At 35.9% G+C, this 259415-nt stretch overlaps 4 protein-coding genes and 3 long non-coding RNA genes across 11 annotated transcripts; 4 read left to right on the plus strand and 3 right to left on the minus strand.

Moving 5' to 3' along the window:
• Positions 1-33024: 33024 nt before the first annotated feature.
• Positions 33025-35881, plus strand: LOC117339998. Its single transcript, XR_004535349.1, has 3 exons — positions 33025-33158; positions 34927-35097; positions 35671-35881. It is a non-coding gene; the product is annotated as an uncharacterized LOC117339998 (long non-coding RNA).
• A 10749-nt stretch (positions 35882-46630) lies between these two features.
• LOC117339179 lies at positions 46631-61782 on the minus strand. Of its 2 annotated transcripts, none has more exons than XM_033900626.1 (7): positions 61017-61782; positions 56373-56469; positions 55350-55514; positions 52625-52655; positions 52218-52471; positions 48747-48786; positions 46631-47716 (listed from the first exon to the last, which is right to left on the minus strand). In XM_033900626.1, the coding sequence occupies exons 1-7, from the start codon at positions 61533-61535 to the stop codon at positions 47266-47268; spliced, it is 1557 nt and encodes a 518-aa protein (XP_033756517.1). In that variant the 5' UTR covers positions 61536-61782; the 3' UTR covers positions 46631-47265. The 2 variants fall into 2 exon arrangements, with proteins under 2 accessions (XP_033756517.1, XP_033756518.1); XM_033900627.1 differs by having other exon boundaries at positions 47358-47716; positions 52229-52471.
• Positions 61489-98426, minus strand: LOC117339178. Its single transcript, XM_033900625.1, has 14 exons — positions 98334-98426; positions 96381-96471; positions 95893-96025; positions 93123-93175; positions 86814-86932; positions 73585-73912; positions 72115-72198; positions 69119-69238; positions 68475-68573; positions 67390-67743; positions 65889-65950; positions 65585-65597; positions 64567-64775; positions 61489-62488 (listed from the first exon to the last, which is right to left on the minus strand). Exons 2-14 carry the CDS (start codon positions 96441-96443, stop codon positions 61555-61557), a joined length of 2571 nt encoding a protein of 856 aa, XP_033756516.1. The 5' UTR covers positions 96444-96471; positions 98334-98426; the 3' UTR covers positions 61489-61554.
• LOC117339180 lies at positions 73919-85449 on the minus strand. Of its 2 annotated transcripts, XR_004535131.1 has the most exons (6): positions 85198-85449; positions 79018-79886; positions 77157-77799; positions 76957-77019; positions 76545-76604; positions 73919-76243 (listed from the first exon to the last, which is right to left on the minus strand). It is a non-coding gene; the product is annotated as an uncharacterized LOC117339180 (long non-coding RNA). The 2 variants fall into 2 exon arrangements; XR_004535130.1 differs by lacking the exon at positions 85198-85449 and having other exon boundaries at positions 79018-80749.
• Positions 98427-98623: 197 nt separating the features above from the next.
• On the plus strand, positions 98624-154234 carry LOC117339250 (TBC1 domain family member 14-like). The gene is made up of 12 exons (XM_033900729.1): positions 98624-100021; positions 126991-127215; positions 130965-131047; positions 140890-141007; positions 141779-141885; positions 143727-143819; positions 144193-144287; positions 145310-145381; positions 146260-146388; positions 147439-147548; positions 149045-149148; positions 153446-154234. Exons 1-12 carry the CDS (start codon positions 98883-98885, stop codon positions 153637-153639), a joined length of 2469 nt encoding a protein of 822 aa, XP_033756620.1. The 5' UTR covers positions 98624-98882; the 3' UTR covers positions 153640-154234.
• A 5054-nt stretch (positions 154235-159288) lies between these two features.
• On the plus strand, positions 159289-161502 carry LOC117339415. Of its 2 annotated transcripts, none has more exons than XR_004535188.1 (2): positions 159289-160781; positions 160857-161502. It is a non-coding gene; the product is annotated as an uncharacterized LOC117339415 (long non-coding RNA). The 2 variants fall into 2 exon arrangements; XR_004535189.1 differs by having other exon boundaries at positions 159289-160742.
• A 9388-nt stretch (positions 161503-170890) lies between these two features.
• On the plus strand, positions 170891-240995 carry LOC117339159 (protein FAM53A-like). Of its 2 annotated transcripts, XM_033900582.1 has the most exons (7): positions 170891-170978; positions 178790-178875; positions 218998-219246; positions 221745-221805; positions 222055-222863; positions 228589-228648; positions 233922-240995. In XM_033900582.1, the coding sequence occupies exons 3-7, from the start codon at positions 219136-219138 to the stop codon at positions 234231-234233; spliced, it is 1353 nt and encodes a 450-aa protein (XP_033756473.1). In that variant the 5' UTR covers positions 170891-170978; positions 178790-178875; positions 218998-219135; the 3' UTR covers positions 234234-240995. The 2 variants fall into 2 exon arrangements, with proteins under 2 accessions (XP_033756473.1, XP_033756474.1); XM_033900583.1 differs by lacking the exons at positions 170891-170978; positions 178790-178875 and adding an exon at positions 183365-183807.
• The last annotated feature ends 18420 nt before the right edge of the window (positions 240996-259415 follow it).

Below are 259415 nucleotides of genomic sequence, written 5' to 3' on the forward strand. Positions count from 1 at the left end.
CTCTGTGATATATATTAAGGTACTTTTCAAATTTACGCGAAAAAGTTTATTTAATCAACATTTGGGGCATATGAATTACCACAGGGTTATTGAAATTGGACGTGTCAAAAAAATACTTATAGAAAGCTTCACATCCAAAAGTTCAATAATAAAATAAAAATATTATCAATCAATCATACATGACCCAGTATGTTTGTTGCATTTATACTTTAGGACTTTGCCTATAGCATTTGTTAAAACAAGAAATATCTCTCTAAAAAAAAGATGAAATGAAGAAAGGATCGAGAGGTGTGTAATGCGGGCTTGGTGTGGGTGTAGTAATGACTAACAACTGCTGGTGAAAATAATAAATCAACAAATCAATGGTCTAGTGTGGGGGTTGCAGATTTGCACAGATGACTGACTATTTCATTGTCATCAAGCGGACCGATGTTTCAGGCGTACCTTCAAATATGGGCGTCTCTCCTAAACAGTTAGGCGCAGCAGGAGCAGCAATTGCCACTCGGGATAATAAGATAAATTACCCGAACTTCATTCGGCGGTGTTGAAGGGTAGTTGGGAGACAATGAGATTTGTTTGAGAATCCCTTTAGTATAGAGGTCTCTCCGGTAGAGTAAGATATAAAAACTGTTGAGATTAGATAGGAAAAAATTTTCGTTGGATTAAAAAAAAGAGTGAATCATAAACTAATTAACCTTATTAAACTCCGTATCATTCAACCGTTAAATCAAATGAACTGCAGAGTTGACAACAGGCATACATGGAGGTGGTGTAAAGTTTTTATGTTTGTTGTAAAATTCCATTCAAAAATGTCAATTTAATTTAACTTTATTTTCATAGGGTGGTATTGATTGGATACATTAATCCGTTCACAACTTCACAGCGCGCAAATGGACCATGAGATCTATTTTGCTTACTGAGGGTTTATCATGGTGGTAGTGATATTTTACATGTATTTTTAATTATTTTAGTCCAGAGTATCGCTGTAAGTGGTAGGTCAGGAATAAGCGGGAGGAACGCGGGGGAACCTACGAACTGGAAACAAGAGGACAAGAAGGAAGAAGAAAAAAGGGAGGCAGAAGGGGATAGGAAAAAAAGGAAGGAGAAAGGAAAAGGAAAAGCAGTAAAAAAGAAAAACATAAATATTTTTTAAAAAGGACGGGTAAATTCAGAGTAAACAGGATTTTAACGAATGAGTGCTGCAGCTAAATACGAGTCGAAACTTCTAGTGAAAACCACTCGAAGAAAATTCCAGTGCCTCCTCGCCTATATTGTTACTGCACCGAGGGCATTATATTTCAAAAGCTTTAAATTGACAAGACTTTTTTTCAACGAAAAAGTAATTGCTTTGAATACCCAAGGAGTATGTATTGATTGTCAATAATTTAATGACATACATAACAGGTTTCTCCCTAGGATAATCTAAACACTCGTTACCTGGTACATCGGTAAACCCACCACAACACTATTACCCACTCGATTGTGATGGACAAAACAATGGAAGTACCTTCTGGTCGAAATGCAATTGTTGACTCAATAGCCTTGAGTGGCCGGGCTACCTCAATAAGTTGAGAGACAATGCCTGCTGGTACTGTTGAGGGAAAGTGAGGTTCGCCAACTCTGGTACCAACACTTTCCGACGGGGACATAACTGGATCGCCCCAGTCTTTTTCACTTTCCCCGGCATGACATTAAAAAAAATCAACAGAATTTTACATATGTAACTTACAAGATAAAAGGGACACAAATTATGAGAACGGTCCCAGGTAATGCTCAAAGTAGGGCAATGACAAGGGAAATGTTTATAAAGTATATAGTGAGAGCTGGAATACATATATAGTCGTAAAAACATTATATACATAAAAAAAATGTTCAAAAACGTATGAGGTAGTAACCCGGATTGAAAACTGAAAACATATTTTAAAAGACCGAAAAACAGACATGAACAATAAATATAAAAGATATATATATATATAACATAACAATAAATTTATAAACTGTATGACACTATGGTATTAGTGCTTTCGCTAATTGTCTTTTATAACAACTACCAAATAAATGAACAAAACAACTTCACATGAACATGAAAACACCTGGAAACCAGGAAGTGGCCACATTGTTTGGCGAGTCGGACGGCGAAAATATCTCAATAAAAACCACAGTGGCATAGAAAACAAGGATTTTGTCAGATTTCCCTCCTTCAAACAGAATAACCACACTACAAAGCCTGTGTCTTTGCCTTCCTTGTCACAAATTGGTTGGAACAAGGGATATAACTCGCAGTAAAAGTGATGCAGACGTCTTCATAATGATTAAATGAATTGAGTGTTTATTTAATTCCTTATAATTACAATCATCATCATCATCATTATTGTATGTAAAAATACTTCATTTCCTTAGTATTTAAATGGTTCAATATCCTGTACCATTACCACAAATTGAAAATTAAACTGAAATTGAGGTCTTTTTACCTCTCTAGCTTCGGAACAGAAATATATCGTGGTTCTCGTATTGGATAACTAATACAAAAGTTTCATAATGTTCTAAGCTTCTCGTTATTTTTTTGTGTCGAAGATCCCTATTGTATTTAGGTTAATTATGAAGCAACCTCTTCATATCAGATTAGGATGAAGAGGATGGAAGCCGTGAATATTCGAAACAATTCGAATTAATTTTCTTTATCTATAGATATCTTTAGGCTTATTAAAGCCCAATATTGTTAGCTTCCATCTACTGGGGGTTTGATCGTTCGAAAAAACAAAGTTAAAGAAAGTTAAATAATCTGGGGGTTTTTTTTGGGTTTTTTTTGTGTCCTACCTTGTCATGAGACTATTTAAGATCTATATAAAATATGGTACATAGCAGCATGTGGTCATCACCCGAGGACAGAGTACTCCTAGCTTACCACGTGTTGGCCGCTTTTTTCTTACCAAAGCACGTTCCGATCATGTACAGCTACTTTTACTTGGAGGGTAAAATAAAAGGAATGAAGAATCCACATAAAAAAAACAACGAACGAAAACGTGAGTTGGTCCAATGTCTAAGTTCTATCAACACCAGTGGAAAAGAAAAACCAATAAACCGAACGACGGAAAAAAACTTAAGGCAGTGGCGTAAAAATGAGCACGACGTGCGGCTGGGAAACAGAACAAAGCCGGGGGCACAAGAAATGGGACATCACATCCGGATAGACAAATAAGGGGATAGGTGGGGGGAATCCCCGGAAAAGGGACCCGGTAAAAGCGGGGAAAGAAAGAGAGAGAGGGAGGAAGGCTTCGTGCTGATATCCCCCCTGAGTTTAGGGTTAATGTTTAATGCGGCACGCGACCCGGCTGAAAATGTCTACGTAGAGTTTGCAGCAGTCTTCCGTAGAGATTTTAATGATTATCAATAAGCGAAGATTGAACCTAAGTAGGACTTCTTTTCTTTTATAGGACTTTTTCAGCGTTCCACCCAAACATACAGAAAAGGAGGCGACGTGTGTACTCATCGAAAACGCAAATCACGCACAACCAAACTCTACCGTTCATGCCCCCCGAACGAGCAACCACCCCACCCCCCCCAGTCCATTTAAGTCCCATTAGCAATTGTAGCGAGACAGGAGAGACTCAGTAGAGATACCCTAGACATATCTATCTACAATGCTGTGTACTTAGAGCCACGATTATTTTATTGGAGTTTAATATAACCCGGATTTTTCACCCAGTAGAATTACATTCCATTGGTCATGATTTCAATGCCTATCAAATTTTGTTTTCTGTTTTTAAATTGAAAATTTCAAAGTATAACGTAATTTTCCTTTCCCAAAGACTAGTTTTCAGTTTTTATTCATATTATGATTAATTCAATAAAATCTTCATGGATTTGGACATGGATTTCAGCAGCGGCTATCATAATTAATTATGAATTAGCATTCAGATTCTATCTGATAGTGAAGGGGGGTGAGGGAGGGCCGGCCCCCCGACCCCCGCCTTGGGGGATTTAGACGGGACCTCGAGCACGCTCAACACTGAATACATGACGTATAAGAATTAGCGCGCGAGCATTCAGGCGTGGTCCTATACAACTCTCGAGCCCACTCCCCCCGATAATGATTATAAGACCTTGAGCTTTCCAGTTATTTTTGTTAGATAAACTTCGGCCAGCCCTCCTATCATGATTATAAGACACTTGAGCTATTTCAAGTTGTCTATACCAACTTCGGCGCCTATGCATTGCATTATAATAAGAATTGAAGATTTCAGTGTTGTTTTGTCTAGTATACAACCTTCGGCGCCTTATTCATGATTAAAGACTTCTGAGATTTTCAGTTTGTCCTATACAACTTCGGGCTATCATGATTATAAGACACCTTGACCCCCTATTTCAGTGTTCGTCTATCAAATCGGCGCCTATCATGGGACTTTAAGACTTGAGATTTCGTTTCCCATTCGTCCTCTATACGATTTTTTGTAGGTATCTGTATACTTTTAAGCATTGGATTGGTTGGGATTTGCCCGTTTTTTGTTTCTTGTCCTTTATGATTCAACACCTACACTTTAAATTCAGACGATTTTCATTGTTTTAATGATACGCTTCTGTGACAATATTTGAAACGGCAGTACTACATTTCTTCTGGATTCGCCTAATAACTACTCATCTCACCTTTAATCTATACCTTTTACCAAAGTCATCCTCACAAAACAGTCAGTTTTACTGGCCTTGTTGTTACAGTAATGAAACTGCTAGTATCTTTATTATCGACCTAGTTGTTTAAACATAATCCAACGGTTTGTACGTACTATATACTTTATGCACGTATGTACATGATTAATGCGAGTAGAGTGACCACGTGGGTTTTCGTTTATAGTTTCCGGTGACCATCATATAAATCAATTACATTACTGTCGTATTTTATCAATTTCCGTCCGTTGTGTCAAACTTTACATGACAGTATTGTTGTACTTATAAAAAGCATTGTTCTCCTATACAATCTGACATTAAATAATTTATTAAAATGAAAAAAATAAAAAACAAACAAAACAAAACAAAACAAAAAAACAAACAAAGAAATCCGGTGGACCGTTACACGAGTTACCAGTAGAATCAGGACGCTTATAATTCCAGATATTTTATTAACTATCAGACGGTATTGATCTACCGTGCCATGGACGATTATATTTTATGTTGTTGTGAATATCACTTTACGGCTAAGCCACGCAGTTTGTACTCAAGTAAGCAAAGGTGTCAGCGCCGCCGCGCCCCCCTCCTCGGGACTTTAAACATGAATTGCAATTGGTCGGTGCGTGTAATATCTGCATAAAACAATGCCGCCGCTTGGCCATAACAGCTAACAGCAGTAATGAATGCCAGGGGGTATCTGTTTGGTTAACCGTAACGGACGATGGATTCCAAATATCACGGTCAACTCGGATATCACCGTCCATAATCTTTTTATTATCACATTGGTGCCCAAAACAAAATATTTCTTAGATATGTTTATGGTCGGACAGGAATTCAAGGTGTTGAAATTGAAAATGAATTAAAATCTTAGTCGATAGAATTTTAGAATGTTAGAATGCAAAGCTTTTCGAAAAAATAATAAGATCAAGTGACCAATAATACTTAATATCAAGATGGAATATTACCATGTCCTGCAAATTGCACAGACAAATTTGTTTTCAAATACCTTTAGCCATACAGCCAGAAGAAAAATAGAATAAGAATATTTCAAAAAGAAAATTCCCTCTTGGTCCATGGGGATTAAAGCAATCAGGGCACGATGCAAAAAAGTACACTGTAAGGATCGGTGCAGGCCAGGACCGAAGGAAGAGAAAAAAAGCACCACCCAATAAAACGAATCGCAAAAAACCCAAAAAAACACAGAGCAAAAAAAAGAATAATGAAAAATAAAACGAAAAAAAAAAAAAAAAAAAAAAGAATAAAAACAAAAAAAAATAAAGAAAAAGAAAAAAACAAAAAAAAAAAAAATTAAGATTAAGATAAAAAAAACAGAATAAATAAAAAAAAAACAAAGAAGAAAAAAAGATAAAAACAACAGACACAAACAAAGAAAAAAAGTAAAAAAAAAAATAAAAAAAAAAAAACAAAAAAAAAAGAAAGAAAAACAAAGAAAAATAAAAAAAAAAAAGAAGAAAAAAAAAAGAAAGAAACAACAAAAAAAAAAAGAAAGGATAAAACAAAAAGAAAAAACAAATGGAAAACAAAAAACCCACAAAAAAAAAAGAAACAAGAAAAAAAAAAAAAAAAAAAAATAAAAACCACCAAAAAGTAACAAAAAAAAAAAGAAAAAAAAAAAAAAGAAAAAGAAGAAAAAAAAAAAAAAAAGAAAATAAAAAAACAAACACAAAAAACAACAAAAGAAGAAAAACAATTAAAAAAAAAAGAGAAAAAAAAAAAACAAAAAAAAAAACAAAAACAAATAACGAACAAAAACAACAAAGATAAAAAAAAAAAAAAAAAAAACAACCCCCCCCCCCCCCCCCCTCCCCCCCCCCCCCCCCCCCCCCCCCCCCCCCCCCCCCCCCCCTTATTTTACATGTTGTTAATATTGTACATTGATAATGACTTGGAAGAAGAGTTTTGATCAAAGTGTCATCGATCCTAAAAAATGTATGCCGAAAAAATATTATAAAATAAAAACATTCGTAACATTTTAAGTCCAGTCCAGGAATAAAAATCTTCCAGAAAAGTTAACCGGCTTAGTAATATATGATATGCAAATGTATGGAAATGGCTGATTTAAAATACGAATTCATTGATAGAATGTAGTAAACGAATACTAAGTAAAACACTGATTCTTTTCTGTTCTATCCTCTATAACAAAAATACAAATAATCTCGCCAATATTGATAGTGCCTGATAGATGAATTGTGTTATATTGACGACCAACAGTAGATCTGACCTTATGTGTATAATCACTTATAGAGATATATGTAAATTTCCCTTCGCCAAAAGTGCGAATTTCACTACCGTGTCGTTAACCTTACACTCGTGTGTGCCGAGTACTGTGAAGTCCATTCGCGGTGAAATATACATCATTTTACTGTTCATGCGCATTAAACGTGCCATTGTTTTATATTGATGATATTACAACGTATAATCCTTACTATACATTATGTTCATGTGTCCCTCTTTTATCATTTTTGAGTAAAAATAATGATAATTTATTCATTAAGTCAAATGCCTAACATTGCAGAACTTTCATGTTTAATCTTGTTTCCAGTATCGACGTATGTTTTTATATAAGGATTGTGTTACATAAACTGTCATGTTTTATATATAAGGTTTGTGTTACATAAATTGTCATGTTTTTATATAAGGTTTGTGTTACATAAACTGTCATGTTTTATATATAAGGTTTGTGTTACATAAATTGTCATGTTTTTATATATAAGGATTGTGTTACATAAATTGTCATGTTTTATATATAAGGTTTGTGTTACATAAAATGTCATGTTTTTTATATAAGGTTTGTGTTACATAAACTGTCATGTTTTATATATACGGATTGTGTTACATAAACTGTCATGTTTTATATAAGGTTTGTGTTACATAAACTGTCATGTTTTTTATATAAGGTTTGTGTTACATAAAATGTCATGTTTTTATATACGGATTGTGTTACATAAACTTTCATGTTTTTATATAAGGTTTGTGTTACATAAACTGTCAGGTTTTATATACGGATTGTGTTACATAAACTGTCATGTTTTTATATAAGGTTTGTGTTACATAAACTGTCATGTTTTATATAAGGTTTGTGTTACATAAACTGTCATGTTTTATATAAGGATTGTGTTACATAAAATGTCATGTTTATATATAAGGTTTGTGTTACATAAACTGTCATGTTTTATATAAGGATTGTGTTACATAAACTGTCATGTTTTTTATATAAGGTTTGTGTTACATAAAATGTCATGTTTTTATATAAGGATTGTGTTACATAAACTGTCATGTTTTTATATAAGGTTTGTGTTACATAATCTGTCATGTTTTTATACACGGATTGTGTTACATAAATTGTCATGTTTTTATACACGGATTGTGTTACATAAATTGTCATGTTTTTATATAAGGTTTGTGTTACATAAAATGTCATGTTTTTATACACGGATTGTGTTACATAAACTGTCATGTTTTATATATAAGGTTTGTGTTACATAAAATGTCATGTTTTTATACACGGATTGTGTTACATAAACTGTCATGTTTTTATATAAGGTTTGTGTTACATAAAATGTCATGTTTTTATACACGGATTGTGTTACATAAATTGTCATGTTTTTATATAAGGTTTGTGTTACATAAAATGTCATGTTTTTATACACGGATTGTGTTACATAAACTGTCATGTTTTATATATAAGGTTTGTGTTACATAAAATGTCATGTTTTTTATATAAGGTTTGTGTTACATAAACTGTCATGTTTTATATATAAGGTTTGTGTTACATAAAATGTCATGTTTTTTATATAAGGTTTGTGTTACATAACTGTCATGTTTTATATATAAGGATTGTGTTACATAAAATGTCATGTTTTTATATAAGGTTTGTGTTACATAAACTGTCATGTTTTATATATAAGGATTGTGTTACATAAATTGTCATGTTTTATATAAGGATTGTGTTACATAAACTGTCATGTTTTTATATAAGGTTTGTGTTACATAAACTGTTAAGTTTTTATATAAGGTTTGTGTTACATAAACTGTCATGTTTTATATACGGATTGTGTTACATAAACTGTCATGTTTTATATAAGGATTGTGTTACATAAACTGTCATGTTTTATATAAGGTTTGTGTTACATAAAATGTCATGTTTTTATATAAGGTTTGTGTTACATAAACTGTCATGTTTTATATAAGGATTGTGTTACATAAACTGTCATGTTTTATATAAGGATTGTGTTACATAAACTGTCGTGTTTTTTATATAAGGAATGTGTTATATAAACTGTCATGTTTTATATAAGGATTGTGTTACATAAACTGTCATGTTTTTATATAAGGTTTGTGTTACATAAAATGTCATGTTTTTATATACGGATTGTGTTACATAAATTGTCATGTTTTTATATAAGGTTTGTGTTACATAAATTGTCATGTTTTTATATAAGGTTTGTGTTACATAAACTGTCATGTTTTATATATAAGGTTTGTGTTACATAAACTGTCATGTTTTATATCAGGATTGTGTTACAGAAACTGTCATGTTTTTATATAAGGATTGTGTTACATAAACTGTCATGTTTTATATAAGGATTGTGTTACATAAACTGTCATGTTTTTATATAAGGTTTGTGTTACATAAACTGTCATGTTTTATATATCAGGATTGTGTTACAGAAACTGTCATGTTTTTATATAAGGATTGTGTTACATAAAATGTCATGTTTTATATAAGGATTGTGTTACATAAACTGTCATGTTTTTATATAAGGTTTGTGTTACATAAACTGTCATGTTTTATATAAGGATTGTGTTACATAAAATGTCATGTTTTTTATATAAGGTTTGTGTTACATAAACTGTCATGTTTTATATATAAGGATTGTGTTACATAAATTGTCATGTTTTATATAAGGATTGTGTTACATAAACTGTCATGTTTTTATATAAGGTTTGTGTTACATAAAATGTCATGTTTTTATACACGGATTGTGTTACATAAACTGTCATGTTTTTATATAAGGTTTGTGTTACATAAAATGTCATGTTTTTATATAAGGTTTGTGTTACATAAACTGTCATGTTTTATATAAGGATTGTGTTACATAAAATGTTATGTTTTTTATATAAGGTTTGTGTTACATAAACTGTCATGTTTTATATATAAGGATTGTGTTACATAAATTGTCATGTTTTATATAAGGATTGTGTTACATAAACTGTCATGTTTTATATAAGGATTGTGTTACATAAACTGTCATGTTTTTATATAAGGATTGTGTTACATAAACTGTCATGTTTTTTATACAAGGATTGTGTTACATAAACTGTCATGTTTTATATACGGATTGTGTTACATAAACTGTCATGTTTTATATAAGGTTTGTGTTACATAAACTGTCATGTTTTTATATATAAGGATTGTGTTACATAAACTGTCATGTTTTATATATAAGGTTTGTGTTACATGAACTGTCATTTTTATATATAAGGTGTGTGTTACATAAACTGTCATGTTTTATATATAAGGTTTGTGTTACATAAACTGTCATGTTTTATATAAGGATTGTGTTACATAAACTGTCATGTTTTATATATAAGGTTTGTGTTACATAAACTGTCATGTTTTTATATAAGGATTGTGTTACATAAACTGTCATGTTTTTATATAAGGATTGTGTTACATAAACTGTCATGTTTTTATATAAGGTTTGTGTTACATAAACTGTCATGCTTTTATATAAGGTTTGTGTTACATAAACTGTCATGTTTTTATATAAGGTTTGTGTTACATAAACTGTCATGTTTTTATATAAGGATTGTGTTACATAAACTGTCATGTTTTTATATAAGGTTTGTGTTACATAAACTGTCATGTTTTATATAAGGATTGTGTTACATAAACTGTCATGTTTTATATAAGGTTTGTGTTACATAAACTGTCATGTTTTATATAAGGTTTGTGTTACATAAACTGTCATGTTTTTATATAAGGATTGTGTTACATAGACTGTCATGTTTTTATATAAGGTTTGTGTTACATAAACTGTCATGTTTTATATAAGGATGGTGTTACATAAACTGTCATGTTTTTATATATAAGGTTTGTGTTACATAAACTGTCATGTTTTTATATAAGGTTTGTGTTACATAAATTGACATGTTTTTATATAAGGTTTGTGTTACATAAACTGTCATGTTTTTATATAAGGATTGTGTTACATAAACTGTCATGTTTTATATATAAGGTTTGTGTTACATAAACTGTCATGTTTTTATATAAGGATTGTGTTACATAAACTGTCATGTTTTATATAAGGATTGTGTTACATAAACTGTCATGTTTTATATAAGGATTGTGTTACATAAACTGTCATGTTTTATATAAGGATGGTGTTACATAAACTGTCATGTTTTTATATATAAGGTTTGTGTTACATAAACTGTCATGTTTTTATATAAGGTTTGTGTTACATAAACTGTCATGTTTTATATAAGGTTTGTGTTACATAAACTGTCATGTTTTTATATAAGGTTTGTGTTACATAAACTGTCATGTTTTATATAAGGATTGTGTTACATAAACTGTCATGTTTTATATAAGGATTGTGTTACATAAACTGTCATGTTTTATATAAGGATTGTGTTACATAAACTGTCATGTTTTTATATAAGGTATTGTGTTACATAAACTGTCATGTTTTATATAAGGATTGTGTTACATAAACTGTCATGTTTTATATAAGGATTGTGTTACATAAACTGTCATGTTTTATATAAGGATTGTGTTACATAAACTGTCATGTTTTATATAAGGATTGTGTTACATAAACTGTCATGTTTTTATATAAGGTTTGTGTTACATAAACTGTCATGTTTTATATAAGGATTGTGTTACATAAACTGTCATGTTTTTATATAAGGATTGTGTTACATAAACTGTCATGTTTTATATAAGGTTTGTGTTACATAAACTGTCATGTTTTATATAAGGATAGTGTTACATAAACTGTCATGTTTTTATATAAGGATTGTGTTACATAAACTGTCATGTTTTATATAAGGTTTGTGTTACATCAAATGTCATGTTTTATATAAGGTTTGTGTTACATAAACTGTCATGTTTTATATAAAGATAGTGTTACATAAATTGTCATGTTTTTATATAAGGTTTGTGTTACATAAACTGTCATGTTTTATATATAAGGTTTGTGTTACATAAACTGTCATGTTTTTATATAAGGTTTGTGTTACATAAACTGTCATGTTTTATATAAGGATTGTGTTACATAAACTGTCATGTTTTATATAAGGTTTGTGTTACATAAACTGTCATGTTTTATATAAGGATTGTGTTACATAAACTGTCATGTTTTTATATATGAGGTTTGTGTTACATAAACTGTCATGTTTTATATAAGGATTGTGTTACATAAACTGTCATGTTTTTATATAAGGTTTGTGTTACATAAACTGTCATGTTTTTATATACGGATTGTGTTACATAAACTGTCATGTTTTATATCAGGATTGTGTTACAGAAACTGTCATGTTTTTATATATAAGGATTGTGTTACATAAACTGTCATGTTTTATATATAAGGATTGTGTTACATAAAATGTCATGTTTTTATATAAGGATTGTGTTACATAAACTGTCATGTTTTATATAAGTATTGTGTTACATAAACTGTCATGTTTTTATATAAGGATTGTGTTACATAAACTGTCATGTTTTATATACGGATTGTGTAACATAAACTGTCATGTTTTTATATAAGGTTTGTGTTACATAAACTGTCATGTTTTTATATAAGGTTTGTGTTACATAAATTGTCATGTTTTTATATAAGGTTTGTGTTACATCAAATGTCATGTTTTATATAAGGATTGTGTTACATAATCTGTCATGTTTTTATATAAGGTTTGTGTTACATAAACTGTCATGTTTTTATATAAGGTTTGTGTTACATAAACTGTCATGTTTTTATATAAGGATTGTGTTACATAAACTGTCATGTTTTATATATAAGGTTTGTGTTACATAAACTGTCATGTTTTATATAAGGTTTGTGTTACATAAACTGTCATGTTTTATATAAAGATTGTGTTACATAAACTGTCATGTTTTTATATAAGGATTGTGTTACATAAACTGTCATGTTTTATATATATGAGGTTTGTGTTACATAAACTGTCATGTTTTTATATAAGGATTGTGTTACATAAACTGTCATGTTTTTATATATAAGGATTGTGTTACATAAACTGTCATGTTTTATATAAGGATTGTGTTACATAAACTGTCATGTTTTATATAAGGTTTGTGTTACATAAAATGTCATGTTTTTATATAAGGTTTGTGTTACATAAACTGTCATGTTTTTATATAAGGATTGTGTTACATAAACTGTCATGTTTTATATAAGGATTGTGTTACATAAACTGTCATGTTTTTATATAATGTTTGTGTTACATAAACTGTCATGTTTTATATATAAGGTTTGTGTTACATAAACTGTCATGTTTTATATAAGGATTGTGTTACATAAACTGTCATGTTTTATATAAGGTTGGTGTTACATAAACTGTCATGTTTTTATATAATGTTTGTGTTACATAAACTGTCATGTTTTATATATAAGGATTGTGTTACATAAACTGTCATGTTTTATATACGGATTGTGTTACATAAACTGTCATGTTTTATATATAAGGATTGTGTTACATAAACTGTCATGTTTTATATACGGATTGTGTTACATAAACTGTCATGTTTTATATATAAGGTTTGTGTTACATAAACTGTCATGTTTTTATATAAGGTTTGTGTTACATAAACTGTCATGTTTTATATAAGGTTGGTGTTACATAAACTGTCATGTTTTTATATAAGGATTGTGTTACATAAACTGTCATGTTTTTATATAAGGTTTGTGTTACATAAATTGTCATGTTTTTATATAAGGATTGTGTTACATAAACTGTCATGTTTTTATATAAGGTTTGTGTTACATAAACTGTCATGTTTTTATATACGGATTGTGTTACATAAACTGTCATGTTTTATATCAGGATTGTGTTACAGAAACTGTCATGTTTTTATATATAAGGATTGTGTTACATAAACTGTCATGTTTTATATATAAGGATTGTGTTACATAAAATGTCATGTTTTTATATAAGGATTGTGTTACATAAACTGTCATGTTTTATATAAGTATTGTGTTACATAAACTGTCATGTTTTTATATAAGGATTGTGTTACATAAACTGTCATGTTTTATATAAGGATTGTGTTACATAAACTGTCATGTTTTATATAAGGATTGTGTTACATAAACTGTCATGTTTTATATAAGGATTGTGTTACATAAATTGTCATGTTTTTATATAAGGTTTGTGTTACATAAACTGTCATGTTTTTATATAAGGATTGTGTTACATAAACTGTCATGTTTTATATAAGGATTGTGTTACATAAACTGTCATGTTTTTATATATAAGGATTGTGTTACATAAACTGTCATGTTTTATATATAAGGATTGTGTTACATAAAATGTCATTTTTTTAATGATTATGTCACACAAGTTGTCATTGTTTATGTTTTATAAGTAATTTTCATGGTGTAATATGATTATTCACGTTTCAATTAGATAGATTTTGCATTATTATAATTTTTTTTTTTTCGTATTAAGATATCGGTAATGAAAGTGCCATGTTTCCAGTTCACACACAACCTTAAGGTTCATTACTGTGTATCAATAATCACCTGGTAAGTTATGATGAGTGTGTCCACACTCTTAGGGACCCCCACAGGTGTGAGTGTGTGACTGTGACCGGACACCGTTTGTCTATATAGTTCCTTTTAAGGCTCAGTGTACCAATTATATACCTATCTATTTTTACCTACATTAACCTGTGTAGGAGTGTGCTTACTGTCCATAGCCATATCAATCACAGGTAGATCTATGTTCTGTTATCATCATAATTGTCCGTACCACCCACGGACACTGCATGGTACGGGTGATCACTGGCCTAAACATTAAGATAAAAGTGCTGTATTTCAATTCCAGATAATACCATTGTTTAGTTACTGACATCACTGAAAAGTCCTAGAAGGACGAACACGCTGTATGGTGTCCCTAGCGTCACTGACGAGTCCCAGAAGGACAAAACAGCTGTGTGATGTCCATAGCATCACTGACGAGTCCTAGAAGGACAAAAAAGCTGTATGATGTCCCTAGCATCAATGACGAGTGCTAGAAAGACTAAAAAGCTGTATGATGTCCCTAGCATCACTGACGAGTCCTAGAAGGACGAAAAAGCTGTATGATGTCCCTAGTATCGATGACGAGTCCTAGAAGGACGAAAAAGCTGTATGATGTCCCTAGTATCGATGACGAGTCCTAGAAGGACGAAAAAGCTGTATGATGTCCCTAGCATCACTGACGAGTCCTAGAAGGACGAAGAAGCTGTATGATGTCCCTAGTATCACTGACGAGTCCTAGTTAGAAGGACGAAACAGCTGTGTTATGTCCCTAGAATCACTGACGAGTCTTAGAAGGACGGGAAAGCTATATGATGTATGATATAGCATCCTGATTTGAGTTGTATAATGATAGCGATTTCTTGTTTTTCTGTAAGATTTTATTTGAGACACATTTTGTTCTTAGATGATGTATTGAAATAGCTTTTATATGTTTACTCCGATCAGAGAGTGTTGCTTGAACTTTTTATTTATGTATTGTAGCAATGAGTATAGTATACTTTAGCCGGTATACATATACAACATGGTAATTTTAACTGAATGTACACCACTAGCCAGACACTCGTCTGTTTGCCTCGTGACCACCAAACACAAACATTATATCATAACTACCACGTTTTCACTGATAAGAATGCGATGTTGTCAACAAAAAAGATATATTTTCCATCAGATAACCATAACGAAGATTCCAATTATTCTTTGAAACAATTATAGACAATTTTGCTTGAATATCTTCTACATGAACAGAAGAAAATCTTTAAACGAAACGTTCAAAAGAAAAACCTGTAATCGGGTCAATCTAATGGTATGGTGATGTTGTGAACAAAATTTCAATAAAGCTAATGTATGTCGTAGCTTAGTTTTCGCGTGAAAAAAACCTCTATTTTATATAATAAAGTGTGCAATATAAAGATATCACCCCCTTCCAATTAACGATCATAAGTATCGCAAAATGATCGCCACATTCTCCCTTCTCGTATTAAATAAGAAAAGTTAAAGAATTAAGGAGTACTTGATATCGCCCTTTGCACACATTTAATAGGTCGACATTATCCTTTGTTTAAAGCCGAAAATATTTTTTTGCGTAAAGGCGAAATTATTTTCGTGTAAAGACTAAAATTACTATCACTGCTCATGTGTTTTGTTTAGTGGATACCGTTGTCAAATTGAATATTGCGAAAATAAATATTGCAAAAGAATGAAATTGCTAGAAACAGTCAATAAAATGTATAATTATTTTCATCAAATTTCCATGACACATAGCTAAATTTATTTAAGAAACAATTAACGATGATTCGTGTATTGTTGCAGGAGTATACAACGAGGACGAGGATATTTTGCAATTAAATTAATAACGAAGGCCGAGGCCTGAGTTATTAATTAATTTGCAACAATACACGAGTCAAAGTTGATTATTTCTATTCTTACCATGTACTGTTTAGTTCTGAGATCGACCTCTTGTAATAGAAACAACGGCAAAGAACCCCGGGAAAACCCTTGTAATTTATTTCTTGAGTATTGCATTATTTTGTTGTGATAAATATACATTTCTTTACATGCCACTACATGAACTACAATCAAGAACACTATCATATGGCTATTGATTTGAAAATAAAAAAAAAGAATGAAAAAGCGGCATACGTAGGATTCGAAGTTGCTTCCTGATAAAAAGCTGAGGGAGAGATAACCCATTAGCCCATCGGTTACAGTACCCGTGTTATCAGCGGTGTGGGGAGTTATAAGTATCAACATTGTAACAGCCGTTGACTCATACCAATAATAACAGAACTACAATGTCTTTTATAACAACTACCAAATAAATGAACAAAACAACTTCACATGAACATGAAAAACACCTGGAAACCAGGAAGTGGCCACATTGTTTGGCGAGTCGGACGGCGAAAATATCTCAATAAAAACCACAGTGGCATAGAACAACAAAGGATTTTGTCAGATTTCCTCCTTCAACAGAATAACACCAACAAAGCTTGTCTTTGCCTTCCTTGTCACAAATTGGTTGGAACAAGGGATATAACTCGCAGTAAAAGTGATGCAGACGTCTTCATAATGATTAAATGAATTGAGTGTTTATTAATTCCTTATAATTACAATCATCATCATCATCCATTATTGTATGTAAAAATACTTCATTCCTTAGTTATTTAAATGGTTCAATATCCTGTACCATTACCACAAATTGAAAATTAAACTGAAATTGAGTCTTTTTTAACCTCTCTAGCTTCGGAACAGAAATATATCGTGGTTTCTCGTATTGGATAATAATACAAAAGTTTCATAATGTTCTAAGCTTCTCGTTATTTTTTGTGTCGAAGATCCCTATTGTATTTAGTTAATTATGAAGCAACCCTCTTCATATCAAGATTAGGATGAAGAGGATGAAGCCGTGAATATTCGAAACAATTCGAATTAATTTTCTTTATCTATAGATATCTTTAGGCTTATTAAAGCCCAATATTGTAGCTCCATCTACTGGGGTTTGATCGTTCGAAAAAACAAAGTTAAAGAAAGTTAAATAATCTGGGTTTTTTTTTTTTTTTTTTTTTTGTGTCCTACCTTGTCATGAGACTATTTAAGATCTATATAAAATATGGTACATAGCAGCATGTGGTCATCACCCGAGGACAGAGTACTCCTAGCTTACCACGTGTTGGCCGCTTTACCCAACACGTCAGATCATGTACAGCTGATTTTATTGTAAGGGTACAATAAGAATAAGAGTCCACATAAAAACAACGAAACGTGAGTTGGTCAATGTCTAGTTCTATCCACACAGTGTCCAATACAAAACTATGGAACAAATGATGAAAATCTACGATGTAAAAAGAAACAGTTTGTACACAGGGCGTCGACAAGGAAGTGTTAACGTTGGCCCTAGAGCTATTTATTAGTGTGCTGATTTAGTTTAGTGTTAATGCGACGAGTGAACCTGTCTACGTAGAGATAATGCGAAGATTGAACCTAAGTAGGACTTTTTTCAGCGTTCACACATACAGAAAGGAAGGCCGTGTGTACTCATACGAAACGCACATCAGACATACCAAACTCTACTTTCATGACGAGCAAGTCCATAGCCATGTAGAGACTCAGTAAGAGATCTAGACATATCTATCTACAATGACTGTGTACTAGAGCCACTATTATTAGAGTTTAATTATAAGATTTTCAAGTATGAATTACATCTCCATTGTCATATTTCAATGCCTATCAAAATTCCTGTTAAATTGAATTTCAAAGTATAACGTAATTCAAAGACTAGTTTTCAGTTTGTATCATAATTATGATTACTTCAATATCTGGCATGGCTTTGGACATGATTTCGGCGCCTATCATAATTATAAGACTTGAGATGTCAGTGTCTATACAACTTCGGCGCCTATCATGATTATAAGACTTGAGATTTCAGTGTCTATACAACTTCGGCGCCTATCATGATTATAAGACTTGAGATTTCAGTGTCTATACAACTTCGGCGCCTATCATGATTATAAGACCTGAGATGTCAGTGTCTATACAACTTCGGCGCCTATCATGATTATAAGACTTGAGATTTCAGTGTCTATACGATTTTAGTATCTATCTTACTTTTAAGGCTTGGGATTTTCGTGTCTTTATGATTTCAACACCTATCACTTTAGATTTCAGAGATTTTCATTGTTTTAATGATACTATTTCTGTGACTAATATTTGAACCGGCATGTACATACATTCTTCTGGATTCGCCTAATTATAACATTATTACCAAAGTCATCCTCCACAAACAGTCAGTTTAACTTGGTCCTTGTGTGTTACAGTAATGAAACTGCTAGTATCTTTATTATAGACCATAGTTGTTACATAATCCAACGGTTTGTTACGTACTATATACTTATGTACTTATGTACTATGATAATCGAGTACACGTGGTTCGTTATAGTTTGGTGACTCAATCTAATACATTTTCCTTTCTTATTTTATCAATTTCTGTCGTTGTTGTCAAACTTACATGAAGTATTGTACATAAAAATGCATTTGTTTCCTATACAATCTGACATTAAAGATTTTAAAATGAAAAATAAACAAACAAACAAAAAAAACAAAAAAAAACAAAAAAAAAATCAGATGGACGTTACACGTACAAAATCAGACTGTAATCTCCAGATTAACTATCAGACGTATTGATCACCGTCCAAAATGACAGATATTTATGTGTGAATAGCACTTTAAGGCTAACCACAGTTTGTACTCCAGTAACCAAAGTTGTCAGGGGTCGGTGACTTTAAACATAATTGCATGTTCGGTGTCATATCTGCATAACCCTGCCGCGCTTGGCCATAACAGCAGTAATGAATGCCAGGTATCTGTTCTGTTAACATGTAACGCCGCTGGTATTCCAAACTACACGGTAACTCGGATATTCACCGTCCCTCCTTTTTATCACATGCGTGCAAAACAAAATATTTTCTAGATATCTATGTCGGACATGAATCAAGGTGTTGAAATGAATTAAATATTATTTCGATAGAATGCAAAGCTTTTCGAAAAATAAGATCAAGTTACAATAACTACTACTATCATAGGGAATTTATTACCATGTCCTAGAATTGCACAGACAAAATTTGTTCAAAATACCTTTATCCATACAGCAGAAGAAATATTTCAAAGAAATTCCCCTCTTTTTCCATTTTGATTAAAAGCCATCAGGCCGATCAAAAAAAGTACACTAAAGGATGCATCCCTAATATCCCCCCCCCCCCCCCCCCCCCCACCCCCACCCCCACCCAACCCAAACCCCAAAATATAAAATTAATATTGTACATTGATAATGTCGACCACTTGGAAGAAGAGTTTTGATCAAAGTGTCATCGATCCTCAATAATGTATGCCGAAAAAATATAAAATAAAAACAGCTGTTGCGCTATTCGTAACATTTTAAGTCCAGTCCAGGAATAAAAATCTTCCAGCAAAGTTAACCGGCTAAGTAATATATGATATGCAAATGTATGGAAATGGCTGATTTAAAATACGAATTCATTGATAGAATGTAGTAAACGAATACTAAGTAAAACACTGATTCTTTTCTGTTCTATCCTCTATAACAAAAATACAAATAATCTCGCCAATATTGATAGTGCCTGATAGATGAATTGTGTTATATTGACGACCAACAGTAGATCTGACCCTATGTGTATAATCACTTATAGAGATATATGTAAATTTCCCTTCGCCAAAAGTGCGAATTTTACTACCGTGTCGTTAACCTTACACGTGTGTGCCGAGTACTGTGAAGTCCATTCGCGGTGAAATATACATCATTTTACTGTTCATGCGCATTAAACGTGCCATTGTTTTATATTGATGATATTACAACGTATAATCCTTACTATACGTTATGTTCATGTGACCCCCTTTTATCATTTTTGAGTAAAAATAATGATAATTTATTCATTAAGTCAAATGCCTAACATTGCAGAACTTTCATGTTTAATCTTGTTTCCAGTATCGACGTATGTTTTTATATAGGGATTGTGTTACATAAACTGTCATGTTTTATATATAAGGTTTGTGTTACATAAACTGTCATGTTTTATATATAAGGTTTGTGTTACATAAACTGTCATGTTTTATATAAGGTTTGTGTTACATAAACTGTCATGTTTTTATATAAGGATTGTGTTACATAAACTGTCATGTTTTTATATACGGATTGTGTTACATAAACTGTTAAGTTTTTATATAAGGTTTGTGTTACATAAACTGTTAAGTTTTTATATAAGGATTGTGTTACATAAACTGTCATGTTTTTATATAAGGTTTGTGTTACATAAACTGTTAAGTTTTTATATAAGGATTGTGTTACATAAACTGTCATGTTTTTATATACGGATTGTGTTACATAAACTGTTAAGTTTTTATATAAGGTTTGTGTTACATAAACTGTCATGTTTTATATAAGGTTTGTGTTACATAAACTGTCATGTTTTATATATAAGGTTTGTGTTACATAAACTGTCATGTTTTATATATAAGGTTTGTGTTACATAAACTGTCATGTTTTATATAAGGATTGTGTTACATAAACTGTCATGTTTTATATAAGGTTTGTGTTACATAAACTGTCATGTTTTATATATAAGGTTTGTGTTACATAAACTGTCATGTTTTATATAAGGATTGTGTTACATAAACTGTCATGTTTTATATATACGGATTGTGTTACATAAACTGTCATGTTTTATATATAAGGTTTGTGTTACATAAACTGTCATGTTTTATATAAGGATTGTGTTACATAAACTGTCATGTTTTATATATCAGGATTGTGTTACATAAACTGTCATGTTTTATATAAGGATTGTGTTACATAAACTGTCATGTTTTATATATAAGGATTGTGTTACATAAACTGTCATGTTTTATATATAAGGTTTGTGTTACATAAACTGTCATGTTTTTATATACGGATTGTGTTACACAAACTGTCATGTTTTATATAAGGTTTGTGTTACATAAACTGTCATGTTTTATATATAAGGTTTGTGTTACATAAACTGTCATGTTTTATATAAGGATTGTGTTACATAAACTGTCATGTTTTATATATAAGGATTGTGTTACATAAACTGTCATGTTTTATATACGGATTGTGTTACACAAACTGTCATGTTTTATATAAGGTTTGTGTTACATAAACTGTCATGTTTTATATATACGGATTGTGTTACATAAACTGTCATGTTTTATATCAGGATTGTGTTACATTAACTGTCATGTTTTATATATAAGGATTGTGTTACATAAACTGTCATGTTTTATATCAGGATTGTGTTACATAAACTGTCATGTTTTATATATAAGGTTTGTGTTACATAAACTGTCATGTTTTATATAAGGATTGTGTTACATAAACTGTCATGTTTTATATATACGGATTGTGTTACATAAACTGTCATGTTTTATATAAGGATTATGTTACATAAACTGTCATGTTTTTATATAAGGATTATGTTACATAAACTGTCATGTTTTATATATAAGTATTGTGTTACATAAACTGTCATGTTTTTATATAAGGTTTGTGTTACAGAAACTGTCATGTTTTATATATAAGGATTGTGTTACATAAACTGTCATGTTTTATATAAGGTTTGTGTTACATAAACTGTCATGTTTTATATAAGGATTGTGTTACATAAACTGTCATGTTTTATATATAAGGTTTGTGTTACATAAACTGTCATGTTTTATATATAAGGATTGTGTTACATAAACTGTCATGTTTTATATAAGGTTTGTGTTACATAAACTGTCATGTTTATATATAAGGATTGTGTTACATAAACTGTCATGTTTTATATAAGGTTTGTGTTACATAAACTGTCATGTTTTATATAAGGTTTGTGTTACATAAAATGTCATGTTTTTATATAAGGATTGTGTTACATAAACTGTCATGTTTTATATAAGGTTGTGTTACATAAACTGTCATGTTTTATATAAGGTTTGTGTTACATAAAATGTCATGTTTTTATATAAGGTTTGTGTTACATAAACTGTCATGTTTTTATATAAGGATTGTGTTACATAAAATGTCATGTTTTTTATATAAGGATTGTGTTACATAAACTGTCATGTTTTATATAAGGTTGTGTTACAATAAATGTCATGTTTTTATATAAGGTTTGTGTTACATAAACTGTCATGTTTTTATATAAGGTTTGTGTTACATAAAATGTCATGTTTTTATATAAGGATTGTGTTACATAAACTGTCATGTTTTATATAAGGTTTGTGTTACATAAACTGTCATGTTTATATATAAGGTTTGTGTTACATAAACTGTCATGTTTTTATATAAGGATTGTGTTACATAAACTGTCATGTTTTTATATAAGGTTTGTGTTACATAAACTGTCATGTTTTATATCAGGATTGTGTTACATAAACTGTCATGTTTTATATATAAGGTTTGTGTTACATAACTGTCATGTTTTTATATAAGGTTGTGTACATAAACTGTCATGTTTTATATTAAGGATTGTGTTACATAAATGTCATGTTTTTATATAAGGTTTGGTTACATAAACTGTCATGTTTTTATATCAGGTTGTGTTACATAAACTGTCATGTTTTATATATAAGGTTGTGTTACATAAATGTCATGTTTTTATATAAGGTTTGTGTTACATAAACTGTCATGTTTTTATATAAGGTTTTGTGTTACATAAAATGTCATGTTTTTTATATAAGGTTTGTGTTACATAAACTGTCATGTTTTATATAAGGATTGTGTTACATAAACTGTCATGTTTTATATATGGATTGTGTTACATAAACTGTCATGTTTTTATATAAGGTTTGTGTTACATAAAATTGTCATGTGTTATATAAGGATTGTGTTACATAAATGTCATGTTTTATATAAGGATTTGATGTTACATAAACTGTCATGTTTTATATCAGGATTGTGTTACATAAACTGTCATGTTTTATATATAAGGTTTGTGTTACATAAACTGTCATGTTTTTATATAAGGTTTGTGTTACATAAACTGTCATGTTTTATATATAAGGATTATGTTACATAAACTGTCATGTTTTATATATAAGTATTGTGTTACATAAACTGTCATGTTTTTATATAAGGATTGTGTTACATAAACTGTCATGTTTTTATATAAGGATTGTGTTACATAAACTGTCATGTTTTATATATAAGGATTATGTTACATAAACTGTCATGTTTTTATATAAGGATTGTGTTACATAAACTGTCATGTTTTTATATATCAGGATTGTGTTACATAAACTGTCATGTTTTTATATAAGGTTTGTGTTACATAAACTGTCATGTTTTTATATAAGGATTGTGTTACATAAACTGTCATGTTTTATATATAAGGTTTGTGTTACATAAACTGTCATGTTTTATATAAGGATTGTGTTACATAAACTGTCATGTTTTATATATAAGGTTTGTGTTACATAAACTGTCATGTTTTTTATATAAGGTTTGTGTTACATAAACTGTCATGTTTTATATAAGGATTGTGTTACATAAAATGTCATGTTTTTATATAAGGTTTGTGTTACATAAACTGTCATGTTTTATATATAGGATTGTGTTACATAAACTGTCATGTTTTTATATAAGGATTGTGTTACATAAACTGTCATGTTTTTATATAAGGTTTGTGTTACATAAACTGTCATGTTTTATATAAGGTTTGTGTTACATAAACTGTCATGTTTTATATAAGGATTGTGTTACATAAACTGTCATGTTTTATATATAAGGATTGTGTTACATAAACTGTCATGTTTTATATAAGGTTTGTGTTACATAAACTGTCATGTTTTTATATAAGGATTTGTGTTACATAAACTGTCATGTTTTATATAAGGATTGTGTTACATAAACTGTCATGTTTTATATAAGGTTTGTGTTACATAAACTGTCATGTTTTTATATAAGGATTGTGTTACATAAACTGTCATGTTTTTATATATCAGGATTGTGTTACATAAAATGTCATGTTTTATATAAGGTTTGTGTTACATAAACTGTCATGTTTTATATATAAGGTTTGTGTTACATAAACTGTCATGTTTTATATATAAGGTTTGTGTTACATAAACTGTCATGTTTTATATATAAGGATTGTGTTACATAAAATGTCATGTTTTTATATAAGGTTTGTGTTACATTAACTGTCATGTTTTTATATACGGATTGTGTTACATTAACTGTCATGTTTTATATAAGGTTTGTGTTACATTAACTGTCATGTTTTATATAAGGTTTGTGTTACATAAACTGTCATGTTTTATATACGGATTGTGTTACATTAACTGTCATGTTTTATATATAAGGTTTGTGTTACATAAAATGTCATGTTTTTATATAAGGTTTGTGTTACATAAACTGTCATGTTTTATATATAAGGTTTGTGTTACATAAACTGTCATGTTTTTATATAAGGATTGTGTTACATAAACTGTCATGTTTTATATCAGGATTGTGTTACATAAACTGTCATGTTTTATATAAGGTTTGTGTTACATAAACTGTCATGTTTTATATAAGGTTTGTGTTACATAAACTGTCATGTTTTTATATATCAGGATTGTGTTACATAAAATGTCATGTTTTTATATAAGGTTTGTGTTACATAAACTGTCATGTTTTATATATGGATTGTGTTACATAAACTGTCATGTTTTATATATGGATTGTGTTACATAAACTGTCATGTTTTTATATAAGGATTGTGTTACATAAACTGTCATGTTTTATATATAAGGTTTGTGTTACATAAACTGTCATGTTTTTATATAAGGATTGTGTTACATAAACTGTCATGTTTTTATATAAGGTTTGTGTTACATAAACTGTCATGTTTTATATATAAGGTTTGTGTTACATAAACTGTCATGTTTTTATATAAGGATTGTGTTACATAAACTGTCATGTTTTATATAAGGATTGTGTTACATAAACTGTCATGTTTTATATAAGGATTGTGTTACATAAACTGTCATGTTTTATATCAGGATTGTGTTACAGAAACTGTCATGTTTTATATATAAGGATTGTGTTACATAAACTGTCATGTTTTTATATAAGGATTGTGTTACATAAACTGTCATGTTTTTATATAAGGATTGTGTTACATAAACTCTCATGTTTTTATATAAGGATTGTGTTACATAAACTGTCATGTTTTATATATAAGGATTGTGTTACATAAACTGTCATGTTTTTATATACGGATTGTGTTACATAAACTGTCATGTTTTTATATAAGGTTTGTGTTACATAAACTGTCATGTTTTTTATATAGGGATTGTGTTACATAAACTGTCATGTTTTATATATAAGTATTGTGTTACATAAACTGTCATGTTTTATATATAAGGATTGTGTTACATAAAATGTCATGTTTTATATAAGGTTTGTGTTACATAAACTGTCATGTTTTATATAAGGATTGTGTTACATAAACTGTCATGTTTTATATAAGGATTGTGTTACATAAACTGTCATGTTTTATATAAGGATTGTGTTACATAAACTGTCATGTTTTATATAAGGATTGTGTTACATAAACTGTCATGTTTTATATAAGGTTTGTGTTACATAAAATGTCATGTTTTTATATAAGGTTTGTGTTACATAAACTGTCATGTTTTTTTATATAAGGATTGTGTTACATAAACTGTCATGTTTTATATACGGATTGTGTTACATAAACTGTCATGTTTTTATATAAGGTTTGTGTTACATAAACTGTCATGTTTTTATATAAGGATTGTGTTACATAAACTGTCATGTTTTTATATAAGAATTGTGTTACATAAAATGTCATGTTTTTTATATAAGGTTTGTGTTACATAAACTGTCATGTTTTTATATAAGGATTGTGTTACATAAACTGTCATGTTTTTATATAAGGATTGTGTTACATAAACTGTCATGTTTTATATAAGGATTGTGTTACATAAACTGTCATGTTTTATATAAGGTTTGTGTTACATAAACTGTCATGTTTTATATATAAGGATTGTGTTACATAAAATGTCATGTTTTTATATAAGGTTTGTGTTACATAAACTGTCATGTTTTATATATAGGATTGTGTTACATAAACTGTCATGTTTTATATATGGATTGTGTTACATAAACTGTCATGTTTTATATAAGGATTTGTGTTACATAAACTGTCATGTTTTATATAAGGTTGTGTTACATAAAATGTCATGTTTTATATAAGGTTTGTGTTACATAAAATGTCATGTTTTATATAAGGTTTGTGTTACATAAACTGTCATGTTTATATATAAGGTTTGTGTTACATAAACTGTCATGTTTTATATAAGGATTGTGTTACATAAACTGTCATGTTTTATATCAGGATTGTGTTACATAAACTGTCATGTTTTATATACGGATTGTGTTACATAAACTGTCATGTTTTATATCAGGATTGTGTTACAGAAACTGTCATGTTTTTATATATAAGGATTGTGTTACATAAACTGTCATGTTTTATATAAGGATTGTGTTACATAAACTGTCATGTTTTATATAAGGATTGTGTTACATAAACTCTCATGTTTTATATAAGGATTGTGTTACATAAACTGTCATGTTTTATATAGGATTTGTGTTACATAAACTGTCATGTTTTATATAAGGATTGTGTTACATAAACTGTCATGTTTTTATATAAGGTTTGTGTTACATAAACTGTCATGTTTTTATATAGGGATTGTGTTACATAAACTGTCATGTTTTATATATAAGGATTGTGTTACATAAACTGTCATGTTTTTATATAAGGATTGTGTTACATAAAATGTCATGTTTTATATAAGGTTTGTGTTACATAAACTGTCATGTTTTATATAAGGATTGTGTTACATAAACTGTCATGTTTTATATAAGGATTGTGTTACATAAACTGTCATGTTTTATATAAGGATTGTGTTACATAAACTGTCATGTTTTATATAAGGATTGTGTTACATAAACTGTCATGTTTTATATAAGGTTTGTGTTACATAAACTGTCATGTTTTATATAAGGTTTGTGTTACATAAAATGTCATGTTTTTATATAAGGATTGTGTTACATAAACTGTCATGTTTTATATACGGATTGTGTTACATAAACTGTCATGTTTTTTTTATATAAGGTTTGTGTTTCATAAACTGTCATGTTTTTTTATATAAGGATTGTGTTACATAAACTGTCATGTTTTTATATAAGAATTATGTTACATAAAATGTCATGCTTTTTTATATAAGGTTTGTGTTACATAAACTGTCATGTTTTTATATACGGATTGTGTTACATAAACTGTCATGTTTTTATATACGGATTGTGTTACATAAAATGTCATGTTTTATATAAGGATTGTGTTACATAAACTGTCATGTTTTTTTATATAAGGATTGTGTTACATAAACTGTCATGTTTTATATAAGGATTGTGTAACATAAACTGTCATGTTTTTATACAAGGATTATGTAACAGAAACTGTCATGTTTTATATAAGATTGTGTTACATAAACTGTCATGTTTTATATATACGGATTGTGTTACATAAACTGTCATGTTTTATATAAGGATTGTGTTACATAAACTGTCATGTTTTATATAAGGTTTGTGTTACATAAACTGTCATGTTTTATATAAGGATTGTGTTACATAAACTGTCATGTTTTTATATAAGGATTATGTTACATAAACTGTCATGTTTTATATAAGGATTGTGTTACATAAACTGTCATGATTTATATAAGGTTTGTGTTACATAAACTGTCATGTTTTATATAAGGATTGTGTTACATAAACTGTCATGTTTTATATAAGGTTTTGTGTTACATAAACTGTCATGTTTTATATAAGGATTGTGTTACATAAACTGTCATGTTTTATATAAGGTTTGTGTTACATAAACTGTCATGTTTTATATAAGGTTTGTGTTACATAAACTGTCATGTTTTATATAAGGATTGTGTTACATAAACTGTCATGTTTTATATAAGGATTGTGTTACATAAACTGTCATGTTTTATATAAGGATTGTGTTACATAAGTTGTCATGTTTTATATACGGATTGTGTTATATAAACTGTCATGTTTTTATATAAGGATTGTGTTACATAAACTGTCATGTTTTATATAAGGATTGTGTTACATAAACTGTCATGTTTTTATATAAGGATTGTGTTACATAAACTGTCATGTTTTATATAAGGTTTGTGTTACATAAACTGTCATGTTTATATAAGGATTGTGTTACATAAACTGTCATGTTTTATATAAGGATTGTGTTACATAAACTGTCATGTTTTATATATAAGGATTGTGTTACATAAACTGTCATGTTTTATATAAGGATTGTGTTACATAAACTGTCATGTTTTTATATAAGGATTGTGTTACATAAACTGTCATGTTTTATATAAGGTTTGTGTTACATAAACTGTCATGTTTTATATAAGGTTTGTGTTACATAAACTGTCATGTTTTATATAAGGATTATGTTACATAAACTGTCATGTTTTTATATACGGATTGTGTTACATAAATTGTCATGTTTTATATATAAGGATTGTGTTACATAAACTGTCATGTTTTATATAAGGTTTATGTTACATAAACTGTCATGTTTTATATATAAGGATTGTGTTACATAAACTGTCATGTTTTATATATAAGGATTGTGTTACATAAACTGTCATGTTTTATATATAAGGATTGTGTTACATAAACTGTCATGTTTTTATATAAGGATTGTGTTACATAAACTGTCATGTTTTATATAAGGATTGTGTTACATAAACTGTCATGTTTTTATATAAGGTTTATGTTACATAAACTGTCATGTTTTATATAAGGATTGTGTTACATAAATTGTCATGTTTTTATATAAGGATTGTGTTACATAAACTGTCATGTTTTTATATAAGGATTATGTTACATAAACTGTCATGTTTTTATATAAGGATTGTGTTACATAAACTGTCATGTTTTTATATAAGGATTGTGTTACATAAACTGTCATGTTTTTATATAAGGATTATGTTACATAAAATGTCATTTTTTTAATGATTATGTCACACAAGTTGTCATTGTTTATGTTTTATAAGTAATGTTCATGGTGTAATATGATTATTTACGTTTCAATTAGATAGATTTTGCATTATTATTATTTTTTTTTTCTTATTAAGATATCGGTAATGAAAGTGCCATGTTTCCAGTTCACACACAACCTTAAGGTTCATTACTGTGTAACAATAATCACCTGGTAAGTTATGATGAGTGTGTCCACACTCTTAGGGACCCCCACAGGTGTGAGTGTGTGACTGTGACCGGACACCGTTTGTCTATATAGTTCCTTTTAAGGCTCAGTGTACCAATTATATACCTATCTATTTTTACCTACACTTACCTGTGTAGGAGTGTGCTTACTGTCCATAGCCATATCAATCACTGGTAGATCTATGTTTTGTTATCATCATAATTGTCCGTACCACCCACGGACACTGCATGGTACGGGTGATCACTGGCCTAAACATTAAGATAAAAGTGCTGTACTTCAATTCCAGATAATACCATTGTTTAGTTACTGACATCACTGAAAAGTCCTAGAAGGACGAACACGCTGTATGGTGTCCCTAGCATCAATGACGAGTCCTAGAAGGACTAAAAAGCTGTATGATGTCCCTAGTATCAGTAACGAGTGCTAGAAGGACGAAACAGCTGTATGATGTCCCTAGCATCACTGACGAGTCCTAGAAAGACTAAAAAGCTGTATGATGTCCATAGCATCACTGACGAGTCCTAGAAGGACGAAAAAGCTGTATGATGTCCCTAGCATCACTGACGAGTCCTAGAAGGACGAAAAAGCTGTATGATGTCCCTAGCATCGATGACGAGTCCTAGAAGGACGAAAAAGCTGTATGATGTCCCTAGCATCACTGACGAGTCCTAGAAGGACGAAGAAGCTGTATGATGTCCCTAGTATCACTGACGAGTCCTAGTTAGAAGGACGAAACAGCTGTGTTATGTCCCTAGAATCACTGACGTCTTAGAAGGACGGGAAAGCTATATGATGTATGATATAGCATCCTGATTTGAGTTGTATAATGATAGCGATTTCTTGTTTTTCTGTAAGATTTTATTTGAGACACATTTTGTTCTTAGATGATGTATTGAAATAGCTTTTATATGTTTACTCCGATCAGAGAGTGTTGCTTGAACTTTTTATTTATGTATTGTAGCAATGATTATAGTATACTTTAGCCGGTATACATATACAACATGGTAATATTAACTGAATGTACACCACTAGCCAGACACTCGTCTGTTTGCCTCGTGACCACCAAACACAAACATTATATCATAACTACCACGATTTCACTGATAAGAATGCGATGTTGTAAACAAAAAAGATATATTTTCCATCAGATAACCATAACGAAGATTCCAATTATTCTTTGAAATAATTATAGCCAATTTTGCTTGAATATCTTCTACAAGAACAGAAGAAAATCTTTAAACGAAACGTTCAAAAGAAAAACCTGTAATCGGGTCAATCTAATGGTATGGTGATGTTGTGAACAAAATTTCAATAAAGCTAATGTATGTCGTAGCTTAGTCTTCGCGTGAAAAAAATCCTCTATTTTATATAATAAAGTGTGCAATATAAAAGATATCACCCCCTTCAAATTAACGATCATAAGTATCGCAAAACGATCGCCACATTCTCCCTTCTCGTATTAAATAAGAAAAGTTAAAGAATTAAGGAGTACTTGATATCGCCTTTGCACACATTTAATAGGTCGACATTATCCTTTGTTTAAAGCCGAAAATATTTTTTGCGTAAAGGCGAAATTATTTTCGTGTAAAGACTAAAATTACTATCACTGCTCATGTGTTTGTTTAGTTGGATACCGTTGTCAAATTGAATATTGCGAAAATAAATATTGCAAAAGAATGAAATTGCTAGAAACAGTCAATAAAATGTATAATTATTTTCATCAAATTTCCATTGACACATAGCTAAATTTATTTAAGAAACAATTAACGATGATTCGTGTATTGTTGCAGGATATACAACGAGGACGAGGATATTTTGCAATTAAATTAATAACGAAGGCCGCAGGCCTGAGTTATTAATTAATTTGCAACAATACACGAGTCAAAGTTGATTATTTCTATTCTACCATGTACTGTTTAGTTCTGAGATCGACCTCTTTGTAATAGAAAAACGGCAAAGAAACCCCGGGAAAACCTTGTAATTTATTTCTTGAGTATTGCATTATTTTGTTGATAAAATATACATTTCTTTACATGCACTACAGAACTACAATCAAGAACATCTATCATATGGCATTGATTTTGAAAATAAAAAAAAAAGAATGAAAAAAGCGGCATACGTAGGATTCGAAGTTGCGTCATGATAAAAAGCTGAGGAGAGACTAACCCATTAGCCCACTCGGTTACAGTACCCGTGTTATCAGCGGGTGAATATAAGATACATAACATTGTAACAGCCGTGACTCATGAGATGAACGTGTATTATTGATACGAGCGTAAACTTTAATAATTTTATCTACACTACGTTCAACGCAGTGGTGCCTCACAAAGAAATCGAGGGAATCTATCAAGAAACCAACCAACCATTGGCAAATAATACACGGTTTTCAACTAATCAAAACTGGCGTTGCATAGCAAACATTGTAGAATTTATCGTTATCAATGTAAAAAAAAACCTAAAAAACAAAAATTTTTTTTTTTATTTTTAGTTGTCTCAGACAGCTTGTTATCCTCTTCTCCTAATCCCTAAAACTACTTCTTAAGTCTTAACCTATACCAGTTTAAATTTAGACGTGCACCATGTTTCAATAAATAAACAATACAATAGCATTGCTGCACTAATATATTACAAATGTATAGGGAATGTTAACTAAATTATATTGTGCAGTATATCACAACAATCAATTAAAAACGGGAAGTCATATGGGAAAATATGTAATCACCAACTAACCTATTAATAGTCTAAAATGCATGAAAGGTCAAGATGACGTTTGACCTAGACCTGCTCTAGTACCTAATTTTTCAATTAACCATCGTATGTTTGATCCGTGCGGATCTTGTAAAGGTTAAAGGAAACGAGAACCCACCATACATTACATGTATATAATACAACACCTTCCCGGACGCTTACAGACGTATTATGTAACACCAGCATTGCGTATTCTGATACAGCAAAGTGTTTCAGGCAATATTATTGTGTACGTTTGAGAAAAAAAACCCAGAATAGTCAACGAAAGAATCCTGTTTAAAAGAAAACGTTAGGAGCATTGATAAATTTATATATATAAGTACTTTCTATGTCCTTGTTTACTATTAGAAATCACTGTAGTGTGACGACTGTCATTTATGTTTGCCTTGATGATTAACGAGGCGTGCTGTCACAGTGGTCAAAGACATGGGCTGATGTCTGTTTTATCGGTCACCGATGTTGACCACTCATTAGCCCGACACATAACAGGCCTCCGGACTTACTGGACAACCCTATATAAGCGGTGCGGTTGACTGGATTTCAGTCAAACTCTTCGGGACATACCTCCGGCATTCATCCTGCTTTCCTCCAAACTCTGGGAGATTCTGCCTTTATCAGTGTATCGTCAACTGTAAGTATACAAATCTATAAACGGCATGTATATGTTATGTGCATTTGCACGTTTGCTAAATTGTTTGTTTTCATATATTAAACGGGGTTTTTTTGTTTTTTTTAAAATATTACATTAATAATGTTAATATGTTCGAGACGTTCGAGTTGACACAGTACTACTAGCATCCGATCCAGTAATAAATTATGTTCTATGTAATGACACTGTTCTGCTCGAGAACTATGCATACATCCCCGGTGTTCTTCTATACATTATATATCATTTTGAAGCAAACAAACGAATACACAAACAGATATACTTCACAGTTACAAAATTCGCTATTCAAAAACAGAAACAAGTTTTTTTCCATTTAGTGCTATGTCATCGGAGCGCGTTTATAATTAATAATTATCATGTGGAACATACAGAGTACCACGGTTTTAGTTATAGCATAACCTCTATTATGTTTATTCTAAATAAAAGAAAATTATTTTCTGCGAAACAGGATGCACTGTCGAATTTAAGGGATAATAAACTTTATTGCTTCTGTTGGTGCATTTGGATAAAATCTGTAACGGTTGACCGTTATAATGGTCATTAGAAATCTGTTTTTATTACTGTTATTTAGTTATTTATATACAAATATTTACATTTGCTCCGCATTTCCCCATTGACACAATGCTTAGAGGCAGTTGCCACCATACGCCTATAACACCCAGTGTCTCAGGCTATAACACCCAGTGGGTCCTGTGACATTAAAAAAGGGCGGGATTTGCTTGTGTTGGTTTAGTTTTTGTCAAAGTTGACGAAAATGGTAAAACAATGTAAACATAAGTATTGAACAGTGGTTTTAATGTTGTTATAGTCGATATGGCAGCAAGATGTATGGTTGGCAAATGTAGCATGGAAACCCTAACTAACGGGTTCCCATGCCATTTGCCCACCATACATCTTGCTGCCATATCGACTATAACAACATTAAAACCACTGTTCATTGCTTAAATGAAGTTGATAGGTATCACCGTGTTATGATATACATTTAATGGGTTGTATTGATACAACTTTTACTTACAACTTACTACAGCCATTACATTCACTTATTACTGTGTCGGCTAATTCTGACCTATAACGTACCCAATACACCTCACCTATAACAGACGAGAAATGGGGAATCTTCATCAATCTCCCTAGACAGACAAAGTGTTTTACATTTCTAACAGTATATCTTCTATATACTACCATCTTTGACTTTAATATTTATTCTGCGAGTTGTTCTTACTTAAGTTTCCTGAAAATAAAGTATACCACATGAACACCCTTTAAGTTCAAGTACTAATCAAAGACTTGTTTTCAGTAAATAACATCAGAGTTTTTATGAATTTCTTTTTTATGTATTCAGTAATATGTTATTTCACCATCTATTTTGCTTGTTTTTGTAGTGTTGTACGCCCAATCGACAATTAGTCGTTAAGGGCCAAACAACACCAGAAAAGCTGTTTACAAATTCCAGGAAACCAAAATGAAAATATGAATAATCTTAAAAAAAAAATCCTAAAAAGTATTCAAAAGTTTTTATGCAGAATGTATTTATCAGACAGCAGTACAAACGAACGTTTATATAAAGTCCATACATTGCAATTTGGTGCACAACTGCAAACCATCCATGAGACATAGAAATGGTTTGGAATAAAACATAATACGCTACAGACCATAGAAAGTTTACTGGCGCTTCTTCCTTGATACATTTAAATTGCACACGTTATCTTATTTTCTGTTTTTTCCCTTCCAGCATTCTCTTCTTACGTCATGTTGAGACTTCTGTGTATGCTGGTCCTCCTCGTGCTGTACCTGAGTGCCGCCAGCGCCCTCTATATCCGGTATCGCATACCAACAACCTACTACCGAGTAAACTACGGGTACCGATATCATGACATGGACGATGACGTCAACTACATCATAAGTATGTACTGAAGAATTTAGTCCCACTCATATCATATTTTTCATAAAAAAAACTGTTAGTTATAACACGGAGGGGAATCACGTGATCTGACCAAAATTTTGAATCGAATTCGTCAATGGAATCCTTTCGATTCGAAATTTTGGTCAGAATGTTACGGATAACTACAAACTGTCCCAGCACACATGAGGTATGGATATGTCGAGATTATAGTATGACATCTGCTCGCTACAATAAAAAAAACTATGTAATGAGCATTTTCAATATCTTACTTAATTTTATGTTTTGTGCACTAGCGGCTGCCATTTTGAATTCGTATCTTCTGACCACGTGATTCCCCACCGTGTATAAGCATAGCTTAAAACATGTCGCAAATGACACAAGTTTCATCAGCTTGTGACTGGAATTTGACGGAAAAAATGCAGAAATGGAAATTCGGTTTAAGTAAAATTCTCGATTCTAGTGAGAAGTAGATTCTATCATCAAAATAGAGAGTTAAAATGTGAGCGTTTCGACTAGCTCAACTTGTCTCATAAATAAATGGATGTAATTTACCTTTACGTCTTTCTATTACAGCTGGATGAAGTCAATTACCCAAACATCGCTATGGAAACCACCTCGACTGTCTCTTCATATCTGGCTACTCCTGCTCATCATCTAAACCTTGGTCACTGCTTTGGCTGTGTCAATACCTGATACAAACGGAGTGTTGATCAAATTCTAGCTCATCATCATGTTATTTCATTTTGTTTTATTTATGAACATTAAAGTCATTTTTGAATGAACACTTCTTGTTATTTGACCGATTTTCTTAAATAATTTTCGAGGATTTTTGCTGAAATCTGCGACAATGAATCAGTACCAACATTTTTCACATTTGAAGAAAATGTCGTTGAAAATGTTTTTGAACAAATATAGATTAATATAAAATCAATAGTTACCTCAACGTTGAGAATGTAAAAGTAGGCGGCATCGAGGATACCATATTATACAGATATAATAATCAAAATGAGAGAAGAAAAGAGCTGTTGTCGTTGATATTACGATAGCATGGAAATAATGATAGGATTCAGGCATGGGTCATGTTAATACCACGTCGATCTACCAGAAAAATGATAAGTCTTAGAAAGATCGGTTAAAATCAAAACTAACGTTAGCTCTCCGGACAAGACAAAACATGATTAAAGGAAGTCTGGAATATATACTTTCATATCATATATGCTTATAAAACCTACCACAACGATGCTTATAAAACTTTGTTAAAGTGTCAAAGAGATCGGTCTAAAACTAAAAGATGTAACCAGATTAAACTGGAACTGTCACCAGTAGGCAAAGCTTCACAACTTCAGTGTGCATCTGTAGATACGTCTAAATAAATTGTCCACACAACATTATGTCTACAAAATATAGGAAAATGGACCTTATGCAGCTGTCAAAAAATCGCGGAACAAAATATTAAGCTAAAGTCCATAACTTCAGGAATGGATCATTCAACCAGGAAATGTTTGATGTCCGGACAAGAATCTGTCTAAAAACAGTGGAAACGGCGCATAACTACCAGTAAGAGATGGACACAATCACAGTGGACACGGGACATGACTACCAGTAAGAGAGGGACACAATCACAGTGGACACGAGACATAACTACCAGTAAGAGATGTACACAATCACCTTGGCCACGGGACATAACTACCAGTAAGAGAGGGACACAATCACAGTGGAAACAGGACATAACTACCAGTAAGAGATGTACACAATCACAGTGGACACGGGGCATAACTACCAGTAAGAGAGGGACACAATCACAGTGGACACGAGGCATAACTACCAGTAAGAGAGGGACACAATCACAGTGGACACGGGGCATAACTACCAGTAAAAGATGTACACAATCACAGTGGACACGGGACATAACTACCAGTAAGAGATGGACACAATCACAGTGGACACGGGGCATAACTACCAGTAAGAGAGGGACACAATCACAGTGGACACGGGGCATAACTACCAGTAAGAGATGTACACAATCACAGTGGACACGAGGCATAACTACCAGTAAGAGATGTACACAATCACAGTGGACACGGGGCATAACTACCAGTAAGAGATGTACACAATCACAGTGGACACGGGGCATAACTACCAGTAAGAGATGTACACAATCACAGTGGACACGGGGCATAACTACCAGTAAGAGATGTACACAATCACAGTGGAAACAGGACATAACTACCAGTAAGAGATGGACACAATCACAGTGGACACGGGGCATAACTACCAGTAAGAGAGGGACACAATCACAGTGGACACGGGGCATAACTACCAGTAAGAGATGTACACAATCACAGTGGACACGAGGCATAACTACCAGTAAGAGATGGACACAATCACAGTGGACACGGGGCATAACTACCAGTAATAGATGTACACAATCACAGTGGACACGAGACATAACTACCAGTAAGAGAGGGACACAATCACAGTGGACACGGGGCATAACTACCAGTAATAGAGTGACACAATCACAGTGGACACAGGACATAACTACCAGTTATAGATGTACACAATCACAGTGGACACGGGACATAACTACCAGTAAGAGAGGGACACAATCACAGTGGACACGGGACATAACTACCAGTAAGAGATGGACACAATCACAGTGGACACGGGGCATAACTACCAGTAAGAGATGTACACAATCACAGTGGACACGGGGCATAACTACCAGTAAGAGATGTACACAATCACAGTGGACACGGGGCATAACTACCAGTAAGAGAGGGACACAATCACAGTGGACACGGGGCATAACTACCAGTAAGAGAGGGACACAATCACAGTGGACACGGGACATAACTACCAGTAAGAGAGGGACACAATCACAGTGGACACGGGGCATAACTACCAGTAATAGAGTGACACAATCACAGTGGACACGAGACATAACTACCAGTAAGAGAGGGACACAATCACAGTGGACACGGGGCATAACTACCAGTAAGAGAGGGACACAATCACAGTGGACACGAGGCATAACTACCAGTTATAGAGGGACAGATGAAGACTGTGGGAGGAGTGCTAAGATTCTGACAGACGGACAACCTGATTCCAGTATATCCGCTAACTTCGTTTCAATGTGATGTGTTTAAGTTTCAGTTGAACTTGATTTTAATTCATTGGCACATATACATATAAAGTAGCTTTAACGGTCTTTTAAACCGAATTGTCTATACGACTTATCACAGGACTGGCATGCTGTTTTTACGGAGCTTGTTGGACAACAAAGTTTTAATTAGTATTAGTCGCACAATAGTCCGATATCTCACATTGAAATCATATCTACATGTGTATTTAAAATGTACATACTGTGTACGCCAACACTTTCCAAGCTTTAGTAAGTCATATCTATTTAAAATGTACATACTGTGTACCAGGCTTTAGTAAGTCATAATTATTTGAATTAATTTAGGCACCGGTTATATCTAATCACTTTTTCGAAAACAGATTACAACCTGAGTGTGTAAAATGTAAATTTATATTAATTACATTATATCATTAACAGAGAAGTACAAGATCAGAGAGCGTAATATGGAATGGATAAAGCATATCGGTATTTACTTCTCCAATGAATTCTTGGCAAATGTTTTCTTCAGAAATTAACATGCTAGAAAATGTAATGAATGGAACAGTGATAGAGGGTATATCTTATTTGTGTTACTTATTTTTTTGAAAGATTTCACTTTTTATGCTGCGCACTGTGAAGGATACCAGTCATGCTAGTGAAATATATTTACTATGACTAGAGTTTGGTTTGGTTTGGTTTGTTTTTGTTTAACGTCCTATTAACAGCCAGGGTCATTTAAGGACGTGCCAGGTTTTGGAGGTGGAGGAAAGCCGGAGTACCCGGAGAAAAACCACCGACCTACGGTCAGTACCAGTTAACTACCCCACGTAGGTTTCGAACTCGCAACCCAGAGGTGGAGGGCTAGTGATAAAGTGTCGGGACACCTTAACCACTCGGCCACCGCGGCCCAGAGGTGGAGGGCTAGTGATAGGTGTCGGGACACCTTAACCACTCGGCCACCGCAACCCAGAGGTGGAGGGCTAGTGATAAAGTGTCGGGACACCTTAACCACTCGGCCACCGCAACCCAGAGGTGGAGGGCTAGTGATAAAGTGTCGGGACACCTTAACCACTCGGCCACCTCGGCCCAGAGGTGGAGGGCTAGTGATAAAGTGTCGGTACACCTTAACCACTCGGCCACCGTAACCCAGAGGTGGAGGGCTAGTGATAAAGTGTCGGAACACCTTAACCACTCGGCCACCTCGGCCCAGAGGTGGAGGGCTAGTGATAAAGTGTCGGGACACCTTAACCACTCGGCCACCGTAACCCAGAGGTGGAGGGCTAGTGATAAAGTGTCGGGACACCTTAACCACTCGGCCACCGTAACCCAGAGGTGGAGGGCTAGTGATAAAGTGTCGGGACACCTTAACCACTCGGCCACCGCAACCCAGAGGTGGAGGGCTAGTGATAAAGTGTCGGGACACCTTAACCACTCGGCCACCTCGGCCCAGAGGTGGAGGGCTAGTGATAAAGTGTCGGGACACCTTAACCACTCGGCCACCGCAACCCAGAGGTGGAGGGCTAGTGATAAAGTGTCGGGACACCTTAACCACTCGGCCACCGCAACCCAGAGGTGGAGGGCTAGTGATAAAGTGTCGGGACACCTTAACCACTCGGCCACCTCGGCCCAGAGGTGGAGGGCTAGTGATAAAGTGTCGGTACACCTTAACCACTCGGCCACCGTAACCCAGAGGTGGAGGGCTAGTGATAAAGTGTCGGAACACCTTAACCACTCGGCCACCTCGGCCCAGAGGTGGAGGGCTAGTGATAAAGTGTCGGGACACCTTAACCACTCGGCCACCGTAACCCAGAGGTGGAGGGCTAGTGATAAAGTGTCGGGACACCTTAACCACTCGGCCACCGTAACCCAGAGGTGGAGGGCTAGTGATAAAGTGTCGGGACACCTTAACCACTCGGCCACCGCAACCCAGAGGTGGAGGGCTAGTGATAAAGTGTCGGGACACCCGGCCACCGCAACCCAGGGGTGGAGGGCTAGTGATAAAGTGTCGGGACACCTTAACCACTCGGCCACCGCAACCCAGAGGTGGAGGGCTAGTGATAAAGTGTCGGGACACTCGGCCACCGCAACCCAGAGGTGGAGGGCTAGTGATAAAGTGTAGGGACACCTTAACCACTCGGCCACCGCAACCCAGAGACTATTCTAAATCTTCTATTGCTTAAATTATAGACAATAGCCAGAGCGATGGAAATTGATTACAGTCCGGTACGTTGTCGATGGAATTGCACAGGGATAACCATATTTCTGATAAAAAAGTTTGAACAGAATTTGTAGAAATTTTGTTGTTGTAACAAGGGCGAGTTTTTAAATTTGACTGTGGGTGTCAATATCCAACATTCCGTGTGGCTATCCACGATGTCACGAGACTTTCTCTCCTGTTGACTAGCCTGTATTCGGCGACTACCAGCCCGTGTTGGTGTTTCCCCCTATACCAATATTAGGTATTTTATAGCACTAGTGAATAAATTGTTGAAATGTGTACCAATCTTTCAATGACAATGACAATGAAAATATTTTTATTCTCATAAACATATAAAGTTTAGAGTATTACATTTTTATATACATACAAAATTTGTACAGGACATATGATACAATACATCGATACATTTGTTAAGCAAGAGATTATCTTAAATATTGTAGAGTCGTATACTTATTTCTTTGATTAATTTCACAAGTGATTTCAACTCATCGTCTACTACAAAATTAAAAAGTGTATTAAATTTGAATGTACTTGGTCTTTCATAATAGTATCTAGATATATATTTTTTTCTGTTTAATGCTATTTGATGATCGCTACAATAAAATAGATAATGGAATTCGTCTCCTATTTCATTCAGGTTACACAGACTACAGATTCTATTTTCTCTTGGGATGTTATTCCATCTTACGTATTCAATTGGTAATTTAATGTTACAAGTTCGAAATTTACAATAGGAATTAGCTAGCTTAGGAGGGAGGTCAAGTAGATATTTTTCTAAACTTAAATCATGTTTATAAATTCTGTAATTGGTCCCTTTCGGAGAATTGAAAACATCCTTTTTCCAATTACATATGAACAATTTTTTTAGGGTATGAAAAACAGTATTTTTTAAGCAGCGTATACTAGTAAATTCATGGTTTTCAAAAACATCTAATAAATTACATTCTTCAAAAATATTTTTAATATACTTAGACCATTGAGTATTATAATGTCTTAAAATTTGGAAAAATTTGTTTCTCAATTTATTACGAGTTGAAACCATCATTTTGGCCCAAAATCCAATCATACGAACTTTTATATTTATACTTAATGGGAACCTTCCCAATTCTCCATATATCATGAAGTTTGGTGTGGATGTTTTCAATTTAAGGATATGTTTACAGAATTTCATATGTAGACGTTCTAAGAGTTTGGTGTCACAAAACCCCCAAACCTCACAGCCATATAGTATAATCGGTTTGCTTGCTTTATCAAAAATATCCATTTTACAATCGATGGACAGATTATGATTTCTGCATTTTGAAATAGCGCCATACATGGCCCTAAGGCCTTTTTCATATAATTGTTTGATATTCAAATGTGTAAAACCATTTCTAGTGAAACAAACCCCGAGATATTCAAAATTTTTCACAATTTCTAGATTATTTCGTGACACCGTTCCTCTCCCAAAAACCATTATCTTAGTCTTGTCAATGTTAACTTTAAGATGCCACAATTCTGAGTATGTGTGAAATACGTTAAGTTGTGTTTGTAAATCTTCGACTGACTCTGCAAGTAGAATGGTATCATCGGCATACAACATTATATACAACTTGAGATAAACTTGTAGCTCTGTCTCTAGTTTTCCCGCCAAATTAGATAAACCTCTACAGTCATGTGATATTAAGAAATGTTCTAGATCATTTAAAAAGATTGAAAACAAAAATGGGGACAAATTTTCCCCTTGTCTTACACCGGAATTACAATTAAAAATATTAGAGACAGAACCGCCTTTAATTACTTTGGCCTTAATTCCATTGTACATATTAATTATGACTTTAAAACATTTCCCTCCTATATTACTTGTAATTAATTTGTTCCACAGTCCTAATCTCCAGACACTGTCGAAAGCTTTCTCAAAATCTATAAATGCACAGTACATTTTACTTTTGAATTGTTTTGACAGTTCAATTAAAGAATAGAGTGAAAAAATATGATCAGGTGTAGAATGTTTTCTAAATCCCGCTTGGTTTTCTAGTACAAGTTCAATGCTATCTGCATAATTGGTGAGTCGTTCATTGATAATGGTTGTAAATAACTTACCCAGACAGCTTACCAGTGTAATTGGTCTGTAATTATTAGCATCATGGATATCTCCTTTATTTTTAAAAACTGGTATAATATTGCCCATCAACCACACATCTGGGATATTACCAGTGTCGAATATACAATTAAAGATTTTGACGTATAATGGTAGCATGACATCTGCAGTAGATTTTATATATTCATTACATAATAGATCTTCACCAAAAGCCTTATTGTTTTTTAATCTAAAGATATAGGTATTGGCTCCCAGGTTCGATAACTCTTGGAGCTGTTCACTGGAAAATATATGATTATCAGTTCCCTCAACATTATGGTTAAAATATTTACTGAAATAATTGTAGAGATCCTCGATATCTGCCTTACATGTTTTTTCTTACTAGGACTACCCTTGTTTAATATTTTCCAATATTATTTTGGGTTTCTAGATCTTAAATTGTTTAATTTCGTTTTCATCTGAATTTTATGTGCAGTAACTGCTGACTTCAGCGTTTTACGATATTTGCGTTCCTTATCGTATAAATTTGGTCATAGGTTGGGTAGTATCAAAAGCATGTTTAGCGGCATCGACGAAAATTTCACAGTTTCATTGATAAAAGTTACATTTTCAATTTCATTATTGCACATGTTATTTACAATATTCTCTATATACGAGTATCTTTCTGATACTGACTGTACAAACTTATCCTTTTCAATATCATTCCATTTTTTTTGGTTTGGGAGTAAAACAATCATCTTCGGAAACCTCATTATAACAATCGTTTGTAATACATCTTTTAAGTAGATTAAGGTGCATTGGACAGTGTACATCTGACAAAAGACAAGAAAATTCATTAATAGAAAAATCATCTACTAATTTAAACAGTTCAAAATTCCCTATACAATAATCTACAACACTTGCATTCTTACATGTTAGTTTACCGACATCTCGGTCCCCGCCCATTCTACCATTTAAATTAAAGATATTACAGTGTTTACACATGTCTAATAAACGCCCGCAATAATTATTACATACTTGATCTTGAGAAAATCTTGTCTTTGGTACATGTATTTCTTCAAATTTATTTACATCCTGGTCATCAAGATCATCATCTATATCATCTATAAAATCAGGAGCGTTTGCTGTTCTATTAAAATCGCCCAAAAGACAAATACATTTAACATCATTACTGGAGTTTCGTAATTCGTTTTCGATTTCTTCAAAACAATCAAGTGTAGAATAATTCGAATTGGCAGGAGGTATATAGGTTACACCAAACAATACATTGCCATCGTTGTTGAAAATAGACTTATTCATTTTAACCCATAGTACATTATCAGCGTCTGTTCTTATTTGAGATACCACAATACCACCAGATTTGATGGTTGATAATGACTTTCTATGTTTACAAAATGAAGTGTAGCCTTCAATATCTACCAAGTCTGCACTATCAGTCTTAGACTCTGTGATACAGATCATATCATGTTTTATAATAAATTCTATAAATTCTGGGCATTTAAGTTTGCTAGTGAGACCATTTACATTAATACTTGTTATTTTAAATGTAGTATCTTGCATACATTTTGATGATTCTCCCTCCGCGTCTGAAAATGGTAGTGTTATCTAGATTGCCCGGCGATTATTCTGTTTGAAATATACCGTTCGGGAACTCCACATCAAGTTGTGGATATTTGGAGAACGAGCATATTATTTTGTCCCCATGTTTTAAAACCTGCTGACCAACCAAACTGAAAAACTAATTTCCCCATCACACAAGCATGCTTCAAAATTTAGTTTATATAATATATTTGTACCATACCTTTCATTTATTCTCGAGAGCGCTGATATCTTGGGTCTTTTTAGTCAATTTAGAATTGCATTCGTAGCAGTCAAGTTCTTCGGGAAATAATTCCTAATTTTATAAAATTCAATCTCTTGCGGGCTTCGTTGTCACTATCATGGCTCTCATTTTACATGGGCACACAGGGACCTGAAAATGTTAAGTGTGATTGGACCTCCCCTAGTGTGTGATGCATCATTTTAAAACGTATTTGGGGGACTAGTATAATAATTAAAACGACACCTAACGATGAACACCGGAGAATTTTGAATGAATTTAAATGTAACCCCCCCCCCCCCCCCCCCCCCCCCCAAAAAAAACCCCCAAACAAACAAAACAAAAACACACGAGGAAAATGTGCTATATACATTAGGGAATGTCCACTCTCATATCCATGTGTTACAGAACACCATGTAAACCTATATTACCCCCGTATTGTTGATTTTGCCCTGTTGGGAGCTGCTGGCTATTTATATCTGTTAGGTGGCATCATTATCTTATAATAGCAGAATCATATTTCCTTCTACGGGAACAAGTCGGGCATCTTTGATAGGTCTAAAATTACGGTTTCGTTTGTAGGTCGATATGCTGTGTTTTAGTCATTAAACTTCTATATACGGTAGCATATAGTGCTGCCTGATGACTCCTTCGTACTCGCTGGTCTCACTACCACCAATGCAATGTTATGCGAAAAATTCAGTAACGTGAGCTTATGCTGTTGCCCAAGCGTCCGCATCCCGCCCCCAACACCTCCACAACCTTTCAAAATATATACATTCATTACATGTCATGCATATCATCGCAAAATAATGTGGAAATATTTCTAAATTTTCTCTAATTCTACTATGTTATTCATGGACTTTTTTTTTATATCAAAACTCATATCTGTAGTTTTTGGAAGACCATAAGTATACACCCTTCCAATTTAGTATATAAACAAGGGATATACAGGAAGCAAAATAGGCATTTTACATTTACTATCATGTTACTTTCGTTTCTTTTTCGTCTCCATGTTTGTTGGGCAAACAAATGTATACTGGCGAGATAAATCATTTGTTGGTTTCGATACTCCCTCCCCCCTCACCATCAAGAGCCAGGGTCAAAGACCCATTTTGTCTCTCCAACCCAAATGACCTTGACCTGTAATCCATTAAGGGGTTGCTATACATTATAGATCAGGCGGTTAGAGTGTCAGCCACGTAACCTCAGTTGAAGATCCTAGGCAAGTTGTTACCTACCTATGGCGGTTTGTGTTTCAAGAGAATACTTTCCTGGCGTAGTTGGGTCCTTTCGCAATCCACTTTACCTTAATATCTCTGGACAGCATGCAGCAGGTGTCTGTATGTTGATGAGCGAGATAGCCACTACTACAAGGAGATCCTCAAAATGACACTGGATGTTCATGGGGCGAAATAAACTTAAATCCAGTGACCTTGATCTTTGGACAGTTGACTTATTATTTAATTCAGACAAGTTTTTCTTCATAATGTCAGAAATTGTGCATCAATGCAAAAGAATAATCCTAACATTTTGACCTTTTCCTTGAACATTTGGATTCTGTGACATTGACCTTTTTCAGTTCACTCCATATTTAGTTCTGACCAATTTTGGTTCATAATAACATATCAAAATGGACGAAAGGTGATCGCAATGGGTCAAATGAAACTTCATCTCAGGTCACCTAATAAGTCACACAAGTAACCAAACCTGAAAAATAACCATGTTTTGTTATGCTTAACAGTTTCTAGCTCGTAATAGGAGCATTCGTTTGACAGGATATGATTTTATATGTATAAACACTGATTTTGCTTAAAATGCCAATACTATAGATACTTGCGAGAATAACAGCATGGTTATTTTGTGCAACCTATGTGACACATAAGCTAAGTGCTTTTCCAGTAAAACATTTATCCCACCCCAGGACTCCAGGTTTTGTTTAGGGGTATCACCCGTAGAATTTATTTTATAGAAGCAATAGGAAGCCAATCCAACCATGGACAGAAGTGATTTATTTTGGAGTCCTGGGGTCTGGTAGATATTTTAATGGAATAGTCCTAATCATGTTCCCCTGAAACATGCATTTTTCACGTTTTGTAAAAATTACAAACAGCGTAACAAAATTAGGCCTATGGTTAGCCATGAAACACATGTACTTACAACTGTCAAAGTTACTTATGTTAAAACTGTACCATAGCAGTGATTTATTGGCTTGTATCACTGGTTACAATAATGCCCAAAGTCTGTATACAAGTAGAAACATATTCTATTTGGTATCAACATGACAAACCATTCACTGCGAACAAATATATTTATTTCCAAAAGGTTAACAATGATGAACACATTGATAGATCTATATTATGACAAAACAATAAAGTGAAAAAATGTCTAGTACATCAACAGTATAAACCACTACTACAGTTATCAACCTGTAACAAGTCAATTCCTCTGTTAAATGCAGGTTTTCTTATTGTACTCTTAATACATAATGTACTAAAAATATATATGAAAATCATGTTTTAAATCATTTCTTTTTTTTTTGAAAGTTTATTTTCAAAATCACAAAGCAAAGGAAATGATTCGTAAATGGGAATTTAGAGGAAGTTGAATTTTAAGTAAATCAATATGTAATGTATTTTTCCCTCAAGGGTTATTTTTTTATATATATTTTGGTCACCTGATGGTAGAACATGGCTATTTCATTTACTACAATAATCATTAAACTTTGGAATGATTTCAGACCATAGAATATACCAAATTAAAGCCTTCAATCACAACCTGAGATATCATATGCCTTAGTCTTCTGTGATTTGTAAAATTATGTTTTTGAATGCATCTCACTGACCCAACAACAAATTAATCAATCAAAAAACTTTTCAAGAGAAATTTAAAATATTAATGGACTTAAGAAATACAGGGAAATCATATCAACATATATGAACAGGATCAGTATTATCAGCTTTTCTTCGTTTGGCAGGAGGCTTTTTGGCAGTGGATTTTCTTTTTCTACGCTTCCGCCTTTTCTTTGTACCCCTTTTTGGAGCTTTTGTTTTTTTCTGTGCTCTATTCTCAAAACGCCTTTTGGCATTGTCAAACTGGTTTATGAAAGCCTCGGGATTTTCCTGGGCATTTATAGGAACAAATGTTTTGAGAGGAGAATTTGTAAGTTCTTCCAAACTCCAGTCCCCGGGTAAGGCATTTGGTCCGTCAGTGGAGCTTTGTACGACTTTCAGTGATTGTCTGGTTTTGTCTGTTGGCTGGGATGGTTGGTCCCAATCTGATGAAGAAGAATCCGTGTAACTCTCACTGCTATCAGTCTTTTCACTGTCAGACTGCCTGGTATGGACATGTATCTTGTTTTCTTTCCCGGGCTTTCCCCTGTGATATGAAAAATTACTTTAGTACAAGGTGTGTACTTGCTGAAGTTATGACTGCAGTTTAATCTTATCACTTCTCCAGTATATTTGGTAAACATTTTCACTTGTTTTTATTGATATCTAAAAACTGGTTTTACTTTGGACACAAAATAGTCTAAAATGCACTGTATGCTGCATTGTATCATTGTCAAATGCGTCAAACAACGTTTTATATCATTGTCAAATGTCATACGACGTATTTGTATCATTGTCAAATACATCATACGACGTATTGTGTCATTGTCAAATGTCATAAGACGTATTGTATCATTGTCAAATGCACCATACTATGAATTGTATCATTGTCAAAGGCACCATACGAAATATTATATCATTGTCAAATGCACCATGCAAAAAACATATTGTATAATTGTCAAATTTGCCATACAATGTATTGTATGATTGTCAAATTTGCCATAGGACATATTGTATGTATGTCAAATGCGCCATACGACGTATTTTATAATCATCAAATTTGCCATACAACGTATTGTATGATTGTCAAATGCTCCATACGAGGTATTGTATCATTGTCAAATGCTTTATACAACGTTTAATATCATTGTCAATTGTGTCATATGATGCATTGTATCGTTGTCATTCAATACAAACTGCTGTCTGAAAAGACAGTGGAATTCCCTTAACTCACATCAAATGTTGAAGTGATAACACTTATACAATTACAGTAGCCCATAGAAATTGATGAAAGGGACTTTTATTTCCATTTCACATGAGATATAAAATTTAACAGTAACAGGAAAGCAGAACAAGGAATTATGCAATCAGTATGTGATTTTAGGGATAAATTTGTGTTATTGTCCATCTAACTGTTAGTGCCTTGGATGTCCTTGGATCACCTTCCACGAGAAAAAGACTATAACAAAACTATTTCTCAAGATTCCAATCATACTGGGAATTTCTGAATCCTGAATTTCTGAAATATAAATCCCTTTTCTTTCAAATTTTGTGGGAAATTATTTTAACTGAAGTACCTGATAATACGACGAAGTGTGAAAGATTCCTCTTCAGTCGCTGTAAAATAAATAAAAAGAGCATTTCATTTTTTGATCAAATCAGCCAACTCAATATTTCAAATAAAACTTTCCATTTCATATCTTAAATACTCATTTATGTACTTTCACAATAAAAAATTTGTTGCTAATTCTAATTCAACTGCCTCTAACAGAGATATACAATGAGGGACATTTAACTTCAGATCAGTGCTTTCAACTGCACAATTACAGGAGACCCAAGACAGATCTTGGCATCCACCATTTGAGGATCTATGAATGACAGAAAGAGAATTTGCTTGCCATCCTAGTATTGATGAACATTTACATACCCCTGTCATCCTTGTATTGATGAACATTTACACACCCCTGTCATCCTTGTATTGATGAAATTTACAGACCCCTGTCATCCTTGTATTGATGAACATTTACAGACCCCTGTCATCCTTGTATTGATGAACATTTACACACCCCCGTCATCCTAGTATTGATGAACATTTACATACCCCTGTCATCCTTGTATTGATGAACATTTACACGCCCCTGTCATCCTAGTATTGAGGAACATTTACAGACCCCTGTCATCCTTGTATTGAGGAACATTTACACACCCCTGTCATCTTTGTATTGATGAACATTTACACACCCCTGTCATCTTTGTATTGAGGAACATTTACACACCCCTGTCATCTTTGTATTGAGGAACATTTACAGACCCCTGTCATCCTTGTATTGAGGAACATTTACACACCCCTGTCATCTTTGTATTGATGAACATTTACATACCCCTGTCATCTTTGTATTGATGAACATTTACACACCCCTGTCATCTTTGTATTGATGAACATTTACATACCCCTGTCATCTTTGTATTGATGAACATTTACACGCCCCTGTCATCCTAGTATTGAGGAACATTTACACACCCCTGTCATCCTTGTATTGAGGAACATTTACACACCCCTGTCATCTTTGTATTGATGAACATTTACATACCCCTGTCATCTTTGTATTGAGGGACATTTACACGCCCCTGTCATCCTTGTGTTGAGGTACATGTATAACTACCAGTGGCCCCAAGGTGTAATTTGTATAATTTCTTGGTACTTTATGTATTTCCCCCTCCTATGACCTTGGTACTTATCTATTTTTACCCTCCTATGACCTTGGTACTTTATGTATTTTCCCCTCCTATGACCTTGGTACTTAGTGTATTTTCCCCCTCCTATGACCTTAGTACTTCATGTATTTTTCCCTCCTATGACCTTGGTACTTTTTGTATTTTTCCCCTCCTATGACCTTGGTACTTTATGTATTTTCCCCCTCCTATGACCGTGGTACTTAGTCTATTTTCCCCCTCCTATGACCGTGGTACTTAGTCTATTTTCCCCCTCCTATGACCGTGGTACTTAGTCTATTTTCCCCCCTCCTATGACCTTGGTACTTTATGTATTTTCCCCCTCCTATGACCGTGGTACTTAATGTATTTTTTCCCTCCTATGACCGGGTACTTATCTATTTTTTCCTTCCTATGACCGTGGTACTTATCTATTTTTCCCCTCCTATGACCTTGGTACTTTATGTATTTTCCCCCTCCTATGACCGTGGTACTTAATGTATTTTTTCCCTCCTATGACCGTGGTACTTATCTATTTTTTCCTTCCTATGACCGTGGTACTTATCTATTTTCCCCCTCCTATGACCTTGGTACTTATCTATTTTCCCCCTCCTATGACCTTGGTACTTAACTATTTTTTCCCTCCTATGACCTTGGTACTTAGTCTATTTTTCCCCTCCTATGACCTTGTTACTTATCTATTTTCCCCCTCCTATGACCTTGGTACTTTATGTATTTTCCCCCTCCTATGACCGTGGTACTTAGTCTATTTTCCCCCTCCTATGACCTTGGTACTTTATGTATTTTCCCCCTCCTATGACCGTGGTACTTTATGTATTTTCCCCTCCTATGACCGTGGTACTTATCTATTTTCCCCCTCCTATGACCTTGTTACTTATCTATTTTCCCCCTCCTATGACCTTGGTACTTTATGTATTTTCCCCCTCCTATGACCGTGGTACTTAGTCTATTTTCCCCCTCCTATGACCTTGGTACTTTATGTATTTTCCCCCTCCTATGACCGTGGTACTTAATGTATTTTTTCCCTCCTATGACCGGGTACTTATCTATTTTTTCCTTCCTATGACTGTGGTACTTATCTATTTTCCCCTCCTATGACCTTGGTACTTTATGTATTTTTTCCCTCCTATGACCGTGGTACTTTATGTATTTTCCCCTCCTATGACCGTGGTACTTATCTATTTTCCCCCTCCTATGACCGTGGTACTTAGTCTATTTTCCCCCTCCTTGACCTTGGTACTTATCCCCTCCTATGACCGTGGTACTTATCTATTTTCCCCCTCCTATGACCGTGGTACTTAATGTATTTTTTCCCTCCTATGACCGGGTACTTATCTATTTTTTCCTTCCTATGACCGTGGTACTTATCTATTTTTCCCCTCCTATGACCTTGGTACTTTATGTATTTTCCCCCTCCTATGACCGTGGTACTTAATGTATTTTTTCCCTCCTATGACCGTGGTACTTATCTATTTTTTCCTTCCTATGACCGTGGTACTTATCTATTTTTCCCCTCCTATGACCTTGGTACTTATCTATTTTCCCCCTCCTATGACCTTGGTACTTATCTATTTTCCCCCTCCTATGACCTTGTTACTTATCTATTTTCCCCCTCCTATGACCTTGGTACTTTATGTATTTTCCCCCTCCTATGACCGTGGTACTTAGTCTATTTTCCCCCTCCTATGACCTTGGTACTTTATGTATTTTCCCCCTCCTATGACCGTGGTACTTTATGTATTTTCCCCCTCCTATGACCTTGGTACTTATCTATTTTCCCCTCCTATGACCTTGGTACTTTATGTATTTTCCCCTCCTATGACCGTGGTACTTATCTATTTTCCCCCTCCTATGACCTTGGTACTTATCCCCTTCTATGACCGTGGTACTTATCTATTTTCCCCCTCCTATGACCTTGGTACTTAGTCTATTTTCCCCCTCCTATGACCTTGGTACTTAGTCTATTTTCCCCCTCCTATGACCTTGGTACTTAGTCTATTTTCCCCCTCCTATGACCTTGGTACTTAGTCTATTTCCCCCCTCCTATGACCTTGGTACTTAGTCTATTTTCCCCCCTCCTATGACCTTGGTACTTAGTCTATTTCCCCCCTCCTATGACCTTGGTACTTAGTCTATTTTCCCCCTTCCTATGACCTTGGTACTTAGTCTATTTCCCCCCTCCTATGACCTTGGTACTTAGTCTATTTTCCCCCCTCCTATGACCTTGGTACTTAGTCTATTTCCCCCCTCCTATGACCTTGGTACTTAGTCTATTTTCCCCCTCCTATGACAGAGATGATCAGTCTACACTAGACCTGATGTGTACCCTTCAGTCTGGTGCCAGGCTTGATCCAGTTGTCCCAGGAACTTGCTTCCTTGTTCCTCTTTATTGCTCGATCTGGTTGACCTTTTCTCTGGGGTGACATGTAAAGTTCGGGCTCCCACGTATCCTCTAGCATCCGCCTCTGCCTGTCTCTGCTGAGCTTCCTTCAGACAAATTTCAATGTGGTGGTCATATTCTTGACCCACTGGGAACTTTTCATCGCATAGGTAACACATCATCATCTGCCTGTTGGACAGTGTTAAACATATATCACTAAGTGGTTACTGATACAAAAGTACATACAAACGTTAATTTTCAATTAATATGATAATTATTACCTTCCTTAAATGCGCTTGTTGCATTAATAAGGAACATAAGACAATGTAAAATCAAACCCACCTTACTGGCTCAGTGGCTTCCACGGTCATATCTGAAATATATATATATAGTTTTTCAGTCATTAAATGCATAACAAGGACAATGAGTCTGTATTAAAAAACAATCACTATCCCAAGGGGTGCTCACATGGAAATGTTCGCTGATGTCTATGACATACACAAATGTGAAACATCTACTAGAAATTGTTTGTCTCCCCTTCTCCCTTACTATGCAATGATATTTTTACATTCCATTGAGATACTCGGAGATTAAGGTCAAAGTGATTGTACGGTAGTGCATTATACATCAGCTTCAGGTAAAGCAAGCATTTCAAGTTCTGTCAAGATCTCTTCAGGGAATAAGTTTAATGGCCTGGACAAAACTTGCACTTTCTTGACCTTTGACTTTGAGGTCAAGGTCACAACCATCCAATGACAATGCACTGCACTGCGCCAGTGGTTGATTAAGGTATACAGCAATTCTCGTTAAGATGTCCTTTCTCGATAAGATGTTCTATTCTCGTTAAGATGTCCTATTCTCATTAAGATGTCCTAAAAGGTTCATAAGTTATCAGAACTAATGTAAGGCAACATACTTTACAATATATGTCAGAAAAAGTGACACTGTAAACAAAGGACAGTAGAGACTGTTTTTTTTTTGTTTTTTTTTGCAGTCACTTGATGCTTTTTTTTCTGGCAAACAGTTCTGTATCAATATCTGAAGATAGTCAAGATTTATGCCAGATGTGTTGCATTAAAAGAATTGCAAGCAGGCTCTAGCAGTTATAATAGAACAAGCAAATTTATATCCCCCCCATCCTTTTCTGACATATTACACCATTGCAAGATTTCTCATCTTCCATTACCAAACTCTATCACGAATTTGGCTGAGCTCTTAACACATTTAATCCTGTTTCACTTGGAAAACATTTAGGTTATCTAACGGCAAATAACAATGTTTTTTCATAAATCATGTGACAATAACTCTGTTACTAAGTTTGATGATAATTGGATAATATATGTGTGGAAGTTGTTGCATGGAAATTGGAAAACAATTTTTTTCATTAATCAAGGTTCCACAACTCTAACAATCGAACTTGGTCAAGCCCTTAATGCTTTAAACCTTGTTACGAAGTTTGAAAAAATACAAGCATTTGTTACAGTAATAATAAAGGAAAGAAAGTGTGACAGACAGACAGGCAAACTGAATTAATATCCCCTGTTTTGGTGAAAGCAAGGGATCATTAAGATATTTTCTCAATACAATTATGACAAACATCTGCAATCAGTATTAGAACTTATTTAATTAGTTCAATTTCAGGGCTTTATTAGGAGGCAGTGTTAAGAATTGACCTAGATTTATAGAATTCACCTTTCTCTCCAGGTGATCACAATAATTTATCAGTTCAGTAACAGTTGTTGCCGAAACATGAAGCATATGGAGGTGATACTTCCAGCTAAATCTTTAACCCTTTATCATGCAGCAACAAATCTGACTATACATCCTCAAAACTGCTCTAAGCCCATTTTCTTTCTAGTTTTGAGGACACTTTAGTTTCTTTATTGTTTGTTCATCTTTGCTTTTCTTTCCCTCGACCATTTCATCAATGACAGACATTATTTTTTTTTCATAAACCTGCGAAAATTCCAACTTCGATTTAAAGTTTCTTTCCTGTGCAACAATATGGCTGTTTGACAAATCATGTTCAGATAGCTGTCGGCCACGGTAATCTCTAAGGATTATACCAGTTTACAATACTTGCAAACATATCCAGTGTGCTGAACTCCAATACAGCTATAGGAATAAACGCTGGTATCTTGCTAGGTCGAATTCTCGCTGGTCAGAAAGATCAGCGTTGGGCTTACAGTTAACACCGACTCATTATCAGATTTCTCACCTTTACTAGTAATGCAGGGCTTATGTTTACATCATCAATTGTTTCAATTCAAAATGTTTAATGTCACTACTTTCGGCATATTTGCTGTTATGTGACATCGTGTTCACTGGGTTTACTTTCCAATCGCGATCTATCAAGCGCTTGTAAATACCTAGTGCCGCCAAAGTATTTCATAAAACGTTGAAATGACTATGAATTTGGAACCCTCCATGAATTAATTACGCATTGCCTGGTTCCGCTGTCTGCTGTCAAATGATGGCGGTAGTTGTGCACTGCTAATAGTTATAGTTTTATTTTCTCAACATGCTCAATATGGTAATTGGAAAGAATATTTTATTTTCTACATTATTTGTTTTTGGGAATTTTCAAGAGAGAAATTGGGAAAAATAACATTTTGTTTCCACTGGGAATGGGTCCATTTACCGGACATAAACAGATAGGTGATCGAGCCCCGATTTTCTTAAATTCAACATTCTATATATTCATTTACTTAATAATATTATATAATATTAACACAGCTTCAAAGATACGAAACTAGTGTTGGGAATCGGTTGGGATTTTCATAATCGATTATCGGTTAGACTCAAGTTACTAATTAGTCGATTATAATTGGAACAGTTTGTTGAAAAATAATATGTTGTGTTTATTGCCTTGGCTGAAGTTTTCTTATTCTGAATATGATAGTGTATATACAGTGTACTGAAAGAACATGTTTGAGACTATCATAGATTGGTTATTTTAATTAGCTTGGTATTAACCAGATATTCATGTACCATACATGATCAGTTCAGGGAAGTTTCACTGTATATAGCAAGTCTAAATGGACACAACAAATTTCTGAGAACCAACCTTTAGCAGAGTTATCATTAGCTCTTCCTGTTTTGTGTTTCTGGGGTGAAAGCAAATTAACCTGGTGAGGACTCTGGCTATTCTGAAAAAATCCCATTGCCCCCTCCGCAGGCTTCCTCGAAAAGCTCCCATCATCTGCATCCTCACGGACAGCACTATTAGCATCTGGAAAAAATAATGAATCTTAATGCCATCAAGATTATTAATTTTTGCACTGAAACCAATCTTCAATTAAAATCAACAGTGACCTTAATCTTGGGATCATACAAATTATCCCCTCCGATCTCTAACTGCAAAATACAGTACATTCAATGCTCAGTACCATATTATTGGCGCAATTGGAAAAGTTAGTCGCCTGTCAAGTTGTCTTAACTTTACTGGTAGCCAATGGTAAATTAAAGTCCCCGTGGCCACTAAAACGGGCGCCACAGCCACTAAATAGGCGCCACTTTAAGCCCTGCGGGGTATAGCCGGCTGAAGTAAATTAAGGCATTTTTTATGCTTTTGTAAAATAAATTCCATATAGCCCGCACTGGCAGATTACCCGCAGGTTATATGTCGACACATACCCAGATTGCTCGACTAGACGAGGGACAATCTGGATTTATTTGACAGATGGTGACTTCGCGATTTACCGATGTTTTGAATGATGGAAATCAGAGAAATATGATGGAAATATTGTATTTATTTTTGCAGATATATCTATATATAAACTTATTAACTATTTATTTTGTTTACAAATAGCGTAAATCTAGCCTACATATGCCTGAATATCAATGCATTGAAATCAGTTACCTCATCTGCTATTTCAATACAAATGGAAACATTTAACAACATATATAGCCTGCATTTTTTTCAATTTGGTAAAAAAAATCCATACATAGCCCAAACTTGACATCTTCTGATGTAAAGAACTGTATAGCCCGCAGGCAATACAGTGGAAACTACAGTATGTCTACCAGCATTCGTACAAACCTATGGCCTTTTATTGTACATTGGATATAATCTAATGTGTCAACTTACTGTTGGTGTCTTCGCCTCCTTCACATTCAGCTGCATGAGCTTCTATCTGGTCCATTGGAAAAGGCACACTACACAACGGGCATGGTACAAGGGATATCTGAAGATACAGTGGGTTCTTCAACAGTACAGGGCATGTATAGATACAGTGTGTTCTCAACAATACAAGGCATGTATAGATACAGTGTGTTCCTCAACAGTACAAGGCATGTATTACAGTGTGTTCCTCAACAGTACAAGGCATGTATAGATAGTGTGTTCTCAACAGTACAGGGCATGTATAGATACAGTGTGTTCCTCAACAGTACAGGGCATGTATAGATTCAGTGTGTTCCTTAACAGTACAGGGCTTGTATAGATAGTGTGTTCCTCAAAAGTATAGGGCATGTATAGATACAGTGTGTTACTCAACAGTACAGGGCATGTATAGATACAGTGTGTTCTCAACAGTACAAGGCATGTATTACAGTGTGTTCCTCAACAGTACAAGGCATGTATTACAGTGTGTTACTCAACAGTACAAGGCATGTATAGATACAGTGTGTTCCTCAACAGTACAAGGCATGTATAGATACAGTGTGTTCCTCAACAGTACAGGGCATGTATAGATACAGTGTGTTCTCAACAGTACAAGGCATGTATTACAGTGTGTTCTCAACAGTACAAGGCATGTAGATACAGTGTGTTCTCAACAGTACAGGGCATGTATAGATACAGTGTGTTACTCAACAGTACAAGGCATGTAGATACAGTGTGTTCTCAACAGTACAAGGCATGTATTGCAGTGTGTTCCTCAACAGTACAAGGCATGTATTACAGTGTGTTACTCAACAGTACAAGGCATGTATAGATACAGTGTGTTCCTCAACAGTACAGGGCTTGTATTACAGTGTGTTCCTCAACAGTACAAGGCATGTATAGATACAGTGTGTTCTCAACAGTACAAGGCATGTATTACAGTGTGTTCCTCAACAGTACAGGGCATGTATAGATACAGTGTGTTCCTCAACAGTACATGGCATGTATAGATACAGTGTGTTCTCAACAGTACAAGGCATGTATAGATACAGTGTGTTCTCAACATGCAGTACAAGGCATGTATTACAGTGTGTTCCTCAACAGTACAGGGCATGTATTACAGTGTGTTCCTCAACAGTACAAGGCATGTAGATACAGTGTGTTCCTCAACAGTACAGGGCTTGTATAGATACAGTGTGTTCTCAACAGTACAAGGCATGTATTACAGTGTGTTCCTCAACAGTACAAGGCATGTATTACAGTGTGTTCCTCAACAGTACAGGGCATGTATTACAGTGTGTTCCTTAACAGTACAAGGCATGTAGATACAGTGTGTTCCTCAACAGTACAGGGCTTGTATTACAGTGTGTTCCTCAACAGTACAAGGCATGTAGATAAAGTGTGTTCCTCAACAGTACAGGGCTTGTATTACAGTGTGTTCCTCAACAGTACAAGGCATGTATAGATACAGTGTGTTCTCAACAGTACAAGGCATGTATTACAGTGTGTTCCTCAACAGTACAGGGCATGTATAGATACAGTGTGTTCCTCAACAGTACATGGCATGTATAGATACAGTGTGTTCCTCAACAGTACAAGGCATGTATAGATACAGTGTGTTCTCAACATGCAGTACAAGGCATGTAGATACAGTGTGTTCCTCAACAGTACAGGGCATGTATTACAGTGTGTTCCTCAACAGTACAAGGCATGTAGATACAGTGTGTTCCTCAACAGTACAGGGCTTGTATAGATACAGTGTGTTCTCAACAGTACAAGGCATGTATTACAGTGTGTTCCTCAACAGTACAAGGCATGTATTACAGTGTGTTCCTCAACAGTACAGGGCATGTATTACAGTGTGTTCCTTAACAGTACAAGGCATGTAGATACAGTGTGTTCCTCAACAGTACAGGGCTTGTATTACAGTGTGTTCCTCAACAGTACAAGGCATGTAGATACAGTGTGTTCCTCAACAGTACAGGACATGTATAGATACAGTGTGTTCCTCAACAGTACAAGGCATGTATTACAGTGTGTTCCTCAACAGTACAGGGCATGTATTACAGTGTGTTCCTCAACAGTACAAGGCATGTATTACAGTGTGTTCCTCAACAGTACAAGGCATGTATTACAGTGTGTTCCTCAACAGTACAAGGCATGTATTACAGTGTGTTCTCAACAGTACAAGGCATGTATAGATACAGTGTGTTCCTCAACAGTACAGGGCATGTATAGATACAGTGTGTTCCTCAACAGTACAGGTAATAAACTAAATGTGTACTTTTTGGAAATTCCTTTGTATCCCAATATATTATTCAAATATTTCAGTTCAGGTAGCATCTGATCACTACTGCTATATCTGGAAAATCTTCTTTTACCGAAAACTAGAACTTTTCCTTTTTAATATTTTTATGAATTATTCAAAATGAATTAAAATAACTATTTGATTGACAGGTTATAATTAGGCTGTATTTTTGGATTTAATTTCAAGTATGGCAGACTTTGAAACCTAAAATATGGCAAACTTAATACAGAGTTTTTACATGAACAGACAAGGCATTATTACAGTGTTCCTCGTAGGCTTTTTTCGTGTTCCTCACATCGCTGTATTACGATGTGTTTCCTCACCAGTACAACATGTATGGAAGTGTGTTCCCACAGTGGGATGTAAGGATACGGTTCTAAAGTCAGGGAGTATTCAGGTTTCTCAAAGGAAAACTTGTATACATTGTCTCAGTACGGGCATGTGATTACTGTTTCCTCAACAGTCACTTTTGAAGTTGGGGTTTCAACATACAAGCTTTTCAATACAGTGTTCTCCTTCACAGTCAGGCAGATAGATCTGTCGACGTGGACATGTACAATACAGTGGTTCCTCATCTCGCGTAATACGGTGTTTCTCATAACAGACAAGGCAGCATGTGTCCCAACAAGTACGCTGTTGATCTGGTCCTCACATCAAGGCTGTATGTTGCTCAAATAAACTGTATACTACTTCCTTTTTTTCAAACGGGCATGTTGATGAATTTTCCTGTAGGGCATGTATAGATACAGTGTGTTACTCAACAGTACAAGGCTTGTATAGATACAGTGTGTTCCTCAACAGTACAGGGCATGTATAGATACAGTGTGTTCCTCAACAGTACAGGATATGTATAGATACAGTGTGTTCCTCAACAGTACAAGGGCATGTATAGATACAGGTGGTAGCTAAACAGTACAGGCATGTATAGATACAGTGTGTTCCTCAACAGTACAGGGCATGTATAGATACAGTGTACATGTGTTCCTCAACAGTACAGGGCATGTATAGATACAGTGTGTTCCTCAACAGTACAGGGCATGTATAGATACAGTGTGTTCCTCAACAGTACAAGGCATGTATTACAGTGTGTTCTCAACAGTACAAGGGCATGTATTACAGTGTGTTCTCAAAAGTACAGGGCATGTATAGATACAGTGTGTTCCTCAACAGTACAAGGCATGTTTAGATAGTGTGTTCCTCAACAGTACAAGGCATGTATAGATACAGTGTGTTCCTCAACAGTACAGGATATGTATAGATACAGTGTGTTCCTCAACAGTACAGGATATGTATAGATACAGTATGTTACTCAACAGTACAGGATATGTATAGATACAGTGTGTTCCTCAACAGTACAAGGCATGTATAGATACAGTGTGTTCCTCAACAGTACAGGGCATGTATAGATACAGTGTGTTCCTCAACAGTACAGGATATGTATAGATACAGTGTGTTCCTCAACAGTACAGGATATGTATAGATACAGTGTGTTACTCAACAGTACAGGGCTTGTATAGATACAGTGTGTTCCTCAACAGTACAGGATATGTATAGATACAGTGTGTTACTCAACAGTACAGGGCATGTATAGATACAGTGTGTTCCTCAACAGTACAGGGCATGTAATACAGTGTGTTCCTCAACAGTACAGGGCATGTAGATACAGTGTGTTCCTCAACAGTACAGGGCTTGTATAGATATAGTGTGTTCCTCAACAGTACAGGATATGTATAGATACAGTGTGTTACTCAACAGTACAGGGCATGTATTACAGTGTGTTCCTCAACAGTACAGGGCATGTATAGATACAGTGTGTTTCTCAACAGTACAGGGCATGTATAGATACAGTGTGTTACTCAACAGTACAGGGCATGTATAGATACAGTGTGTTACTCAACAGTACAGGGCATGTATAGATACAGTGTGTTACTCAACAGTACAGGGCATGTATTACAGTGTGTTCCTCAACAGTACAGGGCATGTATAGATACAGTGTGATCCTCAACATACATGTATAAAACTAAATGTGTACTTTTTGGAAATTCTTTTGTATCCCAACATATTATTCAAATATTTCAGTTCAGGAAGCATTTGATCACTACTGCTATATCTGGAAAATCTTCTTTTACCGAAAACTAGAACTTTTCCTTTTTAATATTTTTATGAATTATTCAAAATGAATTAAAAATAACTATTTGATCGACAGGTTATAATTAGGCTGGTATTTTTGGATTTAATTTCAAGTATGGCAGACTTGAAACCTTAAATATGGCAAACTTAATACAGAGTTTTTAACATGAACTGAGAAAGCATTATCTTACCGGTTCCGGTTTGGATTTTTTCTGTACTTCATTCTCCTGTTGATACTGATGAGTTCTCTTCCCCCTTCTGCTATCAACTACAGTAGTGGAAGTTTGTTGTGGAGGTTCCCACATTGGGACTGAAGGAGCTACGTCTAAATCAGGAGTATCAGGTAAATTCCTAAAGGAAACTTCTGTATCACATTCGTCAGACTGGAACCTGGTGGCTACTTTTAATTTCTTGGAGCCTCGTCCCTTTTTGAAGTTTGGTGATTGACTATCCCTCTTTTCAAAACAAGCTGCTTCTTCTTCACCATCAAGAGAGTCTGTCGGCGTGATCATGTCATCAACTAGGGTCGCCTCTTCTCGTAATACTGGTAGTTTCTCATTAGATTTTTCACTGACTGAAGGGGAGCCGAGACCAACATAGTCCTGTGTCTCGGCTGAATCACTGGATTTGTCAGAATAACTGTCAATACTACTTCCTTTTTTTAAACTGGTATCTTTGATGAACTCCTTTCCTGTCTGGCCTGAAGCCATTCTTTTCCTTTTCTTCTGCTTAATTACAGTTTCTCCATGCTCTTGGATACTGTAAATATTGTGATCCTTTAGGGCTGGTTTTTTTGGTTTTCTTTGCAGACCTTTCACGTTGTAAACATATCTGTGTAGAATACAGCTCTCCCTGGGTGTTGATCATGGCACCAGACTGCTGACTGAGGCTGTCCATGGAGGACTCAGACTGCAGATAGGGAGGACTGGCTAACTTACCAGGACTTGTAGGTGAAGGAGCTTTCTGTCGAATGAACTTTCCTATATTTTCTACATAATCATTCTCCTCATCAGATGGAATATTTTCTATAGAGCATCCACTGTCAGATTTCTCTAATAACTTCCTTTGAAAATTCACATGTCTATATCTAGTACTTCTGTTCTTGTAATTGCCTCCACTCTTCTTAAGAGTCAGAAATTCCTCTCCACTGTTGTCATCTGATAAATTGTATACATCTGCCTTTTTCACAGCACCAGGATTACTGGGGATATCTGTATACATTGTTCTTCGGACAGGTTGGACTTGTGGAGTAACAGCATGAGCAGCTCTTCTACTTTCATTGTTTACACCAGATTGTTGTCCTCTTTGTGTACGTGGTATATTTTTCTGTTTCTCAACCGACATCCATCCATCATTATCAGTTTTGACAGCAGTATCATCATTCCCTTCTTGCCTTTGATTACTGGAAGATATCAGAGGTTTGCTGTCATCTCGTAAGTCAATCTCTTCATTCATTGTAGCTTCAACTTTTTCACCAAATGGTTGTGTATCTGTGTTATACAATCCTTTATCGTCACTCCGAGTTAACTCGGGAACATAATCTGGATCATCTTTAACCTTGGAACGACTTCCTTTAAGCTTTATGTGTCTCCTGGGCAAAACTGTCCTTGGTTTGTATGGCACAAAATCATCTTCCTCAGAAGTCTCCTCCTTGTACATATTTCTGAAAGTGTAATAGACATTTAAAATTGTTTAACTGATTTAGTGAAGGACAGATTAAATTCTGATTATTATTCTGGAAAATATTCTGCAGAACAGCATATTCTGAAAGGCAGGATAAACAGGAAAGGGGAAATGTCAATCCTCTAAATATGTTTGTAAACTATGTCTGTAATCATCATACTGAATCTTTACATTTGCGTCACATGAAAGTAATTTATTTTAACCCTTACCATGCTGTACTGTGTGTATAACAATATATATTAAGTATTACCTATGCATTCTTTTTGACCAATTACTCATTGGTTATATATGATGTTCACTCTGCAATAACTTATTGTCACAGTGGAGAATGCTATGTAGGAAAATTATTTGTTAGATCCACTTCTTTACATTGGTGTAAATTTTGATGACATTAGTGTACATTTACTTGTGTAGTAATTAAACAGTAAGAAAATAGAACTTCTCACAACTTCTAATTGTTTACTATATCATTACAAATGAAGAAAGAGATAACAAACAAATACATAGAAATAAACTGTTAATTAAGAGTTGAACATTATCTGTTGAAACAGAAAAGACTATAGTATACAATTTTACAGGGGAAAATCAATTTGTAATTAAAAAGTTTTCAAACCTGCCAGCCATCGATCTTTTTTTCCGCAAACTTATATGTCTGTTCAACTAAGGTATGCCAAATGTTTAATAAAAAAAATAAATCTAGAGACTGTGGGTAATCAGGAAGATCCTTAGTTAGACCAGATGTGTGTGTAAATCAGTGCTTAATCTGGCCAGTCACCTACTCGCCTGTGGCGACTAAAATCGCGTAAGGCGACCAAATCTTTGAAAAAGGAAAGAATGACTGACCCAAACTAGAACTGTCGCCAGGATGGCTGACTAATACCCCCGCAATCTGCACGAGTCAATGGTGAATTGGAACTGTTAATTAGAGGCTAACTAAGATAACCCAGTAATATAGTGACCAGTTGCTATTGCAACCATAATTTTGAAAAAAAAAGAAAGTGGCATGCACATCTACACATGGTCCTCTATATTTATGTGAAGTTTCATTGAAATTGGCCATTTAGTTTAGGAGGAGTTGTCCGGACAAAATGCGAGGAGGAGTTGTCCGGACAAAATGCGTCTACAGACAGACGGACGGACGGACAGACAACCTGATTCCAGTATACCCCCCCTAACTTTGTTGCGGGGGTATAATACAAACTGGGCGGCCACATCTGTTGTCTGTATACATAAGGTAAATATCTAAGCTAAATGTAAATGTTTTATTTGTCCAAATCCCGATTCCTCAGTTTGCATTTCATGCCGAAATGAAGTGTTATGAGCGCAGTCATAGGTGGAAATTCTAAATTTCCAACCAATCACAGCATCAGTAGGTCAGACCTTTAAACACTCAGAATACATTGACCTTTAAGTTTCACACACATATAAGTCCCGAGAACTTCTGTAATGGTAGAAGGTTGGGGATTGTTGAAGTGACATGGAACCGGACAAAAGTCCAAATACACGAAATATGTGATCTTTATAGATGTTACATCAACATCAAATACATAATAAACCTTTAGCCTTGTTGTTCTTGCAGGATATTTTCTATTTCATTTTTATCTGCGATGCTGATAGTTCACGATCAAATCCACAAACTGAAAGTAGGACACAGAAATGAGCGAAACATTATTTAATGTTAAAAAGTCTGAACTTTTTTTTCCTACCGGCCGACCCTCAGATTAAGCACTGTAAATGGGCCTATAACTGGCTCACAGGTACGACACTTTCCGTGATTACTGGCCAGTCAAATGAGTGAGTACAGCATGTCATTTTAAGCACAGTAAGTGTTCATGTTTATTCTGTTTAAGAATTGACAGTGCCACTGAAAGCCTCTGTAGTTTCATTTCTAAATTTGACATACTCGGCTTATAGCTAATTCCAACAATATTTGTTGATATTTGGGCAATGGAAGTCTAAATCCATGCAAGGAAATTTCAGGTCACTTACCTTTGGACAAGTACTTTCAAATCCTTCTTCTCGCCTGTGGGAAATAAATCATTCCAGAAATATACTTACTGCCTAGTTCGGATGACAGGAGCAAAATCCAGTGCCTTTTCCGCGTGGCGGCCACATTTGACAGGCTCACCCCAGGCGATAATCTCTGCTGCCTTGGTCTGAACCTCGGTCAGCTTCCGACTGTAGATCTCCAACTGCTGTATAATCACTTTAGTATAGAACTGTACACTCCCAGGGTCAGGAGCATAAAACGGGTATCTAGGTGTCACCTGTCAGATAGATAATTCAAGTCAGATCACACTTAAGCTCACAAGAATTCAAAATTTATGATGTCATACTTTTGAAGCATCGACTGGCTGGTTTCCATACTTTAGGGGAGCTATGACACAGTGAGAATCTTCACTTTTACTTTTCTGAGCCATTAATTGGCGATGTTTTTTTTTATATAACATGTCAGGTTTGGTTGGATGACATTGTTGATGGTTTTGGAAGAACAAGCATGCTGGGTATTGTCCAATTGTTTCAATCATATGAAAAAAGGATCTTAACCAATTGGCGTATATTTCACTTATTTGGTCCGCACTGTTTGTACAAAATTGGTTCTCCTCTGCCAAAGGATGCTTCCAAGCAAATATGGCCCAAATATTTTCATTCCTACAGAAGGATTTAAAGCAATCATTATATTTCCCCTACTGGGTCAGACCCCACCCCTCAGACCACTGTCTGAATACCCTACAATATTTGAACCAGCCAATGTAAATGGTATTGTACAAACTGTTGCATATATACACATGTGTGAAATGCATCTATTTCCAAATATGATGATCAAAGTTCAACATGTCAAGTCACTTTGTTTGGACTATACCCTCTACATAAAACTGTCTAGTTCAATAAATATAAAAATCTATTTCTATTTAAAGTGATTTATATTGTATGTTTGTGTAGCATAAATATGTCTCAGGATGTGACTTGAGATTTGTCAATATTTAATGTTATAAACCTAGACATGAATGTGAAAGGAGTAATTTCTGTTCAGAAAGCTTAAAACTCGAAATGAAATAAAAAGAATCATACATACCTTCTTTGCTCTTCTACAAGAAATTAAATTCATATGTATATTAAAAAGGGATTGTAAAAATGAAAGAACTGGCTTAACATACCCAAGACAAGACTTGTTTATGTTTAACCATGGATACTGATTTGGGGTGAGGATTACTTGAAAGATGTGAAAATCAATTTCTGTTTCAATAAAAAAGATCCTCGAGTGACATATTGTTTTAATCTAAGGATTAATAAAAATTCTGAAACTAACGTGGACCGAATTATTCTTACGATGGTACAAAGAGAGATTTTCCTGTTAAAGGGAGATAATTCTGTCTTACCTGTAATGCCTTATAAGGGTAGGCACATTATAGATGTCACTTTCTTGTGAAGATGATGAATCCTGTAAAAGATTAAAATTAATGCCATAATTCATACCACCATTTTTATTTACATCTTCATCACTTACTTTCTTACTATAATTAATGAATTCTTTAATGAAATCATGTCATATGTTATGGTTTAAAAAAAACTTTCCTCAACTATGATTCCCTTATAGAACTGAACACACCTAAAACACATCTTTAAAGTAAGTAAAACTCTGCATTAACAGGGATAATATATCTTAATCCCACACTATTTTGCTCCAAACAAATCTACTTGTCTTTTAAAACTAAAACTGTTGTCCAGGGGCCAAGTCATACAACCCATCCCCCCCGCCACCCATGAGGTTATTTGTAGAATGATAAAATTAATTGTAGTATTGTAACACAGGGTCGGGCCAAGTTAGCTTTCCAAAACGGGGAGGAAAATTCTACCTGTTATAGATTACACACATCTACAATGTTAAAGGATTATTTTTGTTAAGTTAAGTTGAAATCCCATTAAATTTATGTGACAAGGACTGAAGTTAATAAGAAACCATTACAAAAGTCCTAAAAATGCCTCTCATTTTCCCAAAGATGCAAATGTGGTCTCTATGGCAATGAAACCAATGCGGTTGAATTTGCATTCCTAACAAAAACCTATAAACCAATTTTCATAGAATTCAAATAATATCTTAATTTCGACCATTCAGAAGCTTACATATGTGGTAACTATGGCAGCCAAAGCCATAAAGTAGAATTCACAGTCCCCTAAAACCCCTTTGTACAGATTTTCATCAAAATTGGACAATGTTTAAATTTCGACTAATCAGCCTACCTGTGGTTACTATGGCAGCGAAACTCATTCAGTTAAAGTCACAGTCCTGTAATACCTCTATAAAACAATTTAAATTTTTACCAATCGGAAGCCAGTAAATGGTGGCCATTTTCTTAAAATTTGAAACTGAGGTGGCAAAAGTGAAGTGTTCCATGGTGAACATGTATACCAAATTTCATCAAAATCAGACAATATTTAAATTTTGACCAATCAGAAGCTAGGAAATGGTGGACATTTTTTTTCAAAAAAATAAACACCGCCATTATTTTTGCAGTGCCATACTACACCTACATCAAGTAGGTTGGAATTCAGTATTAATTTTTTAAAAGTAGGTTGAAGGTCACGCTCCGCAAATGTAAGTCTTAATGGAAAGGTCTTGTCACAAGGAACACACGTCAAATGCCCTATCTCAAACAGTTAACAGTTACTGTGGCCAAGATTAAATTTTCAAAAGTAGGTTAAAGGCCTATACCTCCCCTGGATTTGTTCTGGCAAGCTGAAAATCATCATTTGGGGAGGACTTATCTTTTAACCACTTTCAGCTTTTCAAATTTAGGATTCTGCTAAAATAAAGGATGTTTATTTGTGGGCAGGGTCTAACATACGGATAATCTGACAGTGAAGAAAACAGTAAACTACCTTCCTGGTGATATCTGGTTCACCAGATGTATTTCCTTTCCCAGCCTTGTCAGACTTGTGTCCAAACTTGTTTTGTACCATATGAGCCATCTCCACCATCTTGTTCTTCAGTGTTTTAATGGTGAAAGAACCTTTAGTTTCAGAGGGAACATTGGCCTCAAAACCTTTGTCACTGTATGATGTACTTGAATTTTTACTTTTGGAAGGGCTAGCTTTTCTACTGGTAGGGGGTTCAACACCCGAGTTGTGGATTTGATGGAATAATCGGGGAGGAGGAGTCCGCCCTGCTAACCGATGCTGAACATTGTCTGATGCTTCATTAGGAGGTGTTGCTTGACTGTTTGGAACCAACGTCTTCAAAATAAAGAAAGTTATACTCAGGGTCTGGAAAGTGTTTTGGAAACACTAGACACAGGACTAGTGAGACAAACATGAGGTCACTGGCCTGAACGGTCAACTAAGTTCTTATCTACACCTATAGATAATTTTTTATTAAAAAAAAAAAAAAAACGTATCATATTTGACCCATGTTACCTTGAAAGAAGGCTAAGGTATATCTGTTCAATATCTGTTTTCTCAAGTTATCATAATCACAAAATCCCAAGGTAACAAAGGGCAATAACTCTAACTATGTAAGGTAAAGTTGTATTGGCCCGATTGTCCAACTCATCTGAAATCTTATTGATAGAACTGCCCTGCAGGTAGAGCGTAAGATTGTACTTGTGCAAGACTACAACATTGCATTATTGTAAGAGGTAACCAAATTTTGGATCTTATCTTTTCTCGTTTTTTTAAACAACTTTCTTCTTCCTTATGTCTCCCTTGACGGTACAATTCAAAATTTTGGTTGCCGTTTTGCCATGAAAAATTTCTGTTGAAATTAGCTATTAGGGGTTTATGAGAAGTTGAAAAATGTTTATAGATGATGGAGGGAATATGAGAGCTCCTTTGGGTCTGATGACCTAAATAGATAGATATTTTTCAAACTTTTGATTATTATAAAAAACATATTAATACCGACCACATAAACGTCTTAATTCTTATGTCTAGATAACACATTGCTGTTATTTTGATAAGATCAGTACTTGGATGTAGTCTTCGGATTGTTGACCATCAAAGTAGTCCTGTGTTGTTTCCTCCTCCAGTGTATTGATCAGTCTCACTTCCTCGGATTCTTCTGGAGACTACAAAACAAGTCAAACAAACTAGAGATTATTTTTGTGAATACAAACACGTCTCCCCTTCTCCCTTGCTAGGCACTATTTTTTCTTTTTCTTTTTTAAATGACCTTCAGGTCCAGCTCACAAACTTGTCAGTTGAAATAAGAGCTGAAACGAATGTTCGAACATTGGCAAATGAATACTGATTCCCTGCGAATATTCAGTACAATATTTTCCAACCTTTAGTCCATTGGCTGGAAATATGAACAAATGTTCCAGATGGCACGGTTTAAACGTACAACCTCGCTATATCGCCACCTTCTGTAATGACCCATCAGTAAAACGGGTGCATTAGTGTGTGAGGAAATCCGTTCTAAATAAATTTTGGCCGTATAATGGGTGGCGAAATATTGGGGTTTAACTGTATATATTTACATTTCCAGACCTGGGACAGACCTGGGTAAATAAGACCAAAGCAATATTTGTTGTGGACAAAAAAATATTTTTTTTGACATAATGACTTTTGAAATTTTCTTTTTGTTCTCTAGTATGCTATCTGTTTAAATTACCTCCATTTTGAAAACCTCAGGCGAGTCTGGTGGCTGTGTGTCATCGTCCTCCATAACAGTTTGTGAAATCTTCTGGGGGGATTTTCTTTGCTCCATCGGTTCTTTATCTGAAGCTGTATTCTACAACAAATGTGTTTCATCATTAATGTGTCTATCATACAAGTATAAAATCTACACGACTCCCGTGTCTATCATACAAATGTAAAATCTAAACGACTCCCGTGTCTATCATACATGTGTAAAATCTACACGACTCCCGTGTCTATCATACAAATGTAAAATCTAAACGACTCCCGTGTCTATCATACATGTGTAAAATCTACACGACTCCCGTGTCTATCATACATGTGTAAAATCTACACGACTCCCGTGTCTATAATACAAGTGTAAAATCTACACGACACCCGTGTCTATCATACAAATGTAAAATCTACACGACACCCGTGTCTATCATACAAATGTAAAATCTACACGACTCCCGTGTCTATCATACAAATGTAAAATCTACACGACTCCCGTGTCTATCATACATGTGTAAAATCTACACGACTCCCGTGTCTATCATACAAATGTAAAATCTACACGACTCCCGTGTCTATCATACAAATATAAAATCTACACGACTCCCGTGTCTATCATACAAATGTAAAATCTACACGACTCCCGTGTCTATCATACAAGTGTAAAATCTACACGACTCCTACAATGATTATATGCTGTTTTATGAGGCAGCATCATTATTTTTGTGGCACTGCATATTTACCAATGGAGCAATACATATCAAATTATAAAGCAGCCTTTGACAAATTGTTTCACAACTGTCTTCTAAGTAAGATTGTTTCTCAGATGTTGGACGGATTTCTTTTTTGCTATAATAATCTAAACAGTATTTCAATTAAGCAGTATCTGTATAAACCACTATATTCACAAAGAATACCAAAAATGACGAAGTTCCGGTGAAAAATGATGTGTCATATACCGGGTAGCATCAGGATGGACTTAGTCCCCTGATGTTAGGGTGTAACATTACATCAGGACGGACCTAGTCCCCCGATGTCAGGGTGTAACATTACATCAGGACGGACCTAGTCCCCCGATGTCAGGGTGTAACATTACATCAGGACGGACCTAGTCCCCCGATGTCAGGGTGTAACATTACATCGGGAGGGACCTAGTCCCCCGATGTCAGGGTGTAACATTACATCGGGACGGACCTAGTCCCCCGATGTCAGGGTGTAACATTACATCGGGACGGACCTAGTCCCCCGATGTCAGGGTGTAACATTACATCGGGACGGACCTAGTCCCCGGATGTCAGGGTGTAACATTACATCGGGACGGACCTAGTCCCCCGATGTCAGGGTGTAACATTACATCGGGACGGACCTAGTCCCCCGATGTCAGGGTGTAACATTACATCGGGACGGACCTAGTCCCCCAATGTCAGGGTGTAACATTACATCGGGACGGACCTAGTCCCCCTATGTCAGGGTGTAACATTACATCAGGACGGACCTAGTCCCCCTATGTCAGGGTGTAACATTAAGTTTCCCATCAGAATCTTGTATTAAAGGTCACAATGTTGTACTTGTTTTGTATATTTCAATCTCAATCCTGATCTATATCTACAATTGTTAGGTCTTGTGGTAGGACACATGTCTACATGAGCAAAGAATGCTGGTTTTAGTCCTGTTTGCGAGCATCATGCAGTTTCCTTGAACAAGATATCTGCCACCTGCCTATACTTCCAATAAAGTAAATGCCAAGTTTATAATACATATTTTAAAACTATCAGAAAATTATATAAATTTGTTTCATAAAAATTTATTTCATTTTGATCTAAGGACTTCAAAATGGGTATATTAAACTGTTAGTCATATTTCCAGAATGGGACTTTACCCTGTAATTAGAAAATCTCTATTACGCCTTGTCAACTTTAGAACTGAGAAAAATGTAAAATTTTAGAAATGTTTGCATGCATGTAGAGATGTTGGACTTACACCATAAGAACTTTGTTATATGTGGAACATTTCAGAAAGATAGGAAGTTGATACAAGCTTATGGCAAAGTTAAAATATCTCATTCTTTAGTTTCAAGTGCTGAATATTCAGCAATTTTTAACTGATTAAACTGAATTCTGAACTTTGAAGTGAATGTTAAGACATCAGCCATATTGGACTGAACTTTAATAGTCACTCACCAGAGGGCATCATGGAGAAATAGATGACAAATATGGTCATAGACAGCCATTCTACTCTGTAAACTAACAAGGGCCCAATGGGCCCGAATCGCTCACCTGCAATGCAGTGAGCCTTTCAAATATTGAACCTGCAGTTATTTTAGGAGTCTTTTAAGTCTGTTGGCATATAAAATTCTTAAATCATGGTTTATTTGACCTTTATGACATTGAATATAGGTCAAGGCCATTGATTTGCTTAAATATTGAAGACCTCCATCACAGCATGCTACAGGCCCAATACCAGGTCTCTGGGCCTTTTGGTTATTCAGAACAAGTCATTTAAAGATTTAAACTAATTTGCCTTCTGTGACCTTGAGTGTAGGTCAAAGTCATTCATTTGAACAAATTTGGTAGCCCTTCATCCCAGCATACTACAGTATGCTACTGGCCTATTATGACCCCCAAACTTTTGGTTATTAAGAAGAAGTTGAAAATGTTAATTGTTTACGATGCATCATGACAGACTTAAGGCGATTGCAACACAAAAGGTCAATTGAGACTTAAATAACAATTAATTCAAAAAAAAAAAAAAAAAGCTTATATCTTTGAACCACCACTTGAACAAATGTAAGAAAATCTCTGTCTAACTCCTGTGCGACTTTTTGTCTGTTCCCTAGGAAAGTAACATAAGAAAAATTTTTTTGATTGGGGACAATATTTACCAATACTTGGTAAAGAAATGATTTCTGTACCCAGTATTGTGGTGTAGATCTGGGTAGAACTGTCCTGTAAATCATAAGCCAATACATTAACTCACCTGTTCATCATCATCAATTACAATATGTGAATACTGCTCCATCTTCCTCTGCTTTTTCAGTCTTTCTTCTGTGAAACTTTTAGTCTGAAATAATTATGCAAATTTCTAATTTCTTATTTCAATACCAATCATGAAAGCTTTCATAGCAAAGACAAATATATCCATAAAAGATATTTGGTGCTTAAATTAACAAGAGACCTTGAGGCATCCTGGTATCCAGTGTACGTGTATACAATCAGAGGTCTAATACAATAAGATTATTTGAGAGATTTGTCTTTATGATTCCAATTTATTCTGATGAGATATCTAACTGGAAACAAATAAAGAATTTAACATATGTTACCTGCATCAATGGCAACACTAGCTCAAAAATGAACAGGATTTGAATCTTAGCCATTGTAATGCCAAATAAAATTAATTTCTTGTTTCTCAGGCCTGCCCACATCCAATATGAATCCTCCCCACCACTCATTTTTTTTATTGTAAACAAAAAAACGTAAATGTCTGTGCCAAAAATTGATCACAAGGGCCAAAAGCCCTGAGAAATGTCAGGGTCTGAGGTCTGGACACATGTAAATTTCCACGATGATCAAACTTATTTTTTTTACTTTCGTTTTCAAGGCAGGATTGTAACAGAACTACGTAATCCTACGCCAACAAAATTGCATATACTGATGAGTAAAATGTTAAAATTTATAACATGAAATAGTCTAGAACACCAAACATTCATATTTCATTTAAAATAATTGCAGTAAACACAGGAACGATCAGATAAATTGTCTACAATTGCTGTTAAAATAGGAACTATATTAGGCCGCAGATGTATATCATTTGTGTATTACAGAAAAGAGAAGTTGTTAGCCGAAAACAAAAGTGTGACTAACAAAATTTACCCACTACAACTATAACGGCCGGTGCCAAAGGCACAAAAGTGTGACTAACAAAATTTACCCACCACAACTATAACGGCCGGTGCCAAAGGCATCCTGATGTTAAAAACATTCTGAAAAAAAAACAAAAAACAAAAAAACAACTGTTGTTGGCTTTCGCATTATGCAGAATCTTGGCTAGTCCCTGTTTTAGAATCTCCTAAATCAGATCACCTAAACATTTGTTTTTTCAACACTTAAACTTTTCGTCTGTCGGCACATGATTTTGGCTCAGATAACGTGTGCGGGGAATGTAATATTGCCACAGTTTGTTTGTTTTTGTTTAATGTTCTATTAACAGACAAGGTCATTTAAGGACGTGCCAAAATGTGCCCGAGAAACAAGATATTTGGTTTGACCTAACAATATACACTAATACTCCTGTTAACTTTAATATTGCTAAAGTTTTTGGTTATGACATTTTTGACAGGTATTATTTCAGAAAAATGTGCAGCTATTGACACTATCTGAGATTTTGCAATAAACAGCTTGGTTTATTGACGTACACACAAGTGTAATCTGGAGAGCTATCAATTCTTACTTGTGTGGTTGTCCGTTTACCATTTCCTCTCTTGCTTTTCTGATTCTCTACTACATCTGCATCCTTTACAAGCAAAGTCTGCTGTAGGTGATTATCTTTAGTACTACAAATCCAACCCTTGTTAGTCTCTCCATCCTCTTCGCCTTTTGTATCACCCCGACTATGTCTACCAATCCTATGGGAGTAACCGGTCAAGATCTTTGTCCTTTGGGGCCTGTTTCTGGATTTGTCGTCCTCATCATCAGGTAATAAATGATGTACTGTAGATGACTGTTCATTACCAGTGTATTGATGTGTTTCATAAATGGCACCAGGATCAGGTTCAGCACTAGGATCATCAACAAAATAACAAGATTTCACAATAAACATTTATTTTAAGTATAAACACTTATTTCCTGTTTTTTTTTTTAATTATTGAAATTGACCCTATCTCAAAACTTCTGCATTCCAATTGCCTACAACAAATTTACGATTTAGAGGACTATAAAAGGCTAAATCAGGTTTATCTTCAGTACAAAAAGTATATTGTTATTATTATCATAAAGCATATCAAAGACTTTAATTTACTCCAAATTAGCAAAATGCCAAGGATCAGGTCAAATTGTTTTCATTCTACATATACACAAATTCTACATATACACAAATATATGATGCCAAATTACAACAAGAGGCCCAGAGGGCCTACATCGCTTACCTGGATATTTCAGTAATCATGGCAAAACTATTCATAAGTTACATTAATCTATGGTTTAAACGAAATATGGACAAAACCAGCAATTCTTTTTGACAGAATTTAATTTTTTGGGGGGGGGGATTTTTATTTTTTGAAACATTTCCCCTATAAGGCCACCCTCTCTCCAGCTCCAAGGGACCTACACCCTCCATTTATACAATGTTAGATCTCAGAGCTTCAGGTGATTTTGCATTTATATGGTCATTGGGCCCATCAGACCAGAAATTATGGGTCATTTTACTAAACCATGGGCCATCATTTTTATGACCGCTTACTAGTGTACTGCACCATAATTTTATTTTGGACAACAGACTGAATTTAACTCAAGTGGCATTCATAGGATTGTCTCATAACTCAACTGTCTACTTTAATTTTTGACTGAATGTTGTTAAAATCAAAGATTTAAGCATCGGGCGAAAGCTGCAGGTACGTACCCTATTAGGGATCCCAAAAGATAGCCGCCAAGCTAATATTGGCAAATTATCACAATTTTGAAACGAAATATTTGTGATTCTGATAATCCAAACATTAATTATGATACTGTAATATAAGTAAGATATATTTTCCTTTGTTTTCACAAACTGGTTTTGTTCAAAACTTGACATAACTGATCGTTTAATTCTTCACTATAAACACCAAACCTGCTGACCCAAATCATGACGACCAAGTCAATTCGCTACGAGCGAAAAAACTAATATATTTTAATGCAAATAGCCATTCCAGTTTATGTCTACATATCCGACTGCAATATGCACATAATATTATTTCGTTCTTTTGCGACGACTCAAATCGTTGTTAAACATCGTGAAACACGTTGATATTACTCGCTGGTTCAGCATAGTCTTATGTAGGAACTGACACCGAAGACACGTTTTTAAGAAATAAGCGTTGTAAATATTGTATTGATGAATTATTTAACGTACCAGAAGCATATTCATTTATTAGGATGGTCTATTTCAGAGAATTCAGCGGTTTATGCCGGGTTGTTTACATGGGTAACAAAATGGCGGCCTCAAATTTACTTTTGTTTTCTGCGCGATTGTTAACAAGTAAAATACAATAAAGCTATCAAAAACGATAGAATATATAAGTAAGATTTCAGTACTCGGCCAAAATGTGACATGAGAATGAAAAATTAAACTTGTTCAATTAGTCTATAATTGTCATTATTTTGTACCCATCATACCATGCTGTGAGAAAATATAGGGAAATAGATAGTTGTAAAAACTGGTTTTCAAAAAAAATGACCTGAAAAGTTGACTATTATTATGTTCATAACTTGGTGTCCAATTTGAAAATGTTACTTTATATTCTGAATAAATTAAATTGTTTTCCTTACATTTATGACAATATAAGAGCATACCATAAAACATAAAAAATACAAACTGAAAAATAATACTGAAAAAAAAACAAGTAAGGTTGAAGATCTGGACACCGTCACGAACAAATCCAACAACCAAATTGTTTACTTCCATAAGTAGAAAAATAACTTAAGCAGATGCATACTTGATTGAAAACATGTCTTTGTCTTAAATATTTATGTATTGCATCAGTTGACAACAATTTATGCATCTAGGCCAAGAAATAGTGTCTTATTTCCCTTTATTTGTTCGTAACATGGACACCAATATCAAATTGACGGTGTAAGATAAATTGATAAATGGCCATATAATTATATTATTCTAACTGATTATGTTAAAGACAACAACTTATAAATGTTTCAACTTCAATTTATTCAAAAGCTCATAGCTTAAATAGCTGCCTCCTTGTAGTTGATTTCTCAGCAACAAAAACAGGCGGAGAAATTATGGACACCACATTCTTAAGTGGCTCCCAGGAGAAGTCTTTAACAGATGGCCAGAAATAAAACTCCCGATGTGACTGCATGAACTGAAGCAAGGCCGCTCCATTACGCAGCTCCTTGATCTAAAAATAAATTCAAAAATATATTTGAAGAATTCAAATTATCAGTTAGCATACATTATTTGATAAACAGCTTGCAGGGATTGGCTAAAAAATGTTTTGTTTTAATGAAAAAGAAATTATTTTTTATATGTTATTATTTCAATAACAAAAATAGGATCTGTGGTAACTCTTTTTTATGGTTTTTTATAGTTGTACTACAATTATAGTGATCAACTGTATACGAGAATCAACACACCTGGGTTAAGTACTTACTTACCCAATTACTTTTACAGATATTGTTTTACACTTTACTTATACATACCCAAGCTGATATTGAAGTCTGAGGTTGATTTATTCAACTCCTCCATTATGACATCTGTGTCTGGGAAAAAAAAAATTTGTTCATCACTCTTTCAAACTAACTATATATTGCATCAGAATCAATCGTTTTCAGAGACAACTAATTTTCCCGCTACAAGCAAAGTTGTTTCAGAAATGAAACTTTTTTGTATGGACCAAGCTATGCTGATGACATGAAAATGAATGATATGATTTCATGTCAACAATTATTATTACAACAGTCAAAACACCAAATCTGTTAGAAGAAACATGCAATCAACATTTACATTAAAAAAAAACATCATCTGGACAAAATAAGGATAAAATTAATCTATCTTGCTCTTACAGGGATATAGATTCCATTATCAATGACTGAACTTCTTGTACTTGCTCACCTATACTAAGTCCACTCAGATCATGGGCATCATCATGTGAATCATCTCCAATTTGTGTGTTCACTATAGAAGATAAATTTAAATAGGTCATCATACCTGGCAAACAAATTAATTACTATTTTTTTCAGAAAGCTTAAAAAGAGAGTTGTGGAACTATTTGTAATATTGGCTTATCTTGTACATTTTCCTATAATACTAACCAGCTAAAACAGCACCATTCACAGGGGCGTCATTCACAGGAGCACCATCCACAGGGGCGTCATTTATGGGACACCATCCACAGGGGCGTCATTTATGGGACACCATCCACAGGGGCGTCATTTACAGGCGCACCATCCACAGGGGCGTCATTTACAGGACCGCCATCCACAGGGGCACCATCCACAAGGGTGTCATTTATGGGACACCATCCACAGGGGCATCATTTACAGGACCGCCATCCACAGGGGCGTCATTTATGGGACACCATCCACAGGGGCGTCATTTACAGGAGCACCATCCACAGGGGCGTCATTTATGGGACCACATCCACAGGGGAGTCATTTACAGGAGCTATAATCCACAGGTGCATCATTTACAGGAGCACCATCCACAGGGGTGTCATTTATGGGACACCATCCACAGGGGCGTCATTTACAGGAGCACCATCCACAGGGGCGTCATTTACAGGACCGCCATCCACAGGTGCGTCATTTACAGGACCGCCATCCACAGGGGCGTCATTCACAGGGGCACCATCCACAGGGGCGTCATTTACAGGAGCACCATCCACAGGGGCGTCATTTACATGACCACCATCCACAGGGGCGTCATTTACAGGGACATCAACAGCTCGAGGGGCCACTGCAAAAAAACAGTCTAAATATCACAACAGCAAGAACCAATTTATACTTACTAACAAAGGAAAATCATGTAGAAACAAGAGGCCCATGGGCCTTAACGGTCCCCTGAGATTTGAAATATTTCAGTTAATTTAAATGACCCTTTTTGGCCTGCCCATCAGCCCTTAGGGGTCAGTCAGGACCAACATGTACATACCATTAAGCTGTCATCCCATGCTGATTATGTTAACAAAGTTGGAATGAATTCCAATAGAAATCAGTTAAATTATAGTCAAAAATGTGATTTCCCTATATATACTATAGTAAAATTTACCCCCTCCCCAGGGGCAAACTTGTGACCCCAGGATCATGAAATTCATAGTTTTAGTAAAGCACCATCAGACCTTTCCATATATAAAGAGTGTTTAATTCCATCATATCTGAGAGTAAAGAAGACGATTTTTGAAATTTCAGTCAATTTGACCCTTTTTAGCCCCACTCATCAGCCCCTGGGGGTCAGTCAGGGCCAACATGTGCATACCATCAAACTGCCATCACAAGGTGATAATGTTAACCAAGTTAGAATTAATTCCCATAGAAATCAAACAAATAAAAGTCAAAAATGTGATTTCCCTATATAAACTATAGTAAGGTTTACCCCCTCCCCAGGGGCAAGACCCTTCCATCTATGAAGATTGTTTGATTCCACCATATCTGTGAGTAGAGAAGAAGATTTTTGAAGTTTTAGTCAATTTGACCCTTTTTAGCTCTGCCCCTCAGGCCCCTTGGGGTGGGGACCATAAAATTCAAAATTTTGGTTGACCTTTAGCCATAAAAGCTTCCTGCCAAATTTCACTGAATTTGGTTTAGGGGTTGTGGAGAAGTTGAAAATGTAAATTATTTACGTAACGCACGACGGACAAAAGGCGATTAGAATCACAGGTGACCTAAAAAGCAACTTATAACTATCCACTCGATCAAAATACAACTTGATATGGTGATTATTCTTATCAAACATTTATTAAAACAGTAACGTTTTTTAGGGAAGGTGTCATAGACAAAGTTGAATCCAAATGAAAAGTGGCCAGGGTTTCACTTATCCTAATGAAACCTTAATATTCAAGGATTTTTCAAGGCTGTAAACCAATTTTCAAGGCTTTTCAAGGCCCAGAATGAAATTCAAGGCTTTCTCAAGGTCCATGCTAACCCTGACCTCAGAACTCTGGTAAAATTCTGTTACCTGTTTCACCGCATCATCATCCGGCAGACATCACCGCATCATCATCCGGCAGACATCACCGCATCATCATCCGGCAGACATCACCGCATCATCATCCGGCAGACATCACCGCATCATCATCCGGCAGACAGTCACTTCATGTTTTTCTTCCCTCATTTTCAAGCTGATCTACAGATAGCTTGGAGAGTTTCCTACTTAGTCCAAATTCCTTTTGTGTGGCCTTTTGCAGCAAGAGAGGCATGAATTATTCTTCTAATTCGGTTGTCCTTTTCTTTCCGGCGGTTACACAGTTCCATAAGCTTCTCTTTTACAATCAATGTTGTTGTATTCTTTTTCTTCTCTGTGACATCTAAACCAAAGGCCTGTTTTTTTTCTTCTGTAAAGTTGAGTTAGCACTTCGGCGTACTTTTTTGGTTTTTTCGGTAGCACTCTTGTAGTCATTATTGATTCATTATCCACTGGATCTATTTCTTCCTCCTTTTCTGAAGATTTAGGTTGTTTCTTTTCATGATATATTTTTCTGGGACGTTCATTAATTCTTCTCTTTTTCTGATGAGACATTCATCCTCTGCAAACGTTTTTCTTCTCTCCATTTTTGCACTTCCTTACTGGCTTGTGTTTTGTTTACTGGTGCTTTGGATGTTGTATTTCCTTTCTTTTTATTCCTATGTCTTTGTTGTCCTAGCCTGCTCTTTTTGGATTTGTTTTTGTTCATCGCTGAGGTTGTTTCTGTATTCTTGTAACCGTATGGTTTCCTCAAGTCTATGCTCTTTATACTTTTCCGTATTTTCTTTGAGACGCTATCGCCGATCTTTCGCATCTTTTCTTTTTCGCTCTGCAGTACTTAGTTTACCTGCAGTGTCAACCAGCTGAAAAAAAAATACCAGTTTCACTTTGTTATTCCTGAAAAGATAATTATCAAATAATTAATATAAGATGAGATACCAATGCTACCAGTTCCTTTACTGTCTTAGTCATGAGAATAGTCCTCAGTTGGTGATATATATTTTTATTTGATATTTGAAATAAATTATAATTATCTCATTGGTGATCAAGCATTTCCTGCATCCTATATTATGAAAATTTTGAGAGGGTTCTTTGAATTTTTAAAAATTGTAACATTTACCAAAGTGGATCCATATATCCATAGAATTTAAGAATGTAGAGGAAAATAACCCACCAAAAGAAATTAAATTATTCATTGCGAGACTCTTAAATTTCTTTTTAGAAAAATGTCAAAAATATTGTTGCGACTATATGTTTGCAATACATGTATACTGGACAAGAACATATTCCATCAAAGCCAAGTTTGTGTGAATCACTAGGTGAGATGTACCTACAGCTTAACCGAATAGTTAAATATGATCTGTACGATAAATCATTCGCTACATGTACATGTCCTAAAAATAACTTCTTCATTTCAACAAATAAGAAGTTCGACATTTTATGTGACAAAGACACTTAACACTTTGTGTCTGAATAACGAACATGTCACTTTTAGAAATAATTCAGAAAGTACTGTTCCAAAATTGATTTTTAACAATTGCCTGGGCTGTTGAGTTATAATTTGAGCATAAATTTTATCAAAATGTGTAGAATATATGTATAACTCTCCAATTAAGTATTTTGAATAATTAAGTATTTTGAATATGTATGTGACAGAGACACAAACTCTTTGTGTCTGAATATGTAAAAGTCAGTTTAAATTATAACTACAGTCAAACCTGCCTTAGCGACCACCTGAATTAGACGACTTCCTTTCATATGCGACCATATTTTTTCCTCCCAACGTTATTTACTATATTAGTGACCTGAATTAAGCGACTACCTGTCAGACGCGACTAACGACCATCATTTCCGTGTCCCAAATGCTGAAAAGCGACTTTTTTCAGCGACTTTCCGAGTTTTAAAACGGAAGCAGAAGTCATAATCTAGAAGAAACCGGACGAACTTGTCTGCTTTTAAAGATTAAAAAATACTTCAGAAATGCATGAAATGTCTTATTCTGTCACAAAAAATGTACTTAATTTATTATCTTTGCCCTGATAACACCCAAAAACGAACGAAACTGTACTTTACTTCTAAAGAATGAAAGGAGTTGGATATGGCGAAAAAACGTCCTCGCTATTCAGACGATTTTCACGAAATTTTGATAGATAAAAATACAAACATTTGCTTGCTATGAAAAAGAGTGAATAAACAGTCAACTTACTGTTTAACTGAAATTTATGTTCTTTTTGAGACATTAGGACAGATATTTGCCAGTTAACTCTTTGCTCCCTGACAGCCATCTTGGATGTCTGCCCTAGATACCATTTCCCCCATGTGCCCTAAGCCAAAATGGCTGCAGCTGCTGTAGCAACCATAAAAAATTACCACAACATAGATAAACTCTTATAACTTTGTTATTTTTTGATAAAAACTCACCAAATTTTGCATATGTGTTCCTGGATAATACATCCTCCTTTTCAACTTATTTTAAAATCACAACACACTTCAGAATTTATATAATAACAGATTAACAGGTCCATAATGAATTTAAAAAAATCACTTGTCTTCATTTTTCACACAAATAATGAACATTTGTACACTTTTGTACCACAATGTCTGTCTAGAATAGCTCTGGGAAATTATCCTTGTGGTATTGTTTAAAGCAGGGAACACACAAATTAACTTGACACTGTTCACAGCCAGTTTTTGGTTCTTTTCGGACACCAGCCTTAGAACATTGCTTGCATGTCCTTTTTTTTCCGAGGTCAGCGGGCCAATGTAGAAGTCCTCTGGTGTGTTTGTCTTCCACCAATTCCCTTTTCCTCTTTCCCCAGTACGCTCCTAAAAGTTGAATTGCTAAATTCTGACGGAACTCAAGTTGTGTGCGCTCTTTTCTGCGTCCAGTTCGCGTTGTCACTTGGTGATTTGGCGACTCCTTCATCAGAATGAAGCTAGAACAGATGGAAATATCAACCAAAAACCAAAAGAGATACTTCCACCATTTAGATGCTTTCCTACCAATATTGTAGGTGGATCTCAGCTGATCAGCCCTGTCTACTCCATTCATGTTTTGTGTGTACATTTTGATGGCACTAGGGCAGGGAACTTCTTGTACACTTCCGTCCTTTTTTTTCCTTTGGACTGTGGTATTCTCTGTCGGGTTGGAATTTGTTGTGAGGAGACAGACAGTCCTTTTGTCATGCCATGCTGTACAGACCATTTTTCCCTTCTGTTGCTGTACAAGATCCCCTTGCTTTTTTAATTTTGCTTTTGCTACAGCAGGTGGAATTCCCTGTCTGTTAGAACGAATTGTTCCGCAGGCATATGTTTTGTTTTCCAGCAGCTCGGAGAACAACGGTACCGATGTAAAATAATTATCACAATAAACATGATGATAATTTCCCCAAATGTCCCTTGTCAAATCACGCACGATTCTCTCCCCAAGTCCTTTCTCAACCACATTGTTTTCACGGCCAGTATAGACTTGAAAGTCATTCACGTATCCGTTATTTGGATCAGCCCTCATCCAAATTTTGATCCCACGTTTGGTCGGTTTGAGAGGGATGTATTGTTTGAATCCCAATCTTCCTGTGTAGGCCACCATAGCCTCGTCAACTGATGTTTCTTTGTGTGGCCTGTATTGGGTTTTCAACTTCTGTCTAACATTTTTGATTATTGGTCTGACATGGGCAAGTTTATCATGTCCAGGTTGTCCCCTTGGAGGATTCGTAGTTGTATTTGCCACATGAAAATACTGATGAAGTTTATCCATTCTGTCCCTGGTTATTCTTTCATGAATGCCTGATGGTCTAAACATTGTATTTTTGGAAAAATACATATCCTGTGTGGGTGCCACAACAATCCCCATGACTATATGAAAGGCAATGTAAGCCCTTATTTCTGCTGAATTAGTTTCCTGCCATTTTGGATCAGGGCCATTTTTCGCGATCTCAGTACGTGCGTATCTGTTAGTCTCATCTGCGGCAGATTGATAGAAACTATCGTCAAAAATCAAATGAAAAAAATTCATTTCATTCTGGTTACGATCTAGGATAGTAACAGGCCCTGGATTTCCTGTAAATGCTTCCAAATTCACCGCTGAAAGTTGTGATGACCAATGGTCAACATCATCAACAATGCCGGCGTCATCGTTTTCATGTCGGAATTCTCGCAATCTTGCAAGCGGGATATCGTCGTCACTTTCGTATTGATCATCTTCCAAATCACTAAATTCAATGTCAGAAGCATTCTCCAATAAAGCATCAATACGTTCCTGAGCTAAAACGATGTCTTGTTCAGAAAAACCTTCAAAATCTAGTTCGTTTTCGTCGCTCGAAGCCATCGTATTTATGAATGAAAATAGTAACAAAGAACCGCGTGTCTAGGTCATTTGTAATGACGATTGAACCAATCAAACCGCGTGTTACCTGTACAAGGTATTCTGAATCGACTTTATTAGACCTTCTCTGATTGGTTAAAAAACAGGGATAACCCCAGGAATCTCCGTTCTCGACCAATCATCGATCTTGTAACACAAGGTAGTCGGCCCGACTCTAGTCGGGATTCGCCATTTGCGCGACTGTGTTTACACCGACTGTAGTCGGGATTCGCCTGTACGGAGTAGATAAATAGCACGCCTGTAGTCGGGACCAGGGAGCAAAGAGTTAAAAACGTCTCCATCGTTATGAAGGAAATGCAGTTACGTGACTAATAATCCGGACGGAAGTCCGGACCAGGAATTCAGGAATGCGAAAAAAAAAAAAAAAAAAAATTTTTGTAAATGTATCCGGCACTGGAAATAATGAAATTAGCCATTCAAACTCTTTGATTATTTTTTGTATTTTAAAATAAATAATTTTTTTTATTGTAACGTGCTAAAATAATTTAAATATTTATATATTAATGAAAATAAAAGAAACTATATTGAACTACATATGTAGAAATGGGGATATTTTTATATATTGTCCATTATTATAAGCATTTTATTTCAATAAGTGAGTAGTGATTTTTTTCTTTTTTTTTTCTTTTTTTTTCCTTCGTTTTCCTCAAGAGGTCTCTTACAGATTTGATTATATTCACAATCTTAATTGATGACTGAGGTAATTCCTTTTCATATATGTACTAATACTTGTAGCTGATAAATTTTACATATATGTGGCAGAATAATTATGAACTTTCCTTTTCGGGTAATTTTCTTTGAACCTGGATTAAGAGACCACCTGTCATATGTGACCTTTTTTATTGACTCCCTTGGAAGGTCACATATGACAGGTTTGACTGTACATTAATATGTAACTTAATTTTCAGCAACTGTTTTAATTCTTAGATCTTAACCTGAATAAAAAATTAATCAACATATACTGAAAATACACACTTCTATTCTCCAATATTAAGTAGTTTGACTATGTATGTGACAAAGACGCAAACTTTTCATAAACTTATTGTGTCTGAATAACGAACATATCACTTTCAGAAATATTCAAAAATGTAATGTCATGAAATCATTCTCTACAATTGTGTTTAGTTCTCAGATCATTAACTGAATAAAAAATTAACTAATATGTCCACAAATACACTCTTCATAGAGATCTTTAATTGTTTGACTATGTATGTGACAAAGACACGAACTCCTTGTGTCTGAATAACGAACATTTTACTTTCGGAAATCAAAATGAAGTTAAAACAATAATCTTTGGACAATGAATTATTTACTGTTTTACGAGTATTTCTATATAAAAAACATATGTCAGTGTTATAATTGTAAAACATATGATTGTGTCAAAAAGAGAATGTTCGTTACTATGGATACCGTGATTTTCGAGTCTTCGTCATGAACGAAATCGAATGTGAAAGTAAGAATTTCACGTTCATGAAATTATTCTGCGGTGCCAAATTATTGAAGATTAACATAATGAGATATGCAATACAAAAGAAAGATCTAGCTAAATTAATTATATAAATGACTTCGAATACATACGGCGATGTTCATAACACAGGACATGTGAGGTAATTTATCATTGTCGGTGACACAATCCGGTTTTCGTCGTCATACAGCTGAATTGAGATGACAGAACATGAGGTTTCGCAATGAAACTAGTATGTAATCATTCTTTGTGGTGTGAATTGTCGTTTGATGTATCAACAAGTAAGAATTAACCCCATTTTAGTCAAAAACAGGAACTTACTTACCTCCTTTTCACGTTTGTTACGCCGGCGTAGATTCGTGGACACTGCTTGGTCCGCCATGATTTTCCAACAATACACCGCGCAAGTGTGAAAAAGCGTGTCTATTTTTAGCAACCCAGTCCATTTTCATTTCTAATTTATTCATAAAGCAAACTTAATTAGTGAAGGTTATTAATGTCACATTTTTTGCATATAAAACTGCATCAATTTATGAATCATATTCATTTAATTTTTTAATTTTTTTTTTCTTTTCATATTTTCCTCTCATGTTTATCTACATGTTAAGTAGTGATTTTAATCTAACAGAAATAATCCATATAAGTATTCAAAAATATATATATAGATGTAACTATAATTGTTTTAATTAAAAATATTTGGGATGTAACATTGATTCCTTGACATCAAAGTTTTGATCATATATATTCAATTTAATGAGCAAAATACCTAAAATCCCCAGTACTGAAATCTTACTTGTATGTAATTGAGTAATCTAAATTATCAAAAAATTTTAGAAACATGTAAATGTTTGCAAAGCGAAAAAAATCCAATGTTTTGGCTGCGTGATTACTTACACACATGTGACACATATGTCGATCAACATGTGTATTTCCGTGATTCTTCCTGGCGATTTCGCCATATTTCCAAGGAAATATTTGGTAAAAGGGTTTCTACTTGTTTCATACAATAAACTTCATTTGATATTAAGCTTCATACAGCAGCCACATATTGTTTTATCAGTATCACTTCCGGTACAGAATATATGAATCCAAGTTAACTTGGCATATTTATCGACAATTTGCAGTGTTGTGTATTAATTACACAATCGGAAGTGAAGTTATATATAGATCAACCCTATGATAACATATCAAGTATGGCTACAGCAGGTTAGCTTCAAAAGTAAACATCAAACAAATAGAAATATACTTAGGACAATAAAATAAGAAGGAAATGATGTAACTAATTTACAGGAACCACAATAACTACAGTAATGCTTTCACATCTCACAGAGAGCCCGGTAGAGGGCAGGTGCTGTCATTTACCAATGCCATATCCGGTTCAGACCAATCCCTATGAATCAGGGGAGCAAAGCCATCCGTATATACGTTTGATCACCTTAGCCCAGTAATGCTGCAGACCAAATTTCATCAGAATCCATTCAGGCATTCAGGACAAGTAGATTTAAAGGATTTATCTCAATTTCCTCTTTTGGGCCCGGTCCCTCTGGCCCAAGGTGGCCAAATCCTACATGTATATGTTTGATTTCCTTTGCCAAATCATTTTCCAGACCAAATTTCATCAAAATCTATTCAGGCATTCAGGATTTAAATGAAATGCTTAGGCCAGGTGAGCAAAAGAAAGTGTTCACTATACCCGTATATTTATGGTAATAGATATTTTTGCTGGGAAATATTGAGTTTTTGATTTTTTCCCCCATAATATCTTTCCTTCTATATACTGAAGTGTTCTTAAAAGTAACATTAAAACAATTGACTGCGGGATGGATAGGAGTCAATTGAAACAGTGTCCACAAATTGTGCTTTTTATCAAAGACACTATTATAAACAAATACAGCAAGTGGAACATTTGTATTGTTACCTTGATTTTGATAATTGGCTAACCTGATATCAGTGTGTTGGTTCTGACTTGACGAAGAATTCCCAGCATCACTTGGGGTATCACTAGTCCCACTTTTCTCAGAATTTGGTGTACCATCATCCTTTGACATCATTATGACTTTCTGTTAAAAGTTAAAAGTGCACTTTGAACACATACAAAGGGTTAATATTAAGCTATTACAAGTTTTTTTTATTTTTTTTTATGATTACTGCTAACACTAACAAAGTGATCATTCTTTCCAATACTATCTAGTCAACAGAACAAATCAAAGTACTGAAAGTACTGTAGGAGGCGTTAGTCAGATGTAAAAGGAGATATTTGAAATAAAGCAAGAATACAAATTAAACTGATATCAACATGACTAAACATTTCCACTTAAGTGTGTCAAACCAACCGGACATAATGGTTTTCACAGTCCTGATGAATGTAATGGTTTAGACTGTTCCGATGTACATAATGGTTTTGACCATCTTAAAAGTTGCAAACCTACTTCTAAAAGTAGTTAAACATTTCTTATTTCAATCAAACCTTTACTTTTACTTAAAAAGTCAAACATTTTAAATTTTTTCAAATCAACTTCTACTTAGGTACATGTCATTAACATTCATACTTTAAACCATCTTTTATACTTAAGTAGTTCAAAATTTGCATTTATGTGTTTAAAACAAACTTATATTTTATAGGCCTGTGTATTAGAAATGTCGAAACAATATGATATGCATTTCGATAAGTTATAACAATACACGATATGTATTGAAAATACAGGGAGTGTCTGCTACTTTTTTTGTTGAAAGTGTGCAATGTCTTTCAATATCTTGTAAACAAAATTGTTTATTCCTTTCTATTTTGATCTTAGAATAATATCAAAATTAGATTGACGGCTTTTAAAAGTTATTACACTTTTTTTTCAACAAAGACCTCATTTTTAAGGACAATTATTTCAAAATTAGATATCAATTCCATCTATTTTAATAGATCCAATGTCAATATTAACAATAAACTGTGATTTGTGATTTGTTGCTTTTTAATTTACCACCAAGATGTAGATAATAGCCTAGTAGCTATAGGTACTGTATATAAATATACAGCGTTTTACATGCAAAATATTGAAGAAAACTTTCATATTTGATATCAATTCAATATGATTGTATAAGTCCCTTGGGGTGGGGAAAGAACCCTGGGCCTATTTTTACATCAGGATTGTGTTCATCTCTTGGTGTCCAGCAAGATTATGGAGTTGGGATCTGAATGGTTTCACAGATAAAACAAGAGGCCCAGAGAGCCTGTATCGTTCACCTAGTTTTATGAGATATGAAACAAGAATGATGCTTAAGTTTATTTGTCGCTGGTATTTCTATGTCAATATATCATAAGCATTTTATATGGGTACATGTACATTGGTTTATTGTTATTCTAAAAATGTCAATTTAGCAAAATTGACCTATTTTGGTCCCATCCTTCGGCCCCCGGGAGGTTAACCCCAACATTCGTACAATTTTGAATACCCACCCCATAACCATGCTACCATACAAATGTAGGTTTTATACCAAATTGTGCAATTAATCTATGAAATGAAATTGACTTTGGGTACAACCCCATAGGGATTGCTACCACACCAATGTGAGTTATATCCATAACTTAGTTTCAGAGAAACCAATTGACCCCTTTTGACCCAGCCCCCCGGGGGTCAACCTCACCATTTTTACAATTTTGAATCCCTACCCAAAAGGATGCTACCAGTCAAGTATGAGCTATATCGATTGCTTAGTTTCAGAGAAGAAGTTATTTATGTCAATTGAGCCAAATTGACCCCTTTTGAGCCAACAATTGAATTGCAAATTATGGATAATTTTTAATTTTGGCAAGAAAACATTCTTTAAAGGGCATGTCTGCATCATTTTTAATAATTTGCCCTTGAAACTTCACACACACCTTCATAAGAGCCGGTTCTTTAAAATGTGAATGAAAGTCAAGGTCAGAGAGATAAACTCAATATTTTTAGCCAGTCACACATGTTACATGTATCTGTTTGCCAAATATCCAGCCTTCATGTGTATGTGCAGTTTTTGGTCATTTTTTCATTTTGGTAGGAATTTCTTTTTAAAAGTGCCATATCTGCGTCATTTTGATTATTTGACCTTGATACATTGCACACACCTTTAAAAGGGCTGATTCTTTAAAATGTGACCTAAATTAATAATTTTGAAAGAACTTTGAATTTTCTTCATCATTTGACCCCCGTGACCTTGAATGAAGGTTAAGGTCAAATATAAGTATAACGTTTGTAGCCAGCCATATGTTATCGATGCGCCAAACATCAAGCCTTCATGTGTATATTATAGATAAAAGAGCAGAAACCTTTATTCTGCAATTTTGGATTATTTTTTAATTTTGGCTGGAGAAAATAGCTTTATGATTCTTTTCCAAGTGCCATATCTTTCTGCCATATTTTTATCTGATGACAATAAAATATGCACATTCTGTTTCAGTGGACTATGTTCTTTCATATGAAATGAAAAAAATAATCAATATAAGATTTTTATTTTTGACATTCAAACCCATAACAAGTTGTTGGCCTTGACATTCTCTGACAATATATCATTGAGAAAAGTTTGCCCTAACCACGTGCGAACCAATTTCCAATGAAAATGAAACAAATTATGCTAAAATATGTGTGATGAGTTTCCTATATAAACTATAGTAAAATGTATCCTCTCCCCAGGGAGAATGCGACACATAGGGGGCCATGAAATTAACAATTTTGATAAAACAGCTTAAGAACCTTTTGTACACCATTCTGCAATATCTTGGTCTTAAGAAGAAGACCGACGCATGACGACAGATCAAATTATAATGGTGTATATTATGAGCTGAATGTCAAAGGATTGTAAACTCTGTACAAATTGTATTATATTATCAGGCAGTCAGCCTAAATGTATGTTTCATATCTACCATATTAGAAGTTTGATGTTTTGTACGATATATATATATACTTAATTTTTACACATACATTAAAGGAGTTAGCTACTTTCATAAATTAAGATGTTTTTTCTAGAGTTTACTAGGCCGGATGAAATATGATCATGAGCAATCAGTATGGTCAATATGAGATTTGATAAAATGCCTCTCGTAGTCAACCACTCATGATCACTCAACTTCTTTTTGTAGGAGTCAATATTATATGTAGGAGAATTAAACTCTCGCGATGTCTGTTGCACATAAGTACAAAGAAATACATTATCACTTAAGCCGAAAAAATTCACACTTAAGTAGCAATAACACATAATAGTCAAAAACCCAATATAAGTGATCACAGTGATAAGAAACAGTACGTATAAGCATTTTTGGCAATTTATCCTTAAACAGCTATAGCCTTCCATATTTGACATCCCACAGATTGTTGCTTGTATATATATATATAGTTTTAAAGGTCAACATTGGAAAAAACCTAAATGGTTATACATGAATTCATAATAAATAGAATTATTGACAAAAAAGTTTCATTTATTTTCACACTTTCTGGAGACCAATAAGGAGATTGATGATCATTTTAAGGGATTTGTTCGTGACATGAAAATCAAACATTTTAAATTAAATTTCAAAAGCAAATATAGATTTATTTTGAAAGTTATGAGGAATATTGATATTTGAGAAAGTCTTATATTATATGGATTCGATATCGATTGCCAACAGATATACATGTATTTATCATTTTACATGAAAACAACAAAAAGTTATATTACATGAAAACAACAAAAAATTGTACTAATAGGTTAAAATGCAATTGGTATACATTTTGTTAATCTACAATTACTTTGTATTGTTTAAATATTCTATGTAATACAAACATTTCACAGCTTGGTGCATACAAATGTATATATATATTACATGAAAACATTTGAAAAGGTTGAATCGTGAGCTGAATAATATATAAATAAGACAAGCTGGTTCAATAATAATTTAGCATTTTCATATATATTACGAGTGCGAGTAGCAACTGCAGTAAACCTTATCACAAAAATCCAGATTCTGTATATTGTCTCTGTCGGGGAAGGTACAGCACAAATGACCACCACGACAGATATGTGCCAGTTTTCTTAGTTTTAAAAAATAAACGATCGAATTCTATCACGCCATCACGTCGGTCTACCGATTCATAGATTTGAAACACAGTGACTTCGATCAGTTACCGCAGTAATCCGAAGGGTTCTGGTGTTGATATCGCCTTAAAGCTGAATGAAGTCTGCATATAGTATATAGCAAGATCGTCAGAAAATTCGGACTATAAGCGAACAACTTATCGTAAACAGTTTCGTCCTAAATAAACAAACGCTTATTTCAGTGGGTCAACAAACTGATTTAAACTTTGTAAGCAACTTGCCTTTAATTCATGTTGATAGATATTAATTTCTAGCGACAAACATCACACTTTGATGCTTCGTGTGAAGCCCGTGTCCACGTGCCTCCATTTTGACAGAGTGCTCGCTCACGTAAACAGACGGAACACGTGATCGCTAAATATCGGACCAAATCTCATAAAATCTCGTGAACAAACTACCAAGTTGTAAACAAAAGAAATGTTGTTAGCCAAAACCTGGAGGGTATTATGAAAATCGGGAATTTGTTTGCGCTTGGTTGTTATGCCGTCTTTATTCCTAGTAGTTAAACAAGTGTCCTCTGTAAGGTAACGTCAGAATCTCGCAGTTATCTCCCTTCAAACAGTATTTTCGATACTGTATAGATTTGCAAAAATCGATGCAGGTGTAGATATTTACAAGACATTATTCTTATTGTTTATTCAAAATAGTTCCTGACATGTTCACAACATTATCAGCATAGTTAACACATTTCTGTGCACATCTACTTTGAATGACGGACTACAATGCGTGCCTCATACTTGGAACTAATTATAAGCGAATCATTCCCCCTAGTTACAGAAATTACCACCAGAGGTCTCAAATTCCGGGCTTCCGCCGAAGAGAAATTTATACTGAATATACCTTTTTTCATGTAATAGCACTTTATTTGTAGTCTTGATAGTTTTCATAAATGTATATATAGTCCAACTACATCATATATGAACCGAAAGAAACAACAAAATGAATTGTGAAAGGAAATAAAACGAAAATGAAAGTGAGAGATTGTGACGTCACAACTCGTAGGTGATTGTAATATGGCAGGCGTAAACGCCTCCATAAAAATGAGAATAAATTGAATACATTACTGACATGTCAGTAAGGGCTACCCAATATGTTTGTGTCTAAATTAAACTTAAGTCATACACTGACATAGAATTACTACTTATATGCTGCAAATATACAAATTACACTATGACCTTGACCTTAACATTAGCAACTTTTTAAATTACTACTGCACATCTGTATTTCACAGAGTAAGATCATGCATATACACATTTTGCCTTCTGTAAGGGCCTGATATGATGTACTTCAGTATATTCCTAGTTATATTTTCAGTAACAGCAACCTTGATCTTGACCTTAAGAAGTTTTTAAACCTATAATGTGCATCATCTTTTCACATGAAATTTCAGAAAGTTTGAACTTCAGTACAGGACCTTATTGCTTGGAAACTGAATTTCTATATTTAGCAACAGTAACCTTGACTTTTGACAGAGAAAAGCAATCCCATGCAAGCACTTTCAAAGTTTGAGGTTGTGCGGCCCAAAGGAAACTCATGTTATTGCAAGGGAACTGATTTTCTATTTATAGTAACAGTGACCATGACCTTTGAAACTATTAATGAATTCTAAGCAAACACTTTAGTAAGGAAGTAATGAAAGAAGTTTGAGTTAGATTCACCAAAGCAAAGTCTACATTTTGCACGGAAGGTGATTTCTTTATTAATATATAGTAAGTGACCTTACCCTTTGAACTTTGATGCTAAAAAGCAATTCTAAGCAAACACTTTCAATAAGAAGGCACTGTATGAAGTTTGAGCTTCATTGGCCCAAGGGTACCCAAGTTTATAATTAATTTAATTAATGAAACATGAGGCCCAATGGGGATGTATAACTTACCTGGCATTCATCTGATAAGTGGGTTTAAGGTGAAACATCTTTTGACTTCAACAACCTTGAAAAATGTATTAAGGTCATTCATTTGAATATCCAGGCTAGCTGCCATTTATCACTGGCCAGATATCATCACTCTAAGCCTTTGAATATTCATTAGAACTTGTTCAAGCATATAGCATGCCCAACATAAGGCCTCAGGTGGCCTTTCAGCCATTAAAATGATGAAAGCCAGCAATATGCTTTAATTACACAGAGATTTGATTCTGAACACAACTCACCACAAACTCTTTTTTCTCTTGTTTACTCATACCAGTAGTGTCGATTCCTGCGTCTGAAATATCACCACAGTTTAATTAGAGATCTGATGAACACAACATTTTTAAAGAACAAGCACTTGCTTTGTTTTCCACAATATCCTGTTAAATCACACATGTATCAAATAAATATTTTCATCACTTTTTTATCAAGACTTCAGAAAAGAAGAAAAAATTCAGAAGCTTCTGTATTAAACAAGAGGCCCATGGGGCCTGCATCGCTCACCTGGTTGGATTTGACCAAATGTCCAAATAATGTTCATGTTCAATTTGTTTTGTTTGTCAACCTCAAACAATGCTATATATGGTCATAGTATGGGGATCCACACTGCCTTAAAGAAATATTGACTCTTTAAGTTTACAACATGCATTGATAACTTTATGACTAGTAGCGATTCAAAGGAATTACAATTATTTCCCCTATGGGGCCACACCCATTTGGTCCCTTGGGGGTCAAAGTCATCATTAATGCAAAATCGGTTTTGCTTTCTCCAAGGATGTTTCTGATCAAATTGGGTTCAAATCCATTCTTAACTTAATGACTATTCGCGATTTAAAGGAATTATCTCTATTTCCCCTATTGGGTCCCACCCCTTTGGCCCCTTGGGTTCAAAGTCATCATTAATGCAAAATCTATTTTGCTTTCTTCAAGGATGTTTCTGACCAAATTGGATTCAAATCCATTCATAACTTAATGACTATTCGCGATTTAAAGGAATTACCTCTATTTCCCCTTTTTGACCCCTTGGGGATCAGAGTCATCATTAATGTAAAATCTGTTTCGCTTTCCCCAAGTATATTTCTGACCAAATTGGGTTCAAATCCGTTAATAACCTTATGACTAGTAGCGATTTAAAGGAATTATCTCTATTTCCCCTATTGGGTCCTGCCCCTTTGGTCTTTAAGACTAGTAGCGATTTAAAGGAATTGCCTCAATTTCCCCTATTGGGCCCCGCCCCTCTGGCCCCTTGGGGGTCAGAATCACCATTTAAGCAAAATCTGATCCCCTTCTGCCAAGGATGTTTCTGACCAAATTTGGTCAAAATCCTTTTGACTAAAAGCGATTGGAAGCAAATGTTGATGGACAACGGACGACGGACGCCACATCATGACATAAGCTCACCGCACCTTCGGTCCAGGTGAGCTAAAAATTAGCAATATTGAATAAATTGTATCTACCAAGTAGTCCTGACCATTTGAGAATTTATCTATACTTCAACCATTCAATTGTACTAGTGTTGGGAATCACTTGTAAAACCATGAATGTTCATTACTTTTACACAAGTGACAAACAATCAATTAATGATTGTTTATGAATCAAGTCACAATGCACAAAAAGAAATTAGAAATAAACAAGAGGCTCAATGGGCATGTACCGCTCATCTGGCATTAATCTGAGAAGTGGGTTTAAGGTGAAACATCAAAGACCTTGAAAAATCTATTAAGGTGATTCATTTAAATATCAATGCCCTAGAATGGCAGTCATTTATAAATATATCTGAGCATATCACTGGCCATTGTCATCACTTGAAAAACTTGCTTAATTATTTAAAATAAATTTGACCCCTATGACTATGGATATAGGTCAAGGTCATTTATTTACACAAATCAGGTAGTGCTTCATCCCAGCATGTATTATGGCACGCTTAAGGCATCTGGACCTTTTTGATTTTGAGAAGTCGTTTGAATATTTAAGAACATTTGACACTGTGACCTTGAAAGTAGACCAAGGTCATTTATTTTAATAAATTTGGTAGTTCATCAGTTCAACATGCTATGCGGTTCGTACAGATTTTCCATAACAAAATCCCAGCACTTCCCAAGCATTTTGTCTCAATTTTCCAGGTTAAATTTTTGGTCCAAACTCAAAGGGAACTGGGAGTATTTTTATTTGAGACTTGATTAAAGTAACAAGTGTAATTCTGTCATGTAGCTAGGTAAAGTGCTCAAAAGACTGCACTTGTTATAAATAACCATGTAGATTAGCAAATATTTGACCCCCTTGACCTTGAATGAAGGCCAAGGTCATTCATTTAAACAATATAGATAGCCCTCCATCCATGCATGCTATAGGCCCAATAATAGGTCTCTCTGCCCCCTGGTTATTGAGACGAAGTCAAAAATGTAAATTATTTATGGACGACAGTGGACGAAAGTCAATTATAATAGGTCACTTGAGATGTCAGGTGACCTATAATAAAAGCAACAGTTGTAACACTATGCCAATTTTATGTTAACAGTACATGTGTTAGTCGTTGATCAAGGAAACCGAATGTTGGTAACTGTGTTCCGAATCTCAAACTGGCAAGATACTCATATAAAATTTAATTGTCATGACCAAATATAATTTAATTATCCTGTCAGGCCTACAGTTCAGTTCTGCTGTTTTGATTCACGATATCATTACTAGTGAAATACTAGATCTACTAGTGAAATGCTAGCTCTGATTGGTTGTTGTTGGGGAGCTCTTAGCCAATCAGCATTACTGTTACATGGGCTTCCGATTTTGATATAAACAAACATCCGAATGAAAAGTATAAAAAGCTAATATTTGTTGAACCATCGATCATGATAATCAAGGATCAATTATCAAGTACAAATGACCAGATGTCTACAAAACTGATTAATCATAATAGCACTACAGTATATGAGTCATTATCAGAAAATGGCCGAATCAGAATGGCTCTATTTGATCATTTGTTACAAACCATGAATTGGGCAGACACTGATATACCTCGAAGAATCTGGTCATTGCGGTCTTCCGCAGACATAGTTGGCTTTTTGATTCCTCTTTTGATAAGTCTCAGGTCCCGGGATGTGGGCTCATAGCTTGGCCCATCGTGGTCTGTTGGATTCACAAAGATAACCTACAAAATCCAATGAAATATGAAAAGACCTTATTGATGATTTTATTAAAATGAACTTATCCCAAAATTGTAAACTGCTATAGGTAGTAGTGTGCCGATTAATCAATATCACTATTAACGTGTCTCCAATATAACCAGCACTGGCAATATTACATAAGATCCTGCCACAAAATGTCCTTGGCTGTTCATGTGATAAACCTAGCAAACAAACATTGGCAACTACCATGTACTTCTAAATCATTTTCATTTTTCATGTTAAGCATGACAATCGTACATTTTTTCCACAAACCTCATGAATGCTGTAAAATTCCATATATTCAATTAAATTCATACAATGAAGTTGTTTTCATCTTACATCATTGGAGTCCGAATCATTCTCAGCTTCTGGTAGTCTGCTTTTGAATTTCCCACGTTCCATATTGAATATTTCTTGACTGCTGTTTATCCTGCAGAAAATTGAGAACAATATAACTGTTATTTAAGATCATATGGATGGCTTGATGGGAGTTGGCCTATCCTGTTATAAACTGATACAATGAGAATGAAGTACATAGTGGACCTGTAATTGTCAACAACATGATGACCCGAAATTTCACTTGGTGACATTACATGCCAGTCAGAGCTCAAAATTAAAGGTTCCAGTTTCAAACTTTCTTCATTTTCTCCATCTTGTTATAACTTTGAAGTTTAAATTTTCATGTGTATCTAATTACCTTAGATTGTAAAATTGTAAGACTACAATTGTTCATTTATTGAGGAATAAGAATATTCACAGATGAAAAGTACCAGTAAGAATATATACATTCTCAATCATGTATAATCCATTTGTAAGCTATATATATATATAAAAAGGTGTCTTGAACATGAGAACAAAGTGTTATTCAAAGTGAAAAAAAAAAGTTGATTGCCTGAACAGTAGCCTTGTAGATTTATATATATATAGGCTGCCAACATTTTCAGTCAAATGTATGATGTCCAGCTAAAGTTTTCTTCATTTACTTCAATAATTTTATTTTCAAAACATCTTGAATGAAACCCTTTGGTGTAAGGTCTTATATTTTATGCAGAGAATGAACTAGAAAGCAAGAAACTGCATCTAGAATATTCATTTTTTTCCTCAGTGTTGGGGTAAGGGCTTGAGGGACAATGCTCCCAAATCCCCCATCACCTTTGGCTGCCCGGGCTGCCTCATTCCAAAACCTGGCAGCCCGGCGGTCTGTCAACTTCATTAATTTAGTGTCAATCCCCGAGTAGTCAAACCCAGGACTCTGGTAAGGCATTATCATGGCTCTATACCTTTAACAAGGAATTCAGAAGCAGACATCAATTAATTCAACAATTACCACCTACCACTAGCTGCTCAAGATCCGTGGACATTTCCCTTCGTGATTGCCTAATGGTAGGATGTCCACTTAAGATATCACTAGTTTGGGGTGGGAAAAAATATTGCGAAAGCCAATATACCCGGGTATTGCAGCAAAATTCTTTCAACTATTTCAGAGATTTAACAACAAAATTTGGGGACTTTTTACCGATAGTTTTCTGTATTTCAACCCTAATTTAACTGCTGGATGCATTATATTTCTTGTGTACTGAATATATATGTGTAGGACATCAAAATGAGGCAGTTTTCTGTACATCACTGGATTAAATCAAGCAATTGTTTCTCTTATGTTCATGTTTCAGTTGTTTGTTCTACAAAATTACATCAATATTCACATATCATGCCAGGCTTGTTTTTGTTCAAAATAGTGTTGTATTGATAGTTTTCATGATAAAAAAAATGGCTATTTATATTCATGTAAAACTATATAAACTGTCTCACTTTACAGTAAAGCCTGTCACGACATAGATGAACACCGATACAATATTATTTTAACTGTTTCACACAAAAAATAAACTTTTTGCTAAGATCTCTGACCATGATCATATATTAATCATAAACTATGTTATTTGATCTGTTTTGAATTTTTCTGACTATCTATCCCTTAACAAATATACCACATCAAAACATTCGTGGATGAGTTCGTCATTTGGTTATTTTAAGTGTACCGAATTCCACTTTCAATATGTTAGAATGTTGCTAAAACACCCTTTAAGTTTCATGTGCGCATGCTTTTTTATCCAAAATAACTGTCTTTTACAAGTTTGTTAAAGCAATAAATAGCTGCTACATATGCAGTAGATATGTGCAAATGCATAATCTCTCCCACTATGGAGGGTCGGTAGCTATTTAATAAACTTAACACAAATAAGACATGGGTCGTACATAAAATTTCAAACACTATAAAGATATTTTAGTTCGTACACCAATATTCTCTGGAAGACATCAACCAGCTGCCAGGAGAGAACACATTTTCTCCGTAGCACTTCCACCCTCCACTTCTCGTCTTGAAAATTATAAAAATGGCGCGAGTTTTGGGGTATCATGGGAAATTGAATTCGTAATAGAATTATTTTTAATATTCAGATATTTTACCATTTTGTTGTAAAAGTATTTAACCTATTATTAAAGGTAAATAATTACATAAAAATTTAGCTTATTTTCCTTTATTTTCTTTATAACGCCCCCTCATTAGCATATTTCCAAGATGGACGACAAGGAGATGCCAAACTGAAGAACAGTGAACTTCGAACTCGACTCGAAGGTGATCATGGCTCTTGAGAGTAAACAGAGATCGTATATTTTACATTGGTATTAACTTGATGTGGCTTGGTGTGTTTAATATATGTAATATAGCCATGTCTCTATCAGAACCTTTCCATTTGACTTCGGTCTTTGGATATTTTTCAGTACCGATACACACAACTGTCAAAGCAGCTATGAATGTGACTGTGCTTTGTTTGTGTGTACAGCATGGGCAAACTTGATTTGCTTCCTTCAATACGAAAAAATGAGAGGGCGATATTAGGCATGTGTGAAGATCTGCCTGCTGATTCCTATTCCGGTATAATCTCAACTGAATCGGAAGATACCTGTACCATGAGGTTTGTTGATAGCCAGAACAATGTTGATGTTGACATTCTGAAATCTCGTATAAAAGAGACAGCACACCATTGCTTCAGCAGCACCAATGGGGCTAATGGTAGTGAAAGACTTTTATCAGACGAAAACAGTTTAAAGGAGTGTAACATAAGTTGCAGTTCAGAAGATGAGTGCAATGGGTTTGATAGGGATGAACCAGATTGTAAACGGTCAAACAGCTCTACATCTGGTGTTGAAAACATATCGTCACACTCGAATAATAATTACCAATCTTATTGTGAGACGGGGTTGGATCCAGGTGTAAGACTTAAATCTGGACTTGTAATTACGCCAATCACTCTTACTCAAGATGTTCCACTGGACATCAACGAGGGATCGAATAATCGGTTATCTACAGTTCTGCAAAACATTCAGTTACCACTTGTGTACATTCCTACAACTCGTCAACTAGTCACGAACAAGAAAGGAATAGTTAAAAGTCAAGGAGACTCTACTTCAACTGATACGCCTGAAGAATCAGCTGCATGCAATTCAGGCGCGTTATCTGAACATGACAGTAATCAAAGCACATCAACAGAAACGATACTCAATATAGATGACATTGACCAAAACTCAGAGATATTGAAACAAACTAATATAGACACTGGAAGTTTAGGTGAAACTGATTCTTTATTGAGATTAAAGGAACCAGACCAGCTAACATGTAGCAGTTTGGATCTTGATTCTGGAATTCACAGGGTGCATACTGGAGATTCTCTACTCCGGACATTTAATGATGCCTCCAGCCTCTCTAGTCTTAGCACTTGTACAGACTTTTCAGTGTCAGCAGCCTCCATAGACGACGGTGAGGGGACAGGACTTTGTATAGACACTGGGGATGGAGGTTTTATGGAAATAAATCTTCATTCAAGAAATTCATTTGATCGATGTAAGAATGGTTCTCAAGACAGCGGAATTGATGATAGAGGTGCCAAACCAAAGCGGAAAGGCATTTCTGGGTTTTTATCAAGGTAATTACATAGCTATTATATTACTTTTTTTTTTTTTCATATTTGAATTCTTGTGTGAAATTGCTCATTATTTATGCATGTTTATAATATATAGTATATTAATCTTAAGGGTATACATATGCATTCAAATATGTTAATAGTTTAAGAGTTTGCGTTTCAGCTTTTGAATCTCCCATAGCCATTTTATGCATGGAAAATAGTTAGGTCATATTTTCAGGAATCCCATTCAAACCAAAATTATAAGGACTCAATAAATTATGTTTCATTTATATAAGACCTATTGATGCCATACCTGATTATATATGCCAGGGAATTCGAAAGCAACAGCAGAAAGTCAGGTAAAAATAAATCAATTGTACCTTTGTCTAGCCCATTTATGATTCAAGGGTTAAGACAAAGATGGAATCTTTTAACTGCTATATTAATCTGATAGTTAATTATGCCATATTTGACCTAATAAGCACATCCCCATGCCACCTTTTTATAGGGAAAGAGGATGGGTCCACGGAATGAATCGTATGAAAAGCTCCTTACCTCACTGATTTGTTAATATAATCTCCAGTCTTTTGAAATATGTAAATGTAAAAAAAAAGTGATGACTTCTTTCTGAAATTAGTAAGTAAAATTCATATTAAAAAACTATTGAAAATTGCAAATTTGTAAGTTTTTAAAGGTGATAGATTCATGATCAGGTTTAATTTGTAAAGCTTTCAGAGAGGGTATTAATATTGTGCATGAATATATATGAAATTAAACAAATTAACAGGTTTCGAAATATATGACATAATGTGGGCGTCAATTAATAATTTGAAAAGTAGAATTTTGTGTCATCATATATATTACATATGTATAAAGAATTTTTGAAATATTACTGTAACAAATTTTAATGTTATGTCGGATATATTTATATACCGGTAATAGCTGTATATAGATTTTGACCCTGCAAATTGATATCTTAGTTAAGTAAAAGCATTTGATATGGTCTTGGAGACTATGCAGTATATCAAATGTTTTTGATCATCAAACAATTCTTAGTGTGTCAATGTCCAATGTGATATATATATTTATTCTTAAGAACAATTAAATGCTTATTTGAGAGCTACAGATCAAATAACATATATGTTTTCGTACAGGTTTAACATTATAATTAAAGTCTTAGATATTTCAGAAAATATCCACCAAATAAACATCCTTATCCAACACTTAATATTACTTGTGAAATGGGTGTGTATACATACAGTTAATAAGTGGCCATTGTTATGGGCCATTGTTATGAGCTTCCCTTTTGTTTCAAGTTAAGGCCCCAAGGTTCTTCCTGACCGAGGGTAGTTATATGTTCTAGCAGTTAGAGCACTTGCATTGACATCCAAACAATTTTCCTTGTGGCTATATATAGCTAGTGACTTCAATTTTCTTCATACAATATTCTCAAATTGTGTTAAAATCCATCATACTAAAATTTTATGATCCGGAAATATCCTTCTTTTTCTTTTTTTAAAATTTCAAGCAGAATGGAAATGTGTAATAGATATGAAATTAAATACATTTTTAAAAACGTTTGTTTATGAAGTTGAGCATCCTGCATGCATTTCCACACATATATAGGTCCGTTTTGTTACTTATTACGTATGTACATCAAAGATAAAAGTACTTAATAAGTATATTGTATACAGATTATTAAACCTATTTGTTGATCTGCACTGTAGATAATCTTGTCCTCAACTTGTTCCTTGCAATTGGTTTCTCCGAATTTACATAGGTTTGATATGATATTGATATATATGCATACATGTAAACCAGATAGTTTTTCCAGAGCAATAGATATGTTATATACTCTATCCACATTTAAATTCCTGCATTAGGAATATAATATCTATATGCTCCAATGCAATTATGTTTTGATTCAGACATGGAGAAAACACCACAAAGAACTATGAATCAATATCTGTGTTTTTGACAGAGTTATTGCCCCTTTTTTTAGTTTAGTATGTTGCTGTCTTAAAGCTTTATTTTGGTTGTTCATGATAACGGATAAGACAACATGAATTGACACTTTAACAGTTTTACATTTTTCATCAATGTCATTTGAATTCTTTGAGACTAATGATATATAATGAATTGGTGGGATATCGATTGATGCTGGTTTGGTTTGGTTTATTTTGTTTAACGTCCTATTAACAGCTAAGGTCATTTAAGGACGGCCTTGTGATAGGCCGGAACTTTGCCAATTTATAGTGCTACCTCACTGAAGCATACAGTCGATTGATGCAGATAGATGAACAGGAGCATGTATACATGTTCAACTTCAACAGGATGTCTTACATAATTATGAATCCCAATGTTTTGATGCATTTTTGTCTCTGTAGATAAAATTGATTTTATTTCTTAAGAAAACCATGCAAGGACAATCATTATGATATGATCATGATGTATATACAGTGGAACTTCGTTAACTCGAAGTCGACGGGACCACGAAAAAACTTAGAGTTATCCGAGTGTTCGAATGAAGCGAGTTATCATTTTTGGTGAAAAGTTTGGTCAATGTTCGTCAACATTGTATAATCATTATAACTCCGCTCTGTCGCTCATCAGTTTAGTGTGAAGACTGGTCAATTCATGTGAAGATATATGTAATGTTTCGTTCTGTCACTTGTAGTTTGGTGTAGTTTTGCCGATAAACAGTCACGATAAAGTTTCTTTCACTTAGTCACTTCAATAACGATCTGATGTGCGAGTCATGTTTGCAAAAGGAATAAAGATAAAACGGAATTTCAACAGAATAGCAATTTATTCATGTCAAATCAAATAACCGTTTAAGTTTAACACAGATTGTATGTAAAACGTAACCGAACCACTACCTTTTATTGGACATATAAAATACTGTTTGATCGGTCTACTAACGTTTTATTGATAACCACGCCATTTCCATGTGTATTAGCACCGGAAGTTGGGCTGCGCTTGTGCGTATAAAATGTTACTGTTTCTGAGTTAGCGTTTTATCCGATCGCGATTTAATAGACAGCGCTGACCGTTACAGTCGTATTCTGAACACCTCGGCAGTAATTATGCGATTGTTTCAGCAGTTTAAAGATTTAATCAGCACCGGTGACTGTTTCATTTCTACACCTGTAAAAACATCAGCTTGAGCGAACGGGTAGATGAGTTGTTGACTATCGTGTGTACTGATATCGGCGACCGCCTTAGGAAATTAACTGATGTAAGTAAAGCAGTACTTTTTATCACCAAGAGTTGTTGTTATAAGATTCCACCGACAATTTCTTTAATGAATTTATGAAACACTTATAATAGCATGTAGGTTTGTAGTGCCGATGTATTACAAACGGAATTTAGCTGTTAAAAAATGTCTGCGTTTACCTGTGATCGTTGTTGGACACGAAATATACTTCGAGTTATTTGATCATTTCAAATAGGATTTTTATTGTTGGGACCAAATTTTCACTTCGTATTATCCGAGTTTTTCGAGTTTTCCGAGTTCGAGTTTTTCCGAGTTGTCTTTACTAAGATAAAGAGAGAGTTCGGCTGGGACTGACGAGGTACTTCAAGTTAAGCGGGGTATTCGAGTTTTCCGAGTTCGAGTTAACGAAGTTCCACTGTATATATGTTATTATATAGATTTGTTTTCCCAAGTATACGTAGTGGAAGTAGTACTACAGCAGAGTATCATTCTTCAACAAATTGGTGCAATTATATAACTATAAAGAATTTTATAAACTGTATTGAAACAAGAAGTATCTTTAAAAAAGATAAACGGTTTAGTTTTAATGCCTGTGGTTATAATATAAATCTGCTGGTGAAATAAATTAACGAACTAATGTTTTTCAGCACAGATTTATTTAAATAAAACAAAATATATATATAATACATTGTATATAATAATATATATATAATTTATTAATGTGTCATTTGAAAAGATACATCCACTTTTATATTAATTATTCAGCTTGCATTCAATCTTAACTTTGTTTTGTTTTTAACTGCATATCTGCATTTTGCATTGACCAATCACATACTTCATCTTGACCAGTAACGCCACCTGTCGCGTCATATATATCCTGGCCAAAAGAATATTATATGGCTATGCCGAAAAAGGAAAATAGGGACCACTAATTATGTCACATTGAAATGTTCGGAAAATATCACTTACACTGTACAAAACAATACATGACAAAATTACAACATACTTTTGTCAAGGCAAATTACCTAGAATGATTATTGCATGTGTATTTGAACGTTTCAATTAATTTGAAGATTTCAATCTATATCTAACAATATTTTTATCAATGAACATGTACAAATATGGCAGATGTGTACATTATTACACTTATAGAATGATAATGTCCTGGAGGTCTCTGTAATTTGATAGTAATCTGTTGTGTCGTTAATGTATAATTTACAATGTAAACTTGACCTGTATACATATGTAATTTTGTTGATGCTTTCACACCTGCTGGTGTAGATAGTCAAGCTTTCAGATCCACTAATGATAATATAAGGTGACTATGCATTAAAAAACACGAGAGGTTTGGATCAGTCTTCATGGCCTTGAGTGTGGATATATATAGTGCAATTATAACATGTTTAGAATTAAAACATGTTTCACTTTTCATTCTCGACATGGAGTACATGCATAATATGACCAAGAATTTGATGACATCATATGTATGTAAGAAACCTCTATGCTATTACTTAAATTCATGAAAGGATCTGACAGTGACATGCTTTTTAACACATCCGATGCAATGTATTTCAGATTTAACTGAATTTATACGTCATTTGTAGGAATTGTGTATACTGTATACATGTAGTTGAAAATATTTGTGGTGGTTTTAATTTCGCCATATGTCCGGTCATGGCGAGTGAGAATAAATACAGCTTGAATGTTTATATATACAAACAAATATATGTTAATGTTTACTGCAGAATATGTTTATAAGGCGTGGTTGTGCGAAGTGTAATACTCTAGAACTGGTCTGACTGGCCTAGTGGGCAACTGGGAAATTTTAGCCCCGGAAAATCTAAGTACAAATGTACTGACAAAATATAATAGTGTACTAAGTAAAGATTAGTGGCTGCTCATCAACTTCAAGCCATCTTCAATTAAGGTTGTGGATAATGTTAACATTATCAAACTGTCAATAATCATACTACATTATTGTAAAAACAATCGGATCTGTGTACAAAACGCGGTTATTATCATATATATATAGTGTCGATGATTCTATGTCGAAATCTAAAATAGATGAGAGCAGAAAATGTTTGTCTCTGTTATACCTCCTCTAGCTGATGAGCTTGTCTCGGATGAATTATGATGGTAAATATAACAATAGAATTAATTTCATTGTTCACTGATGATGTATTTCAATACTTGTGTCCCTAACTTGATCTAACTTGAGTACCGGTATACATATGATGATACAGTCAGTGTGTAATGAAATTTGTAAGATATATATATATATGGTGTCCAACAAATAATTTCTTTTAGATTATCAATAGTTAACAAATACAGTTTTGGTTTTTATAGTGGTGAATCTTTCTGTGAAACATCATGGTTTTTAAGTTCAAATGCTGTTCAAAAGAAAAAAAATAATTGATGGCTTCTCGGTGGTATCATCTGAAAAAAAAGAAGAGTTTATTACTGATGTGGTCTGATCAATAACACAACCGCTACATTTCATTTATGATCGTGGAGTAATACAGTGATAATACACTATTCCACCTGATCTGACGACTCGGATTCATTTGTGGACTTGTTTAATAACCAGTTCACAATTCTGAATTAAATGATTCCATAAAACAGCTGTGATATTCAGAACACGAATTCTCTTTTAGGCATTATGATCACATCATGATCAAGAAAACGTCCATTGCTATAAAACGTGTGGAAGGATCTTATATGTCCTGATATATATGTGTTTGTCCTGTTTTTTGTTAACTGACATAAACGGCCTACAGACTTCTGATCACACAAAAGAAAATTTCTGACTTGTTTACAAATCACACACAAAGTATGAAATGAAAATCAGAGTCGTCTGTATTACGTTGGTTTATATATAGTAGGCCTGTTTTATTGGATAGAAAAATAATATCTGAGTATTTATATAGGTTTGACCTGATTATGAGAACAGGTGTTTATTTACGGATGTCATGTGGTGGTTTACCTAGCTTAGTTTAACATGTATATATAATTATGTATATACTGCGATTACAATTATTTGACTATGAGTCAACAATTTGCCCTAGTTTATGACACTCGGATACATCTATGTAGAGTATATTGTGTGTGGAGATACAGATAAAATTGTGATGTGTGCATGTATGGTGACCGTCACTGAAAGATACACGGATATTAGAATTCGGAGATGGGTATATTAGTTCAGTTTTAGTCCTATCCTATAAAACTTCTTGCTGTGAAGAACATGTCTAATGTGGGTGTGAATGTGTATTAGATAGCAGTGAGTATGTCACCAAAACAGAATCAGCTTTTATATACTAAGGGAAGGAACATCATTTAATTGTGTAAAACAGAAAGGAGACGTACTGTGATCTCATATAGGTAAGGATAGGAACTTTATCATATATAGTTAACATTGGTACAGCTAGTAAGTTTTATAGTGACAGCTATATACATTATGAGGGGACTACTATGGCAGACAATTATCAGCTAACATCAAAATAATGTGTATTCATATTTATAACTGGGATGTTGCATGAAGTGACTGGCCATTATACTAGACTTGCATTAATTTCTGGAGAGATTGTTGGTACAGTATATATATAAGTACCTGTTTACTAACTTGGTACATTTGTACTGACAATGATATAGGATTGAGTAAAGTGTATGTATCAACTATTTAAAGGGCTATATATATATATATATCCCAAATTCTGTCCAAATTGAATCTGTACTCTACTCAGTTATGAAATATAGTATCATTTATTTGGCATGCCAGCTGAAGAAATCTTTAAATTTCCAAAGTCATTAATTTTGATTGAGGATATGAATTTGGATTAATGACTTAATGAACTCAATATGGTACAGATCAGTGTTTTTGACATTTTGTGTAAATTATTGTTCCCGGATAAGTGGACAGAACAAATATAAAACTTCTCCATATTTTATTTGAATAACTTCAAAGATTTCAGATTCTTCATGTTTTATATAAAAATTTTCTTTATTTTGAGAGCTTACATTGCCAACCAGTGACCTAAATAAAATCTGATGGGTTAAAATCTATTGATTGTCTGACTCATTTCCATAAGATTTCAGAGATTCAGCTAAACAACCTGTATTGACTGCTATTGATGCAGATGTGATAGACTATTGATTTAACACTTGACCTCTGGCAGAGGTCACACTTCCTATGTCCTAAAGAACCGATTCAGCAGATTCCTGTCATTAAGCAATAATGACTAGGACATGATGTACAACCGGTATAGACCCTCTATAGATGGTCAGACTAGGACATGACGTACAAGTCAATGAGATATAACCGGTATAGTCCCCTCTATAGATGGTCAGACTAGGACATGACGTACAAGTCAATGAGATATAACCGGTATAGCCCCTCTATAGATGGTCAGGCTAGGACATGACGTACAAGTCAATGAGATATAACAGGTATAGACCCTCTATAGATGGTCAGGCTAGGACATGACGTACAAGTCAATGAGATATAACCGGTATAGCCCCCTCTATAGATGGTCAGACTAGGACATGACGTACAAGTCAATGAGATATAACCAGTATAGACCCTCTATAGATGGTCAGGCTAGGACATGACGTACAAGTCAATGATATATAACCGGTATGGCGCCCTCTATAGATGGTCAGACTAGGACATGACGTACAAGTCAATGAGATATAACCGGTATGGCCCCTCTATAGATGGTCAGACTAGGACATGACGTACAAGTCAATGAGATATAACCGGTATAGCCCCCTCTATAGATGGTCAGACTAGGACATGACGTACAAGTCAATGTGATATAACCGGTATAGCCCCCTCTATAGATGGTCAGACTAGGACATGACGTACAAGTCAATGTGATATAACCGGTATAGCCCCCTCTATAGATGGTCAGGCTAGGACATGACGTACAAGTCAATGAGATATAACCGGTATAGCCCCCTCTATAGATGGTCAGACTAGGACATGACGTACAAGTCAATGAGATATAACCGGTATAGCCCCCTCTATAGATGGTCAGGCTAGGACATGACGTACAAGTCAATGAGATATAACCGGTATAGCCCCCTCTATAGATGGTCAGACTAGGACATGACGTACAAGTCAATGATATATAACCGGTATGGCCCCTCTATAGATGGTCAGGCTAGGACATGACGTACAAGTCAATGATATATGGGGACTAGGACATGATGTACAAGTCAATGAGATATAACTGGTATAGACCCTCTATAGATGGTCAGGCTAGGACATGACGTACAAGTCAATGATATATAACCGGTATAGCCCCCTCTATAGTTGGTCAGGCTAGGACATGACGTACAAGTCAATGAGATATAACTGGTATAGCCCCCTCTATAGATGGTCAGACTAGGACATGACGTACAAGTCAATGAGATATAACTGGTATAGACCCTCTATAGATGGTCAGGCTAGGACATGACGTACAAGTCAATGAGATATAACCGGTATAGCCTCCTCTATAGATGGTCAGACTAGGACATGACGTACAAGTCAATGAGATATAACCAGTATAGACCCTCTATAGATGGTCAGACTAGGACATGACGTACAAGTCAATGAGATATAACCAGTATAGACCCTCTATAGATGGTCAGGCTAGGACATGATGTACAAGTCAATGTGATATAACCGGTATAGACCCTCTATATATGGTCAGGCTAGGACATGACGTACAAGTCAATGAGATATAACCAGTATAGACCCTCTATAGATGGTCAGGCTAGGACATGACGTACAAGTCAATGAGATATAACCGGTATAGCCTCCTCTATAGATGGTCAGACTAGGACATGACGTACAAGTCAATGAGATATAACCAGTATAGACCCTCTATAGATGGTCAGGCTAGGACATGACGTACAAGTCAATGAGATATAACCGGTATAGCCCCTCTATAGATGGTCAGACTAGGACATGACGTACAAGTCAATGAGATATAACTGGTATAGACCCTCTATAGATGGTCAGACTAGGACATGACGTACAAGTCAATGAGATATAACCAGTATGGCCCCCTCTATAGATGGTCAGACTCCATCGTATGGGGCCCCAACACCATCCAAGTCTTATCAACAGGTAAAACTGCATCATGGGATACCAATGGTGAATGTGATAATTAGTAATCAATAGTTAGGTTTCTATCATAATTTAATTTTGAGTTAACTCTGGTAAACCAGATAGGTGTTTGGTGTGGCCTTATGACATAAGTATCTGTTCCTGAATTAGGATAAGGAAGTCATTATATATACTGTGCTTGTATAATGAAGTGTATGTATGCATTATATATGTACCTTAAAATTTGGAAATGGTGAAGATAATCTGCTGGCTTGATCAGGTGATCAATAATCTGATATCTATGTTATCTTCCTGGATGTGAGAGGAATTAGGAAGTGTATGTTATATAAATAATTTACATATTCTATAAATATTGATAATCTCCCTCAGTTCTTAAATTAGGGAGAAACAGATCAATTAAATAATTATCCTTCTCTGGCTGGCTATATACTATAACAAGTTTTGGGTTGTTTATCAGTTGTTGTTTAGTACACACATGTTTACATGAGAGCTGACCTAGTCTGCCATTGTTATTTATCAAAGGGAGGGTGACTCCGTAATTCATTATATTATCTATATCAGCCTGTTCAGGTTACTGAATTCTTCAGGTGATATCTGGGTATATGAGATATTTGGTAACTAGTACCAGTACATCTCTAGTCTGTGGCCAGTATATATAATAACCTGTAATGTTAGTAAATGTTATATTACAATGCAGTATGATAAAACATCAATATACAAGTACCACAAACACTTATCTGTTTAATTTTTATTGCATTCATGTAAATTTTATGACAGATATTGACAAACATTTGTTTTTGTTAGATAATATTTCCCTGACTCTGAACTGATGTTTACAATAAAAATAAACTTTCTGTTTACCGTAATTGCCATAATTATCTTACTCGGGGCATAAAAAATGACAAATAAGGGGATATCAGATACAGGAAGTCTGTGAAGGTCCTAGCGGGATATATGTCAATACTCAATCGATTGACAAGTGTATCAAAGCCCTCGGTATATTATCACTGACATGGGACACAGAGGGCAATTTCTTTTGAAAAATTTAAGCCAGGCAAGTTTTATTTCAGTACGGGTGCTCACTATGTCAGATGTGGTAGTATTTTTTTATGGTTAATATTCAACTTTGAATGTTAATTACCATAAATACGTGATGTTCTAATAATAGAATAAAATGATTTCTCCTAGATAGATAAACTTGTTTTAGCTTTAAATATTTCTTTATACCGAGTGTTTTTTCTCGAAGTAGTTTCCATTATTTATTGAAATCAACAACTATTATAAATTACAAGGCTTCCTCGTACCAGTTATGAGCCAGTCGGTAACATAAAGCCCAGTATGAATTGTTACATATATGATTAGTATCCTATCATTTTACCTATAATCTGAGCCAAGGTGCATTATTATGTATAACTATACACAAGTACCATATATCTTTGCCAGGTAAACATCCTACAGGTAAGACAACTTGTTGTTGTGACCACCTGTATCAATCAATATTCATGAGGAGCTGACCTCAATCACCATGATGCTGTAGCTTCAGACAATGTCCATTATACATAGAACAATGACCATAAGGGCATGCTGGCCATGGACAGAGAATAATTAACTTGGATTTCTTCTGTAGTTAACTGTTTTATCCAATTACTTGTTTCTGCAATAAGCTTCGATGCCTGAGTCGTTTCTTTAATAAGTTTCGATGCCCGAGTCGTTTCTGTAATAAGCTTCGATGCCTGAGCCGTTTCTGTAATAAGCTTCGATGCCTGAGTCGTTTCTGTAATAAGTTTCGATGCCTGAGCCGTTTCTTTAATAAGTTTCGATGCCTGAGTCGTTTCTTTAATAAGCTTCGATGCCTGAGCCGTTTCTTTAATAAGTTTTGATGCCTGAGCCGAAATAAGTCTCATCCCAGGGTATAAATATGTATTGACTGAAAATTATCAGTCTTTTTTTTTCAAAATGAGCTTGACTTTACAAACTTCACTATGTAAGTTGATCCCGTCTTCATAAAAGGCAGATCAATACATTTTGCAAGTCATTATTCTACTCGACAGTAAATTAAATCAGAATTTTAATTTTAACATCCACACCTTATGCCACATTAGTAATGCTTCTGAAACAGCTTCTTCAGCAAATTGTAAGAGCCTATGTTTGAGACTCATTAATCTTTTTTCTGTCTTGAAAGCAAGCTTGTGTGATTTGTAATAAGAGTATGAGGGTACCAGAACTCCTGATGAATTTTGCCTTTACTTTTATTACTTCAGGTGACATACCAGTACTGGTACTTAAATTAGCAAGGAAACCTAGCTTGATCACATTGTGTTTTCAGTCGAAGCGAAGTTTGTCTGAACAATATTGTTTCTCGTTTCCCACTCTAACTCTTCAATTTGTCAGTGTAGTTATAAAAGTATGGCTGAGGAAGCGATTGAACACATCAAAGTATGTACAAACTGGTTTTCTTCTTAGGTTAATTTGTACGGAAATATAATCTATAAACAGAAGGACAAATTTGCCCCTGGGGAGGGGGTAAACTTTACAATAGTTTATATAGGGAAATCACATTTTTGACTATTATTTATTGGATTTGTATTGGAACTCATTCTAACCTGGTCAGCATTATCAGCATGGGATAACAGTTTGATGGAATGCACATGTTGGCCCAGACTGAACCCCAGGGGCTGATGGGCGGGGCTAAAAAGGGTCAAATCGACTGAAATTTCAAAAATCTTCTTCTCAATACCTATATAAAATAGAATCAAATAGGAAGGGTTTCACGGTGTTTTACTTAAATTGTGAATTTCATGACAAATGTTTGCCCCTAGGGAGAGGGTAAACTTTGCTATAGTTTATTTAGGGAATTCATATTTTTCATTTGTTTTATTTCTATTGGAATCCATTCTAACTTTCTTAAAATTATCAGCATGGGATGACAGCTTAATGATATGCACATATTGGCCCTGACTGACCCCAAGGACTGATGGGTGGGGCCAAAAAGGGTCAATTACCCTAATCATCTGACACTTCATCAGGACCTGGTTATACCTTTCTACTAGGACCGACACTTCATCAGGACCTGGTTATACCTTTATACTAGGACCGACACTTCATCAGGACCTGGTTATACCTTTCTACTCGGACTGACTCTTCATCAGGACCTGGTTATACCTTTCTACTAGGACTGACACTTCATCAGGACCTGGTTATACCTTTCTACTAGGACTGACACTTCATCAGGACCTGGTTATACCTTTATACTAGGACCGACACTTCATCAGGACCTGGTTATACCTTTATACTAGGACCGACACTTCATCAGGACCTGGTTATACCTTTATACTAGGACCGACACTTCATCAGGACCTGGTTATACCTTTATACTAGGACCTGGTTATACCTTTATACTAGGACCTGGTTATACCTTTCTACTAGGACTGACACTTCATCAGGACCTGGTTATACCTTTCTACTAGGACCGACTCTTCATCAGGACCTTTCTACTAGGACCGACACTTCATCAGGACCTGGTTATACCTTTCTACTAGGACTGACTCTTCATCAGGACCTGGTTATACCTTTCTACTAGGACTGACTCTTCATCAGGACCTGGTTATACCTCTCTACTAGGACTGACTCTTCATCAGGACCTGGTTATACCTTTCTACTAGGACTGACTCTTCATCAGGACCTGGTTATACCTCTCTACTAGGACTGACACTTCATCAGGACCTGGTTATACCTTTCTACTGTGACTGACTCTTCATCAGGACCTGGTTATACCTTTCTACTAGGACCTGGTTATACCTCTCTACTAGGACTGACACTTCATCAGGACCTGGTTATACCTCTCTACTAGGACCGACTCTTCATCAGGACCTGGTTATACCTTTCTACTAGGACTGACTCGTCATCAGGACCTGGTTATACCTTTCTACTGTGACTGACTCTTCATCAGGACCTGGTTATACCTTTCTACTAGGACCTGGTTATACCTCTCTACTAGGACCGACTCTTCATCAGGACCTGGTTATACCTTTCTACTAGGACTGACTCTTCATCAGGACCTGGTTATACCTTTCTACTAGGACCTGGTTATACCTTTCTACTAGGACTGACTCTTCATCAGGACCTGGTTATACCTTTCTACTAGGACTGACTCTTCATCAGGACCTGGTTATACCTTTATACTGGGACTGACACTTCATCAGGACCTGGTTATACCTTTCTACTAGGACTGACTCTTCATCAGGACCTGGTTATACCTTTATACTGGGACTGACACTTCATCAGGACCTGGTTATACCTCTCTACTAGGACCGACTCTTCATCAGGACCTGGTTATACCTTTCTACTGTGACTGACTCTTCATCAGGACCTGGTTATACCTTTCTACCAGGACTGAAACTTCATCAGGACCTGGTTATACCTTTCTACTAGGACTGACACTTCATCAGGACCTTTCTACGAGGACTGACTCTTCATCAGGACCTGGTTATACATTTCTACTAGGACTGACTCTTCATCAGGACCTGGTTATACCTCTCTACTAGGACTGACACTTCATCAGGACCTGGTTATACCTTTCTACTAGGACCTGGTTATACCTTTCTACTAGGACTGACCCTTCATCAGGACCTGGTTATACCTTTCTACTAGGACTGACACTTCATCAGGACCTTTCTACGAGGACTGACTCTTCATCAGGACCTGGTTATACATTTCTACTAGGACTGACTCTTCATCAGGACCTGGTTATACCTCTCTACTAGGACTGACACTTCATCAGGACCTGGTTATACCTTTCTACTAGGACCTGGTTATACCTTTCTACTAGGACTGACCCTTCATCAGGACCTGGTTATACCTTTCTACTAGGACTGACACTTCATCAGGACCTGGTTATACCTTTATACTAGGACTGACACTTCATCAGGACCTGGTTATACCTTTCTACTAGGACCGACACTTCATCAGGACCTAGTTATACCTTTCTACTAGGACTGACTCTTCATCAGGACCTGGTTATACCTTTCTACTAGGACCGACACTTCATCAGGACCTTTCTACTAGGACCGACACTTCATCAGGACCTTTCTACTAGGACCGACACTTCATCAGGACCTTTCTACTAGGACCGACACTTCATCAGGACCTGGTTATACCTTTCTACTAGGACTGACACTTCATCAGGACCTGGTTATACCTTTCTACTGGGACTGACTCTTCATCAGGACCTGGTTATACCTTTCTACTAGGACCGACACTTCATCAGGACCTGGTTATACCTTTCTACTGGGACTGACTCTTCATCAGGACCTGGTTATACCTTTCTACTAGGACTGACTCTTCATCAGGACCTGGTTATACCTTTCTACTAGGACCGACACTTCATCAGGACCTGGTTATACCTTTCTACTGGGACTGACTCTTCATCAGGACCTGGTTATACCTTTCTACTAGGACTGACACTTCATCAGGACCGGGTTATACCTTTCTGCTAGGACCGACTCTTCATCAGGACCTGGTTATACCTTTCTACTAGGACCGACTCTTCATCAGGACCTGGTTATACCTTTCTACTAGGACTGACTCTTCATCAGGACCTGGTTATACCTTTCTGAATATCCACACTAAACACCCAGCACCCTGCTTACCAACTAACTTACCTTGAACCAACGTTGCTGTACTTTAATGTTTTTTTCAATGATGAATGTTTATTATGTTGATCAGAATTAAACATGAAGCCAACTTTCAAAAGACTGGACATACAATTCAAGGTCACTGGGTGAAATGTGAAGGTCACTTTGTTCCAAATTAAAAAGGTCCAGGATGAAGTGGATCTCTATGACCCTGGTGGTTCTAACTGGGGCGGTATTAAGGATAAGCACCAATTCAGATTCAAATCAAACAAAAGAGTTTTCTACAAGCATTAAGAGGTTGATGTGTCTGATGTGTATTTTGTGTCCTTGCTACACGACACTGATGGTGTGCTAGCTTGAATTTGAGTCTGATCCAGGTCCTTTTATCTCAACCTTTATATGTAGGTTTCCCTTGGTCCTATGTTTCATTTGGAGTGCTCCAGAAAGCAAAATGGCTGACAGTTGAAGTTTAGCTTTGCTATTTTTGATTCACAGAATATTATTCTCAAATATCTCTCTCAGATTTAATATGTTTGTTCTCCTTGTTATCAGATCAATAAAGTAGAGAACAGATCATACATAAAACAAATAAAGATCACTCAATTGCAATTGTAGGTGCCAAGATCACTCTTGGATCTCCTATTTTACATGTGAGTATTCTAGAGAATTTTGACCATTTTTAAATAACAGCCAATATTTTTAAAATGTGCACCCATTAATATTTCAGTGAGTCATAGCCCATTAATGTTTTAAAAGCGTTGTCTTAATAATTCTTAACTCCTTCATAGTAAAAGTGCGATCATTCTCCAGTTGCTTTCAAATATTACATCACTTGAATTTACGGAGACTATTAATGTAGCACTTTCTTGTGTGTCAGTGCAGTAAACTTCACATTCTGTAATTGCATACAGACAAAGCTGTCCATAATAGGTGCTATTTTCAATCGGATGTGGCAGTAAATAAAATTTGCAGAACCCCCTGTTATTTATCAGTACAATGCAAATACCATAGATTAAAGTGAAACAGAAGCTATATGCAGTAGTTCAGCCTGGAGTGAAATCTTGGAAGACCAATGAAGTTATTATACAAATGGCCATGGGTCATCAACCATTTTCACACAACAACTAGCTGAAGGTGCCCCGAGGCTTTTCTGTGATGTCTGTAATAAGTGTATTTGATTGTTATGGCTTCCTTCTGTTTACTATGCCACACAGGACACAGAAATACAGATACTGGATTTAATCCATTTCACACAGACACATCCTTCATTTTATAGAATTTCAAACATCGAGGATGGTGTCATTTCGTCAGCTTGATGTTTTGAATCTTACAAGACTCCAGACTTATATTTTCTAACTTTTAATTGTATAAGTTTTAAGAAGATGAAGTAAATGGCTGACTACACATAGCACTTACATGTACAGTATACGATAGACTGTACAAACCAGACTCTGTCCTATCTGGATCTTTGTCTTAACCTGTCAAATAGTTTAACTAAAAAAATATTCCTTTGTCTATAGTAGTTTAACTCTACCTAATATGGACTCTATTTGAACTCATCGATATAATATAAGAAAGAAAAAAGTACTGTATTTCCCCGGTATAAGCCCAAGGGGCTAGTGCACTAGTACTGAAAATGGGAAAAAGTGTGGACTGGCTTATCACTGGAGAAAACCCTATGCAAGAGGGACAATTTTCAGCCAACATCTTGGATTATCATATAGAAGAGAATTGTCAGATCTACATCAATGACCCAAGACTGAAATATTTTTGAAAAATTATGCCATGCTTTGTTTATTCCATTCAGATCTTGTCACAAATTTGCAGATGACAGGTAAAATCATAAATTATACTGGTAATCACCACATAATTTGTGAAGACTAATAGAAGTATATGATCTGTTTTCTCATCACATTATTTTCACGCAAGTCGATATAGGTGCTGAGAACTAAGAAATATTTCATAGAATATGTAGTACATCACGGCACGACTGGAACTATGGTAGACCACACTCGTTTCATGGATACTGCAGATACAATCCGTATTTTGTATAGGATTTCACTTACTCAAGCTGTTTGAAATTGTGCTTATTTGTCACATCATGGCATTAGTTAAGTACTAGACATGAATCGTGACTCGCTATTTCGAAAACAAATTCGTTGGATATCAAGCAATTAACTCCCAAGCATGACTTGTTTGTTTATATATATACATTGTATGATTGTACGTGGCATTGGACAACAAATTTGTTTCTGGGCTGATCGAGAGGATATGGATAATTAATGCTGTACGTCTACTTTGTTGCAAACATAGTTTGAATTAAATCTTGTATAAAACACTAGGGCGTGTTTCATATTACTTGGAAAATCAACTAGGAATTAATTTCAAAGAGATATATTTCAGATGTCTGATATTTATTCAGAAAAAAAAAATTATCAATGATTATTTTTTCATTATGCCAAACTCTACAAATGAAACTAGCCAAGTAATGTAGTCACAATCGAGTCTAGTTTAGACCGAGTTCACTGTACAACCTCCCACATAATTGTGTAATGCCATTGAGGAAAGTGTTGAAATGTCAACTCCCTTCCTAAGCTGCTTATATACGGTATCTACTTACACATTCTGGACGCCACCAGATTGATCTGATATCTCGGATTTATAATGAAGCTTTCACACTATCTATGACTGCATCTTTATCAAACTGACTCGTCATTAATACTTCAATATTTGCTCAACTAAATGTTTATTTCATTGCAAAAGTTTTTATTAAATTTCTTATGAAAAACAAAATGTATTTTTATACCTAATATGACACTATAAATTATCTATTTTAGAAACAGCAACAACAAAAATCCTTACTTTTGATAGAAATAATGAAAGGTATATACAGTATCTATAATAGATTATTAGATTATTGAAATATGTAATATTCAAAGAATTTTGTGATATTCCTGTTTGAAGAAGACAATACTAAGTATATAAAACAACTGGCTACAGTGCTTCATCATATTTATCACGACTCTCTAGGGACATCTCAGCTAGCGCATTCTTTGACTATTGATTTTAGTGAAAGTCGCTTATACAGACAAAATACAAAAATGAAAAAGAAAAAAAAATACTGATAATGCTTAAAATTTGTCTGGGGAATTAATGATGGAAGGTTATATATGTTTGAAAATTTCACCCTTTTAGATTTTACAAGTTTAAAACGAAGGAGATAAAAGTAAGAATTTGTGTTTTTATTGTAAAATGAATGATATCAAATAATCTCTAGTGTGATACGAAGAATAGGAATCTAGATATGAAGGTGAGTCACAGGTTGTGGGGACTGCCAGAGACAAGAGACCGGGTTCATTTAAACAGCTGCTACATTCCTGTGGTTAGTACAAAATTCCTGGTATTTTTCCCCAATCAAATCATTTCAGATTTCAAAATTATGTTGAACTAATAAAAAAAAAATGAAATGTTAAATTGTGTCAGCCCAAATATCAGACAAATAATCTTACATGCTTTAACATCATTATACCTCCAGCATTTTCTCCATTAATTTAACATTACGTATGTAAGTGTACACTTATAATTAATTCATGGTGTTTAAATGATATCACATTAAAAAAAGCTGCATCTGCTGCAACTCTGACAGGACTCGTATATTATTTTAACTCATACTACTGGTAATCAAGATGGCATATATATATATGTATATGTTTCAGTAAAATCTTTGTTAACACATGATGGTACAGTTAAAATAGGTTGATATACCGTCAGGTCAATACGAGTACATAGACATTCAGATGTCTGTGAGGCATTTCCTTGCTCAAGGACAATGTAAACAAAATTTACAATATATATTCCATAATAGTAGCCACTTGGAATTCTGACCACAGTGTAATCATACATCTATATAATAATTGTAGACATGTGGAAGTTCAATTGCCTTAAGCTTGATATGTAACATAAAAATGAAAGTTCTTTTCTTATAGATCTTTATTATTAGCCATCGCAGTTATGCGAAACTGGAAAATTTGGAAAAGAAAAAAAAGATAATTATAGATATTATATAGCATATAACTTGGAAAATAACTCTCCCAAGTTTTTTTTTTCCACATTGCTTCATAGACAATACATCTTTGTCAGTCTTTGAACAATAAAACTTGTTTGCTAAATATTGTAAGTTATAAACTATTTGTCTATTTCTCTATAGACATATATTATAATGCAAAACAAAAAACAAAAACAAAAAAAATCTTAAAATGGCTTAACACATCATGTTTTGATTGGTTGATCGAATTTGTCCCATTGTCATGATGGTGATCTGTGATAGATTACATCAAATACACATTCAAGTGTTCTGGATCCGATTTTCAGGCACCATCGGCTATTCCAGAGGAGACAGACCTGTCTTCTTAGATAAGATAATACATTGACTGAAAAGAGAAATTAGTGTCCCTGAGATAGCATGTCTGTCCTACTGTAATAGTCAGGGACATCTCATACCATTAGCTCTTACACAAATAGTGTACAGGTCTAGCAGCTTAGAGAGTGATTTAAATGGAGGCTGCAGATAAACAGAAGAAAGAACGGAAGAAATAATGGCAGATTCCATGACATGTTTGGTAGTTCAAAACGATCATGTTGTCTACTTTGGGAAAACAATGTAACAATAGATTCCAGCAACCTGTCACAGTCACTGAAAATTGAAAAACAGCAATTTTTGTTAAAAAAAGGCAAAACTCATTGCTTGCTTGTAGTGGTGTGCTTTCATTCCTTGCTGACTTTTCTATGTAGAGAATTTACTGTATATTTCTATATCTAACTCGTATACTGATATTTCCTACAATAGAATTAGGGGGCCAACACAAAGAGATCAAATCAATTCTTGGGATTAGGTTAACAAAGTTGGCTTGTAGAGGAAGTCAGTTCTTGTTTTTAGCTGGAGTTGGTTTGTGTATAAAGACATATTTTTAATGTTCAGAGAAAGTTGGTTTTTGTGTTTGGGTTGACTGAGTTGGTTTGAGTGTATACGTATAATAGAATGGTATTTTGAATGTGGAGGAAGTCAGATCTTGTGGTCAGTCAAGTAAGTTTGTGGTGCTACATTGTCTACTAGCCAGCTGGCCACCAGGGAGAAGATGAAGAGATCCGTGTGAAGCCTTTTGTCTGTGATAGTGTCTGGAATCTCACAGACAGGCATGCCATTCCACCAGTCTTTTATCTCCTGACTCCTAGATAAACAAACACAGAGTAATAGTAAATCGTGATGTAAGGTTTACAGTGTTGTAACACAGTATTTCAGTACAATCTCACACAGCCTATGTTGTAAGATTACAATGTTCGCATTCCATGAGTTCTACTAATGCTGCCAAGCCATAGATTTGTTGGGTTATTTTTTTTGTTTTTTTTTGGGGGGGGGGGGGTTTTTTTTGCAATTTCATTTCATTTCATAGATCTAGCAATATAATCAAACTTAAAACAGTTAAAATTCTGTGAAATTTAGAGAATTTTACTTTTATTTTATACCTTTTTCGAGGTGATCACATACATTTCAAAGAATTTGTCTATTTTGATTTTTCATATCAGAGGAATAAAACTGATCATTAAGTATGCTAGTATATCCCATTATTGTTGAATTTAAAGTCCAGTAATTTCCCTGTATATTAGTGCGGTTTGATGGGACAATGTGTGAATGAGATCACAGTAAGTTTTTGTTTACTAATTCATACTACATATCTAGTAGTGTAGGTCCTGTTTTGTGATGCACATAAGTACCAGATGTAATACATATCAAATCAGAGTCAGACAGTTGGTTTTACTTATATACAAATATATATTACAAGGTCATTTGATTGTTGTAAAGGTCAAATGTAAATATAAATATCATAACGGCCATGGTCATCCGGAATGATATGATGTGGTTTAGCTTGTATGGCCCCGTCTCTTACTTACAAATACTATAACTAATGTGTCACATAATCAGATAGGCCATGTTGATATAGTGAGGAAGGTCCTATTGTGTACAGTTATCATGCACGTTTTGTTCTAATTTCATGTCACGGAAATGTGTGAACAAATTGAAATAGGTTTGTTGTAGATTTGTTTACATTTATCTTAAATATAACAAAAGTTTGACAGATTAGAAAACGGGAAAAAAAATATGAACTTAACTGTAAATACCAGGTATCATATTTCGATTTACATATAACAAATGACTTGAGGTTCGTTCAGGCCTTGAGAAGGCCCTAAAAACAATTAAGGCTTAAAAGCCTTGAAAAGCTTTGAAAATGGTGAAATGACCTATTTATACTTAGAAAGGCCCTAAAAAGGTCTTAAATTTCACAGCAATATTCCTGTATGAACCCTGTGACTGAAAAAAAAAGAAATATCATTTCGCAAAAATAATGTGGTATATATGTGAGTTCTAAATATGAATACCTATAGGATTGCAAACCACTTCAGTGATTACCTTGTGTTCACAAATTTTTTGCATAATGTAACTAAATAAGATACATGTATTGACAAATTAAATGGCGAACTGTTCTGACATACACATTTTTTGTACTAAAGAGAAATGATGACTTAGTTATAGAAATAGCGAGGGTACTTCAAGGCATGTAGTTATAGAAATAGCTAGGGTACTTCAAGGCATGTAGTTATAGAAATAGCTAGGGTACTTCAAGGCATGTAGTTATAAAAATAGCTAGGGTACTTCAAGGCATGTAGTTATAGAAATAGCTAGGGTACTTCAAGGCATGTAGTTATAGAAATAGCTAGGGTACTTCAAGGCATGTAGTTATAGAAATAGCTAGGGTACTTCAAGGCATATGTAGTTATAGAAATAGCTAGGGTACTTCAAGGCATGTAGTTATAGAAATAGCTAGGGTACTTCAAGGCATATGTAGTTATAGAAATAGCTAGGGTACTTCAAGGCATGTAGTTATAGAAATAGCTAGGGTACTTCAAGGCATGTAGTTATAGAAATAGCTAGGGTACTTCAAGGCATGTAGCAATTAACATATTTAATGTATTCAAAGGTACAAACGACCCATATATTGATATTATACACTTAAGACTGTTGACAGACAGAGTTGTATCAACACCAGAACATTATGTATACTTAGTAATATATACTGGTTTACACTAGCCTTGAGAACATCTGTGCCAGCCCGATATTGTTTCAGAGTTATATACTGAGGCTGTATAATTAGCTAATCAACTGTCTACACATGCTGCTTGCCCCTGATTTTTTCGGTGGACAAGCTGAAGGTGTTTCAGGTATAAATCCCTGTACCAGTAATTTTCTGTCCAAGCATCTGTGTCTATGTCGTCCCGGTATCTCGATCTTTCTCACAGTTCAATATAGGTATCACTTGTCTTGGTGTTGGAATCTGTGCCTTACAATTTACATTATTCTGCTGTGTTTTAATATTCTACTACAAATGTTGCTGTATTTATCTGACAGTAAGCCCATGCCTGGTGATAAGCCCACCCATAACTTGTCATTTTGTAAAATTACCATCAAATGTACTTTCATTGTCCGCCACCTATTTTGACTAAAAAGTAGCCTTTAATGGCACTCAAGTGACTGGTACCTGAACTTAGTACAGGATACAAATATGTATAGGAAGTCCTGGACCATAGTATCTTTTAACAGTCGATCTCTATACTTTGTCTTTAATGAATACAGGGATTTTCCTGTGTTATGAGTCTGTCGATCTTTAGTAACCAAAACTAGTGCTGTGCTTTATGAGAACAGCAATATTCCTGTGTTGTGAGTCGTGCTGTGCTTTATATATCATGAGAACAGTGATATTCCTGTGTTGTGAGTCGTGCTGTGATTGATATAATTATTATGAGAACAGTGATATTCCTGTGTTGTGAGTCGTGCTGTGCTTTATATATCATGAGAACAGTGATATTCCTGTGTTGTGAGTTGTGCTGTGATTGATATAATTATTATGAGAACAGTGATATTCCTGTGTTGTGAGTCGTGCTGTGGTTTATATATTATGAGAACAGCGATATTCCTGTGTTGTGAGTCTGTTGATTTTTAATAACCAAAACTAGTGCTGTGCTTTATATATTATGAGAACAGCAATATTCCTGTCGTGCTGTGCTGTGAGTCTGTGGATCTTTATAATAATTAAACCTGATACACTGTGTTGTACTATATATATACACACCTGGAATGTTTGAACATGAAGTCGAGTCCACTTCCCTATTCAGTTGTATGTAACTTATGTAAGTACTTAAAAGGAAATCAGGATATATACATGTATGAATTCACATAATGTGTTGAACATCAAGTGCAGCTCAAGGCACCATGTACAAGGTGTGAGGAAATGTAAGATAATTAATACTAAACTTTCACTTTATATGCACAACATGAACAGCTAATAATGAGTGGGTCATGTGCCATGTCTGTTTTCCTTCAAATCTTTAATGATGTCTGTTTGTCTAAGATTTACATCCTTGCAATGTTACAGCAAACACCTTGATAAGAAGACATCTGCTTGGGAGCTAGTGAGAATAATATCTCTTCTCTGAGGTCGGTCATTAAACCCCCCCAGACATTAAATTTCTATTGTGGTGCTGGGAAATACTTCAAATAAAATAATTCAAATCGAAAGTATAGAATTTGTCCTTCACCCAGTGGATTATTTACTGAAAACTTGTTTATAAACAATTGCAGTTGAGCACTTGTAGGCTGCACAGCCAGAGCAGTATCAGTGATGTGTGTGTATTGCCATGTGGACAGGTGTACCACAGTGGATGTGAGCCAGATATATTGATGCAGAACATGTGGCCTGTAAACACTTAACACTACTGAAATGTGTGTTATCTTGTGGAGGTTGTTAGAAAATCATTATGACACATCAAAGAGGATGTTACATAATGGTATCAGGACTTGTGATAATACCACAGGTATGCAGAGTGGCCATACATTTGTCTGTAGATATTGGGGCTGATGGTACCACAGGTATACAGAGTGGCCATACATTTGTCTGTAGATATTGGGGCTGATGGTACCATAGGTATACAGAGTGGCCATACATTTGTCTGTAGGTATTGGGGCTGATGTTGGTACCACAGGTATACAGAGTGGCCATACATTTGTCTGTAGATATTGGGGCTGATGGTACCACAGGTATACAGAGTGGCCATACATTTGTCTGTAGATATTGGGGCTGATGTTGGTACCACAGGTATACAGAGTGGCCATACATTTGTCTGTAGATATTGGTTGTTTAACATGCTGTTTATAAAATAACCTATCAAAGTGTTATCAGTATAACCTATCAAAGTGTTATCAGTATAACCTATCAAAGTGTTATCAGTATAACTGTATCATAGCCTTCAGCAGGTTTTAATGTTAAATTATTCCTAAGCACATCTATGAATTAATCTTCATGAACTTAATTACAGTCTGTGCCATTTTCAAAAACGAAAACAAACATGACCTTACGTGTGTACCGTATTTGACCTAATAAGGGCGCCCCTACCTTTTTTCAAGGTGTTAAAAAGTAATAATTCATGTGAAATATTTTGCTACTTATGTGTTCAATTTTCTTCAGCAAATTAAGTAACTGGAACACATGTTTTCGCCACATTTTGTGTATTCCTACAGGCTACATATGACATGTCAGTGCAAAGTTCTCAGCACCCAAAACTAAACACACATACAAATAATAACTTACCATCTTTATTTGAAGATAAAGTAAAGACTTCATTCTTGTTGATAAATAACTTTTGTTCAGAACAGAAAGCTAGTAAAAGACATTGTAAATCAAGTATTAGGTCAAAGAAAACGATGTCTGATATGATCTGGGAAATCACCTGTTTCTATAAATAGAACACAAAAGAGTTCCATTTGAACATAAATGGTGGAACACACGTTCTCTGGTCTAAAGATCAGCTGGCATGGTTTACAAGTTTACAGGAGTATTCAAGTGATGTTTAAGATTAATATATGATAATGAATAGATATCTTCATCTGGAATATTTTTATGACTGAATATTTTACCATTTCCACAACCTTGGGTATTCTGCTATAAGGTATAGTCTGTTTCATAAAACTTCAGAATAACTAATCTTAATAAGGGCGCCCCCACTGTCATTTACCCGCGCCCTGCGCCCTTATTAGGTCAAATACGGTATTATATATATATATACGACTGTATTGTATTACGTGTGTATTATATATATATATACGACTGTATTGTATTACGTGTGTATTATATATATATATACGACTATTGTATTACATGTGTATTATATATATATATACGACTGTATTGTATTACGTGTGTATTATATATATATATACGACTGTATTGTATTACGTGTGTATTATATATATATATACGACTGTATTGTATTACATGTGTATTATATATATATATACGACTATTGTATTACATGTGTATTATATATATATATATATATATACGACTGTATTGTATTACGTATGTATTATATATATATATATATATATACGACTGTATTGTATTACGTGTGTATTATATATATATATACGACTGTATTGTATTACGTGTGTATTATATATATATATACGACTGTATTATATATATATATATACGACTGTATTGTATTACGTGTGTATTATATATATATATACGACTGTATTGTATTACGTGTTTATTATATATATATATACGACTGTATTGTATTACATGTGTATTATATATATATATACATATGACTGTATTGTATTATGGTCAAAGATGATTTTGACAACAGAGCATACAGAATTTACATCAGTAAAATATAGATAAAATGAAAATAACTTATTTGTTATAGAGGGATTGAAGAGTGAAAGGTGTTTTTATAAGTGCTTACCTAATCTATGAAAATAATGATTACAGAATGTTATTAAGTGGACTCATTACTAATATGCACTACAGCCTGGTGTATAAGAGTTGGTATCCTGTTGGTTCAGAATCTGTTTGTAGGGTTGCCCCTTCATGACCCTGTGCCAGTGATACTTGTGGAGGCTATAATTAAAATGTTTGTGACAGCACACACCAGTGCCTGCTGTCAGATACATGTAGATGTGTAATGATAGCTGGACCTGCAACTATTTTGGTTAATGTTGCAAGGACTAATAAAATCAGAAGTTTGTGATTTTGAATGAATTTATCTCGGTAACAGGACGCTTGCTGCATTTAGATAATAATTTGGTGGCATCAGAAAAAAAAAATTAAAGTTTTCATGAATATTGTCTCTTCTCTCAAATTACAAGGTGTTATATTCCCTGATAAGCAATTACATAAAGAACAACTGCCCTTTCTAAAATTCTGTTCCTCCCTCGGAACCAGTCAACACAAGATGTTATATTTACAGGCCTGCGGTCCCTTCTGAAAATTATAGTCTGAGATTTGGGGTCCTTATCAAAGTTTGACAGATAGTAGAACCAAAGTTTTTGGGTCCCTTTTCCAAATTTTGACAGATCTGAGATTGAGGGAAATATTTACTGAATGTATAGTATCCTGACCTGTGTCAGTGTTACTGCGGACAGTCCCTAGACTTTATATTACTAGTCTTGAATGACTTATGCAACAGTTTATGGGTGATTATTACCTCGCTCTGGTCTGTGGTACTGTAAGTGTGCTACACACATGACCCTAACAAGGGGGCGTCACACTCTCCACATCGGTCCAGTGAAATACGGCCCTCTACTTACTCTGTATGGAATGGTATCACAGCAGGTAGGTGGTCATCACCAGTTAATTACTGTAATTGTTGGTGATTATACATTATTACTGGGTATGAAGACTTTTATATTTGTGGTGATCTGGTCAAGTTTGGAGGGGAGGAGGGTTGATGTCTCGGGAACATCTTGTGTTGATCTTATAAACACTAGTACTGGTTACACAAGGCTTGGATTAAAAATTCTACTTTTCAGAATATGCTGAATATGAAGAAGATATGAAACAAGAAAATTATTTAACATTTTGTTCAGCACCCAATCCTCTATTGATAATAAATTTATTTTTTTATTTTTCAGAAATATATTTTCCCGGAAACCGAAAGAACTAGAGTCCGAGTCTGAACAACAGGGATGGAAACTGTTTGGGCGAGTGACACCGAAACAGGTGCCAGTTAAGGACCCCCAGCAGATCTCACTGGAGTACAAACAACGGGATTGTCTGAACAGTTCAGGCAAAACAGTAAAGAAACAGGACATAGAGGTCATGTCTACCACAGCACTGATACTGGAAAACAGGCCCATGTAAGTAGTTTACGAGGCTGAATATATACCTCATTAGTATACCTAAAACAGGCCCATGTAAGTAGTTTACGAGGCTGAATATATACCTCATTAGTATACCTTAAACAGGCCCACGTAAGTAGTTTACGAGGCTGAATACAGGCCCATGTAAGTAGTTTACGAGGCTGAATATATACCTCATTAGTATACCTTAAACAGGCCCACGTAAGTAGTTTACGAGGCTGAATACAGGCCCATGTAAGTAGTTTACGAGGCTGAATATATACCTCATTAGTATACCTTAAACAGGCCCATGTAAGTAGTTTACGAGGCTGAATATATACCTCATAAGTATACCTTAAACAGACCCACGTATGTAGTTTACGAGGCTGAATATATACCTCATTAGTATACCTTAAACAGGCCCATGTAAGTAGTTTACGAGGCTGAATATATACCTCATTAGTATACCTTAAACAGACCCATGTAAGTAGTTTACGAGGCTGAATATATACCTCATTAGTATACCTTAAACAGGCCCATGTAAGTAGTTTACGAGGCTGAATATATACCTCATTAGTATACCTTAAACAGGCCCACGTAAGTAGTTTACGAGGCTGAATATATACCTCATAAGTATACCTTAAACAGACCCACGTATGTAGTTTACGAGGCTGAATATATACCTCATTAGTATACCTTAAACAGGCCCATGTAAGTAGTTTACGAGGCTGAATATATACCTCATTAGTATACCTTAAACAGACCCATGTAAGTAGTTTACGACGCTGAATATATACCTCATTAGTATACCTTAAACAGGCCCATGTAAGTAGTTTACGAGGCTGAATATATACCTCATTAGTATACCTTAAACAGACCCATGTAAGTAGTTATGAGGCTGAATATATACCTCATTAGTATACCTTAAACAGACCCATGTAAGTAGTTTACGAGGCTGAATATATACCTCATTAGTATACCTTAAACAGGCCCATGTAAGTAGTTTACGAGGCTGAATATATACCTCATTAGTATGAATATATACCTCATTAGTATACCTTAAACAGACCCATGTTAGTAGTTTACGAGGCTGAATATATACCTCATTAGTATACCTTAAACAGGCCCATGTAAGTAGTTTACGAGGCTGAATATATACCTCATTAGTATACCTTAAACAGACCCATGTAAGTAGTTTACGAGGCTGAGTATATACCTCATTAGTATACCTTAAACAGGCCCATGTAAGTAGTTTACGAGGCTGAATATATACCTCATTAGTGTACCTTAAACAGGCCCATGTAAGTAGTTTACGAGGCTGAATATATACCTCATTAGTGTACCTTAAACAGGCCCATGTAAGTAGTTTACGAGGCTGAATATATACCTCATTAGTATACCTTAAACAGGCTCATGTAAGTAGTTTACGAGGCTGAATATATACCTCATTAGTATACCTTAAACAGACCCCTGTATGTAGTTTACGAGGCTGAATATATACCTCATTAGTATACCTTAACAGGCCCATGTAAGTAGTTACAAGGCTGAATATATACCTCATTAGTATACCTTAAACAGGCCCATGTAAGTAGTTTACGAGGCTGAATATATACCTCATTAGTATACCTTAAACAGGCCCATGTAAGTAGTTTACGAGGCTGAATATATACCTCATTAGTATACCTTAAACAGGCCCATGTAAGTAGTTTACGAGGCTGAATATATACCTCATTAGTATACCTTAAACAGACCCATGTTAGTAGTTTACGAGGCTGAATATATACCTCATTAGTATATCTTAAACAGGCCAATGTAAGTAGTTTACGAGGCTGAATATATACCTCATTAGTATACCTTAAACAGGCCCATGTAAGTAGTTTACGAGGCTGAATATATACCTCATTAGTATACCTTAAACAGACCCATGTAAGTAGTTTACGAGGCTGAATATATACCTCATAAGTATATCTTAAACAGGCCAATGTAAGTAGTTTACGAGGCTGAATATATACCTCATTAGTATACCTTAAACAGACCCATGTTAGTAGTTTACGAGGCTGAATATATACCTCATTAGTATATCTTAAACAGGCCAATGTAAGTAGTTTACGAGGCTGAATATATACCTCATTAGTATACCTTAAACAGGCCCATGTAAGTAGTTTATGAGGCTGAATATATACCTCATTAGTATACCTTAACAGACCCATGTAAGTAGTTTACGAGGCTGAATATATACCTCATTAGTATACCTTAAACAGGCCCATGTAAGTAGTTTACGAGGCTGAATATAGTAGTTTACGAGGCTGAATATATACCTCATTAGTATACCTTAAACAGGCCCATGTAAGTAGTTTACGAGGCTGAATACAGGCCCATGTAAGTAGTTTATGAGGCTGAATATATACCTCATTAGTATACCTTAACAGACCCATGTAAGTAGTTTACGAGGCTGAATATATACCTCATTAGTATACCTTAAACAGGCCCATGTAAGTAGTTTACGAGGCTGAATACAGGCCCATGTAAGTAGTTTATGAGGCTGAATATATACCTCATTAGTATACCTTAACAGACCCATGTAAGTAGTTTACGAGGCTGAATATATACCTCATTAGTATACCTTAAACAGGCCCATGTAAGTAGTTTACGAGGCTGAATATATACCTCATTAGTATACCTTAAACAGGCCCATGTAAGTAGTTTACGAGGCTGAATATATACCTCATTAGTATACCTTAAACAGGCCCATGTAAGTAGTTTACGAGGCTGAATATATACCTCATTAGTATACCTTAAACAGGCCCATGTAAGTAGTTTACGAGGCTGAATACAGGCCCACGTAAGTAGTTTACGAGGCTGAATACAGGCCCATGTAAGTAGTTTACGAGGCTGAATATATACCTCATAAGTATACCTTAAACAGGCCCATGTAAGTAGTTTACGAGGCTGAATATATACCTCATTAGTATACCTAAAACAGACCCACATCAGTAGTAGGATGTATATAGACCCTATAAGTATACCTAAAACAGGCCCACATAACTAGTATGATGTTTATAGACCCTGTAAATACGACTAAATGTGCTTCAGTGAGGTAGCACTATAAAGTGGCAAAAATTCCGGATTACCACAAGGAGACTTGACACAAACATACCCCAGCCTCCCAAAACAAACATATAGCACGCACAGGAGGCCGTCCTTAAATGACCTTAGATGTTTAACAAATAAAACCAAACCTAAAAGAGGCCCATTTAGTATAATTAGACTGAATATGTGACCCAGTGACCCAGTTATTAGGCCTTAAGCTGGCCATTGTAATACGTGGGTCATATTTTGTTAGTAAGCCTTAACCCCCTTTGTAAGTGGTAGGCTAATTGAAGGTAGTAAGCCTTAACCCCCTTTGTAAGTGGTAGGCTAATTGAAGGTAGTAAGCCTTAACCCCCTTTGTAAGTGGTAGGCTAATTGAAGGTAGTAAGCCCTAACCCCCTTTGTAAGTGGTAGGCTAATTGAAGGTAGTAAGCCCTAACCCCCTTTGTAAGTGGTAGGCTAATTGAAGGTAGTAAGCCCTAACCCCCTTTGTAAGTGGTAGGCTAATTGAAGGTAGTAAGCCCTAACCCCCTTTGTAAGTGGTAGGCTAATTGAAGGTCTATACACTAATGTTATCCCAATGTAAATGGAAGGCTGAGACCCATGTAAGCTGTGTCCTACCATCTATACCACCCTATGTGGTATGTGTTGATTAATTTTACCCTGTATATAAACAGGAACCTGCCTACAAAAGATCCCGAGGAAGCGGAGAGACATCGACAGCAGTATGAGACCATGATTGAGGCAGCCAAGAAAAAAGGTAGGTTTGACATGGATCTGTCTACAACATCAAAACAGCAGCCTGTGTATGAGATATTATATACAACAGTTTTATAAGGAGTTTTGTCTGGAGAAGCTCCACAAGCCAGATCTGATTGTTTCCTTCATAAAGACTTCTTATTTAATGTCTACTCTCTATCATAGAGGGTCTGACATGATTGTCTGATCTACTCTCTATCATAGAGGGTCTGACATGATTGTCTGATCTACTCTCTATCATAGAGGGTCTGACATGATTGTCTGATCTACTCTCTATCATAGAGGGTCTGACATGATTGTCTGATCTACTCTCTATCATAGAGGGTCTGACATGATTGTCTGATCTACTCTATATCATAGAGGGTCTGATGACATGATTGTCTGATCTACTCTCTATCATAGAGGGTCTGACATGATTGTCTTATCTCATAGAACTCATTAAGGACAATAGAATTGAAGGAATAACAGGAACTTTATCCAAATTGGTATAAAGTATCTTTTGGGGAAAAGGAACATGTCTTGTATGAAAGGTTGGTCTGACCCCCATTGGTGCAGAGCTCAGTATGGGAAAATAGCGAACTGTTTGAAATCATTCATTGCAGAATTGTAGTGTTTTGCCATATTGACTGAAATATCCAGGTGAGCAATACAGGCCCTCTGGGCCTCTTGTGTTGTTTTCTTGTTGGCCCAAATTGAAGTGTGCAGTGCCTCTGATGGCAAAAGGTAGGAGGACGGATCTCAGTGTTACAAGAAAACTCACAGTGTCGGTCGTCTGTGTCCGGTCAGGGAATCGAACCCCTGAAGTTATAAAAATATACACAGAAGTCGAAGTTCTCTATTATTACACTAGACTTGTGCATGAAAAGCCAGAGTGAAAATCTCTGTGCATTGACATAATCAACACCATCACCATTATCTCCAACTGTACGGTAACGACTGGAGCTTTTCTGTCGTCACTGTTCAGTAATGACTTGAGCTATCCTGTAGACATCTCATTTAAACGCGACTTTTAATGCCATTTCTAGTCTACAGTTCTCCCTAGATCTGCGGCAAATGATTTTTTCTTTTCATAGTAATGTTCGCTTGATTGGATTTTGACTACTGACCTTTATTGAGGCGTGTTTGTTGTGAATGAAGGATGACAAGGATTGTAGTTAGAGATGGGATGATGGAGGTTTTCTTGGCTCAGAAGATGTTTTAATGCTTTACAAGGATTATTAGACTTTTTACCATATATTGAATCAATCGGGGAAATATTTGAGGTTTAATTTGAATATCTTCAATTTTGATTGTGAATTTATTCTGGTTTATAATACCATTCACCTTGTACTGAAATATATTCAAAGTGGAATGTTCTTATTGGAATTATAAAAAAACAAACCTAACAAGTATGATTTCCATCACACATTACAATATATTGTCTATAACTGAGGCTTCCAGCATGTAATTATTAAACTTGATATAACCAAATGTTTGTGGTGTGATGACCTTGTAAAAGTATACGGGTATGATATTGTTGTGTATAGAAAATAGTAATGTATTGATATATGAGATGAGAATCCTATCTGCCACATCTGTCTGTCCTCCCCTTGACCTTGATCAATTTTACCTGTTATTTTCCCTACACAGGTAAACCCTCCAGTGCTATATACATAGCTTTGAACGCTATCTCGGTCACTGGCTCTCCATGCTCATAACATACTTAGCTTGTTGAAGCATTCATTTGTACACTTTATTTTGTATCGACGTTTGATTGATTAAATCAGATAATTTTATTAATTACATTTGATGACAGTTAATCATAGGAATATCAATAAATACGTACTGGGTCAGGAGATCTAGGACTGGTGTAACCATGGTAAAGATCTGGGACTGGTGTAACCATGGTAAAGATCTAGGACTGGTGTGACCATGGTAAAGATCTAGGACTGGTGTGACCATGGTAAAGATCTAGGACTGGTGTAACCATGGTAAAGATCTAGGACTGGTGTGACCATGGTAAAGATCTAGGACTGGTGTGACCATGGTAAAGATCTAGGACTGGTGTGACCATAGTAAAGATCTAGGACTGGTGTAACCATGGCAAAGATCTAGGACTGGTGTGACCATGGTAAAGATCTAGGACTGGTATAACCATGGCAAAGATCTAGGACTGGTGTGACCATGGTAAAGATCTAGGACTGGTGTAACCATGGCAAAGATCTAGGACTTTTGTAACCATGGTAAAGATGTAGGACTGCTACATAACCACAGAAAAAATCTAGGACTGATGTAACCATGATAAAGATCTAGGACTTTTGTAACCATGGTAAAGATCTTGGACGACTTTATTACCACAGTAAAGATCTAGGACTGATGTAAACATGGTAAAGATCTAGGACTTTTGTAACCACAGTAAAGATCTTGGACTGCTATATTACCACCGTAAAGATCTAGGACTTTTGTAACCATGGTAAAGATCTTGGACGACTATATTACCACAGTTAACATCTAGGACTTGTGTAACCATGGTAAAGGTCTTGAACTGCTATATAACCACAGTAAAGATCTAGGACTTTTGTAACCATGGTAAAGATCTTGGACGACTATATTACCACAGTTAACATCTAGGACTTGTGTAACCATGGTAAAGGTCTTAGACTGCTATTTAACCACAGTAAAGATCTAGGACTGGTGTAACCATGGTAAAGATCTTAGACTGCTATTTAACCACAGTTAACATCTAGGACTTTTGTAACCACAGTAAAGATTTTAGACTGGGGTAATCCTTGTAAATATCTAGGACTTTTATAACCATGGTAAAGATCTAGGATTGGTACAATATCACCATGGTAAAAATCTAGGATTGCTATAACTGGTTTACATGAGTTTTGAAAAATGCTTGAATCACCTTATACATGTATTTCTTTACATTGGTCAGTTGTCTTTTTATCTTGAAGTGTATGACCAGATATTTGATTTCATCATGTGATATCACCTAATACAAAGAAAATGCAACTTCACTTTAAAGTGATTCATATCTTGTTGTGTGTGCTATGTGCCATAACATGCAGTTGTTGAAGTATAAACCTGGCAAATTACTTGTTTTGTGATTCTAGATTCCTATGAAGTAAGTAAAAAGTGTTAGCAGACTCTTATCATTATCTGATTAGGTTATCTTGGGGGGCGGGGGGGGGGGGGGGGGGGGGGGGGGGGGGGTGATAACACCTGAAAGAGTTTACTTAGCCGATCTTTACTGATTGTAATTAGCCCAGTGATGAGACAGACCTTGAACATGCATGTTGTATGTAGGGAAGAGGACAGGATTTCCTGGGGATGTTGGCCAAGACCACTATTTCTCGATAATTTTTTTTTCTTAATGTATTGAGTATCAAAAGTATCTAAAACATTTCAAGCATGTTATTTTATTCTGACTTTGAGGAGGTGATCTCTTATTTGATGTTGTTGTAGATCGCTATCTGTGGCATTTTGAAGGGATGCAACCATGTCTGTTGTAGATTGAATTACATAGAAATAATGTTGAAATATACATTTAATCAACCTTTAGTTTCTAGATTTCCAATATGTACTATATGACGAAAGTCTGATTATTAGCTCACCTAGTGGGCTTATTTATGCCATACATATCATCCATCGTCTTCATCTGTCCCTCAACAATTTAACAGATGCGACTTCTTAAATAACTGGTTGGAATCTAACCTAATTTGGAAGCATCTGTAAGTGATGCAGATTCAAAAGCTACAAAGGGTGGGTCTAACCCTCCGAGGCGGCTGAGGGGTATGGGCCAAAAGGGAGCAGTCAGATGGGGGTGAATCTGACCCTCCACGGAGACTGAGGGGTGGGGCCAAAAGGGAGCAGTCAGATGGGGGTGGGTCTGACCCTCCACGGAGACTGAGGGGTGGGGCCAAAAGGGAGCAGTCAGATGGGGGTGGGTCTGACCCTCCCAGGGGGCTGAGGAGTGGGGCCAAAAGGGAGCAGTCAGATGGGGGTGGATCTGACCCTCCACGGAGACTGAGGGGTGGGGCCAAAAGGGAGCAGTCAGATGGGGGTGGGTCTGACCCTCCCAGGGGGCTGAGGAGTGGGGCCAAAAGGGAGCAGTCAGATGGGGGTGGATCTGACCCTCCACGGAGACTGAGGGGTGGGGCCAAAAGGGAGCAGTCAGATGGGGGTGAATCTGACCCTCCCAGGGGGCTGAGGAGTGGGGCCAAAAGGGAGCAGTCAGATGGGGGTGGATCTGACCCTCCACGGAGACTGAGGGGTGGGGCCAAAAGGGAGCAGTCAGATGGGGGTGGATCTGACCCTCCACGGAGACTGAGGGGTATGGACCAAAAGGGAGCAGTCAGATGGGGGTGGATCTGACCCTCCCAGGGGGCTGAGGAGTGGGGCCAAAAGGGAGCAGTTAGGTGGGGTCGGGTCTGACTCTCCCAGGAGACTGAGGGGTGGGGCCAAAAGGGAGCAGTGTGATGGGGGTGGGTCTGACCCTTCCAGGGGGCTGAGGGGTGGGGCCAAAAGATAGCAGTCTGATGGGGTTAAGTCTGACCCTCCCAGGAGGCTGAGGGGTGGGGCCAAAAGGGAGCAGTCTAATTGGGGTGGGTCTGACACTCCCAGGAGGCTGAGGGGTGGGGCCAAAAGGGAGCAGTCTAATGGGGGTGGGTCTGACACTTCCAGGAGGCTGAGGGGTGGGGCCAAAAGGGAGCAGGTTGGTGGGGGTCGGTCTGGCAGTAAAAACTTCAATCTTTGAATAGTTGTAGCAAGCAGTTGATAAACTTGTAAAGTTTTGTTAATTGAACATAACACATTAACGAACAATCTGACTTTTGATGAAATAATCTACATAGCTTATAATACAGTCTGTACATGAGCGATGACAAATAGCATTAAAACTTAGCTTCAGGCTTGTATTTACTTAATTGGATATTTAATTTCTCTTGACAAAGTGAATGTTGGAAATGACATTGGAATACACTGAACAACTATTGACATCATTAATAGCTGAGACCTTTGTCGGGTTCATAGCGGTGAAAGGTGACTTACTATTGCTGAATGGACATCAGCCATATAGATTTCTTGATAGAAGTCAACCAGTGATTGGGTCAAGTTTGGATTGTTTAAAAACAGTGTAGTTTTGAAACATTTGGTTACTTTCTAGGTCACAGTGGTCAAATGTTCTGAAATATTTAAAAGACTCCTCAATAACAAATAAAAAGAAAAAAAGAAGAAGAAAAACAAAAGGCCCAGAGCTTTATGTTTGGCATGTTACATGCTGGAATGAAAGGCAACCAGATTTTGTGAATGAATGACCTTGACTTACACTAAAAAGGCTTAGAGTGATGAATTCTCAGTTTAATGCCAGGTGAGCTATACATGCCCATTGGGCCTCCTGTATCAAATCTATAGCCTACCATCATCCTATGGCGAGTTATTAAAATTACCCTGGGTCCATGGTCTGTCGTCCGTCCGTCCGTCATCCATCCATCCAACTGTTAACAATCCTTTTTGTTGCTATTTCTTAAAAAGTACTGGATAGTTTTGCCAATTAAATGGACTTTTGATTAGAAAAACAAAATAGCCAACACGCGACCATCTTAGATTTTAAGAATTGCATTTTGTTATCGCTATTTCTTGAAAAGCACTGAAGGGATATTTCTCAAAAGTGATTAGTAGGTTCACCTTGTGTCAATTTTAGCTCACCTCACCCTTCATTGGCCTGAAGGGCCTCTGAGCTTCTGCAATGGTGCAGCATCCGGCATCCGTCAACATTACCTTTAAATCCCTTCTTGTCCTGAACTCCTGAATTGATTTTAATGAAATTTGATCTGGAGCATTATTGGGCAAAGGAGACCAAATTGTTGTTTAAACTGAGGGTGTGGCTCCACTAGTACTGGAGGGGCGAGGCCCAATAGAGGAAATTGTTGTAAATCCCTACTAGTCCTGAACACTTAAATGGATTTTGATGAAATTTAGACTTCACATGTAGGTTCCACTTGTTCTTGTTAAATCGCTAATAGTCCTGAATGCTTGAATGGATTTTGATGAAGTTTAGTCTCGAGCATTATTTGCCAAATGAGATGGTGTGGCTTCCCAGTGGCCGAAGGGGCAGGAGCCAAAAGGGGAAAGATACAACTCATTTTATTGCCACTAGTGCTGAAGGCCTGAGTTGGATTTTGATGAAATTTGGACAGAACCATTATTGTGTAAAGGCAATCCCTTTTCTTATAAACAGAGGTTGTGTCTGCCCTAGGGCTGGAGGGGCAGGGGCCAATATGAAAAATAGAGGTAATTTGTTCTTCCTTTAAATCTCTTGAATGACAATGGATTTTGATGAAATTTGGTCTTGAGCATTATTGGAGCATCAAGCAGATCCAATGTTGAATAATCAGGAGTGTAGCTCCCATGATGCCTAGGGAGGGAGTCCAGTATAGGTGAAATATGACAAAATATTTAATATCCTTCACATTTGGTTTGAACTGTTGTTTGGAGAGGCAAGTCTCAAATTAAATGAGAGTATTTTTACATTTACTAGAATATCCAGGTGAACAATGCAGGCCCTCTTGACCTCTTGTTAAGAGCATGCCTCCTTTAGTATATTACCAGAAATTGCTTATTTTGTATGTGGGTTCCTCAGAGAGTAGCTTAGGTTGCTTAGTTATGATTGAAGGTAACTTATATGACTGAATATATTAAGAGTTGTTGCCCTTCTTTCTTTTTCATTCTGAAGTTTTGGGTACATACAGGAATATTGATAGCTTTAAGTAAATAAATCTACCCTTTTTATTTTGTATTCAATATACATCTCAAAACCTGAACAATAATTTTATTAGTTTTGGTGTTAAAATTTTCTGTGTTTTGTTAATTTCTTGCATTGGAAATACTAATATTCTAGAGTGTTTTTTTATCTTTTAATGTCTTCATTGGTCTGGAATGCTTATTGAGAAAATTGTTTTTTATGCTCGCATGGTATATCTATGACAATATCATCACAATCAATACTAGAAAGCGACAACAGGCATAGAGCATCTGCTATCTCAATAACACAGACCTTCCTGTTGGCTAGTTAGATAACAAGTGAGTTACAAGCTCCTGTTTACAAAGTACATGTAGCATTGTCAGCTTAATTAAATGTAGTAAACCTCTATACACAACAATGACCTTGACTTTGCTTACCATACATTGAACTATAATGCCAGTATTATATTAAAATATTGCTGTAAGCTCATCGATCACTTTAAAAAATATATCATAGACATTGCTGTAAGCTCACCTTACACTAAACCCTGATGCCAGTATTATACAGACATTGCTGTAAGCTTCACCTCACACTAAACTCTGATGCCAGTATTATACAGACATTGCTGTAAGCTTACCTCACACTAAACTCTGATGCCAGTATTATACAGACATTGCTGTAAGCTCACCTCACACTAAACCCTGATGCCAGTATTATACAGACATTGCTGTAAGCTTACCTCACACTAAACTCTGATGCCAGTATTATACAGACATTGCTGTAAGCTTACCTCACACTAAACCCTGATGCCAGTATTATACAGACATTACTGTAAGCTTACCTTCACACTAAACCCTGATGCCAGTATTATACAGACATTGCTGTAAGCTTACCTCACACTAAACCCTGATGCCAGTATTATACAGACATTGCTGTAAGCTTACCTCACACTAAACTCTGATGCCAGTATTATACAGACATTGCTGTAAGCTCACCTGACACTAAACCCTGATGCCAGTATTATACCTGTAGACATTACTGTAAGCTCACTGTAAACCGTGATGCCAGTATTATTGACAGACCCCGACTTTGTTTATGTGTTCCGGGAGATCAGGACCGGCTATGATACCAGACACCTTGCTATGGGACTCATTATGAACACAAAGTGAAATAATTTGTTTGCCAGTAGCCTGAAGGTGTTTTGTGGTAAACTGATCCCTGGTATTGATCAGGAGTTGTCCTGGTCCTGATGCTGACAGCAGTCATGCTCCAAATAAAACCCTGTCATATTCATTTCCAATCTGCAGCCAATAAATCCTTTAATATCTACAAATCATTAATGTGGATTCCAACGATGATTCTGAGGTGATATTGATGGCAGATCTCTGTTGAATATCTTCTGAATGAGGACAAGTTGATGTGGTCAGGTAGGGGTTCTGTAACCCATTGGTTGTAATATTGTTAGTTTTTTGTAGCATAGACAAAACGAAAGACAAATGTACGTATATGGGTCTGTATACTATTTAATTAGTAAACTGTTGATAATTATTTGGATATCAGTACTGGAAAATGATCATTATTTCTCAGCTAAGACAAAATTTATCATTATGTCCCAGTTTTACGTAATGTAAGATAATGTGTGTAGGTTATGTAAAAATATATTATATGGTAAATATTCAAACTGGTTGATTACAACATAAAGGATGCACTCTGGTGAAGTTGTCACAATGTTAACAAAACCATGTTGGCCAAGTAACTCTTTGGTGAATCAAAATGATGTCAACTTTAATCTGAAAGTTGGAAATAGGACATAATATAAAGTTACTAGGAAAGACTAATTATAAGTAGTAATTAGCTCACCAGACTAATTATAAGTAGTAATTAGCTCACCTGTCGAAGAGAGGGTGAGCTTATGTTGAGTTTATGGTGCAGGTGTTGAAAAGCATCAGTAAACTCCTTTATAAGTGTACTATGGTTCTAAGATTTGGTTTGAGGGTTGTGTGGAAGTTAACTATTATTTCGTGAAGTCAAAATTATTTTCGTTTTTTGCCCGGAGGAAATACTAATGCAATATCCAAATCAACTAGACTTTGATATAACTACTGATATGTCAATTCCAAAGTTTTTAAATATTAACAAACCAATCCTTGTGCCATTTCAACACTCCTGGAAAATAAAGTGCCTACTCACATCAAGACAAATATTCTCTGTGACGATTTTGAGACATTTTACAGTATGTATGGAAAACTTTTGAGGTATCCTGAAATCTGGGTCATCCTAGGTCCTGAATTTAAAACATAGGGTATTTGAAAACCCAATGGGTCAATGTGGTTATTTAATCTGGGTGGTCCAAAAAAAAATGGGTAATACCAGGGAAATCAGGTGAGTTTGTAACACGCATTCTATAAAATTTTGAATGAGCATCAATTCTGCAATAGTTGAATGTGAAGTTGATATTTTAGTATTCCGGGATAAACCTTATGAAGTAGGGCTCTCATGGGTTCAGAATTTTAGCCCCCTCACAACTTTTCTAATTTTGAAAGTGCATGTGCAACAGAAAATGTGCCATAATATAATCTTATAGCCTCTTGTGTATATACATACATCAGGAAAGCTTACATGTCAACATAAACAAAATCTCTAACAATAAAATTTATAATATTATGTTGCATTTGAACATGTTGCACATAGATTGATATTATCTCGGTGGGAACAGAATAAATCATTGAGAGATTGTATATTTTCCTCTTTTGACAAGTACCTGGGTACTCAACAATATGTAGTTCAGTAAAAATGCTAATAAGTGCTATTTCCTTGTCCTGCGGTAAACCAAGCCCATAAAATGTTCTTATTAATGGGTAAATCTGATAATATTCAGAATCTTAGGCTAAAATACATCTATACATAAATGATAAATACCTGTATTCCGAATGAAACAGTAATATCAGTAAAATTATCTTACAAGCACACAGCTTGTTACTGCCCCAGATCAACAGAATTGGCATAAAAGACGCACTGCCTGCCACAGGTGATTGGTTTGTGATGTAAACGTTGGACAGGGTATCACTCACATTAAGTTGTATCCTATCTGATGTTGTATTGTTTTATCTTTACAGAACAAAAAGATATCAAACAGAAGCGGAAACAACAAATGCAGCAAATCAAACAAGAGGACCAGCTATTAGCTGCAACAAAAAAATGGACCAACGAAATTCTGCCCAACTGGGATACAGCGTGCGTATTGTATTTTAAATTTATAGAATCTTTTTACCCCACTTAGATGTGAGACAGGGGGATCTCAACTATAGTGGGACGATTTAATAAAGGGGTGAGATGGGGAATTTCAATGAAAGGGGGGACGATTTAACAAATAGGCTGAGCGTTTAACAGCTTAAGAATCTCGCCCTTCATCGTCAGGAAAATGTTTAACACTTTTTAGGTCTCGACCCTTGACCTATTGCGATCACCTTTTGTCTGTGTCATTCGTTGTGCATCGTCCGTTGTAAATAAATAATTTACATTTTCAAATTCTACTTGATAACCATCTTGCTCAGGAACCTGATATTGGGTCTGAAGCATGCTGAGATGAAGGGCTACCATGCTTGTTCAAATGATCTACATTCAAGATCACAGGGGTCAAATATGCTAAAAGCTTTTTATGACTTCTTGATAACCAAGAGGCCCAGAGGCCTGATATTGGCCTTGCAGTATGCAGTATGGCCTTTATTCAATGTCACAGGGGTTAATTATGCTAAAATCAAAGACTTTAACACCTCAGGTGACTGTTTAGGTTCATCAGCCTCTTGTTATGTAAGAATTTTGATATTTTATGTTTCAAACATTTGATATTGTCTTATTCAAAACTTAATATGTTGAATGTGTGATCTGCAAAGCTCTTTATAATAAACTTTGTGGTCAAGCATGTTCTGGTTGAAAGATTGTGTGATGAAAACATGCCGAGATGTAACCAATGATGTATATATCAGTCACGGTTGGATTTGACAGGAAAGCTACTAAGAAAACCAGGGATCTGTGGTGGTTGGGGATCCCTCCAAGTGTTCGAGGCAAGGTGTGGAAACTGGCTATCGGCAACGACCTCAATCTTACACAAGGTATTCACATTTAAACTGATTTTAGAGAAAGTGTTAATAATTATTATTACGAAATTTGTGTATTACATATACGGGTATATGTTGAGGAAGATAATTTATGACTCTTGCTCTGTCTGGGCCTCAAACTCCCTCTCCTGTATCAAATGGATTTACAAAAATTAAGTAGAAATGAAGATTTGATATTTAAATAAAATTTCATATATATTTTACTAAAAAGTAGAGATATTTACACGATCTTCTATTTGATAGAGAAATAATGAATTTTAGTTAATGGAATGAAACTCCTATTAGACTATATGTCTGTTAGCCAATACTGTGTAGCCTGCCTACTATATTTTCTGTTGTTTCCTGGACTCTCTACATTATCTTATTTTATCAACATACCATTAAAATAAAAGGTCAGCTGTTCTGAACAAGTCCAAGTACCATATTTATCCTCAAGTGAGTTAGGTACCATGTTTATCCTCAAGTGAGTAAAGTACCATATTTATCCTCAAGTGAGTTAGGTACCATATTTATCATCAAGTGAGTTAGGTACCATATTTATCCTCAAGTGAGTTAGGTACCATATTTATCCTCAAGTGAGTTAGGTACCATATTTATCCTCAAGTGAGTTAGGTACCATATTTATCCTCAAGTGAGTTAGGTACCATATTTATCCTCAAGTGAGTTAGGTACCATATTCATCCTCAAGTGAGTTAGGTACCATATTTATCCTCAAGTGAGTTAGGTACCATATTTATCCTCAAGTGAGTTAGGTACCATATTTATCCTCAAGTGAGTTAGGTACCATATTTATCCTCAAGTGAGTAAAGTACCATATTTATCCTCAAGTGAGTTAGGTACCATATTTATCCTCAAGTGAGTTAGGTACCATATTTATCCTCAAGTGAGTTAGGTACCATATTTATCCTCAAGTGAGTTAGGTACCATATTTATCCTCAAGTGAGTTAGGTACCATATTTATCCTCAAGTGAGTAAAGTACCATATTTATCCTCAAGTGAGTTAGGTACCATATTTATCCTCAAATAATCCCACTCCCCCATTATAAAAGTATTTATACCCCCGCAACGAAGTTAGGGGGGTATACTGGAATAAAGTTGTCTGTCCGTCTGTCCATCCATCCGTCTGTCTGTCTGTAGACACATTTTGTCCGGACAACTCCTCCTAAACCAAAGGGCCGATTTCAGTGAAACTTCACACAAATATAGAGGACCATGTGTAGTTGTGCATGCCACTTTCTTTTTCTCAAAATTATGGTTGCTATGGCAACTGGTCACTATAAACAGGTTTTCCGATAAAAATGATAACTTTAAGTTTGTCCGGACAACTCCTACTAAAACCGAAGGGCCGATTTCAGTGAAACTTCACACAAATATAGAGGACCATGTGTAGATGTGCATGCCACTTTCTTTTTCTCAAAATTACGGTTGCTATGGCAAGTGGTCACTATAAACAGGTTTCCGATAAGAACCATAACTTTAAGTTTGTCCGGACAAATCCTCCTAAACCGAAGGGCCGATTTCAATGAAACTTCACACAAATATAGAGGACCATGTGTAGATGTGCATGCCACTTTCTTTTTCTAAAAATTATGGTTGCTATGGCAACTGGTCACTATATTACTGGGTTATCTTAGTAAACCTCTAATTAAGAGTTCCAATTCACCATTGACTCGTGCAGATTGCGGGGGTATTAGTCAGCCATCCTGGCGACAGTTCTAGTTAAAATTGAGGAGGGCACATTTGTAAACCACTTTTAGCTTACAATTCTAAGTGATGATTCTGCAAAAATAAAGAATAGGTTTAGGATAAACATGATTAATACTGTTGTTTTACAGAACTGTATGAGATTTGTGAAAGTCGAGCAGAAGATAGGATCCGTCTAACACTCACAGCATGTGATACCGGAGAGATATATGGTACCTCTGAGAGTGAGTACCTTATTGTATCATTTGTCACACGATCATTGGATATTAAATGGAATATGTTGATAGGATTTTCAGAGGCTAAAAAAACGTCTAGCACTGAATTACCAATAATGTTAGGGTCAATTATATAAAGAGGAGATAAGCGCTTTATTCAGACAAGTTTTCTTGTCGGATAAAAGTGTTTTTGCACTTGGGATTTTACAGATCATGGATTAAGTAGATAATTTGTTATTACTGTTCCAGTTTGGCTCTGAACAATTAAGTTTCTTATTTCATGTGTTTCTACTGATATATATCTATTTTATTCACTTTAAACAGAGACAATCATTAAAAACAATGATTTCCACTCTGATAATGTCCATATTGTAAATTTCAGCCTCATCTGAGCCTCCGTCCAGTAAAGAATCTAGCGTTGAACTCATCAAACTTGATGTATCACGAACATTCCCTCAGCTCTGTATATTTCAAAAGGTAAATGTTGATGAACTTCTCAAAGTAGACCTTGATGCCCTCATCTGGACCAAACTGATGCCATTAACTGATGCCATGGTGCATCGTCTATCGTCCGTCAACATTTCCTTTAAATTGTCACTGAATCATTGCATGGATTTTGATGAAATTTCGTCTGGAGCATTATTGGGCACAGAAGATCCAATGTATAAACAAGGGTATGGCTCCTCTGGGGCCATAGTAGATGGCTCCTCTGGGTCCATAATAAGATTGACCTTTATGATTTTTGATCTCTAGCATACGTCTGATTCCAAGTTGAAAATAAGGAAGAGATAAGCTAGCATTAGAGTTAGCTGAGAAATCCTTAACAAAAAACTCTGTTAGGGGTGGAGGGGTGGGGTCCGATAGGGGAAATGGAGATTAACCTTTTAATTTGCTACTAGTACTGCAAGACTGAATGGATTTTGATGAAATTTATTCTACAGTATAATCGGGCAATTAAGATCCAAGATTGTGAAAACAGGAGGGGTGCTCATTAGGGATATAGATGTAAATCTTTTAAATTGCTAGTTGTCCTGAACAACTGAATGAATTTAATGGACAATTATTAGGCAAAGGGGATCAAATATTATATAAATGAGGATTGAATCTCCCCTAAGGTCAGAGAGAGAGAAGGGGCCCAATATGGAAAATAAAGCAAAAATCTTAAAATCTTTATTCTTCTTTAAGAATGACAGGATTTAGTCCCCATTTTGTTTGAATCATTGTTGGGAGAGGCAGCTAAAGTAGGAAAATACTTAAAATATAACTTGTATGAGAGTATTTAGCTATGATTACTGAAATATCCAGGTGAGTATTGCAAGCCATTTGGGTTTCTTGTTTTATAAAAAGCTGATGAATGCAAAAAAAAGCTGTTGATATTTTCTATAAATCATGTATGCATAAAGCTTAACATGCTATTTGGTACTGGCTTTATTAGCATCAAAAGTGATAATAATTCTTCTCCAACTTCTTATAATCATTGTCATATGATTTCTCTACAGGGTGGACCATATCACGACCTGTTGCACAGTCTTCTTGGTGCTTACGCCTGCTACAGGCCTGACGTGGGTTATGTAAGTGTTGCTGTCTACACGTTTGTAGCCCCTAGCTTATGTCCGTCACACAGCCAATGTAAAAAAACACCAAGCAGAGGTAACATAAGTAACGCTTGCTGGCGAGCTATAAGAATATATGTGGGGTATTGGTCAATAAATGACCCACACACAAACTGTAATGAAATTTGACACTTCACTGATTGAGAGTGTGACACAATCCAGAAAAATCAACAGTTAATTCAAACCAATTAAATTGCTGTTGTGTGGCGAAGGTTTCATAGCATTCAGTGTGAAGGTTGATCATATTTGATAAACGCTTCATAAACTGCCTTTGATGTCAGCTGCACCAGTGATCTCTACTTGATAGTAAACAGACAGAGGGAATCTCTACTTGATAGTAAACAGACAGAGGGAATCTTGGACAGTGACAACAACGCTGAAAAGTAATACTATCATCTGAGCATCTAACAGGACAGATTATCTTTGGAAATGTTACCTATTGAATGGCGTTTTCAGATTTATTCTGTAGAAAAGTAGAGAAAAGATCAGTGTTACACGCATCCAATAAAGGGATTCAATGGTGAACTCCAGGGTCCTCATGGACCTTTTGTTTGTTACTGGCTGCTAATTATATATTACATTCCAAAGATGAGATTTACAGATCATTGGTCAGGCTTGAAATAAAAAAAATAATTACTAAGGGAGATAAGTGTTTTGGAAGGGAATAATTTTGCTATTGCAAAATCTTTTCCTCATATATATGTCTATGTTAATTTTTTGAGAATCGGACATTTTCACCCAGGTCATTTTGGATATATATGTTATTTAGGAGGAAGAAATAGCATTCCTGGCGAGATTTGGTTCAAGGGAGGTAACTCTCATCATTTTGCTTACAGGTACAGGGTATGTCTTTCATCGCAGCAGTACTTCTCCTCAACATGGATGTAGCTGATGCCTTCCTTGTGTTTGCTAATCTCCTTAACCGCCCCTGTCAAGTGGCCTTTTTTAGGATAGATGAGGAAATGGTTAGTATCGTTGTTCTTTGTCAGTTAATCGTAATCCTAAATATTCTACAGGTGAGGGTTTAATCTTAATCGTAAATGTTCTATGGTTTAGGGTTTAATCGTAATCGTAAATGTTCTACAGGTGAGGGGTTTAATCTTAATCGTAAATGTTCTACGGGTGAGGGTTTAATCTTAATCGTAAATGTTGTACGGGTGAGGGTTTAATCTTAATCATAAATGTTCTACGGGTGAGGGTTTAATCTTAATCGTAAATGTTCTACGGGTGAGGGTTTAATCTTAATCGTAAATGTTCTACAGGTGAGGGGTTTAATCTTAATCGTAAATGTTGTACGGGTGAGGGTTTAATCTTAATCGTAAATGTTGTACGGGTGAGGGTTTAATCTTAATCGTAAATGTTCTATGGTTTAATCGTAATCCTAAATATTCTATGGGTGAGGGTTTAATCGTAATCGTAAATGTTCTAGGGGTGAGGGTTTAATCTTAATCGTAAATGCTCTAGGGGTGAGGGTTTAATCATAATCGTAAATGTTCTACGGGTGAGGGGCTTGGGGTTCTCTTCATCAACCAACAACAACCAATAAATATATAAATAACAATTAAAATTCAAGAATATAATAAAAACCCTAACCCATCAAACACACTTACATAACACACAGTGACGTTACCGACACATAACACACAGTGACGTTACCGACACATAACACACAGTGACGTTACCGACACAACACACAGTGACGTTACCGACACATAACACACAGTGACGTTACCGACACATAACACACAGTGACGTTACCGACAGTGCATTACAGCAGCAGTCAACTCAAAATCAAAAGTAATTCCTGACAATATCCAGCGAGTTTATGCTGGTACAGAAACAGATAAAACATAAACCAAGGTAACTGATATACAGTGTACAATAGAGGGTCACACTAACAACGTTGTACATCCTGTTTTACTAGCTGTTACTAAGATATGAAAGAATCACTACATTAATTATAATCTAAAAAGTCCTTGAACAAATAAAATATTGTGTTTGTATAACTGTTGTAGATGAAGTCCTACTTTCAAACTTATGATGATCTTTTCCACGAAAATATGCCTTTACTGCACCGCCATTTTATGAAGAACAACGTAACACCAGATTTATACATTATAGACTGGTAAGTAGCCGTAACACCAGATTTATACATTATAGACTGGTAAGTAGCCGTAATTAAGATTTAAATCTGTAGCTGCTGGCATCGGAATTCTGACTCATGCCAAACTTACCATCTGCCACTGTTGCGAAAAATCCCAACGCATAGAGTTATGGGCACCTTTCTACCTTTCTGATTTTGTACTTACCCTTTTAAGCCACAATCATCAGATGGTGGGCTATTCAAATTGCCCTACGTCCATGGTCCGTGGTTGTTCCTCCGTCCGTCCCACTGTAAAAAACACTTTTTGCCAGAATTTTCATAAAGTACAGAATGGATCTTTCTCAAATTTCATATGTAGGTTTCCCTTGGTCCCTAGTTATACATATTGCATTTTGGGACCAATCGAAAAACAACATGGCCGATACGCAGCCATCTTAGATTTTGATAATTGAAGTTTATTATCGCTATTTCTCAGAAAGTACTGTAGGGATATTTCTCAAATTTCATATGTAAGTTCCCCTTGGTCCCTAGTTATGCATATTGCATTTTGGGACCGATTGGAAAAAAACATGGCCAACAGGCAGCCATCTTTGATTTTGACTATTGCAGGGTGCTCCTGCTATATTGTACTATATCAAATGTTTTGGAAGAAGAGTGAAAGAAGGAGAAAAAAGAGAAAATATCAGTAAATATGTTGAAAAGGGACTTCTATAACTCAACAATATAACTCAACAAAATTGCCCAAAAAATAAAAAGAAGTGGGCTCAGCCACACGAAAGCGAATATTGTATTCCCTAACATATCCATGTATAACGAGGAGTGATAAAGGTCCAGTTTGCTCTCTGTATTGTCTACTAGGTCAGCATTTCAATTTCACATGTGAGACAGATGATATTAATATCTATGTGAACAGAATCAAACATAAGCAATCTGAAGCTAGTGTCAAAATCGCAAAACCAGTGTCAGATATTTTCAGAACTTTCACTGAGTTGTCCGTAATAAATGCTGCGTCAGTAGTACCCACTCACAGGCACTCACCCAAGAGATGGCTTTGGACAGTTTCTAACTTAAATCAGCATACAGTATTTCCACTTGTATGATGAAATGGTGATTGCTATTAAAAAGTGCTTGAAAGCCAACTCCTGCCATTTAGGATTTTGAAATTTTGGATGGGAGACCCCTCTGAAAACCCAGGGGAGAGTATGAAAGGGGATCAGGCAGGGCTACCCTCGTACTCTTTACTTTGGCTCTTGCTTTGTTACTTTTGTTTTCTGAATATAAATGCATTATATGTGCTATCCCCAATATCATAGTGTCTGCCTGAATCAAAGATGCAATGTTTTTTATCTCTACTAGTGACACATCAGCTTCTGATTTTACAGACGACTTTCTGAACCGAAAAAAGTGATGAAAATGAGATTATGATGTAATTATATCTGTGTAGCATTGTCATTGAACACTAGATAACATGTATATATTTTTTCTGATTGTGATTATATTGATGATTTGTGTTGTAGGATATTTACACTGTTCAGTAAGTCCCTACCCCTTGATGTGGCCTGTCGAGTGTGGGACATGTTTTGTCGGGACGGCGAAGAGTTCCTATTCCGCACAGCACTAGGTAACCATCAAAATAAATATGTGAGGGACCCTGAATAAATTCCTCTATTACGAGACTGCCTCTCAACCTAGACCCTGTATTATATATCCCAGACCTGTATTATATACCAGACCTGTATTACATACCCCAGACCTGTATTATATATCCCAGACCTGTATTATATACCCCAGACGTGTATTATATACCCCAGACCTGTATTATATATCTCAGACCTGTATTATATACCCCAGACCTGTATTATATACCCCAGACCTGTATTATATACCCCAGACCTGTATTATATATCCCAGACCTGTATTATATATCCCAGACCTGTATTATATACCCCAGACCTGTATTATATATCCCAGACCTGTATTATATACCCCAGACCTGTATTATATATCTCAGACCTGTATTATATATACCAGACCTGTATTATATATACCAGACCTGTATTATATACCCCAGACCTGTACTATATACCCCAGACCTATATTATATACCCCAGACCTGTATTATATACCCCAGACCTGTATTATATATCCCAGACCTGTATTATATACCCCAGACCTGTATTATATACCCCAGACCTATATTATATACCCCAGACCTGTATTATATATCCCAGACCTGTATTATATACCCCAGACCTGTATTATATACCCCAGACCTATATTATATACCCCAGACCTGTATTATATATCTCAGACCTGTATTATATATCTCAGACCTGTATTATATACCCCAGACCTGTATTATATATCTCAGACCTGTATTATATACCCCAGACCTGTATTATATATCTCAGACCTGTATTATATACCCCAGACCTGTATCATATACCCCAGACCTGTATTATATACCCCAGACCTGTATTATATATCTCAGACCTGTATTATATACCCCAGACCTGTATAATATATCTCAGACCTGTGTTATATACCCCAGACCTGTATTATATATCTCAGACCTGTGTTATATACCCCAGACCTGTATTATATACCCCAGACCTGTATTATATATCTCAGACCTGTATTATATATCCCAGACCTGCATTATATACCCCAGACCTGCATTATATACCAGACCTGTATTATATACCCCAGACCTGCATTATATACCCAAGACCTGTATTATATATCTCAGACCTGTATTATATACCCCAGACCTGTATTATATATCACAGACCTATATTATATACCCCAGACCTGTATTATATACCCCAGACCTGTATTATATATCTCAGACCTGTATTATATACCCCAGACCTGTATTATATATTCCAGACCTGTATTATATATCCCAGACCTGTATTATATACCCCAGACCTGTATTATATATCTCAGACCTGTATTATATACCCCAGACCTGTATTATATATCCCAGACCTGTATTATATATCTCAGACCTATATTATATACCCCAGACCTGTATTATATATCCCAGACCTGTATTATATATCTCAGACCTGTATTATATACCCCAGACCTGTATTATATACCCCAGACCTGTATTATATATACCAGACCTGTATTATATATCCCAGACCTGTACTATATACCCCAGACCTGTATTATATATACCAGACCTGTATTATATACCCCAAACCTGTATTATATATCCCAGACCTGTGTTATATATCTCAGACCTATATTATATACCCCAGACCTGTATTATATATACCAGACCTGTATTATATATCTCAGACCTGTATTATATATCCCAGACCTGTATTATATACCCCAGACCTGTATTATATACCCCAGACCTATATTATATACCCCAGACCTGTATTATATATCTCATACCTGTATTATATATCTCAGACCTGTATTATATACCCCAGACCTGTATTATATATCTCAGACCTGTATTATATACCCCAGACCTGTATTATATATCTCAGACCTGTATTATATACCCCAGACCTGTATCATATACCCCAGACCTGTATTATATACCCAGACTGTATTATATATCCAGACCTGTATTATATACCCAGACCTGTATTAATATATCCAGACCTGTGTTATATACCCCAGACCTGTATTATATATCTCAGACCTGTGTTATATACCCCAGACCTGTATTATATACCCCAGACCTGTATTATATATCTCAGACCTGTATTATATATCCCAGACCTGTATTATATACCCCAGACCTGTATTATATACCCCAGACCTGTATTATATACCCCAGACCTGTACTATATACCCCAGACCTGTATTATATACCTCAGACCTGTATTATATATACCAGACCTGTATTATATATCTCAGACCTGTATTATATATCCCAGACATGTATTATATATCTCAGACCTGTATTATATATCTCAGACCTGTATTATATATCCCAGACCTATATTATATACCCCAGACCTGTATTATATATCCCAGACATGTATTATATCCCAGACCTGTATTATATATCTCAGACCTGTATTATATACCCCAGACCTGTATTATATATCCCAGACCTGTATTATATATACCAGACCTGTATTATATATACCAGACCTGTATTATATATCCCAGACCTGTATTATATATCTCAGACCTGTATTATATACCCCAGACCTGTATTATATATACCAGACCTGTATTATATATCCCAGACATGTATTATATACCTCAGACCTGTATTTTATATACCAGACCTGTATTATATATCCCAGACCTGTATTATATATCTCAGACCTGTATTATATATCCCAGACCTGTATTATATACCCCAGACCTGTATTATATATACCAGACCTGTATTATATACCCCAGACCTGTATTATATATACCAGACCTGTATTATATATCCCAGACCTGTATTATATACCCCAGACCTGTATTATATATCCCAGACCTGTACTATATATCCCAGACCTGTATTATATACCCCAGACCTGTATTATATACCCCAGACCTGTATTATATATCCCAGACCTGTATTATATACCCCAGACCTGTATTATATACCCCAGACCTATATTATATATCCCAGACCTGTATTATATATCCCAGACCTGTATTATATATCCCAGACCTATATTTTATACCCCAGACCTGTATTATATATCTCAGACCTGTATTATATACCCCAGACCTGTATTATATACCCCAGACCTGTATTATATATCTCAGACCTGTATTATATATCTCAGACCTGTGTTATATATCTCAGACCTATATTTTATACACCAGACCTGTATTATATATCCCAGACCTGTATTATATACCCCATACCTGTATTATATATCCCAGACCTATATTATATATCCCAGACCTGTATTATATATCCCAGACCTGTATTATATACCCCAGACCTGTATTATATACCCCAGACCTGTATTATATATCCCAGACCTATATTATATATCCCAGACCTGTATTATATATCCCAGACCTGTACTATATACCCCAGACCTGTACTATATACCCCAGACCTATATTATATATACCAGACCTATATTATATATCCCAGACCTGTATTATATACCAGACCTGTGTTATATATCCCAGACCTGTATTATATATCCCAGACCTGTATTATATACCCCAGACCTGTATTATATACCCCAGACCTGTATTATATACCCCAGACATGTATTATATACCCCAGACCTGTATTATATACCCCAGACCTGTATTATATATCCCAGACCTATATTATATATCCCAGACCTGTGTTATATACCCCAGACCTGTGTTATATACCCCAGACCTGTATTATATGTACCAGACCTGTATTATATATCTCAGACCTGTATTATATACCCAAGACCTGTATTATATACCCCAGACCTGTATTATATTCCCCAGACCTGTATTATATACCCCAGACCTGTATTATATACCCCAGACCTGTATTATATACCCCAGACCTGTATTATATAACCAGACCTATATTATATACCCCAGACCTGTATTATATACCCCAGACCTGTATTATATATCTCAGACCTGTATTATATATCTCAGACCTGAATTATATATCTCAGACCTGTATTATATACCCAAGACCTGTATTATATACCCCAGACCTGTATTATATTCCCCAGACCTGTATTATATACCCCAGACCTATATTATATACCCCAGACCTGTATTATATACCCCAGACCTGTATTATATACCCCAGACCTGTATTATATACCCCAGACCTGTATTATATATCTCAGACCTGTATTATATAACCAGACCTATATTATATATACCAGACCTGTATTATATATCTCAGACCTGTATTATATATCTCAGACCTGTATTATATAACTGTACATGTGTTTCACATATTTCCTGTAATTGACATGTTTCAGGAATCCTGAAGATGTTTGAAAATGTCCTGATACACCACGACTTTATACACTGTGTCCAGTTCCTCACCAAGCTGCCAGACACACTGTGTGCTGATACACTGTTCAGGAATATAGAATCGATCAGAATGAATATAGACAAGAAAAGGTTCACGCAGATTCTGGCAGGGAACAAAGAGCCTAAGGACAATACATGATCCCTGGGCTCATATAAGGAGTGTTATCACAAGATATTCAAACAGGCCCAGTCCGGAACTGGGTCTCTTTTGTGAGACTAGCTTTGAAAATGTGATATTTTTGTGAATTAAGAGAGGGAAATTAAGTATTTTTGAATGGAGATGAAATTTTATCAGAAGAATGTTGTATGAAAGAATTTTTTTTTTTAATTGTTAAAAAAAGTGAATGATAGAGTTGTAAAAAGAATTTGTGACAGATCTGTTGAATGAGATTATAATATAGAGGTACATATCGCGTATATTGTAACTAAAAAGTATTGTATAAAATACATCTTGTTAACCAGCCCGGTGCTGGATAAACCGTGTAAGGTTTTGTTGTAAAATGCTTTACCCTGAGAGGGAATCAAACAGTCTGATATTCTTTGTTATTAAGACTGTTACCTGTGTAACTATCAAGAGATCATGGTACATTTGAAAAACAAGGAATTTTGTGTGAGGTTCTTTCATGACATATCATGTTGGATTTCATTTGAAAAGAACGATGAATTTGTTAAACGATTGTATTAAATATAAATGTTACCTCAATATTTGCACAATAAATATTTCTAATGCTAAATTATACTCGCTCAAATATTTTGCAATTGTTCAAATATATTGATAGCAAGAATCTTTATCATTATAAAAGTTTCGCTGAATAATCCTATTTCCTCTTACTGTTAACTGTGCCATCTATTTCCTCTGACAGTAAACTGTACCATCTATTTCCTCTGACAATGAATTGGACTGTCTGACAGTGAAATGTATATATACTTTATATTAGATACTTCTAATATTCAATCTAATATGTCCACAATAAAATCTCCTCTAAACACTGAGGAATTATAAAGTTGTACTGTAATGAAGTCTTGGAGTCATGTGATTACTCACTGTTGAATGTTGATGTGAGATTCACGACGTATTGTTACCCTACTCACGAGCATGATACATCGCTGATGAAGCTGGTCTTCTCTGTCTGCTACCAAGATACTGTAAGCTGGGCTTTTCAATGTCCGTTACTAGAACTTCAACATGGCGAGTGTGTTACTAAAACACAGCAGATCTTTTCATATCTATTACTAAAACACAGCTGATCTTTTCACATCTATTACTAAAACACAGCAGATCTTTTCACATCTATTACTAAAACACAGCAGATCTTTTCACATCTATTACTAACACACAGCAGATCTTTTCATTAACACAGCTGATCTTTTCACATCTATTACTAAAACACAGCAGATCTTTTCACATCTATTACTAAAACACAGCAGATCTTTTCACATCTATTACTAACACACAGCAGATCTTTTCACATCTATTACTAAAACACAGCAGATCTTTTCACATCTATTACTAAAACACAGCAGATCTTTTCACATCTGTTACTAAAACACAGCAGATCTTTTCACATCTATTACTAAAACACAGCAGATCTTTTCACATCTATAACTGAAACGTTACCAGCTGGTAGTCTTCCGATTGTGAATTACTTGTACTGTAAGTTTATTAGAGAACAAACTCTGTGATAAACTATTCTCCTCTACAAAACACCATAACCTTTGTGCAAAATCACATTCCCCCTAACAGTGCATGTAAAATTATCTCCCCTTGGTTAAATTTCTGAGAGTGGCCTACTTCAAGCGTTAACTGTAGTGACGATGGTAGATATGAAGAGAAACACCAAATATATCTTGTCATCTTTTGCTCAACGATCAATTTCCTTTGGTCAGACTACAAAAACTAGTCGAAGACTCCATTTACACTTGTGACACTATTTGGAAGCAGTGATTGGTTGTTATTTATACGCATATGTAGTCACATTAGATGGAACAGCCCATATGTAATCACATTAGATGGAACAGCCCCTATGTAATCACATTAGATGGAACAGCCCATATGTAGTCACATTAGATGGAACAGCCCATATGTAGTCACATTAGATGGAACAGCCCATATGTGGTCACATTAGATGGAACAGCCCATATGTGGTCACATTAGATGGAACAGCCCATATGTAGTCACATTAGATGGAACAGCCCATATGTAGTCACATTAGATGGAACAGCCCATATGTAGTCACATTAGATGGAACAGCCCATATGTAGTCACATTAGATGGAACAGCCCATATGTAGTCACATTAGATGGAACAGCCCATATGTAGTCACATTAGATGGAACAGCCCATATGTAGTCACATTAGATGGAACAGCCCATATGTAGTCACATTAGATGGAACAGCCCATATGTAGTCACATTAGATGGAACAGCCTGAGTAGCATAAATAGTTGACTCTTGAAGTAGGCCAGTGACATTTGTGGAACTAAAATTATAATTGACTTTGTAATAAAGTGTTGGTCCAACACAGTTTGCTTGTGGAATAGACAGTCTTTGATTGCAATATTCAAACAAATACTCACACAAATGGCCTTGTAAGTAAACAAGTCCGCTGATCGTAATATACTGATATATGTTAATGAAGCTTGTGTTTATTTAATGTTCCCAATGTGTATATGTATGAACTTGTCTGTATACGTTGATTTCATTCATTGAAAAACATTTTTATTTTGACTTGTGTATAATTATGTGAGTGAATGTATGTAAAACCTGTCCAATTGATTCGGAGACTTTCATACCGGTAAAGAGTTTGAGTGTGACCGATCGGGGACCAGATTTTTAAACTGAACCTTGGCTCCTTTAACCTATTTTTCCTATAAAATATTGTGATATACATTACTAGATTGGGCATTCTCTTATTGATTTATATGTTGTCTTTGAGTGTACAGACAGATTCCTATTAGAGACCTTCATCAAATCAACACACTTATACCATACAAACCACCAACAACATTTTTGTATGTTTTTATTCTTCAAACAGGGAAGTTAACGAAACACCTGGTTTTACTCTCCCCTGTCCTGGTCTCCATGTAAGTCTATCTTGTTAATAACTTACCCATGTTTTATCAATTCTGAGTTAGAATCACGGTTTTATTTATAAATCAGTATCCTTATTATTCACAGCAACAAAAATTATTGTAATTTTTTTTCTTAGTAAAAGTTATCTCCCCTTTGAATTCATTTTCAGAATGATTTAAAGCCAAAAAAGTCCAAAAGTAAATGTGATTTGCCATTTCATTGTACAGATTTGTTGTATGAAACGCTCAAAGTATTATGCATAGGAGAGCTCATGTTGATTTAAAAAAAATATGTGATAAATAAGATAGAAATATATGTGTCCAGATATAGAAATATTTGTGTCCAGATATATTCCAGATGAACAGTTCACCTACTTATATTACAGACATCCTATTATATGGTGACCAACTGTCATCTTAATTCATCCTATTACGCAGATATACCCTGGATTCTCAGTAGAGTTTCTTTCGGCTTCCCATGATTACTTTGTACTCAGGGGTTTGAAGGGACTTGTTCATGTGATATACATATGTATATGTTTTATCCTTCAAATTTCTAGAAAAGGTGATTTGACATCATCCACAGCCCCTGGTGAAAATCACTCTATTTATTGATCATTGAAATAAGCGATAGTTCCATTTTCATCTAAGGCCAAAGATGATTTGACAACTGAAAACTGCTAAATGCCAAGGGTCATTACTGAAAGTCCTGATTCCCCTTAGCCCAAGTTTCCTCTGTCCCTGACACATGACATTGTGTCATGGTCAGAGGAAACTCGGGCTAGATTTCCCTGTAAACTGTTACTGATAAGATATAGACTATTTACTGCCCGTTCTGCTGTAACGTAGGTGATCTGTCAAATCGCTGTAACTTAGGTGATCTGTCAAATCGCTGTAACTTAGGTGATCTGTCAAATCACTGTAACTTAGGTGATCTGTCAAATCGCTGTAACTTAGGTGATCTGTCAAATCTGATAAGAAGTAAAATGCTATCTGGGTATGGGGGACCTTTCAGCCTATAAATGACGTGATTACTGTATTGTTATATATAGAGTTATCGCTTTGCTTGCTAGACAATGGATATATAATGTTATCTGTTGTGATGTATAAAACTTAGTGCTTGCCATGTATATTAGACAATGAATAATTTATTGGACGAGATGCAATGCAAACTATTATAGCTATCTCTCTTAAAGGGAAAACAACCAATAAGTTGTAGTAGGGCCATTTTCATTTATTTAGACAAGAAGGCACAAACCACCTCAAATTGTAAATGTCCAAGTAAACTGAACTTAGAACAAATAGACTTAAGTTGATCCAGGTACAGTAGATCTCAGTTTGCCCTAGTCAACAGGGCCAAACTTTTATATCTCATTAAGGTTGTTACTCTTTTTCTATGAGGTTTATTTTTGGCTGTAGAATAAAATAAAATGCAAAACAAGAAACTAAAAATGATTTTTTTTACAAAACTGGTTTTTTTTTTGCTGCAAAAAAAAAAATCAGTTTTGCATAATTTTGTTTGTAACACTGCATAAAATTTGAACCATCAGAACAGGAATTACAGTATTTCCCCAGACTTCTCCAGATGTGAATAGCAAGTCACTCTTTCATGTACATTGGTCCAGCCATTTTGTCTGATTAAATGTGAAAGTGCCCTATGTATATGTAAAGGGAAGACGTGTGTATGCGTGGAAAGGAACGATTGATATGATTAAGAGATTATATATGGATGTAAATAGTTGATCAGTATAGAAGGAAAAACAATTCCACTTGTTGTGACACAACTTTTCAAGGTAAGCCTTTGTAAATATGAAATTTTACAAAAGGGCTGTGATATAGAATCTTAATACTCTCTGATATTACTGTGAGGAGCATAAGAGTGTCAAGCTCCTGTATACTTAACATATTTATCCTGCAATAAGCCCATGTCTGGTAATAAGCCTGTGCCTGGTAATAAGCCCATGTCTGGTAATAAGCCCATGTCTGGTAATAAGTCCATGTCTGGTAATAAGCCCATGTCTGGTAATAAGCCCATGTCTGGTGATAAGTCCATGTCTGGTGATAAACCTATGTCTGGTAATAAGTCCATGTCTGGTAATAAGTCCATGCCTGGTAATAAGTCCATGTCTGGTAATAAGCCCATGCCTGATAATAAGTCCATGTCTGGTAATAAGCCCATGTCTGGTGATAAGCCTGTGCCTGGTAATAAGACCATGTCTGGTAATAAGCCTGTGCCTGGTAATAAGTCCATGTCTGGTGATAAGCCTGTGCCTGGTAATAAGTCCATGTCTGGTGATAAGCCCATGTCTGGTAATAAGCCCATGTCTGGTAATAAGCCTGTGCCTGGTAATAAGACCATGTCTGGTAATAAGCCTGTGCCTGGTAATAAGTCCATGTCTGGTAATAAGCCCATGCCTGGTAATAAGTCCATGTCTGGTAATAAGCCCATGTCTGGTAATAAGCCCATGCCTGATAATAAGCTTGTGCCTGGTAATAAGCCCATGTCTGGTTATAAGCCCATGACTGGTAATAAGCTCATGTCTGGTAATAAGTTCATGTCTGGTAATAAGCCGGTGCCTAATAATAAGCCTGTGCCTGGTAATAAGTCCATGTCTGGTAATAAGCCCATGCCTGGTAATAAGTCCATGTCTGGTAATAAGCCCATGTCTGGTAATAAGCCCATGCCTGATAATAAGCTTGTGCCTGGTAATAAGCCCATGTCTGGTTATAAGCCCATGACTGGTAATAAGCTCATGTCTGGTAATAAGCCCATGTCTGGTAATAAGCCCATGTCTGGCAATAAGCCCATGTCTGGTAATAAGCCCATGCCTGGTGATAAGCCCACCAATACCTATTGCAATTCATTGAAAATGCTAACAAATGCTATTTTCTTACTTCGTAGTTTTTTTTTGTTTTTTTTTGCTCCCTGGGCTTATTACAGGATAGATACAGTGATAAACTCAACATTTGTCACACTTTATGTGGCAATTTACCAAGTGTACAATATATAGTATTGAATATAAAAAGTTACAAGATTATTTTTACACAAGATTGATAAGGTCATTTCATATACTTTTGATATACATGTGTATGTGAAAACATTGTGACCGCCTTCAACACTCAAGTCCAGAATTGATTTATTTTTATATTTCATCTGATGGATAATGGAATATAGGCCATTACCATGGAGACTGAACACGATACTCCAATGTATTATAGACATCTGATGATTATTATGTTTTAGGAGCATTACTGTTGGCGCCATTGTCAATCACTTAAACATGTGTCATAATGTGCATTGTATTTGAAATTGAAAACTATATCATCCCATTCACATTTGTTTCTGTGAAATTCTACTGTTATCTGGGCAATTCAGTTCTCAGATTTTTTTTTAACTCTGGTCTCTTTTTCTCTATTGAATCTTTTAGCCATTGTCAATGCAAGGTGTTAACTTTGATTATGTATGTGTTACGTGTCCTTAGACTTGCTATGTGTAGTGAAAATTGTTTGAAGGCAAAGCCAAATTTAGAATGTTTGTATTTATTTGGGTTTGTTTCCCCAATTCAGTCTATTTCAGCTCCAAGTATACTGTTTATCAGATGGCTGTGATTTGGGTGGTTCTAGGTCCGAAAGTTGTCCAATAACTATGAATTGAACTTTGTCAAGCTCTCAGTTTTTGACTTGGTTCAGTTCTGACAGGGTTACTATGAGTACGGCTTGGTTCAGTCAGCGTTTACTAGGAGTGCGGCTTGGTTCAGTTCTGATAGTCAGGGTTTACTACAAGTGCGGTTTGGTTCAGTATTGACAGTCAGTGTTACTACGAGTACGGCTTGGTTCAGTTCTGACAGTCAGTGTTACTATGAGTACGGCTTGGTTCAGTTCTGATAGTCAGAGTTACTACGAGTACGGCTTGGTTCAGTTCTGATAGTCAGGGTTACTATGAGTACGGCTTGGTTCAGTTCTGACAGTCAGAGTTACTACGAGTACGGCTTGGTTCAGTTCTGATAGTCAGGGTTACTATGAGTACGGCTTGGTTCAGTTCTGACAGTCAGAGTTACTACGAGTACGGCTTGGTTCAGTTCTGATAGTCAGGGTTACTATGAGTACGGCTTGGTTCAGTTCTGACAGTCAGAGTTACTATGAGTACGGCTTGGTTCAGTTCTGACAGTCAGGTTACTATGAGTACGACTTGGTTCAGTTCTGACAGTCAGGTTACTATGAGTACGACTTGGTTCAGTTCTGACAGTCAGGGTTACTACGAGTACGGCTTGGTTCAGTTCTGACAGGGTTACTATGAGTACAGCTTGGTTCAGTTCTGATAGTCAGGGTTACTATGAGTACGGCTTGGTTCAGTTCTGATAGTCAGGGTTACTATGAGTACGGCTTGGTTCAGTTCTGACAGGGTTACTATGAGTACGGCTTGGTTCAGTTCTGACAGTCAGTGTTACTATGAGTGCGGCTTGGTTCAGTTCTGACAGTCAGGGTTACTATGAGTGCGGCTTGGTTCAGTTCTGACAGTCAGGGTTACTATGAGTGCGGCAATTCAAATTCACCACTGCTATACCCATCTTTGCTGACCAAAGATTTGATCCCAAACAAGTTTGTTAGGAAACTGGATTGTAACCTTTGGCCAGGAAAGATGTATTAAGGTATCACGATGCTCAACACAGTATCACATCTTATACAAATCTTAATTGTTTTATTTAATCATCTCTGTATACCAACTCCATGCTGGCTCCCTGGAGGACTTGATGGAATAAGGGGTCCTGGTGAGTAGGGTGGATGGGGCAGATTTAGGTGTGACTATGGTGTGCCTACTAATGTAATATAACACAGGAAAACCTGTCATTCCAGTTATACTAGTGAGAGAGTTGTGTCCCTTGTATTCAGTTTCACCAATGCATTTTGAACAATACAATTTCTGAAAGATTACAAATTTTGTTTTGTTTTTATGTTGCATTAATCTGACAATGGGTAAATGTTTTCGCCATTGTATGATAACAATATCTAACAGAGAATGTTGAATAAGACAGCCAGGACACAAATGTACCGATATACATGTACATGAAGGTATTTCACTGGGAGGAACAGTTACTGATGCCTTGAAATTGGGGCAAATCTCGACTATTTAATAAAAAAATGAATAAGAAATTCAGCATAACATTACAAATGAGGAAATGTAAAGAGTGCCAGAAGTTAAATGGAAAATCACATTTATGCCAAAATGATTCTCCACACAGAATTAGATTTCACACTCGAAATGAGTATTTGTTGGGAAATTAAAATGGCAAAGATAAAAATCATTAAAAGCCTTTGTAAAAAAAATAAGGTAGAACAAACTTGACAAAGGAGTCGTAGAACAAAAATAAGGCCGAGTTAAACTAAAAGATACCCCTCAAATTGGCCGGAATCCACAAGTAGCATGCTCCTGGGCCTTGTCCGTCATCTACACATAAAAGACTTAAAAGACTGTCTGAAATCTATGGATAACACTTCTGATTACCTAATGAATATTTACTGACACAGATGAAGCATGATTTTGGCAAATTCAAGGAAATACCCCAGACAAGTAGTCTTAAAGTTTAACCCAGAATGGTACAAGGTCCTGGTCATCAGTAACCCAGAATGGTACAAGATCCTGGTCATCAGTAACCCAGAATGGTACAAGGTCCTGTGATCAGTACCCCAGAATGGTACAAGGTCCTGTGATCAGTACCCCAGAATGGTACAAGGTCCTGTGATCGTACCCCAGAATGGTACAAGGTCCTGTGGTCAATAACCCAGAATGGTACAAGGTCCTGTGATCAGTAACCCAGAATGGTACAAGGTCCTGGGATCAGTAACCCAGAATGGTACAAGGTCCTGTGATCGTACCCCAGAATGGTACAAGGTCCTGTGATCGTACCCCAGAACGGTACAAGGTCCTGTGATCGTACCCCAGAACGGTACAAGGTCCTGTGGTCAGTAACCCAGAATGGTACAAGGTCCTGGTCATCAGTAACCAAGAATGGTACAAGGTCCTGGTCATCAGTAACCCAGAATGGTACAAGGTCCTGTGGTCAATAACCCAGAATGGTACAAGGTCCTGTGATCAGTACCCCAGAAAGGTACAAGGTCCTGGTCATCAGTAACCAAGAATGGTACAAGGTCCTGTGATCGTACCCCAGAATGGTACAAGGTCCTGTGATCAGTACCCCAGAATGGTACAAGGTCCTGTCATCAGTACCCGAGAATGGTACGAGGTCCTGTGATCAGTAACCCAGAATGATACAAGTCCTGATTATCAGTACCCCAGAATGGTACAAGGTCCTGTCATCAGTAACCCAGAATGGTACAAGGTCCTGTCATCAGTAACCCAGAATGATACAAGTCCTGATTATCAGTACCCCAGAATGGTACAAGGTCCTGTCATCAGTAACCCAGAATGGTACAAGGTCCTGTCATCAGTAACCCAGAATGATACAAGTCCTGATTATCAGTACCCCAGAATGGTACAAGGTCCTGTCATCAGTAACCCAGAATGGTACAAGGTCCTGTCATCAGTAACCCAGAATGATACAAGGTCCTGATTATCAGTACCCCAGAATGGTACAAGGTCCTGTGGTCAATAACCCAGAATGGTACAAGGTCCTGTGGTCAGTAACCCAGAATGATACAAGGTCCTGTCATCAGTAACCCAGAATGGTACAAGGTCCTGTGATCAGTAACCCAGAATGGTACAAGGTCCTGGTCATCAGTAACCCAGAATGGTACAAGGTCCTGGTCATCAGTAACCCAGAATGGTACAAGGCCCTGGTCATCAGTAACCCAGAATGGTACAAGGTCCTGTGGTCAATAACCCAGAATGGTACAAGGTCCTGTGGTCAGTAACCCAGAATGGTACAAGGTCCTGGTCATCAGTAACCCAGAATGGTACAAGGTCCTGGGATCAGTAACCCAGAATGGTACAAGGTCCTGATTATCAGTAACCCAGAGTGGTACAAGGTCCTGGTCATCAGTAACCCAGAATGGTACAAGGTCCTGGTCATCAGTAACCCAGAATGGTACAAGGTCCTGTGGTCAATAACCCAGAATGGTACAAGGTCCTGTGGTCAGTAACCCAGAATGGTACAAGGTCCTGTCATCAGTAACCCAGAATGATACAAGGTCCTGTCATCAGTAACCCAGAATGGTACAAGGTCCTGTGATCAGTAACCCAGAATGGTACAAGGTCCTGGTCATCAGTAACCCAGAATGGTACAAGGTCCTGGTCATCAGTAACCCAGAATGGTACAAGGCCCTGGTCATCAGTAACCCAGAATGGTACAAGGTCCTGTGATCAGTAACCCAGAATGGTACAAGGTCCTGTGATCAGTAACCCAGAATGGTACAAGGTCCTGGTCATCAGTAACCCAGAATGGTACAAGGTCCTGGTCATCAGTAACCCAGAATGATACAAGGTCCTGTGATCAGTAACCCAGAATGGTACAAGGTCCTGTGATCAGTAACCCGAGAATGGTACAAGGTCCTGTGGTCAGTAACCCAGAATGGTACAAGGTCCTGGTCATCAGTAACCCAGAATGGTACAAGGTCCTGGGATCAGTAACCCAGAATGGTACAAGGTCCTGATTATCAGTAACCCAGAGTGGTACAAGGTCCTGGTCATCAGTAACCCAGAATGGTACAAGGTCCTGGTCATCAGTAACCCAGAATGGTACAAGGTCCTGTGGTCAATAACCCAGAATGGTACAAGGTCCTGTGGTCAGTAACCCAGAATGGTACAAGGTCCTGTCATCAGTAACCCAGAATGATACAAGGTCCTGTCATCAGTAACCCAGAATGGTACAAGGTCCTGTGATCAGTAACCCAGAATGGTACAAGGTCCTGGTCATCAGTAACCCAGAATGGTACAAGGTCCTGGTCATCAGTAACCCAGAATGGTACAAGGCCCTGGTCATCAGTAACCCAGAATGGTACAAGGTCCTGTGATCAGTAACCCAGAATGGTACAAGGTCCTGTGATCAGTAACCCAGAATGGTACAAGGTCCTGGTCATCAGTAACCCAGAATGGTACAAGGTCCTGGTCATCAGTAACCCAGAATGATACAAGGTCCTGTGATCAGTAACCCAGAATGGTACAAGGTCCTGTGATCAGTAACCCGAGAATGGTACAAGGTCCTGTGGTCAGTAACCCAGAACGGTACAAGATCCTGTGATCAGTAACCCAGAATGGTACAAGGTCCTGTGATCAGTAACCCAGAATAGTACAAGGTCCTGATTATCAGTAACCCAGAATGGTACAAGGCCCTGGTCATCAGTAACCCAGAGTGGTACAAGGTCCTGGTCATCAGTAACCCAGAATGGTACAAGGTCCTGTGATCAGTAACCCAGAATGGTACAAGGTCCTGTGATCAGTAACCCAGAATGGTACAAGGTCCTGGTCATCAGTAACCCAGAATGGTACAAGGTCCTGGTCATCAGTAACCCAGAATGATACAAGGTCCTGTGATCAGTAACCCAGAATGGTACAAGGTCCTGTGATCAGTAACCCGAGAATGGTACAAGGTCCTGTGGTCAGTAACCCAGAACGGTACAAGATCCTGTGATCAGTAACCCAGAATGGTACAAGGTCCTGTGATCAGTAACCCAGAATAGTACAAGGTCCTGATTATCAGTAACCCAGAATGGTACAAGGTCCTGTGGTCAATAACCCAGAATGGTACAAGGTCCTGTGGTCAGTACCCCAGAATAGTACAAGGTCCTGATTATCAGTAGTATCGAATGATTGATGAAATCGTGTTCTACTAGGGGTACTGCGATCATACGTATGACCCACTACCCTAAACGTGTCTGTTGATCAAAGTCTTTTCCGGTGTCGATTGCCGTGAGCTTTCAATGGAGTTTGCCGAAAAAAATCTTACTTTACGTTCTTCATTTGACAAGTTCGGAATATCTGAAATAGTGTCAGTTATAAACTACCAGAGTTCGAACTACGACTAGCTAGAAAACTATTGTTTTTATTGGAAAGAATATGCGTTCGAACAATCCGCCGATTCAAACTGACGGAGGTTTACCGTATCTGGACTAATGCTATTCAATCAACACGTATAACGAAATCTGTATCATTTTTTGTTTCCATTCGTTCTATCTATATAACGAACTACTTGTATAACGAATTAAATTTCCTGGTCCCTTGGAGTTCATTACAAACGAGTTTTACTGTATATTTAAGGATAGTGGAAGAAAAAAGTATACCCTTACCAAATTTGAAAAACAAATCATTTTACAAACGATTTAATTCCTCAATAAACAAGAGAACCAGAGGGCCTGCATCGATCACCTGGATATTTCGGTAATCATGGCAAAAGTACTCTCATATAAGTTATATTACCAATATTTTCCTATTTTTATTTCTTTGAGCTGTCTCACCAAACAATGGGTCAAATGTCGACCTAATCCTGTCATTCTTAAAGAAGAAAATCGGAAGAAGGAGGATTTTAAATTTGTTTCGCTGTATTTCCCATGCTAGGCCCCACCTCTCTGGCCCCGGGGAAGCAACACCCATCATTTATATAACACCTGGTCTCATTTGCTGGATAATGGTCTGGACCAAATTTCCTCAAAATCCATTCAGTCGTTCAGGACTAGTAGCGATTTAAAGGAGTTACGTCTACTTCCCCTATTGGGCCCCGCCGCCCTTCAGCCCGAATAGAGCCACAATCTCCAGTTACAGAACATAAGATCTCCTTTTCTCAATAATGCTCCAGACCAAATTTCATCAGAATCTATTCTGGCATTCAGGACTTGTGGTGATTAAAAATCATCTCTCTTTTCCATATTGGACCCCTCCTTTCTGGCCCCTGGGGAGCCACACCCTCCGTTCAGTCTCTCAGGACTAGAAGCTATTTAAAGGATTTAACTCTGTTCCGAATGTCATCAAAATCCATTCAGGACTAGGAGGAATTTAAAGAATTTATTTCAATTTCCTGTATGTGGCCCTGCCCTCCGACCCCAGGGGAACCACGTCATCAATTTATATGACATGCGATCTCCTTTGCCCAATAATGCTGCAGGCCACATATCATAAAAATAAATTCAGGCGTTCAGGACAAAGAAATGTTGACCCTTCGGGCCAGGTGAGCAAAAAAGTAAGTACACTGTACATTATGGGTATTAGCTTAATCTTGTTACCCCATTTAGCATATTGCGCATGTGAGCCGAACTAGTCATGTTCATAGACAGACCGCTAAAATTCCTGAAAAGAATAATTTTATTTGTAAGGAAAGACTTTAAATACTAAAGCAGACCGTCTTTCGATTGACATAATTCGTGGTTTCCAACATTTAGCTAAATCTACACTGTCAGACCTGAAGTGACATACTGTTGTTACACGTCATGTATCAATCTTAATTACTGACGTCATTCTGACGTAGAAATAAAAACGATTTTAAACTACAAACGTAACCGAAATAATTACCTTCGTAATTCGAATCACAAGTATTGCCTGCATAATTCTCAAAGTGTGAAACTTACCGTTTCATTAAGAAGAAAAAAAAATGTCCTGATTCCTAAAAAAACTGTAACAGCCTCACAGTTTCGGGGACGCGCTACTGTGTGACATGTGGTTTCGGCACGGAAACGGCAGGGTGACCAATAAGGCAAGCTAAATTCTCTATATTTTTTCTAAGCGTATCTATTTTACTTAAATTGATGTGCACGGGTTCAGAGGATGTTTCGGTGACTTAACTGTCTAAAATAGTTATTACAATCCCCTGTTGAATGTGCAAACATCCGTGGACATTGTCAATACCTATGCTGAATTCGCTATGCATTTGAGCGTTTTTTCCCCAAATATATCTGTATTACATATTTGTAGAATAGGATTTCCGCATCTTAGTAAGGAATTAAGAGTTGCGCGATATCATTCAAGTAATGGTTTTATGTTAATGCTCCTTTTAAGCAGTAAAATGTTAATTGTTATGGCGAAAAATCAATGTTAGTACTGGGATTTCGGTTAAATTGTTGTCCTGGTGTCTAAATTGAAATGGCGATGAAGAAAAAACGGGATTGTGGCTAAACATATAACCTAGTGACAGAAACAGACTTATAATCATTTACATCAAATAAATGATTCTCTACCCGAAACTAAATCACTAAATTCTGGCAAAGTCCAAGTTAGAAGTTAGCGTATGTGGGACCTATATATACAAATATATAAAAGGTTCTTCGTGCAATTAAACTGTGAATGCTGTAAAATCCTAGAGCACATTATACTATCCAACATTATGAAGCATGCTGACAACCATAGCACCCTGTAACCACTCCACCACGGTTTCCGTAAATTAAGATCACGCGAGAGTCGTGAGCTTAATTTTAGATTTCTTAGAAGACGTATCACAGACTGTAAATGATGGAAAGCAGAGCGATGTCCTCATCATGGACTTCTCTTAGGCGTTTGACAGAGGGAATCATGTTCTTCTCTGTCGCAAGCTTAGATACTATGGAGTAAATGATAAAGTGAAAATATGGATAGAAAGTTTACTATCAGACGGAACAATGTGTACTTGTGGGTGGCCAAAAATCTTAACCCGTCAAAGTAACATCAGGGGTGCCTCAAGGCTCTGTCATCGGCCAAGGTCTTTTCCTTCTCTATATAAGTGGCATTCCCAATAACACCAACGCTAGATCTACTGTTCGGATTTTTTACTGACGATACCGTCGTGTATCTGACAGTGAGTTCCAAGTCAGATGCAGATAGCTTACATTAAGACCTAGACAAGTTGTCACTCTGGGAAAGCCGTTGGGATATGTCATCCATCCCGATAAATGTTCCATCCTATCCCTCTCTAACAATAAAAACCCAGTGCAAACTACAAACTACATGGAAATAGACTAAATCATGTTGCAGAAGCGAAATACTTAGGAGTAACTATCTAGTCAAATCTCAAGGGAGAAGCCCGTATTCAGCCCTGGGCTTTTTAAGAAGAAACATAATTGGTTCCAAAAATGTCAAAACGCACGTATACTTTCCCTTAGTAAGACCAGCAATAGAGCATGCTGTGTTCTGTCTTGGATCCATACTTGAAATGACATAAACAAGATTGAAATTGTTTGACGCAGAGCTGCCCGACATTTTAGAAACCGCTCTAGTGCTGGAGATATGATAATCATCCTAGAGCGGCACTCTTTAGCAAACAGAAGAAGACGCAATTTTAAGGCTTAAATATTTATTTTTTTTAAGTCAAACATGACCTAAATGGCCGTAGAGAAAAAATCTTTCGAAATTCCCACTCTATTTATAACTCTACCCATCATGTATACCACATGATAGAACATCTCATTCTTTCCCAGAACAATCGCCAACTGGAATGGCTTACCCCACAAATTACTCTAGATTCTTTCAAATCAGCTCTTCTTCGGACCTACTAGTAAACCAAAATAAGTTTATCCATTTCTAACTGGCGTTTTTAGCTCTCTTTGCCAATTATCTTTAATTTGTTGAAGTTGGGGAACATCCTATGGACATAAGACACCCTAGAACTTTCAATGGAGGTAAAGTCCTGGTTCCACATGGATATCGTTATGCTGATACTCAATGGACTTTTGCAATGACGCCAAAAATACTATCATCGTGACGTCAAAATAAGCACACAAACTGTCTGACACTAGGTTGAGACAGAAAACAGATCCCACGCCAATAAAGAACGGGAAAAATATACTCAACAATCCAACCAGCACATTGACATTACCTAGCTATTTTGGTTAATTTTGTTTAACGTCCTATTAACAGCCAGGGTCATTTAAGGACGTGTCAGGTTTTGGAGGTGGAGGAAAGCCGGAGTACCCGGAGAAAAACCACCGACCTACGGTCAGTACCAGGCAACTGCCCCGCGTGGGTTTCGAACTCGCAACCCAGAGATTTGAGGGCAAGTGATATATTGCCGTAAAGACACCAAAAACATACGTAATTATAATATCATATACCAGTAATCCCACTGCCTCACATATTCTTCTGGATAAAAATAATACTTTACTGCTTTACTTTCACTCTTTCACATTTACTATATAAGAGCGGAAACGATTGAAAAGTGGAGTGTTTTCATTTACTTAAGCTGTCGTTAAGATGCAAGTTTCTTGAACTATTACAAATACTAGTAAGGATGGAGCATAAAGTCAAGTCATGTATTGTATAGTTTGGGTATCATAGAATATAGATAAATGATATCTTTTTTTCTTCATTTTTTTTTAAATTTTTGAAGATTTTTCAACAGTACATAATACATTTACAATTCAATTTATCCATACATCATACATACAATCCTTCCATTCTTCATAATTAGTGAAAATTCAACAGTATATTGAAGATGATATATAAATTATCTACAATGTAGCTTTAATTAAATTGGTATGTACTGTATTTATGAAAGAAAGAACAAGAGAGAGAAGAAATTAAAGAAAGGAATAAAAGTCAGTGTGGAGAAAGAATTGTTGAATAAGAGGGAGAAGAGTACATGAGGATTTGACAATGGGCTTGATGTATTAAATAAGAAATAAGTGAATCTGATGATCATATTGCCAAGGACTTTGATAAGTATAAATGACATCTTTAATTACTTACCCTTACAACGGTAATACAATCATACATTCTAAAATCCCTCGAAAATTCAATGGCCGCGTTTCAGATTACTAATAGTCTCTGTTCTCGTCGAACGCGAATAAAAAATAAATATCAATAGACAACCAGAGGGTCAATGAGGAGGGATGGAATTTTTTGAACTTTTCTATCATATCTTCTTGAGGCAAGAGGGACGGGAAAGAGGAAACTCAATTTTGGATAAACAAATATAGATACAGTGTATAAAAGATTTAAGTATTTTTGTAAACGGCAAAATTTAATTTGCTTTTTGATATACATATATAATTTCAATTTCTGGAGTCATAAGCCAAATGATATCAATATAATATGTATGCTAAACGGAAGTCGCTGCACTTCATACCGGTAAGTGAGAGTCAGACCCTCGGAATGGGAAACTGAAGGCTTCCATATTATGGCTATGGTAGGTCGTTACTCTTGATCATATTAAATATAAAATAGACTATAAGACTAAATGAAAGTTGTTATATTTTAAAACAGATACACCTAACTTGACGAAGAGGCCTAACTTAAGATATGTACAGCTCATCAATATTTACACAACTGCCTCGATCAGTAATCTTGGCACATATCCATAATCATCATAATGGGTACATAAAGGGTAATATCGCCTTTGATTTCCTTTACCCCTATGGGACCTCTTTTTTGCCGTTCGGAACCAATTTTCAACGTTCGGGTTACCTCGCCAGTAAATCAGTAAATTCCACACGAAGAAGACACGCTGATCATCACTTCGAAAAATCATCTTATACTTTGACTCGATGTAGCTTACATGGTATGCACTAAATTCCATGTTATTTCATTATCAGATTTTCGAAATGCATGCATTGTTGTTGAATTGATTGTGTATGTATAATGTTTTTAGATTTTATACTCGCTCGCTGTAAAAGTGAGTGACATAAAGCGCCTTGTCAACATCGAATGCACTTGGGGCCGTAATTAGGGGTAATTTATTACAGAAACTATGTGATCGGATTTATTTTGAAAATTAGTGAAAATTAGGAATAAACAAGGTTAGTTTCATTTCTTGATTGCTGTTGCTTATCTAAGACCTTGTCTCAATATTGACGGAGTAGAGTTATTATTAGCAAGGACCATTCGCAAATGGTCCAGCATCGTATTAATGGTCAGCATCCCCCAGTCGTTGTTTTTCGTGATGATGGGCTTTCTATATCCTCCACGAAATGTTAATGAGGTCGACTGAATAGGTGACTGTTATTTTTTTTACCAACTAAAGGTGACATTTCTTATCTTATTACAGAGCTACATTCAGCTTTGATGTATTGACAATATAAGTATATAATGTACATAGAGCATGTTGTACCAATCTCTTTCTGCACCAACTTGCTGTTTAACACGTACTTGATAGGATTGCTGTTATAAAGATATAACTGACAGGTTATATAATTATAACAGGTAAGTGAGTAGCCCAAGTTTTTTTTCTGGCCTTAACACCATGTGTGGGCCAGATGACACTACTATATGAAAACATGGAATTTTCTGACACCATTTGGTGTCACTGAGATTTTAGTGCAGATAAAATGAAATTAGATGACATAACACATGCCTTATATTTATGGTATAGGGGATCAAACCCTCAATTAACCCTCTGTATATCTGACTGGTTATATAATTATTTTTTTTCATTTATCTAGCAAAAGCTTTTGGAAATTCCTCAAAAGCTATATGGTCAATGTATCACTATATATTTGTAGCGGGACAGGGCCGATCATCAGTGACCAGGTAGCTCAATCGGTAGAGCATCCGGCTAGTGTTTGGAGGTCCCGGATTCGAACCCCGTCTGGCCTCTACATTTTCTCCTCTCCACTATATCATACAAATGATTAATGCCACATTAGTCCCCATTTTTAAATATGGCTGCCCCTGAACACCACATATCAACCCAGATTCTAACTCCAACAGAGCCTGTTTATTAAGCATTGAACTGTTTTTGTATTGTATTTAAGATCTGCATTATGTATTTGAATGCCAGAGCTTTGCAAGCAAACAACTTTTGTTTGTTTGATTTGTTTGTTTGCAAAGCTCTGGCATTCAAATAGATCATAAATACCATACAAAAACAGTTCAATTCTTATATTTACATTCCTTTTACTTTTTTTATTTCTTAAATGCTATAATTCATATTTAAAAATCATAATTCCTGCCTTACTGACAGTCAGCAGATTTTTTGTCAGTCGTTGGAACAGCCAAAACATGATGCCGTGCTTTCTGGCAAACAAAATAGTTCATGGAAAATTAAAAAAATTTATTGTTAATCATTTTATCATCAACATAATACGCAAATGGCATAATTTTTATAACAAATAATGTAGGCAAAGTAATAAGTCGTTAAACTTGATTATCCTGGATATTGTTGTTCCGGTTTGTGTTGTATAAATAAAATATAAATAAAAATAAATAAAAATAAAACGTTGATAAGTGTAGCGCGTGATGGATGGCATTTAAACGTACATCAATGCCAGAGCTCTCAACCAGACTATATAATGACAATGCCAGACAAATGTAAATATTATCCTTTATAGCTTGCATTTGAAGTGGTTAGTAGTATAAATGTAACAAGTAAGTGAGTATACAGCTGGTGCCTCCATTACTACTACCACTTGCTTTAACTGCCAGTCTGACATTCTACCAATTAAGCTAAATGCAAATTCCCTATAGCTACGTCACAATATTTTAGTGATTAGCTATACATTTTGAGGATAAACACACAATCTATTTAATGAAAATATATGTGCTGGGCTTTTTGGGGCCGTTAATGGGCCCCATTCCCAATTGGAATTTTTTTTTTTTTCCCGAAATTTGTAGTTTACTCCTGAAATTTTTTCCCCAATTCACCGATTTTCTTCCCAAAATGAAACAAAAAGGCCCAATCCCAAACCAATGAGAAAAAGCCCTGATGTGTCACCCAGTTTCTGACACAGTTACCTCCCCTAGCCTGACATGGCCCATCTGCACAAGTGATGTGTCCCCGAGTTTCTGACACAGTTACCTCCCCTAGACAGACATTTCTGACACAGTTACCTCCCCTATTCTGACATCGCCCATCTCTACAAGTGAAGTGTCCCCCAGTTTCTGACACAGTAACCTCCCCTAGCCTGATATCTCCCATCTGTACAAGTGATGTGTCCCCGAGTTTCTGACACAGTAACCTCCCCTAACCTGACATCGCTCATCTGTACAAGTAATGTGTCCGCAGTTTCTGACATAGTTACCTCCCCCAGGGGTCGACATTAACTTTTTTCTGCACTTGTCCCAAGTGATAGATAGATTCACTTGTCCGAATGAAATAATCACTTGTCCTACATGTGTTTCTACTTTCCATCTGTTATGTGTAAACAGCGAGATGATTTATTATAAAGTAGAGGTAAGCACTGCAAGCCATAATTTCGACTCATAATAATTACTAACAACAATAAAACAGCAAGAAAGTATTATTACAAGTTATTTAAGTTTTACTAAACCATCCTTTTTTTACCTAAAAGCAGATGAATGAAGTACTTTAAAATAATAAACTTTCATGAAGAACTGTTGGACTAAACTATAAACAAACTTACTACTGTGAAAACATTAAAACATGTCACCGTTTTCTAGGGCCCCGTAGTTTGCTTCATCTGTAGCCTCCTTAATTATATCAAAACTGATTCATTTTTATTACGATTCCAGCAGACGGTATCTGTCGTAGTATCAATGCTCTCACATGTACAGCATTCGCATGCGTTTCAAACATACTAGTGATACCGATTACATGTTTTCGAGAGCCCTCGGAAGTCTACCATCATTTCTATGTAGTTCCGAATGAAGCTTTAATAAGCATGATCAACTCACTTCTGTTCGATGTTTAACACAATTTAAAGGAGTTTTTACTCATTTTACAGTGAGTATTGAATCAGTTTTGACTTCAGAATATAACATAAATAAAACACAATGACAGATTTGTTACTTGTCCCGTCGGACAAGTACTTTAATGATTTCACTTGTCCGACATCAATTTCGTCTGGTACCGGACAACCGGACAAGCGTTAATGTCGACCCCTGTCCCCTAGCCTTCCCATCTGTACAAGTGATGTGTCCCCCAGTTTCTGATACAGTTACCTTCCCTAGCCAGACATCGCCCATCTGAACAAGTGATGTGTCACCAAGTTTCTGACAAAGTTACCTCCCATAGCCTGACATTTCTGACACAATTACCTCCCCTAGCCTGACATTGCCTATCTGTACAGGTGATGGGCCCCCTGTTTCTGACACAATTACCTTGCCTAGCCTGATATTTCTGACATACTTACCTCCCCTAGCCTGATATTTCTGACATAGTTACATCCCCTAGCCTGATATCGCCCATCTGCACCAGTGATGTCCCCCAGTTTCTGACATAGTTACCTCCCCTAGTCTGATATCGGTGTTGATTTCATCTGGTGAGTATTTAGGAAGAAAATACTAGCCCCTTCTCTACTATATCTACAAGGTGTAATACTAATGTCAGAAGTGTGTGTGTGCATGTGTTTAAATATCAAAAGTATACATACTTCAGTAATGTATCCTTTAATGATATTAACAACTTCTTCTCTGGAACAATTTTGTCCATTTTGCAAAAGTTGCTTGTCTTGTTTAATTTAGAGTGCGACCTTGTCAATATAAACTAACCAAATAAGACCAGTCCTTAGGAACATGGCCCTATATAGTCAGAGAATAGTAGGACTTAAAAAGAACATCCTTGAGTACCTCCTTCTATATGAGGTTCACAACATATCAATCAACCCCCATATTCCACTGTCACACTTTCCTTAAGTATCTGACAAGGGAGATAATACATTGTCACAGGTTCCTTAAGTATCTGACAAGGGAGATAATCCATTGTCACAGGTTCCTTAAGTATCTGACAAGGGAGATAATCCATTGTCACTGGTTCCTTGAGTATCTGACAAGGGAGATAATCCATTGTCACACATTCCATGTTTATTTAAAATTTTATATGGGAAACTGCAGGAAATAATTATTGTATTTATCAAATAAATTTGTATAAAAATGATTTTTGATGTGGCTGACAATAACATAACATGTACTATCAACTATTTTAATTTGCTTTTCATAGCTTGTGATACTCAGCTAGTTTCTCAACTTTTCTTGTCCAGAATTTTTCGGCATAGCCGTATACTATTCTTTTGGCCCGGATATGACGAGACAGGTGGCGTTACTGGTCAAGATGAAGTATGTGATTGGTCAATGTAGCGGTCAATGCAAAATGCAGATACGCAGTTAAAAACGAAACAAAGTTAAGATTGAGTGCAAGCTAAATAAGCGGATGTATATTTTCAAATGACACATAAATAAGATTATATTCCTGATTCAAATCCAGTCCTATTATCACCAAAATGATTCAAACTGATATAATTTTGTCATCTGTGCTGAAACACAATAGTTCGTTCATTGATTTCACCAGCAGTTTTATATTAATAACCACCAACATTAAAACTATGCCGTTTATCTTTTTTAAAGATATTTCTTGTTAGGTCATCTGACCCGAAGGGTCAGGATGACCTATAGTCATCATGCTTTGACCGTCGTCGTGCGCCGTCCGCCGTGCGCCGTGCGTAAACTTTTCACATTTCAAACTTCTTCTCAAGTTCCACCTGTGGGATTGAGCTGAAACTTGCCTGAAATGATCCTGATATGATGCCGACCAAGTGTTGTTATTTTTCGGGTCGGTCCGAAATCCAAGATGGCCGCCATAGCCACCATTTTGAAAACACATTTTAAACTTCTTCTCATGTTCCACCAGTGCTATTGAGCTGAAATTTGCCTGAAATGATCCTGATATGATGCCGACCAAGTGTTGTTATTTTTCGGGTCGGTCCGAAATCCAAGATGGCCGCCGTGACCGCCATCTTAAAAAACACATTTCAAACTTCTTCTCCAGTTCCACCAGTGCTATCAAGCTGAAACTTGCCTGAAATGATCCTGATATGATGCCGACCAAGTGTTGTTATTTTTCGGGTCGGTCCGAAATCCAAGATGGCCGTCATAGCCACCATTTTGAAAACACATTTTAAACTTCTTCTCATGTTCCACCAGTGCTATTGAGCTGAAACTTGCCAGCAATGATCCTGAGATGGTCCTGACCAAGTGTTGTTATTTTTCGGGTCGGTCGAAAATCCAACATGGCCGCCATAGCCGCCATCTTGAAAAACACATTTCAAACTTCTTCTCCAGTTCCACCAGTGCTATCAAGCTGAAACTTGCCTGAAATGATCCTGATATGATGCCGACCAAGTGTTGTTATTTTTCGGGTCGGTCCGAAATCCAAGATGGCCGTCATAGCCGCCATTTTGAAAACACATTTTAAACTTCTTCTCATGTTCCACCAGTGCTATTGAGCTGAAACTTGCCAGCAATGATCCTGAGATGGTCCTGACCAAGTGTTGTTATTTTTCGGGTCGGTCCGAAATCCAAGATGGCCGCCAGATCCACAATCTTGAAAAACACATTTTATACTTCTTCTCCAGTTCCATTGGTGCCATTGAGCTGGAAATGGGTGAGGATGTCAAGGAAGGCGAGCCAACATAATGTTGTTATTTTTTCGGCCTCGTAAAATCTTTGAAATGGGAGCAATGGTGGCCATTTTGTAACATGATTGCGCAATCATGGTTTTCCTGAACAATGCCTATTTTAAACTTCTTCTCAAATTCCCCCAATGTGATTCAGCTGTAACTTACCAAAAATGATCCTGAGATGGCCCTTACCAAGTGTTGTTATTTATTGAGTCGGTCAGAAATCCAAGATGGCCACCATGGCAAACGGTGCCACTATATACTTGCTACAGAGAATACATACTACAATTATATAAGGTTTTTAATTTAGAGTCAGATGACCGTTAAGGCCCCTGGGCCTCTTGTTTTTTATTGTTTTTATCAATCTTCTAAAAATATTGAATAACTTACTTATTTGGAATGTCAGAAAAACTTATTTGTAATGTTTTGTTAACAGAGGAGTTCATTAACATTAAGCTATAATTAAGTATTGATAAAACGTTTACTTAATGATGCCAATTTAAATAAGGTATGAATCATGCAACATCCTGTGAACATGTGAAATATCAAATTACATATGGGATAATTAGTAATGACTTTCAAACAGATTCCGAGCTCTACTAATTAATTATTAATTAATTACAGGAGAGATGGGGGTACCACTTCTGTGGCCCTGGATATATTTACCAAATATCAGACACTTGTACAAGTGTACTGCCCATGCTTGACCATTGATTTCAGATACTCTTATTAATCATTAATTGATTATAACTACGTATACATGTAGATGATTTAGACATCCAATGTCAAAATTACCATAATGTATAATAAAAAAAGATTCTCAATTTTCTTGTGAGAAGTCTTAACAGGTGACCACAATGTTGTAGGTTAGAGTTTTTACATTGTTTCTAGGTCAGCTAGTCAAGTTGTTTTGTATGCACGGAGCCGTACATTTTGATAATTACAGTGTACAAGTTAAGTGTAGTAATTAAGCTCCTGTAAACATGATCTAGCTGTCCTGAATAGGTGTTGGAGCTCTCGAGGTTCTTTGTATTAGGTAAATGACCTTTTGACCTTAACTGGCAGTGCTTCGTCAGAGTATGACAAAGTAGGGACGGGATAACTCACGTAAATAGTTTAGGTAGTAGAACTAAAAACACATGCTAGTATTTCCAATTGAATAGATTCATATTAAATTGCTTTGACAGAGTTATCTACATTCAGATACCCCATTTCTGTGATTGATCTTGATGTCTTCTTTGTTCATATTTTGGAACATTGTCAGATAATTATATTTACGATCATGGTTGAGAATATAAATCTGAGTAGATTTATACAATACCATGTTAAGATGTTTGATAATCTCTTTCAAGTGTATTTATATTATATATATATATACACAGTGATTATCATCCTACACTCTACTTTGCTAAATATTTCTATTTTAAAATTCATAAACCATTTCTTAATTTAAAAATGATTTTTAAATTTAAATAATGTTAAAATTAATTACAAAATTATTTTGAATTAATCTAAAGCATTATGTTAATGTTTTTTACAGATCATTCTGAAAATAACAAAAGAACTTTCAGCAATAGTGAAGCATTAATCAATGATTATTGTAGACCTGATTGAACCAACTCTTGAAATAATGAAATCTTTTGATTAGTTCACCTGGTCGAAAGGGGTGAGCCTCAAAATATATGTAAAACAATGTTGGACAAGATGTCAAACATCCTCTGATGTTCCTCTGGTGCCTCAACTTCATCGACATTGTTTCTAAAATTTGATTGTCATGAACATAATATATTTTGACCAAATTAGATCATGTGCATTCTTGAAGAAATGGGAACCAATTTTACGTAAATGATGGATCTGGCCCATCTGGGGTTTGATGGATTGGTTGCAATAGAGGAAAATCAAATTATTGAAATTTTTTTTTGTCTTTTGGAATCAAGAGATTTGGTCTGGTCAGAAGGATTATTGGATGAAATGTAATAAAATGACTGAACAGAATCAGATAAATCATCTTCTGTTTCAGGTAGAAGAATGGATTAATGTGCTAGAGCCAGACTACATACCCTGGCCAAGATCTGTGATATCCAGAGCTGCCTTCCGCCCTCACCTGTAAGTACCTATAGATATATATATATATAGCAGGGATCATTTTCCTGAATGAGCCACATGATTCAGAAAAAATTCCTTCAAATTCCTATATAATAAATGGCCCATCAATTATATTACAGATACCAGTAGTTCTTTATCCTGAAAATGACCCATCCATTTGGTAACCCAAAATAATCTCTGACATAGACCCTGGCCAAGATCTGTGATGTCCAGCCCTGCCTTCCCTCCACCTGTAAGTACCTATATATAGATATATATTAGACCCGACAAAGATCAGAGCTGCCTTCCTCCGACTCTACCGACTCTACCGTTAGCCTGTAATTAATTACATATATTTGTCACAGGCTAGGGTCTGTGATATCCTGAGCTTCCCTCCCTTGACTCGTAAGTACCCATGTTTCAAACCTAGGTAATGATCTGTGATATCCAGAACGTCTTTTCCTTGACTCGTAAGTACCCATGTTTAAGTACCCATGTTTCAAACCTAGGTAATGATCTGTGATATCCAGAACGTCTTTTCTTTGACTCGTAAGTACCTATATAGTCTGTGATATCCTAAGCTTCCCTCCCTTGACTCGTAAGTACCCATATTTCAGACCTAGGTAATTATCTGTGATATCCTAAGCTTCCCTCCCTTGACTTGTAAGTACCCATATTTCAGACCTAGGTATAAGTAATGATCTGTGATATCAAGATCTAGTGCTTGGCATCCAGCTCGAATGCTTTAGTTCCTATGTAACAGGTCATAGCAGTCAGATATCTATAGGCCTGTGTATTTGGACTGTAGACAGTGGTAGTTATGTAATCACATTGTACAGTTGTATCGCTGATTAGTTATCATTAGGCTTATTAACAATTAATGGAATCACAACAATTAGTGTTAAAGCACTTTTATTGTGTTGATTGTGAGGCTGAAGGCTGGGGAAAGTGCAACACTAGAAGAGGATACAGGGTGGAAAATTGAGGGTTGAGGAAGGGCAAGAGATTGAGGGAAGTTGTAAGGTTGATAAAGGTCAAAGGTTTATGGAGCAGAAGTAGGGGAGGGTGTAAGGGCTTGTAGAAGGTACAGACTACATGCAAACTTCAATTAGCTATAGTATATTATACTCTCAATTCTCGTACAGTTTTAGAAGCTTATCTTTGTGAGGTTTCTGAACTTTCTGCTGTACAGTATAATTATCAGCATGATCAAACTTGTACATTGTTATGGTTATTGGTAAAGCTTATAGGATATCTATGTTACATAAAGCAGCAAGGCATTAACAAAGGCCCCATATATTATGCCGCATCTCATTATAGGGTTAATGGTATATTAGTGGCATAATTAGGTCTTATATACCTTAGGTGCGAAGCAGGTGAAAATGTTATATATACACAGATACTCTGTAGACTTGGCTCAAATCCAGGTTCATCCAGTACCTATAATGTAACAAATAACATTCTTTAGTCACAGAAATCTTCATAAAAATCAAGGCCTGGTCATGTCCTTAATATCTTTAATAAATATGAGAGAAACAAAGTGAGAGCCAAAATTCAACAGAAAATCTCTCTCATTTAAAAGTTTTACTGTAGCTGCACAAATTTAGATATTCATAGACATTTATGTCACATTTTCATGTAAAGAATGTTGTTTGTCGACCATCCGTCAACAATTTCTTTAACAATTTCTTCTTAATAATATAACCACTAATTGGATTATACCTTAATTTGGCAATGAGCATCCCTGGGTGGTGGAGATTCCAAATAGATTTGGCTGTATTGCTACAAACAACTTCTTCTCTAAAACCATGTACTGTATTACAATCATATTTGACAGAAAGCATTCCTATAGGTGTGGAGGTTCAACACTGTCCAAATGGTGCAGTTGACACCCCAGGAGACTAGGGGGCGGGGCCCATTATGGGATATATAATAACTTACTTAAAATCTTTCTTCTGTTTCAATTCAATGACAGAATTATGTCCAAATCTGGTCAAACTGTCCTTGTTTTAAGGGATTTCACATAAACAGTAATTGTAGGATTCCGGGGGGCCTGAGGGCTCTAGTATCGATCCCTGTCCATAATATGTCCATTTGCCTGTCCATCCACAGTTCTCAGCTAGGAGTTTAAGTATTAATTGATCACTAATTTATACATGAAATTTGGTCAACATCGTCATTTCCACGAAAGTACATACTGAGGTCAATCAAGATCAAAGGTCAAGGTCAAATTTGGTATCTTTACACTGATGAATATTTTGTTAAGACATTATGAAGCAAAGTTGGTCAGAATTAAACAAGGGAACCAACTGACCAAAGATAAATGTCGCTGGGTTAAAATTAAAGGACATTTGGTTCAAAAGGTCAAGGACAATGTGGATCTATAAGTGACCCATGGCCAGCTAATTAAGGTTTAAATAAATCAGATCAACTCTGACATGAGTATAATTTACTGTGTGAGGAGTCCGAGGGACTGGGATCTTTGTCCCTGTGTTTTTTACTGTGTGAGGAGTACGAGGGAGGGATCTTTGTCCCTGTGTTTTTTACTGTGTGAGGAGTCCGAGGGAGGGATCTTTGTCCCTGTGTTTTTTACTGTGTGAGGAGTCCGAGGGAGGGATCTTTGTCCCTGTGTTTTTTACTGTGTGAGGAGTCCGAGGGAGGGATCTTTGTCCCTGTGTTTTTTACTGTGTGAGGAGTCCGAGGGAGGGATCTTTGTCCCTGTGTTTTTTACTGTGTGAGGAGTCCGAGGGAGGGATCTTTAAAATTTGTCCCTGTTGTTATGAGTAGTCCAATATAGAGAATGTTGTACTTGCTCATTGAATTTGTCCCCAGCATGACCTGTTCCACCCTAAAGTTACTCAGCTGTTGAGATATTGACTTAATAACGATCTGTTTACACATGAGGTAGAACGCTTGATTTACTTTTTCACCAAGACACCTCCCTATAGTACATGTATGTAAATAAATATAATATCAATATGGTAGAAAATAAGTATGGTCCTATCTTATTTATTATATAAGTATGGCCCTATTTTGTTTACTATATAAGTATGGCCCTATTTTGTTTACTATATAAGTATGGTCCTATCTTATTTATTATATAAATATGGCCCTATATATTTTGTTTACTATATAAGTATGGCCCTATTTTGTTTACTATATAAGTATGGCCCTATTTTGTTTACTATATAAGTATGGTCCTATTTTGTTTACTATATAAGTATGGCTCTATTTTGTTTACTATATAAGTATGGTCCTATTTTGTTTACTATATAAGTATGGTCCTATTTTGTTTACTATATAAGTATGGTCCTATGTTGTTTACTATATAAGTATGGCTCTATTTTGTTTACTATATAAGTATGGCTCTATTTTGTTTACTATATAAGTATGGTCCTATGTTGTTTACTATATAAGTATGGCTCTATTTTGTTTACTATATAAGTATGGTCCTATTTTGTTTACTATATAAGTATGGCTCTATTTTGTTTACTATATAAGTATGGCTCTATTTTGTTTACTATATAAGTATGGTCCTATTTTGTTTACTATATAAGTATGGTCCTATTTTGTTTACTATATAAGTTGCCATATTTTGTTTACTATATAAGTTGCCATATTTTGTTTACTATATAAGTATGGTCCTATTTTGTTTACTATATAAGTATGGCTCTATTTTGTTTACTATATAAGTATGGTCCTATTTTGTTTACTATATAAGTATGGTCCTATTTTGTTTACTATATAAGTATGGCTCTATTTTGTTTACTATATAAGTATGGTCCTATTTTGTTTACTATATAAGTATGGCTCTATTTTGTTTACTATATAAGTTGCCATATTTTGTTTACTATATAAGTATGGCCCTTTCATTTTGTGTAACTTTATAGGGTTGTATTGAATCTCAAGAATTCAGGAGGTGATGACAAAATATATAGACGTCTTCCATTAATTCTGGCATCATTGGAACATGTAAAGCTTCATATATATCTAGATATTATATGAGTGAATGCTTGTTTTTGGACTTGATTTCCAATAATGCCAAAAATGTCCCATGACGATGCAATTACAGTAAAGAAATTCTAACTTTGTAGGCCTCTAATTATATATATAATAGAACATTGGTTATAATCATTAACAATATTACCACTATACAGCCTCATGTGTTTTAAACAAAAATGATGTGAAAATGTCAGAGAAATATTTAGAATTACACTTTTATCTTAAAAAAAATTACAAATACGTGTACATGTTTAATGAATGCATGCAGTATCAAGTTTTAAGTTTTCAGAAAGAAATATTTTTGAAAGTTTTGTATACCCTAAAAGACCAGTGAAATTGTTCACCAGTCTGTGTAAGAATTAAAAATACTCTTAACTCTCTAGAGAGAGGTCTGGTGTTAATTTATAAACCTGTTCATAAGCAGATATCTTTTCGCCTAGTGATATATATTAGTTTTATAACTTAGGTTTTATAACGAGAGAAATAAATGATGATTTATAATAGAAATATTACGGTAAGAACACTATAATCCACTATAAATTCCCGAGGGAGCTCAGGATAATGTGAAGAAATAGGCTTTATGAATATCTATTACCCAGAGGTAATTTGTTAATCTTTTGTGGTGCCTGCTGCCAACTTTATGCTGTTTCTCATTGATCCACACCTGAACAGGTAGGGTATGTTGACCGTATTCATAGCCTCTCGCACCCAGGTAAGCCAGGTATACATATATACCTGTAGATCTAGGACTCATTAGTACTGGGCTGGACATTTAAAAACCTCACACTGTAAAACAACTTGTATTTGTGGACAGTGGTTTAACTGACAGCAGTACATACCGGTAAATTGTAATTTTACCTGTTAAATTCTACCTGTGGATATTAATTACAAACACTTCGGGTGAAAACTTACCCTGTTTGGTGACAAGTTCCTGTCTGGAGTCGTGTTTAGGTAAGATTTCTTGGTGATTTGATTTACAGAATTCTGTAGAAATTTTGTTGTAAATATTGATTTAGTCACATGCCACAAAAGTTACAATGTTGGTTTCAAAGATCATATTATCATGCGTGTGACATGTTAAGATAAGTACTTTCTGTTTTGTCTGTGGCTGTGTAGAATCAATGTTGTACTGTTTTAGATTGAGATTATTTAAGGTATATCTAAACAAAAACAATGATACATCCGTATTAAAGATAATCCATTGCATATATTTATATACATTTGTATATAGTTAAACAAATAATAGTGTCCTCGTGGAAGAAAATATTGTGCTAATTTGTGTCTGTGTTAGTTTTTTACTATTTACGAGTCAAAAAGTTATCTTAATTCCTTCGTCATTTGTGTTGCTAAGTTATATATCTATTTATTAGCACACTGTATCATATACACTATGTGTTGGTGATCCGAAGATATAGATTTGAATTTCCTGTCGTAGTTGTACCGAGAGAAATATATATTATATATGTACAATTCGTATTCATGTATGTAAATACATTGTGATCCAGGTATTCATATCATCTTATAGACGATTTCCACAATGATCATGTCAGGGTATCGGGCCGACCATCATTGCACCATTGAAACATTCTTTTTTAAGAACGCCGATGTGGCGCAGCAGTATAGGCTACGGGTAAATTTGGCTAGGCGATTGGTAGCCGTAGATTGTAAAGTTCAAGGCCCGGTCAGGGCACGAGTCAAAAAGTTGTCTTCCTTCGTCATTTGTGTTGCTAAGTTATAAATATATATATGATTATAAACTTCTATAAGGTAGTGGTGTAACAGAGACCGTCATAAATATCTTTCCATGAAATACATACTGGTATATTGTATTAAGCAGAGGCCAGTTTAAATCAGTGTTCTGTGACTGTCAGGACATACAATGTTCTGTGACTGTCAGGACATACAATGTTCTGTGACTGAGGACATACAATGTTCTGTGACTGTCAGGACATACAATGTTCTGTGACTGTCAGGACATACAATGTTCTGTGACTGAGGACATACAATGTTCTGTGACTGAGGAAATACAATGTTCTGTGACTGAGGACATACAATGTTCTGTGGCTGAGGAAATACAATGTTCTGTGACTGAGGAAATACAATGTTCTGTGACTGTCAGGACATACAATGTTCTGTGACTGTCAGGACATACAATGTTCTGTGACTGTCAGGACATACAATGTTCTGTGACTGTCAGGACATACAATGTTCTATGACTGAGGACATACAATGTTCTATGACTGGCAGGACATACAATGTTCTGTGACTGTCAGGACATACAATGTTCTATGACTGTCAGGACATACAATGTTCTGTGACTGTCAGGACATACAATGTTCTGTGACTGTCAGGACATACAATGTTCTATGACTGTCAGGACATACAATGTTCTGTGACTGAGGACATACAATGTTCTATGACTGAGGACATACAATGTTCTATGACTGTCAGGACATACAATGTTCGTTGACTGTAAGGACATACAATGTTCTATGACTGTCAGGACATACAATGTTCTGTGACTGTCAGGACATACAATGTTCTATGACTGTCAGGACATACAATGTTCTATGACTGTCAGGACATACAATGTTCTGTGACTGTCAGGACATACAATGTTCTGTGACTGTCAGGACATACAATGTTCTGTGACTGTAAGGACATACAATGTTCTGTGACTAAGGACATACAATGTTCTGTTACTGTCAGGACATACAATGTTCTGTGACTAAGGACATACAATGTTCTATGACTGTCAGGACACACAATGTTCTGTGACTGAGGACATACAATGTTCTGTGACTGTCAGGACATACAATGTTCTATGACTGTCAGGACATACAATGTTCTATGACTGTCAGGACATACAATGTTCTGTGATTGTCAGGACATACAATGTTCTATGACTGTCAGGACATACAATGTTCTGTGACTGTCAGGACATACAATGTTCTGTGACTGAGGACATACAATGTTCTGTGACTGTCAGGACATACAATGTTCTATGACTGTCAGGACATACAATGTTCTGTGACTGTCAGGACATACAATGCTCTGTGACTGTCAGGACATACAATGCTCTGTGACTGTCAGGACATACAATGTTCTGTGACTGTCAGGACATACAATGCTCTGTGACTGAGGTATATGGAATTCTGTATCTCTTCTGGTGTACAAATTAGACACTTCTCATAACAGCAAAATATGGTTCAAAGTGCTATTAATGCAATTTGTATTACAAATGAGACCATCATAAAAAAACAAGTATTTATATATAAAATGTTAGGCTGTCCCAGTAATGTTTAAGATGGTGATACCAAAAACTTAATATCATAGAATTAGGATTAACTTGGTACTTACCTTTTTAAAATCACTTCTTTCAATCAAGTTAAAATCTAAATGATCATTGTAAGCAATGTTGCTAAACCAAACAATTCAAATGTATCAACACTCTATTATACAACACGATCAATATGGGTTCCTGTCAAATTAAAAAAAAAAAAAAATTCTTGTGCCTTAATTATACAGAAACATTGAATTTATATTGTGATAACAATAAGGGTTAGTGTACTCTTTAAAGGGACATAATCAAAGTTAGATGGTCAGTGTACTCTTTAAAGGAACATTGTCAAGGCCAAAGGGTCAGTGTACTCTTTAAAGGAACATTGTCAAGGCCAAAGGGTCAGTGTACTTTTTAAAGGGACATAATCAAGGCCAAAGGGCCAGTGTACTCTTTAAAGGGACATAATCATGGTTAAAGGGTCAGTGTACTCTTTAAAGGGACATAATCAAGGTTAAAGGGTCAGTGTACTCTTTAAAGGGACATAATCAAGGTTAAAGGGCCAGTGTACTCTTTAAAGGGACATTGTCAAGGCCAAAGGGTCAGTGTACTCTTTCTAGGAACATTGTAAAGATAACAATGGTTAGTGCACTGTTTAAAGGAGCATTGTCAAGGTTAAAGTGGTTTATGTGGTCTTTAAAGGAACCATGTCTAGCTTGCAATGGTAAATAGTAAGGGTGATCTAGACCAATCAGTAATCAATAAAAGGGAAAATAATTGTTAAAACTTTCGATACACATACAAGGTACACTTGGTGATCAGATACAGACCATGTTTACACTGTAGGTTATAAATAAAGACAATTCATTAATGTATAATTGTAAACATATCTCTGGGTATTAGTAGGTCTATGCGGTGATAACATCGGAGATATATTACATTCTATATATATCTATACTGGTAGTACTAGTTCAGTCGAGCAAACACAGTAATTTGAAATATAAACATATCTCTAGCTGTCATTAATATTTGATACTTTCAGTGAAGGAATAGCTCCCCCTACTTTTGATGATTGTTATAGATATTTTTATATAAGGACATTGGTTATTGTTTATACAATGGTATGAGTATTGATAGTTACTGTATGTATCCTGTTATAAGCCCATAGGACCATCACATAAACTTCGACTCAAAGCCATTGGGTGGGGCTTTTAAGTCACCTGAGATGAAGTCTCAAGTGACCTATTCTAATCGCCTTTTTTTCTGACGTCATACATCTGTAAATAATTTTCGACTTCTTCTCATAAAACCCTTAACCAATTTCAATGAAATTTTGCGGAAATTTTCCATGGCCAAAAGTCAACCGAAATGATAAATTTGGTCCCCTGAACCCCAGGGGACCTAATTAAAGGGGCATGGCAAAAAGGGTACAAATTGACTTAAATTTCAAAATTCTTTTCTGGAGACCCAAATAAGGTAGAATAAAAAACTTTCCATAGTTATATACATGGTCAGTTATAATATATTATACACACGGTCAGTTATACACACGGTCAGTTATACACATTGTCAGTTATACACACGGTCAGTTATACACACGGTCAGTTAAACATGCGGTCAGTTATCACTATACACACGGTCAGTTACACACGGCCAGTTACACACACGGTCAGTTACACACACGGTCAGTTAAACATGCGGTCAGTTATACACACGGTCAGTTACTTACACGGTCAGTTAAACATGCGGTCAGTTACACACAGTCAGTTACACACACAGTCAGTTATATACACACGGTCAGTTATATACACACGGTCAGTTACATACACGGTCAGTTAAACATGCGGTCAGTTAAACATGCGGTCAGTACGCGGTCAGTTAAACACGCGGTCAGTTATACACATGGTCAGTTATACACGCGGTCAGTTATATATATAATGGTCAGTTATACACACGGTCAGTTATATACACATGGTCAGTATATACACACACGGTCAGTTGATGAATCCCCATAACACAGAAACAGGGAATCAATTTGATCATTGGATTATACATGTGTCAGGATGACTAAAACATCACTATTATATGATACTGGAAAACATATTACAAAACATGGCCAAAAGGCCTGTCAGTTTTCTTATATTTAATTGGACTATTTGAACACTTTCGAAGGTCAATATCACTCATTACACAGAAGAGGTAAGCTATTGATTTGGCCTGTAGCCATATTTGATCTGTTCCTTTCAATTCTTGTTAGCTTGACAAAGAGCTGCATTGTTGTTCTGTCCTATATATATACACTACAGGATAAGTGTAAAAGTAAACTTGACAAGGTCATTCAGATTGTTACTTATACATACAGGTGGAGTCAGTTATGGCAAATGTAATCATACATATAACATCAATGTCAAGGTCGTTGTGAGTCTCGGATTATGTTAGAATTGACCAGCCTTACTGCGTGGCTGTATTCAATGTCAATAATCCTAATCAAAAGCGATTGTTTTGCTGTTGGAATAAAAATTACAGATCATTTTTATCTTATGTGTCAGCTGAGCTCTAGTGTTCAAGTGTCCTCGATATTGATGTATACATTCTGATTATTTGTTAGGAGGATGATATACCGATTTTCTATCGAAACCATGTCACGTACCTTTCTGTCACCTTCAAATATCTGTATGGCCCTAGTTGTTAAAAGGTAGAAAGGTGTTTTGAGGGACTGCCAAGTAAACGGCCTTAATGGAAATTAATTTTATTGTTTATTCCATTAGACCTCCTATCATATTGGTATATATTTATTCCATTAGACCTATCATATTGGTATATATTTATTCCGTTAGACCTCCTATCACATTGGTATATATTTATTCCGTTAGACCTCCGATCATATTGGTATATATTTATTCCGTTAGACCTCCTATCATATTGGTATATATTTATTCCATTAGACCTCCTATCATATTGGTATATATTTATTCCATTAGACCTCCTATCATATTGGTATATATTTATTCCATTAGACCTCCTATCATATTGGTATATATTTATTCCATTAGACCTATCATATTGGTATATATTTATTCCGTTAGACCTCCTATCATATTGGTATATATTTATTCCATTAGACCTATCATATTGGTATATATTTATTCCGTTAGACCTCCTATCATATTGGTATATATTTATTCCATTAGACCTCCTATCATATTGGTATATATTTATTCCATTAGACCTATCATATTGGTATATATTTATTCCGTTAGACCTCCTATCATATTGGTATATATTTATTCCATTAGACCTATCATATTGGTATATATTTATTCCGTTAGACCTATCATATTGGTATATATTTATTCCATTAGACCTATCATATTGGTATATATTTATTCCATTAGACCTATCATATTGGTATATATTTATTCTGTTAGACCTCCTATCATATTGGTATATATTTATTCCATTAGACCTATCACATTGGTATATATTTATTCCGTTAGACCTGAGCTATCATATTGGTATATTTTTATTCCATTAGACCTATCATATTGGTATATATTTATTCTGTTAGACCTCCTATCATATTGGTATATATTTATTCCATTAGACCTATCATATTGGCATATATTTATTCCGTTAGACCTCCTATCATATTGGTATATATTTATTCTGTTAGACCTCCTATCACATTGGTATATATTTATTCCATTAGACCTCCGATCATATTGGTATATATTTATTCCGTTAGACCTATCATATTGGTATATATTTATTCCGTTAGACCTCCTATGATATTGGTATATATTTATTCCGTTAGACCTGAGCTATCATATTGGTATATATTTATTTCATTAGACCTATCACATTGGTATATATTTATTCCATTAGACCTATCACATTGGTATATATTTATTCCGTTAGACCTCCTATCACATTGGTATATATTTATTCCGTTAGACCTCCTATCATATTGGTATATATTTATTCCGTTAGACCTATCATATTGGTATATATTTATTCCGTTAGACCTCCTATCATATTGGTATATATTTATTCTGTTAGACCTCCTATCATATTGGTATATATTTATTCCGTTAGACCTCCTATCATATTGGCATATATTTATTCCGTTAGACCTCCGATCATATTGGTATATATTTATTCCGTTAGACCTCCTATCATATTGGTATATATTTATTCCGTTAGACCTCCTATCACATTGGTATATATTTATTCCGTTAGACCTATCATATTGGTATATATTTATTCCGTTAGACCTATCACATTGGTATATATTTATTCCGTTAGACCTCCTATCATATTGGCATATATTTATTCCGTTAGACCTCCTATCATATTGGCATATATTTATTCCGTTAGACCTCCTATCATATTGGCATATATTTATTCCGTTAGACCTCCTATCATATTGGTATATATTTATTCCGTTAGACCTCCGATCATATTGGTATATATTTATTCCGTTAGACCTCCTATCATATTGGTATATATTTATTCCGTTAGACCTCCGATCATATTGGTATATATTTATTCCGTTAGACCTCCTATCATATTGGCATATATTTATTCCGTTAGACCTCCTATCATATTGGCATATATTTATTCCGTTAGACCTCCTATCATATTGGCATATATTTATTCCGTTAGACCTCCTATCATATTGGTATATATTTATTCCATTAGACCTCCTATCATATTGGTATATATTTATTCCGTTAGACCTCCTATCATATCGGGATATCTATATTCCATTAGACCTATTATATCGGGATATCTATATTCAGTTAGACCTATTATATCGGGATATCTATATATTCCATTAGACCTATCATATCGGGATATCTATATTCCATTAGACCTATCATATCGGGATATCTATATTCCATTAGACCTATTATATCGGGATATCTATATTCAGTTAGACCTATTATATCGGGATATCTATATATTCCATTAGACCTATCATATCGGGATATCTATATTCCATTAGACCTATCATATCGGGATATCTATATTCCATTAGACCTATCATAACGGGATATCTATATTCCATTAGACCTATCATATCGGGATATCTATATTCCATTAGACCTTTCATATCGGGATATCTATATTCCATTAGACCTTTCATATCGGGATATCTATATATTCCATTAGACCTATCATATCGGGATATCTATATTCCATTAGACCTTTCATATCGGGATATCTATATTCCGTTAGACCTTTCATATCGGGATATCTATATTCCATTAGACCTTTCATATCGGGATATCTATATTCCATTAGACCTTTCATATCGGGATATCTATATTCCATTAGACCTTTCATATCGGGATATCTATATATTCCATTAGACCTATCATATCGGGATATCTATATATTCCATTAGACCTATCATATCGGGATATCTATATATTCCATTAGACCTATCATATCGGGATATCTATATTTCATTAGACCTACCATATCGGGATATCTATATTCCATTAGACCTATCATATCGGGATATCTATATTCCATTAGACCTATCATATCGGGATATCTATATTCAGTTAGACCTATCATATCGGGATATCTATATATTCCATTAGACCTATCATATCGGGATATCTATATTCCATTAGACCTATTATATCGGGATATCTATATTCCATTAGACCTATCATATCGGGATATCTATATTCCATTAGACCTATCATATCGGGATATCTATATTCCATTAGACCTATCATATCGGGATATCTATATTCAGTTAGACCTATCATATCGGGATATCTATATTCCATTAGACCTCCTATCATATTGGGATATCTATATTCCATTAGACCTCCTATCATATCGGGATATCTATATTCCATTAGACCTCCTATCATATCGGGATATCTATATTCAGTTAGACCTATCATATCGGGATATCTATATTCCATTAGACCTCCTATCATATCGGGATATCTATATTCAGTTAGACCTATCATATCGGGATATCTATATTCCATGAGACCTATCATATCGGGATATCTATATTCCATTAGACCTATCATATCGGGATATCTATATTCAGTTAGACCTATAATATCGGGATATCTCTATTCCATTAGACCTATCATATCGGGATATCTATATTCAGTTAGACCTATCATAACGGGATATCTATATTCAGTTAGACCTATCATATCGGGATATCTATATTCAGTTAGACCTATCATATCGGGATATCTATATTCAGTTAGACCTATCATATCGGGATATCTATATTCCATTAGACCTATCATATCGGGATATCTATATTCAGTTAGACCTATCATATCGGGATATCTATATTCAGTTAGACCTATCATATCGGGATATCTATATTCAGTTAGACCTATCATATCGGGATATCTATATTCCATTAGACCTATCATATCGGGATATCTATATTCAGTTAGACCTATCATATCGGGATATCTATATTCAGTTAGACCTATCATATCGGGATATCTATATTCAGTTAGACCTTTCATATCGGGATATCTATATTCAGTTAGACCTATCATAACGGGATATCTATATTCAGTTAGACCTATCATATCGGGATATCTATATTCAGTTAGACCTATCATATCGGGATATTTATATTCAGTTAGACCTATCATATCGGTATATGAATATATTTATTCCATTTTATAGTTTTAACACTGTTTTTATTAAGGCTTCCAAAAATTTTCTAGTTATGATCAAAAGTAATGAATGCATTCTAGTTGAATTTTGGATGTTTATTTACATGATTTGAGCAGCTAATACATTTCAAAATATTATTCTATATTGAAAAATAAGAAAGTCATGAAGTTTGAAAAGGGGATGCTGGATGGATACAGAATACAGTATGTGTTGTTTCCCAAAATGACGCTTGTTTACATCAAGATCAGATGATGATGATGATGATGATGATGATATTTGTTCTGAGATTACCAGTTGCCAACGTCTCTGTTTGGTTCCTCTAAGCTAGCTTTGTCTGTCCACAAAACCTGTTTTAATTATGGCCCTGGTCACTGGTCAGTGTCTGTCCACAAAACCTGTTTTAATTATGGCCCTGGTCATTTGTCAGTGTCTGCAGGGTCTAACTCCATGTAATCAGTTCCATTTTCTGGTCAATTTATCGCCTTAGCTTGAATTAACATGAGATGACCACTGTCATTTGGTCACCTTAATTTAAATTAACCAGTGGATGACTGTCACCTTAATCCAAATTAACCACATAATGACCGTGGTCAGTTTGTCACCTGAATCTAGAGAATGACCGTGGTCAGTTTGACACCTGAATCTAGAGAATGACCGTGGTGGTCACCTTGATTGACCCATTGTAAATGTAAAAGTCCTTTATCAGTGGATAAAGGTGGGAAAAAGATGGGCTCCAGGGGGTTTATTAACAGGAAATACAGGACTACTATATAGCCTACCTTTAAGTTTCATCTGTTCACTATGTATATTATATAAACTGAATGGAGTCATTATTTAATATACGAATGGATTTAACTGTTACTTGATCTAAACTTAATGTTCATGTTAAAATGAATGTGTGATTTCAGAATTACTTAATTACAAAATATTATGAGTGCTATCCATTTCAAGTCTAGAAAAATTAAAATAGCATTTTAAAAGTTATATTTGATAATTTAACCGAACTTGCTAAAAAAGAATCACTTCAACATGTGATTTTATGAAGCATATTTACAACTAGGTGTCCAGCAATATCTCAGTCTGAATCGTTCTTACTAAAGATTCCTTTGCTGCCCCGTCCATACATGTCAAATACTAACAGAACAAAGACTGTCAAGACAAGTAACACAAGAAATTCAACACAATTGAAAACTGTGTTAACAGTCCCTTTACCTGTACATTGATAATGATGGAGGTCGTGTTGGTCGTATGCAATGTTTCTGTGTTATTCTATGTGACTTCAAACATGGCTGTTCAATAAGACATTCTTCTGTTCTATGTACTGCTGCTGCCCCCCCCGCCCCCCCCCCCCCCCCCCCCCCCCCCCACCACCACCACCACCACCACCACCAACTTGTTACATTGGTATGCATTTCTTTTGAATAGCTATATACATCACTGTAATGTTATGAGAATTTAAGAGAAAAATGCACAGGAGAAAATATTTTGGTGGTATTCCTTTCAACATTGGTCTTATATATGGAACATTCTGGTGAAAACTAAATGTTTTCTTAAATATAAAGTACTGAAAGGATATTATAGAGAGAGTGTATTTGGATTGGAGGGCCCCGGGCCCTGGGGTACACAGAGGTGAGGGAACAGGATAGCTAAATCAGGCTGTAGAACTATACATTGATATTAACTCCTATTGTTCTGACAAGCATGCAGCATGCCTCCTCTATAATGTTAGTCAGGAGGTAGCCACTAGAGGTATGGTTTGTTTTTGGTTTGGTTTTGTTTATCGTCCTATCAACAGCCAAGGTCATTTAAGGACGTGCCAGGTATTGAGGTGGAGGAAAGCCGGAGTACCCGGAGAAAAACCACCGGCCTACAGTCAGTACCTGGCAACTGCCCCACGTAGGTTTCGAACTCGCAACCCAGAGGTGGAGGGCTAGTGATAAAGTGTCGGGACACCTTAACCACTCGACCACTGCGGCCCCCTAAGGTATGGGAGGGCTCCTATGGAGTGATGTCTGTATGGAGTGAGGTCTGTGTGATAGAGGTTCCTATGGAGTGATGTCTGTATAGAGTGAGGTCTGTGTGGTAGGGGTTCCTATAGAGTGAGGTTTGTGTGGTAGAGGTTCCTATGGAGTGAGGTTTGTGTGGTAGGGGTTCCTATGGAGTGAGGTCTGTGTGATAGAGGTTCCTATGGAGTGAGGTTTGTGTGATAGAGGTTCCTATGGAGTGAGGTTTGTGTGATAGGGGTTCCTATGGAGTGAGGTCTGTGTGGTAGAGGTTCATATGGAGTGAGGTTTGTGTGATAGGGGTTCCTATGGAGTGAGGTCTGTGTGGTAGAGGTTCCTATGGAGTGAGGTTTGTGTGGTAGAGGTTCCTATGGAGTGAGGTCTGTGTGGTAGAGGTTCCTATGGAGTGAGGTTTGTGTGATAGAGGGTCCTATGGAGTGAGGTCTGTGTGATAGAGGTTCCTATGGAGTGAGGTTTGTGTGATAGAGGTTCCTATGGAGTGAGGTCTGTGTGGTAGGGGTTCCTATGGAGTGAGGTCTGTGTGATAGAGGTTCCTATGGAGTGAGGTCTGTGTGGTAGAGGTTCCTATGGAGTGAGGTCTGTGTGGTAGGGGTTCCTATGGAGTGAGGTCTGTGTGATAGAGGTTCCTATGGAGTGAGGTTTGTGTGGTAGGGGTTCCTATGGAGTGAGGTCTGTGTGATAGAGGTTCCTATGGAGTGAGGTCTGTGTGATAGAGGTTCCTATGGAGTGAGGTCTGTGTGGTAGAGGTTCCTATGGAGTGAGGTCTGTGTGATAGAGGTTCCTATGGAGTGAGGTCTGTGTGGTAGGGGTTCCTATGGAGTGAGGTCTGTGTGATAGAGGTTCCTATGGAGTGAGGTCTGTGTGATAGAGGTTCCTATGGAGTGAGGTTTGTGTGGTAGAGGTTCCTATGGAGTGAGGTCTGTGTGGTAGAGGTTCCTATGGAGTGAGGTCTGTGTGGTAGAGGTTCTTATGGAGTGAGGTCTGTGTGGTAGGGGTTCCTATGGAGTGAGGTCTGTGTGGTAGGGGTTCCTATGGAGTGAGGTCTGTGTGGTAGAGGTTCCTATGGAGTGAGGTCTGTGTGATAGGGGTTCCTATTGAGTGAGGTCTGTGTGATAGGGGTTCCTATGGAGTGAGGTTTGTGTGGTAGAGGTTCCTATGGAGTGAGGTCTGTGTGGTAGGGGTTCCTATGGAGTGAGGTCTGTGTGATAGAGGTTCCTATGGAGTGAGTTTTGTGTGGTAGAGGTTCCTATGGAGTGAGGTCTGTGTGGTAGGGGTTCCTATGGAGTGAGGTCTGTGTGGTAGAGGTTCCTATGGAGTGAGGTCTGTGTGGTAGGGGTTCCTATGGAGTGAGGTCTGTGTGAAAGAGGTTCCTATGGAGTGAGGTCTGTGTGATAGGGGTTCCTATGGAGTGAGGTTTGTGTGATAGAGGGTCCTATATATGGAGTGACGGTGATGGTGACAGTAATTATCTGCCTCCAGCTGCCTGTTCTGTATAGTTATGGTGGGGTGTAATTAGGGATACTTCCTCCCTGTACCTACATTGTGTCGGCCAGTAATTAATAGCCAGATATACAGCTGGGTAGACTAAAGCAATCAGCAACAATTACCAACATTTTATCACAGTTTTCAATGCTACAAGTCTGCTATTGGGGAATAGCTGGAAGGTATGTTTATAGCTAAGTGGAACAGAATACACATACTGTCCTACATGTGATTATAATCTGTCAAATGATCTCATAGCAACATTGATTTATATGTCTAGGGTAAAAATACAACTATTCAATAATAATGAATATTCTGTTTTATTTGACTATAGATCATAGTAGGTAGGTATCTGTATAGATTTGACACGGGGTCCTATGAATGTTTAACACCGGTAGGTAGGTATCTGTATAGATTTGACACGGGGTCCTATGAATGTTTAACACCGGTAGGTAGGTATCTGTATAGATTTGACACGGGGTCCTATGAATGTTTGACACCGGTAGGTATCTGTATAGATTTGACACAGGGTCCTATATGAATGTTTGACACCGGTAGGTATCTGTATAGATTTGACACGGGGTCCTATGAATGTTTGACACCGGTAGGTATCTGTATAGATTTGACACAGGGTCCTATGAATGTTTGACACCGGTAGGTATCTGTATAGATTTGACACGGGGTCCTATGAATGTTTGACACCGGTAGGTATCTGTATAGATTTGACACGCGGTCCTATAAATGTTTGACACCGGTAGGTAGGTATCTGTATTGATTTGACACTGGGTCCTATGAATGTTTAACACCAGTAGGTAGGTATCTCTATAGATTTGACACAGGGTCCAATAAATGTTTAACACCGGTAGGTAGGTATCTCTATAGATTTGACACAGGGTCCTATAAATGTTTGACACCGGTAGGCAGGTATCTGTATAGATTTGACACAGGGTCCTATAAATGTTTGACACCGGTAGGTAGGTATCTGTATTGATTTGACACTGGGTTCTATGAAGGTTTGACACCGGTAGGTAGGTATCTGTATTGATTTGACACTGGGTCCTATGAATGTTTGACACCGGTAGGTAAGTATTTGTGTAGATTTATATTAACACAGCATCATTTTAAGTTGAGTTAATTACCATGTCTTAAATGATGATGTCATTAATTTTGACACACATTCCAAGGAACATTGAAGATTGCGCAATGAAAAACTTTCATGAAAACTTACATTTGTTTGCAAGTATGTGAGAAAAATAATTGAACATGGGTCTGTTCCGTGAACAAGGATATCTTAACCCTTGGGTAAGCCAGTTTAGTTGGCCAGCACTCCGAATGCCTCGTGCTGACTGGCCAAACCTCTTACACTCGGGTTGAAATATCCCTGTCCATGGAACAGATCCATATTAGATTCTATTATGCAAGGTCTGATTTTGTAGTCAAATATATCCACATCATACCTATCTGATAAAAACTTCATCTTGGATATGTACATGTACAGATCTGTATGACACAAAACGGACTCAATTATACAAAATGTGAATATAGACTTCCGTTTTTAAATTAAAATGTAATATGAGAAGTCTATGATATATTGAACCCATGAACAGTAATCGTTGATCACTATACCCCCGCAACGTATACTGGAATCAGGTTGTCCGTCCGTCTGTCCCTCCGTCCGTCCGTCCGTCCATCTGTCTGTAGACGCATTTTGTCCGGACAACTCCTCCTAAACCGCTAGGCCGATTCCAATGAAACTTCACACACATATTAATGATCAAGTGTAGATGTGCATGCCACTTTCTTTTTCTCAAAATTATGGTTGCTATGGCAACTGGTCACTATAAACAGGTTTTCTTATAAGAATCATAACTTTAAGTTTGTCCGGAGAACTCCTCCTAAACTGAAGGGCCGATTTCAATGAAACTTCACACAAATATAGAGGACCATTGTGTAGATGTGCATGCCACTTTCTTTTTCTCAAAATTATGGTTGCTATGGCAACTGGTCACTATAAACAGGTTTTCCGATAAGAACCATAACTTTAAGTTTGTCCGGACAACTCCTCCTAAACCGAAGGGCCGATTTCAATGAAACTTCACACAAATATAGAGGACCATGTGTAGATGTGCATCTCACTTTCTTTTTCTCAAAATTATGGTTGCTATGGCAACTGGTCACTATATTACTGGGTTGTCTTAGTTGGCCTCTAATTAACAGTTCCAATTCACCATTGACGCGTGCAGATTGCGGGGGTATTAGTCAGCCATCCTGGCGACAGTTCTAGTTTCTCTTTGAACCTGGCTTAAAGTACTCTCCTACTATTCATATCCCACATGTTTATTTTTAGGACAGGATTATGCCAACTCATTGTGAAGAGACGTAATGATAATCTGCTTTATATATGAAATAACACTGTTCACTTATAGCTAGTTAATGAGGATCGACGATTTGTAATATTTGCCTACAAATCGTGATAATTGTCGGGAGATAAGATTTGTCTTTCCGGTCATGCCTTTTAACAATAGGGGAAAGTGATAGTTGGTATAAATATGATTCCTGATAAAGTAACTACAACACTACAGATTATGTAACGTTAGGTTCACATTACAAGGTTTTGACTTAATGACTGTAATATATACTTTTGGGGCATTCCAGGTAATTTATTTGATTTCTTCCAATAGATTTTCTTTTAAAGGTGTGTCTTTTTCAGTACCTGAAAATGGTCTGGCATATTGTCTTCACTTGAAGTATTGTTAAATGAAAATTGTAAATACAATAAAATACAATATTGTCAGTATTCTTGGAGGTGGTGCTCAAGATATAGGAATATATATAGTCACTCTGTATTGGAAATAATTTCTGCTTGAAATGTAGTTCGTAGTCTGTCACCAGTTTTATACATTAATTGTAAGTCTATTTCCGTAATTATATGATGCTTATCTCACACTGACGTATTACATTATAACAGCAGTTTTAAAAGGACATGATATATAAATAGATTGGTAAAGAATGGTGTTGGTCTTCAGTGTGATTGACAGTTAGTTATATATAGGTTATGTTTCGGGGCAGGTGTGCTGATTATAGGCCTATGGTAGTAACTTCCTTTCAGGTAACTACAGTATACAGGTATTTTTAATTTGTATTTTCTTATGAAGCTTTCATAGTGTACAAATGTTTTTATAATTAGATGGTCGGCTGTTCAAATTCAGTTTAGCTCTAGATCTAGCTAGTGGAAAATTTTCAGAGTTGTTCACCCCTGAATTAATGGTATTCTGTACATGTAGTCAAATTTAATGGTATCTGTACATGTAGTCAAACTGTTCAACCCTGAATTAATGGTATCTGTACATGTAGTCAAATTTAATGTGTTTGTAGTCAAATTGTTCAGCCCTGAATTAATGATATTTGTAGTCAAATTGTTCAGCCCTGAATTAATGATATTTGTAGTCAAATTGTTCAGCCCTGAATTGATGGTATTTGCTGTCACATTTTTCAGCCCTGAATTAATGGTATTTTTAGTCAAATTGTTCACCCCAGAATTAATGGTATTAACAAATTGTTCTATAAATTTAGCCATTTGTTGTCCACTCATCGTCAATTGTCATTTGTCCATAAATCTTTTAATCACTGTTTGTAAAGATCTTGATGGATCTTTCTAAGATCTTGTCCCCTTAGTGTCTATGAAATGGTAAACAGATCATAATATTGAAATTGGACAACTGATATTTGGTTTCACTATTTCTCAAAAGATTTCCGTTGGATCTTAATTCCTGATTTTCTTTCATCATTTCTTTCTTGTCACTTTCTAATCATTCATGTTCAATTTTGACCTTATCAGAAAAACATAAGTACGGTAATATTTCATCAATTCAACAGATGATTCAGAGGAAAGACCAGGAAAACAGAGAAATGATCAAACTTAAGAGTACATCGATGATGTGGACACAATGATCCCTCTTTGGGATCTCTCGTTAATCTTATGGGCTGTGTAATACAGCTAGTGTACAGGTATGTGTGACTTTGTCATCACAATCTATTATGATCCTGGTATACAGGTATGTGTGACTTTGTCATCACAGTCTATTATGATCCTAGTGTACAGGTATGTGTGACTTTGTCCCGGTAGCTGTAATCACAGTCTATTGTGATCCTAGTGTACAGGTATGTGTGACTTTGTCATCACAATCTATTTTGATCCTAGTGTACAGGTATGTGTGACTTTGTCATCACAGTCTATTGTGATCCTAGTATACAGGTATGTGTGACTTTGTCATCACAATCTATTTTGATCCTTGTATACAGGTATGTGTGACTTTGTCCCGTAGCTGTAATCACAGTCTATTATGATCCTGGTGTACACATACATATTAAAGCCATATATCAATAATACTAATGCTCTGTATATGCAGATCAGAAGTGTTGATTTGTGTTGATTGAAATAGATTTGAAATGGATAACACAGAGGCATGCATACCTGTATCCGACATTGTAAGGCTTCAAACTATTTGGCATTGGTCCAAACACGAAATTCTTAGGAAAACACATGGTCTGTTTGCTGAAAATCTTGATTACTATTATTATTTTTTTGCTTTTATTTTTTCTAAAAGAATTTTTTTTACGTGATTGAACTTTCATTTCAAAATATTTTATTCAATAAATCATTTGAATTAATTTAAATACAATATTTCATAATAGAGATATATATACAAATTGGATTGGACAACAGGCTAAGCCTATACAGGTCCTTTCCATACTTCCGTTAACATAAATATAATAAATATACGTGATTGTACTTCTGCACAAAAGCTGCAAATAAATAAATGTCATGCACTGAAATATCCAGTTTATTTCTCAAACTTTAAAAAGATTTTTGGGTCTCAGAAAAATGTGATATGACTTTTTGACATTCTTAAACTTGAATGATTTTTAAACAAACATTATTATGAGTAGAATGACTAGTGCCCATATATGGTCAAAATTTCCCCATCACACCACCTACTTCTGTTTTCAATCCAATATGGCTGACGTCTAAACACTGCGCTTGACACCTCAAAGTTTAATCAAATGAAAAAAGCACAAAACCTACAGTATTTATATATTCTGGCACTATATATTAGGGATGGGCAATATATTATCCCCAGTACCAGATATTACAGGATCAAGTCAGGTGGTGGTCAGCAGGTTTGACTCTACTAATGCCTAATTCAACATCTAATATCATTCAGACGTTTAGCTGATGTTGATGGATACTGTTACTTCTGCTCTCTGTCAATAAGATGGTGACCAGTCTCCTAGGCTTGCTTGGCTACAACAGAAACTTTAGGAGTTTGTAGAGGTCCTTATAAGTAGATTTACGGTAGTAAGGAGTGTGACAGCTCAAAGCAATTACATGACATTATCAGCGGTCAATACTGATTTGCCCTTCAGAATGACCACTGGTGAAGAGGTATTGACCATTGATATATGGTCAGTGTTTACAGTAGGAGTTATTGGTGTTTATCATTTTTTCTCACTGTGACAGGTACAAGTGACAAATCAACAGCTGACAGGTGGACCGCTCTAACGGAGAACATTAACTTAAAACTGATGACGTTCTTAATCTGTGTGTATAATCCGCTATAACTTGGAACATTAACTTAAAACGGACGACATCCTTAATCTGTGTGTATAGACCTCTATAACTTAGAACATTAACTTAAAACGGACGACATCCTTAATCTGTGTGTATAGACCGCTATAACTTAGAACATTAACTTAAAACTGACGACATCCTTAATCTGTGGTATACACCGCTATAACTTACAACATTAACTTAAAACGGATGACATCCTTAATCTGTGGTATACACCGCTATAACTTAGAACATTAACTTAAAACTGACGACGTCCTTAATCTGTGGTATACACCGCTATAACTTAGAACATTAACTTAAAACTGATATGAGTATATGCCTAGATTTACATTTATTCCTCAGCCATACCGTGCCTGCATACAAAATACTTGTGAGAGATGTATTTTTGCAATAATTCAATATAAGAATTATTCACAATTTAACAATCTTCCATCAATAGTGATTGTTGAAATTGGGTTCTACCATGGGCCCATGAACCAAACGTTTATGCTGTCAGACTGTCTATAATTAATTTTTATTTGTTTTCCTGGTAAATACTCAAATGTGATTGGTCGAAAAATTCTTTTCATTCTTCTATGAAAGAAATTCTGAGAATGGCGCGGAAAAATGTGACGTCACAATACGACAATTGACGTTGACGTTGATTTGAGAAAAAGAATCCCATTTAAAACCAGTAAAATTGTACATAAAACATGTTTTAAATTAGAAAATCATTTTCAAAAATTAATTATAAGGGTTGATGTCAATTATTTTTTAGTTTCATCGGGGTATGAAACAAATTTTGTTTGCAAACTTCTGTAAGAATCCGCTATGCAGATTCATACAGTTTGCAAACAAAATTTGTTTCATACCCCGATGAAACTAAAAAAAAAATGACATCAATGCTTAAATAAAGACCACTCAAGGGAACAGAGGAATGGCCAGTTGGCCTTTATGCAGAGGTTCTTGTACATTGAATTGTGTTCCATAGATAACAGGTGGTCTTTATAGACAGGTTTTTGTTGAACAGAGGTAACCTTTAGAACAGATTTGACTTAGCATGAAAGGTAAACCTATATACTTGTTTTACTAAATAATTGTGCTAGCTTTATTTTGATTAGCCATGGCCACATCCCCCGATCCACATGTTAAAAAATGTGCCGGAGAAGCAATGTCACAGATGACTGAATAGATACTTAAATATTTACAAACAATACAGAAATACAGGATAATACGTGTTTAATTTACAAAACCATACACAAAGGACTTCGGAGTCATTTAAACTCTGCGGTAAACATTACCAATATCATAAACATTATCAACAAAAATCAATTGAATGCTGTCATAGAAAGCCATAGACATGTGAAATGTGGCTAAATAAAGGAAATGCTGTGCTAGGCAGTTTAATTGTTCCTAGCCAGTCAAAATAAATCTTCTCTATATGATTACATATCAACATCAATATCAAGTGTATGTTTTAAGCATTATTGAGGCGGACATTTACCTATCATAGTTTTGTGTTTAGTCGTATACCCAGAAAAATAATTACCAAAACAAATCCAGGTCCCAACTTTGTGTGGTGCTGTACTTGGGGAATTAGATGTCAATTGTTTGGTGTTTACGATAAAGGAAACATTGACAGTGGAGAGCGAACATAAACAATGGAGAATCGTTAAGCATGCTATGGTTTTGTTGCCTACAATATTGTCACTTCCCGATAGAAATCTTAGTTTACTCAAAAGTCACGAGGCCAGCCAACTGATCCCCCACTATCCGATTATTGACCTCTATCTTGAGAGTTTCTGTACGTAGGGGCTAGAGTGATGTCTGGTATTGACCTTTCTATAGGGGCTATTCTGGGGAATTCTCGTCCTGTCATGGTAGGCAAGTGTCTGTCTCAAAACAAAGGAAAGTTTCTTAAATATGTATAAGTTCCTATATAGCATCAATGATCAACTTTAAAATTTGAAAGGTTAATAATGTGATTGAAAGGTTCATGTGAGTTTAAACTGTGGTCAATCTGTCATAGATTTCATAGCTGTCTGTGATGGTAACTTTGGTAGATGTGTACACCTGTCTACAGTGTACCAGATTTATACTGCAATAATTAAACCTTATGTCTGGTCAAACGCCCACACATCAAAATGATGTTCAGTGACAATGCTAAAAATGCTATTTCCAGTGAAAGTTTATTTTCTAGTAACTGGAGTTATAAGTAAGCACTTTGGCACTTGGTACAGACTGAGAGATATCTTGGTGGTTACTTGGTACAGACCGAGATATATCTTGGTGGTTACTTGGTACAGTCTGAGAGATATCTTGGTGGTTACTTGGTACAGACTGAGAGATATCTTGGTGGTTACTTGGTACAGACCGAGATATATCTTGGTGGTTACTTGGTACAGTCTGAGAGATATCTTGGTGGTTACTTGGTACAGACTGAGAGATATCTTGGTGGTTACTTGGTACAAACAGAGATATCTTGGTGGTTACTTGGTACAGACTGAGAGATATCTTGGTGGTTACTTGGTACAGACTGAGAGATATCTTGGTGGTATACTTGGTACAGTCTGAGAGATATCTTGGTGGTTACTTGGTACAGACTGAGAGATATCTTGGTGGTTACTTGGTACAGACTGAGAGATATCTTGGTGGTTACTTGGTACAGACTGAGAGATATCTTGGTGGTTACTTGGTACAGTCTGAGAGATATCTTGGTGGTTACTTGGTACAGACTGAGAGATATCTTGGTGGTTACTTGGTACAGACTGAGAGATATCTTGGTGGTTACTTGGTACAGACTGAGAGATATCTTGGTGGTATACTTGGTACAGTCTGAGAGATATCTTGGTGATTACTTGGTACAGACTGAGAGATATCTTGGTGGTATACTTGGTACAGACTGAGAGATATCTTGGTGGTTACTTGGTACAGACTGAGAGATATCTTGGTGGTATACTTGGTATAGACTGAGAGATATCTTGGTGGTTACTTGTTACAGGCTGAGAGATATCTTGATGGTTCTTGGTACAGACTGAGAGATATCTTGGTGGTTACTTGGTACAGACTGAGAGATATCTTGGTGGTTACTTAGTACAGTCTGAGAGATATCTTGGTGGTTACTTGGTACAGACTGAGAGATATCTTGGTGGTTACTTGGTACAGACTGAGAGATATCTTGGTGGTACTTGGTACAGACTGAGAGATATCTTGGTGGTATACTTGGTACAGTCTGAGAGATATCTTGGTGATTACTTGGTACAGACTGAGAGATATCTTGGTGGCTACTTGGTACAGACTGAGAGATATCTTGGTGGTTACTTGGTATAGACTGAGAGATATCTTGGTGGTTACTTGTTACAGGCTGAGAGATATCTTGGTGGTTACTTGGTACAGTCTGAGAGATATCTTGGTGGTTACTTGGTACAGACTGAGAGATATCTTGGTGGTTACTTGGTACAGACTGAGAGATATCTTGGTGGTTACTGGGTACAGTCTGAGAGATATCTTGGTCGTATACTTGGTACAGACTGAGAGATATCTTGGTGGTTACTTGGTACAGACTGAGATATATCTTGGTGGTTACTTGGTACAGACTGAGAGATATCTTGGTGGTTACTTGTTACAGACTGAGAGATATCTTGGTGGTTACTTGGTACAGTCTGAGAGATATCTTGGTGGTTACTTGGTACAGACTGAGAGATATCTTGGCGGTTACTTGGTACAGACTGAGAGATATCTTGGTGATTACTTGGTACAGACTGAGAGATATCTTGGTGATTACTTGGTACAGACTGAGATATATCTTGATGGTATACTTGGTACAGACTGAGAGATATCTTGGTGGTTACTGGGTACAGTCTGAGAGATATCTTGGTGATTACTGGGTACAGACTGAGAGATATCTTGGTGGTTACTTGGTACAGACTGAGAGATATCTTGGTGGTTACTGGGTACAGTCTGAGAGATATCTTGGTGGTTACTTGGTACAGACTGAGAGATATCTTGGTGGTTACTTGGTACAGTCTGAGAGATATCTTGGTGGTTACTTGGTACAGACTGAGAGATATCTTGGTGGTTACTAGGTACGGACTGAGATATCTTGGTGGTTACTGGGTACAGTCAGAGATATCTTGGTGGTTACTTGGTACAGACTGAGAGATATCTTGGTGGTTACTTGGTACAGACTGAGAGATATCTTGGTGGTTACTTGGTGCAGTCTGAGAGATATCTTGGTGGTTACTGGGTACAGTCAGAGATATCTTGGTGATTACTTGGTACAGACTGAGAGATATCTTGGTGGTTACTTGGTACAGACTGAGAGATATCTTGGTGGTTACTTGGTGCAGTCTGAGAGATATCTTGGTGGTTACTTGGTACAGACTGAGAGATATCTTGACAGTGGTTACTTGGTGCAGTCTGAGAGATATCTTGGCAGTACTTCGTACAGTTTGAGAGTTTCATGTAGTTTTGGTAGCAATATATCCATATCATCATGAAGCATTAATTGACTTTAACATATTTTTTATGGTCTCATTTGGAAATATTCTATTTATTTGTGTGTTATATGTCAGGACGTGTCGGATTTCTGTTGATATACCTTGTGGTCCCATTTGTGACTTAGAATCGTGTTTGGTTATTATGTCAGTTTTCTCTGTTATTTTAAATACTTGATACATTATAATTAGTCATCGGCATAACATGAATAGAAAAAATATCTGAAAAGACAATTAGTGTCTTTTTATAGACATTACTCATCTTAGTCATGTACTGTTCAGAATGTGTTTAAAGGCAGTTTGTCTTCAGGTGTCGGTTAATATAAGGGCCCACAGAAATAAAAGGCTCACTTTTGTTTATTTAGGTAAAGCGAAAGTCATGTTAACAGCGTTGTATCAACATTAAGTGTTTCAGACCAGATTTTTATGCGTCAAAAGTTGAGATAAAATGTACGTGTTTTGTCAAAAACCTTGGTTTGTCGAAAAACATCAAGGTTATCTCGGGGGATATGTAAAAGTTAAATATGAAAATTTCATGTCAATTTTTAGGTTTCTCTGTTCAGATAATGTCGATTTATTGTTTACTGTGTCCATTTTCAACATCAAGTGCTGCGGGGTACTGACGGGGACATAAGAGACTTACGCCATTGTTTACCGGCCCAGCGTGTGACAATGGCTGGAGCGTGTTTGTATGTGACAATGTCAATGAGAATAGGACTAATGCTGTCTTTATGTCCTTATCTAAGGTCAACATAGTACACATATAGTGGTGTAACAAGTCTGACAGGATTCATCTCACACCTTCCTCAGATAGGTAGTCAGGGATGTTTCGTGGGGTACAGGGTTAGTATTAGGATGGGTACAGGGTTAGTATTAGGATGGGTACAGGGTTAGTATTAGGATGGGTACAGGGTTAGTATTAGGATGGGTACAGGGTTAGTATTAGGATGGTTACAGGGTTGGTATTAGGATGGGTACAGGGTAAGTATTAGGTTTTTAGTCAGGGATGTTTATGTGGGGTACAGGGTTGGTATTAGGTTTTTAGGGATGTTTAGTGGGGTACAGGATAAGTATTAGGTTTTTAGGGATGTTTAGTGGGGTACAGGGTTGGTATTAGGTTTTTAGTCAGGGATGTTTATGTGGGGTACAGGGTTAGTATTAGGATGGGTACAGGGTAAGTATTAGGTTGGGTACAGGGTTAGTATTAGGTTTTTAGGGATGTTTAGTGGGGTACAGGGTTAGTATTAGGTTTTTAGGGATGTTTAGTGGGGTACAGGGTTAGTATTAGGTTTTTAGTCAGGGATGTTTAGTGGGGTACAGGGTTACACTGGTACCCAGAAAAGTACTAATTTCCTCGTGGAATGCCTAATAATTAGGCATTCCCGATTATATTAGGCATTCCACGAGGAGATTAGGTACAAAATGAGGAAATTAGAACTTCCACGAGGATTTTAGGCCTAACTGAGGAATTTAGGCATTTCGTGAGGAGATTAGGTATAAACCATGAGGAAATTAGGCATAACATTTTTAAACGTACCGGTGTGATCATGTCACGCACCAACGCCCACACAGCGTGGGGTAGCCTTAGGCGAGTGCCGATCAGCCAGTGTTTACCTGTGTTCTGGTCTGACATGGTCACTCTGTCAGTAGGCCTATTATACGTGTAGCTTGATGTTTAGTGTAAAGTCATCACATTTATGTCATCACATTTATGTAACAGTGTCTTATTTTATGTTTCAGGTATCAACAGCAGTCGGAAAGAAATTCAAGTGTATTATTAAACATTAAAATTCAATCTAAAAAACGAACGTGTTCAATTTTTTTCTAGTTTGTTTGCATGTTTCATCACCCGGCGGTCATTACGTAAAATTAAAGATTATAGCTTAAGTGGCTTCAACACGGCCCTGTATTTAATTGATTTTGTCATTGAAATATATCATAGCACTCGAAAATGATTCACCTTTGAAGCGATCATTTTGGCCATACGATGCTGCGGTCGTAGATTTATGTTGTTTTAATGTTTACCGAAGGCCGCCCAAGAAAACAAAATGAGAATAATCATAGACATCAACTCCTTCCACATTGATTACTCCGTAAATAAGGTGTTGTTTAATCGTTTTGTTACAATATTGCAGCGTTATGATACCGTATAGATTCCGAAGTAAATTGTTTGTTTACAAGCATCAACTTCACGTTCCGAGTCTCAGAGAGCCATGCGGTAATCGATAGATCCCGATAGATGGCGCTTAACAAGAAAAGGTAACTCTAAAGTCATACTTCACGGAACATATGTTTTACTGTACTGTACATACTTCAGGAATTAGAATAAAAACAGAAAATTCAAATACAAATCGTTTGACTTTTTGTTATTGTGTCCGACCGGACATGTCAACGATCGCATCAAGCCTATACAGGTAAGTTATTGTGTATGTGATTGTATTATATTTGCTTTTCAGAAATTGGACGTATGCGGTACTGCACATACAGACATTCAGAAATTAGTGTCGTTTTATGACCGACACACTTCGATACATGTCCGGGTTATGTCATTGTGCTTGTGTATATGTTTATCACCGGATCGACAGATGGCGCTTAACAAGGAAAGTTAACTCTAATGTCATACTTCATACTTCAGGAATTAGATTTTCTAGAATAAAAACAAAATTCAAATGAATTTACTTGTTGTTATTTTGTCCGACCGGACATGTCAACGATCGCATCAAGCCTATAGAGGTAAGTTTTTGTGTATGCATGAATTATTGTATGCAGCATAGAGTTACATTTGCTTTTCAGAAAGGGAGATAGTTAACTAGTACCAATTCAAAGTCGTAACGTTACCCACAAACCCGTACCCAAATTTTGGCGAAGACGTACCCGCAAAAACTGGCGAACCCGTACCCTTATTTTTCAATTAAAATAATAAAGAATATTAAAGTTAGTTTGATAGTAAAAATGTTTTTAAGTATTCCAGCATGTATCTCGTTATTTTAGGTACATACAATCTATGTAGAAACATACACTACACGTATGTACATGAAACCAGCCAGCTGTGATTTCAATCTGACAAAATGAACAACGACCAATTTTTTGTTTGTTTTTGTTGTTGTCCTTTTTAATAGAAACCGGCAAATAAAATGATGTGTGTGTAATGAAAACACGTGTCGTACATGCTATTGCAGTGTAAACTAAAACCGCGCACTAGCAAAACCATTTTCCGTAAAATGAACACGGATAACACTTATGTACGGTTATTTTTTTTTCTTTGATGTACGGTACGGTAAAAAAACCCATTTATGTAGCGTAAAAAAATGTACAGGGGAGTCCGCACGTTAAAAATGACGACTTCACAACTAATTCAATATATTATTTATTTCATAGACCCTTTTATGTCGAATACAAATATAGCCTGTCAAATTGTATTGCAGTATTTCAAAGTTAGAGCCTGTAAACAAATTGTGAATAATGACACGAGATCCGTATTAAATAATAAAAAAGGTCGATTAATATTTACTGAAATAAATGATGATATTTCGTGCCATTTGTACACGCAGGGACATACCATACTCCTACATTTGTGTAACCACGGACAGAGCAATTAAAAATCTTAAGTTCCTAATATCTAACATAAAAATGCCGCTGATTTTATTTTGTATCCGACCTTATTGGGCTGATACCAGTGTGATTAGAACCATCTTCTTGGGATCTAGATAAAATTTACTCTACCGCATTGTCCCGACAGTAAACGACCAGTACCTCTGAAAACGGCCCTTTTCAGGGCCGACCTCTATTCACGAAATGTGAAAAAAATTGAAAATGCACAACCTAATATTTCAAAACGCCAATCGTACGTATTACGTAGTTTCACTCGGGCAACAAACGGTCATTTTTGTACACGTGTTGTTGCAGCAGTACAAGATGGAGAATATTACATTCGGTATTAAACTAACGTTATTTTTTATGTTTCTGGTATCAACAGGATATTCTTTTTATATTAGAAAAGACATAAGCAAACTGATGATGTGGGACAAACAGCACGACACCTAATTTGCTAGTTACGTGACTCCGCCTATTGACAGATTTCGTCACCTGTCACCGTCTTCCAATGAACACAAGTAGGCGGAGACGCGGGTTAGTTGACAGCTAGACAGGCGCCAAAGTTATATAAACTAATCCAATTAGACTACACCGCAGGTGGGCGGAGTCACGGATAGATGATCTGTCGTGTCAGATGATCACTTGTCTCAATGATTGTTATATTTAATATTAATGCATTTATTGATCACTTGGAAACTGTATGTATGTATTCATGGTCATGATGAAATAATAAGATTTTGTAAGTATTGTATTTCAGGTTTCAGATTTGAAATTCTGTAATTAACATATCCCACGGACAGTGAAGTGATCACCGAAGGCTTGATTCACAAAATACATCGATATACATTCGTCCGATTGCAATGAAATGTCGCACGATGTTAGATATAAGTACAATTTGTATGTTACAGAAAAAGAATACTCTAAACATATTAATTAACGAATTCCTGGGCGTGCAAAAGTCACTGGACACCGATATATGTATTTAATTCTATACAATTTTTCATTAAAAGGACGTCATTTTCATTTAAATTAATTTTGTAAGATGGGTACGACTTCGCCAATTTCCCTGGGTACGAGCCCGCCAATTTTAAGTACGATTCCGCCAACGTTGGGTGCGATTCCGCCAATTTTGGGTACGAGTTTGTTTGGGTACGGGTTGGAAAGGGTACGAGTTAGCCATAATTCGGTACTGAATTCGTACTCAGTAGGCATTGAGAAATTAGCGGTCCACCTAATGTCCTATGAGGTTTTTTGCACGCCCTGCAATTCGGTAAGTGATATTTTAAGATTATATTTTCTGTATCATGCAGATGAACATAGAACCTATAACATGCAAAATTTGATTTTGATTGTACAGGCGAAGTTAAATGCAAGGTGAGTGTCCCGCGAGGTGTTCGCACGCCACATGATTTTGAAATGTGCCGATCAATTACAGTATGTACCAGTACCACCTAGTGAGTGTCCTGTGGCGCCGTACCTTGACGTATCGGTTACTGTCACTGATTTGGTCACTGATGATTTAACTGCCAAAATTTAAAAACTACATGTTTGTCCGTTATATAAGAATTATAAATAATATTCACATTTCCCTCCACAAGTTCGTTTATAAGAATTATAAAAGAAATAACTTCAAACGTATTTCTCTCCTATATCCGTTTATAAGAATTATAAAAGAAATAACTTTATCACACTCAACATTAATGTCGGGGCTGTATTGAAACCCCATACTTAACTGCTATACCCCGCCACACTTCCTACATATATGTGTCGAACAGACTTAGTCATATAGTAAATCCGATGTCCTTTCAATGCAACAGATATTATTTTGGAATTTGATGGTATTTTCTGAACTAGATTTTTTTTTTTTATAATTATATTCTATATATCATGCATGTATTGTCACAGTAAAACTTATAGAGTTCGCACCATAGTGGAGCTCATGCTTGAATTTCTCTTCTGTGTCAATTGCACAATGTGTTTTTATATACATGTATATAAAATATAGATAAAATATTGTTTAAATATCCAACTGCATATACAAATAGATAAAATATTGTTTAAATATCCAACTGATTGTTCAATTTATCGTGATCTTTAGCCTGTAATTATATAAATATCATGGAAGCATCCAACTTATACCTGCAATTAATGCGAATTAGACAAAAAAAATCATGCAAGTGCTGATTAATTTTTTAGTTATATTTGCGAGTAATATATATATAAGTTAATAACAAGTGCTACCGAAACCAGAGACATAATTTTCTATTATAACGGGCCGTATATAACATTAACATCTTTCTAATTTTCTATTATAACGAGTCATATATAACATGTAAAATTTGAATAATTTCCCGTTTTAACGGGTTGTTTATAACTTGTAAAACATTTGAATAATGTTCTATTATAACGGGCCGTTTATAACATGTAATGACTTACATAATATCCTTCGGATGGTATATATAAAAATACATTGTTCAATTGACACAGAAGAGAAATTCAGAATGGCCATTTATGGTTCGAACTTTAGAAGTTTTACTGTGACAATACATTCATAACAGAAGTTTGAAATTAATTTCAAACATGATGTGAAAAAAATGTTGAAGAACTTAAATTCTTTCTTGCCAAAACAGCGAGAGTAATTTTTCAACATATCTACTTGACCTCCCTTCTAAGCTAGCCTATTCCTATTGTAAATTTCGAATTTGTAACATTTAATTACCAATCGAATACATAAGATGGAATAACATCCTAAGAGAAAATAGAATCTGTAGTCTTCGTAACCTGAATGAAATAGGAGACGAATTCCATTACCTATTAAATTGTATCATCAAATAGCATTAAACAGAAAAAAATATGTATTTAGATACTATTATGAAAGACCTTGTCATTAAAATTTAATACACTTTTTAATTTTGTAGTAGACGATGAATTGAAATCGCTTGTGAAATCAATTAAAGAAATAAGTATACGACTCAACAATATTTAACATAATCTCTTGCTTAACAAATGTATCGATGTATTATATCATATGTCCTGTACAAATTTTGTATGTATATACAAATGTAATTCTCTAAACTTTATATGTTTATGAGAATAAAATATTGTCATTTCTCAGTTTTGGGTATATGAAGGAGCGAATTAAGGTTAATTATTCAATAGGCAAATCTTCGAAACTCACTTAATTAAAAAATATATATCTGTTTGATTTGAACAAAATATGCATTTCCGTCAAGCTCCGTGTACGTACTAACAAGCAATTATTAGCACGTGCCGATTAAACCGCCAAAAATCACGGACACCTGTGGTGCAGTGACAGGTGTGTGACGAGTTTGTGAGCCGTAATTTCACACCTGGTATTTACGTAATTCTCCGAACATGTTTGTATATCATTTTAGTCCTGTTTAAAGAGAAGACATCACTTACGACACATCAATGAAACGTAAAATCTCACGGATCCCAATCACTTCACGATATGTATACAATTAAAAAAAAAACACAAACACAAAAAAACATACACTTTAATTGTTGCGAGTTTAATAAGTTTTAGTTTTAATCGTAATTAGTCACGGTCAACTTAATTGTAGGCCTATACTTTTTCATCATAAAAACAACCAAGTTAAAACTATGGTTTTAATAAGAGACTTATGTACATACAGAATACATGGTCAGTGTCTTAAAATATAAGCTGTATTTTGGCGAGGGTAAATAAAGACCACTTTTGTCTTTCTGTCCCGAGCCAAAAATACAGCTGATATTTTAAGACACTGACCATGTATTCTATTTATCCTACAGCAGTCATCAAAATAATCATCAAAAGTCATCATTTTGAAGTGAAACGGTGTCAAAAATGATTGAAATATGTTCGCCTTTTAAACGTAGTTTCACTTTCAAGTAGCTCAGTCGAACTTACGCACGTGCTAAGATTCCAAAATACAACTGTTTCCGTCACTGCCGTATACAGCGAAAATATATATGGTGGGTGTATTCCGACATTGCGGTGGCATTTGCACGATAAACATCTATATATGTCTCTGTTTTAATAAGTAACTATGATATGTACCTGTACGCAAACTATCAATAATGTTATAATGTTTGGAAATCACCTTTACATGAATCTTTCTCAGACATTTAATCGTCGGCAATCCATGAGACCATGACATGTTAAAAACGGGATGAAAATATGTTTCTGTAGAAGTACATTGTAAGTTCCAACACCGATTTTTCATTCTGGAGATATTTAGTCTGTTGTACATCATAATTAATCTACAATATATTTTTTACCTTTTGAATGAATTAAGTGTCCTTCATGACTAAAAGCAGATAATGCGTTAGTTTACTGTACGTGTGTATCGTCTTTACTCGCAAACCAGAGTATCCAGACCTGATTCATTGTTGGTATGTTTATTTGAATACCAATTTGCGAATAAAATCGCAAATAATTTTAGAAAAAAAATGATGCCGCGTTCCTTTTTATAGTAATGATTTATAGTAAGAAATGGTAAACACATAACTAATATACATTAATTGGTGATTGACAAAATATTGAATCGTGTATTACATATGTATGTCCTTTGAATAACACACACTTACCTGCGATAACGTAGCTCTGGACGACGGACGGACAATTTCTGACAGATGGTCGTCGTCAGCCTGCCGGAGAACAGTGATCATGAATTCTCTTACCTGTATACCTGACATGCCCAGTCGCTCATAATAACAAATTTTTTTTAAATTTCAAATTCATTTTATTCTCTTTTCACATATTGACATGATATATAGAGAAAAACATATTTACAATATAATATATACAATTAAAGTAGTGTTCGTAGTTGATACATGGCACAGTTTCACTACAAAATATTTTCATTCTTATTTATCAAGGAGGACGAATCATGTTGTTAATTAATCTGATAAAAATACACATTTTCATTAGTTTTTTAACATCAGTCATATTCATTAATTTGTTAATTCAATAATATTTGGTCTCGACCAATAGTATTTGTCTATATATAAAATAACAAAAACAACGCACATTTTATTATTGTTTTTAAGCAATTAAATATAGATTAACATATACACAAGCACAATGACATAACCCGGACATGTATCGAAGTGTGTCGGTCATAAAACGACACTAATTTCTGAATGTCTGTATGTGCAGTACCGCATACGTCCAATTTCTGAAAAGCAAATATAATACAATCACATACACAATAACTTACCTGTATAGGCTTGATGCGATCGTTGACATGTCCGGTCGGACACAATAACAAAAAGTCAAACGATTTGTATTTGAATTTTCTGTTTTTATTCTAATTCCTGAAGTATGTACAGTACAGTAAAACATATGTTCCGTGAAGTATGACTTTAGAGTTACCTTTTCTTGTTAAGCGCCATCTATCGGGATCTATCGATTACCGCATGGCTCTCTACGACTCGGAACGTGAAGTTGATGCGTGTAAACAAACAATTTACTTCGGAATCTATACGGTATCATAACGCTGCAATATTGTAACAAAACGATTAAACAACACCTTATTTACGGAGTAATCAATGTGGAAGGAGTTGATGTCTATGATTATTCTCATTTTGTTTTCTAGGGCGGCCTTCGGTAAACATTAAAACAACATAAATCTACGACCGCAGCATCGTATGGCCAAAATGATCGCTTCAAAGGTGAATCATTTTCGAGTGCTATGATATATTTCAATGACAAAATCAATTAAATACAGGGCCGTGTTGAAGCCACTTAAGCTATAATCTTTAATTTTACGTAATGACCGCCGGGTGATGAAACATGCAAACAAACTAGAAAAAAATTGAACACGTTCGTTTTTTAGATTGAATTTTAATGTTTAATAATACACTTGAATTTCTTTCCGACTGCTGTTGATACCTGAAACATAAAATAAGACACTGTTACATAAATGTGATGACATAAATGTGATGACTTTACACTAAACATCAAGCTACACGTATAATAGGCCTACTGACAGAGTGACCATGTCAGACCAGAACACAGGTAAACACTGGCTGATCGGCACTCGCCTAAGGCTACCCCACGCTGTGTGGGCGTTGGTGCGTGACATGATCACACCGGTACGTTTAAAAATGTTATGCCTAATTTCCTCATGGTTTATACCTAATCTCCTCACGAAATGCCTAAATTCCTCAGTTAGGCCTAAAATCCTCGTGGAAGTTCTAATTTCCTCATTTTGTACCTAATCTCCTCGTGGAATGCCTAATATAATCGGGAATGCCTAATTATTAGGCATTCCACGAGGAAATTAGTACTTTTCTGGGTACCAGTGTTAGTATTAGGTTTTTAGTCAAGGATGTTTAGTGGGGTACATAAGTTTGAAGGATTTTGTTAGTCCATTGCATAGCTGATAAAGATATTAGTCCATTGCATAGCTGATTAAGATGTTAGTCCATTGCATAGCTGATTAAGATGTTAGTCCATTGCATAGCTGATTAAGATGTTAGTCCATTGCATAGCTGATTAAGATGTTAGTCCATTGCATAGCTGATTAAGATGTTAGTCCATTGCATAGCTGATTAAGATGTTAGTCCATTTCATACATGTAGCTAATTAAGATGTTATAGACTCTAAAGCAGACAAACAATCCTATAGTTCCATTAGAGGGATTTATTGGTTTGGTTGATAAACACATTCTACAAACCAAATGAATTTATAATTTTAGTGAGTAGAAATATTTCAAAAGGCATGCAGTGTAAATTTCGGTTAGATTAGAGGAAATGGTCCTGTATTATGGTGTTGTGCTCCAATTGATCCTGTAGTGTTCTGAGATAGGCGATACCTGAACTCATTAGATAGCCTCATTAGTAGATCGGCTTTACCTACCTGGTGTAATTTGTAGTCGTGGAATGCTGTGTGTGAAACATGAAGCCCTTTTGACCCATATTTATTGGATCAGATTTGTACCTCTGCCAAGCATTTAATCTGCCTATCAACTTCTCAAGGAACATTTTGTTTTATACTTAAACCTGCAAATCATGCTCGGATTGAGTGGTCGCTATCTGGGCATATAGTACTAATATATCAGTGTACTATATAGGCCTAGTGTTGGAGTAGCACGTGTTTAGGTGTAGGCCGGGTTAATAGTCACCTTGACTTTGTCAGCTTGAAATATTTATGAATTTGTATTTTTTTTCCAAGCTGACTGTGCTTTGATTACTTGTGTAGATTTTTCCAATCTGACTATGCTTTGATTACTTGTGTAGATTTTTCCAAGCTGACTATGCTCTGATTACCTGTGTACAGATTATAGTACACCTCTGCATGATACATACGTTTGAGGACAGGTATTATATACAATGCATGTGTCGTGGTAATTTGTAGTAAAGTATGGACAGCAGTAGGCTTGAATCTTTTATGTGAAAAAAATGTTTACTTTGGAAATTAAAAGACAGGTGAGTGTGTCGGCAGTATATTTGGTGCATGTGCTGATGTCACGCATGGGAATATTACCTAATACTGATCATTGATCGAGGAGAAGGAAATTCCATGTTGATAAAACCAAACAGTATTCACTATATACCTGTTGATATGGAAAACCTTGTTGGCCTATAAAACAGACAAGTATTTGTGAGATAATTGAAAAGTTAATATTGGCGTGGCGATGGATTGTTTTCTAAACAAGGTATGTGTACAGATAGACAATGCTGTCCGGAGTAAGGCTGTAGACAGGTCTGTCCGGAGTAGGCTGTAGACAGGTCTGTCAGGAGTAGGCTGTAGACAGGTCCTCGGGTCAGAGTTTGCTGGACATGTGTTAGGGGACAGTCATTCTCCCTACATGTGTGTGTGTGTGTGTGTGCAGGGTATTTGGTAAATGGACCATTTGTGAATTCTGTGTAGTTTGAACAGGATTTATGAAAAGGAGAAGTTTCGATTTCTATAATGTTTCTGAAAGATGTAGATGCCAACCTTCCATTAATGGTGTACGTAAGACAAGGAATGAATAGTGATTATCATGAGACAGATATATATATAGAGGGTCAAGCCTGGAAATGTTTGGTATGTGAAAAGCTGGTCAGCTCTATCCTACTGATGTCAGTTTGGGAAATTCTTCAACAAGGTTTTGTCTTTCATTAGAATTTATTTCCATGATTTCACATTATTTATTTCCACTTTTTCCACAATTTTTTTAAAATTTTTAATCTGTTATATTTTCCTTACATGATTGATTACTCTATTTTTGTGGCAATAAGTCTATGCCTGGTAGTATGTAGCCCTGCACTCATTGCAGTTTAATGAAAATGCTAATAAATGCTATATCATTATCCAATTAAAGTTAAAAAAAATGTCATAGGAATTAATCAATAAAATCCATGTGACATCGCATTAAAAATTTCAAATTTCATTTTGAGATATATATTATGCATTGACCAACTGAGTAATTAATCATTTGTAATTAATGCTAATTAGTATTAATCATAAGTAATTCATGTTAATTAGTACTTACTCAATCAGAAGTATAATCAATGTTAATTAGTAATTAATCAATCATAAGTAATCAATATTAATTAGTAATTAATCAATCATAGGTAATTTATGTTAATTAGTAATTAATCAATCATAGGTAATTCATGTTAATTAGTAATTAATCAATCATAAGTAATCAATATTAATTAGTAATTAATCAATCATAGGTAATTCATGTTAATTAGTAATTAATCAATCATAAGTAATTCATATTAATTAGTAATTAATCAATCATAGGTAATTCAATATTAATTAGTAATTAATCAATCATAAGTAATCAGTATTAATTAGTAATTAATCAATCATAAAAAAAAGTGTTGATTAGTATTTTCGACCAATTCCTAACACTAGAACTTTTGCAGCTAATTTTCCTTTGATGATTATCATTGTTAGAGTAAATTGGGAGGGGCGGAAAGAGGATATGACGAACAAAATATCAAGTAAACTTATACAAATTGTTGTTTCAGGACTTCAGACGCATGATAACCATGGCTTCATGTAGGAGTGGACACTAGATGACCATGGCCTTCAGTAGGTGTGGTCAGCTATGAGGAATTGAGCCACACCGCTGGTCATCCCCAGGGTAAGCGGTCTAAGGGATCTTTATGTCCCTGACCGGGCTCAAACCCAGCATGCTGGCAGTAGATGTCCTCACAGAGAAGCTACGTGACCAAACCATCGATGAACAGACCAAGAAAACATCACAAATCAAACTGGTAAGTTTTTACACAACAATCAGATTAATTGTCAAGCACAATTTCATGTTTTATGCATGTTGCCTACTTTAATTTCATGGGCGGCGGATCTTGATGACTATGTCCTTGTTTCAGTTGGGAGTTGGGCCCATTCACAGCCCCAAAAAGTCTTCAGAAAAAAAATGCTGTGGGGAAATATAGCAAATTCTTTAAATTCCATCTTTTTCTGTAGGAATTGAGATTGATTTAGTCTAAAGTATCTTTGGGTGAAAGGGAACCAATTTGGGTCTGACCTGTCGAGGAGCCTGAGGGGTGGGGCAGGGTAGATTGGAATTAAACAACCAGTCCAGAAGTCCAGGTCAAAAGTAATGTTTACTGTCATTTGTACCTTTTCACAGATTAACATTTTGTTATGAAATTATATGAAGGTCATTAGGTCAAAGGTCAAATTCAAATTTTGGATATTTCACAATGATTTTGTCATATGAAGCTAATTTAGTCAGAATTGATCAATCAACTGACCAAATATTTTTTCACTGATAAAAAATTGTTACATCAGAAAAAAACATTACTTTGAAATTAAGGAATGAGTCAACTGGCTAAATATCCAGGTTAAAGGTCAAGGTCAAATTTTCTATTTTTTTCTGATGAACATATTGTCATGACATTATGAAGAAAAGTTGGTTGGGACTAAACAAGATGTCAACTGGCCAAAGATCAAGGTCACTGGGTCAACATTCAAGGCCATTTATTTCCCATCTTATTTGCAATTGCTTTTTTAAGTCCAAATGTCAAACTGAACTTCAGAGATATGGGTAGATAGCTTTTCTATTATTATATCCCCCAAACAAAGTGGGGGGACATATTGTTTTTGCTCCATTTCTTATTATTATTATTATTCTTATTTCTTCCACTTTCTTCCGCCGCAGAGGTTTCCGACACGTTTCTCAGAAACTACTGGGCGGATCATCATCAAACTTCACAGACATACTCATTAGTGTATGGGGGTGTACAACCAGGTGTTTTTTTCGCGATCGGACATCCAAAATGGCCGCCAGAGCCCACTTCCTGTTTTTACATTTCGGTCTCCGATTTCAGTGAAAATTGGTGTATATGGGTTTTTAGGGATAACATGGTAACATTTCCGAAAATATTTGTTGCCATGGTAATGAAATGTTGGCCTGTGATTGGTCGAAATTTAGATATTGTCTGATTTTGATGAAATTTGGTATGTAGGTACATCATGGGACACCAGTCACTGCTGTAACCTCACTTTCACATCTTAACAAAATGGCTGCCATTTCCTTGCCTCTGATTGGTCAAAATTTACACATTGTCCAATTTTAATGAAATTTGGTATGTAGGTACACCTTGGGACACCGGTCACTCTCGTAACCTCACTTTCACTTTTTAACAAAATGGCCACCATTTCCTGGCATCTGATTGGTCTAAATTTACATATTGTCTGATTTTGATGAAATTGGTTATGTTGGTACATCATGGGACAGTGGTGACACTCTTAACCTAACTTTTACTTTTTAACAAAATGGCCGCCATTTCCTGGGCTCTGATTGGTCTAAATTTACATATTGTCTGATTTTGATGAAATTGGTTATGTTGGTACATCATGGGACAGCGGTCACTCTCGTAACCTCACTTTCACTTTTTAACAAAATGGCCACCATTTCCTGGCCTCTGATTGGTCTAAATTTACATATTGTCTGATTTTGATAAAATTTTGTATGATGGTATATCATGGGTCACCGGTCACTCTCGTTCCCTCACTTTCATATTTTAACAAAATGGCCACCATTTCCTGGCCTCTGATTGGTCCAAATTTACATATTGTCAGATTTTGATGAAAATTAGTATGTAGGGGTATTACGGGACTGCAAAATCAACTGAATGGTGTTTGCCACCATAACAATCATACGGAAGCTTCTGATTGGTCGAAATTTAGATGTTGTTCGATTTCAATTAAATTTGGTATATAGGGATATTGAGGATGCCGAACGTAATGGTATGACTGCGGGGGTGTTTGGGGGACTTCTGTAATGGTTTCCCATTACAATTAGTACTTGTTGTGTGGGATATATACCCACACAATGTTGGAATTGCTGACCTATCTTGTTTACTTTGAATTTCTTTGTAACCAGAATGCTAATTTTAGTTGATCGAATTACATGGTTATGCTGAGGGGCAGATCCTAAAATGGTAAAAGTATGTGTAATATAACCAAGTGTGCTTTGCCATATAATAACTGAAATATCCAGGTGAGTGAATCATACAGACCCCATGGGCCTTTTGTTTATGGTTCAATTTTTGCAGTTTTACCTTAAACGGGTTAAACAATTCTGTAGTTTTTAGCTTCAAGATATCTATGTTATTGGTTAACTTTACTTGGAAATACTGAAAAATGAAATATTGGTTGTCTGATTGGATTGCTAAAATTAGGTAATAATAATGAGTTTTACTGAACAGATATATGTCTAGAATTATCTGTGTTACTCGTTTGTCAGATCCAGCCATCAGATGGATACAAACTCAGCAAAAATGCGGAGGCGACGATTGCCGGTTCAGGTGAGTGCATTATTATAGAATAAATCCAATATTACACTTGAGTGTACACCTAGTTTTATTGGGGTGAAAACATTTATTGTGTCTCCTGAAACATGAAATTAAATAATAATGATTATGGATTTAAAGATGATCATCAGAGTGCACTTGAAATATTTTCAATTTTTGTTTACTTTTCTTCTAATTTGTTACAGTAAAAAGATATTACCTGGTAATTATATTCTGAATTATATGTTTACTTCACCAATTCAGGTAAAAAGGTTTGGACGGTGCAGTTAAATTCTGCTACGGGGAAGGATCTGTTATCAGAGTCACTAAGACAGGGGTTGACAACAGCCCCGCCAATAGCTAGTCTTGTCTCCGACCAGTTAGGGGACTTGGGGCCACCCCAGAATCCTCCAGCCCCACCTAAGAAGAGACACTGTAGGTCTCTTACAGTGCCCGTTCCTCCAGAACGGCCAACCCCGTCATCTTCATGGCAACCACAGGAGTCGCGTTTATGGAAACCTGTGGCTGTGATATCCAGTGAGAGGACTCTGTCTGAGGCCACAGTCATGCCTGTCAATTTCTGTGGCAGTGATGCGGCCTTAGGGCTCAGAACTTGTGAGAGTGGTGGCGCCGTTTCCACAGGGTTTTGTAATTGTGAGCAAAATTTTGTTGTCCCTAGTGATATGTTCACCCCACCCGAATCACCAGTTCCTCGTCCATCTTCTACATCAACATGTTCTGGTCGCCATGACGGCACATTTAGTCCGCTTGGTGCACCATGGCTTGAACATTGTCAACGCCGGTACGACGCTTTCCAAAGCCGGAGTCTTTCATTTGAGGATCAAATCTCGTGTAGTTCAAGTTCGGGATCGACGCCTAGTGTCCCAGGTTGTTTGCATTCCCAGCAGTCTCTGTTACAACACCAGCCTCACCATCACCATCATCATCATCATCACCATCATCGTATCCCAAGATGCCGTTCACAGCCATCAATGACTCATGACAGAAAGTATGGGCTCAAACGTCGCAGAGACTATGATCGGCCTACATTAAATTTTCGCAAAATGACTGAGGTATGTTTCGTAGCTAGAATTTTTACTTTCAGAAATTCTTTAAAAGAAGGTGAATTGTGTTGATATAAAGACTCCAAATGTTTGCTGATTATATTTCTAATCCTCTACTTCCAAAATTCTCCATTAATCATATATCAATTCATCAAAACTTAATTTGATGTATATAACTAATTTAGATGTTTTCTAGTGTATAATTTGTTTTTGTTGGTACCAATCTGCAAACAGTGTACTTAAATAGTTATATTGATATCGTGGCTATTGATAGAGGCGGTCTCATCCAACTGTGTAAACAAATATAAACAGCCGATACACAGACATGTTATTATTATGAATGTTTAACAGGCATGCTACATGTTGACAAAAACTTAATATCCTCAAAGAAAAAAATTATGGCAGTTTTCCAAAATCATTTAAATTGTGGGTTTGGCAATATTTCAAAAATAAGTTGAAGTTGTCTTCTGCTATTACGATATCAGTGGTTTTTTCTTTGGGTTTTTACAGATCATCGTACTTAGTATAGGTTTATGTGTAATTTAAAGATTTCATGTTTCCTATCATAAGATTTTTCTAACTCTGTCATTCGGGTGTAGTATCAATTCTCTTCTGACACTTTTTGTTAAAATGTTTGTCATTGTTATTCAGTTACATTCCATAAAAATCAAATCTATATTTTACAAGTTTAAAATGATATTTATTGACATATTTATGGTGGTAGATATGTTATTAAAATATAGGCCTATTATACCTGTTTTTTTCATACAGTTTGTGCCAGATCTATAGAGTAACCTTCAAGATGTAATTCAAACATGGATACAAAACTTTGAAGTTGGTAAATTAAGCATAGCAATGCAAGTCAAACGAATTGTTGATTTATTAAGAATGACAATTTTTGTCTTGTCATCCACCTATAAGTGCCTGATATCATACCTTTGTAAACAGTACAAATGAACACAAAGACTGTTAAGACTGAGGCGGTAAAGGCCCCATGGGCCTCGATCTTGTAAAGATTTAGTATTCTTGGATATAGAATTAGAGGGATCTTTGTTAAATTTCGTCGAGCTCAGTCCAATTTCCAGTACAATTTGAGAAATTGTGGCAATAAATTTTAAGTGTCTAAACTATCAATGGCTGCCTTCCTATGGTCTAGTAATAGTTACTCTTGCATATATTAATGGGGTTACAATGTTATGGTGAGAATTATGGCCAATTAAAGCCTTTCAAGTACTCTGATCTTTTTCTGTCTTTGCCTGCGAGATTTGCCCCGTCTCTGTACAGTAACATGAAGCCTGTCTCTGACCGAAAGGTTACCTGTGTCTATAGCTCTGAGCTGCCTAAGTGGATTAGACTTATATTTTGTAGTACCAGGCACATTTGAGAATATTTAATCCTGTTTTTCTTCTAATTCTATCATGTGTGTGTTTCATTTTGATACATTTCTTACTGTACTCGTACAGAATATCTGGTTGTATCTGTCAGTACTTTTTGTATTTACCAAAAAATTGATATTTTAAAGTTATTGGTCATCAATATGTATCAGATTGACATAGACCTATTTTCTGTAGTGACTTGGCATAATTAACTGGATAGATAACGGCTCTTACTGCAGTCACTATCCCAATAATTATTACTTATTACCAGACATGGACTTATTATCAGACATGGGCTTATTATCAGACATAGGCTTATTATCAGACATGGACTTATTATCAGACATAGGCTTATTATCAGACATAGACTTTTACCAGACATGGACTTATTACCAGACACAGACTTATTACCAGACATGGTCTTATTACCAGACATGGACTTATTACAAGATATGGACTTATTACCAGACATGGACTTATTACCAGGCATGGACTTATTACCAGGCATGGACTTATTATCAGATATGGACTTATTATCAGACATGGACTTATTACCAAACATGGTCTTATAACCAGACATGGGCTTATTACCAGACATGGACTTATCACCAGACATGGGCTTATTACCAGACATGGACTTATTACCAGACATGGACTTATTATCAGACATGGGCTCATTAGCAGACACAGACTTATTACCTGACATGGACTTATTACCAGACATGGACTTATTATCAGACATGGACTTATTACCAAACATGGTCTTATTACCAGACATGGGCTTATTACCAGACATGGACTTATTATAAGACATGGACTTATTACCAGACATGGACTTATTATCAGACATGGGCTCATTAGCAGACATAGACTTATTACCAAACATGGTCTTATTACCAGACATGGGCTTATTACCAGACATGGACTTATCACCAGACATGGGCTTATTACCAGACATGGACTTATTACCAGACATGGACTTATTATCAGACATGGGCTTATTACCAGACATGGACTTATTACCAGACATGGGTTTATTATCAGACATGGACTTATTACCAGACATTAGGTCATCTGACCCGAAGGGTCAGGATGACCTATAGCCATCATGCTTCGTCCGTCGTCGTCGCCGTCCGCCGTGCGCCGTGCGCCGTCCGCCGTCCGCCGTCCGTAAACTTTTCACATTTCAATCTTCTTCTCAAGTTCCACCAGTGGGATTAAGCTGAAACTTGCCTGAAATGATCCTGAGATGGTCCCGACCAAGTGTTGTTATTTTTCGGGTCAGTCCGAAATCCAAGATGGCCGCCATAGCCGCCATTTTGAAAACACATTTTAAACTTCTTCTCAAGTTCCACCAGTGCTGTTGGGCTGAAACTTGCCAGAAATGATCCTGAGATGATCCCGACCAAGTGTTGTTATTTTTCGGGTCAGTCTAAAATCCAAGATGGCCGCCATAGCCGCCATCTTGAAAAACACATTTTAAACTTCTTCTCAAGTTCCACCAGTGCTATTGAGCTGAAACTTGCCTGAAATGATCCTGAGATGATCCCGACCAAGTGTTGTTATTTTTCGGGTCGGTCCGAAATCCAAGATGGCCGCCATAGCCGCCATCTTGAAAAACACCTTTTAAACTTCTTCTCAAGTTCCACCAGTGCTATTGAGATGAAACTTGCCTGAAATGATCCTGATATGATCCCGATCAAGTGTTGTTATTTTTCGGGTCGGTCCAAAATCCAAGATGGCCACCATAGCCGCCATCTTGAACAACACATTTTAAACTTCTTCTCAAGTTCCACCAGTGCTTTTGAGCTGAAACTTGCCTGAAATGATCCTGAGATGATCCCGACCATGTGTTGTTATTTTTCGGGTCGGTCCAAAATCCAAGATGGCCGCCATAGCCGCCATCTTGAAAAACACATTTTAACCTTCTTTTCAGGTTCCACCAGTGCTATTGAGCTGAAACTGGCCTGAAATGATCCTGATATGATCCCGACCAAGTGTTGTTATTTTTCGGGTCCGTCCGAAATCCAAGATGGCCGCCATAGCCGCCATCTTGAAAAACTTATTTTAAACTTCTTCTCAAGTTCCGCCAGGGCTGTTGGGCTGAAACTTGCCAGAAATGATCCTGAGATGATCCCGACCAAGTGTTGTTATTTTTCGGGTCGGTCTGAAGTCCAAGATGGCCGCCATAGCCGCCATCTTGAAAAAACACATTTTAAACTTCTTCTCAAGTTCCACCAGTGCTATTGAGCTGAAACTTGCCTGAAATGATCCTGATATGATCCCGACCAAGTGTTGTTATTTTTCGGGTCGGTCCAAAATCCAAGATGGCCGCCATAGCCGCCATCTTGAAAAACACATTTTAAACTTCTTCTCAGGTTCCACCGGTGCTATTGAGCTGAAACTGGCCTGAAATGATCCTGATATGATCCCGACCAAGTGTTGTTATTTTTCGGGTCCGTCCGAAATCCAAGATGGCCGCCATAGCCGCCATCTTGAAAAACTTATTTTAAACTTCTTCTCAAGTTCCACCAGTGCTATTGAGCTGAAACTTGCCTGAAATGATCCTGATATGATCCCGACCAAGTGTTGTTATTTTTCGGGTCGGTCCGAAATCCAAGATGGCCGCCATAGCTGCCATTTTGAAAACACATTTTAAACTTCTTCTCAGGTTCCACCAGTGCTATTGAGCTGAAACTTGCCTGAAATGATCCTGATATGATCATGACCAAGTGTTGTTATTTTTCGGGTCGGTCCGAAATCCAAGATGGCCACCATAGGCGCCATCTTGAAAAACACATTTTAAACTTCTTCCCAAGTTCCAGCAGTACTATTGAGCTGAAACTTGCCTGAAATGATCCTGATATGATCCTGACCAAGTGTTGTTATTTTTCGGGTCGGTCCGAAATCCAAGATGGCCCCCATAGCCGCCATTTTGAAAACACATTTTAAACTTCTTCTCAAGTTCCACCAGTGCTGTTGGGCTGAAACTTGCCTGAAATGTTCCTGAGATGATCACGACCAAGTGTTGTTATTTTTTAGATTGGTCTGAAATGCAAGATGGCCGCCATATCCGCCATCTTAAAAAACACATTTTAAACTTCTTCTCCAGTTCCACTGGTGCCATTGAGCTTGAAATTGGTGAGGATGTTAAGGAAGGAGTGCCAACAAAGTGTTGCTATTTTTTCGGCCTTGTAAAAACTTTGGCATGGCAGCAATGGCAGCCATTTTGTAACATGATTGCGCAATCATGGTTTTCCTGAACAACACCTATTTCAATTTTCTTCTCAAATTCCACTGGTGGGATTCAGCTCTAACTTACCAGAAATGATCCTTAGATGGTCCAGACCAAGTGTTATTATTTATTGGGTCGGTCAGATATCCAAGATGGCCACCATGGCCAACAGTGCCACTATATACTTGCTACAGAGAATGCATACTACAATAATATAAGGGTTTTAATTTAGAGTCAGATGACCGTTAAGGCCCCTGGGCCTCTTGTTACAAGACATGGGTTTATTATCAGACATGGACTTATTACCAGACATGGACTTATAATTACCAGACATGGACTTATTATCAGACATGGACTTATTACCAGACATTGACTTACAATTACCAGACATGGACTTATTATAAGACATGGACTTATTACCAGACATGGACTTATCACCAGACATGGGCTTATTACCAGACATGAGCTTATTTCCAGACATGGGTTTATTATCAGACATGGACTTATTATCAGACATGGACTTATATATAATTATTACCAGACATGGACTTATATATAATTATTACCAGACATGGACTTATATATAATTATTACCAGACATGGACTTATATATAATTATTATCAGACATGGACTTATATATAATTATTACTAGACATGGACTTATATATAATTATTACCAGACATGGACTTATATATAATTATTACCAGACATGGACTTATATATAATTATTACCAGACATGGACTTATATATAATTATTACTAGACATGGACTTATATATAATTATTACCAGACATGGACTTATATATAATTATTACCAGACATATGCATGGACTTATTATATTTACCAGACATGGACTTATTACCAGACATGGACTTATATATAATTATTATCAGACATGGACTTATATATAATTATTACCAGACAGGCTGATTATGTTGGGTAAATAGGACATGGGACATATATAACTAACAAGGATTTAAAAGTTATCAATATGGCTGACTGCAAGTGACAACTAAATGAAATATTGAGTTTTTGTAATTACAACTGTTGGTTGTTATTTACCGAGTACATAATACATTGTGTTATGTATATATTGATGATTTAAAACTCTCTTTACAGACAGCTTATCAACACATACCCCGGTCTGAATCGCTGTCGTCACGCCAGGGTCTGAAGGAGGTAAAGAAATAGTTTTCAGTTTGACAATGTATAAAACAAGGTCAGTTTGGAATTGTGTTACTCTGGTGAGAAAGATGTCTGTTCATCAGTTACAAGGTTCCTACGACCTTGACCTACATATGTGGATATACTGTGTATATCTGTTCAGTGGTATTGATCTTTTAATTGCTATCATCGATCAGCTCTTTGCTTATAAGTCTGAAAAAGTTCCTCTACTTTGGTCATCAATTCTAGATTTGGTTTCTTTGATTCGCTGGCAGATAATTCAAGCTTTCCATATATTGTATGAAACGAAATATTGATATGCTGTTATATGTAAAATAAATTGTTAATCTTGGCGTTCTCACTGACCGATTCCACAAGCATTGATCATTGTTAAAATGATTTTTTAATGGCGCTGCCATGAACTACAGTATTATGTTGTACTCATCAATGGTGTACGTACTGGAGGTGTTATGCACCAAAACCTTTGTAAACAAAAGAAAGGGAATTAAAATCTGCCTGTTATAACACCATTATTATACAGAATTACCCCTGGTTATTGAATAATTTAGCAAGTGTTTGTTGTGTGGAGTTTTGCTTCAGTGATTTTTAACATCTGCGTGTGTCTGGGGATGTGACGGCACATTGTCCTCGATCAGCTGTATCAGGTAGCTCATTATTGTGTACTGTCGGTGGTGAAGGCCGATGATGCTATAACACTACTGTCAGTAGTGAAGGCCGGTGATACACTATAACACTACTGTCAGTGGTGAAGGCCGGTGATACACTATAACACTACTGTCAGTGGTGAAGGCCGATGATACACTATAACACTACTGTCAGTGGTGAAGGCCGGTGATACACTATAACACTACTGTCAGTGGTGAAGGCCGGTGATACACTATAACACTACTGTCAGTGGTGAAGGCCGGTGATACACTATAACACTACTGTCAGTGGTGAAGGCCGATGACACTATAACACTACTGTCAGTAGTGAAGGCCGGTGATACACTATAACACTACTGTCAGTGGTGATGGCCGGTGACACACTATAACACTACTGTCAGTGGTGAAGGCCGGTGATACACTATAACACTACTGTCAGTGGTGAAGGCCGGTGATACACTATAACACTACTGTCAGTGGTGAAGGCCGGTGATACACTATAACACTACTGTCAGTGGTGAAGGCCGATGACACTATAACACTACTGTCAGTAGTGAAGGCCGGTGATACACTATAACACTACTGTCAGTGGTGATGGCCGGTGACACACTATAACACTACTGTCAGTGGTGAAGGCCGGTGATACACTATAACACTACTGTCAGTGGTGAAGGCCGGTGATACACTATAACACTACTGTCAGTGGTGAAGGCCGGTGATACACTATAACACTACTGTCAGTGGTGAAGGCCGGTGATACACTATAACACTACTGTCAGTGGTGAAGACCGGTGATACACTATAACACTACTGTCAGTGGTGAAGGCCGGTGATACACTATAACACTACTGTCAGTGGTGAAGGCCGGTGATACACTATAACACTACTGTCAGTGGTGAAGGCCGGTGATACACTATAACACTACTGTCAGTGGTGAAGGCCGGTGATACACTACTGTCAGTGGTGAAGGCCGATGATACACTATAACACTACTGTCAGTGGTGAAGGCCGGTGATACACTACTGTCAGTGGTGAAGGCCGATGATACACTATAACACTACTGTCAGTGGTGAAGGCCGATGATACACTATAACACTACTGTCAGTGGTGAAGGCCGATGATACACTATAACACTACTGTCAGTGGTGAAGGCCGGTGATACACTATAACACTACTGTCAGTGGTGAAGGCCGGTGATACACTATAACACTACTGTCAGTGGTGAAGGCCGGTGATACACTATAACACTACTGTCAGTGGTGAAGGCCGGTGATACACTACTGTCAGTGGTGAAGGCCGGTGATACACTATAACACTACTGTCAGTGGTGAAGGCCGATGATACACTATAACACTACTGTCAGTGGTGAAGGCCGGTGATACACTATAACACTACTGTCAGTGGTGAAGGCCGGTGATACACTATAACACTACTGTCAGTGGTGAAGGCCAGTGATACACTATAACACTACTGTCAGTGGTGAAGACCGGTGATACACTATAACACTACTGTCAGTGGTGAAGGCCGATGATACACTATAACACTACTGTCAGTGGTGAAGGCCAGTGATACACTATAACACTACTGTCAGTGGTGAAGGCCGGTAATACACTATAACACTACTGTCAGTGGTGAAGGCCGGTGATACACTATAACACTACTGTCAGTGGTGAAGGCCGGTGATACACTACTGTCAGTGGTGAAGGCCGGTGATACACTATAACACTACTGTCAGTGGTGAAGGCCGGTGATACACTATAACACTACTGTCAGTGGTGAAGGCCGGTGATACACTATAACACTACTGTCAGTGGTGAAGGCCAGTGATACACTATAACACTACTGTCAGTGGTGAAGGCCGGTGATACACTATAACACTACTGTCAGTGGTGAAGGCCGGTGATACACTATAACACTACTGTCAGTGGTGAAGGCCGGTGATACACTATAACACTACTGTCAGTGGTGAAGGCCAGTGATACACTATAACACTACTGTCAGTGGTGAAGGCCGATGATACACTATAACACTACTGTCAGTGGTGAAGGCCGATGATACACTATAACACTACTGTCAGTGGTGATGGCCGGTGATACACTATAACACTACTGTCAGTGGTGAAGGCCGATGATACACTATAACACTACTGTCAGTGGTGAAGGCTGGTGATACACTATAACACTACTGTCAGTGGTGAAGGCCGATGATACACTATAACACTACTGTCAGTGGTGAAGGCCGATGATACACTATAACACTACTGTCAGTGGTGAAGGCCGGTGATACACTATAACACTACTGTCAGTGGTGAAGGCCGATGATACACTATAACACTACTGTCAGTGGTGAAGGCCGGTGATACACTATAACACTACTGTCAGTGGTGAAGGCTGGTGATACACTATAACACTACTGTCAGTGGTGAAGGCCGATGATACACTATAACACTACTGTCAGTGGTGAAGGCCGGTGATACACTTTACCCAGCTATATGTGTCGGCTATAACACTTACTGCTATATTGAACCTTCCCACAGCATGTTATGTCAGGAAAATTGTGTCAAGATTTTGAAAAGTAGTTTATTAGAATCACAGCTTTGTCAAGATCAGCTGTATTGTCCAGTCAAGGTCAGGTGTATTGTCCAGTCATGGTCAGTGGTATTGTCCAGTCAAGGTCAGTTGTATTGTCCAGTCAAGGTCAGTTGTATTGTCCAGCCATGGTCAGTGGTATTGTCAAGTCAAGGTCAGTTGTATTGTCCAGTCAAGGTCAGTGGTATTGTCCAGTCAAGGGTGGCTGTATTGTCCAGTCAAGGTCGGTTGTATTGTCTAGTTGAAGTTCAATCAGCTGTATTTTCCAGTCAAACGTCATTTGTATTGTCCAGTCAAGGTCAGTTGTATTGTCCAGTCAAGGGTGGCTGTATTGTCCAGTTAAGGTCATTTGTATTGTCCAAATAAAGGATTTCCCTATGATTGGTTTTGATGTGTGTCAAGATTTAATGTCATACAAATTGGTTCTCCATAAGACTTTTGCTGGGGATTTCTTTTTAGGCCTCAAGGTCAAAGGTCATGGTTGTTGTAAAAAGAAATTGTTTCCGCTTGATAACATTTAGTTCTTGTGGGTTGATAAAACTTTTAAATGAATGCAGTATCTTTTTGAAAGAACTTTGGTTTGCTTTCTAGGAATGAAGTTCAAAGGTAAGGACACACTGTCACAATATATAGAAAATCTGTGTTGAGCTATAAGTAATGAAAATTTCTTGTGCCATAGATCAACTTAAAACTAAGTCATACTCTGGCTACATATTGAAAGTACTTGATTGGGATTGCTTTTAATGTTGAAGGTCAAAGGTCAATGTCATTTGCTATAAACTTGGTTTAAAGCTTAAGGTTGTAGCCCAAGGTTGCTGATGCCAAATGTAGAAAAATAGTTGCATCAGGTAATTTGTGTTTAGGGTCCACCAACCACAAACTTGATCCAGTTCTACTTAATTTGCGTATAAAAGATTAATTTTTTCTTGGACCAATCAAACCCATTTGATAACAGATGACACACACACTTCAGTGTAATCTTAATATACTGTACCTGTAACCATGTGTAAATGTAACGTTCGTAACAATTAACATACAAAGTAACAATGAGAATTAGCCGTGTAAATATCTAAAATATAAAAATGGAATTGCCTTTTGAAAATGGCTGATTGACGGAGTAAATTAGTTGTTAGATTTTCAGAGATGAGGATTCAGTTTGACAATAATAGCAGTTTTGTTATTGGTTGCTCACAAAATCTGCTAATTTAATGTCCCAGAATATTCATGACAACAACATATAAAGAAATAACTCATTAGTGGTTTGTGGAAAATGGTCATGTTTTTGTCAAACCCCATATTTGTTTGACCTCCTTTGAGTGTATCAGATATACATGTATTTATATCCAGTTAAAACAGGTCGGGACATAAAAATCAAAGAATGATTATGGTCAGGAAATGATCCGCGAGTGGACCGAGGCTCCATTCAGAAAATGGTGGTAAAGGAGACAGGCCTATCAGTGTTACATTGCGTTGGTTTGGTTGATATCTGCTGTACAATAATTGTATAATGACACCCATAAACAGACATACAAAGAGCTATTAACCTGGAACACCTCCGTCAGGCAGGTCTAGGCTTCGTCAGCTGATCTAGATCTGTCAAAGGACGTTACAATCTCCTCTCACCTGTAAAAACTAAGCATCGTTGTTTCCTGGCCGTCAGTAAAAATACATACCACTTCAATGTACCCTAAAGTACATGTCTTAATTTCCATGAACCCATCAATGAAGATCATAGGAATTTATAATAAATGTATCGTTTAATGATTTCCGTCGGCAAATGGTGTATTGATTTTATTAATGCTTTTTTTCTCGAAAATGCTTAGTTGGTTTCCTATTTCGTTGTGGAAACCATTCATAAAAACCAAATAGGTCAGTCCGTCTGAATGTTGCATATTTAGGAGAAATCAGAACCTTCAAGGTGAAGGTCATCCGAACATTCTGATGAATGAGATCATTTTATAAACGGAACTATCTACATCATTGTTCCATAGTAAAAACAATCAATTAAAGGGATGGTTTTTCAATTTATTTGCAGAAACGAGTTTCAAAATTCCATGAGGAGCTTGAGTCTGTCATGAGCCTAATGCCGATTGCAAGTTCTCCAATGGATACCGATCTGCCAATCAAACGGATGATGGCTGCAAGGAACAGCCCAATCAGTGAGATGGACAGTGGTCGTAGTGACAGTGCTGAATTCTTGGACAGTGAAGCTAGTGACAGTCTGAGTGAGGGGCCAGTCAAGCTCCTGGGGGAAGCATGTGAGGAATGTGAAGATGGGGACGATGAAGTGGAAGAGATATTCACACTACAGGAGGACCTAGATCTAGAGCAGATAGAAAACCACTGATATTATACTTCTTAAGTATATACACTGATATCACACTCCACAGAACAGACACACTGATATCACACTCCACAGAACAAAACACACTGATATCACACTCCACAGAACACACTGATATCACACTCCACACAACAGATACACTGATATCACACTCCACACAACAGATACACTGATATCACACTCCACAGAACAGACACACTGATATCACACTCCACAGAACAGATACACTGATATCACACTCCACAGAACAGATACACTGATATCACACTCCACAGAACACACTGATATCACACTCCACAGAACAGATACACTGATATCACACTCCACACAACAGATACACTGATATCACACTCCACAGAACACACTGATATCACACTCCACAGAACAGATACACTGATATCACACTCCACACAACAGATACACTGATATCACACTCCACAGAACACACTGATATCACACTCCACAGAACACACTGATATCACACTCCACAGAACAGATACACTGATATCACACTCCACAGAACACACTGATATCACACTCCACAGAACAGATACACTGATATCACACTCCACACAACAGATACACTGATATCGTACTTCCTAATACACTGGTATCATGCATGTACTTATACTGTAGATAATTGTTAATATCATAGAAATCTTTGTGGTGATTTTATGTCCAAACAAGAACTCAAACATTATTTATTGTAATGTACCTTAGGTATTTTTGCCCCATATCAAATTTTTACCAATAGTTGTGAGTTAAACTGATATATATATTGGACACAGTCACACATGTACATGCCTCCCCGTTCACTTACAATTTACTCTGGGTTTATACTCTATACAACATCACAAATAAATTCTACTATACATAAGTGTGTCAGATTACACTCAATCAAGGGCACACATTGAAATGATTGATACAAATTTATCCTCTGAAGATTGGTCAAAGCTGTGTATGTAAAGGCCAGTTACTGTCACATCAACATATCTCACAAGACATGCCCCTCAATAGCTTCATACTATCCTTCTCATAGGGTTTCCCTAGTAGTCATTAGGCTTAAACTGGCGAGATGTGACTAATAGAATCTAACATGGGCCTGTTCTGTTGACAGGGATATCTCAACCCGATTGTAAGAGTTCTCATGCTTGCCAAGTACTGGCCAGCCGAACTCTTGGGTTGATAACTCCCTATTCACGGCACAGAACCATATGTGATTATCTTTCTCCCATCGTAAAAATGTAACAAATTGTAAGGTGAAACCTTTCCATCGCCCCTTGAATGTCCCGTGAAATGTGCATCAAAAATGATGACTATATAAGTTTGCGATGTGGTTATGCTTCAGAAAATCACGACGCTATTGCTATTGTGAGTTACATCACATGCCAGCTACAATTTGTATCTTTCTCTACCCGGTGTTAGATAGATTTATCCCTTCACTATATCAACCACAGGCTCACCCTCTTAAGTCTGAGAAAAAAGGATTTGATTGGCTGGTTAAATTTTGAGGTGAACAAATAATTGATATTTCTATTGGCCAATATTTAAACTTTTTGAGATGCAAATGGAACTGATATTTTGATTGGCTGACAACACATCATATGTTTCTTACTATTTGTGACTTGTACATTAAGTAGGAATTTTGGAGGTAATATATTTCCATTGTCATGGAAATTGTTATGGAGATTATCACAGAGATTGTCACAGAGATTGTCATAGAGCTACTTGTTCTGTCAAAGATACAGACCAAGAAAAATTTAACAAATAGGCAATTCTTAAATAAACATTTTCATAATTTTTTGAAAAAGATAAAAAAAACTTGAAGCAATAGGTAACTTAAAACTAAGTAAAGCAATTTTGATTTTGAATACAAAAAAGAAATTCTACAGTGAGCTTAATTAACCTTATATTGTGATGTAAAAAGATGATTGAAAACTTATTTTTTGTATGTGAATATTACCCTTTGAATAACAGTGTAGAATTACATTGATGCTAAAGCAAAATCCTGCAATATAGAATTTTTAACACATATCAGTAACTAAAATCCAGCAGCACAGAAACAAATCAGAGACATCTTGTAGTTAACTGATAAAGCAGAGAATGGTCAGAAATTTATTGGTCAGTTATGTTGCATGGTTAGACAATAATCTTATTGTAAGTAATTTGGAAAACTAGATTTTATTTTGTTCATTACTACACAGCTACCATTTACAAGAATTAAAGTTACAAACACAATATCTGCAGAATATTTTTGTTTCCTTTGTAATTTTGATTAAGTAGAAGCTTTATAATATAATTTCTGATGTTGTCAACTCTGTTTGTCAACTCTGTTTGTCAGCGCTGTTGTTTGAAGTCTGATGCACTTTACACAATAACTGACCTTGTCCCAGGTGAATTCACTTTTTTATCGCATTAGTACATGGGTAAAATTTATGTTTTATATATACTTTTTTGGTTTCTCTACCTTGTGAGAATTCTCTCCTAGTTTCTGTATAAAATATGACTTTTTCTCAGTGTGTGAATGGAGTGTTGAAATACAATGTCTCATTTATGTTATTTAATCCTGAAATCTTTAAAACATTTTCAACAGGGTCCAACGGATATATTTATATGCTTATATATATATATATATTATTTATTCCAATGAAATTACATACATTTTTATCCAAATAAAAAAGCACATGTGATATACAAGGTGAAAACAACATCATGAAGAAGAACTATATAATGTAATGTCATTCGTAAGGTGATTTATATTACAATGAAACCTGTCCAATCCGACACCTAACAAAGTAACGACATCAGTAAGGTGAATTATATTACAATGAAACCTGTCCAATCCGACACCTAACATTATGTAATGACATCCATAAGGTGATTTATATTACAATGAAACCTGTCCAATCCGACACCTATCATAACGTAATGACATCTGTAAGGGGATTTATATTACAATGAAACCTGTCCAATCCGACACCTAACATAAAGTAACGACATCAGTAAGGGGATTTATATTACAATGAAACCTGTCCAATCCGACACCTAACCATAATGTAACGACATCAGTAAGGGGATTTATATTACAATGAAACCTGTCGAATCCGACACCTAACATAAAGTAATGACATCTGTAAGGGGATTTATATTACAATGAAACCTGTCCAATCCAACACCTAACATAACCTAATGACATCAGTAAGGTGGTTTATATTACAATGAAACCTGCCCAATCCGACAGCTAACAGTCTGACTTAGTGGTTAAGTGCACCTTGTAAATTTGACACATTTTTGAACAAAATACAATGGTGATCAAAAACTTGTGTATTTGTCACACCCCATATACACATACCGATTGTAATCAACAAATGTCAACTGATGCCTTTTCTAATTTGACCAAAACAGTTACTCCTAAATGGTGTCCTATTAGACAGGTTTTAGTGTAAGACTTTTAAACAATCAAATATGCAATTGTGATCCCAAGTAACGGGAATATAATGATTTTTTAAGGCAAGATTTTCATGTTTGAAAAGAAAAACAACAAAATCAGTTGTAAGGGAAGGGAGATAACTCTTATATATGATTTTTACCAAATTACCTTATACCAGTAATATTTATTGAGGTGTAGTTGACAAGGATTTTTATAAACTCATCTATCTTGAGATTGTATGGATATATTTTTCAAATTTTATGTCAAACTAGTCCTGAACTGACAAAACAACATTTTGGCTGTTGTTTTGCTTCCATCCATTTGTAATGTAACTTATATCAAGTGATTTTAAATCGTAACTTATTCTGCATGTGATGTCCGCTGAAGCTGTCATGTACTAGCCTTGCTTTCATAAAGGCCCTGGATATGATAACCTACCGTATTAATCTGGAAAGTATTTCTCTCTCTACAAAAAAAGGGAAAGCACATTGTATCTCGATTCTAGTACCTGTGTACCTTGATTCTTACTTATTAAGATGGTACATGTGTACATTGATTCCTGTGAATTAAGACAGTACATGTGTACGTCAATTCCTGTGAATTAAGACAGTACATGTGTGCGTCGATTCCTGTGAATTAAGACAGTACATGTGTACGTCAATTCCTGTGAATTAAGACAGTACATGTGTGCGTCGATTCCTGTGAATTAAGACAGCATTCATGTGTACCTCGATTCTTATGAATTAAGACTGTACATGTGTACGTCAATTCCTGTGAATTAAGACAGTACATGTGTACCTCGATTCCTGTGAATTAAGACTCTTTTGAATTAAGACAGTACCTTTGTACCTCGATTCTTATGAATTATGATGGTCGTTGATCTGTGGAGTCAAGAGATGGTACATTCCAGTATGGGTGTGATGAGTATAAATGGCATGCTTTTGTTATGATAGAGATTAAGTTGCACTTTTCTATATCTATATGTTACTGTATTTGTCATTCTTTGTTAAAATTCTGCCTCCAGTAAGTTAACAATGTAAATGTTAGGTTACCGTGGTATGTATAGTATTGTCATGCTGGATTTGTTCAGTAACGGTCATGATGAGTACTTCAAACCCACTTCCTGTGTATGGTCATTTTCTGTATAGAAATGACATATGTGTGTGAATCTAAGCCAATACTATATAACTCTAGCATGTTTATAGAAACTAATCTTTAAATGAACATTATATATATGTTTTGTGGATGTATTTTAAAGTCCCATCTTGCTTCATCGTAGACACCAGTTCATCCATCATCTCATCAGAGTGGTCTCGTTGTAGTCATTGTTTCCAATTCACGACAGAATTCCATTGCACTCCCATGATATCCGTCATATTTCCATTACAAAGATATAACATGTTCATGTTTCAAGAAATTTCATTCCACAGGAATGTTTTTTTTAGGTTTTTTTTTTTTAGTTTTTTTATATTGTACAAGATTATGGAGTTTATATACAATGTATATGATAATGACTTTGTACCGATATACGGAAATTCCAATTACGGATTTAAAAAATTAATTACTGATGGACAAGAATTTTAATTACAAACTAACAACGAAGTTGTTAAGATCTGTTATGAGAAACAAGCAATTTAAAAAAGGAAGAAAAGAGAGACTTTTATTGAAGTTTTTTTCCATCCCAATCACGACATTGAAAATTTAAGTCTGTGAATTTATTGGATACAGCAGTATGTTCAACAGTAGTAATACACAAGGTTCTTTCTAAAGAGAAAACTGGACATGGATTGGTTTAGATGTTAGAAGTGATTCTTAACCACTTGCAAGTTTGTATTAAAGGAAGAATAGAGGTTATCATCATTTAGCTCATCTCAATCTGTATAATAACTAGAACGCCATTTAGATCAAATCATCGTGAATATCGTCATTGTAATGTAGATTGAGCATTCTTTAGCATAATACACAAATAGTTGTCACCTCTAGGCCCCAAACATACCTCAGTGTCTTAGTCGGACAGAATTGTAGTTCATTATAATATATAGATGCCAGTATTTCCATTGACTAACTGTTTTGTGTTATTTTGAATTAATTTGTATTTAGGAAAGGCTTGAACATTTTCACTGAAGCATAAATGTTTTATAACACAAACTTTCACAATGTTCAATCTTGTCAAGACATTTTTTTCTCTCATAAATATCCTCTTGATTTAGAAAATTTGATAACAATAAAAACCACAGTTTGTATTGTTTAAAAATGATAATGTTCAAATTGAACTTTACTCCAATAAATCTTTTTGTGTGTTCAAAACGTTCCCGTGTAAGATGATAATGTGGATGGATTCTGTTAGTTTTTTTTCTATTGCCATGACAAAGTTTATTTACAACTTTTCTACCACAATAGGTGGGTGTTATTCAACTCCAAAGTCTCGAGACATGAAATAACCATTACAATTGTTGAATAACATTCAGTTTATACCACACGTGGAATAAACTCTAAATGCGTTTTGATTGGTTGACACTTTGACCTTTGACCAGGGATGTTTTTTTAATCACATGGTTCAATGCGTTTTGATTGGCTAAAGATTGAAAGTCGATTCACAAGGTCCTGGTAATGATATAACACACAATAATTAGTTCACAGTTTTTGTCATATTTTTAAAGAAATATATATATTTCTATCAATTTATTGCTTTGAAGATAATAAACTTGTTCAGTATTAGTTATGATTTGTAATGAATTTTAATACTTCCACACATTTCTGAAATTGTCAGTTTTGCATATTAATTAGCAACACTTCAACTGATATTGTAAAAAGTAAACAAAAAACAGGTCAATTTATCCTTGAAATAACTTTACTATTGTGTTAGAAACAGGTCACACAAACTCGTGGTTGTTGTATATGGTATTTCTTTCACATTAGTTAGTTATTTTTCAAAAGTTACAAAAACTCTTGCTAAAGCTTATGTTTTTGTAATTTTTGAAAAATAACTTGAGTGAAAGAAATTCCAAATACCATATACAATGACTACAAGTTGTGTAACCTCTATTACCCTAGTATGTTAATAAACAACTTTTCCTTAGTTTGTTTATTTTTCCAGCCACTGTTGTCTCAAATTATAAAAACATACTATATCTGCAGATCTGTTTTGGACATATATCCTGTTCGAAAAATAATTGTACCTTTAAATGGACATGAACGTGTTAGTCAAGTAGGGAGAATAATGGCTTGTATGTCTGACTGTATAAACTATGTAATGTTTATTTAGCTGAAAACTATACATTTGAACAAGAATATTGACGTTAGTTTTAATGAATAAAAACACAAATGAATTGTCATTACATGTGTTGTTTTCTATTGTCTTCTTTGCTTTGTTATTGAATCTGATTAATGACTTTGTTTTCCATTCGTGGTACATGGAATTCCTAGCTGTCTGACACCTGTAGAAGATGTCGGGCATATATATATAGATAGATGTTATAAAAAGGACATAATATCCACGGTTTTTCCTGAGGCATTAAATTTACACACAATGGAGGAAATTTAGTAAAATTGAAGAAGACGGTGAAATCACTACCAGACATCTCGTGTGAATTGATTACATAATTTCAATAAAAAAAGTTCTATCCAAATTTAAGGATTTCAGGAAATTTGATGCAATTATATTTTAATTCTTGTGAGAAGAATGCATTACTGGTTCAAAATGATATGTGCCCAGCTAGATTTCATTACAAAACATCGCCGCATGTCCGAGATAATCCCTATGAGGTATGTAAAGACAGGAATTTCAACCTAAGGTGGAAAGAGTGAAAAGACGATTGTTCTGAAACAATTAAATGTCAAACATATATATGAATTCTATCTATTTTTTTGCACTACATTAGTTAAGAGATGAACAATAAAAATACTGCTTTCCTACTCGGAGTTACTTCCCTTCTCCCTACTATTTTATCCTTTGGTTTGTTTGGTTTGTTTTTGTTTAACGTCCTATTAACAGCCAGAGTCATTTAAGGAGGTGGAGGAAAGCCGGAGTACCCGGAGAAAAACCACCGGCCTACGGTCAGTACCTGGCAACTGCCCCACGTAGGTTTCGAACTCGCAACCCAGAGGTGGAGGGCTAGTGATAAAGTGTCGGTACACCTTAACCACTCGGCCACCGCGGCCCCACTATTTTATCCATCATTTTAAATGTAAATTCCCACTTTCTTAATCTAAAATTTCTTTGCACTCTTTATATGTTTTACAATCACAAGATTTAATGTTATTATGTCTTTGGGGTTCAAAGCAGTACACCCATATCTCGTCCCCTCTAAGTAACCCAGAACATTTTCGCTACATTTGTCTCTTTTTTTCTGAAGGTTTTCAGTACCCTTGGGAACGATCAGGCTCAAATTTTTTTTTTAAATTTCCAACACTTAGTAGGTAGTGTATGCTGCCTTGTGAAATGCAAACAATGAAACAGTCGTACCTCTCAGTTTAACTGATAGTCAGTCATCAATGCCTAACTTTCTAAGTTCAGTTTGGGCTCTGTTCATATTTTGTATGCGTACATCGCTATTTCAATGCCTTTGCAGTGTGCCAAGGGGCTGTACTATTTTATCGCCTGTAACATATTGATTGACATTTTATAATTTTGATCTCATTTGGAAATATTCCATTTCCTTGTTGTCTATGAAGTCGGACCTGTTCGATGCCTGTCGTCTAAAACTGACCATATATTGTATGACTGTATTCCATTCAGTCATTTATGTTGATACAGTTTTAACAGACCATTGGTTAGCTTGGCGTCTGGCGTCCATCCATCAACAATTACCTTGTGAACACAATAACTTGAGTAAATATTAACCAAGTTTTATAAAGCATTGTTTGTAGTCAGAAATTAACCAGATCTTGCATGAGTTTGAAAATATGAATTATTGAACTGTAACTTACAGAGTTATTGCCCTTTGTAATAATATTGGACCTTGTTAACAAGATAACTGAAGTAAATATCAACCAAGTCTGATGAAACTTTGTAGGCAACCATATATTGGGGAGGCAGTTCAAAAGTAGGAAAATATTTGATATATAACTTGAATAAGATTATTTTGCCATAATTACTGAAATATCCAGGGTAGAGATCGAGGGTAGAGATCGAGGCAGTCTTCTTGGCCTCTTGTTGATATACCAAGTGATTTCGTTTCGCTGTATGGCCGATGATTTCGATTTGACCTGATTTCTTTGGCAAATGTCTTCGATTTGGCCTAGATTTGTATGGCCGATGTATTCAATTTGACCTAGATTTGTATGGTCGATGTCTTTGACTTGACCTAGATTTGTATGCCCGATGCCTTTGACTTGATCTAGATTTTTATGCCCGATGCCTTTGATTTGACCTAGATTTGTATGGCCGATGTATTCAATTTGACCTCGATTTGTATGGTCGATGTCTTTGACTTGACCTAGATTTGTATGCCCGATGCCTTTGATTTGATCTAGATTTTTATGCCCGATGCCTTTGATTTGACCTAGATTTGTATGGCCGATGTATTCAATTTGACCTCGATTTGTATGGTCGATGTCTTTGACTTGACCTAGATTTGTATGCCCGATGCCTTTGATTTGATCTAGATTTTTATGCCCGATGCCTTTGATTTGACCTAGATTTGTATGGCCGATGTATTCAATTTGACCTCGATTTGTATGGTCGATGTCTTTGATTTGACCTATATTTGTATGGCCGATGTATTCAATTTGACCTAGATTTGTATGGGCGATGTCTTTGATTTGACCTAGATTTTTATGCGATGCCTTTGATTTGCCCTAGATTTGTATGGTCGATGTATTCAATTTGACCTAGATTTTTATGCCTGATGCCTTTGATTTGACCTAGATTTGTATGGTCGATGTCTTTGATTTGACCTAGATTTGTATGGTCGATGTATTCAATTCGACCTAGATTTGTATGGTCGATGTCTTTGATTTGACCTAGATTTGTATGGCCGATGTATTCAATTTGACCTAGATTTGTATGGTCGATGTCTTTGATTTGACCTAGATTTGTATGGTCGATGTCTTTGATTTGATCTAGATTTGTATGGTCGATGTATTCAATTTGACCTAGATTTGTATGGTCGATGTCTTTGATTTGACCTAGATTTGTATGGTCGATGTATTCAATTTGACCTAGATTTTTATGCCTGGTGCCTTTGATTTGACCTAGATTTGTATGGCCGATGTATTCAATTTGACCTAGATTTGTATGGTCGATGTCTTTGATTTGACCTAGATTTGTATGGTCGATGTATTCAATTTGACCTAGATTTGTATGGTCGATGTCTTAGATTTGACCTAGATTTGAATGGCCGATGTATTCAATTTGACCGAGATTTGTATGGTCGATGTCTTTGATTTGACCTAGATTTTTATGCCTGATGTCTTTGATTTGACCTAGATTTTTATGCCCGATGCCTTTGATTTGACCGAGATTTGTATGCCTGATGTCTTTGATTTGACCTAGATTTGTATGGCCGATGTATTCAATTTGACCTAGATTTGTATGGCCGATGTATTCAATTTGACCTAGATTTGTATGGTCGATGTCTTTGATTTGACCTAGATTTTTTATGGCGGATATCTTCTATGAAGCAGAAGATGCCACCTCTTCCTCAATACCTGGTCTTGTTTTCCCCAGAGACCTATATACTAGTATATAGGTCTCTGTTTTCCCTGTACTCTTCCAAAGTCTCTATTCAGATATTAATATTTTTGTTATTCTCTTGCTTTTTTTGTCATTACAATTTCAATTATAATTAAAAAAAAACAACAACAAAAAAACAAGAAAATTCAATCTGATGTATTATTATCATACTATATAAAGTATATATTCTATTTCATATCTGATAGTAAACTGAATTGTAAGCTGAATTGTAAATTGAAATGTAAATTGAAATGTAAATAGGAATGTAAAATATCAAATATCTTATGCATGCATCATTATAAATCAAAATACAAGTGTACTAGACGAGATAAATATATCAGAGAATTACATGTATACATTCCATTAGTCATGGTCAAGCTGTCCTTGTTAACAGTTAGAAACATTGGTTTTTATAACCCCGCAACGAAGTTAGGGGGGTACTGGAATCAGGTTGTCTGTCCGTCTGTCTGTCTGTAGACACATTTTGTCTTGACAACTCCTACTAAACCGAAGGGCCGATTTCAATGAAACTTCACACAAATATAGAGAACCATGTGTAGATGTGCATCTCACTTTCTTTTCCTCAAAATTATGGTTGTTATGGCAACTGGTCACTATAAACAGGTTTTCCGATAAGAACCATAACTTTAAGTTTGTCCGGACAACTCCTCCTAAACCGAAGGGCTGATTCCAATGAAACTTCACCCAAATATTAATGATCATGTGTAGATGTGCATGCCACTTTCTTTTTTTCCAAATTATGGTTGCTATGGCAACTGGTCACTATAAACAGGTTTTCCGATAAGAACCATATCTTTAAGTTTGTCCGGACAACTCCCTTTTTTTTCTCTCTCTTCTCTTTTCTTTCTTTTTTTGGACTCAGAGCCAAGAGGTTATGACTATCAGCAAAACCAAACTAGCCAAAGTATATAGTGATCTCGACTCTCTACAATTCTTACAATTTATACAATACACTACATGTTTCATGCTTCATTGCTTACTTTCATTACTATTTCTTCTCGTACTCGCTGACATCTGCTTACATGCTCCTACCTTCAAACATGCATGTATACATACGTACATACTAACATACACACATGCTCATTTGATCCGTTTGACGCCTCTACAGTCACAAAAAAAGACTCTGACATACAATATACAGACACTAAGGCAGGGACTGCCACTGTCAGATATAAAGACAAGCACAATTCACTGATAGCCTAACAAACACTCCATCAGTCATATACACATATAAAAACATTTATACTTTAGATCCACCCAATAACTGACAAGATATACAATGCAAATTTAACTCTGTCAATCATACATCCAGACTTGTATACATCTCAATTAAGAGTCAGCTACATAAACACACAATAATACATATACTCAAAGACAGGCATTTACACTTTAGATCCACACAGTTACAGACAAGATTGCACATACACATAGAACCGACAGACTCATACACATATAGACATATCCAGTTTCACACTTAAACTCATATATACGTGTACGATAATAATATGTTTTGTAATTGCTGATGTCATTTTTTTTTTTTTTTTTGGTCATTATAGTGCTTAAACAGCTTTCTTTTATTGTTCATTCATACTGTATTCTTATTCAGTATATTAGTTCAATGTTTCAGTTACCGGTAGTCTGATCAATCGTACCGAGAGCCATGTGTCAGTGTTGGTCATATCAACTCTTACCACATTCACATTGTTATCAACACAATTGACCAGACTCCACACTAAAAATTCAACTTTTGAATAAATGCATTAAGCATTCTAATACTGTTCCTGTTCTAATGCTGTACAATTTTTAATTCATATTTAAATACCGACATAACATTAACTACTTTACGTTTCTACTCACGTATATGATAGACTTAATACATCGTATAACCAATCAAACTCAGTATATATTTATATCGTTACAATTTTTTTCATAAATCTTATACCCATATATAATATACTGCAGTTTTCTCATATTGATGCAATAACCAAATTCTCGAAATATCTCTAATGCTAGGTCCCATATCTCATTAAAATATTTGCATTCTATGAAGTAATGTGTATAACCTTCGGTAACATTACAAATATTACACAAGTTACTTTCTTTAATTCTCCACCTTTTGAGTATAACTTTACACGGTATTATATAATGAAACAGCTTCCATTTAAACACTTTATATCGGTTATCAATCAATTTATTGTGGATGAAATTAAACGTATGTTTTAACGTATCAAAGTCCGGATTAAATTTTTCTTACCACATACGTTTGCAGTAGCTCTTTTCGATATTTTTATTTACAGCAATGTTATAGAAATCCTTATTTGTACAATCGAACAGGCATTTACTACCAATGGTTTTATTTACATACACCATAATACGTTTATCTTTTCTAATTTTTGTTTTTCGTGATTCTTCCGATCGTAATATGTTTAGCCACTGTTTGGGTATTGCTTTCGTTACTTTTAATGTCTCGGTTATCCAATTTCTTTTGTCGTTTAATTTATTACAAATAACCACTTCATTAATTTGTCCGTATTCATTCAATATATCATCTACATAAATAATATCACTCTCTGTTCATAGTTTACTAATTAAAGATTTTCTACAACGAACTATCCCCCCCCCCCCCCCCCCCCCCCTATCATTGATCTTCTTATATCTAAAAAGCCTTTTATTTTAGTTGTAGCTCTGACTTTAATCCATGACTCTAATATATCATAATAAAAATCCGTTACAATAGTCTTGACATTTTCAATATCCGACAAATTTCCGATATTCATTTTAAAAATTAATAGATCATTTCCATATTTTTCGTACATTAATCTTGGTATTATTTTCCAATTGGCTGTATTTCCGTCAGTAAGTCTTTTTATCCAACTTAACCTTAACATATCAATATGAGACACTAAATCTCTAACCTGTAGCCCTTGATCATAATTTCTAATCATTGTATTTATCTTAACTTTTTCTCTCTTATCATCCCATATGAAAGCACACATCATTTGCTGACGTTTTTTTTATCTGTTCCTTTGTAATTGTTTGTGTACTAGCGAGGTAAGTAATTTTTGATATGACGAGTGACTTTACTATTAGGATTCTTCCCAAAACAGTTAATTTTCTTTTTTTTCCCAATTTTTTAATAATGTATCTATCGATGTTTTCTTTCCTTCCCAATTTGAATTATTGCATATTTTTTTTATTTCCAAAATGGACTCCTAACGATTTAACTTCATCACGTGTCCATATAATTCCCTCGTGTGTACATCACGTGTCCATTTAATTCCCTCGTGTGTACATCACGTGTCCATTTAATTCACTCGTGTGTACATCACGTGTCCATTTAATTCACTCGTGTGTACATCACGTGTCCATTTAATTCCCTCGTGTGTACATCACGTGTCCATTTAATTCCCGTGTGTGTTTTTGTTTATTCCCAACCATAACCCCTCTGATTTTCCCTTATTCAACTTCAGACCAGATACATTTCCAAAATCTTCTATAATCTTTAAAGCTTTAGGTACTTGTATGTCCAAGAATTTCAAAAACAAAGTAGTGTCGTCTGCCAACTGCGCAATTTTTATTTGTTTTCTTTATTTTAAACCCCGATATACGTATATCATTTCTGATTCTACAGGCAATCACTTCTACTGCTATGACAAAAGTAAGACATGAGAGTGGACAGCCCTGCCGAATACCTCTTTTTATTTCATAATCTTCCGTTATCCAGTTATTATTTTTAACGCGACCCTTTATTTTTGAATACAAATTTTTACCCAATTGATAAAAGAATTTCCAAACACCAATTTTGATAGACAAGAAAACATGAAATCCCGTTCTATTGTGTCAAACGCCTTTGCAAAATAAAGAAAGAGTATACAAGCCTCTATATCAAACTTTTCCGAATAATCTATAATATCTTGAATTTGTCTAATGTTATATCCAATAAATCTATTTTTTATGTAACCATTTTGGTTTAGTTTAGTTTAAATATATTTATTGTCAAAACATAGACACGGGATTAGGCACAAGTTACAACAACTTATCAACGCCTTCTCCCAATATATATACAGTGTATTACAAGGCATAGTTACATTTACATGGATGATGACAAAAATGATAAAATATACGGTTTACTAAATAAACTGATCCAATTACAAAATTCAAAACCTATTACTGGATTTAATAAAATATTGCACATATCTAAAGATATTTCTATTAAGGTCAACGGAAAGTTGTGAGTTTCCATTTAACATAACTTCTAAACTAATTGTAACATTCAGATTATTTAAGTTTTGCAACAAAATATGCCTTTCGTTAGTAAAACGGTGACATTCCATAAAAAAGTGAAAGGCATTCTCACAAGGATGACCACAAATACAAGCTGCGCTTTCTACAAGGTTTACTCTAAAAAGATCATAATTAAGGGAACTACATTGGTGTCTTAGTTTGGTATGCAATATATTAAGTTTACGATTTCCAAATTTAAAATGCACTGGAGGACGTGACTGGACATTTTTCGATAATGATAATTTAAACGACTGCAAGGACGGCAAGGACCGAACTGAATTATCTAAATTATTCCAACAATGAAGGGTAGACGGTATAAAAGACGACTTAGTAAGAGAGAGCCTGAATCGCGGAATTCTATAGTCATTCTTGTTACGTAGAGCATAGTTGATATTTTCTCCAATTAAAGGTGGTAAAAGGGTATTTAGATAATCAGGAGTTAATTTATTATGCATCTTATACAACAACTGTAGTTTCCTCTTTTTTCTACGGTTAGCTAATGTTTCAAGTCATGTTTCGTCATACAAAATATTAATCGGTGTATAAGAAGGCAGTCCTAATATAATGCGAGCAGCTTCACGTTGTGCTTTTTCTAACTTTTCCGAATCAAATGTAGTACAACCGTCCCATAACTCACATGCATATTCTAAAATTGGTAAAATAAAAGTCCTGTATATTGACAAAAGAGAATCCCTGCTTAATAGATATTTCAGTTTCCCTTAAGACATTGATTTTTTTCATAACGGAAGTGTAAATAATATTTATATGGTCCCCCCATTTTGCACTTGAGTTAAAAACAACACCTAAATGCTTATGACAGTCTGTAAAATTCAAAACTTTTCCATCAAACTCAAGGTCTAAGTTTTCATCAATATCTATAGATTGCGAAATGAATAATACATCTGTTTTTTTGAGGATTAAAATCAACTAACTATGCTTTAGACCAGTTATTGAAAATCTCTAGATCTCTATTTAAAGTTTCTTGAATGTGTCGACATGACGAAGATGATTTAGTCAAAGATGTGTCGTCTGCAAAAAGACGAGATGTAGATTCAAAATATCTGCAATGTCATTTATGAATATAAGAAAAAGTAGTGGACCGAGAATAGAACCTTGAGGAACACCTGCTTCAATTAGACCTAAAGTAGAAAAAGAACTGTTAAAAAAAAAACCTGTTAGTATCTTTGTGACAAATAATTTTCTAACCATATATGCAATTCACCTGAAATAGCATAAGATTTTAACTTAGCCATAAGACTCTTATGCCATACTCTATCGAAAGCTTTCGATGTGTCACAAAATACAATGCATGTGTGTTTTCTTTCCTCAAGCGCAGTACATATTTGGTGATAAATATCAATGAGCTGGTACACTGTAGAATGACCATGCATAAAACCAGACCGATACCTATAAAATAGATTATTTTCTATAAAATAATTATACAGATGTTTAAAAATCACTCTTTCAAAAACTTTACCAACAGTAGATAGTAATGAAATTGGTCTATAGTTCGATGGAGAATGTCTATTACCTTTTTTAAACAATGGCATTTCATTTGCTAGTTTCCATTTGTTGGGATAAATTCCAGATGATAATGCCATATTAAATATTATTTCTAGGGGAACACAAACAGTACGAGCAGTATTTTTAAGCATATGATGACTAATTCCATCTTCACCTGAGGCGTTGCCGAGCTTCAAAATCTGGAGAAAATCACGTATTTCAGTTGAATGTATTCTAATAGAATCAAATGATTTGTCAGTTTTAGGTACAATAGTCGGAACATCATTATTTCTGTCATCAACTCTTGTAATACTACAAAAATATTTATTCAATAATTCAGCTTTATCTTCATCTCTAGAAACTATGTCGTTTGTAGAAGGGTCAACCAAGGATGGTATAGATTGAGAAGTGTCAGACGTTTTAATTAATCTCTTAATCAATTTCCAGTACGATTTAGGATCAGAAGACGAGTACCTATCAATAATATCATGAACATTTTCATAAAAGACAATACGGGCATGTTTTTTCATGTTATTAACCTTGTTTCGCTGAGTTTTGAATTTTTTAATATCTACTAGACGTTTGGTTGACCTCGCTATTTTATGTAATCTATCTCTAATTCTTAAATCTTTGAAGTTCTGAGGTCATCCATGGTTTGTCGTTTGGTTTCATATTAACTTCCTTACTAGGAATACCTTCACTAGCAAAAGACAAAAATGTATGCGTAAAACGATCGCATGCTGAATTAACAGTGTCACAATTTAAAAATGTATCAATCCAATTATGATTAGATATGAGTTAGTTGAATTTCTCGAAATTTGCATGTTTATATAGCCACACCTTACGTTTGAAAGTTGGTTTAAAATGACAAGGACTATCAATAGAAGCAGTGCAGCCATCGTGATCACTGATTGTACTATCGATAGAAATTACAGACGAGTCAATACAGGAAATTGAGTCAGATAAAATAATAGGATTTAATAAGCTAGCTCTAGTACGTCCTATGCGAGTAGGACCATTTTGGTCGGTGTGAATAATTTTTGGCATTACTTCTTTTAATCTTGTAGCTAAAACAAATGTAGCGATTTTATAATCTATGTTTAGTAAAGGGATTGGTCTCCAATTTTCAAAACTCAATACATCATTTTTCTTGTGAATTAAGGAAACTTAACCTACTTTTTGTGTTTCACTTAGTTCTTGATGTTCGTGTGCTTCATTTAATGATTCTATAACTAGTTTCCCTATCTTGTCCAAAAAAACATCGATAAAATTCTACAGAAAGTCCATCGGTGCCAGGACTTTTATTTAATTTCATTTTAAAAATAGCCTTAGTGCTCTCCTCATTAGTTATATAGCCATCACAAGATTTACTTTCATTATCTGTTAACTTATAATCTAATTCTGTATTATGGATATATTCATCAATTTTATTTTTACTTATATTTAAAGAATTGTATAATTTTTCATAGAAATTATGTATAGTTCCTTGAACGTCGCTAGGTTCCGATACTACATTTCCTGTTTCATCTCTAATACTTCTAATCACACTTTTAGCTTGTCTCTGTTTTTTAAGGCCCAAAAAGTATCTAGTGTTTTTTTCGCCATGCTCTAACCATTTTTCTCGCGCCCTTATTTGTGCCCTTCGTGCCCTTACTTCATACAATAGTTCTCGCTCTTTTTCCAAAGTGTCAACTTCTATTTCTTCCTCTGCAGAAACATTATTTTTATTTTTCAAGAATTTTAACCTATCTTCTAACTTATTAGTTTTTGACCTTTTTTCGTTAGCCTTTTTTATACAAAATGTTATAGTTTCGTTTTTATTTTAGCTTTACAGTAGTCCCATGTTTGCCTTTTATTCTGTCCTCCCTCTCCTCTACTCTCTTGCAAAGTTTGTTCTATACATTGGTGTATGTTGTTTATATATTCTTTGTTATCAAAAATGCTATGATTAATTTTCCAAATTGCTTGACCGACTTTCGCATCGTTTTTTTTATAAGTAATTTTAATGCTATTGCTTGGTGATCAGTAAATTTTATTTGCGCAGGTCTAATATCCACAGATTTCACAAAATTTGAAAATTCTTCTTCTATCAAAAAATTATCTATCCTGCTTGCTAAGTATCTGTTTCTTCTCCATGTGTATCGATGATTTTGCTTATTTCTGTCTCTCCATATGTCTAACAATTTGTACGCCTGTTTTACCTGTTTTAAACCGTATGTATTTCTTACTTTATAATTCCTTGTGCTACTTTTTTGTCCTTTTCGTTAAGTACTTCATTGAAATCTCCGCCTATCACTACGAATCCTAATTTGAAGCTTTCTATTTCTGTTTTCAATTTTTGAAGTAAGGATTCCGATTTTTTTCGTCGTTTGGTGCATAAACGTTTACTAACGTAATGATAGTTTTATCTATTTCCAGATTAATCATTACATACCTTCCACCGTTTGACACTTTAAACTTCACCACATTATTATATAAAGATTGTTTTACTATACTACTATAACTGTTATAAATACATCCGTAATTTTGAGTTTCCCAGTTTATTGCGTTAGTTAAATTATCTGTAAAATGTGTTTCTTGCAGAAAAGCAATATCAAATTTTTGATTTTTTTTAACCACTCATAAAGCCTCCATCTTTTATTTTTATCTCTTAATCCTTGTGTATTCAAGGATATTATATTCATTGTCTCCATTGTTTTAATGTTTACATTTGCTTCTTGTTTCTTTATTTTTTTCACTTTTTTACCTTCACCTTGCTTTAGAGGCGAGAGTGGGGATCGCTACGTCGATTTGCTGCGATCCCTCGATTGTACTGGGGTCTTAAGATCCCTTTCTCCCATGAAGCCGAAATTCTTCAAAGAGTTTTGTTTTGTGTTGTCTGTTTCTTGTTCTTTAGTTGCCTGTTTCCTTTTTATCACCTTACGTACTTTTCTTGGTGTCTGGTCTGGTCCTACCTTTTGTTCTTCATCTGTACTGTTGTCTGTAGTGTTACCTCCTCTTTTTCATCTCCTTTATTTGTTTCGATAACGCTTTCCTGGACTGTTTGGTTCAAATGTGCCTTGCAATCAATTTGCTTATGCCCAGACTCTTTACATATGTAATACACCCAATCATTTTCACACTCTGGTGTTCTGTGTCCGTCCTGTTTACATTTTGTGCATGTTTTTGTTACCGTCTCATTTTTGTTGATTGTATTTCTCGGCTGACCGTAGTACCATATGCTACCATAATACCTTTTTCCGACCTTGAGTGATCTCGGTAGATCCGTTGTCAGTTTCTGTGGCAATCCGATCACCCGTATCACAGTTTGTAAGTTTGTTATTGATTCGTAGTTTTTCTCTGTACATTTCCAATGTTCGTTTAATAACCCTATCACCAATTGAGAGGGGTATGTTAGAAACTTTGAATTTTGTTGTAGTAAGCGGGTCGTGCTTAAGACGATAGGGTTTGTCTGATAACAACGATACATTTTTTCCTCTTATAGCTACTCCTTTCGATAAAAGCGTTACATATACACGATCGGAAATATTGTCAACATAAATGCGCCAGACATTGCCAATCGCTCAATACCGCTCAGATGGTCAGGGGGGGAAGACGCGAGCGAGACTCTGGTATACCTCTATATTGTTCAACCATTGTTTATTGCCTGAAGCTTGCTGTATACTAAATACATCATTTTCCTTGATAAAAACTGGTTTGGCTGTACCATAGCCGTCCGGAGATGGAAACATGTCACTCGCGTCCGAAATATCAATAGCACTGCCATTTTGTACGTCGATCGTTGATGAGAGTTTCTTGTACAGAATCGGTGAGCGGCGTTTGCTTCTGCTCACCCGCTAATACTTCGCAGTATGTACGAGTAACGCGCGTGCTGACCTATACCTACCTGTACAGCGTTAACTGTTTGAACTAGGATACGGTTGAATGCCTCTAGAGCATTCTCTATGTCTGTATAGCCAAATGTTTGTACCTGTAAATGACTCATATTTGATTTTCCTCGCCAAAATTCGCTCAAACCTTTTATCAGATTTCAACATTCAGATCCTTATACACAATACTACCTGAATCCTGGAAACGTACGCTTCGTATTACAGCTGTAAATCGCCTTAAAATCCACCGACCTTCCCACAGCAAGGGACAGATCACTCCAGATCAACTCCTGCTTAACCAAGGGCCGATTTCAATGAAATTTCACACCAATATAGAGGACCATGTGTAGATGTGAGTATGACTGAATTATCTTTATTGTGAACAACACATATTTCAGACATTCTGAATTTCAGAAATATCGGCATGCACGGGTTATCTTAGTTAGCTTCCAATTAACAGTTCCAATTCACCATTGACTCGTGCAGACTGCGGGGGTATTTGGCAGCCATCCTGGCGACAGTTCTAGTTGTCAATAGTTCATAAAAATTAAATACTACTCTGAATGACTCACTGGACTCAAAATGATTCATTTTAAAATATTAATAGTTTTATGGATCAGTCAGAAGATTATATACAACATAGGAATATTGCAAATTATTTTGAATTTCTGTATTGACAGAAACATCCTTGTATTGACAGATACATCCTTGTATAGACAGAAACATCCTTGTATAGACAGAAACATCCTTGTATAGACAGAAACATCCTTGTATTGACATAAACATCCTTGTATTGACATAAACATCCTTGTATTGACAGAAACATCCTTTTATTGACAGAAACATCCTTGTATAGACAGAAACATCGTTGTATTGACAGAAACATCCTTGTATAGACAGAAACATCCTTGTATTGACAGAAACATCCTTGTATTGACAGAAACATCCTTTTATTGACAGAAATGTGGATCAGACTACGTAATTGGTTTAAAAAAGGTTAATGATAATTTTCTTAGTTTTTCTTGATTTAAGAGAGATTAGTGTTACAGCAAACTTCTCATAAAATCGGGGTATATTACAGTTATCCAGGAACTATTTGTGGTCAACCTGGTTTGCTTCATCCAAAAATTGAGAATATGAGAATAAATCAATGACAAGAAGTTTAGAATTTTTATGAAAAACAATGGTTTAGATTTGATAAGATTGTTTTTTTAATATCTGTGAAACAGAAAATGAAACTGTGAGAAAGTTCAATTCAGCTTCAAAATTTGTGAATCCGCTTATCACATTTGAATTTAATAAACTCATTTCTTTTTAAGTTAAATGATATCAAGGTGCCTCCAGAATGACCCTATTACAGGTCAAGGTACCTCCAGAATGACCCTATTACAGGTCAAGGTGTCACCAGAATGACCCTATTACAGGTCAAGGTGCCTTCAGAATGACCCTATTACAGGTCTAGGTGCCTCCAGAATGACCCTATTACAGGTCAAGGTGTCTCCAGAATGACCCTATTACAGGTCAAGGTGTCTCCAGAATGACCCTATTACAGGTCAAGGTGTCTCCAGAATGACCCTATTACAGGTCAAGGTGTCACCAGAATGACCCTATTACAGGTCAAGGTGCCTTCAGAATGACCCTATTACAGGTCAAGGTGCCTCCAGAATGACCCTATTACAGGTCAAGGTGTCTCCAGAATGACCCTATTACAGGTCATGGTGCCTCCAGAATGACCCTATTACAGATCAAGGTGTCTCCAGAATGACCCTATTACAGGTCATGGTCCCTCCAGAATGACCCTATTACAGGTCATGGTGCCTCCAGAATGACCCTATTACAGGTCATGGTGCCTCCAGAATGACCCTATTACAGGTCATGGTACCTCCAGAATGACCCTTTTACAGGTCAAGGTGCCTTCAGAATGACCCTATTACAGGTCAAGGTGTCACCAGAATGACCCTATTACAGGTCAAGGTGCCTTCAGAATGACCCTATTACAGGTCTAGGTGCCTCCAGAATGACCCTATTACAGGTCAAGGTGTCTCCAGAATGACCCTATTACAGGTCAAGGTGTCTCCAGAATGACCCTATTACAGGTCAAGGTGTCACCAGAATGACCCTATTACAGGTCAAGGTGCCTTCAGAATGACCCTATTACAGGTCAAGGTGCCTCCAGAATGACCCTATTACAGGTCAAGGTGTCTCCAGAATGACCCTATTACAGGTCATGGTGCCTCCAGAATGACCCTATTACAGATCAAGGTGTCTCCAGAATGACCCTATTACAGGTCATGGTGCCTCCAGAATGACCCTATTACAGGTCATGGTGCCTCCAGAATGACCCTATTACAGGTCATGGTGCCTCCAGAATGACCCTATTACAGGTCATGGTGCCTCCAGAATGACCCTATTACAGGTCAAGGTGTCTCCAGAATGACCCTATTACAGGTCATGGTGCCTCCAGAATGACCCTATTACAGATCAAGGTGTCTCCAGAATGACCCTATTACAGGTCATGGTGCCTCCAGAATGACCCTATTACAGGTCATGGTGCCTCCAGAATGACCCTATTACAGGTCATGGTACCTCCAGAATGACCCTATTACAGGTCATGGTGCCTCCAGAATGACCCTATTACAGGTCATGGTGCCTCCAGAATGACCCTATTACAGGTCATGGTGCCTCCAGAATGACCCTATTACAGGTCAAGGTGCCTCCAGAATGACCCTATTACAGGTCAAGGTGCCTCCAGAATGACCCTATTACAGGTCATGGTGCCTCCAGAATGACCCTATTACAGGTCATGGTGCCTCCAGAATGACCCTATTACAGGTCATGGTGCCTCCAGAATGACCCTATTACAGGTCATGGTGCCTCCAGAATGACCCTATTACAGGTCATGGTGCCTCCAGAATGACCCTATTACAGATCAAGGTGTCTCCAGAATGACCCTATTACAGGTCATGGTGCCTCCAGAATGACCCTATTACAGATCAAGGTGTCTCCAGAATGACCCTATTACAGGTCTAGGTGCCTCAAGAATGACCCTATTACAGGTCATGGTGGCTCCAGAATGACCCTATTACAGGTCATGGTGGCTCCAGAATGACCCTATTACAGGTCATGGTGGCTCCAGAATGACCCTATTACAGGTCAAGGTGCCTTCAGAATGACCCTATTACAGGTCAAGGTGCCTCCAGAATGACCCTATTACAGGTCTAGGTGCCTCAAGAATGACCCTATTACAGATCAAGGTGCCTTCAGAATGACCCTATTACAGATCAAGGTGCCTTCAGAATGACCCTATTACAGATCAAGGTGTCTCCAGAATGACCCTATTACAGGTCTAGGTGCCTCAAGAATGACCCTATTACAGGTCATGGTGGCTCCAGAATGACCCTATTACAGGTCATGGTGGCTCCAGAATGACCCTATTACAGGTCATGGTGGCTCCAGAATGACCCTATTACAGGTCAAGGTGCCTTCAGAATGACCCTATTACAGGTCATGGTGCCTCCAGAATGACCCTACTACAGATCAAGGTGTCTCCAGAATGACCCTATTACAGGTCATGGTGCCTCCAGAATGACCCTATTACAGATCAAGGTGTCTCCAGAATGACCCTATTACAGGTCTAGGTGCCTCCAGAATGACCCTATTACAGGTCATGGTGGCTCCAGAATGACCCTATTACAGGTCATGGTGGCTCCAGAATGACCCTATTACAGGTCAAGGTACCTCCAGAATGACCCTATTACAGGTCAAGGTACCTCCAGAATGACCCTTTTACAGGTCAAGGTACCTCCAGAATGACCCTTTTACAGGTCAAGGTACCTCCAGAATGACCCTATTACAGGTCAAGGTGTCTCCAGAATGACCCTATTACAGGTCAAGGTGTCTCCAGAATGACCCTTTTACAGGTCTAGGTGCCACCAGAATGACCCTATTACAGGTCAAGGTACCTCCAGAATGACCCTATTACAGGTCAAGGTGCCTCCAGAATGACCCTATTACAGGTCATGGTGCCTCCAGAATGACCCTATTACAGGTCATGGTGCCTCCAGAATGACCCTATTACAGATCAAGGTGCCTTCAGAATGACCCTATTACAGGTCTAGGTGCCTCCAGAATGACCCTATTACAGGTCAAGGTGTCTCCAGAATGACCCTATTACAGGTCAAGGTGTCTCCAGAATGACCCTATTACAGGTCAAGGTGTCTCCAGAATGACCCTATTACAGGTCAAGGTGTCACCAGAATGACCCTATTACAGGTCAAGGTGCCTTCAGAATGACCCTATTACAGGTCAAGGTGCCTCCAGAATGACCCTATTACAGGTCAAGGTGTCTCCAGAATGACCCTATTACAGGTCAAGGTGTCACCAGAATGACCCTATTACAGGTCAAGGTGCCTTCAGAATGACCCTATTACAGGTCAAGGTGCCTCCAGAATGACCCTATTACAGGTCAAGGTGTCTCCAGAATGACCCTATTACAGGTCATGGTGCCTCCAGAATGACCCTATTACAGATCAAGGTGTCTCCAGAATGACCCTATTACAGGTCATGGTCCCTCCAGAATGACCCTATTACAGGTCATGGTGCCTCCAGAATGACCCTATTAAAGGTCATGGTGCCTCCAGAATGACCCTATTACAGGTCATGGTACCTCCAGAATGACCCTATTACAGGTCAAGGTGCCTTCAGAATGACCCTATTACAGGTCAAGGTGTCACCAGAATGACCCTATTACAGGTCAAGGTGCCTTCAGAATGACCCTATTACAGGTCTAGGTGCCTCCAGAATGACCCTATTACAGGTCAAGGTGTCTCCAGAATGACCCTATTACAGGTCAAGGTGTCTCCAGAATGACCCTATTACAGGTCAAGGTGTCTCCAGAATGACCCTATTACAGGTCAAGGTGTCACCAGAATGACCCTATTACAGGTCAAGGTGCCTTCAGAATGACCCTATTACAGGTCAAGGTGCCTCCAGAATGACCCTATTACAGGTCAAGGTGTCTCCAGAATGACCCTATTACAGGTCATGGTGCCTCCAGAATGACCCTATTACAGATCAAGGTGTCTCCAGAATGACCCTATTACAGGTCATGGTGCCTCCAGAATGACCCTATTACAGGTCATGGTGCCTCCAGAATGACCCTATTACAGGTCATGGTGCCTCCAGAATGACCCTATTACAGGTCATGGTGCCTCCAGAATGACCCTATTACAGGTCATGGTGCCTCCAGAATGACCCTATTACAGGTCATGGTGCCTCCAGAATGACCCTATTACAGATCAAGGTGCCTTCAGAATGACCCTATTACAGGTCTAGGTGCCTCCAGAATGACCCTATTACAGGTCAAGGTGTCTCCAGAATGACCCTATTACAGGTCAAGGTGT

The sequence above is a fragment of the Pecten maximus genome, chromosome 12 (assembly GCF_902652985.1).
Source record: "Pecten maximus chromosome 12, xPecMax1.1, whole genome shotgun sequence".
Classification (NCBI taxonomy): Eukaryota; Metazoa; Mollusca; class Bivalvia; order Pectinida; family Pectinidae; genus Pecten; species Pecten maximus.

Excerpts from the sequence above, each read along its gene's own strand:
- LOC117339179 (XM_033900626.1), bottom strand. The coding sequence starts at position 61,535 with ATGGCTTCAGGCCAGACAGGAAAGGAGTTCATCAAAGATACCAGTTTA. Across the intron at positions 55,515-56,372 it reads AGGAGGCGAAGACACCAACA|ATGCTAATAGTGCTGTCCGT; the intron begins GTAAGTTGACAC and ends TATTTTTTCCAG. Across the intron at positions 48,787-52,217 it reads GACTGAAGGGTACACATCAG|CGACTGAAGAGGAATCTTTC; the intron begins GTCTAGTGTAGA and ends TTTATTTTACAG.
- LOC117339250 (XM_033900729.1), top strand. The coding sequence starts at position 98,883 with ATGGGCAAACTTGATTTGCTTCCTTCAATACGAAAAAATGAGAGGGCG. Across the intron at positions 141,008-141,778 it reads CTGCCCAACTGGGATACAGC|GAAAGCTACTAAGAAAACCA; the intron begins GTGCGTATTGTA and ends TGGATTTGACAG. Across the intron at positions 145,382-146,259 it reads ACAGGCCTGACGTGGGTTAT|GTACAGGGTATGTCTTTCAT; the intron begins GTAAGTGTTGCT and ends TTTTGCTTACAG.
- LOC117339178 (XM_033900625.1), bottom strand. The coding sequence starts at position 96,443 with ATGGAACGTGGGAAATTCAAAAGCAGACTACCAGAAGCTGAGAATGAT. Across the intron at positions 73,913-86,813 it reads AACCAACACACTGATATCAG|TGCTGAACCTGATCCTGGTG; the intron begins GTTAGCCAATTA and ends TGATGATCCTAG. Across the intron at positions 67,744-68,474 it reads AATCCGAAGACTACATCCAA|ACGTTGGTTCCAAACAGTCA; the intron begins GTACTGATCTTA and ends TTTATTTTGAAG.
- LOC117339159 (XM_033900582.1), top strand. The coding sequence starts at position 219,136 with ATGTCCCTGACCGGGCTCAAACCCAGCATGCTGGCAGTAGATGTCCTC. Across the intron at positions 219,247-221,744 it reads AAACATCACAAATCAAACTG|ATCCAGCCATCAGATGGATA; the intron begins GTAAGTTTTTAC and ends CTCGTTTGTCAG. Across the intron at positions 228,649-233,921 it reads CACGCCAGGGTCTGAAGGAG|AAACGAGTTTCAAAATTCCA; the intron begins GTAAAGAAATAG and ends ATTTATTTGCAG.